General features: G+C 39.0%; 3 protein-coding genes and 1 long non-coding RNA gene across 12 annotated transcripts; 2 read left to right on the forward strand and 2 right to left on the reverse strand.

Annotated features, from left to right (window-relative positions):
• Nucleotides 1-7,047: 7,047 nt before the first annotated feature.
• On the reverse strand, nucleotides 7,048-49,315 carry CYBRD1 (cytochrome b reductase 1). Of its 3 annotated transcripts, none has more exons than XM_022570031.2 (4): nucleotides 49,000-49,314; nucleotides 27,129-27,337; nucleotides 11,502-11,656; nucleotides 7,048-10,796 (listed from the first exon to the last, which is right to left on the reverse strand). In XM_022570031.2, exons 1-4 carry the CDS (start codon nucleotides 49,190-49,192, stop codon nucleotides 10,496-10,498), a joined length of 858 nt encoding a protein of 285 aa, XP_022425739.1. In that variant the 5' UTR covers nucleotides 49,193-49,314; the 3' UTR covers nucleotides 7,048-10,495. The 3 variants fall into 3 exon arrangements, with proteins under 3 accessions (XP_022425739.1, XP_089772810.1, XP_022425740.1); XM_089916684.1 differs by lacking the exon at nucleotides 49,000-49,314 and adding an exon at nucleotides 42,358-48,370; XM_022570032.2 differs by lacking the exon at nucleotides 27,129-27,337 and having other exon boundaries at nucleotides 10,563-10,796; nucleotides 49,000-49,315.
• Nucleotides 49,316-50,832: 1,517 nt separating this feature from the next.
• Nucleotides 50,833-119,076, reverse strand: DCAF17 (DDB1 and CUL4 associated factor 17). 7 transcript variants are annotated; one of them, XM_089916677.1, is made up of 16 exons: nucleotides 118,612-119,075; nucleotides 118,072-118,175; nucleotides 114,786-114,824; nucleotides 112,544-112,634; nucleotides 108,777-108,913; nucleotides 107,937-108,015; nucleotides 106,842-106,931; nucleotides 104,119-104,223; nucleotides 103,550-103,655; nucleotides 97,899-98,041; nucleotides 94,202-94,311; nucleotides 91,250-91,340; nucleotides 90,443-90,526; nucleotides 88,069-88,224; nucleotides 87,191-87,283; nucleotides 50,834-67,515 (listed from the first exon to the last, which is right to left on the reverse strand). In XM_089916677.1, the coding sequence occupies exons 1-16, from the start codon at nucleotides 118,735-118,737 to the stop codon at nucleotides 67,309-67,311; spliced, it is 1,761 nt and encodes a 586-aa protein (XP_089772803.1). In that variant the 5' UTR covers nucleotides 118,738-119,075; the 3' UTR covers nucleotides 50,834-67,308. The 7 variants fall into 7 exon arrangements, with proteins under 7 accessions (XP_089772807.1, XP_089772808.1, XP_089772803.1 ...); XM_089916679.1 differs by lacking the exon at nucleotides 50,834-67,515 and adding an exon at nucleotides 67,526-73,487 and having other exon boundaries at nucleotides 118,612-119,074; XM_089916680.1 differs by lacking the exon at nucleotides 88,069-88,224 and having other exon boundaries at nucleotides 118,612-119,076.
• Nucleotides 52,898-107,707, forward strand: LOC111172860 (uncharacterized). Its single transcript, XR_016394140.1, has 4 exons — nucleotides 52,898-53,495; nucleotides 83,157-83,222; nucleotides 95,858-97,653; nucleotides 97,958-107,707. It is a non-coding gene; the product is annotated as an uncharacterized LOC111172860 (long non-coding RNA).
• On the forward strand, nucleotides 118,876-204,972 carry METTL8 (methyltransferase 8, tRNA N3-cytidine). The gene is made up of 11 exons (XM_022570025.2): nucleotides 118,876-119,473; nucleotides 150,747-150,912; nucleotides 154,864-155,018; nucleotides 172,804-172,895; nucleotides 182,606-182,976; nucleotides 184,348-184,397; nucleotides 189,387-189,450; nucleotides 190,648-190,787; nucleotides 195,245-195,351; nucleotides 195,496-195,561; nucleotides 196,304-204,972. The coding sequence occupies exons 2-11, from the start codon at nucleotides 150,901-150,903 to the stop codon at nucleotides 196,492-196,494; spliced, it is 1,248 nt and encodes a 415-aa protein (XP_022425733.1). The 5' UTR covers nucleotides 118,876-119,473; nucleotides 150,747-150,900; the 3' UTR covers nucleotides 196,495-204,972.
• The last annotated feature ends 83,386 nt before the right edge of the window (nucleotides 204,973-288,358 follow it).

Raw genomic sequence — 288,358 nt, forward strand, 5'->3', positions numbered from 1 at the left:
CTTCCCTGGTGGCGCAGTGGTTGAGAGTCCGCCTGCTGATGCAGGGGACACGGGTTCGTGCCCCGGTCCGGGAAGATCCCACATGCCGCAGAGTGGCTGGGCCCGTGAGCCATGGCCGCTGAGCCTACGCATCTGGAGCCTGTGCTCCGCAACGGGAGAAGCCACAACAGTGAGAGGCCCGCGTACTGCAAAAAAAAAAAAAACTACCTGAAGACACTGGAAAGCAATGAAAACCAGACAGAAATTGGAGTACAGCCTATGTTTGTAAAAAGGGAATGGCACTAGATAAGTTTCCATTTTTAGCTTTTTTGCTGAGGGAAGGCCCTGGTCTCTGTAAAGCAAGGAGGCTGAAACTCAACAGAAAACTCTGTTTTACTTGGTTGAAGAACCAGAGGACAAAATTCAGTGTGACCACAGGAGCTTGAAAGAAGGGGGAGGATCCTGGGAAGAATAGAGCCTATAAGGGAGAGCCTTAAATTCTGCACATAAACTCTACTCACATCTTTGGCTGCCCTTGAACTATATATGCATGGGTAGATTCCAAGCAACTCATCTAAGCTAAAAGAATTGAGCAGAAACTTCAGCTGCTGCTTGCTGCAAGATAAATAGTGTATAGTGTCAGTCTGACCAAGTTAACTGCCTATTAAAACAAAAGGTCAATATTCTTTAGAGGAATATAACAGAACACAGAGTCTCTTCAACCATTCACAATGTCTAGGATCAATAAAAATTGGTAGACATACAAAGAAATATCTAAATGTGTCCAAATTCAAGAGAAAAGGCAATCAATGGGAACTCATTTCAAAATGATCAAGACATTGGTATTAGTAAACAAAGATTATAAAGTGGCTATTGTAGTTATGCTCAGGGATAGAAATGGAAACATGCTTGTAATAAATGGACAAAGAAATTCATGCCAATACACATCACAATCAAACTTCCAAAAACAAAAGACAAAGTAAAAATCTTGAAAGCAACAAGAGAGAAAACAACCTGACCTATAAGGGAAAAACAATTTAAATGACCACAGATTTCTCATCAGAAACCTTAGAGGCCAGAAAGGAATGGGGTAACATTTTCCAAGTGCTGAAAGAAAAAACTGTCAACCCAGAATTCAATATTCACTGGGAATATCCTTCAAGAATGAAGAGGAAATAAAGTCATTCTCAGACAAAGGAAAACTAAGAGAATGTGTTGCCAGCAGACGTACCCTAAAAGAAAGGTTAAAGAGTGTTTTCTAAAAAGAAAGTAATCTTGGAACATCAGGAAGGAAAGACTAACAATGGAGAGAGTAAATATATAGGGTAAATACAATAGATTTCCTCCTAATCTTGGGCCTTCTAAACTTTGTTTGATGGTTGAATCAAAAATTATAATACTGAGGGCTTCCCTGGTGGCACAGTGGTTAAGAATCTGCCTGTGAATGCAGGGGACACGGGTTCGAGCCCTGGTCCAGGAAGATCCCACATGCCGTGGAGCAACTAAGCCCGTGCACCACAACTACTGAGCCTGCGCTCTACAGCCGGCGAGCCACAACTACTGAGCCCACGTGCCATGACTACTGAAGCCCATGCGCCTAGAGCCCATGCTCTGCAACAAGAGAAGCCACCGCAATGAGAAGCCTGTGCGCCACAATGAAGAGTAGACCCCGCTCACCGCAACTAGAGAAAGACTGCGCACAGCGACGAAGACCCAATGCAGCTAAAAATAAAATAAATAAATAAATTTATTTAAAAAAAATTATAATACTGTCTGATGTGATTCTCAATAGGTAGAGGAAATATTTAAAACAACCATAATAAAAATGGGTGGGGAGGGAAGGTAGAGAATATAAATGGTGTGGGGGGGAGACGAAGTGGATGAGAATATAAAAGAGTACCATGAGAGATCTTTGTGGTGTTGTAATAGTTCCGGATCTTGATTGTGGTGGTGATATCATGAATCTACACATGATAAAGTGGCATAGAACTATATACTCACATTGTTCCAATGCCAATTTTATATTATACTATAATTACATAAGATATAATCATTGGGGCAAACTGGGTCAAATACCTCTGTACTACATTTGAAATTTCCTGTGAGTCTATAATTATTTCAAAATTAAAATTTGGGTTCTTTTTTTTAGTAGAAGAAGGGATATAAAATATAGAAATGTAAAATGACTTAAACTCTTATTTACTAAAAATGTACATAATTTTAAAAAATGAACAGAGCCTCAGTGACCTGATAGCAATATCAAAAGCTCAAACACATTGTAATTGGAGTTCTAGAATGAGAAGAGAGAATGGGGCAGAAAAATATTTTAAGACACAATGGCTAAAAATTTCCCAAATTTGATAAAAGACGTAAATTTATAGATTCAAGGGGCTCAGTAAACGCAAAGCATAATTTAAAAAAAAAAAAAGTACACCCAGGTATATCACAATTAAACTACTAAAAAGCAAAGATAAAAAGAAAATCTTGAAGCACCGAACTGATCTCTCTGTGCTATGTGGCTGCTTCCCACTAGCTATCTATTTTACGTTTGGTAGTGTATATATGTCCATGCCACTCTCTCACTTCGTCCCAGCTTACCCTTGCCCCCTCCATGTCCTCAAGTCCATTCTCTACATCTGTGTCTTTATTCCTGTCCTGCTCCTAGTTTCGTCAGAACCACTTTTTTTTTTTTTTTTAGATTCCATATATATGTGTTAGCATACAGTATTTGTTTTTCTCTTTCTGACTTACTTCACTCTGTATGACAGACTCTAAGTGGCCAGGAACAAAAGACACATTACCTACAAGGAAACAATAATACAACTGATTATTGTCTTCATTTGTTTGTTTTTGGCCACGCCTCCTGGCTTGTGGGATCTTAGTTCCCCCACCAGAGATCAAACCCGGGCCCCAGCAGTGAGAGTGCCGAGTCCTGGCCACTGGACCGCCAGGAAATTCCCCTGACTACTGTCTTAACATTATAAATTACTGAGGCCAAAACACAGTAGAATGACATCTTTAGGGTCCCAAAATGAAAAATCTGTCAACCCAGAATTCTACGTCTAGTGAATATATCCTTCAAAAATGAAAATTATATAGACTATTTTTAGAAAAATGAAACCAAAGAGGAATTTATCATCAACAGACCTGCACTAAAGAATTACCAAAGGAAAAAAAAAAAAAAAAAGAATTGCCAAAGGAAGTTCTTCAGGATGAGGATAAATGATGCCAGATGGAAACAGACTTCAGGAAGGAATGAAGAACACTGGAAAAGAAAATATGTGGGTAAGTTTTTTGTTTGTTTGTTTGTTTGTTTTGCGGTACACGGGCCTCTCCCTGTTATGGCCTCTCCCGTTGCGGAGCACAGGCTTCGGACGCGCAGGCTCAGCGGCCATGGCTCACGGGCCCAGCCGCTCCACGGCATGTGGGATCTTCCCGGACCGGAGCACGAACCCGTGTCTCCTGCATCGGCAGGCGGACTCTCAACCACTGCGCCACCAGGGAAGCCCTGTGGGTAAGTTTTAAAAGGTTATTTTTTTTACTTCTGCATTTCTTCTTTCTTTTTTTTGTAAGAAGATTTTTAACTTGAAATATGGTCTGAGCAACATGAGTGTAGTATGTCTTCATTTCTTTAAAATACTTATGATTATATAAAGCAAAACTTTTAACACTATATTGTAGGTTTATAATATATCTAGTTGTAATACAGATGACGAGAGTGCAAAGTTGGTTCAATATTCATAAATTCATCAATGTATTTCACCATGTTAACAGAATTAAGGAGAAAAGTAATATGATTATTTCAGTTGATGCAGAAAAATCATTTGACACAATTTAACAATTTCACTCATGACTTTCAAAAAAATTCAGCAAATTAAATTTCATCAACTGGATGAAGGTCATACATGATATATTTAATGATAAAATATTGAATACTTTCCCTTTATGATAGTGAACAAACTAAGAATGTCCCCCACACCAATTTACTGATGTTTGCAACATTTTGAAATGTATAAAAATTTAAGATCGAGTATTTGATGAATAAAGGGATGGATACATAGAAATATGATAAAGCTAATATAGCAATTGTTAATTATAGACTCTAGGTGGTAGGTATGTGAATGTTGTTCACTCTGTAATTCTTCAACTTCTCTGTATGTTTGAAAATGTTGAACAACAAGGTCCTATTTTATAGCACGTGGAACTATATTCAACATACCGTGATATATATATGAATAACTGAATCACTTTGCTGTACACCAGATACTAACACAACATTGTAAATAAACTATACTTCAATTAAAAACAACAACAGGGCTTCCCTGGTGGCGCAGTGGTTGAGAGTCCCCCTGCCCATGCAGGGGACACAAGTTCGTGCCCCGGTCCGGGAGGATCCCACATGCCGTGGAGCGGCTGGGCTCGTGAGCCATGGCCGCTGAGTCTGTGCGTTCGGAGCCTGTGCTCCGCAACGGGAGAGGCCACAATAGTGAGAGGCCCGCGTACCGCAGAAAACAACAACAAGAAAAACACAATAAATTTTGGCTTGCCTGCCCCAGCAAAAAAATGTTCATAATAAATGTTGAGGGAAAGTCTGCAAAGTCTTACATTAGAGAAATATGTTTGTTTGTTTAACTCTGTTTCCCAAACTTCTTTTTTCAACAAAACAAAATAAACAAAACCCCTAAGGAGAATGTAATAAGCCCTGCAGAACGTACTCTGGAAAACACTTCCTATTTAAATTTAGTTTACACCCATTTAGATTTTTAAAATAAGAATGGTGTTTCACATCCATTGATCTGTAACAAACCACCCCAAAACATAGTGGCTTAAAATGAGGACAATTTGTTATTTCTCATGATTTTGTGGGTTGACTGGAGCTCACCTGGGTAGTTCTGTTGATCTCACCTGGAATCTCTCATGCATCTGAGCTCATCTGAAGCTTGAACATCCAAGGTGACTTCTCACCCTCCAAGGTCTCTCTTTGGGTAGCCTTCAGGTGGTCTAGTCTAACCTTCCTCAATAGCATAATGGCTCAACTCCAAGAAAAGAAAACAGAAGTTGTGAGTTCAGTAAGAGTTTGTGGATCTTCACTCTAGTACCTACCATTAATTTGAGTTGGCCACCTCCCTAAGACTCCTCCACTGTCCACTTGCGTTTCCTGTCATCTACTATCAATTCTTCCTCTCTACCATCGGCATTGTCTCTTTACCACATTGTTCTTGATTTCTCATCATTTCAGCCTGCCACGAAATATCATGGCCCTACCTCATGATCTAGACCAGGGATTGGCAAACTTTGGGCCTATGGGTCCAATATGACCTGCATAAATAAATAAATCTTTTTTGTAAGTAAATACAAAATAAGTAATAAGTAAATAAGTAAATAAAGCTTTATTGGAACACAGTCATATTCATTTACTATTGTCTGTGGTCTCTACTGGCTACAATGACACAGTTGAGTAATTGCAACAGAGACTGTGTGGTCCACAAAATCCATCTGGCTCTTTATAGACTTTTTCCTGATCCCTTATGGCTCCTGTCTCTAGGCATTCATTTAGCTTCCATTCTCACTGACTTATTCTTGAAATATTTCCTAGTTTAAGTTCCTAGAAGAGAGAAAACCAAAATCCTCTGAAATGCTTATTCCTCAATCTGGAATGAAATGAAAGAGGACATTCTCATTTCATGCCAGGCCACTCCATAGTGTGTTGGCCAGCTACGGAGAGGCTGCATGTGGGCAATGTGTTCTGTCCCCGCCTCATCCAATTAGCTGTGACTGAGGAAATGCAGGTAATATGTAGTCAGTAAAATGGAGCTGCCTGGAGGGATCGGGGCATGGTGGGCACTATTACATGTCTAGCACAACTGCAAATTGAACTGAATGAGCTGATATATGTAAAATTACATGACAATGTGCTTGAGCCATACATTTAAAAAGTGTCAAAAGTACTTGCCAATTAAGATCAATCTGAAATGAATGAGTATCCCTGAAATTAATAATATAAATCAGTGACAAAATATGATGTAACTTATACAAATTCAATTCACACAATATCATGGCTCTATTGCATAACAGGACATATACTATTATGGTGTGATTATACCTACACATCATAAATACCATTAACATTTCCCAGGTGGCAGAAAGTAGGTGAAAAAAAGACTAAATGAGGGACATCCCTGGTGGTCCAGTGGTTAAGAATCCGCCTTCTAATGCAGGGGATGCAGGTTCCATCCCTGGTCTGGGAACTAAGATCCCACTTGCAATGGGGCAACTAAGCCCGCGTGCTGCAACTACTGAACTCGCACACTCTAGTGCCTGCAAGCCACAACTAGAGAGACGCCCACACCGCAATGAAAGATCCCGCATGCCACAACTAAGACCCAATGCAGCCAAATAAATTAATTAATTAATTAATTATTTTAAAAAGACTAAATGAACAGTTAAATTAAGATTCGATGAGTATTGGCACTACTTAGATGCTAATTATCCTTTTTTATTTGGAAAAAAAAATCCAACAATTCATCCATTATGAATTATGTATTTTCTCGAGGATACATTACTATGAACACAGAATTCTGTAATAACCAGCACTTTTAATAGGTTTTTTCCCAACTTAAACTGCATCTGCTTTGATTGCTTACATCTTGGCTCCCTTCCACACTACAGAGTATAGTTCCAGCTCAGATCCTATATGGAGGACACCATGACAGTTTTGAAACAGTCCTCTGATCCTTCTAGCAATGTAAAAGGTATGGTACTCAGAGTACAATTTATAGAGAAATCTGACAGCATTTTCAATAAGCAAACTTTTAAAAAAAATTTTCCCCATTGAAAAACAAACAAAAAAACCTGGGAAAGAGACTTTCAGAGCAACGCCTACAGGGACTTCCCTGGCAGTCCAGTGGTTAAGACTCCGTGCTTCCAATGCAGGGGACATGGGTTCAATCCCTGGTCAGGGAACTAAGATCCCACATGCCATGTGGTGTGGACAAAAAAAAAAAAAAAGAAGAACAATGACTACAACTTCTTCAACTTCTTGTCTGGACAAATTGTAACATACACAAATAGCTTCCAAAATAACTTTTATTACTATATAAAAACAAAGTCAAGAAAAAATAGATGCATTTTTTTCTACAAAATTATAAAATATTCAGGCTATTTAATATTTTTCCATAAATGTGTTGAGATAAAAAGGCAAATTTAAACATAGAAATCTTTTCCACATAAAGTTTTCAGGTACCTTGTAGGGGATAAAGAATAGTTTTTCTTCTACTTTCCTATGTGTAGCTCTAAGACATAGCAGTTACAGCTTTCTGTCAGAGTTACCTAAAAAAGGACACACAAAGTTAAAATTCCATCAGGTTGCAATAAAATTAGCAAAAAACTTTACTTTGGGCTTTCAGATTTGGCAGTTGTAGTCAACCAGTATTGCACTGGAATTTCCAACTCAGCAGGGAAAAGAGCCTAATTAAAAACAAGGCATCCTCTTAAGTTTTGTCCTTTAGAAAAGCAGTCCCCAACCTTTTTGGCACCAGGGACCGATTTTGTGGAAGACAATTTTTACATGGAAGTCGGGGGGTGATGATTCAGGCAGTAATGCGAGCGATAGGGAGCGATGGGGAGCGGCAGGTTATGCTTCGCTCGCTCACTCGCCTGCCGCTCACCTCCTGCCGTGCAGCCCGGTTCCTAACAGGCTGTGGACTGGTACTGGTCCTCGGCCCAGGGGTTGGGGACCCCTGCTTTAGAAAACAGAAACCACTTGTCAGTATTCCTTAAAAAGTACAATTACCTTCTTTGTCATTTGATCGTAAGCTCTGAGATGCTGTTTCCAACCCACACAGCTTAAATGAAACCACGAGAGGAAAGGGAAGAAGGTGCTTTGGAGGGTGGATTCAGTTTGACACAAGGCGCACAGGAAGCTGTACACTTTTGATAACATTAATTCAAAAAGTATATTCATCTGAGTTTCTCAATAAACCCTTTAAGACAAAAGGCTTTAGTGTTGATTTAGATGAATGTTAAAGCGTATTTTTCTGAAATTAGATTATGGGGTAAGCCAAGCCAGACTATCTCTGCAGGTGATATAAGCTATAATTATTTGGGAAGATTTCAATCACTGTTTTAGAACTGATACCTAAGGCTTTTTTCTCCCCTGTTCTTTCTGTGGGCTTTTTAAAGAGAAATTTTGGGAGGAGATGCTTTAGGCAGGACATACCAGTTTTTGAAAGATAAAGGTACAATTATCATTAGAATAAAAAGCCCATTAAAAGAAGAGTCTCAAACAGAAAGGTTTTCTAGATATATTTGACTATGCATTGTTTTCATAAAGGTTGAGGAAGAAAGAGAAGAAGTTCCTGTAATATCTGTAAGATTACCCTCACATTAGCCCACAGGAGGGATAAAATAAAGGGCTGAGATGAGGGGTGTTCAGATACTTCTCAATGGAGCAGAATAGTCTAGTGCCAAATCCATAATTAACTTTTAACTAATAACCTCTTTCTTGGCCTATATGAAATGGAATGGCAGCTTCAATCCTTGGGGCTGTCACTATTCCCTTCCCCCTAAAAAGCCCTGGAATTTTGTGCACCTCTATGTAATGAAATATCCATTCACCAAAATATGTTTGTGTGTGACAATGCAATTATTCCTTCCACTTAGCACCCTAACTGTAGCATGCTCTACTTATACTGAATTTATGTGTCTACTACGTGCCAGGCATTGGGCTGGGCACTAGGGATTCTTATGACACTATTGCCAATTTTGGAAATAGAATTAAGAGAACAGTGTTTTGGTGAGGGACTCTTGAATGGATATTGTGAAGCTTCAGGGATGTGACGGAATATAGCTTGTACTCAGTCTATGGAAGTAATTACCAGTTACCCTAAAAGGAAATTCACTAAGCACCAAAAATGTTAAGTTTATTTGGTGTAAACTGTATGGTTTAAAATTGCAGGGAAACCAAAAATCAATCCCAAACAAAAAGCAACATTTCAGCATAGGCGCCACTCTAGGTTTTAATTTAAGTCAGCCCAGAGCCTAGACAGAGGTCTCATGCATGAAAACTGTCATCTCTGAGTCTTAATTCGCTACTGAGAACCAAAGCACAAGATGTCCCCTAAAATTCCACCCAAATCAGGAGGGACCCTAGCTTTTGCCCCTGGGGAAGGGCAGACCATGAAGTCCATCTCTCCTATCTCCAAACCCAAATCTGTTCAGCAGCGATATTCTTGCCTAAACCTTTCTTTGCTACCAAGACAGTTTTAAGATCAAAGGGGCATCAAGGTAAGCCATGGCTTGTTGGCCGTGGCAGGGTGCCCATGATGAATTTCCAGGTAAGGGTAGGCCTTTCTCCTTGGTTATTTGGGAAATCTGCCTTGGAAACAGAGCCAGAAGGTAAATTTTAACTTCTACTGCATTCCACCAAATGAGGTTTATCCACGGGTGGGTCAAAACAGGTATAAATTAGCATGTAACAGAAAAAACAGCATAGTGAGGTGGTTAGGATCATGGACTGACCTGAGGTGCCAAACTGCCAGGTTTTGAATCTCAGTTTCACCACTTATGAGATATGTGACCTTGGGCAAGTTACTAACCTCTCCAAGCCTCAGATCTCTCATCTGTAAAATGGAGCTTTTAATGGTGCCTACCGCAAAAGTTTTGTCTGGGGATTGAATTAGCTAAGATTTATAAAGTGCTTAGAATAGTGTCTGACACTTACTAAGTTCCATGTTTAAAAAAACCAGAAACTTGGGGAAGAGTGCTCTTTAAGGTTTGTGGAATAGTTTATACTGCTTAAGCATTCAGGCATATTCTCATCCTAATTAAGTTTAGAATCTGGATCATAAAGTATACCAAACCCAAGGAAGCCTTGGGATTAAGTCAGTTTTGGAAAAACTTCCAGGTCCAACCAGGCAAGATCTTCAGATACCTACAGCCCTATCACAGCTCCAAAATGCCCTAATATAAACCCTGGTCTCCAGGGCCAATCTAAGGATAAACCAGCTGGGGAGGAAGCAAAGGGTAGGCACAGGGAAAAGGGAACCAGTTACTTTCCTAAATTTTTTTCTGTGCTCTAGTCATGACATCTGTGTAGCATTAACCCTGTCCCACATATGCATGATCTGATTCCAAAACTTTACAACTGGACTCCCAGAATTAACAGAAAATGACTGCATGACAAGAGGCCAGGGAAGCTGCCAGTTTATCAGATTTACCAACCGATAGATACATTTTGATCATCTGTTCTATGCAAGGCACTGTGCTAAATGCTTTGGTCCTCAACAAGAACAAGGTAATATAACCACAGTTTACACCTGCTGTTATTTACATTGATCATCTCCCTTCCAATTCAGGTTAAGTTCATAGGCCTCAATCAATACAAATGCTTTCAAGAAATCCTACTTTATGATTAGAATAAATATTGAGTCTGTGGAGCTCAATCATCTTATGGCTAAATAAGAGAAGCTAAACTGTAGAACTAATGGAAGTTATATGGCTACATCTCTAGCCCATTTTACATGGTGGATCTCTGTCCAGCCTCATCAAGGGTGATGTTTCTTTTCCTTGCTGCTGCTTCACTGTTTAACTCTGAATCTGATTTGTCCATATTGCCAAAGTTCATTGCCATGGAACCTTCCATTCCCTCTGGAGCGCCTCCGTTTGGCTGAAGAAGGACAGAATTTGGTTCTTTAGGACGTTTCCATTGTGGTCTGGTGACTATCCAAAAAATGAGCGCCCCAAACACCAGAATCAGAAGGCCGAGGGTATTTGTGAAAACACCTTCTGGTGGGAATGTACTGTATGCAGGATTTTTCCTGCAAAAAAGGAGAGAGTGTGTCCAATTACAAATAGGGTGATACACCAAGGGGGGAAAGCTGGGGGGGGAGGGGGAGGATGAATTGGGAGATTGGGATTGACATATATACACTAATATGTATAAAATAGGTAACTAATAAGAAACTGCTGTATAAAAAAATATAATTAAATTTTAAAAAATTAGGGTGATACAGCAACATGCCAAACAGTCTTGAATTTATCTGCTCAAAATGCACACTGGTACAGCTTCAATGTAAATTCCCTTAAAGCTTGACATTAAGAAGAAATTTAAGATATGCTATAATTCACTCAATGGATTAGTATGAAATTGTTAAAAATCATAAGTATGAAAATAATATAGCATCTAAAACACCTGTATCACTTAAAATTTAAAAAATGATACAAAAATGTAGGTATATCATAATTACAGTTAAAATAAAAACATACACATCAAAACGACTGAAAGGGCATGCATAACTTCAATAGTTGTTTTGTAAGAGTAGTACAATTTGTTGGACTGTTTGGCTTTTCTTCCAAGCATTATTAATGTTATATCACATGTATAATATAATACATTTTTAAAAATATTTAAATTTTTTATTTTCAACATTTAAAATTTTTTGTTACATTTATATTTGTCCAATGAACAAGTATTTAACATTTTGTAGCTTAAGAATTGCAATTAGGAAAACTATGCAACTTACAGGGCAAAAATCAGTTTCTCTGTCACTCCCATAAGTACTGCTGCAATCACTGTTCCAAAGACGAGAAGTCCAGAATAAACATGTATGGGCATGAGAAGTGCTCGGAGAGAAAGTGGAGCCCAAGGAAGCAGAAAGACAAAAAAACCTAGGAGAAGCTAAACATCAAAAAGTACAAAAGTTATCAATTAATTGCAAGTTTTAACTGATTTTAAAATTATTATAGAAGCAATATGTACAAAACGAGAAAACACTTCATATAGAACCAAGGGCATAAAATGAAGTTTCCCCATTCCAGTTCCACTCACTCTCTCGAGTATCCTTCCAGAAAATTTCTATGACTAAACAAGCGTGTGTGTGTGCACACATGTGTGTTTAAAGAGAGAGTAAGTCAGACATAGAAAACAAACTTATGGTTACCAAAGGGATGAAATAGGAGCTTGGGATTAAAATATACACACTACTGTATAAACAGCACAGATAAACAACAAGGACCTACTGTATAGCACAGGGAACTATACTCAATACCTTGTAATAACCTGTAATGGAAAAGAATCTAAAAAAGAATATATATATGTGTATGTATGTGTATATATATATATAGTGTGTGTGTATATATACATACATATATATATATATAAAACTGAATCACCTTGCTGTACACCTGAAACTAACACATTGTAAATCAACTATATTTCAATAAAATTTTTTAAAAAAGAGAGAGAGGGGGACAGTTTTTTAAAGTACAAGTGGGATTTTACTATACATATTTGTTCTGCATATTGCTTTTTTCCCTGAATAGTGTATCTTGGAGATCTTTTCATATCGATGCATGTATCTAGTTTATTCTTTTTAATGGCTGACATTCTAAGACTGTAACAAATTATTCAGTTCCCCATTAATGGACATTTCTGTTTCTAGTTTTTTGCTATCATTAACAAGGCTACAGTGAACATTCTGATACTTATTTGCTTTTTATCAATTTCCTTAAGGTTGCCAAGTAGGAAGGGAAGTAAAAGATTTTTAAGTCACTAAATCCAAATACAATAGAACACATTTATTCAGTTCAACCTAAAAAACTATGTGGAAAAAACCTGGCAATTTTGTTTTATGAGGAAGAAATGAGTTCTGCAGAAAATTCTCTCCATTTCCTTGATAATTAAATCCCTAGTGGGATACTTCTCTGCAGAGAAGACAAGATTATTATGTAAACTAAAGTCTGTTAATGCTTTCACAGTTTTGTTTTGTTGCCCCAGACCCCTGCCCATTAAGTAATCTCTTCTCCTCCAGAAAATAAAGATGACTCAGTGACCATTGAGTTACTGAGTTTAAAGGGACTTCTTTTTCAGGTATCTCTTTGGTATCTACCACTCTAACAAAACAACTATGAGAATGAGGAGAAACACTAGCGTCACTGTTCATTTTTCCTGATTGATATCAAAGGACTAACGGGGGACAGAGAGGAATGAAGGCAGAAGGGGTGTGATGCCCTAAAACACATTTAGAATCAGATTAAAGGCAACAGTAATGAATGGAAAGTAACTGAAAATGCATGCAATAGGCTGGTTTGCATATTTTATTGTCCATTAATACCACAGATGCCTGAGTATATTAGAAATGGTTCAGAGTCCCCCTTGGTGGTTCAGTGTTCCTAATTCTCCTTCAGTGATCTTTAGTGATTCTTTTAGTATCAAAGGGTAAGCATCCTGATGTACAGGTTGTGCTTTCTATACAAAAATGGGACTCAGGTGAGTGACTGTCAAGAATTTAGCACAAATACATTTCTACGAGTAAGTCACCATATCTTTTCTATGACTTATCCATGTAAATATATATATTTTTCCATATTCCTGTTATCCTGCCTTTCTATTCCTAAGATTCTTATTGTTTTGAATGATTCTTACTGTTTTCTCTTATTTCTTTCAGGATTTATCATGTGTGTCTCTTGTAATCCCATAAAGCTTAATGATCTAAGTAGATGGGACACCAGAAATTTGCGTACAGGACCCCAGGACGATTTAACTCTCCTAAATCTTACTTTCCCCATGAAAACACTTTTTTTTCAACAACAGAAAATTACTTTTAAAAGGACAGGAAAAAATTACAGAACACTTAACTTTGATTAAAAGTGTTCCAAATTATGCAAATGTATAATAGCTTATAAAAAGTTAAAATTTATATTAATCATTCTTTATTTCCTTTTAACCATCTTAGCCTTACTATCTTACAAGTAATAGGGCAACTTAAATCCTAGTGGACTGAATATTACAAAATCCTTAAGTCCCTTTAAGTCAGTGTTTCTTGAAATGTTGTTCATAGAAGACTTGTAACAGAAACTCGTAAGGTGTTTATTTAAAGAGATCCCTGTGCCACATCCAAATCTGCTAAATCAGAATTTCTGGAAGTAGGGTTTAGGAATCTGCATTTTGATGGAATGCCAGGGTGATTCTTGCTACATGTTGCAGTCTGAAGACCACTGCTTTTGATTCGCTCAAGTTATTTCAGAGATATGGGTTAAGTGCATTCTGGAAAATCCCTAAAAGTGAAGGCAGTAGACTGCTACCTTCAGTCTACAAACACTTATTAAGTGCAAACGAAGTGCTCCAGAGTTTAGGAACCATCACCTACAGAAAACTGCTCTTCACCACTATGGAGTTCTTAGGAGAGGTAAAGAAAAGTAAAATCTCATTTAAAAAGTTATTATTTAGATATGAAAGTGAAGATGTAGTATGATTCTAATTATGCTTAACATTTTTTCTTAACTATATATTCACGGGCATAATAAGGGCCTAAAGGAAATAAACCAAAATATAATGATATCTCTAGATTATGGCATTATCAGTGATTTGAGGATTTTTCTTTCCATTTTTCTGATTTTATAAAATTTTAAATAAATGTATATTACTTTTATAATTAGAAATATACAATGAAAGTTTACTTTTAAAGTTCCTGTGTTAGATATCTGGGCTTTTCTCAGTTAATTATTATTGTCCTTTAAAGATACAAATGTATTTTACTATGCCAGTTTTATCTCACTTTATGAAACAGATGAGTTTTTAAAAAAAAGATATGTGTAAACTTTTAGACATAATAAAAGCTTTTATTTGCAAAAGTCATTAATGAGACGAGGAAACATCTGCTTAGCTAGCTTTTGTATTAGGTATGATTTGCTTTTTTTTAAGGATACAGGTGGATTTAATGTGAATCAAGTGATTTACAGATTATTATATGGAGGCTCCTCCCAGCTCCTCTTCATTTTTCTGCTATTGTATATATAGCCAGCAGAGATTCAACTAACTGCTGATGGAAAATTTTTTTTTTTTTTTTTTTGGTACGCGGGCCTCTCACTGCCGCGGCCTCTCCCATCGCGGAGCACAGGCTCCAGACGGCAGGCCCAGCGGCCATGGCTCAATGGCCCAGCCGCTCCGCGGCACGTGGGATCCTCCCACACCGGGGCACGAACCCGTGTCCCCCGCATCGGCAGGCAGACTCTCAACCACTGCGCCACCAGGGAAGCCCTGATGGAAAATATTTTTTTCAATTTCCAGAAAGTTCCAAAAAGCAAAATTTGAATTTGCCAGGCCATTTTTTACATAGCATTTACATTGTATTAGGTATTACAAGTAACCTAGAGATGATTTAAAGTATACAGGAGGATATGCATGGGTTATATGCAAATACTACACCATTTTTTTTTTTTTATAAATTTATTTATTTATTTTTGGCTGCATTGGGTCTTTGTTGCTGCGCACGGGCTTTCTCTAGTTGTGGCGAGCGGGGGCTACTCTTTGTTGCAGTATGCAGGCGTCTCATTGTGGTGGCTTCTCTTGCTACAGAGCACAGGCTCTAGGTGTGTGGGCTTCAGCAGTTGTGGCACACGGTCTCTAGAGTGCAGGCTCAGCAGTTGTGGTGCATGGGCTTAGTTGCTCCACAGCATGTGGGATCTTCCTGGACCAGGGCTTGAACCCGTGTCCCCTGCACTGGCAGGCGGATTCTCAACCACTGTGCCACCAGGGAAGTCCCTACACCATTTTATATAAGGGACTTGAGCATCCACAGATTCTGGTATCCATGGGGGTCCTGGAACCAATCCCTCGCGGATACTGAAGGATAACTATATTCACTCATCCCTTCATTTAAAGCACATATTTCTGGGACATCCCTAGAGTTTCTGACTCAGTAGGTCTGGAGTGGAGCCTAAGAATCTATTTCTAACTCCCCTGGTAATGCTAATGCTGCCGTCCTAGGGAAGCTCTGTCTTTTGAGAAGCTCTGTCCTTTGAGAAGTTCTGTCTTAGGTTATTTGCAAGTTGTGTTTTTCAAACATAACGGCACGTTTTCTAGGGGTAAAAACACCTAATCAGAACCAACTAGAATATGTCCATAGTTTTTTGTAAAAAGAAATGACAGACATTCAAATTAAAGTCTCCTGTCAATATCCTACATTTTCTTGCTGCACTGTCTTTTATCAAGTCCACCTGGCAATACCTCAACCTGGCTCAGACATCTTCAGGACTACCCCTGGTATGCTAGGTCCCACTGGAGTAAATCATGCAGTCAAGGGGACTAGCATCGCTATAAATTCATGGTTATGATGCTCATGGCTATAAGCACTTCAGTGCTGCTCAACAATCCTTCTACTGTATGATTTATCAACTGGTCCTCCATGTTTCTCCCAGACACAAACCTCTGGCTCTCTTGTGTGCCTCCCCACTATTGGCAGATGATCCTACTACCACCTCATGGGAAAACAGAGGCAACTTCAGAGAAGAGCCTTATTTTTCTGCCACCAAACGAAACAAACCAAAAAACCATCCCAAGCGAACAATTCCTTTCCTTCTTCAGTTGCAGTGGAGTTGGTGTCCTCCAATTTTCCAGCAGTCTCCACAACCTACTTCTTGAAGACATAGCTATAAATTATTGCATCTCTCCAGTATTCACTACCTTTCCTTCTCTATGGTGCTATCCAGTGAGCATTTTAACATGCCCAAGCTTCTCCCAACAAAATGAAGTAAAAAAGAAAGCACCCAAGCACCTGACTTGACTCTTGTCTCTGACCAGTTACCAACCTCTCTTTCGCTTCCCCTTCTTACCCAAACCTCTTTATTGAGTTGTCTCTATTTTCTCACTGTAAACAAAGGAGGAAAAAAGAGAATTTTGCTCAATACCCAATTCTATAAGGATTAACCTGCTGCAGTCACTGACCAACAGACAGAGGAAAGGAAGACATAAACAGGATGCTCTGTTCTTTGGACAAATAGGCCCCTTAGATAGTTAGATGTACATCTCAAGAAGAATTCCAATAAGCTCAGACTCTTGCATCTTCCCATACATTAGAAAAACACTAAAGTCATAAACTTGAGATATCTGTCCTTTGGGACTAGCAGTAATCTTTTACCAAGATGTTACTTGACTGCATGTATTCCCAAGCCCCAAATCACATATATACTTACTGGCTTCTCTCCTACCTCTTTGGAGCAGTTTACTCAGAGCTGCGGAGTGATTGTCTCCCACACTATAGTCCTCAGTAAGACCCTGAATAAAACTTAAACTCACAGCTCTTATGTTGTGCATTTTCTTTCGGTCAACATCACCTTCTATTTCCTGTTCAATTTACTGAAATCTGGCTTCTGCCCACCAAGGAAACTGCTCTCCAGGGTCATCAGTGACTTCCAGATCACTAAATCCAATGGATAGTTTTTAGACCTTATTTTCCTTGACTTCTCAGTAGCATCTGGCACTCCTAAAGCCCTCTCCTCCCCCACTAATGTTCCCTTTCTCATCCCACCCCCACTTTTTCAAGCCTGAAAGTGACTCTCTCTCATCCCCTGTATCACTGACTTTCCAAATCTCATTAATTCTACCTCCTAAATATCTTTAGGAACTATACACTTTGCTAACTGCTATTGCTACTCCTCCAGGCCACCATCATTTCTCATCAGAACCTTTGTAAACATCTTCAACCTAGCCTCCCTAAATTTACCCCTGTCCAGCCTCCAATTCATCTTCCATACCCCATTCCAGGCAGCTCAAACTCCTTCTGGTTTCTCAAATAAAGCAAATTTTTACCCATATACTAATCCATTCATAGAATACTCTTTCCGCTTTGACCACAGACCTCATGACTCCAGTTCTTGATCTGACTTCCTTTATTCTCTATACCATATGAGAGCTCTCCTAGAACACTCCACACCCATCCAATCTACCAAATACTCAATGACCTATCTTCCCCTGTAAGCTTCATGAGGGCAGAGAGCAAGTCTCTTTGGGCCCATGCGTGTCTTGTGGAACAGTGTATGCCCCATAACTTAGACAGGTATCTGACGCATAGCAGGTATTTAACTCTGTTGAATAAATGGATGGATTTAGGAATAAAATTTCAATGACATAAAATGCATATTCTCAACCATGAAGGTGTCTATGATCTATAGTTGAAATGAAAAATGCCATCTTCAGGTCATAAAGGAGCCTACCACAAGACTTACACTTCTAAAAACAACAGCTTACTTGTGTCATTCCAGTATGCTAAGCCCTAGGCTGAGCCTTTCCATGCATTATTTGTCTTTGGTTCTTATGATGTTGTGAAGGACGTATGAAAATCTTAATTTCTAGGTGAGCAAACTAAGTCCAAAAAAGTTCAATAACATGTCCAAGGTCACAAATTACAAATGAATGAAACTGATTCAAACTGAGGTCTTCCTGAGTCCAAGTCCTGTGTTCTTAAATACTACCAGCTCTCTGGATCTGAGCAAGGAAGAAGCCAGGGACCACATTTTCTCCTGCTAAACAAAAGTCAGAAAGTTGTGACATGACATTTCTGAGAAGCCTAGTTAGCACACAAATAAAACAACCGGAGATAAGAATCTGAATATTTCAGAGGGCAAAAGAGAATCTTGAAACAATTAAAAATGTTTTCAATTCACCCAAGTTTAATATTAGAAAATCTAATGATGTGATTGATTACATTAACAAATTAAAGAGGAAAAACCATATTCATCTCAACATACACAAAAAATTCTACATCCATTCATGATTTCGAAAGAAAAACAAAATGGTTTCACAAACTGGAATTAGAGGAAATGTGAAACATCTGCACTGAATAGTGAAATATTAGAAGTATTCTCTTTAAAATAAGAACAATTCAAAGATTTTTATCTCTACCTCTATTCTATACCTTGTAAATACTTCTATATACTTCAATACTTCTATACTCTTCAATTCCACTGGCTAAGACGCAGAGGAAAAGACATACGACAAAACTGGCAGTGCAGATAAGTGGCAAAGACAGGGACGAGTCAATAAATGATGCCAGGGAAAGAGTTTATCATTATGGAAAAAAATGAAGCTAGATAACAATATCACTTCATGAACTAAGTTACTTCTAAATGAATTAAGTACTTAAAGACAAAACTTTAATATTCTTAGAAAACATAAGAGAAATTAAAGTTTCCAATAATATTACTGTAATGTAACCTCTTGGCTATTTGTAGGCTTTTCTCTTAGACCAATTGCTCTCAAATATCAGTGCGCCTCTGAATCACCTGTCGGGCCTATGAAAGCACACACTACTGGGCTCGCCCCCGCCCCCAACCAACCCAGACTTTCTGATCCAGGAGGTCTGGAGTAGAACCTGAGAATCTCGTTTGTTTTGACCTCAGGGTAGGGAAGGATTTCATACACAAGGCATCAAAACAAAAAATAATAACCTTAAAGGAAAAGATGATTAATTCATTTCATTAAAATTGAGAATTCCTGGGCTTCCCTGGTGGCGCAGTGGTTGAGAGTCCGCCTGCCGATGCAGGGGACACGGGTTCGTGCCCCGGTCCGGGTGGATCCCGCATGCCGCGGAGCGGCTGGGCCTGTGAGCCATGGCCGCTGAGCCTGTGCGTCCGGAGCCTGTGCTCCGCAACGGGAGAGGCCACAACAGTGAGAGGCCCGCGCAAAAAAAAAAAAAAAAAAAAAAAAAAAAATTGAGAATTCCTATTTGTCAAAAAGTACTAACAAAAGAGAAAATACAAGTTTCAACAGCTTGAAGATATATGCAATACATATAAATGAAAAAGAATTTGACACAGAACACCTATAAATCTTTAAGAAAAAGGAAAACAAACTCATTTTTGAAATGGACAAAAGACATGAACAGGTATTTTTTTAGAGGTGAACCATAAGCAATCAGTGAAATAAACAATAAAACCACAAGAAGACGCCCTTTTATACCCACTAGTTTGGCAATATTTTAAGTTTGAAGAGGATGCATGTTGGCAAGGATGTGCCATATGGGAACTCTTATTTGCTGCTGGCAGGAACATACTTGGGTCATCCACTTTGGCAAACAAGTTGATGTTACTCTTTTAGACTGAGTATATAACTGCAGTCCTAAGTATACCGCCAGAGAAACCTTTGCATATGAGGACCAAGAGGTGTGTATATGAATGTTCAGTGCAGCATTGTTTGTAACAGAAAACAATTGAAAATTGCCCAAATGTCTAATAGCAGGAGAATAGATAAGTAAATGTATGGCGTATTTATACAGTGGAATACAAAAGTAAAAATGAAGGGCTTCCCTGGTGGCACAGTGGTTAAGAATCCGCCTGCCAATGCAGGGGACATGGGTTCAAGCCCCGGTCCAGAAAGATCCCACACGCCACAGAGCAACTAAGCCCGTGTGCCACCACTACTGATCCCAGGTGCCGCAGCTACTGAAGCCTGCGTGCCTAGAGCCCGTGCTCCACAACAAGAGAAGCCACCGCAATGAGAAGCCTGTGCACCGCGACAAAGAGTAACCCCTACTCACCGCGCACAGCAACGAAGAACCAGAGCAGCCAAAAATAAATGAATTTAAAAAAAAATTCTTTGAGGAAAAAAAACAAGTAAAAATGAATAAACTACACCTAGAGGAATCAATATAGTTGAATCAGCAGAAAGAAAAAAAAAGTTGTAATTGAACACATTTGATACTGCTTTTTAAAAAGTAAAAAATAAAAACTAAACATATTGTTTGGGAATTTACAGTATGTGGTAAAATTATAAAGAAAAACAGGAATGAGAAAAAAACTTCTGGAGAATGGTTACCTCCAGGGGCTGGGATAGGTAGAAAGATGTGGGATCAAGTTGGGGGTGAGGAGGTGTTCTATGTTTTCTAAATTAAGTTGGACGGTGGAATCATGAGAGTTAACTTTATTATGATTCATAACTTCTACATACACACAATGGTTTTTTATTTTTTTAGAAATCCCCCAGAGGCTAGATCTCACAAGTAGAAAAAATACCTACAACTTAAAATGCTTTGCAATTCATAGACAAACACGAGGAAGGGTGAAGACTTTTCAGCTTGTATTGGTTGTATTGCTTTGTTGCTAGCCCCCTTTCTTTCCTCCTTTTTAAAAAAATATTTATTTATCTATTTATTTTTGGCTGTGTTGGGTCTTTGTTGCTGCGCACGGTCTTTCTCTAGTTGTGGTGAGCAGGGGCTACTCTTCGTTGTGGTGAGTGAGCTTCTCATTGCGGTGGCTTCTCTTGTTGCGGAGCACAGGCTCTAGGTGTTGCGGGCCTCAGTAATTGTGGCACGTGGGCTCAGTAGTGTAGGCTCTAGAGCGCAGGCTCAGTAGTTGTGGTGCACAGGCTTAGTTGCTCCCCAGCATGTGCGATCTTCCTGGACTAGGGATGGAACCCGTGTCCCCTGCATTGGCAGGCAGATTCTTAACAACTGCGCCACCAGGGAAGTCCCTGATTTCACTCTTGATCAGTAGACATAGTTACGTTCTTTGTAACAGCTGTATAATATTCAACATGGATTTACCACAAATTATTTAGCCATTCCCTTGTTGATGGACATTTAGGTTGCTTCCCGTTTCCTGCAAACATTGCCGCACTAAAAATCCTTCTTAGAGTTCCTTTTGTGACAGTATTTTATTTCCACTCTCCCCAAATGTGGGATCACTATGTTAAAGAGTAAGTATATAAAAAAAAAAAAAAAAAAAAAAGTATATATATATATATATATATATATATATATATATATATACTTTAAATTTTTACTGGAGTATGGTTGATTTACAATGTTGTGTAAGAGTAAGTATATTTTTTTTAAAAATAATAGATATTAACAAACTACTTCCCTAATTCGGTGGCAATTCACTTTCCCACCAGCAGGGCAGAAGTTCATCCTTACCTCACATCTATGATAGCAATGGATATCACTATTGTTGTTCTGTCAGTCTCATGGGAGAAAATGTTACTTTATTGTTGTTTTAACTTACATTTCCCTAACTTCTTAGTGAGGTTGGACATTTTATCATATGCTCATTGGTGATTTAATTCTTCTTTGAACTGCCTGTTCAACTCTTTTGTTCATTGCTCTATTAGGTTGACTTTTTATTATTAATTTTTAGGAGTTGTTTTGTATATTAAACACATTAACCCTTAACACATGACATAATTATTCCCCATATCTCCTTGTGCAGTTCCTGCTGACTTGAATATCTTTTGTCACATATACAGTCAGCCCTCCATAGCCACGGGCTCAGCATACATAAATTCCACCAACCACAGATCAAAAATATTCCAGAAAAACAAATTCCAGAAAGTTCCAAAAAGCAAAATTTGAATTGGCTGCAGACCAGCAACTATTTATATAGGATTTACATTGTATTTACAGAGCATTTACATTGTATTAGGTATTGTAAGTAATCTAGAGATGATTTAAAGTATATGGGAGGATGTGTGCAGGTTACATGCAAATACTACACCATTTTATACAAGAAACTTGAGCATCCTTGGATTTTGGTGTCCGAGGGGGTCCTGGAAACAATCCCCCAAAGATACTGAGAAATGACTATAATTTAAAAAAAATTTTATGTAGTCATAAATGTCTTTCTTTTCCTTTATGGTTTTTAGATTTCTTGTCAACCTTATGGCCTCCCCTACCTCAGTATTATACAGATTATATGCTTCTTAATTTTCTTTTTCTCTTTTCACTGATTTTGGATTTTTTATACTCATACCTTTAATCTACTGTATCTGGAATTTTTTTTTCTTTTGTGTGATGTACAGAGTCTTTTTGTTTGTTTGGTTTTTTCCAAATGGATAGCCAATTATGAAGGTAACATTGATTAAATAAGCATTCTTTCCCTGGTAAATTGAAATACCATAGTGTCATAGAAAAAGTTCTTATACACACTTGGGCTGTTTCTGTCCTCTTTGTTCTTGCCATGGATATATTTTGTTTATTCCTGTGTGAATACCTTGTTTTGAATAAAGCAGGTCTCCCTTCTCCAAAATTTTCTTGGTTATCCTTGGATACTTGTTCTTCTGCATAAAGTTTAAAACTCCCATTGGGTTTAGAATTAGAATTATATTAACTATAAATATTAGTTGAAGAGGGAAGGATATTTCTATATTAATTTTTCTCTTTCAGTAACATGGTATCCTTCTATTCATACCATGTTTTCTGTTTTTCAATAAGTTTTTATAGTATTCTACTATAAGATTTACAGGATTCTACTTCTTATTCTAAATGGTCATTTCTAGTATGGGCAAAAGTTATTGGATTCTGCATGGCTATCTTATATCCAGATACCTTTCCAAATTCTCTCATTATTTTAGCTATCTCTTGTGTTTCTAGACATGTATTATATGATCTGCAAACAGGAAAAAAGTCACAAATTTTCTATTATTTATACAGATTTTTTTCATTATCTTATGCATTAGCTAAAACCTCTAAAACAAAGTTGAATGACAAAGGTACCAAGCATCAATGTCTTATTTATTTAATGGAAATGTCTTCAGTATTTCACAGTTTAAGCTGATGTTCGCTGTTTGATATTGGTAAAGGTGTTTATCATCAGAGCTGCCACCTTAGATATGAAGTATGGAGTGCACAATGGGGCAACATCTGAGAGGAGTTTGTTTTCTCCCAGTGTACTGGATCAGTTTAAAGTATCTGTTCCTTGTAGTTCAAAGGTATAAAACAATCTGGACCTGATGTCTTTTTTAGTGATAGATTTCAAATGATCTTACCAGTTGCTTATAATGTTATTGGTCTGTTTAGGTTTTCTAGTTCCTCTTGGGTCAAATTTGGTAGTTTATATTTGGCAAGAAAACAATCCTTTTTTCTTTCTTTAAGATTTTTAAGAATATTACCATATATTAATAATTTAATAAACTGTCCTAATTTTAAAATATTATTTATATCTATGACTATATTTCTTTCTTATTCTTAATGTTGTATATTGTGGTTTTTTTTCAATCAGATTTGCAGTGGTTTATCTATTTTTTCTACTTGTTTTAAAGAAGCAGCTTTTCATTTTATTTGTAATTTCTTTTATTTTTAATTTATGGCTGTGATAGGCTAAATCATGCCGCCTCCCAAAGATGTCCACAACTTAATCCCTGCAAGCTATGAATACGTTATGTTACATGGCAAAAGATGCCTCGCTGATGTAATTAAGGTTATGGATTTTCTGATTGGGAGAAAACCCTGGATTATCTGGGCAGCCCAATCTAATTACATGAACCCTTTCAAAAACAGAGAACTTTGGCTGGAGGAAGAAGAGATGAAGAGGAGAAAGAAGGAGAAGTCAGAGAGATTCCAAGCCAGTGAGACAGAGGGGGCCATGTGCAAGGAACAGAGAGAGGAGCTAAGGACAACCCTCAGCCCACAGTCAGTGAGGGTATGGGGACCTCAGTCTTACAACCGCAAGGAACTAGATTTTGCCAACAACCTAAATTAGCTTGGGAGGTGATTCTACCCCAGAGTCTTTCCATAAGAGCCCAGGCCAGCTAACACCTTGATTTTGACCTTGTGAGACCCTGAGCAGAGAAACCAGCCAAGCCAATCTGGACTTCTGATGTAGAGAAACTGTGAGGTAATATATTTGGGTTGTTTTAAGCCACTACGTTTGTGGTAAATTGTTATGGCAACAATAGAAAACTAATACAACTGTTCACGGATTTTTTTTTTTTTTGGTGTTTACTTTTCCTTGTATATTTTGCTGTTCTCTTTTAGTTTCTTTTTTTTTCTCCTGGTTTTATCGAGATATAATTGAACTTCAGTTTCTTAAGTGAATACTCCATTTACATATTTTAAGTTTTTATTTCAATAAATAAAGGCATTTAAGCCTATATTCCTCTGAGAACCATTTTATCTAAGACCCATATATTTTCCAATAAATATTCTCTTTTTTGCTAATTCCTAGATATTTCTTAATCTTATATATTAAGATATAGAGCACGGTATAAATTGGTTTTTAGAAATTCCAGATTAAAAGGTATACCTAGTATAGGAAACTTTTTTTTTTAGCTTTAAAAGCTTTTATTGTTATACAGAAATGCATGTGTATTTAGAAGATACAAAAAGTGAAAAGAAAAATAATCAACTGGAATCCAGCCACCTAGAGATCATTTCTGTTAACATTCTGATGCATATCTTTCCAGATGTTCAGAGAATGCCTTGGCATATAACTAACGCACTAAAGGCATTTTATCTAATTCATTTTAACTACTGTACTCAGAACCATAAACCCTCTCACAGGCAAGCTACATAAAGTTTTGGGTAGTCTCCATTCTGTTCCTCAGAAATATGGCCGTCCACTGAGGATGATCAAACACGGGCTGAGTGATGGTGGGGATGTTGTGGAAACAGCAGGACCATGTGGGGAGAGCTCAGGATTGGAAAGACCAGCGCCTGAGTCCCAGCTCTGCCTCCTGCTGTGTAACCTGTGCGTCCTCAGCATCTGTAAAGACTATCTCACTTGAAGGACTACGTGAGGTAAGCAGAATGCCTCACACTGCGCTCTGGCTCTAATATCCTGCATTCTGGTGTGGCACAAAGGAGGTGAGGCAAAGGGAGGGGAACAAGCCGCTGAAAGCAGAACAGAAAGCTAGGAAGGTCCTGAAGAGATGCTAGTAGACCAAGGGGGTCCCCAAAGCAACTGGCAGCATCTCAATGGCCCCTGCTCTTGCCATCCTACTCTCTGAAGGGAGAGGGTCCACCAGCTGGCAGCAGAGGAGGACGCTGTCTCCCAGATGAGAACACTGAGGGAAAATCAACTTTGAGGGCAGGAGATCTGGGCTAGGCTCAGCCACCCAATTTGAGATATTCTCCTTGTTCCTTCTTGATCAGTAAGATCATGTTTGATACAGGGTTCTCCCTATGCTCCCCTTCTGTCTGGCACCTTTCAATCCGCCAATCCCTACCTCCAGGCATGCTAATGCAAACTTAAATTATTAATAGTGTCCATATAGATATCAACTTTTACTTACTTAAAATTCAAAAAGGCTTTAAAAAAAAAAATTCAAAAAGGCTTAAGCCTTTAAAAACCTTACTTTAAGAAGCAGAAAAATGACAAATACATGTCTGCTAAGAGATCCTTTTTTAAAGAGGTCATACATTCATATATTCTAAAATATGCCTTGAGGTTTTATGAACTCACTCCAGCTTCTTCTCCTATATCCACAGAAAAGTAAGTTCACAATGATGTCCCAATCAGGAGTTGGATATATGTACTAAGCAAGGGAAGTGAATTGACATAGTTTGTCAAAAAAATTGACAAAGACTTTTCAACAAAATGGTTAACACCAAAAACATTAAAAATTAACCTTTACTTTTGTGATCTAGAACAGCCAAATTCCTATCTCACTCCATTAACTTACATTTAAATATAATGCTCTTAAGAGTATGTGTTTTTTGGGGACTTCCCTGGTGGTCCAGTGGTTAAGACTCGTGCTCCCAATGCAGCGGGCCTGGGTTTGATCCCTGGTCAGGGAACTAGATCCCCCATGCCACAACTAAGAGACCACATGCGGCAACAAAGACCTGGTACAGCCAAATAAATAAATACTTAAAAAAGAGTATGTGTTTTTAGTAAATGAAGACATTTAATAAATGAAATGAAAATAAAATAATCACTGAACCTTCAAAATCTAACAAAGACGTAAAAATTTACCTCTTTACTCTTAAAATTAAACCTAGAAAATAGAAGTGACAGAGAATGTGAGAAAGAAATCTATAGCTCTTGCCTATGCTAGTTGATCCAGCACATGGAATTTAAAGTCCAAACAATGGCAGCCTAGATATTATGAGATGGCAATTTCTCTACATACATATGTCCATATTTAAACCCTTACATTCAAGCTCATAACTGAATTCTGCAGTTCTGGTGCCCCCTCAGGGGGAAACACTTATAATGGAAACAAATGGAACAGTGACTAGTGGGAATGAGATGATTTCCAAGAAACTATGAATGAATGGAAAACATCGAAAGTATCTGAATTGTTTTACTTTTTATATCTTGTTTAGAAATACACTGAGAGGGCTTCCCTGGTGGCGCAGTGGTTGAGAGTCTGCCTGCCAATGCAGGGGACACGGGTTCGAGCCCTGGTCTGGGAAGATCCCACATGCCGCGGAGCAACTAGGCCAGTGAGCCACAATTACTGAGCCTGCGCGTCTGGAGCCTGCGCTCCACAACAAAAGAGGCCGCGATAGTGAGAGGCCCGCGCACCACGATGAAGAGTGGCCCCCGCTTGCTGCAACTAGAGAAAGCCCTCACACAGAAACAAAGGCCCAACACAGCCAAAAATAAATAAATTAATTAATTTTAAAAAAATTAAAAAGAAACACTGAGATACTGACCTGTAAGATGTAGAGAATGACAGCTGTCAGTCCAACCCAGCTGTGCAGACTATACATATTGGGGATGTTCCTGGCATTGTGGAAATCAAAAACAGCCACCAGAGAAATAATTGCAAGAATGGCAGCAACAGCGTTTAACCCTGCATGGATGGATTTCATCAGGAGCTTGCTGCATTTCCAGGTCCATGGCAGTCTGTATACGATGATGGCTAAAAAGAGACAAAAGTGGACAGAATGTAGCGGTGCTGTTTTTTTAATCAACACAAGATGAACAGTTCGACACAGTGAACATTCCCTTTTGTGAAACCCTTTTCTCATGGCTTCTGCTTCCCCCCTCTTCCCTGCCTCTCAGTGGTTCCTTGGGCTCTTTGCTGGCATCTTCTTTACTCCCAACTTATGAACGAACCTTGCTGCCTCTCAGGCTCAGTCCTAGGATTTTTTTCCTCTCTCTGCTCTCTCTCTGCGTGATCTCATTCACTCTTTCATTAAAATGCTACCTGCATGGTAGGGACTCCAAAATTCTCATCTCCAGCCCAGAACTTTCTTCTGAACTCCACACCCACATAATCCAATGGCTTCTTGACATATCCATATAGATGCCTCTCAAATATTTTAAACTCAACATGTCCAAAATGAAATTCTTAATCTTATGATCTGGTTTCTTCATATAAGTGTCTTAATTTGACAAGAAAAAGACAGACTAAACAATAGAAAAATATGTGCAAAGATTTAAATAGACAAAGTATATCCAAGAGTATATCTAAGTATTTCACAAAAGAGTATATCCAAGTGACTAATAAACATAATAAAGATATCAACTTCATTGGTCAACAGAGAAATGAGAATACCTCTACCACATATCTGAATGGCTAAATATGGAAAATACTGAGTATTGGAGAGGTTGTGAAACAATCAGAACGCTCATGTTCTGCTGATAAGAGTTTAGATGAGAACAAACACTTTGGAAAACTAGCAGCATCTACTTAAGCAAAACATATGCATACCTTATGATCTAAGTAATTCTACTCCTGAGTATATGCCCCAAAGAAGTTTGTACATAAGTTCCCCAAAAGACAAGTACGAGAATATCATTACAGCACTATTCATTGTAACCAAAACCTGGGAACTTCCCAATGTCCATCATTAAGAGATTGAATAAATAAATTGTGATATATTCACACCATGGAATAATATACAGCAAAGAGGATGAATGAACTAAAACTAGAACTTCACCCAATGATATGGACCAACGTATAATGTCAATGCCAAGAAACCAGACATAAACAGGTATATACTGTATGATTCAATTGATATGAAGTATAACAACAGGCAACACTCATCTCTGCAGTAAGAAAAGTCAAGATATTGGTTGCCCTTGTGAGGAAGGGGTATAGCAACTGGAAAGGAATTCACGAGGGATTTCTGGGCTCCTGCTAATAATCTGATTTTCAAACTAGGTGTTGGTTACATAGGTAATCACTGGGGGAAGATTCATTAAGCTATATATTTATATGTATACTTTTCTGCATGTAGATTAAACTTTAACAAAAAGATACTTAAAAAGCTTCTTTTTTTTTTTTTTTTAGTGTCCTGGCTTAAGCAATAGGTTATATACCCACCTCACCCAGCATGCAATTAATTTTTCTTATTTTTATTTTATTTTAACATCTTTATTGGAGAATAATTGCTTTACAATGGTATGTTAGTTTCAGCTTCACAACAAAATGAATCAGTTATATATATACATATGTTCCCATATCTCTTCCTGCTTGCATCTCCCTCCCTCCCACCCTCCCTATCCCACCCCTCCAGGCGGTCACAAAGCACGGAGCTGATCTCCCTGTGCTATGCGGCTGCTTCCCACTAGCTATCTACCTTACGTTTGGTAGTGTATATATGTCCATGCCTCTCTCTCGCTTTGTCACAGTTTACCCTTCCCCCTCCCCATAGCCTCAAGTCCATTCTCTAGTAAGTCTGTGTCTTTATTCCTGTTTCACCCCTAGGTTTTTCATGACATTTCTTTTTCTTAAATTCCATATATATGTGTTAGCATACGGTATTTGTCTCTCTCTTTCTGACTTACTTCACTCTGTATGACAGACTCTAGGTCTATCCACCTCATTACAAATAGCTCAATTTCGTTTCTTTTTATGGCTGAGTAATATTCCATTGTATATATGTGCCACATCTTCTTTATCCATTCATCTGATGATGGACACTTAGGTTGTTTCCATCTCTGGGCTATTGTAAATAGAGCTGCAATGAACATTTTGGTACATGACTCTTTTTGAATTATGGTTTTCTCAGGGTATATGCCCAGTAGTGGGATTGCTGGGTCATATACTAGTTCTATTTGTAGTTTTTTAAGGAACCTCCATACTGTTCTCCACAGTGGCTGTATCAATTTACATTCCCACCAACAGTGTAAGAGGGTTCCCTTTTCTCCACACCCTCTCCAGCATTTATTGTTTCTAGATTTTTTGATGATGGCCATTCTGACTGGTGTGAGATGATATCTCATTGTAGTTTTGATTTGCATTTCTCTAATGATTAGTGATGTTGAACATTCTTTCATGTGTTTATTAGCAGTCTGTATATCTTCTTTGGAGAAATGTCTATTTAGGTCTTCTGCCCATTTTTGGATTGGGTTGTTTTTTTTGATATTGAGCTGCATGAGCTGTTTGTAAATTTTGGAGATTAATCCTTTGTCAGTTGCTTCATTTGCAAATATTTTCTCCCATCTGAGGGTTGTCTTTTGGTCTTGTTTATGGTTTCCTTTGCTGCGCAAAAGCTTTTAAGTTTCATTAGGTCCCATTTGTTTATTTTTGTTTTTATTAACATTTCTCTAGGAGGTGGGTCAAAAAGGACCTTGCTATGATTTATGTTATAGAGTGTTCTGCCTATGTTTTCTTCTAAGAGTTTGATAGTTTCTGGCCTTACATTTAGGTCTTTAATCCATTTTGAGCTTATTTTTGTGTATGGTGTTAGGGAGTGATCTAATCTCATACTTTTACATGTAGCTGTCCAGTTTTCCCAGCACCACTTATTGAAGAGGCTGTCCTTTCTCCACTGTACGTTCCTGCCTCCTTTATCAAAGATAAGGTGACCATATGTGCATGGGTTTATCTCTGGGATTTCTATCCTGCTCCATTGATCTATATTTCTGTTTTTGTGCCAGTACCATACTGTCATGATTACTGTAGCTTTGTAGTATAGTCTGAAGTCAGGAAGCCTGATTCCTCCAGCTCCGCTTTTCATTCTCAAGATTGCTTTGGCTATTTGGGGTCTTTTGTGTTTCCATACAAATTGTGAAATTTTTTGTTCTAGTTCTGTGAAAAATGCCAGTGGTACTTTGATAGGGATTGCATTGAATCTGTAGATTGCTTTGGGTAGTAGAGTCATTTTCACAATGTTGATTCTTCCAATCCAAGAACATGGTATATCTCTCCATCTATTTGTATCATCTTTAATTTCTTTCATCAGTGTCTTATAATTTTCTGCATACAGGTCTTTTGTCTCCTTAGGAAGGTTTATTCCTAGGCATTTTATTCTTTTTGTTGCAGTGGTAAATGGGAGTGTTTTCTTGATTTCACTTTCAGATTTTTCATCCTTAGTGTATAGGAATGCCAGAGATTTCTGTGCATTAATTTTGTATCCTGCTACTTTACCAAATTCATTGATTAGCTCTAGTAGTTTTCTGGTAGCATCTTTAGGATTCTCTATGTATAGTATCATGTCATCTGCAAAGAGTGACAGCTTTACTTCTTCTTTTCCAATTGGGATTCCTTTTATTTCCTTTTCTTCTCTGATTGCTGTGGCTAAAACTTCCAAAACTATGTTGAATAAGAGTGGTGAGAGTGGGCAACCTTGTCTTGTTCCTGATCTTAGTGGAAATGCTTTCAGTTTTTCACCATTGAGGACGATGTTGGCTGTGGGTTTGTCATATATGGCCTTTATTATGTTGAGGAAAGTTCCCTCTATGCCTACTTTCTGCAGGGTTTTTATCATAAATGGTGTTGAATTTTGTCAAAAGCTTTCTCTGCATCTATTGAGATGATCATATGGTTTTTATTCTTCAGTTTGTTAATATGTTGTATCACGTTGATTGATTTGCGTATATTGAAGAATCCTTGCATTCCTGGAATAAACCCCACTTGATCATGGTGTATGATCCATTTAATGTGCTGTTGGATTCTGTTTGCTAGTATTTTGTTGAGGATTTTTGCATCTATGTTCATCAGTGATATTGGCCTGTAGTTTTCTTTCTTTGTGACATCCTTGTCTGGTTTTGGTATCAGGGTGATGGTGGCCTCGTAGAATGAGTTTGGGAGTGTTCCTCCCTCTGCTATATTTTGGAAGAGTTTGAGAAGGACAGGTGTTAGCTCTTCTCTAAATGTTTGATAGAATTCGCCTGTGAAGCCATCTGGTCCTGGGCTTTTGCTTGTTGGAAGATTTTTAATCACAGTTTCAATTTCAGTGCTTTTGATTGGTCTGTTCATATTTTCTATTTCTTCCTGATTCAGTTTTGGCAGGTTGTGCCTTTCTAAGAATTTGTCCATTTCTTCCAGGTTGTCCATTTTATTGGCATAGAGTTGCTTGTAGTAATCTCTCATGATCTTTTGTATTTTTGCAGCGTCAGTTGTTACTTCTCCTTTTTCATTTCTAATTCTATTGATTTGAGTCTTCTCCCTTTTTTTCTTGATGAGTCTGGCTAATGGTTTATCAATTTTGTTTATCCTTTCAAAGAACCAGCTTTTAGTTTTATTGATCTTTGCTATCGTTTCCTTCATTTCTTTTTCATTTATTTCTGGTCTGATTTTTATGATTTCTTTCCTTCTGCTAACTTTGGGGGTTTTTTGTTCTTCTTTCTCTAATTGCTTTAGGTGCAAGGTTAGGTTGTTTATTCGAGATGTTTCCTGTTTCTTAAGGTAGGATTGTATTGCTATAAACTTCCCTCTTAGAACTGCTTTTGCTGCATCCCATAGATTTTGAGTTGTCGTGTCTCCATTGTCATTTGTTTCTAGGTATTTTTTGATTTCCTCTTTGATTTCTTCAGTGATCACTTCGTTATTAAGTAGTGTATTGTTTAGCCTCCATGTGTTTGTATTTTTTACAGATCTTTTCCTGTAATTGATATCTAGTCTCATAGCGTTGTGGTTGGAAAAGATACTTGATACAATTTCAATTTTCTTAAATTTACCAAGGCTTGATTTGTGACCCAAGATATGATCTATCCTGGAGAATGTTCCATGAGCACTTGAGAAAAATGTGTATTCTGTTGTTTTTGGATGGAATGTCCTATAAATATTAATTAAGTCCATCTTGTTTAATGTATCATTTAAAGCTTGTGTTTCCTTATTTATTTTCATTTTGGATGATCTGTCCATTGGTGAAAGTGGGGTGTTAAAGTCCCCTACTATGAATGTGTTACTGTCAATTTCCCCTTTTATGGCTGTTAGTATTTGCCTTATGTATTGAGGTGCTCCTATGTTGGGTGCATAAATATTTACAATTGTTATATCTTCTTCTTGGATCGATCCCTTGATCATTATGTAGTGTCCTTCTTTGTCTCTTCTAATAGTCTTTATTTTAAAGTCTATTTTGTCTGATATGAGAATTGCTACTCCAGCTTTCTTTTGGTTTCCATTTGCATGAAATACCTTTTTCCATCCCCTTACTTTCAGTCTGTATGTGTCTCTAGGTCTGAAGTGGGTCTCTTGTAGACAGCAAATATATGCGTCTTGTTTTTGTATCCATTCAGCCAATCTGTGTCTTTTGGTGGGAGCATTTAGTCCATTTACATTTAAGGTAATTATCGATATGTATGTTCCCATTCCCATTTTCTTAACTGTTTTGGGTTTGTTATTGTAGGTCTTTTCCTTCTTTTGTGTTTCTTGCCTAGAGAAGTTCCTTTAGCAGTTGTTGTAGAGCTGGTTTGGTGGTGCTGAACTCTCTCAGCTTTTGCTTGTCTGTAAAGGTTTTAATTTCTCCATCAAATCTGAATGAGATCCTTGCTGGGTAGAGTAATCTTGGTTGCAGGTTTTTCTCCTTCAACACTTTCAATATGTCCTGCCACTCCCTTCTGGCTTGCAGAGTTTCTGCTGAAAGATCAGCTGTTAACCTTATGGGGATTCCCTTGTGTGTTATTTGTTGTTTTTCCCTTGCTGCTTTTAATATGCTTTCTTTGTATTTAATTTTTGACAGTTTGATTAATATGTGTCTTGGCGTATTTCTCCTTGGATTTATCCTGGATGGGACTCTCTGTGCTACCTGGACTTGATTAACTATTTCTTTTCCCATATTAGGGAAGTTTTCAACTATAATCTCTTCAAATATTTTCTCAGTCCCTTTCTTTTTCTCTTCTTCTTCTGGAACCCCTATAATTCGAATGTTGGTGTGTTTAATGTTGTCCCAGAGGTCTCTGAGACTGTCCTCAGTTCTTTTCATTCTTTTTTCTTTATTCTGCTCTGCATTAGTTATTTCCACTATTTTATCTTCCAGGTCACTTATCCGTTCTTCTGCCTCAGTTATTCTGCTATTGATCCCATCTTTTCATTTCATTTATTGTGTTGTTCATCATTGTTTGTTTCATCTTTAGTTCTTCTAGGTCCTTGTTAACTGTTTCTTGCATTTTGTCTATTCTATTTCCAAGATTTTGTATCTTTACTATCATTATTCTGAATTCTTTTTCAGGTAGACTGCCTATTTCCTCTTCATTTGTTAGGTCTGGTGGGTTTTTATCTTGCTCCTTCATCTGCTGTGTGTTTTTCTGTCTTCTCATTTTGCTTATCTTACTGTGTTTGGGGTCTCCTTTTTGCAGGCTGAAGGTTCGTAGTTCCTGTTGTTTTTAGTGTCTGTCCCCAGTGGCTAAGGTTGGTTCAGTGGGTTGTGTAGGCTTCCTGGTGGAGGGTACTAGTGCCTGTGTTCTGGTGGATGAGGCTGGATCTTGTCTTTCTGGTGGGCAGGTCCACGTCTGGTGGTGTGTTTTGGGGTGTCTGTGGACTTATTATGATTTTGGGCAGCCTCTCTGCTAATTGGTGGGGTTGTGTTCCTGTCTTGCTAGTTGTTTGGCATAGGATGTCCAGCACTGTTGCTTGCTGGTCATTGAGTGAAGCTGGGTGCTGGCATTGAGATGGAGATCTCTGGGAGATTTTCGCTGTTTGATATTATGTGCAGCTGGGAGGCCTCTTGCGGACCAGTGTCCTGAAGTTGGCTCTCCCACCTCAGAGGCACAGCACTAACTCCTGGCTGCACCACCAAGAGCCTTTCATCCACACGGCTCCTTAATTTGGAACGATTCGTTGTCTATTCGCGTATTCCACAGATGCAGGGTACATCAAGCTGATTGTGGAGCTTTAATCCACTGCTTCTGAGGCTGCTGGGAGAGATTTCCCTTTCTCTTCTTTGTTCTCACAGCTCCCAGGGGCTCAGCTTTGGATTTGGCCCCGCCTGTGCGTGTAGGTCGCCGGAGGGCGTCTGTTCTTTGCTCAGACAGGACGGGGTTAAAGGAGCAGCTGATTCGCGGGCTCTGGCTCACTCAGGCCGGGGGGGAGGGAGGGGCACGGAGTGCGGGGCGAGCCTGCGGCGGCAGAGGCCAGCATGACGTTGCCAGCCTGAGGTGCGCCGTGCGTTCTCCAGGCGGAGTTGTCCCTGGATCCCGGGACCCTGGCAGTGGCGGGCTGCACAGGCTCCCCGGAAGGGGGGTGTGGATAGTGACCTGTGTTCGCACACAGGCTTCTTGGTGGCGGCAGCAGCGGCCTTAGCGTCTCATGTCTGTCTCTGGGGTCCGCACTTTTAGCCGCGGCTCACGCCCGTCTCTGTAGCTCCTTTAAGCAGCGTTCTTAATCCCCTCTCCTCTCGCACCAGGAAATAAAGAGGGAAGTAAAAGTCTCTTGCCTCTTCGGCAGGTCCAGACTTTTCCCCGGACTCCCTCCCGGCTAGCCGCGGTGCACTAACGCCCTGCAGGCTGTGTTCACGCCGCCAACCCCAGTCCTCTCCCGGCGCTCCGACTGAAGCCGGAGCCTCAGCTCCCAGCCTCACCCGCCCCGGCGGGTGAGCAGACAAGCCTCTCGGCTGGTGAGTGCCGGTCGGCCCTGATCCTCTGCGCTGGAATCTCTCCGCTTTGCCCTCCGCACCCCTGTTGCTGTGCTCTCCTCCGCGGCGCCGAAGCTCCCCCACTCCGCCATCCCCAGTCTCCGCCCGCGAAGGGGCTTCGTAGTGTGTGGACACTTTTCCTCCTTCACAGCTCCCTCCCGCTGGTGCAGGACCCGTCCCTATCCTTTTGTCTCTGTTTATTTTTTTCTTTTGCCCTAACCAGGTACGTGGGGCGTTTCTTGCCTTTTGGGAGGTCTGAGGTCTTCTGCCAGCGTTCAGTAGGTGCTCTGTAGGAGTTGTTCCACGTGTAGATGTATTTCTGGTGTATCTGTGGGGAGGAAGGTGATCTCCGCGTCTCACAATTAATTTTTGTTCTGAAGACAATATCCTGCCCCAACCCACCCTCATTCCACTCCTTCAGTCCATGTCAGGAAAAATTTAGATATCTGGAAATATATGGCGGATTGAAAATGTTTAAAGAATACTTCCTTGGAAAATGGATTCTATTATATCAGCAGTGAATCATGTATATTTCTTAATTCCAGAAAAGAAGAAGCAGACACTGCTGCTGCCTTTTCCTTTCAAAGACATTTATAATTTGAATATATGAAACTTAATTGGATCATAAAAATGTAAGATTATCTTGTCCATTTTCAGGCAGAAACACAAAAAACCTACAAAGATAGATGTGAATTCAGCCTCTTTAGAGCTTTCAGCACAAGATGTCAATCTTCCTATTATTTGGTTCCATTCCAACACTTGACAGGCCTCACCATTAGGACAGTATTCCTTTTATGTAATACAAATTCTGAAGGACTACCACTTACTAATTTTAGTGCATATATGTCTATCTTATAAATGTTGATTGATTATATTTCCTTAAGGATATGGAAACTTTGTAGACAATCATTTCTATATTCAACAAATTTTTTCAAACCATTTAATACAACACCTTAAAAGGTACACTTTGTTTTTCTGGCCGTGCTGCACATCTTGCGGGATCCTAGTTCCTCGACCAGGGATTGAACCCTGGGCCCTGACAGTGAAAGTGCCTGAGTCCCAACCACTGGACCACCAGGGAAATCCCAAAAGGTACACTTTTAAAAGCTAGTTCAGGGAATTCCCTGGCGGTCCAGTGGTTAGGACTCAGCACTTCCACTGCCATGGCCTGGGTTCAATCACTGGTCCGGGAACTGAGATCCTGTAAGCCCTGCCACATGGCCAAAATAATTAATTAATTAATTAATTAAAAATAAAAGCTAGTTCAAGGCCCCTTCTCATCCCTACTTCATCCTCTTTGAAGGCAAAAATGTGTCTTGCTGTTTCTCCTTGTATCCCCAGAGCCTAGAACAGCCCTGGGCTCAAAATATGTATGCAGCTCCATTAGTATTTTTTTTTAACTTATTTTGAGATACTGTAGATTTACATACAGTTGTAACAAATAATACAGAGAGATCCCATATACTCTTCACAGTTTCCCCCAGTGGTAATGTCTTACATAACTACAGTATAGTATTACATCCAGGAAACTGACATCAATATAATCCACTAACCTTTTTCGAATTTCAGTAGTTTTATTTGTGTGTGTATGACCCTTAAGTTTTTGTTTTTGTTTTTTTTGCGGTACTAGGGCCTCACTGCTGCGGCCTCTCCCGTTGCGGAGCACAGGCTCAGGACGCGCAGGCCCAGCAGCCATGGCTCATGGGCCCAGCCGCTGCGGCACATGGGACCCTCTCGGACCGGGGCACGAACCTGCGTCCCCCGCATCGGCAGGCTCTCAACCACAGCGCCACCAGGGAAGCCCTAGTATTTTTTAAATAAATAAATGTAAAGCACTTTCTGCAGACTGATCAAAGTCCAGAAATCAAATTAATGTCAACTCTAACAGTGTGGTTTCCCCTCCTCATGCTTTTCCTCCTCTGATGACTCAGCGGCACACCCTATATGATCTAATGGGTTTTTTGGTTTTGGTTTGTTTTTTGCATTTTAAATTATTTTTATACTTAAAATTATATCATGAACATTTCACATATCATTAAATTATCCTTGAAAACATGAATTTAAGGCCTGTACAATATTCTCATACATATTGGATTTTCTAGATAATAATCAATTGTATGTTGACATACAACTGACATATAGATTATTTCCAATATTTACTAACTTCAACAAAAAGTTGAAGTAAAATAAATTTCACTGTCATAATTATATGATTCTTTAGTTTTTAAGGAAAGCAAATGCCTCTTTACTCACAGACTTAGTAACCTTTTATCTACACAATCGAGTTTTTTGCAATCAATTTGTGATCAGGCAGTAGTAAAATAAAAATCTACAAAATATTAAAACCTAATAACGTGGGGCCTCCCTGGTGGTGCGGTGGTTAAGAATCTGCCTACCAATGCCGGGGACACGGGTTTGTGACCTGGTCCAGGAAGATCCCACATGCCGCAGAACAACTAAGCCCGTGCGCCACAACTACTGAGCCTGTGCTCTAGAGCCTGCAAGCCACAACTACTGAGCCTGAGTTCCACAACTACTGAAGCCCGCGCACCTAGAGCCCATGCTCCACAACAAGAGAAGCCACTGCCATGAGAAGCCCGCACACCGCCACAAAGAGTAGCCCCCGCTTGCCACAACTAGAGAAAGCCCACGCGCAGCAATGAAGACCCAACGCAGCCAAAAATAAATAAAATAAATAAATTTATTTTAAAAACCCCAAGGGCTTCCCTGGTGGCGCAGTGGTTGGGAGTCCACCTGCCAATGCAGGGGACACGGGTTCGTGCCCCAGTCCGGGAAGATCCCACATGCCACGGAGCGGCTGTGCCCGTGAGCCATGGCCGCTGAGCCTGCGCGCCCGGCCGCTGAGCCTGCGCGTCTGGAGCCTGTTGCTCCGCAACGGGAGAGGCCACAGCAGTGAGAGGCCCGCGTACCGCAACAACAACAAAAAAAAAAAAACCCAAAACCTAGTAACGCATTTCCCTTTCTCCTGGTTTAGCCTCATTTATTACACACACACACACACACACACACACACAAACACCTGAGCCCTTGCAAGGTAGTAGGCACCATGCTAAGTGCTTTACAGGTTTACATTATAATCCTCGACTCAACTGTGTGAGGAAGGTATGGTTATTATTACCATTACACAGAGCAGGAAGCAGAGGCACAGAGATGTGAAGTAGTTTGCTCAATATCATTTAGTCTTTTTAAATTAATATCACTGTTGTTATCATCATCGTGGTCACCATCATTATATCCTCCAGGCACCACCCCAGGGGAAGGAATCTTAGATGAGGGAACTTGAACATCCACATGCGAAAAGGAAATACTCAGGATGTTTGCTCAAATAGCAAATTATAAGCAATAAATCACAACAGCTTTTCCTCCCCAATCTGGGTCATATTATATCAAAAACTTCCAAAATCAAAACTAACCTCAGATGTTAGAAATCAAGAATAGTTATCATGACTGAGGAGAGTTACAGGGGTTACCAAGGGGATTCTGGGGTGCCTGGAATGTTGTTTCATGATGGGTACATGAGTGTGTTCATGTGATGAAAACATGTCATTTATGATTTAGGTACTTTTCTGCATGTATGTGGTTCTTCAATTAAAAGTACCTTAAAAAAGTTGCCCAAAATTCATAGACAACTATGCTCCCAATGAAGAATTTTCACTCTTCTCAATACTACGGGCACCACAGAGAAATGTGTCAAATTTTCCAAAAAACTGAAGTCTACCCTCTTTGAGTGTCAAAACTTGACTTTTAAACTTTTCACATTTACTCAAATGTTCTTCAAATTGGTTGCACACTAGCTTTCCTTCTCTAGCACTAGCATGAGTGGAACACAATTTAATCTTTTATGGACAGTTTGGGGGTTATCAACAAAACACACTGTCCTATTACTATAAGAGAAAGCCCCTAGGAACTTCCGAAGCAGGAAAGGTACTTGCCTCTGATCCAAACGGGCCCAGACAGTTACGTTTCTCTTTTAGTCCCTGGGTCTAGTGTAGAATTTTTCTATCTCCTCTTTTAGTTTCTTGCTCAGGTTAGGGTGCCTGCCTCCAACCTCTCCCCTCCATCAGCCTGCATTATCTATTATTCCTACCTGTTTTAAGTTCTATTTAAGTTTATAAACTTTTATGATGGCAAAAATTTTAACATCTGTTAAATCTGGGCGATGAGTACATGGGGATCTGTTATATTATTTTCTGTGTGGTTGAAAGAGTTCATAATAGTTTTAAAGTTAGAACAATATTTCTGTAAGCTTGCAAACCCAATAGCCAATTAGTCTCAACTGCTAAGTAGGCAGCTTGTGGAAATCTCAGCGGCTCTCATAGAAGTGAGGCATGGAGTTTTCAGCACCTATCCTGGCAACAGAGAAGTTCTGTGGGGTAGCTGACTATGTTTCAAAATGCTCTCTGGATAGATGGAGGATAACTGCAAAATGCTGCATTTGCATAAGGTGTTTACATGCTTTTTAAAATGCATAAGTAACCAAAATACGGTGCACTTCAGGAGAAAGGGCAACCTTAGCAAATCAACCACATTTCTTAAACAAGTAGCTCTTCTCAACAGTAGTATAAACTGCCTTGGAGAGTGGAATTTAAATATTTCTTGCTTCTTTGGCTTGGCACTGACCTAGACACCATTCCTGAGGTTCAGTGAGAAGGAAGAAAAAGGTCTCATAAGCCCATGAGGAGGGAAAATGCTATCAAACAGCTACTTGTGACTGAAACAAGGGTTTTTCTGTTAGAGGCCCTAGTTGGCAAAAGCATTTTCGCCCAGAAAATGAAGGGAAACGTGAACACATATAATGTGAAAAATACATTTTAAATCTTTCTAAAAGAAAAATTATTGGTGGTGGAACATGCTATTGTGATAAACTTAGGAAGGAAGGAAGGAAGGGAGGGAGGGAGGGAGGGAGGGAGGGAGGAAGGAAGGAAGGAAGGAAGGAAAGGGAAAAGAAATCAATACCTGTGTACAATTATTCTTTCAACAATGAAGGGAAAAATGAAGTAACTTGAATTGAATTGAATTATTTAGAAATTTTCTCAGTTCCTAGCAGCATAATCAACTCAGGAATATGTGAAATATATATTCTCCAAGATGTAATCTCTGGTTTGACACCAACTTTCTATCCATATACCATTACAAAACTATCCACATATACAAATTTGTCTCATAGCAGGCAATGCAAATTTAGAATTTGTCAAAGTGAATGTGGGGAGAAGGGCACTTGGAGGGAGGGAAATGTCCCCAAACATAGAAAACAATTTGACTCCAGTTCTTCTGTGTTTAAATCTTGTGATTTACAAAGGTAGGAGTACGTCAGTCTTGTTCACTGTCAGATCCCAGCATTTAGCACAGAGCCTAGCACATAGTAGGAATTCAGTAAGTATGTGTTGAATATACAAATCTTGATAAAGTACAGTAATTTAATATTTCTCAGAAAATGAGCAGATCCTCTTTTAAAACGCACAAATCGGGCTTCCCTGGTGGCGCAGTGGTTGAGAGTTCGCCTGCCAATGCAGGGGACACAGGTTCGTGCCCCAGTCCGGGAAGATCTCTACATGCCGCGGAGCGGCTGGGCCCATGAGCCATGGCCGCTGAGCCTGCGCGTCCGGAGCCTGTGCTCCGCAACGGGAGACACCACAACAGTGAGAGGCCCACGTACCAAAACAAACAAACAAACAAATAAAAACGCACAAATCAAAACCTCAACTGCTGACCCAAGTGTTAGTTCATATAAAACCAAACAGTTGGGCTTCCCTGGTGGCGCAGTGGTTAAGATCCCTCCTGCCAATGCAGGGGACACGGGTTCGAGCCCTGATCCGGGAAGATCCCACATGTCACAGAGCAACTAAGCACGTGTGCCACAGTTACTGAGCCTGCTCTCTAGAGCCTGTGAGCCACAACTACTGAGCCTGCATGCCACAACTACTGAGCCCATGCACCACAACAACTGAAGACCACGCGCCTAGAGCCTGTGTTACTCAACAAGAGAAGCCACCACAATAGAAGCTTGCGCACTGCAACGAAGAGCAGCCCCCGCGTGCAGCAACTAGAGAAAGCCTGCGCGCAGCTACGAAGACCCAACGCAGCCAAAAATAAATAAAAATAAATTTATATTTTAAAAAATGGTCCTTTCAAGTAAGTAAAAAGTATTCTGCACTCGGCCCCACCTAACAGCTTTAGGTAAGCTTTAAGTGAACCCCAAAATAAAATAAGAGTAAGTTATTGAGACTGAAGTACACTGGAATTTTAAGACACTTATAAAGTCTACTTAAATATGGTGTGCCCATTACACTTTTCTTAACACTCTGAATAACGTATTACTTTGACCTCCTTGGTAGTATGTTCTGAGCACAATTATCAAGATTTACAACTTATTTCCCTGTGCACCTAAGAATTCACCTGACACAGTCCAAAGGACCTCAAGTTTAAATGTAAGAGCAGAGAATCCTCTTTAAATACACTTCTTGAAAAGATTCCTGCAGTGGCTACCAAAGAGAATCTGAGCTCTGAAGCATGCCTGTGCTCTCAGACTGTCTCACAGCATGAATACCATGAAACTGAAAACCTTTGGAGAATCCAAATGAAAGAAGTGATCTGGATGATTTGGAAGATTTGTTTTAGCAACTTGGCACTAGAAGCATCTCTTTGAAGTGACTAAAACCCTCACAAAGGCACCTACTTGGTACGAAATAGTGTATGAAAAGAGAAAAATTCAATTAATTGGCTAGACGTTTACAAATACCCAGAAACACCAGCTATATTTTCTTATGCCTCATATCAATATTATGACAATAGAACTAGTATTGGCTCTGATATCATTGGTGGTCTAACCCCGGTTAGGCATTTGATCTCTAAAATTAGGAGTTGAACTTCAAGTCCTAGACAGCTCTAAATATTTAGGGCTTAGGTTTTCTAAAAGAAAACCATAACTTGCCTCTAACAAACTCAAATGAGAACAACTTGTAGATAGGGCTACATCTTACTCATTTATTTTACACTGTCTGGCATACAGTAAGTGCTTAATAAATGCATGCTAATTAAATAAATAGGATAATATATGAAGAAATCGAATGAATAAATGAATGAACAGACTTAGAAAAGTACAGCTGGGACTTACCTGGTGGAGCAGTGGTTAAGAATCCGCCTGCCAATGCAGGGGACACGGGTTCAAGCCCTGGTCCAGGAAGATCCCACATGCTGCAGAGCAACGAAGCCTGTGTGCCACAACTACTGAGCCTGCACCCTAGAGCCTGCGAGCCACAACTACTGAGCCCGCGTGCCACAACTACTGAGCCCACATGCCACAACTACTGAAGTCCACGCGCCTAGAGCCCATGCTCCACAACAAGAGAAGCACCGCAGCAAAGAGTAGCCACTGCTCACCGCAACCAGAGAAAGCCCATGCCCAGCAACGAAGACCCAACACAGCCAAAAATAATTAATTAATTAATTAAAAGAAAAGTACAGCTGAAGTCTGCAGTCATTTCAAAGCCTGTTTTGATCTTTTAAGAAAGTTTCTATAGGAAGAAAAACAGTTATAACAAATATTTCTGGTTTATCTTTCTTAAAAGGGAAGATTGTTCTACTCTTTAAGGGAAAAGTTTAAAACCCCACCAAGTCAAGATAGAAAACTCTAGAAGTCACTGGAAGATATATACTGGATTTGGTCCACAGATGTGTTTTGTTTGATCAGCACGATTTGGGGGTTATATTTTGGTTTTGTGGCTTGTTTACTTTTAGACTGAACCAGTTTTTTAAAATCTAGATTCTCCTGGATAATGAGAAACTCTGGTCACTGTGGGCATCCCCACATAGCCACAATCTGCTGGAGCTAAGAGGTTCCTATTTTGCCAGAAGTAGGCAATCTCCGATTCTCTACCTATACCCTGCTGCACGAGGATCTGACCTTTGGTCATATGCGCTAGTAAACAGAGAGGTTTCTCACCAATGTTACTGGGCAACACTGCTTATAATAAAATTGGCCTCTGATTGGTAAACTGTGTCCGGACTGGGAAGAACAACAAAAAGTCTGTAAAAACCTGATGAAAATACCATACTTTGGGCTTCCCAGAGTGCAGTGGTAACTGTTATATCCTGTATTGGTTTCCTAGGGCTACCATAACAAAGTACCCAAAACTGAGTGACTTAAAACAACAGAAATGTATTCTCTCACAATTCTGGAGACCAGAAGTCTAAAATCAAGGTATTGGCAAGACTGGTTCCTTCAGGAGGCTCTGAGCGAGAATCCATTCCATACCTCTCTCCTCGCTTCTGGTAGCTGCCAGCAATACTTGGTATTCCTTGACTTGTAGACAGATCACTCCAATCTCTGCCTCCATCTTCACATGGCCTCCCCTCTGTGTGTCTGTGCCTCAAATCTCCTTCTCTTTTCTCTTATAAGGACACCAGTTATTGGACTTAGGGCCCATCCTGAATCCAGGCTGATCTCATCTTGAGATCCTTAATTACATCGGCAAAGATGCTAAGGCCCTATTCACAGGTCATTGAGATTAGGACTTGAACATATCTTTTGGGAGCCACTGTTCAACTCACTATATATCTTTTTCAGGAATAAGAAAACCAGGTCCATAGAGTATTTGCAAGAGATACACAACTAAGTTTGTGCGCCACAACTACTGAGCCTGTGCTCTAGAGCCCATGAGCCACAACTACTGAGCCCACATGCCTCAACTACTGAAGCCCACACACCTAGAGCCCGTGCTCTGCAACAAGAGAAGCCACCGCAATGAAAATCCCGTGCACCGCAACGAGGAGTGGCCCCTGCTCACCACAACTAGAGAAAGCCCATGCGCAGCAACGAAGACCCAACGCAGCCAAAAATAAATTAATTAATTAATCTTTTTAAAAAGATGACAGAAATTATAACACATTGAAAATAATCCAATGGGGGAGAAACTTGATGCACAAGGAAAAGGGGAGAAGTGATGGAGTGAGAAGGCACAGGTGGTAGGCAATTCTAATGAGGCAGTAACATTCTAATGAGCTTGAGGCCTTTAGAGTAGAGATGTGCTTCCAATATAACATGATGCCCATTCTCCCCTGAGGCTGACTAAAGCAGTGCTTCCAAACCAGCTGTAAACAGCAGAATCACTGAGGGGAAGGGGGGGCACTTTTTCTTTGGATGCTACTATTATCACCACAAATGAGTGGCTGTAAAATTGCATTTTGTTACTAACAATTGGCGATGGTACTGAAATAATCACTCATTCATTCAACAACTATTTACTGGCCTACTTTGTGCCAGTTCCAGGTGTTATTTTAGATGCTGGGGATACAACAGTGAGCAAAATAATCATGTCTAAAACATTTTTATTAGATGTATTACAAAGAGATCTGCATGTACTCATTTATAACCAAAAAAAATGTGCTTGTGGTTGTCTTGAATTGTGTCTTGAAATGTGCTTGGGGTTGTCTTGAATTGTTGTCTTGAGTTGTGTCTTTATGCTTTTAAAAACCCCCGTTTCTTTATGAATGACAGGTTTAATTATCTATGGTGTCCCAAAGGCTGGTTTTGGAGTAGGTATTTGGGGCACTTTCTCCATTCTATTCTTTGCCAGGTTTTACCCCAAGAGCCTTTCCAAATATATTTAAGTGGTCTTCGAATTTGGTCACTTTTAGATACATTAATAGGATATCCCATTTGCCTTTTAAGAACTACCCTTAATTTCTTTTTGTTATTCTTTTAAATGTGACTTAAATGAAGTTATATTCTCTCACAAAACCAACCTGAGATCATTATACTATTGAATTTCTCTTCCTTCAGTTTATACAGTCAAAAGAGTTCTACATGTGGAAAAGTAAGGCGTATATAATTGCTGAGGTTTCTTTTCACTAAATTTATATACTTGAATTTTCTACCTTTTACTAAAGAACACATTCCACCTTGCTGAACCTTTTAAAAGATCAACAGCCACTTTGAGAGCATTTATTTGTTTCAGTCTTTTCTGTGGCCTTTTCAAGTTTTGTTTCTCTGATTTCCTGGCAGTATACTTATTTCATGGGAAACAGTCCTTTGAGAGAAGCACAAAGCTCTTCTAAAAGTTCTCTTTGAAACTTCCTCATTCATGTTTGCTGGATTTCCTACTAGTTTAAAATTTTATTTCAGTTTTAACTATCCTGTAGTCTCTTACACTTTATTTTAGAACACATATATTTTCCAAAAGACACATAGATATTTATTTTGTAACTTCTATGTTACCCTTCCTTTCTTCAGAGCTTACTTCTTAAAGGTGTTTCAAAGGACACATATTCTCACATAGTTTTAAATATCATTTACTGTTTGCGTTTGTAAAGCATTTTATGCTTAGAGTAAAAACTGTACTTTGGCCTTCCCTCCTCATCGCTGAACATTTGTGTATCACAGAGCTCAATTACATCACGTTCACTATTAGAGATCCGAAATAACATAGCCTAAAAATTTGCTCCCTGAAGCAATTATACACAGTAAAAAAGCTTTTATAACATGGCTAGTCTGTAACATGTGTGTTTCCCCCGGCCTATGAATTCAACTATTTACTCCTAGTCCTTCTACTGGAGGCTTCCTACTGCTGGATGTGAGGACATGCAGGTGGGCCAAGACTTGCAAGAACTCATGAGTGCTATGCATGTGCCTATACGTATGAGAAAGCTTACGTGCATGTCAATTAAATGTGTCACCTACATAGAGAACAGACTTGTGGTTGCCAAGGGGGAGGGGAGGTGGGGGAGGGACGGATTGGGAGTTTGGGGTTAGCAGACGCAAACTATTACATATAGAATGGATAAACAACAAGGTCCTACTGTGAACTATATTTGATATCCTGTGATAAACCATAATGGAAAAGAATATGAAGAAGAATGTACACATGTATTCCTGAATCACTTTGCTGTACAGCAGAAATTAACACAACATTGTAAATCAACTATACTTCAATAAAATAAATTTTAAAAATAAGTGTGTCATCTGATTAAAGTGCTTTTCATATCTGGAATCCAAATAGTAAACAGGATGGGTAATGTTGACAGGACAAACATTCTAAAACTAATACAAATACAGAAGTTAAGCTTAAATAAAAGCAGCAGATGAAAATTTCCAAAATATCCATGTACATATTTTTGCTCCAAAGTGAATATAAACAGATTAAGAAAAGTCCAAGGTTTAGACAAATTATAAATTATTTTAGGAAAACTGTAATGGACTCTAACATGAAGGAAAAGTTTCAAAGTGTATTTTACATGAAGCTTTTTGCTTCTCAAACAGAATATCTTACAGAAAATAAGCGTATTGCCATAAAAGCAGAGAAATGAACCTTGAAAATAAAGCCCCTGAAAACACACTACTTCTGTGTAGTAGTGCTACACAGAAGTAGCACCTGCTCTGTGCCTCAGTTTACTCTTTTTTGTTGTTGTTGTTGCGGTACACGGGTCTCTCACTGCTGTGGCCTCTCCCGTTGCGGAGCACAGGCTCCGGACGCGCAGGCCCAGTGTCCATGGCTCACGGGCCCAGCCGCTCCGCGGCATGTGGGATCTTCCCAGACCGGGGCACGAACCCGTGTCCCCTACATCGGCAGGCGGACTCTCAACCACTGCGCCACCAGGGAAGCCCAGTTTACCCTTATATATCTGTGAAATAGTGCACTTAGTGCACTAAGTAAATGTTAGAGCGTCTCCTCTTTAGAAGTCAAGAAACAAGTATTATCACCTGTGTTTCCCTTACCCTCCATGGTAAGGAGATATTCTGGCCCCTCCGGAAAGTTTCTTAGTATTAGAAGCTGCTCTGAGGAGTTGGTTTGAAGAGATGAAGAGACTGTTCCTACTGCTGTGAGCAAACAAAAGGTGTTGACAGCTCTGGCCAAACTTAAGGGCTCCACCACAAAGGAAAGAGTGCTTCTGCCAACAGCGACTTTGGAACTTGAGTGTTTTTCTCATTTTAGTTTAGTGGCAAAATACGCAACGAATAACTTAGCCAGCCAGTGGTACTCACACCCGGGTGCCATCTCACACCAGGGAAGCCTCAGAACCACAGCTGGGCCTTGGCAACAGCTTCCAGTACCTCCCAGAGTGGGAGGATGCCAGCCACGCCAGCCACACTGGCCAAGGCTGCTGCCCACGTTTTAAATGGAAACAAAAATCTTTTCTTTAGAAAGGAGGTGGGCGCTTTTTTGTTCTCTTCTTTGTTTGTGGAAAGTTAAATACTGGTGGAGAAAAGGCAGCTTGCTCAGAGGCAAGGCTAGAGGTTTCGGCTGGTGGGCACCTCCTTCCCAAGTCCTTTCCACTCCTCTCCATTACTTTCTACGACATAACTCCAGTCCGCTACTTTCTGCCTTGTTCTAAATACTTTCTCTGCCAAGGCCTTGACTTCACTTTTTGGAAAGAGGTTACAAACAAATGGCGCTTGCACCACTCACTAGAGGTTCCTCCAGCTCAACAGCAGCTGAAGGAAAGGAAGCTGTCAGGACATTGTGAGCAGCACTAGATAAAGACAACAAAACCGGACACTGATGGAGAGAGGAGGTAAGGGGGGAAATGGGTGAAGGTGGTCAAAAGGTACAACCTTCCAGTTATAAGTCGTGGGGATGTAATGCACAGAATGATGGCGGCAGTTAATAATACTATACTGTAGATTTGAACATTGCTAAAGAGACTAGATCTTAAAAGTGCTCATCCCAAGGGGGGAAAAAATTGTAACTACGTGAGGTGATGGATGTTAATTAGACATTTCCACATATAATCATGTTACACACCTGAAACTAATATATCAATTATATCTCAAAAACAAGAACAAAAACTGCCATCCGCTGAGCGCTCCCTCCGTGCCAGCCTCATCCCAGAGGCTGCAGGCCGAGGCAGCAAACCCCAAAGATGTTCCAAGCAGAAGCATCTCTCCCAGCCCAGCAGCCGCGGGGCCCCCTCGGGCATCTCTGGCCCCGCATTCCGGGCTAGCGCCCAACAGGAAGCCCCGCAGGGGAACTTTCTCTGGGCAGCAGCCACAAAAACAAGTCGGGCTCCAGACTGTCCAATAACCAGGCAGGGCAGCGAAACACCCTTCAGAGTCTTGGCAGCTTCTCGGCTCGACTGCGTTTAACGCTCTAGGAGTGAAACCAGAGCTGATGCTTCCTTCACTCACCCCCGCTACCCGTTGACGGGCCCCTTCGCTCAGGGCTGAGGATGAGACAAGAAGAAGCAAATTCTCGCCCCTCCATTCCCACCGCCACCCCCCCCCGCCCCCGTTGCCTTTCTCTCCTAACCCGCAGCCTTGAAGCAAGTTCAACGAAAGGCGTCGCCTAAAGAGATCTCCGCGCTTGTGATGGCGCAGGCTCGGTCCACAGGGGGCGATTTTCGGGGGCTCGTGGGCTGCCGGGCCGCACCACGCTCCCGCATCTCTCCTCCGCTCCCGCGTTTGGTGTCGTCTGGTATCGCGTCGCAACCACTCGCAGCAAAGAGTTACTAACCAAGCCGGGCTAGCGCGCCCGGCCAGCCCTCCGCGCCGCGTCAGTGCCCAGCCGACCCCGCCACGCGTCTCACCGCGAACCCCGGCCCCGCGCGCTCCGCCCCAGCGCTCGCCCAAGTCGGCCCGGCCCGCGGCCCCCGGGCCTCGGAGCCCGCCCACCTCCCTCCAGCGCCGCGCCCCGCCGACTCCGCTCCCGGGCCGCCGCGCGCTGCTCCCTCACCCCCTCCCTCGCCCAACCCCACTCGGTTGGAACTCGGTCGGGAACTCCCGGCCCCTGCCTCCCCGCCTCCTCCCAGGAGGTGCCAGTACCGATGCCCTGGATGAAGACGAAGCCGGTGACCACGAGTACAGGGTGCCAGTTAAACTCGAGCGCGGTCCCGTCCCAGCCGAGCCCCTCCCGGTAGTGGAGGACCCAAATGAGGGTGAAGATCACAGACAGGAAGCCGACGAGCAGCGCCGACACCAGCAGCCCCAGGAAGCCCCTGTAGCCCTCCATGGCCATCAGCGCCCCATACTCCGCGCGGTGGTAGCCACAGGAACTCCGCGAAGCGGCGGCGGAGGCCTCTAAGTACTGGCACAGCAGCGGGACGCGTCGTCGACTTCTAGGAGCGCCCGGGGGAGGGGCTTTCTCGCGTGCCTGTCTGGGAGGCGGGGCCTCCAGGGGGCGGGCAGCTGGCCGGTGCTCAGAGACTAGCCCCACCCTCGGGCTCTGGTGACCGCCCAGAGCTCTCGCTGCGGGGTGGCCGCCCCTGGCCCGGCGTCCGTGCTTGCGGAGAGCTAGAATAACCGATCCGGTTACTTGTTGAGAGCGAGAGTGCTGAGGGTTCCGTACCCACCACTTTCTTTTAGCTCTTCCCGTGTCTCTTTCCTTATATGAGGGGACGCAGTGGTGCGCACTCTCGGTTAACAGAAGAGAGGGGTCCGTTAGGTGGCTTTGTGTGTGTGATTTTGACTAACGAAGCCTCATGAGCCGCAGTTCTAGAGGACTGGCTGTCTTTGATGCCAAGGATGCAACTGTGGGACTGTGTGGACCTGGCCTTACCTAGCAAGGAAACTACTGGCAGTGTGCACTTAAGAGGGAGAAGGCAGATACCTCCTGGACCCTGGACTTGTCCGTATGTGATAAAAACGGATCTTAAAAGTGCCACCTGCTCAAACCTATCTGAGCTAAAGCCCCACCTTGGTGGAGTGAAGCTCACTCACTCCCTGCCTTCTTTCCAACATTAAGTTTACCCTTCTCCATTGGACAAGGAAAGTGTCAGTGTTATCAACTGCTGTTAAAGAAAATGGGGCTCTGGCTGTTAGGGCTCCTAGAATGCACTTGGGAACGTTCACTTCTAGCTCTCTCCTGTAGCTCACCTCCAAGGACTAGTTTACCAAATTGTCATCTTGCCATTTTGAAAGGCCTTAGAATATGCAGGAGATGTATGGGAGTGATTTTCAATGGAAAAGACAGGTTTTAGGCAAGGAAGTAGGAGTGTCAAGCACTGGTAGTGGGGCAAGATTGAGGTCTAAGAGTAAGGGGCTGCCGACTTCACTGATGTCACTATTTTTCCCTTGTTGGTAAAAAGAAAGGGAGAAAAAGAAAGAGTAAACAAGTGGAAAAGAAGGACCCCTACCCACAGTATAAGGCTTTCTATGGTCTGGCCCTGATGTCCATGGCTTCTCTCCCAACTCCTCACCACTCCCTACCCATGTCCCTGCCTCTAAAACTGTCCAACCCCATCTCCACCAAGAAACCTTCCCTGAGTCTGCCTATGCCCCTATTTTACACTTCTACTCACCTCCCCATCCAGTGCCTCTCTGCATCACTTATCAAGATGTGATATAACCATCTGTTCCTGTGGCTGTCTCCACTCCCCAGACAGCCTCCTTGAGATTAGTAACTGTCTAATTTATCATTTTATTCTTCCTTGAAATATAGTAGCTACTCAGTAAATATTGGGAGAAGAATGGGACTGAGTGTGTCAGTCAGGGTGCTGGCAGGAAACAGATGGCTCATTCCAGTTGGGCAATTTTATAACGAACAGGGCTACTTACAAAGTTGTGGGCAGGGTGTGGGAAACCACAAGGGTTTTGCAGTGCCCAGGCCTGAATGGGAGAGGGTTACTGAAATCCAGAGAGAGAAAGAGAGACAGAGAGAGAGAGAGAGAGAGAGAGAACAGTGTAAAAAGGGCAGGCTGACTGAGGCTATGGCCTTGAGTTGAGGGATGCAGTCAGCCGGCAGGGACCCCACAGGGAGGAAGAATGGGAGGCAGCATGAATATTCCAGCCTTACTCTCTGCCCCTCCAATCTCCTGCCTGGTCCCAAATGGCTGAAGCTAATCTGAAACCCAGAGGGAAGATGATGTAGCCCATATAGGTCAGCCTCCAGGACACAGCAGAGTGGAGAAGGGTGAGAATAGATCCATAGGAATAAACAGACACTATCACTGAATCTTCCAGTTTTATTTTTTCAGACCTTTTGGGTTCCTGAGTGCTACAAAGATTCCCTGTTTAATTTTATGCTGTTTCTCTTCCTCTTCGACCTTTAACTAGTAATTCTTTAACAACAATATCATTGTGTCCCTATTCTTCTCCCTAAAAGTATCTAGTTCTTGTCCCCAGGTAACTTCTTCACCCCCTTAGCCCAACACCTTCACTCCGCTCTCGAGTTGATTTTACTCTGCAGCAGCAGCAAAGAAGAATCTGTGGGATTCCAGACTCCATTTAACAAAACACCTCAGGAGAATGAAAACATGGCCAAATAGTATGGATGATGTTGAATCATCTTGAAGTTACCAGCTAAACTGAGAAAAATTTCAACTTTTAAGTTGTCCTTTAAGGACCTAACTTTGACAAAACTTGTCACTTGAAAGAGGAAACTTTTTAATAAAGTTTGTTGTGGCTTGGTATTAACAACTTTTAAAAACAGATTTGTTATATGTTTCCCTCAGGGGGTGGTAAATAATTTACCACCAAAGTACTTACTCAGATACTTTGTGAAGTACTTTGTAAAGTTTACAAAGTTACTTTACTCAAGTACTTTTTACATCAATGCTATCAAAGGGCTGCCTGATGTGTGGGGATGGGGTAGGGCATTGAACAAGATAGCCTTCTGAAAAACCTATGATTCTAGAAACATGTATATATTAGCACAGATTTTTATTGTCCCTGACAGACACAAAATGCAGAGTGAGGAGAGTTGCGAAGGGCCAGGGAGAGAAAATCTAAACCCCACTCATCAAGAGATCAGGAACCAGGGGCCCTGTTTGCCATTGATCTGCTGATCTTCCACGAGGCAGTGTTGCATTTCTTTGGCACGTACAGAAGTCCAGTATTCTAATGTAAAGTCTAATAAGTTGTACTTAGTGGTTTGCTGTCTGGAGTAAGTGGACCATTTTTTAAACATTCAAATGTTGACTGTGTGTTGGTTACTCTGTTTGCCCCTCCACTCTCCACCCTTCTTGGTCTTGCCCTGTGCCCTGACAGACTCTAGTCCTCTGGCTTCCAATTGACTTTGGTCAATGGGTGGTGCTGGAAGGTCAGAGCAGGAAGAAAGAGGAGTCATCGATCTATTTATCCCACCATGCCCCCTTGCCAGACCATGGTTTTTGTTTTGTTTTGTTTTTTTGCGGTACGCGGGCCTCTCACTGTTGTGAGAGCACAGGCTCTGGACGCGCAGGCTCAGCAGCCATGGCTCACGGGCCCCACCGCTCCGCGGCATGTGGGATCTTCGCGGACCGGGGCACGAACCCGTGTCCCCTGCATCGGCAGGCGGACTCTCAACCACTGCGCCACCAGGGAAGCCCTGCCAGACCATGGATTTTACAGTGGTTGTGTTCCTCTTTTGGAGGAACACATGGGGACTTTTGAGTGTCCCCTCTTCCCCAGCTACAGCTCCCCCTGGGACCAGTAACACCATGCCCACTCCACTCCCTTCTACAGGCCTGCGTGTGGTATCGGCTGCCGGCTCGTACTTGTCCTTGGTCCTCACCATTCCTTGTGGGGTTCGTAACCCAAACAGACAGAAGAGTCTGTTTGCACCCCTGTAAATAGTCCCCTTATTAAACGCTCTTGAATGAAAGACTTTGTGCAAACCAGCTGTTTCCTGCAGGACCGTGACAGAGACAAGTGGAAAAATACTCTTGCCTAATACTACTGTTTCCCCAGCCTTGTCTGTGCCTTCTTAGGACATACTATGAAAGGAGGAATATATGAAGCAAGAAAAAAATCACAAGCAGGAGAAGTGAGCTCACACATCTTCCTCTCTTCTCTTCTACTAGACCAGAGATTTGGGGATCAGAAAGCGCTCTCAGATGACTAAGATAAAGTGACTCACAGCTCACGCCATGACTCATGCTGTAATCCAAGCCCAGGCAGTGCTCAAAGGCTCCTTAGGGAAAGAAAACAAGGGTTACAGTTTTGAAAAGAACACAAGTCCACGTTAATGGGAGGAATATCCTTTCCTCCTGTGTTGTCTTCAGGGCAAAAACCAAATGTCTGCTTTGCTGAGGTGTTTCTCCTCCGAGGGAACTGCTGAGGAGATTGGCCCCCCGCTCTGGCGGTGGAGCCCGCCTCTACCACTTCCCTCACCTGAGGCTCCCAGAGTTCAGCCGCCCTAAGAGGGCAGCAAGGAAAGATTTCATCTGTATCTGGCACAGCCTGAGGAGCCCCAGTGTGAGAAGAGGCAGGAAGTAACTCTCTTCCAGACTTTACCAGACTAGGGACACCATCCCCTGCCCCATCACTACAGGGCCAGGTGCCAGCCAACTGAGGACACCCCTACAAGCAGAGCCCGCCGACATTATTCAAACTATCCAATGGTAAGTTTGTTCCACCTGCTTATCTTGCTTCGCCCATTCTTTCCCTTGAAAACCACAACAAAAACTGCCCGCAGTTCCCTTCTCTGCCTGCTCATCTCGCTGTGGTGCTTCCCTGTGTGGCCCTGTATGGCGTGCTGTGCCTCTTGCTCCTAGGGCACTGTGAATACAAGAAAATAACTTCTTCCTTCGTGGCAGTCATTTTTGTGTCTGTGTGTCCTACTACACCTGCTCAAAACAAATCCCAGCACATTTTTAGAACACAGACCTTGGAAGAACAGCAACAAATAAGACCAAATCCTCACCCTGAAGGAGTTTATGTTTTAACCTTGGCTTTATAAATTTGCGTGGGGAGGAGGGCTCTAGAATAAAGAGAACCTAGGTGGAATCAAGCCCCTTTCCTTTCTTCTTCACCTGGTTATTTCCTGCTAACCTATGGAATAAAGGTGGGAGATGAAAATTGGGGAATTGAGGAATTTATCCTATTTCTCTTCTGTCTGGATGAATGCCTGAGCTAAATGCCACTCCTAATGTCTGGGCTGAGGAGATAGGGCCATTGTAATTTTATCTTGCCAGATGATTAGAGAGATGCAAGATGATTAGGAAGAGATACGAATCTCTTTCCTAAGTGCTTCCTGTTTCTCCAAACTCAAATGGGATGATGATGGAAGCGATTTCAAAAATTAAGTGGGGGGCTTCCCTGGTGGCGCAGTGGTTGAGAGTCCGCCTGCCGATGCAGGGGACACGGGTTCGTGCCCTGGTCCGGGAAGATCCCACATGCCACGGAGCGGCTGGGCCCATGAGCCATGGCCGCTGAGCCTGCGCGTCCAGAGCCTGTGCTCCGCAACTGGAGAGGCCACAACAGTGAGAGGCCCGCGTACCAAAAAAAACAAAAAACAAAAAACCAAACACACTCCTGGACTGACTGACAGACTGACAAGGTTAGAATAGAGAGCCTAAAATCAAGTCAGAGAATTAGCAAAGGAAAGAATGCTCTGGAACACTTTTCTTGTGACCAAGCTTTCTTCCACATAAATCAAATTTTACAAGCACATTGGACTATTTGGATGGGACTTTATAGTACGTGAAGAACTGGGTTATACTATTATTAACGAGTAGCCAAAAACATTGTTTACTTTTGGAGAACTTTTATGGGATGCTTCCTTGTTTGGCTGTGTAATAACAGGAATAAGTGCTCTAATTACAGTCTTCTCTGTCACTGATGCATTTTTTTTAAAGGGTGTTCACAGACGGAGTGTCTCAGAAATATATTTCCAGAATTTTGGCTCACAGATGTCAGGATTTTATTAAAGTATGAAGGGATTGTGTCCAAAAAAGAACTCTGAAAGCAGACCAGAGAGGCTTTCTTAATTGGCCAAATATTTCACTAAACAAATTTTATCTGCAAACAGCTTAGACAGACCTCAAACATTCTTAGACCTCAAGAATCTTGGGAAACCTTGATTATAATTTCTGGTAGCAGGTAAAGCTCTTTTTTAAAGAGAAAACCCAAATGATTTAAGTCTAAATTTTACTTTTGTACAAAAATAAATTTAGCAGGGCTTCTGTCATTTATATGCTGCTCCAAGCCTAGAGCCTTGAGATTCCAGTCAACACGAAGCAGTTTGGAATAAGTGAACATACATTGTTCCAGGATTTCAATCTGCTGTGTAATCAGACAATTTACACGGGCCCAAAACTGGGAGGCAGTTTGCTGATCTGTGATAGGACGGCTTCAGACTAGTCTGGGGTTCTTAACCTGATGTCTATGGATAAAACCTGAATGGGAGAAAAACTGCACCTCTATTTTCATTAACTTTGTAACTGAAATTTAGCAATTTCTATAATTATGAATACAGACAACAAGCTCCACTACTATTCGCAGTGGCTGTGATTTTGTCACCAATAAAATCACTGATATTCTCATGTCCCATGGAGAGCTGTTGCAGGTATCTCAACTTTCCATTTGTGCTCAGCACCTCTTCAGAGTAACAACAGTTATTAAGCCTGCAGCTAGATCTTGTAATGCAACAAGAATGAAGCACATATACCATTGTATCACAAATTGTTCTTTTTTAAAATTTTGATAACTCTTCAGTACAGCTGGTTTCCTTTGTAATCCCATGTTTTAAAAAAGATTGAGAAGGCCAGTAGTGACAATGGATACTATAAGGAAGAATCTTCAAATTATTTAGTATAAACCTAATACTTTTTAATTTTTCAGTATTTCCCCATTATTTTGAACACATAGAACTAGAACTCCTGATAAAGATAAAATGATGTGCAAATGACTTTTTAAAAATTGAAGTATAGTTGATTTACATTGTTGTATTAATTTCTGCTGTATAGCAGAGTGATTCAGTTATAAATACATATACATTCTGTTTCATATTCTTTTCCATTATGGTTTATCCCAGGATATTGAATATAGTTCTCTGTGCTATACAGTAGGAACTTGTTGTTTATCCATTCTATATATAATAGTTTGCATCTGCTAATCCCAAACTCCCAGTCAATCCCTCCCCCACCTCCCCTCCTGCTTGGCAACCACAGGTCTGTTCTCTATGTCTGTGAGTCTGTTTCTGTTTCATAGATAGATTCATTTGTGTCATATTTTAGATTTCCACATATGTGATATCATATGGTATTGCAAATGACTTTTTTTTCAGCTTTGTTATATTTATCCAAAGGGTGAATCAACTACAGAATAAAGCATTTTTAGCATTAAGAAATCCAATGTTTTAAAATCTTTTTTCCTTGCAATTCTGTTTATTACAATTTTGTAATCCTGAAGAGATTCTCTTATCTGAAGTTTTTCAGGAATTCACGTATTTTGCATATCTGATGTGACTGGTAATAAAGTAGTAGCTATGCAATGGAGCTACTTTGCAATGAAGTAGTAGCTATGATCATAACCCTCTTGCAATCTGAAAACAACAGGGATTTTCTTTTCTGTACAGGCAGCTATGAAGTTTTCAGGTAGTAACTGTCCCTCTGAAAGGAACTGGTCATCTTTTCCTTGATCAATTAGTATATCCAGCTGATCACGTGGATAGGACTTCACAAGATGGGTAGCATCATTAGCCTTCCAGCAAATGACTTTTGAATCTCATTTTTTTAACTTTTCTGTTCTATATTTTATTTATTTATTTATAATTTATTTTTTATTCATTTACTATTGATGTGTAACATTGTATTAGTTTTAAGTATATAATAGAATGATTTGATATATGTATATAATTACAAAATGATTACCACAAGTTTAGTTAATATCCATCACCACACATAGTTGCAAATTTCTGCTGTTTTTAGATGTGTCTTTTGTAAGCAGCATATAACTGGATTTTTTTAAAAAGTCAGTTTGTGGAGAGATAAGTGATGAAGCAATTACAGCAAATATTAATTGCAGAATCTAGGTGGTGGGTCTATGGGTGTATACTGTAAAAGTCTTTCAACTTTTCTGCACGTTTGAAAATTTTCATAATAAAACGTTAGGGAAAAAGTCACTCTGCTAGTCTTTATCTCTTAATAGGTGAGTTAATCTATTTATATTTATTGTGATTATTGATATATTAGACTGATTCCTACCGTTTCCTTTTGTGATTTCTGTTTACCACATAGGGTGGAGAAAAGTACCTTATGTAGATAAGCTATTGAGACACTTGGAAGACTCATTTCCTCCTGAAGAAAAGGATTTTACTTGTAATATTATTTTTATCAAAAAAGTGATTAAACAGAGGCACAGGATGTTTAAATAGTTTACCATTTTCAAAAATTACTTTTTCTCCACTATCATGGGACAAAAGCACCTCCTGCATGTGGAAAGAAGAGAGGTCAGTGTTCTAGGTCCTTGCTACTTAAAATGAGGTCTTTGGACCAGCTTGTTAGAAATGCAGAACTTCAGACTCTACTGCAGTCTTCCTGAATCATAATCTGTGTATTAATAAGCTTCTTAGGTGGTTAGTAAGAAATTTAAGTTTGAGAAGCACTATCCTAGGACAAAAGCACTACCTCAAGATGCTTAACACCTGACAATCACAACCTAATGACCACAGCCTGGCCAGCTGTGACTCTCCCAGATGCTTATCTAATGCCAGGGACAGGGGTCTGTGTTTCTCTAAGGATCTGTATCTCAAATCAGTGAGATTTTAGGAAGGCTAGCAGCTATCCTGATAGGCTTCCTTTAAGAAGTCTGATTATATTTCTTGTATAAATGCTATGGCTTTTTTTAAAAAATTGACTCATGTTGGAAAACAGGGTGAGATTTGGGGTTCTTAAATGGTTTTATCATCACTGGAGAACCTGGTAAAACTTTAAGGTTCTTAGTGAAAATGTATGCACAGGACGATGACCAACACATAGAAGGTAAAATGGCGTTTTACAATAAGCTGATTATGACCCAACACCTCAAAGTAGAAATCTGGTATGCTGAGCTAGAATCATGTGAAAGTCTCCTTTTTCCTAAAGTATGCTTTGAGCTCTTTCCACATTCATTCAATCAAAATAACCTCTCTCTATAGAAATATTTAGAGATTCTCTCTCTGTATATCTGTCTATACCTACCTATCTACATCGATCTGTCTCTATCATCTATTTATTATCTACCTACCTACCTATCTATCTGTCTATCTATCTAAGAGAGAGATGCCAGACACTATGGTAGGTGCTGAGAATATAACTGAGCAAAAATTGACAAAGGTCTCTGTCCTCATGGAACTCACAGTCCTCTCCAAATACTAAACTTGAATTCTGGACCTGAAATCAGCTCAGCTATGAGGAAAAGTAGATCCAGTGCCTGCTTCTAGCAGCAGGGGAATGGAGCCACAGGGTGGGAGAGAATGTGGAAGGGAGATACTCGGGCAAGGGTCATTCCTCAAGAACTGACCTTTTACTGAGCTTTAAACACATGAAACCTCTATCCCTAGAAAACTCAGCCCAGTCATTGTCCAGGTTTCTGACTAACCAATCAGCAACTTCTCCTAGGGGATGAGATAAAGATGGAGATTGAGGGAGAAAGCATAGGAGACGTCCTTGTTTAGAATTTAAAAATAAGAGATTGCTGTATTGTCTATAAAAGTCTAAGACAGGGCTTCCCTGGTGGCGCAGTGGTTGGGAGTCCGCCTGCCGATGCAGGGGACCTGGGTTTGTGCCCCGGTCCGGGAGGATCCCGCATGCCGCGGAGCGGCTGGGCCCGTGGGCCGTGGCCGTTGGGCCTGCGCGTCCAGAGCCTGTGCTCCGCAAAGGGAGAGGCCACAGGAGTGAGAGGCCCGCATAACGCAAACAAAAAAATTAAATAAATAAAAGACTAAGCCATTTGCTATACAGAAAAAAATTAGTTCAATGTTCTAAGAGTCTATTATGTGCCAGGACCTTGGGACCACATCTGTGAACCAAAAAAACAAAAACAAAAACAAAACAAAACCCAAACCAGTCCAGTGCCCTTTTAAAGTTTACATCCTAGCTTACATCCTAGTGACTAGGATTGAGGGAGTGCAGGTTTCCCCTAAAGAGTGAAATATGTTATGTTAATCTCCAGGTTCCTGCTAAATACCTGGAGAGAGGTCAGTCTCTCGGATGAAAGCCAGGGTTAGTGCTGTAAGGCAGTCCCAAGCAGACAATGTCATATTCAAAGATATAGATTCTTGAGTTTTATATTTGAGTCCAGCTCCCATCTGGCAGGTCACAAGACAGCACCCTCCATGTGGGTACAGAGTAGAGACCAGAGAGTGAGGAATCTGGGCCAGGTCGCTAGTAAGTTATACCCATTCTTTTGGGCTCAGGCCTTCTCACAGAATGTGATAGGGACAAGGCTTGTGAACTCAGAAGGTAGGTAGGATCATTATTGTATAAACTCAGGTGATTTTTTTTTTCTTGCTTTCTTTCCACAGTTTTAATTTAATTAATTTATTTATTTGTTGGCTGCATTGGGTCTTCATTGCTGTGCACAGGCTTTCTCTAGTTGCGGCGAGTGGGGGCTACTCTTTGTTGTGGTGTGCAGGCTTCTCATTGCGGTGGCTTCTCTTGTTGCGGAGCATGGGCTCTAGGTGCACAGGCTTCAGTAGTTGTGGCACTCGGGCTCACTAGTTGTGGCACGCAGGCTCAGTAGTTGTGGCACACGGGCTTCGTTGCTCCGTGGCATGTGGGATCTTCCCGGACCGGGGCACGAACCCGCGTCCCCTGCATCGGCAGGCGGACTCTTAACCACTGCGCCACCACGGAAGCCCCCACCATAGTGTTTTAATCAAAACTTTGTAGTTATACAACCGGGTACAATGATAATTGTGTTGTGAACATAGGTTTATGGACATAAATATTCTTTTACATCCTTTGTAATATATTCTAATGTGTAGATATACCATAAAATTTTAACCATTTCTGTACTGTTAGACAGTTAGGTCATAGTCTATTCTTTATCATTATAAATAACACTGCAGTGAAAATCTATGTAGTTAATTTTTGGCACACATTCTATGATGACTTTGTACTGTGTCAAGTAATCTGGACTTATATTTCCCAGAACCCTCTGCCCTGCATGGTTCTGAGTTAATGAGAGCCATAAATTTTTTTTGCATGAGATTTAGATGGTGGAAATGAAGCAGCAGTCATACTTATACCTGGAAGACTGGTGTAGGGTCAGGCACTGTCAGAGCTCATGTACACCATCATGGATCATCTTGTTAGAGGGGCCAGCAGCCAGGCCTGTGGCAACTCCAGCTAGTTCTTCATGGGATAGTACCTGGGCCTCACAGATCCAGCTCCCACCAGATCTCCTCTTTCAACCTCTCCAAATCTTGGCCCAGGCACATGTGGAGCCCTGTGGTGAAGTGCACTCGATCTTCTAGAAGTCTTCCACATCACTGAAGTTGGATGTTTGGAAGCAGTGAGAGGCAGGTGCAAGTTCTGGTTCCATCCTTTTGATTTTAGCTCATCCTGTGGGTTCCAGTTTGTCCCCACTCTCTCCTACTTTACATGCATCTTCCTGTCCTAATTGCTGCCCTGCCGACTTCAGGCTTGGCACCAGGTGAAGAGCCGCAGTCTTGCACAGACTGCACAACCAGCTTCCACAACTGTATAAGGTCTAATCTCTATACAGATCTCACTATGTCACTCATAAGTGGTTCTGCTTCTCTGATCAAACCCTAATTGACACTCATTCATAACTATTTCTTTTGGATAAATTCCTAGAAGTGCAAAAGCTGGGTGGAGATAGTTCTTTTTATGTTCCTTAAATATTTTTTTGGTTCATGTTTTTTATTTAGTGAAATCTTTTTTGGAAAAATTCTAGCTTGTTTCTACTTTATTGGGAAGACTCAAAATAAGGTATTTTTGTCCACACTTGCACCAGAACTTTAATGGCAGAGCACTGGACCAGTGGGCTACAGTGCCCATGGCAGTAGCAAGAATCCAGAGGAGGTGAAATTCAAAAGGAGGTGGCCAGACCCACTTGCTGAATCACCTCCTGATGACACCCCAAGGTGACAAAACCTTTAAGATTCTCTTTTTCGTTAAAGACATGACAATTTCCTTTATGGTTTATCTTCTTAGGCTGGAGTCCTGTGTCTCAATCCTTAACCATTGGTAGACTCTGCCTGTTCCAACTGTCTCCATATACCTATTTGGACAACCATTTATTTATTTTTCCTGCATTACCAATATCTATGTTTGGTCCACCTGCTGGGACATACTATCGATGCAAATGGTATCATCTAGGTTTATGCAGTGCATGATCTGAACAGCTATATTCATGAGTTTTACGTTACCCCAGGTTGCATCTGCCTGTTGCTGACTTGATCTTTCTGTAGTTTGTGGCCATAGCTTTTGGATAACATGTTCTGTCTGCTGGCTGGACATCCACCCATAGCCGTCATCAGGTCAGTTCCCTCAGTGTTTCCCCAGCTAGAAAGGCAGATTAACTCTAGGAATCAGCAACTATAAAAATCAGTGCATCCCAGACCATCGTGGACCAGGCCACTCCAGGTCCAGCTGTGTTCCAAGCTGCAACAAACTTAGCTTCTAGAAGCTCCTCCAAACCCATCTATTAGGTAATAAATTTGCATTTGAGGTACATCAAGACGATTACTTAAGTCCAAAGTGCTAAAACAAGATTCTAGTAATTTCCTGGCTCCCCTCCTGTGACATCATAAAGGCTTTCCTTGCTTATGTACAGAGTCATAAAAGCCACTTTGATTTGGGCAATCTCCACTATAACAGCAATTTCTGGCAAAGACAGTACCTGCCAACGATGAAATGAGTATGGTATTTCTTTTTCATGTTTCTCATGTTTGCTCTGACTCAAATTTTGCCCATATCTGTCTGTGTGGGAACAGTCTTTATTGGGGGGGGCAATTAGGTACTAATAATTTTCTTTTAATTTGCATGATTCACCCAGGCTAAACTCATGGGAAGGTGTTTTATGGAAATATATAAGGATCTGGAAGTCCAGCCTTAGCTCTCTAGTTTGACATAGACATTAAAACTGAGAAGAATAACTCCATTTACTCTGTCCCTCAGTAGCTTTCCAAGATTAAACTTAGAACACTATACATTGATTCTAGAGTGGTATGGTTTGGAGGGCAAGGATATTTGCCATCAAACTTAAATTTTTGGTGGGAACCTTTTAAGTGATACTTCTCTGTAAGCACTAGAATGACTATTATAGTTATTCAGAATGTCCTCTTTATTACTAAAATCTAGCTCCAAAGAATGAGGGGCTAGTTTCTTTGGATGGTCTCCATCACTTGCATCTTTCATACATCAAAAGTGAAACTTAGAACAGAGTGATAATTCTACTAATATCCGGGAAGCAGACTTAATCAGAAAGTTTTGTACATTTGAGCTGCTTTTATCTGTTGGGCAAGCCACAGTCTTTCTGTGCCTCACTTTTTATCTAGGATGAAGTAGGGGAATAAACCAGGTATTCTTTGCAATTCCTCCAATCTTAAAATAACTTCATCTTTAAAAAATGGTATTTACCCATGGCCCAAATGTTTAAAATGTCTGTTAGTGTTTTCCAAGGGCAAGTGCTAAGGAGTACATATATTGCAAAGTCAATAATTTTAGATTACCTGTCAGATTTTTTAACCATAGTGTTAAGGCTATATGCTTAGTTTGGATATACTCTACAGGAGAATTGTTAAATGCTTGTGCAGTTTAATTAAATATAATTTAATCAGTGGCTCAAAAATAGGAAGTATAAGAATATATTCTACTGGTCAAATACACATAAATTATCAAGTCGCCAAAGACACCAAAAGTCTTTGAAGTAATGTGAGAGTGTGAACTTGCTTTACTTTGAAGATACTCTGCATTAGATATGCTAGCGTCCTAAATCAGAAAAACTGGATGACATGAAAATCCTTTTCCCTTGTTTGCTTCCAAAGGAATTTACTACTATTATTCGAAAACAAGAACAGAGTTCAGTTTCAATTAACAGTGTACTAAGTTAATGATTAGTGTTTATCTTTTTAAGTTTCAGCTATATTAAAGTTTATGAATGCTGAAGAAGCTGGGCTAATATTCTATCATAAAAATGTCATTGAAAGTGCAATTAGCTTTAAGTGCAGAGGAAATAAGATAACGGAATCTGTTGCCCATTTTAGCTGTGGACCTTCAATTCCATGACATCTAATCTATTAAAGGACTTCAGATTTGCATACTTACTTAAATTAATTTACAAATTCACAAATTAATTGAGTAGATTAAAATTTCAGCAGTAATAAATCTTTGTAAAGCTTGGTTCTTCATAGAGAAAGAAAAACAAGATAATCTTTCATATGTAAAGAATAACGCTTGGGGCAGTTCAGACTTGCTTTATGGTATAGCACTGAACAGTTTTGCTTAATATTCCCCGTGTACTTACAAAGTTCTACTTTTTCTCCAAACCCCATAAAATCTTCTTTTTAATGAGTTCAGTAAAATATCTAAATTGCAACACTGCATCTATATACTTTGTCAAAGAACATTGTGGTATATTTCCTTAAAGTTGCATAAAGCAAATATTCTATGTACATTTCAGTACAAGACCTTGCAAACTTTTGGATTCTTAAAAACTACCTGGAAAACGCAACAGAAAAAAAAAGGCAAAGACTAGGAACATTATGGTCCAAGAAAAGGAAACACAAATTTCTCTTAGATGTATAAAAAGGCACTCAATCTAACCAATAGTAAAAGATACAAATTGAAATTATGAGATATTATTTTCAACTATCAGATGGATAAGTATAAAAGTTTTATAATGCATTTGATGAGAATGTGGAAATATAGGCATGCTCCTACATTTCTGGAGTTTAAATTGATACAAACTCTATGCTGGGGGTTGAGGGAGGATACAGGATCTAGTAGTTCTATCTCTAGGAATTTATAATACAGATATACTCAGGTGTGAAATGACACTGCAGTATTGTAAAAATAAATAATTGGATAGAATATAAAGGTCCACCATTGGGGACTGGTTAAATAAATTTCATACAATAGATCATTATGCAGCCTTTTAAAAGAATGAAAATGCTCTATATGTATTGACCTGGACCAATATGCAAAATATATTGTGAAGGATTTCCAAATGGTGTGGTGACTGATTAGGTTCACAGAGGCGCCCTTCTGCTAAGGAACAACTAGACCTTGGATAGGACCTGTCTCTTTGAGGCATTGTTGGTCTCTCAAGAGATAGGGGAGGTCTCTGAAGGCCCTCTCACTCCAAAAATCAAAATAAAACCAGAGTTGTTCTGAGGTAAATGAGGATAGTGGTAACACTGCTATCAGGATACTGAGGCTTTGGCCGACACAAGGTTGGGAAGGATGAACTGAGCCAAGACCCTGAAGTGATCCCAGAATGACGGCTTCTTTGGCTACACAAAAATCAGTTACAGATAGATTAAAGCCTAGATAAGAAAGGCAAAACTATAATGCTCTTAGAAAAGAATCGAGGAGAGTATCTTCATAGCCCCAGGACAGTAAAGAATTTATAAAAGAAGATGCAAACAGTAACAACTATAAAATAAAGATTGATAAATTTAACGACATTAAAATTAAGAACTTCTGTTCCTCAAGACTCCATTATTATTAGGTATTAGAGGAAAAAGAAAAAGAAAAAATAGGAGAAGGTATTTGCAATACATATAAGCAGCAAAGCCTAGTAAGCATTACTATTACAAACTGATAGCGCAAATCAAACAGAAAAATGGGTAAGACTTTAACAGGTACTATACAAAAGGTGATATCCAAATGATCAATAAACAGACATCCTCCTTAGTAATTAGGGAAGTACACATTAAAACTACAATGGGATACACACCTATCAGATTGGGAAAAAAGTTAAAAGTCTGACAACATTAAGTGTTGGAGAGAAAAATGGAACAACAGGAACATCCAAACAATGCTGGTGAGATTGTAAACTGGTATACTCTTCCTGAAAATATCATGTGGCATCCAATAAAGCTGAACATATATGTACCCCCGACCCAACAATTTAAATCCAAGATCTATACCTTAGAGAAATACATGCAGATGTGCATCTGGATGTATGTACAAGAATGTTCGCAGTAGTATTGTCATTAATTGGCCTAAACTGGAAATCACCCCAAAGCCCATCAACAGTAGAATGGGTAAGTAAATTTTGACACACCTGAACATTATACAGTAATAAAAATCAACTGAAATGCAACAAAAGGAACAAGCTGGAGATACATAAATGAATCTCATATACCTAATGTTGAGTAAAAAAGCAGAACACAGAAGAGTATATACAATGTGATTACATACTTAAAGTTCAACAAGAGGCAAAAGTAAGCCCTTTTGTTTCGAAATGCACACAGAGGTAGTACATTTATAAAGAAAAGCAAGGAAATTAATCAGGATAATGGTTACATCCTGGGGAGGGATACAATTGTGATCAGAAAGGCACACACATGTGGTTTCTCGAGTGCTAATAATATTCTATATCTTGACCTGGAGGATGGGTTTTGTTATTATTTTTTGAATTATGTTTTTTTCCACGATGCATGTTATACTTCACAGTTTAATCTTTCAAAAAAGGAAGTAAAGGAAATCACTACTAAGATAAACAAGCCACAAGAGAGTGCCAGGAATGAACAGGCAAATTCTAGGGGAAAGTAGAACTTTTCAAGTATACATGGAAAATTAAGCAAAACTGACCAAATGCTGAACCACAAAGCAAGTCTCAACAAGTTTCAAAGAACTGAAATGATACTGAGCATATTCTCTGACCACAGTGGAATTAAGCTAGAAATAAATAAAATTTTAAGTAGAAAATTCACACATTTGTAAATTAAGAAATACATTTCTACATAGTGCATCGTTCAAACATTGAAATCATTAAGGATATTAGAAAATATTTTAAGCGGATTAACACTTGAAAGTACAACCTGTCACAAGTTGGGAGATGCAGTAAAAGCCATGCTGAGAGGGAAATTTACAGCATATAAAATGCACATATTAGGAAAGAAGGAAGACGGAAAAACTTATGATCTAAAAATATGTCTCATGAAATTAGAAAAGCAGCAGAGGCAGGTGCAGAGCACCGGGCGGCAGGCACGCGGTTCCAGGGGGCCAATGGCGGCCAGGCGAGGCCAGGACGCTCCCAGAGTAGCCTTAGCATAGGATTGCACCGCGACAGTCCCACTGATTGGTTCCTTGAGGAGACTTCGTCTTGTTTGAGACCTGATGGCCAAAAGAGAGGAAGAAAACTTCTGTCCTAAAAATGCCAAAAGACTGAGACAAGAGCTGGAGGATTCTGATAAAGTGAGGAAGATGAATGCACAGTTTCTTTCACTAATGATACTTCTACTTTGCAGGAGAAATTGGGATAATTGAGAGTATTCAGCTAAGAAACTTCATGTGTCATTCCATGCTTACACCCTTTAAATTTGGTTCTAATATCAACTTTGTTGCTGGCAACAATGGAACTCAGCAGCTGTCTCAATAACATTAAGGAACAGTGGAGGTGATGCCTATAAAACTAATGTGTATGGTGACTCTACAGCTGTGCGACGTCTCATCAGCATGGATGGAAGTTGATCTTATAAACTAAAAAGTGAAATGGAAACGTGGTTTCTACTAGGAAAGAAGAGCTAATTGCAGTTAATCCTAGCTTACATCCTAGTGACTAGGACTGTTAATCCAGTTTCTGTTTTAACACAAGAGATGAGCAACCAGTTATAGCTGTCTAAAATTGAGGGAGACAAATACAAATTCTTCATGAAAGCAACCCCACTTGAACAGATGAAGGAAGATTATTTATACATTATGGAAACAAAGAACAAAGGAGTAGATAAATCAAGGAAGAGTAATTTACTGAACTAAAGTGCCAGTGTTTAGAGAAAGAAGACGTTTACAAAGTGTTGCTAGTGTAAGTACAATGAAGGCTAATTTAACGTACTTGAAATGTGAAATGCCTTGGGCAGTGGTCAATGAAACTGAAAAACAAGTGAGTGCTATCAGAGATAATATAAAAATTGGAGAAGATCGTGCTGCTAGACTTGACAGGAAAATGGAAAAACAGCAGGCCAGACTTAATGAAGCAGAAAAAATACAAGGATATTCAAGATAAAATAGAAAAGATTAGTCAAGAGACAACTGCCTGAACACCAAAACGTATGGTATTGAAAGGAGATGTTACTCCTAAGAAAAGGGCCTATAATGAAGCTGAAGTTTTTATATAACCATTCCCTAAATGCATATTGAACATTAAAGAAAGATGATGAGTAGCTTTGCAAAAGAATTGAAGAACTAAAAAAAAAAAAAAAAAGTACTAATCAATCTTTGGAACTGGAGCAGCTGAAAAGGCAAAAAAATTATCTTAGCTAAAATAGAGTGTAGGGCTTCCCTCGTGGCGCAGTGGTTGAGAGTCCACCTGCCGATGCAGGGGACGCGGGTTCGTGCCGCGGTCCGGGAAGATCCCACATGCCGCGGAGCGGCTGGGCCCGTGAGCCATGGCCGCTGGGCCTGCGCGTCCGGAGCCTGTGCTTCGCAACAGGAGAGGCCACAACAGTGAGAGGTCCGTGTACTGCAAAAAAAAAAAAAAAAAAAAGAGAGTGTAACCTAGTGTAGCCTAGAGATTGTCATACTGAGTGTAGTAAGTCAGACAAAGACAAATATCATATGCTATCGCTTATATGTGGAATCTAAAAAAATGGTACAAGTGAACTTATTTGCAAAACAGAAATAGTCACAGGTGTAGAAAATAAACTTATGCTTACTGGGGGGAAGAGGGGGAGGGATAAATTGGGAGATTTGGATTGATATATAAAAAGATAACTAATAAGGACCTACTATATAGCACAGAGAACACTTCTCAATACTCTGTAATGATCTATATGGGAAAAGAATCTAAAAAAGAGTGGATATATGTATAACTGATTCACTTTGCTGTACAGCAGAAACACATTTTAAATCAACTATAATCAAATAAAAATTATATATATTAAAAAGGAGAGAGTGTAAAGGCCTTACAGGATCAAGAAAGTTCAATCAAGAGATTGAACAGTTTTAGCCATAGAAAAGAACAAAGAGGAACATACCAAAATTGAGAGAAAAATTAGATGTGAAGTATATGCTGAACTATAATCAGCAACAACTGAAAGAACTGAAAGTAATACTGATCGACTAAAAGGATTTGACCCTCATGGTCCAACTCTTCTCAAAGCCAGAGATGTGGGCATTTTACCTATAAACCCATAGGCTCTTCAGGAGCTTGCATTCATCTTTGGGACCCTGAGCTTGCTCTGGCTACTGAACCTTGCTTAAAAGGACTTCTGCAAAGCTATTGTTGCCATAATCATGCTGATGAAAGAATGCTTCAGGCACTGATGAAAAGGTTTTATTCACCAAGCCACAGATAATATTTTCTGAGTTTTGGAATAAGACGTATGATGTTAGACACAGAGCTGCTTATCATCCAGTTTCCAACAGTTCTGACAGATTTAGAAATAGAAAATGCAGTTGTTGCAAACAGCCTAACTGACATGAGAGGCATAGAGACAGTGCTACTAGTCAAAAATAATTGTGTAGCTTGTGCAGTAATGCAGTCCCAAAGCTAGCCAAGAACTGTAGCTTTTACTGCTGATGGTGATCAGGTTTTTGTGGGACATTATTATTTATCTGAAAATATAAGACCTAAGTTTCTAAGCAGAGATGTGGATTTATTTCAAACTGACTTGGAGAAGGAGGATGAAAATAAGTAAGCCCAGATATTAAATCTTCACCAACATTTGTCTATCCTTGGAAAGGATATTAAACACAATGAAAATTTTCTTAGAAGGTGCCAACTACATTATAAAGAGTTAAGATAAAAATAAGAAAAAGTATTTCTAAAATGTGGGAACTTGAGAATATAGAAGAACTCCAGTCTGCAGATGTTGCAACTTTGGAAGATGAGCCTCAAGAAAATAAAATGAAAATGAAAATAGTTAAGAAAAATATGGAACAACAAAAAGAAAACATGGAGCATCTTAAAAGTCTGAAAATAGAAGCAGAAAACAAGTATGATGATGCAATTAAACTGAAAATTAATCAGCTAGCAGATCCACTTAAGGATGAATCAAACCCTGATGATTCTGAAGTGGATAACCAAAAACAAGAGAAATGGCATTTTGAAGAAAAACAAAAAGAACACTTGGATACTTTAACTAAAAAGAAACAAGAGCTAGATATGAAAGAAAAAGAACTAGAAGAGAAAATGTCACAAAAAAGGAAGATAAATCTGCCCAGAGCAGATAGAAGAAAAAAAATTCTGCATCGATTCTAGATAAAGAAATTAATAGATTAAGACAAAAGATATAGGCAGAACATGCTAGTCATGGAGATCAAGAGGAAATAATGAGGCAGTACTAAGAAGCAAGAGAAAGGTATCTTGATCTGGATAATAAAGTAAGGACTTTTGAAAGGTTTATTAAATTACTGGAGGAAATAAGAACCCATAGATATGAAACATATCAACAATTTAGAAGGTCTTTGACTTTACAATGCAAATTGTACTTTGACAACTTATTATCTCAGCCAGCCTATTTGTGGAAAAATGAATTTTGACCACAAGAATGAAACTGTTACTATATCAGTTCAGCCTGGAGAGGGAAACAAAGCTCCTTTCAATAACATGAGGGCCTTCTCCAGAGGCGAATGTTGTTGTTGGTGGTGGTGTTTTGTTTTTTCCATGGCTTACTTCATTCTTTCCCTGTGGTCCACTACTGAATCTCCTTTCAGATGCCTGGATGAGTTTGATGTCTACATGATATGGTTAACCAAAGAACTGCAATGAACATGAGACTCAAGACAGCAGACTCCCAATGTTTCAGTCAATTTATCTTGCATACCCCTCAAAGCACGAACTCACTTCTGTCAAGTGAACTGATTAGAATTCTTTGAATGTCTGATCCTGAAAGAGGACAAATCACATTGCCTTTTTAACCTGTGACTCAATAGCAAGAAGACCAAAGTTGATTTGTACCTTAAATGCTATGTCCTCATGTTGAAAGATTTGCAAAGGGAAAAAAATTCAGGATTATTTGATGAAATAAAATGAAACCAAAGATATTCTAAAAAAAAAAAAAGCTCCTTTATACATCTGACCACAATAAATTATGTAAATAAGCCTAGAAAACCAACTACAATCAGCAATTTAAAATTATTTTTACTTTACTTTGAGAAAATCAATTTCATAGTACTGGTTTTAAATCTTTTTGGTTTTTTTAACTGTCTACTTTTATAGATTTTTTTTCAGAAGTAAAATTTTGTACATACTTACATATCTGTTTAGTTTGGGTTCATTTCTATAATATTTTGTAAGAATTAAAAGTTTGAGCATCTGGGGAAAAAAAAGAAAGAAAAAGAGCAGAAATAAAACCCAAAGAAAGTGGAAGAAAGGAAAAAATAAAGATAAACGTAGAAATTCATGCAATAAAAACATACATATAATGGAGAAAATCAACACAGCTAAAAGATAGTTCTTTGAAAAAAGCTAAGGAACATAATAAACTTCTTGTGAGACTGATCAGGAAAAAAGAGAAAATACCTTACCACAGCCTGGATCATCTGTGAACTGAACTTTCTGGCGTTTTACATGTGCTTACCATTATTACAAATCGTTTAGATATTAAAAGATCACAAAAGGATATGATAAACTTTATAATTTTGAAAAATTAGATGAAAGAGATTTCTAGCAAGACCCAATTCTCCAAAACTGACACAAGAAGAAAGAGAAAACCAGATAATTCAGTAACTTTTAACTAAATTGAATCTGTAATTTAAAGCCTTCCCAATGAAAGGAAGGGTTTGCTTCTATTATTAGTATTTTGTCTTTGTCATTGGTCACCTTTTCCTTCTTTACACGTCTAATAATCTTTTGTTATATGACAGACTTTGTGTGTAAAAGGAGAAGGCTCCAGCTGATATCTTCCATTAGTGAAGGGTCCCCCTTTCCTCAGTTAGACAGATAGATTGAAGGACAGATCACCTCAATCCAATCAGTGATTGAGTTGGGTCAGGGCTTTTAATTGAGAGTTTATAGTCTCTGATTCTTTAGCCCTGTAGTTCTGTCCTTCAGAGGTTTGAGCTTAGCTCTTTGCATACAACCCCATTGTTATGGGCTAAATTGTGTCCCCCATCCCCTCTCAGCTCCAAATTCACATGTTGAAGTCCTAACCCCCAGTAATCAGCATGTAACTGTATTTGGAGATAGGATCTTTAAAGAGGTAATTCAGTTAAATGAGTTCATTAGGGAGGGCCCTAATCCAATATGATGGATGTCCTTATAAGAAGAATTAGGACACAGACACATATATAGAAGGAAGACCATGTGAAGACACAGGGAGACCACCATAACCCAAAAGCCAAGGAAATAGGCCTCAGAAAAAAACCAACCCTGCTGACACTTTGATCTTGGACATATAACTTCAGGAATTGTGAGAAAATAAACTTTTCTAGGCTACCCAGTCTGTGGTACTCTGTTATGGCAGCCCTAGCAAGCTTATTCACCCATGTATGTATACCTGAGGGACAGACTAGTTGTGAATTTGTGAAAGCCTCCTTTCCCTAGAAGGATTTTTTTCCCCCAAGCACCACAAGACAATGGGAGATCACAATCTGCCTTTCTGGCCAGCACCCAGCCTCACATCACCCTCAGGAAATGTCTCATGGGGAAAACCAGCCTTGCATTTGGGCTCTTCCAGTTTCTAATAGGTCACACCAGCTCTGTGTGATTGTCAAAAATTCTTCTGGCTTCTTTTTCTTCTAGTACAGCCCACCAGGGAAGAAAACAATCATTAGCTCACCTAGGATGGGTTCTTACTGTTCTGGAATTTTAGTTCACCCATTCCTCTTTGTTCCACGACTCTCTGATATCTTTACAAATATAAATTTGCAATTTATCCATGTTATTTTCTAGTTGTTGCAACAAAAACATTGGAATACTGCAAATTAATATATCCTACTGAGAAGTTAAGGTTTTCATTAAACAAACGAATCCAGCAAAATATAAAAGGATACATCACAACCAAGTTGAGTCTATTTCAGGAATATGATTGTTTCAACATATAAAAATTAATCAGTGCAATTCACCACAGTAACAGAAGAAATGAGGAAAAATCATGATTATCTTAATGATGTAAGCATTGATAAAATTCTACATGTAGTCATGAAAAAAAACTCTTAGCAAACTATAGATAGAAGGAAACATCTATAAATTGTCATAGGGTATCCACGGAAAACAAAACTACAGGAAACATAGTACTTAATGGTGAAATGTTAAAACTGTTCACTCTGAAATCAGGAACACACTGGAGATCCTAGCCAATACAATAAGGCAAGAAAAATAGAAAACAGTGTTAAAGATAGAGGAAATAAAATTGAATTCTTGGGACTTCTCTGGTGGCTCAGTGGTTAAGAATCTGCCTGCCAACACAGGGGACACAGGTTCGAGCCCTGGTCCAGGAAGATCTCACATGCCATGGAGCAACTAAGCCCGTGCACCACAACTACTGAGCCTGCACTCTACAGCCCACCTGCTGCAAACTACAGAGCCCATGTGCCTAAAGCCCGTGCTCTGCAACAAGAGAAGCCACCGCGATGAGAAGCCTGCACACCACCACAAAGAGCAGCCCCTGCTTGACGCAACTAGAGAAAGCCCGCCCGCAGCAACGAAGACCCAGTGTAGCCAAAATATAAATAAATAAATTTAAAAGAATAAAAGGGGACAATTATATTTAAAAAATTGAATTCTTTGCATTCTTAGAAAATAAAATCCACAGATTGATATTAGAATTATTAGATGAGTTTAACAAGTTTACAGGATACAGATTAGTATGCAAAAATCAATGGAACTTACCTTGTTGAGCATCAAACCATTAAAAAATGAAATATAAAGATACTGTTTACAATAGCATCAAAATATACCAAACACCTAGTAATAAATCTAAAGAAAGATGTGCAATATCTCTATACAGAAAACCTAAAAACATTTCTAGAGAAATTGAAAATGATGTAAATAAATGGAGGGATATACTATGTCAATGTATTAGAGGACTCAAAATAGTAAAGATGTCATTACTCTCTGGGTTTATCTATAGAGTCAATGTAATCCCAATCAAAATTGCAGTGAGTTAATTTTTGTGGAACTGACAGATGGATTCTTTTATTTATTTATTTATTTTTGGCTGCGTTGGGTCTTTGTTGCTGTGCACGCGCTTTCTCTAGTTGCGGCAAGCAGGGGCTACTCTTCGTTGCGGTTTGCAAGCTTCTCGCTGCAGTGGCTTCTCATTGCAAAGCACGGGCTCTAGGTGCGTGGGCTTCAGTAGTTGTGGCACGTGGGCTCAGTAGTTGTAGCTCGCTGCCTCTAAAGCACAGGCTCAGTAGTTGAGGTGCACGGGTTTAGTTGCTACACGGCATGTGGGATCTTCCCGGACCAGGGATCGAACCTATGCCCCCTGCGTTGGCAGGCAGATTCTTAACCACGGCGCCGCCAGGAAAGTCCCTGACAGGTAGATTCTAAAGTGGAAGAGTAAAGAATATGTCAAGGGTCAAGAATAACCACGACACTCCTGAGAAAGAAAAATATGTGAGGACATACTCTACTAAATATTAAGATATAAATCTACAGTAATTAATACAGTATGATATTGGTGAAAATATTGACAAATAGACCAATGGAATGGAGTAGAGTCCTTATATAGACACCTGGTTTATGATAAAGGTGTCCTTACAAAAGTGGTGCTGGATTAATTAGATTTTTCTATGAAAAGGGAAAGAAAAGAGACACCCCGCCATCTCACACTATAAGCAAAAATCAATTCCATGTGGATTTTAGCTCCAAACGTAAAAGAGAAGTATTAGAGACAGCCCAGACACAGACTCAGAAAGTGCATGAGAGAGAGATTTACTTCTCACTTTTGAACATTTTAAAATTCATACCTGCAATGGAACAGTAAGGTGCCCTGTTACAAAATATCCTAGTGACACTGAGATATAGAGGCTGACAGTAACTGGTTCTTTGAAGAGATCTAGACCCCTTTCTTGAAATACAGACCCAGATTTAGGAGAGACACCATCAGAAACCACTTCAAACTAAGTTCCTTCCCTTGTGATAAGGAGCTTGAGGCCAAGGAGCTTCAGTGAGCTGTGATTCCCAGGTTTCCTGTCCTCAGTCATATACTGACACAGACCAATCCCAAACGGGGCATTTCCAGCTGCTTCCAACACCTTGGATCCTACTTCACTAAGGACATTCCCTACTCCTCATAGTCTTTCATGAGTCTGTACTATTTTGCTGCTAAAAAAAGAACTCAGCAAATTCCCCTCCTTCCTGATTAATCTGTTGATTTCCCTTGGAGCACCAATATATTTTTCAAAACTTCAAAGATGAGTAAATGTTCTAGGTATTAACTCCAGTACTATACCCCAAACGATATTGTTTATTAGAATGACTGTCAGTGACTATGCACTTTTGAACTCACCTAAATATAGCATTTTCCATCATGAGAATTTTAGATTAACATCAGAAGATACAAAGTCTTATTTCATTAATCTGTATGCAATTTTAGTATTCATTGACACGGACGTTTTATTATTACCTGCACTTCCTTGCCTAACATACGTTTCTTCTAGCAGGTATCAATAGCTGTTAAAATGCATCTTGTTTTATTCCTATGTCATTAAAAGCACAATTAACAATGCTGTTCTTTGAAGATAGAGCACCTAATGAGTTCAATGATCAAACTCATGAGATAGCCACAGAAGCTGCTGTGTCTCAGTGTTTTAGTCCTTATTAGCAGTCACGTCCCTGCGATGACTCAAAAGCATTCTTAGACACTTCTGTGTAGTCTACTAAGTTTAAAATGGGTAACAGGGGGACTTCCCTGGTAGCACAGTGGTTAAGAATCTGCCTGCCAATGTAGGAGACACAGGTTCGAGCCCTGGTTGGGGAAGATCCCACATGCCGTGGAGCAACTAAGCCCGTGTGCCACAACTACTGAGCCTGTGCTCTAGAGCCCGCAAGCCACAACTACTGAAGTCCATGCACCTAGAGCCTGTGCTCCGCAACAAGAGAAGCCACTGCAATGAAAAGCCCATGCACCACAGCAAAGAGTAGCCCCTGCTCACTGCAACTAGAGAAAGTCCACACACAGCAACAAAGACCCAACGCAGCCAAAAATAAATTAATTAAAATAAATAAATAAATAAAATGGGTAACAGATATTTATCATAATACATTATCAAAATTCTAAGATAGATTCTGAGAAGAGTCAATATTTATAAAATAACAGGTATTAATCTCACTGATCATAGAATGTGTATTCACTCACTGTAGGAGCATGTGAAAACCACAACCACCTCAACTTTGGGGAAGTAAAAATATTTAAGATAACCCACCAGTGGGCCTGAACTGATATGTTGGCAGTACCTTGTTTCCCCTGCACTTCCTTTTAGGAGTAGATGAAATCTTATTCCTCTAGCTCTAAGTGAAGCCAGTGGCTGGGGCCTGTTTCTCTCACCAACTCTTACTGGGAATGGACTCCCAGCAACATCCCTCCTAGCCCTCTTGCTCACCCCTCCCAGGGCAGTCCCCAGCCTCGAGTTTGTGAATAAACTTAGAATCAAACTACCATTTGTTTTCCAGGTAATAGATGGAGGAATAAAAAGTAAGTAGTGTTAACATTAAATTCCATTCATCCCAATATTATAGATTAAACAGTCAACTTAAATGATGAAAAACTCTTGGAAAAAAAATAGGAGTAGGACTTCCCTGGTGGTCCAGTGGTTAAGAATCTGCCTTCCAATGCAGGAGAGCCGGGTTCGATCCCTGCTCGGGGAACTAAGATCCCACATGTCTCAGGGCAACTAAGCCCGAGCCCACAAGACACAACTAGAGAGCCCACATGCTGCAACGAAGATCCGGCGTGCCTCAACTAGGATCCGACGCAGCCAAATAAATAAATATTAAAAAAACAAAACAAAAAAAAATAGGAGTAAATTTTCATGACCTTAGATTAGGCAATTGTTTCTTATGACATCAAGAGCAAAAGCAACAAAAGAAAAAACAGATAAATTGGACTTCATCAAAATTAAAAACTTTTATGCTTCAAAGGACACCATCAAGAGAGAGAAAAAACCACCTACAGAATGAGAGAAAATATTTGCAAGTCACACATCTGATAAGGGACTTATATCCAGAATATATAAAGAACTCTTACAACTCAACTATAAAAAGACAATCCCATTAAAATGGGTAAAGGATTTGAGTAGATATGTCTCCAAAGAAGATATAAATGGCCAATAAGCACATGAAAAGATGCTCAACATCATTAGTCATTAGGGAAATAAAAATCAAAGCCACAATGAAACACCACTTTACACTCACTAGTATTGCTATAATAAAAAATGGGAAATAACAATTGTTGGTAAGGAGGTGGAGGAACTGGACCTCTTGCATACTGCTGTTGAGAATGTAAAATGGTTCAGCTGCTGTGGCAAATAGTTTGGCAGTTCCTCAAAAAGTTAAACATAGAGCTACCATATGACCCAGTAATTCTACTCCTAGGCATGTATCAGGAGAATTGAAAACATGTAGCTGTACAAAAACGTGTACATAAATGTGTATAGCAGCATTATCGAAAATAGCTAAAAATTGGAATCAACTCATCCATCAAGAGATGAAATGATAAACAAAATATATTATATTTATACAGTGAAATGTTATTTGGCCAAAAACAGGGATGGAGTACTGATACATGATACAACATGGATGAAATTTTGAAAACACTACGGCTGAGTGAAAGAAGTCATATACAAAAGGCCACATTTTGCATGATTTCATTTATATAAAATGTCCAGAAGAGGCAAATCCATAGAGACAGAAAGAGTAGCAGTTGCCAGGGACTGAGGGAAAGGAAGAATGGGAATCACTGCAAATGTGTACAGGGTTTCTTTCTGGGGTGATGAAAAGTTCTAGAACTACATAGTGATGATGGTTGCACAACTTTGTAAATATACTAAAAATCACTGAATTGTACACTTTCAAAGAGTGAATTTTATGGTATGTGAATTATAGCACAATAAAGCTGTTATTAAAGATCAATATCTTACTGTACAGCAAAGGGAACTATATTCAATATTTATAATAACCTATAATGGAAAAGAATCTGAAAAATAATATATATATGTGTAACTGAACCACTTGCTATACACCTGAAACAAACACAACAATGTTAATCAACTATACTTCAATTTAAAAAAGTCAGTATCTCCCAACTATTAAAATGAAACTATCAAAATAAATCAATAAGGCTTAAATCTTTTAGAAAGAATAAACGAGTTCTATTATCTGACATTATTGAGGAAGGCTGGCTGGTCAGTTAACTTAAAAAGTTAATTAAAAAGGAAATCATTGTATAAAGATATACATAACTTGCAAACATTTTATTCCAACTTAAAATATAAAAGGGTACATTCATTTAACTATCTTTGATATAAGGCCAAGAAGTTTTCTGTAGGTTTGATTTTGCTGATTGGTGTTCTCTGCCATCTTTCTGGCATAAACCACACTCACTGGATATCATTTCCAGAACTGGTATTTTTAAAGCAGACCAGAACCCAGAGATACAAGTGAAGAAATCTGAGTCCAGAATCCTTCCATTTTTTTTCAGTTCCCCCTTTTATCAGACACCTTGTACAAAATCAAATTCTGTTGGCCTCACCCCTCTCTTCTTCCAGCCACTGCTACCAACACCATTCTGTGTGGACTCTGCAAACTTCATGTTGGCACAACCTGCCTAACGACCTCACTCATCACTTTTGTCTGAGTTCCCCCTTGGTTTCTGTCCATTGATGTCAAGGTGAACTCAGCCTTGTGCAGTCTGGAAATTCAGGGGAATGACGTTCTGGGGATGAGCTTTGAAGAGTGGCAGATGATAAGAACTGGGGGATAGATTATTCTCCATTTTTCCCCATCTTGTCCCTCACATACTGCCCAGGGGCAGTTCATGTGCCTTCTCAGAGGTTGATTCATGAGATTAAGCATTTAGTTGCACTTAGCCAGCTTGATACTGGATTTCCTTCTGTTTTTTTTTTTTTTTTTTTTTTTTTGCGATACGCGGGCCTCTCACTGTTGTGGCCCCTCCCGTTGCGGAGCACAGGCTCCGGACGCGCAGGCCCAGCGGCCATGGCTCACGGGCCCAGCCACTCCACGGCATGTGGGATCTTCCCGGACCGGGGCACGAACCCGTGTCCCCTGCATCGGCAGACGGACTCTCAACCACTGCGCCACCAGGGAAGCCCTGGATTTCCTTCTGTATCTGCTTCATTCCTCTTGCTCTTCATTCCTGCAGGGATTTCACTCCTTATCAAAGAAGTAGCACATAGGCTTTGCTTCAGGCTCTGTTTTTGAGGGAACCCAAGGCTAAGACATCTCTCAATCTTTCACAGCCACTCTGTCCACTCCTTATTTGACAGCAATTTTTAGTGACCTGATTATAACAAGTCTTTCTAAAGCATTTAACTTTTTAATAGTAAAAGCAAATTTTTCTTTTTAATACTCACATTTCATGGATTAATGTAATAAATTATATAATGACAGTAAAACACATAACTGGCAAAAGAGGTTCTTTAGAAACACAGTTGGCCCTTGGTATGCTGGAAAGCAGTCATGAGTTTGCAGATTAATTTTTTTGGGTCTTTGTCCATAGCAATTTACATTAAAAAAAATAGAAATATAGTTGATTTACAATATTGTGTTAGTTTCAGGTATACAGCAACATGAGTCAGTTATATATATGTACATTTTTCATATTTTTTTCCATTATAGGTTATTACAAGATTTTTTTTTTTAATTTTATTTTTTTGGCTGTGTTGGGTCTTTGTTGCTGCATGCAGGCTTTCTGTAGTTGCGGCGAGCGGGGGCTACTCCTTGTTGTGGTGCGCAGGCTTCTCACTGCAGTGGCTTCTCTTGTTGCGGAGAACAGCTCTAGGCGCGTGGGCTTCAGTAGTTGTGGCACGTGGGCCCTAGAACGCAGGCTCAGTAGCTGTGGCGCACAGGCCCAGTTGCTCCACAGCATGTGGGATCTTCCCAGGCCAGGGACCGAACCCGTGTCCCCTGCACTGGCAGGCGGATTCCTAACCACTGCACCACCAAGGAAGTCCTATTACAAGATTTTGTGTTATACAATAAATCCTTGCTGTTTACTTTATTTACAGTAGTTTGTATCTGTTAATCCCATACTCCTAATACCTCCCCCCATTTCCCCTTTGATAACCATAAGTTTGTTTGTGAGTCTGTCTGTTTTGTACATAGATTCATTTGTATTATTTTTTAGATTCCACATATTAGTGATATCACACAGTACTTGCCTCTGTCGGACTTACTTCACTTAGTATGATATGCTCTACGTCCATCCACGCTGCTACAAAAGGCAGTATTTCATTCTTTTTTTATAGCTGAGTAATATTCTATTGTATATATACTACATTTTCTTAAACCAATTGTCTGTTGATGGGCACTTAGGTTGCTTCCTTGTCTTGGTTATTGTGAATAGTGCTGCTATGAACACTGGGATACATGTATCTTCTTGAATTAAGATTAAATTAATTTTGTCTTTTCTGGATATATGGCCAGGAGTGGGATTGCTGGATCATATGATAGTTCTATTTTTAGTTTTTAAGGAACCTCCATACTGTTTTCCGTAGTGGCTGCACCAATTTATATTCTCACCAACAGTGTAGGAGCTTTCACTTTTCTTCACACCCTCTCCAGCATTTATTACTTGTAGACTTTTTGATGATAGCCATTCTGACTGGTGTGAGGTGATACCTCATTGTGGTTTTGATTTGCATTTCTCTAAAATTAGCAATGTTGAGCATCTTCTCATGTGCCTATTGGCCATCTGGATGTCTTCTTTGGAGAAATGTCTACTTAGGTCTTTTGCCCTTTTTTTTTTTTTAATTGAGTTGTATGAGCTGTTTATGTATTTTGGAAATTAACACCTTGTCAGTTGTATTGTTTGCAAATATTTTCTCCATTCTGTAGGTTGTCTTGTCATTTTGTTGATGGTTTCCTTTGCTGTGTAAAAACTTTTAAGTTTGATTAGGTCCCATTTGTTTATTTTTGCTTTTATTTCTACTGCCTTGGGAGACTGATCTAAGAAAATATTGCTACGATTTATGTCCCAGAATGTTTTGCCTATGTTCTTTTCTAGGAATTTTATGGTGTCATGTCTTGTATTTAGTTCTTAAAACCATTTTATTTTTGTATATGGTGTGAGGGAGTTTTCTAATTTCACTGATTTATGTGTAGCTGTCCAGCTTTCCCAACACCACTTGCTAAAGAGACTGTTTTTTCTCCATTGTATATTCTTGCCTCCTTTGTTGTAGATTAATTGGCCATAGGTGTGTGAGTTTATTTCTGGGCTCTTATTCTGTTCCATTGATCCATGTGTCTGTTTTTGTGCCAATACCATGCTGTTTTGATCACTGTAGCTTTGTAGTATAGTCTGAAGTCTGGGAGAACTATGCCTCCAGCTTTGTTCTTTTTGCTCAGGATTGCTTTGGCAATTCTGGGTCTTCCTTGTTTCCACATAAATTTTACGATTATTGGTTCTATGTGAAACATGTCCTGGGTATTTTGATAGGGATCGCATTAAATCTGTAGAGTGCTTTGGGTAGTATGGCCATTTTAACAATATTAATTCTCCCAATCAAAGAGCATGAGATATCCTTCCATTTCTTTGAATCATCTTAAATTTCTTTTATCAATGTTTTATAGTTTTCAGTGTATAGGTCTTTCACCTCCTTGGTTAAGTTTATTCCTAAGTATTTTTTTGATGTAATTTTAAACAGGATTTTTTTTAAAACTTTCTCTTTCTGATATTTCATTGTTAGTACAAAGAAATGCAACAGATTTCTGTATATTAATCATGTATCCTGCTACCTTCCTGAATTCATTTATTAGTTCTATTAGTTTTTATGTGGAGTTTTTAGGGTTCTCTATATAGAGTATCACATCATGCAGATTAATTTTGTTTGGCCATTTTGGAAAAACAGTTTGGAAGCTTCTTAAAAAGTTAAGCATATACCTAAACCTATGACTCAGTCATTCCCTCCTTGGTATTTACCAAACAGAAATAACGTATATGTCTGTCCATAAAAATTTGTACGCAACTGTTCATAGTAGCTTTGGTTGTAGTAGCCAAAAAAGGAAAATAACCCAAATGTACATTAACAGGTAAATGTATTAACAAATTGTGATTATATACATATAATAGAGTGCTACTCAGCAATAAAAAGAAATGAACTATTGATACATGCAATGCACATGGATCTCGAAGTAACAACACTGAGTGAAAGAAGCCAGAAAAAAAAGTACTTACTATGTGACTTCATGTATATAAAATTCTAGAAAATTCAAACTAATCTAAAGTGACAGTAACAGATTAGTGGTTGCCTTGGGAAGGGGGAGGGGAACAGAGAGGCAGGAGGGAGGGATTACAAAGGAGCAAGAGGAAACTTCTTGGGGTGATGGATGTATTCACTATCTTGATTGTGGCAATGGTTTCATGGATGCATACATGTCAAAACGATCAAATTGTATTATTTAAATATGCATAGTTTACTGTATGTACATTATACCTCAATAAATTTGTTAAGAAAACTAAAAATTTACACATGGCAAACAAACACATAATGTACTTACTATCATTAGTTAATAAGGAAATATAAATTAAAACCACAGAGATCTAATATAGTTACTGGGGAAAGCATAAAGGTTGTTTAATATGCTTTCCTATTAGCATCAAAAATTCACCTGATTTAGAAATAACATGAACTCGTAATTATTATAGGAAAAGGTCATATTCTGTTTTATTACAATGTTTTGATGCCATCCTGTCCAGCTCCAGCAGTCATGTGGAAACAGTCTGACATGTCCCTTTAGCAACCTAGGTTTTTCCTAGGTTGGTCTCCATTAAGGCAAAAGCAACTGGTGAGCAATGTATTCCATGTTTGAGAAAGAATAACTCAACCTGAGTTTTAGGTTACCTTAACTATTATCACAAAGAATGTTTTCAGCCGTTCCTTGTAGGGGGTGGTGTTAAAAAAGATGAAGGGATAGATCTGACAAGAGGGCTACTCTAGGCACAAGTATTATAGAAACAATCTAAGTATCAACTGGAAATGATTACACACCCACCAAAAATACTAAGATAAAAAAGACAAACACAGATGTTGGAGAAAATGTGGAGTAACGGTAAGTCCCCATTGTTGAAGGCATGTAAAATGTACAATCCTTTGGAAGAAAGGTCTGGCAGTTTTTTATGAAACTAAACATACACCTACCCTAGGACTTAATGATTCCATCCTTAGATGTTTACTCAAGAGGAATAAAGACATGTGTTCATAAAAAAATTTGTATAAGAATGTTCATAGCAGCTTTATTCATAACAGCAAAAAAAAAGAAAGAAAAGTGGAAACAGCCCAGGTGTCCATCAACAGGAAAATGGAAAAAAACAAACTGACATATTCATACAAGAGAATATTCAGCAATAAAAAGGAATGAACCACTGATACAGGCAACATGAATTGATCTCAAAAACATGCTGAGTGAAAGAGGCATTATGCTTTGCGTGATTTCATTTATATGAAGTTTTAGAATAGAAAAATTTAATCTGTGAGGCAAAATAAGCAGAACAGTAGTTACATCTGAGAGTTGGGGTAGGGAATGACTGGGAAGGGGCATGAGGAAACTTTCTGGCATGATTGCAATGTTCTAAATTTTGAAAAGGGTTTGGGTTACACAGGTGTATGAATTTGGGAAAAATTAGCAAATTTATACTTAATATTTGTGCATTACACTGCATGTGAATGTACCTTAAAAATGAAAAAAATGAAACCATACTAAACCCTACTTAATGATATGCCTTTTGAAGTATTAGGGGGATATATACTGATGTCTGCAATTTATTTTGAAAAGCATCATAAAAATAACATGGATGGGTAAGTAATAAAACATGTAGAATTAGAATCCATGTGGTTGGTATTTGGGTATTTACTGTAAAATTCTCTCAATTTTGCTGTATGTTTGAAAATTTTTATAATAAAACGATTAGGAAAAGCCAGTTGGTCTTATCTTTCTATTATCTATCCTTGGCCTGAAATAAATTATTCTTTCTATAGGATAGAGACTCTATAGAAACACAGGGACTGGAAATTAGCCCTGCATAATCCCTGGGATTCTAAAAGGTAAGTCATACATGTAAACATTGTAAGAAAGGTAAGAAAACATATTAATTATTGAAAAGAAAGCCAAGTTACATTAAGAGTAATTACTAATATTGGTGTTTATTATCACCACAAACAAGATGAGAGTACCATTTTTTTGTATCTTTTTAAAAACTGACTTTTTTCAGCCATTGCATGAAGAGCCATTTTTTTTTTTTTTTTTGTGGTACACGGGCCTCTCACTGCTGTGGCCTCTCCCGCCGCAGAGCACAGGCTCTGGACGCGCAGGCTCAGCGGCCATGGCCCACGGGCCCAGCCACTCCGCGGCACGTGGGATCCTCCCGGGCCGGGGCACGAACCCGTGTCCCCTGCACTGGCAGGCGGACTCTCAACCACTGCGCCACCAGGGAAGCCCAAGAGCCATCTTTTATGTCAAGTTATATACATGAATAGGCCAATTGTGTCTCATCCAAAATTTGTCCAAAATTCGGATATCTAATCATTTTTTAAAAAGACTTTCAAGCATTTTCGTATATACCCAATGTTATCATTGTTAATATGCTACATATGGGATAAAATAACATCCTTTGCCTTTTGAGAGCTTTAGAGGAAATCTGGCATAAGTGTGTGTCAAACAAATCTGAATGTGTTTCCCATCTCTGCACTTATTAGTTGTAGGCCCTTGGGCAAATTAACTTCTGTAAGCCTCACTTTCCTCACTTTACAAATGAGGAAGAAAAATGGTAGTTCATACCTCATACGGTTATTCTGAATGTTAAGTGAGACAATTCATTTTACATGTATCACAGTGATTGGCAGATAGAAAGCACTCAATAAATATGCTATCATTAAGAAAAAAGTGTGTACAAGAAACAAAACATTCAATTGATGGAAAAATGTGGAACAAAACCTTAGTTTATTTAAATAGAACAGTATCATCTCCTCACAAGGTAGTTCAAATAGCAACTACAATAGGATTTGTTTTTTTTCTCTCTGAGTTGCGAGAAATGTTTTAGAAAGTCAAAGAACAATAATCTTGCTGCACTGATACTGTGAGAATTCAGACTCTTAGATCAAAGAGAGAAATGCAGAAATATACCTCTCATCAGCTTAATATCTGGACCATCTAAAAGAAGCTACCCTGTTTCACCCAATCTTGCATTAAACATTCAGAAATGTCACCCATATTGTTTTATGCCTGTCACTAGCACCTGTTAAGTAGGCTGGCACATAGTTAAAGCCTCTAAAATAGTCAGATAGAGAGGAGGGTTAAGAAGGGGCAGGAGGATATTAACTACCACTTCCCTCTGCCCTCAGGAGAACAGCAGTCTCATGTCTGGCAGGCGGCGGAATGAGCAGCTGCGTGCCACTGTAGGGAGCTGGGAAGCCAATAATTTTGGGGGAATCATGCTCTATTGTTTCCTGCTATGTCTGTTACCTGTGCATTTACCACATTCTTTGCTATCTTCTTTATCTTTTGGCACCCTTTTTATTAACCTTCTTGTTAACAATCATGCAGTCCACATTCCCACATGGTGTTACAACTGGCTGAAACTAAGCAGTAGCAGCTTGTCCCTTTAGTTGGGGCATAGCTCTCCTATTTGTTACACTGTCCACAACTCCGTATTGTCTTTCACACTAGGTGCATTTCCTGCCTGGCCCATATGGCATGTGGATCCAGGTCTAGTTTGATTTGGGCAGCAGTGAGACAATAGGCGTTTCTTAGTGCTCAGTTCCTGTCTTGACTGGAAGTATTCCACCCAACCCTGCCCCCACCAAAAAAGCAGCCAAGAATCTCAGATAGTTCTCAGATGCCTTTCTGAACAGATGAGTTCCTTCATAAAAAGAAGGCAATGACTTAGAGAAAGGTAAACTCAACAAGCCTGCTTTTTAAAAAAAAATCTGACAGAATTGAAGTCTTAAGACATCCTTTTCTGAAACACTTTTGGAAATGGAGAGCAGGCTTTCTGCCTTTACATAGCACTGCATCTGCTTTGAAACCCACCATACTGGTTTCTTTTCTTTTCTCTGATATTTATCTATTTCCTCTTATCGAACCTGTTTCAAGGTATAAATTCACTGGGCAGGACTATTTAGATATAGCTCATGTCTAGTTGGAAGTCTGGGGCAATATCTAGCACATCATAACTATTCAGCTATTCATAACTGTGCTTTGTAATCACAATCATGTCTCCAAAATACTCTGACTTCAAATATTATATTAAATAGTACTATTAAATATGCATAAAACGAGAATGGATTTTTCAACTTGTAGATATAAAAGTATTAGAATTTAATATATGAAGATAGTTTTATCATCTTGCTCATGAGGTAATCATTTTTACTTTCCCAAGTGGTTATTATACATAAGTGCAGATTCAGAAAGATTTATTTTTAGCCAACATATAAATATTTTCCCTTATTCTAAAATGTTAGCAATCTTCTTTTCTATTGCACAAAAGACAGTTTTAGGTTTGTTCCCTTTATTTTTTTTTAATTTATGGACTCTGCTACTAATTTCTAGACTTTTGGAATAGCTAACGCCTTTCTCTCACCAGCCCTGTTGATCATAATTAGCCTGAAATTTATCTGCAAACTTCAAGGGCAGAACAGGGCAGAATTCACATTGTTCTTAACATGGGATCAGGCCAAAACTGAAGGAAAAACTGGAGGATTTTGATGTAAATCATCCAAGCTAATATCCCATATTTTAATTTTAAATTTGAATCAGCAATGATTTTTACTGCTGTCTCGTCCTCTTCTATTTTTACTAGTTATTCTTTTGAGCCTGAATCAGAGAAATGTGCTAAACATATGTATTGCAAGCAACTGGATTTTTCAAATAGGAACCACAAAGAAACATTTTCCTCCCTTTACTTGGGCTGCTTTTATTTAACATTCTGAAGAATGATTATCTGAGTTCAAGGATCATATTTTGATCAGTTCTAATAAAGAAGAAAAAATACTCATCTCACAGCTAAGATAGAGCCAAAACCTTTTTCTAGCTGCCAGTCAGTTTCCAAGCTAGTAAGAACTCCTGGGACTTTATCTACTCTTCTACAGGGAGCAGAGCTGGTACAACCCAGGATACCTTTATCTTATTGCCTAGGTATGAAAATATTGCCTAAGCAGAACTGGAAGACTCACCAAATAAATAGATGAGTGAAATGAATACAACATTCTTAGATGTATTAACAGCTAAACAGCCTACATATGAGAAAAAAAATTTCACTTACAGTTTGCTTGAAATCTTTTACATTAGCCTAACAGAAACACAAAAAACCAATGGGAACATCAAACCAAGAGAATAAAACCATGGAAGAAAAGATTATTGGGGAACTACAGCCAATTCCTGATACTATATACAAACACAAAACATATATACATATACATTTTTTTAAAACTGTGATGACACATTTTTGGCTCAAAGTATTCTTTCATATCATAGATCTCATTTTCCATCCTTAAACAAAGTTTGGGTGAGAGGATACAGGATTTCTTGATTTCTTTCTGTATCTTTTGTATCTTTCTTTTTATCTCTCCCCCTTAGTTTTACTAATCAAAATCCCAGGCCATCCTTTAACAACCACGTTAAACACCTACTCATCAATGACCCTCTCCCAAAAATTAGAATTAACCTCTTTCTCTGCTCTTCAATGTTTTATATTTGCATCACCACCCGCCTAAAAACTGCAAAATGTTAGACTTCTTGGGATGTCATTGTAAAAAATCTCTACATAAAATGAAGTACTCACCACCTTGTATGGCAAGAGTTTAAAAAAGAAGTCACAGTCATCTGAAGTCAACACAAGACCTTTTCTGGAAAATACTGGAGAATATGCTATGCAGATAATAAAAAGGAGAACTGGGCATGGCTGCTGGGGTGTTTGGCTAGAAGTCTCAGAAGTTACATCTCAAAATTTAAAATTATTGCAATCCTTTTTACAACTTTTGTTTGTGGTTTCTTCTTCTTCCCCAGGGTCACATACCATCTGGTAAACATAGCAGCTGAAGACCCTGCTGGGTTTCTGTTCTATGTGTAGTACCAAGTCTCTGTCAAAGTAAACTTCGTGGCTATATGTCTGTAACGAAAACAAAGGCAAATGGAATCTCCTCTTCACATAATCATATTCACTACTGAGTCATTAAAATGTCACAGCGTCTATGCTAGGGATGTTCAAATATACACTTGGAGGCAAAATAGCTGCCAGAAATAGTTTATTTTTCATTATTTGTGGATATGCAGACGACTTATGAGGAAAGCATTACACAAAATGTTGAGAATGAAAAGAACCCTGGACTTAAGAGTCTGAACACCCAGATTCTATTGCCAACATTGCCACTATTTCACTTGTGACCGTGGGCAAGTTGCTAAATCTTTCAGGTTCTCCATTGATAAAACAATGATTGGGTAAAGTAACATCTACTGTTCTTTATAACTTTTATATTCTATAATACTTAGAAGAGCAGACAAACGCTTCTAAGAGTGCTTGAAAATCCTACACGCTTAGATTTGTCTCTATTAAATAACTGTGGGGATTTGATACAGTATATTTTTATTTTTTAAAACATTACCAAACTTATAAAATAGGAGAAAACTAGACTATGGTAAGGAAATAGACAGTATGTCTCATGAAAAAAGCATAAAACTTTATCTTTAAAGCCAATGGTAAGGAGAAATTCTCCTCCCTAGAGGAGAAAGTCTAAAGAAGTACTCATTTTGTCCTGCATGTAGGATGATAACCTCTTCCATGTGGTCACTGGTATAGGTGAACCTGGACTGACGTGAACACAGTAACATCTGTTCCAATAAATGTCACCTATAAAGGAAACTCTTACAACTTTGTATTCCATGGACCCTACTCACCACATCCCATGACTCCACGAGTGGAATGCTTTTAAGTAAAGTTCCATATTCATTACAGTGGAAATCCAGGTGAGCTTTCCCTTCAGCATCTATTTGAGTAACAGCTACCACAGAAAGCAAATCTAACTCATCTTCATAGTCCACAATTTTGAAAGTCTTGGGGAATAGATAAGGCAAAAGAAAAGAGGGGCAAAATCCAGTTAGGATTATTTCTACATTTGTGGCTTAACTACTATTTATAAAAATATGTAGAAAGAAAAATGAATGGGTGGGAGCATAGATAGAAATGTGTTTCCACTTATCTGCCAAGTAAAATATCAGTCTCAAGATTTTTAGGACTCAAGAAGTATCCTACAGATTTTGATGAACACAACCGTCTATGTAGATCTCAGCCAAAGTATAACTGAAATTCTCTATTATGACAGCAAGCCAGAGTATCTCCAAATTTGAAAGAGGTATTCAACTGCTGACACTGACAGGTGTGTTCACTGGTTTCCAGATAGGACTAAATATATAAAACTCAGTTCTGAAACCTGAAGACTTCCCACTGTGCTCGGAAGGTTCTCATACCAGAAAAACACAAGTCATTTCAAGAAGAACTGATAGCCCATCATATACTATTTATGACCCTATTTGCCATCCTTTTTTAAAAAAACCCTTTCTTAGGGAATTCCCTGGTGTTCCAGTGGTTAGGACTACACGCTTTCCATCCCTGGTCGGGGACCTAAGATCCTGCAAGCCACGTGGTGCAGAAAAAAAAAACCTTTTTGGTTCCCTAAAGAAAGCAAAAATGGCTGCTTATACTTAAGGGAGAATATTAGGAACAGAAATCCAACCCACAGAACAGGACTGGGATAAGAGACGTTAGTTAGAAATGATTAATGATGTAAAGACATTAAGAGAGAAAAATCTAACCCCAGAACTCTGTCTCAAGGAAGAAAACCTGGGACTCCAACAGTCTCATGGGGAAGCAGATCTATGCTCACCCATCCAGGGATGGCACATCTTGACAGGCACAGCAAGTTTCTCTTAATCACCAAATACTAAACCTTCACTCACATTTGGTCAAACTGCTTTTTAATCCATTTACATTTTCTGCCTTTACCACCTATGACATAAAAATTTACGTAGATTTATTACCAGTGATTCCTTTTAATTTACTTTTTGCCTTAATCTTACCTTGGGCAAACTTCAAAAGGTGACTTCTTGCCTGAGTGTCAGTAATTTTATAGATTTTAGTCACAACCCCTTTCAACTTTTCCTTTACAGGTGAAAAGTTTTTGTTTTCTAATCTCACAATGCAGAGTATCTTTCTCTTTGCTACTACCTTCTCCCTTCTTAAGTATTCTTGCCACCTTTTGGTAACTTTGGTATGTTTTTTTGAATACAGTTTTACATACAGGGTAGGAAGCTTTCTGCTTTGTTCTCGATGGTTCAAAAGAATAAATATATATTTGGTTCAAAAGAATATACATTTTTTCTTTTTTGAGAGTAGCCACATACTGTGCCACCTCCAACCTATTTTAAAAGGTTTTCAAAAACTATCCTTAGGGCTTCCCTGGTGGCGCAGTGGTTGAGAGTCCGCCTGCCGATGCAGGGGACACGGGTTTGTGCCCCGGTCCAGGAAGATCCCACATGCCGCAGAGCAGCTAGGCCTGTGAGCCATAGCCACTGAGCCTGCACGTCCGGAGCCTGTGCTCCACAATGGGAGAAGCCACAACAGTGAGAGGCCCGCGTATTGCCAAAAAAAAAAAACAAAAAAACTATCCTTAGAGGGCTACTCAATATTTCTACCTAGAAATGGTCATATGAACTATATAGTTATAGAGTCTAAAGGGATTCAGTATTTACACAAAGGCTATATGTTTGAAGTATGAACACTTTGAGTTGATTTCATAAGTAATTCCAGTGCTTTTTTTTTTTTTAAAGAAAAGGATAAAAATGTATTAGCTTAGTGACTGGCAATGTCAAGTTGAGGCCAAAGGCTGAACTGATTTACCACACCCTTACACCCTCCTCCTCTGGCTCATGAACATTAACAAATACATCTATGTCTAGTAAGTGAAAAACAAGGCAAAAGCCATAGTCATCAAGATATAACTCAATAATTTTCTATTAAGAGATTTCCCTAGGAAGTGTGCATATCAATAAAACAATAAGCTAATAATAGTGTTTTCAAATTATTTCGGTCCTATGAAATCTTCTGCAAACAAAATCTTAAGAATAATTCCAATATTAAAAGAGAGGAGACAGAGACACATCGGTTCAAATAGCACACACAATCCTACAGACTAAGGTTGCATGGAGCTCCCCAACCTCTACTCCAGGGCAAGTTCATACAAGCTTAGTTTATTATTTCTGGCTAAAGTAATACCTCTTGTTCTGGGTCATCATCCAGAAGGTTAAAGCTTTTTTTTACCACCCGTCCAGAAGCTGTAACAGTGGGTAAGTTTTCATTCTATCATATGGAGAGAAATAAAAATATATGACAAGTCCTATTATGTAGTCAATGGCAAAACTGTATTAATGAATTTGTTAACTAACCAACCCTTCTCTAACATCCACAATTCTTTCCTCAACTGAGAAAATTCTGAACCAGATTTTGGATCCTCCAATTAATAAAAATACCTTATTATAGTAAAGTTTTTAATGGATAAAATATCAAACTAGAAATACAAAGGTTACAGATTTGTTACTTCACCTGCCCTTCTGATTTTTGCCTTAGTATATAGTACAGCAAATAAAGAGTCGATCTGCTTTTGGAAATTTCCCTGTGCATGATTTTCTTCAGGCTCTTAATTTGTATGCTAAAGACAAAGAACCGTTTGGAGTCAAAGAATGGTGTGCAATTTTTTAAAGTTTATATCTAACCTTTCTTACCCTAAGTGTGCATAATTAATTAAACCCAAAGGTTGATAATTCATCAATAAAAACTTAAAGAGAAACCCAGAAAGGAAACAGAAATAAGCAAAAGATAAAGTCAATATAATCAACTCTCTTCAAATTTCATAGATATTATACATGGGGCTAAGACTAGCTACCCATGTAGACAAAATGAACAGACTTTTATAGAACTGTGCTTTTCTTTTCTGCCACACTAAAAGATAAATACATTTGCATATTATATTCTTATATAGAAAGACAGTAATATACAAAGGATTTTAAAGTACTCCTGACTTACTTTGTTCTTCTCCCTGTTGGCCAAAATGACAAAATCTTCAGAGATCTGATGCTGGGCGCTATTATTTTCTACTTCACTTAGCTTTAAAACTCTGAAAAGGTAAAAAGGATTCTAAGAACCTAAGATCTTAACACACCATCAAAATGTCAAAGTTGAACTACTGAAAAGAAACTTAAATGAAAATTATGGTAACAACACTGAGTTAGTTCTCTTCTCCTCCTGATTAGTCCAAAATACTAATGTCTGATAACTTAAGTGTCCATAAATTTCTTCAAATTTAGAGATTCTGTTAAACAGAAAAACAGGCTATGTGACAACAGGTGCTACTGAAGTAGGTAATGCAGCAGCTTGCTGAGGCTTACACTATCTTCCAAACTGGCTTAATGAAAGTTACTCTAAAGAACCTCCTCTCTACCATCCTGCAGCAGGTCTTCAACATTTCAGCTTTAACAATGGCATTATAGTAGATATTTACATTTTTATTTCTGAAGATAGAATGAGGTATCAATGAACAACACTCAGAGTTAAATATAATATAGACTGGATTAGCAACTAAGTTCTAAACCGAGTTTTCATAGTAGAGTAATATTTTAAAACTGCAAATGACTTAATTCTTTTCTTTTTTCTTAAGGTTATATTTAAAGATTGAGTTTTCTGAGTGCAAATGACCTCACGGATCGAGCTTATTAAGCAAGTGAGAGTAAAAGAATTTTCTCACCACCTACACAAATCTGTTCACAGCATTAACAAGCATCAAAAGCACAATGTCCTCAAAGCTTCAAGTCTCAAATGCAGGCAAAGAGAACAGCAGGGAGAAGCAGCCACTGTGGCCAGAGAGAACTGGAGGCCTTAGAGTTTGCCAGAGACAAAGAAATCAGATTACATTTTAAATTCCTTAATTAGTTATCTTAATTAGTGCCAATATTTAAGAGTGCCTATCTTTTAAAACCTAGCAAAAGGGCACACACTCTTTGTGGACCTTATTTTCTTAAACTCAAACTAATATAAAAGATGTGTGGTAACAAACATTAAGAGTAAGGTTTATTAAAGCTGACCATACTTTTTATGACTTTTTATAAAAGTTCATAATCTTTTTTCATTAAGTCCCTTCATCCTCCTTATAAATGATTCAGAGTAGACTAATTATCATGGAGCATACAAAATAAAGAATGCAGACACTACTCTTATTCAACAAATACTTACTGAGCACCTACTCTGTATTAAGACCTATGCTCAGTGCCAGGGTTACAGGTGTCAACAAGATAGACTCTTTCCCTGTCATGGAGCTCATGATTCTCAACCTAGATATTCAAACAGATAATCATACAAATAATTAATTTAAATTGCTGTAGGTGTTACAGAAGATTACATAGTGGGTAGAGTGAAAATATGATGGGGCAGCTAATCTAATGAAGGGTGCCAGGGAAGCACTCTTTGAAAAAGGGACATTTAAGGGGGCATAAAATATGAATAGAAATTAGGCAAAACAGGCAGGGGAAACAGACTTCAAATAGAGGGAACAGGTCCTTAGCTTTGTGAAAAGACAGCATGACTGAAGTAAACTGAGTGGGAGGAATCTTTTAGACCAGCTAAGTATGTTGGTCTTTATCTTAAGCGCAATAGGAGGTCATAAAAAGGTTAAAAAGCAGAATTCACTTGGTTAGGTTTTTGTGTTTGTTAATGTTTCTAAAAATCACTCTAGCTGCTGAGAAGAAAACAGACTTAAAGAGTAAAAAGTAGATCCCTGGGAGTCCTGTAAGAAGGCAAATATTATAGTCTAGGCTAGTGATGACAATGATCTGACCAAGGTGGTGACAGTGGCCAAGGGCAGAAAGAGGCAGATTTAAGAAATGTTTAGTAGAAAAATAAACTGGATTGATGGGATATATGGTGCGTGTCTGTGTGTGTCTCTGTGTGTGTGTGTGTGTGTGTGTGAGAGAGAGAGAGAGAGAGAGAGAGGGAGAGAAAATGCAAGTGAGTGTTTAAGTACACGTATACTGATGAAAGACAAGAAGGTAAGAAAGTGTCAAGAATGATTCCAGACTTATGACATAAACTTAGATGAGAGGTTTGTGCTAAGAGAAATTTTGGAGTTTTGGTGTATACAAGATCTTTAAAACCAAGGGAATAAACAGGAGAATCAAGCAGAAAGGGAACGAAGAGTGAGAAAAGAGGGTCTAAGTCCTGAGGACTTAAAGTCTGAGTAGAAGATAAAGAACGTGGGCTTCCCTGGTGGCGCAGTGGTTGAGAGTCCGCCTGCCGATGCAGGGGACACGGGTTCGTGCCCCGGTCCGGGAAGATCCCACATGCCATGGAGCGGCTGGGCCCGTGAGCCATGGCCGCTGAGCTTGTGCGTCCGGAGCCTGTGCTCCACAATGGGAGAGGCCACAACAGTGAGAGGCCCGCATACAGCAAAAAAAAAAAAAAAAAAAGATAAAGAACGTGAATGGATACTAAGAAAGACAGATCAGAGAGGGAAGAAAATATTCAGGAGCACTGTGGTGTCAGGGAAGCCAAATGAAGAGTGTTTCAAGGAAGGAGAGGTCAACTGTGTGGAAGATGTGGGTAAACTAAATACAACAATATTTACTTCAAACAACCTGCTGCTTCTCCAGCAGCAAGGCTGTCTTTTAGAACAAAGATAAATCATCTCTCTCATTAATCCTGGAGAATGAATTAAGACCTGATGAGGATGAACCAATATGTAATCTTTTCCTCACACGTCATCTATCATCCAACAAAGAACTTACTCAAATGTAATATTTACAAACAGTAATGATGAAGTTGAAAGAATAAAGTCAGGTTTTCTAGATGCCATTCTCTGAGGAAGCACCCTACAAAAAGTTAATTATTTCCACAATTTGCTCAGTAGTTAGCTGGCAAAAATAAAGATGCCAATAAATACTACCAAAGGCTACTTTTAACTTTAAAGTAACTAAGGAAAATACTCACTTGACCTGATTTGGGCCAACATGTATTATTCTACCAGAAGCATCAGGATGGAAATAGATCCAGTCAGATTCTAGAGAACAACACTCCATTTCTTGGACCCCGTTTTTTGCCTGAAATTGGAACAAAATATTGAAAATAAAAATTAAGGAAAAATAAAATAATTTTTCCAATCCAGCATCAGTGATAGATCAGTAAGTCAAAAGTAAAGGAAGAGAAAACATTAACCAGCTGAACTGGGATGTGTATTAGGGCTGAATTAGGACACTCAAACTTGAGAAATCCAGAACATTTAAATTCAGAAATTTCATAGATGCACCATGCACTATATATTATAGCTCACAAATAATAAGTTACCATATCTCAAGCACCTAATGTATGTCTGGCACTGCATTAGATGTTTTATACTCATTATTTCTTTTGATCTCAGCAATACTTGAAGCATATATTGCTATCCCCATCTTATGGATGAGGAAACTGATGCACAAAGAGGATAAATCATTTGCTTAGTATTCAGCACCTATAAACAGCAGATTAGACTCCAAAGTCCATGGATTTTCCATTATTTAACTCTGCCATAATTATGTACATGCAGTCCCCCACAACATCCTTCTCCCTTCCCTATCCTCAACAAACTGTCAATCAGAAGAGTAGATAGCACAAAAATAAACATGCAACCAAATAGGTCATACAATCTCCTTGCAAAAGTCAGATGTTAAACTCTAATGCTGAGGAAACGGTCTAATACTGCTTAGCACTTAAGGTAAGTAGAGAGATTGATTTCATAGTAGTATATTTAGACATTAAAATAAAGAAAAAGATACCTCCATATGTGATCACATATGTAATAAATGTTTTACCTTACACACAGGAGCACTGGGGACTAATACCAGCATGGATATATTAACTTCACTGGCTTTATCCAAGTCACTTAACTTAATTTTTCCAATGTAAAATGAAATGATGTCATCTTTCCTATTAGATACTCATAAAAGTTTCTGATATATAAAATTATTAATTCCATTAGCATATACTGACAGAACACAATGTTTAAGGTATCACACTAGGCACTAAACATAATCCTTGTCATCAAGAAGCTCATATTCAAGAAGGGAGATAGAAACAGAAATAGAATAAGGCAGTGTAGAAAACAAAGTGGTCAAGCTATGCACAGGATATTATCAAGCATCCAACCCAAGTAAGCAGAATTTCAGGAGCCTGAACTCTGCCTTGAAATGAGAATAAAGTGGCTAGAAAGAAGAGATAGCAAAATCAAAAGCACAGAAGTGTTGATCCATTTAGCATGTATATGCACAAACACGAGTAGCAGATAAAATTAAATTGAGAAGTAGAGTGTCCAGCCATGAGACTGGAGAGGTAGGCTGAGGTTACATCACAAGTGCTTTGTATGCCATACTTTTTTAAAAATTGGAATTTAACACATTTTAGGTATCAAATTAGCACATGCATTTTAATTTTTTAAGAATTTTTATAAGTATCCTAACGATTTCTAATAGAAATGGTGGTATTACTGCATTTTACATATAAGAAAATCAATACAATTAAACATCTTTGTTGCAACCACTAAAACAATGTACATTTTGGCATTAGCTCCAAATGCTCCTTCGTTTAACTTTTTTTTTTTTTTTTTTTTTGCAGTATGTGGGCCTCTCACTGTTGTGGCCTCTCCCATTGCGGAGCTCAGGCTTCGGACGCGCAGGCCCAGCGGCCATGGCTCACGGGCCTAGCCGCTCCGCGGCATGTGGAATCTTCCCAGACTGGGGCACGTGTCCCCTGCATCGGCAGGCGGACTCTCAACTACTGCGCCACCAGGGAAGCCCAATATAAAACTTTTTTATGCTGTGTGTGTATGTATGTGTATATATATATATATATATATATATATATATATACACACAAAAAAAAACCCCATATCTTTCTTTCTTTAGGAGACTATTCTCTTTATTATAATATCTAAATACAACATGCAAAAGAAACATTATCTCTCTTTGTGTTAAATACTAGGCAGCATTATTATCAGCTTCTGTAGTTTTTATTATTTGCTCAAATGCTAGTTTAAAGCTCAGTTTAATAGAAAGCTATGAATCATTTTCTGAATTCTTCAGTTTGCCTACATATATGTTTTTGGGTTATGTATTTTTCTGACTGACAGGTGGGGAGGTAATGCACATATGCATCATTAAGGTAATATCACCTCAACAAAGTTGTCCAGCAAAAGGACGGAAAACTCCCCTGGATTTAGCAATTATTTATGAATATGTTGAAATAAGATCTGACTAAATGTTATAATCAGTAATCATACAAGGAGAATACTTGACAGGCATGCTTGATGTAGATGTTGAAGGCCATTTTGTACACACATATAAAAGAATATGTATCATCAGTTCTTACATAAGAAGAATATGTACTAAATGTCTAGAATGTGAACTGTGCAGGGTTTGACTAGATAGAAAAGTTCAGCAAAAAAGAGATGTGACAGGTCCTGGTGGCTGAAGGATGTCCACTGCTGGGAGGTGAATAATCAAACCACAGACTTGTGGGAAACAGTCCGTATTTGTAAAAGAGGATGTCACTGGGCTGGGCCAAACAGGAGCTCCCACATGTGATAGGTTAATGAGAAAATGGAAGGGAAGAATGCTCCTGCAAAAAGATAAACAAACAAACAAAAAACGAGAACACACTATATACACCACGTTCCCTGGTGGCCATGACACCAAAGGAAATAGATAAATGGACCCAAGACTGTGTACGTCTTCGGTGTGGTGAAAGGTGACCTGTGACTCTCAAAGCCACTGGGTCCAACAGTGACTGATGGAAAAAGATTCTGGAAGAGAAGCATGTGGAATAAGCTGAGTCTGCCTCATAAAAAGTTCATTTGATGTATCAAGAGGCTCCAGAAATAAACTAAACTAAATCAGCAATATAAAACAAAGACAGAACCTCCCTCCTCTGTGCACTCACTCTTGTACTTATCTCAATCACTGTACTTAACGGACTGCAACTTATTTCCCTACACATTTGCTTTCTTTTGAGAGTATAAGCAACTTGCGGGAAGAGAATGTGTCCCCAGCCAAGTCTGGCACACAGTAGCCCTCAATAATGTTTATTAAATGATAAATCAATGCCTAAGTCATTTTTAAAAAGAAAAATTAACTCAAGGGGTAATTTTTTGTCTTGTCTTGCCATATACCCTTTCTTTCTATTCTGCCATATATAACTTTAAAATATCCTTGAAAACTCAAAGTGTTTCAGTGTTTATACCGTGACCAACAGAGTTCTATCTGGTTCTGCTCTAGAGAGCCAAGAGCAACAAACCATGAAGAAGCAGAACCAACTACACATTCCACCAGTAATTTCAGAGGCAGCCTGAATACATTCCATCAACGATTCCCACTATGCAGCTTCAGAGATGTTTAAATGGGATCAAGGAGATGGTAAGGACAAAAAAACCTAATAAATCTTTGGTGTCCTGAGAATTTTCAAATGTTAATGTTTCAAATTCTGGGTAGCACATACAAGTGTTTGCTATATTCTTTGTACTCTCCTGTACTTTACGTTGTTTACAAATTATCAATACAAACAAAAAAGTAATTCTTAGGATTGTGGACCTATTAGAGAAGTAGAGAATAAAGAATTTCTGATATAAATTTACTACTGAAGTCTGACCACCTTGATTTACCAAGGAATTGTCCTTTAGGGCACAAATATGGAAAACTCCTTTTTGTTTCTTCTTATTAGGTGTGATGATGTAGTGCCAAGGATGGCCTCCAATCTGAAAAGCATTCTCCAGGGAGGACACCTCAAAGAGCAGTGGTGGTGTATCTGCAGAGATGGACAAAAGGAATGTATTAGCTCCTTTATTCTGGTAGCCTTGGAACATTCATTAACTGAACTCAACCTTTACATGCATCATCTATGAACTTCCACTAATGAAAAATTACTATGTTCAAGGAAAGAAAATACAATCAGGAAAGAGGCTTATTGCTTATTTCCATAGTCTTAAGAAAAGAAAAATCTGATAGGAAACAACTGTTAGGTTATGAGTCAACTTTCCAGACATCCGTTTTCAGGATATGTGTGACATGCAGCTGGATGGAGATAAAAAATGGGCTGAAGGTGCTTATGATGGCAAAAATGACAAAGTATACCTAACAAAAGCAGCTGCCATTTAATAAGCACCGGCTATCTACAAGGCTTGGTTAGATACTATTTCCATCTCTCGTAACAATCCAACAAGGTATTAGGTCTAATACTTCCTTCAAATGTGAGGAAGAGAACCTTCATATTCTAGACTCACAGGTTATATTTAGCAAGCTTTACAAAAAGAAGTGTTGCTTAAGATTTCCACTTCTGAAATAATGAAAAGTAACCACTTAGGATGGGTCCTGTTACCGTGGAAGCTTTATCAAAGGATAGCCACTACTACTAGTATAATCATTAGACAAGTTAATTTTAAGGTAGTTTAGATACATCCAGTCAGTCACTGTCTGTTGCAGACTGACAACACAAAAGAACTATCTGTTAGTGCTTCCTAGTCTTCTTCTTTGATGACAATTAATTTTATATAGAGCATAACAGACTTACTTTTGGAGACATGTATAAATGGAAGGTAGTGCTGCTTATGAAGACCAGAATTCCTTTGGGGCAGCCCTACTGAAATACCACATGGTCTGTTTGTGAAGGTGACTAATCAGAGTCCTTTGTTTATGCCTCTAACTTGAGAGTTTAATCTTTGGCTTATGAGGCCACCACTGTCAGTAAAGGGACTTGTCTTAGGGAGACCATTCACTCAAAAAATCACATGTTACACACAGAAGTGTGTGCCTTATTAGGTTTCTTCATAAGGGCAATTTACTACTTAAAGCTATACAAAGGAAAACAACAAATAATGAAAAGTGAGTTTACAAACTGACAATCTTGAGGAGAAAGAAAAGATAAGTATAAACATATCAACTATATTTAAAGTACCTTTATTTAAAAACCTTTTAAGAGAAGGGTAATATTCTTAATATATAAAGAAATCTTTTTTAAGTAATAAGAAAATGATGGACACCCCAATAGAAAAATGGGCAAAGGACATCAGTCAGTAAATTGTGAAAGGTACATAAACATCATGTGTGATAATATGGTGGCTACCAAATGATGGTGGATGAGGAAAAGAAGAATTATAAAGAGAAAAAAATACAATTAAGAGTTTGAATTTGGCGTTAAAATTTAAGTAGGTATGTTGTAGAGAATATAAGATAGGAATTCAAAATAGGAAAAAAAATCAATGCAAAAAGATGTATTTAAAAAGAAATACTTTTCCCAGCAGTTGCTAAAAATAGCCCAAAAGCACAGCATGACTCTGCTCACCACAACCCTGGTGGGTCCCCATTAGCCCCAAGAGCCCAAATTTTGATCTCTAATACTATTCTCAATTGAAAGGGCCTAGGAGTTCTCAGAGAATGGCTGATTCCATGTCTTGTGATGAGGAAATTTTAGGATCATTAATAATTACAGGAACATTCTTATACTATTTATAATCACAGAAAATTAAAAACAACCTAAATGTCCATTGTAAACTGGTTAAATAAATTTACAGTTCATGCGTTTAAGGTACATAAGTCGAGATCTTAAAACCTTGAGGAGTTTAGCGTGTGCACATATATACACAGGACCACTCTTTGGCAAAGGTAATATAAGTACTGCATTCAAAAAGCATCAGAAGAAATACAATGAAAACTAAGTTTTCCTTCCATCTGTATCCCTCAAAGATAACTACTATTTATCAGTTTTCTGTGTGCCCTTCCAGATATTTCAAGCAATCCTAAAGGCATATACTCATATATCTATACTTTTAATATATGCATATGAATACTTAACACAAATGAGGTTTTTTATATACATAGTTTTGCACTCCTTTTTTTACTTACTAATATATATTGTAAACTTCTCTATACCAGTGCAAAAAGAATTCCTGTTTCTTTTTAACAATTAAGTTTATGACATAGCCAAACAATCAAAGAATACTAATGTCACCTATCAGTGTATCAATATACATTGTTTCCAATCTTTTGCTGTTAGAAACAATGTTGTAACTGTACATTTGTCATTTTGTACACATGTGAATGTATCTGGGATAAATTCCTAAAAATGGAATTGCTCAAGGAATATATGCATTTAAAATTTTGAAACATACTGACAAATTGTCCTCCCCAAGGGACTCCAATAATAAATGAAAGTGCCTCTTCTATACTCTCACCAACGCTGTTACCTAACTTTTTGATATTTGAGAATCTGAAAAGAAGTATCTTATGATAGTGTTAACTTGCACTTCTCTTATCAGTGACGTTGGGCTTTGTCCTCCCCAAATTAAAAGTCATTTATATTTCCTCTTCTTCTGAACAATATCCTTTGCTCATTTTGTTGTTGTTGTTGTTGTAGTCACTTCTTCTTACTGGTCTGTAGAACTCATATATAAGGAGGAAATTACCCCTTTACAGTGTATGTTGCAAATATTTCCCCTGTTCGTTGTCTGATTTTTGAGTTGGTTTATGTGTGTGCTTTTGTTTTTGTTTTTTACCTTGCAGCACTTTATTTTTATGTAGCCAAATTTATCAATCCCTTCTTTAATGGCTCTGCGTTTGCGTCAGAAAGCTCTTCTCAACTCTGAGATAAAAAGATTCTCTAAGTTTTCTTATAGAACTTTAAATCTTTGATCCATCTATTATTTCTTTTGATGTAAAGAGTAAGATAGAACTCCAACTTTGTTTCATAAGACCATCTATTAAATAATCTAGATGGAAATTAATATTTGTAATATATTAACATTTAAAAGTGGGTTAGGCTACAGATATATGCAATAATATGCAATGAATCTCAAAAATAATATGGTGAGTGAAAGAAGCCAGACAAAAAAGTACATATCATATGCTTCCATTTATATGAAACTCTAGAAAACTAGAGTGAAAGAAAGCAGGTTCATTGGTTGCCTAAGGCTGGGGATGGGGAGGGAATTGACTGGAAAGGGCACAGGGGAACATTTTGGAGCGATGAAAAGATTTTAAATCTTGATTGTAGTAGTGGTTTCATGGATATAAACATTTGGCAAAACTCAAATTGTACAGTTAAAATGAGGGCATTTAAGTGCATGTAAATTATACTTTGAGTTGTTTTTTTAAATTATTTTATTTTAATAATTTTATTATTTCTTTTCTTTTCTCTGTTTTTGGCTGCACCGTGTGGCTTGTGGGATTTTAGTTCCCTGACCAGGGATAGAACCTGGGCTCCCAGTAGTGGAAGAACAGAGTCCTAACCACTCGACCACCAGGGAATTGCCATTATTTTATTTAATTAATTAATTAATTATTTTTTTAAAAAGCAAGTTATGAAGGAGTATTCACAGTATGATTCTTTTTTGGTTTCAGACATATATACATTACAAGATTACCAAAAAAACACACTGAGGTGATAACAGTTAATTCCATGCAGGAGGACTATGAGTATTTTAAACTTTCTCTATTTTGTTTATCATTATTTCCTAATTCTTCTGTAATGAAAATGAATTGCTTTGCATTTTTTAAAAAAAGTTATTTACAGTTAAAAGGAATATTATTTTGTACAGAGCTTAATGATCCTGAAAAACAAATCTGTAGAAATGAATAGGATTTCAGTCAATATAGTCTGAAAAAATACTCAAAGTTTCCAACATAGTATGCTACTTTTCTAAGCTAAATGTCCAACAATCACTGTATTGTTTTACAATGGCATGTGATTTCAGATATTTTCAAATGTTATTATTTTAAAGTTGATAAAAGTGAGGCCCAGAGAGGTTAAGTAATTTGCTCACTATCATAACCACCAGTTAGTAGTGGAATTTCACTCTTACTAGTAGCAGACCAAGATTGTGATCCCAAATCTAGTCTTCTCTCTACAAACAGGGACCAAAATCACAGCACAATCAAAGGCTCTATGAGCTTTTTTTATCACCCTGTTCTTTGCTTTATTTGCTTACTATCTGCATTTCAACGAGAACAATGTACCATTTGGGGAAACTCTCTTCAAAATAATACATTGTAGTTACTACTGGAGCCTGTAGTTTTAAAATTCTTAATAGATTCCTGCTAGCATATTTGTATCAAATATAGGAGGTATTGCTGAGGCTGAGGTATCACAGAACTGCCTAATTCAGCTTGTCCAAGACATCTAAAGCCCCGAGTAATTTTTAGAATATTTATTTTGAGTTTCTTGAATAATGGCTATACTGGACTCTGTTTTTATAGTCTGTCATTTACTAATAAAAAGAACATCTCCTTTCTCACAATTAAATCTTTCATTTGTTTCTTGATCTGTTGATGATGTAATGTTAAATAGTAATAATAGAAAAAAATTACTGTCTTATTTTGACCCATGTTAGAAAAACCTTTGGAGTTTCACCTAAATATGTGATGTTTATTGGTTAGAAGTAAAAGGAAATGTCCTCAATATGACAAAGAATGATTCTTTTTTTAAAAAATATTTATTTATTTAAATTTATTTGGCTGCCCCAGGTCTTAATTGCGGCAGGCGGGCTCCTTAGTTGTGGCATGCAAACTCTTAGTTACAGCATGCATGTGGGATCTAGTTCCCTAACCAGGGATCAAACCTGGGCCCCCTGCATTGGGAGCCTGGAGTCTTAACCACTGTGCCACCAGGGAAGTCCCAAGAATGATTCTTAATGAACCAAGACTAAAGATAAACAAATATTAGGATAACAAAATATATTATCTTTTTAAATTTATTCATATCAGTTTTACATCTGTCTGCATTAAATAATTCTTGTATTGCTGAGATGAACTCTGGTCAGTCATGGTTTATCTAACACACATTGCTCAATTTGAGTAGCAGTTCATTTCCTTTTAATAAACTGCTGAAGTTGATAAGCTAATTAAATATAGAACATTTTTATTATATTTATAAAATTATGTATAATTTTTTTGTGCTTTGTTGATCTTTAAGTTGGGTAAATTTCACAGAACTGTAAAATTTTAAGTTATAAAGGAACTAAGATGGTATCATTTGCTGCAACTTATTCTGCAGATAAGGAAATCACGACCAGAAAGGTAAAAGTAACTTGCCAAAGGCAACAGATCTCTGGCTAAGCAAGGTCCAGCACCCCCAGGCCTTTATCTAAATGAATAACAGATTTTTGTGAATGCCTATTCAAAAGCAAAGAATACTCTGCATAGGAATAAAATGAATTAATTTATAATTAAATCATGCAAAAAACATTTGGATGATTACAATTAATAACTATTAATATGACCACTTAATTTTTAAGGTGAAGAAAGTACTATATAGTAGCCATACCTGTGATTTTAATATTACAAGGAATGCCAAAAGGAGCCTCTCCTACAGTTCCAGTAGTCCCACCCCATCTGCATGCACACCCTAAGTCAAGTTTCTGTTGCATGAACTAAAAACAAAACAAAACAAAAATGGTGGCTTTAGCACCTATTTATTTGCTGTCTGGAGAGAGAAAAAAATCAAATTCACATGTATATGACAGAGGAAATGTCTTTATTTATTCAAGGGCCTTTCTGTTTATCTTCCCACCCCTCTTTTAAAGGCTACTTTGTCTTTCTGCATTTGTACAGTTTTGTAGAGTTGAAATCTACACAGTGCCTTACTTTAAAAACATCTCATTAAAAAATTCATACCTCAGTCCTACCAAGGGGGGAAAGTGGCGAGGGGGGTGGGGGTGGTGGTGTGATGAACTGGGAGATTGGGATTGATGAATACACTAATATGTATTAAATGGATAACTAATAAGAACCTGCTGTATAAAAAAATAAATAAAATAAAATTCAAAAAAAAAATTCATACCTCAGTCCAAATCTCAAGTTAATTTCAATATGGCAAATTTCAGTTTTCTCTACCTGTTCAGTGATGGCTTGGAAGCTATAAAGTCTGACCAGTCCCGAGCTGTACATCACAATCAGTATTCCATGAGACAAGGTGGCATCTGTTACGCTCCCGAAAATCTGAGGGGAAAGGTAGATATCACCTGAGAAAAGACCAGAAGGCCAATCCTCTGAGTTTCACAGTGGTTTGTGAATCTGTTTAGTATTCAGGCCACCACTACAACACTGCTGCCTAACATTATAACTTAATTATAATTTAGAAACTGGAAGCTAAGGTGTTATTAGGGCAGAGTGGTAAGCCACTGGGGTCTCAAACTGAAGCACTAATGGGAGTGTAAGACATACCCCTCAAAATGATGCAGCAGCATACATTTGCTTCACAGTCTTGTCAATATCTTTTAATAACAAATCCTCTTCCTCATGGACATAGGTGTAAACTGAGTCCATTTAATTCTACCATGCAGAATATGCACGGCAGAATAAATACAGGGACCTATTCTTCATAAAATGTTATTTATAAAGGGACATGTTTTAGCTGGAGGTGAAAAGATTGGGTCTAAGAAAGTAATTCTAATAAAAAATAGCCTACTCGAGAATTTCATCATTACCTTGTTCTTTAAATATCTAATACTGTTAAAACTGAACATGTTAAAAACCAAATACATCCAGAAACATTTAGCCTAGCTGATCTTGAGAAGCTTTGGCTCATTGTTCCCTTTCTGTCTCTGTTCTATGCACTGGATCCTGTCATGATGCTTCACAGAGCTCTAAAAAGAACTTGATTCTGTGCCTATTTTAATATTTAACAAAAGCCAACTAACATAAACAAATATTCATAGCAATGAAAGAACAAGTACCCCCGCTCGCCACAACTAGAGAAAGTCTGCATGCAGCAACAAAGACTCAATGCAGCCAAAAATGAATAAATAAAAAAGAAAGAACAAGTAGAAATTCAGTGAAAATCTGTTTCTGTTTCTACTCAAGACAAATCATTTAGTAAAGATTTACTACCCCAACAAACAGCTTAAAGTACATTCTGAGCCTGGCCCGTAGGTAGTCTTATTATGCATAGTAAGTGAAAGATATACGTCAATTTCAAATAACTGTAATCAAAATCAAATCCCTCAAATGATTATCTCGAACATGTAAGAATAAATAGAAACAATTTATGACTTTGTTAAGTGTTCACTCCTATTGTAGACTGTAATAAGTATACACAATTACTTAATCCACAAGCACAAAGAGAACAATTACACTTATGAGCTGTGTTTTTTGTCATCTCTTAAAAGGATAATCATGGTTTGCTTTGCTCTGGACTAGCCTATGACTTTTTATTCCCTGATCCTCATTCCCCAATTTGAAAGGAGGATTTGTTTAATTCAAATGTATTTTCAAATGATGAGTGCTATAATAAAGTAGCCACTCTTATTTTAAAATTTGGTTTAAACTCTGGGGTCAAATCTAAGTTCAAATTCCAGCTTCTCCATTTACTACCTTTAGGATTTTGGTAGCTGCTTAACCTCCTAGTTAAATACTTTATATGTTACACTATTATTATATGTCGTAAAATATTCAAAGTGCCTGATACAAAATGAACAATTAATAAATAATTAATTCTTTAGTCTTTATGCAGTTTAGTATATTATGCTTATATAAAATTTTTAAAATACATTCATCTTGCTTGCTTATAAGTATTAGTGGACCCTCAAGACCTGGCCTCAATAATGCTTCAGGTGCTTAATTAAAGACTAGTAGAATAGACCAATAAATAACTATTCACCCAAACTAAGTAACAATTTTTTTAAAGGAAACTAGCAAACTATTGATTCTTTTACTCAGGAAATATGTCCTTTCTTTCTTCCCAAATAACCACCCCACAAATCAAGAACAATGGCAACAACAATAAAACCCAACACTGGGCTTCCCTGGTGGCGCAGTGGTTGAGAGTCTGCCTGCCGATGCAGGGGACATGGGTTCGTGCCCCGGTCCGCGAAGATCCCACATGCCACGGAGCAGCTAGGCCCGTGAGCCGTGGCCGCTGAGCCTGCGCGTCTGGAGCCTGTGCTCCACAATGGGAGAGGCCACAACAGTGAGAGGCCCGTGTACCGCAAAAAATAAAAACAAAACCCAACACTGAATGAGTTGAAGAACTTACATATTTAATTATAAGACTTGTTTATATACCATAAAACAAGTTTTAGATCTATACTTTGCAATTAAAATGAGGCACTTTGTTGCAGGTTTTTACCTTTCTTTATAATCATTTTTAACAAGCTTTGGAATATTCCCAATGAAAAAAATATTTTACTCATTTCATAATTTTATAGAACAGTGGTATATTAATGACTGGTACTCAACACTATCCGAAGCCCACGTGCCTAGGCCCGTGCTCCACAACAAGAGAAGCCACCGCAATGAGAAGCCCACACACTGCAATGAAGAGTAGCCCCCAACACAACTAGAGAAAGCCCATGCGCAGCGACGAAGACCCAAAGCAGCCAAGGATAACTAACTAACTAAATAAATAAACATGTAGAAAGATGAAGGGACTATTAGACTCTCTTCCCACATCAAATGTTCTCATGTATTTTGATATGAAATAAACTAAATCAGCAAGCTTTGTACAGTCAAGGGAACATTTCCAATCCAAACACCTAATAAACAAATAATTAAACAATGATATTACACCTTACTGTCAAAAAATTAGTATTACAATTAAATCAGAAATGAGTTCCTACCTTTTTGTTGATCTCCAGAATCCCTATAAGTGAAAAAGGTAGCACATGGAACACTGCAAGGTACAGCAAAACAGGTTGTTGAATGCCTGCCTAAAAGGAAAGACTAAAATCATAGGCAGCTCTCAAGAGTATTTTAAAACTGCTGTTTTCCTAGTGGTTACCAGTGGGGAAAGGGAAGTGGGGGAGGGGCAATATGGGGGTAGGGGATTACGAGGTACAAACTATTATGTATAAGACAAACTACAAGGATATATTGTACAACATGGGGAATAAAGCCAATATGTTATAAGAACTATAAATGGAGTATAACCTTTACAAATCATGAACCACTATATTGTACATCTATAACATATATCATACATCAACTATACTTCTATAAAAAGTTTTTTTAATTAAAAAAATAAAAACACTGTTTTCATGAATTAAAAACATTCCTCTATCTATATTGCAAAGTTACTTAAACAGGAAGGCCTGCATGTTCAAAATATGTCCACTAAGCCTTTAGCCCTTCAGATACTACAAACTACATATACACAAAAATCTATAGAAGTAAGCATAACAGTAAACGTTTCTTAACAACAAAATATATTTTACAAAAACATACTTTATATACTGTATGACAAAATATATTTATATACTATATAATAGATTATAATATAAATTAATATATTGTATTGTATTATTATACAACATAATTTATATTGTGAATTGGAATTCTAATAATCAAGGGCCTAATCAAAAGACACAGAGTTATCATGGTCATATCATTTAGCATTACAAAACAGTATTACACTAACATGAGAAAAGAGAAATAGAAAAAAGTATCAACAATTAAAACTCGAGTGATTTCTCTGCTTGAAGAAGATAGCTCCTTTACTCTGAAGAACAAGGTTCAAATTTCTTTCCGTTATGAAATATAAAATAATCTGTGGTACTTCCCCAGAGTGGCTTGAAGGGAATTGCCTAAATTTGTGGTAAACAACTTTTATAGCATGCTTCAGAAATCAAAGATAATTAGTTCTTTCATAACAAGTTTTCAGACAAATTCCTCTGGAAACAAATTCTTTATTTTATTGAATGTTTAAAGATGTCTACCTGCTGGGCCAATGCTGAGCCTTTGCTCTGAGCTGACTTGACTGCAATGACTTCTTGAGGAGTGTCCCAGCTCAAGTATCTTTTAAAAGAATAAAAAGAAATTTATTCATTTGTGTCAATTTCCTTATACTTAAAATAAAAATATAATAGATATTTTAAAAGTGAACAGTTTTTCAGTTACTTAAATTATAAAATCAAAGCAGTTTATTTTAAAAACAAGTAACTAACTAAAAGAATTCCCTTGGATCCTTATACGTATTTATTCCTATTTTTAAATATATATATAATTTTAATCCTTCTAGAGTCTCAGTGAATAAAAATTATATTTGATCTGTCAGTATTCAAAACTTAGAAAACAAAAAACCATTCCTGATTTAAAGTGGAAGTTACAAAAAGCATTGAAAATGTTACATTCACATTTTGAATGCACATATTCATTCCAAAAATTTATATCTAATTTATAAAATTACTAGTTAAAAATTAAGTTCTTAGATTATATTACGTAGGTAATTTAACTGCAACAGACCAGCCTTCAGAAAAATCTACCATAAAATACATCCTACATATAAAATACTATTTGTAAAAAGTAAATTTTTTTAAGAAAGGGTATCTGCCAACTACTAGAGGTTAGTTACTTATGAGGAATACAAAGATAAATGATAAAGGGTCTCCATCCTCAGATCTTCAAAAGTAGTCATGAGGAGAGAAAAATAGAATAGGTTTTTAAACTGAGATCTATGTATACAATGGAAAACTTTAAAAAAAAAACTTGAAATATCCCAGGCCACAAGTCTCAATTTTTCATAATAAAATTTTAAATAACAAAGTCACACTTAATACCTGAATTTGCAATATGAAGCAAGATATATTTTCTCAAGGACTTTTCCTGTAGTTGCTGATATACGAAGTAGCCAATTATGAGCAGTCAGTGCTATGAGTGAGGATTTGTAATCTGATGTATTGGGAAGCATTTCTCCCTTAAAAAAAAATGAGGTATAAAACTGAAACTCCACGGTCATAAACAATCTGCAGTAATCCATATCCAAAGAAAACAGCTAAACACTTAAAGAAGTAGTCAAATAAGTAAATTAAAAAAGAACTATTAATGCACAAATAAAGAATTAAGACAAGGAAAGATTAAAATCATGAATAATTATTTTCATCATTAATTTATTAAGTGAGTTTGTTCACATGGAGCGCTTCAACAGTGCCTGAAATAACTGATTACTTATTAAGTATTAATCATTAAGTATTCAACAAATGTTAGCCAATCATTATCATAATAACAGCAGTAATAGGAGTACTACTGATGCTGCTGTGATAACAATAGTAACAATAACAGTTTTTTGTTTTTTTTTTTTTTTTGCGGTACGCGGGCCTCTCACTGTTGCGGCCTCTCCCGTTGCGGAGCACAGGCTCTCGACGCGCAGGCTCAGCGGCCATGGCTCACGGGCCTAGCCGCTCTGCAGCATGTGGGATCTTCCCAGACCAGGGCACGAACCCATGTCCCCTGCATCGGCAGGCGGACTCTCAACCACTGTGCCACCAGGGAAGCCCCAATAACAGTTCTTAAAACCATGTATATAATACCATAAGCAATTAAGAGTCATCTGCTAGAACAGATGTTTCTTTATTCCAAGACTTGTTTTCCTTTTGATAAAAGTTAAAATGGCAAAAAAGCAAATTATCCCATTAGTCACTGTGGCTCTACTCTAACCTCAAATGAAAAGCTAAAATCCAGAATCAAGGCAGCCAAAGAAAAGAGTCAGACCTAATTTTAAAGAGAACCTCTGTCTCCAATGGATTACCCCCAACAAAGGGAGAGGACAGCTGCTTGGGTGTACCTGCTACTGAGGAGTTGCCATAAGGTGGAAGACTAAGGCAGAAAGAGAAAGAGAAGCCAAGGGTTCTACTTTGATTTATAGAATAAAAAGGATGTTCTAAGGGGAAAGTTAAGAATAAGGAAGTTGAAATTACTCTTATATTGCTTGGGCTGAAGAGTGAATAGAAAAGAATGTAAGTGTAGTTATTTTATTTATACTCCTAAGGTTTGTCTCCCCTTTCAAATGTTAGGGAAAGAAACAAGGTTTTTTTGTTTGTTTCTTGGGGGTGTGTGTGTGTGTTTAAGCTTATTAGCTACTGAAGTCTTACACTAAAATCACAGGCAATGATGTAAATATTTTTATTCTTTGGTGTCTTACATAAGTATCACCTCATGGAGTTTTTAAAGTTTTAAAAAATGTACCATTTATACCTTGCCTACTTAAAAAAACAAGGATTAAGTAGCATACATAATAGGTTCAAGCTATTTTCCTAAACTAAAAGTTGTATTTCACACATTATCTCAGAGAAGAAGGGTGCTAGTTTAAATGTAGTTTCACGTCAGTATGTTAATACAATATGCTTTGTAGTTTTTCTTAGTGGAAAATCTTGCTCCACTTCAAATAAGAATGAAATGTTTAAAGAGGATTGAGATTAGGAATTTGGTTACTAGAAACTTTATTTTTGCAGAATTGCTCTAAATTTTTGGTGTTCTGCACTGGTGTCTTCAAAATTTTTCTCAGTTAGGAAATCTGTTATCCTCTTCCCCTCACCAATGAGACTGGACTAAAAGGCTTTAGATGTGGGGACACAATAGTTATTTTTAACTTTCAATAAGGAGTTGGGGAAGAGAACGTAGATTTAAAGCTTCCTGATTTTTAAAAAGGAGACTTCTATGAAAAGAAAGCAACTGTCCAGGGAAAAAGAAAGCAGCAGCCCTAGAAAACTACAATTTTATGTAAAAACAAGTGTTTAAAAAAAAAAAGGAATTTTAATAATAAATACAAAGCATAGTCTCTTAACCTTTAAACACTATTTTTGGTCACATATTCTATTTTTCCTAAAAAACAAACAGCCAGATTCAGAGACCTGATTAGTTTGTTGTAGTACTTTTTTTCTTTCTTTTTTTTTTTTTTTTTTTCTGGCCACACCACACATCATGTGGTATCTTAGTTCCCTGACCAGGGGTCGAACCCATGCCCCCTGCAGTAGAAGCGAGGTGTCTTAACCACTGGACCACCAGGGGAGCCCCTGTTGCAGTACTTTTTTTTTTTTTTAAACATCTTTATTGCAGTATAATTGCTTTACAGTGGTGTGTTAGTTGCTGCTGTACAACCAAGTGAATCAGCTATATGTATACATATATCCCCATATCTCCTCCCTCTTGTGTCTCCCTCCCCACCCCTCTAGGTGGACACAAAGCACCGAGCTGATCTCCCTGTGCTATGTGGCTGCTTCCCACTAGCTAGCTATTTTACATTTGGTAGTGTATATATATGTCCATGCCACTCTCTCACTTCATCCAGCTTACCCTTCCCCCTCCCCGTGTCCTCAAGTCCATTCTCTATGTCTGTGTCTTTATTCCTGTCCTGCCCCTAGGTTCATGAGAACCTTTTTTTTTTTTTAAGATTCCATATATATGTGTTAGCATACGGTATTTGTTTTTCTCTTTCTGATTTACTTCACCCTGTATGACAGTCTCTAGGTCCATCTACCTCACTACAAATAACTCAGTTTTGTTTCTTTTTATGGCTGAGTAATATTCCATTGTATATATGTGTTGCAGCACTTCTTAAGTGTTTCTTAGAACACTGATCCTATGGAAAATTAATATTTAAAAATATATCTCAAAATAGGAAGTTCTATGATCAAAAAAGCTGGGAAAACGGTTTGACAATCACCATGAACAGTAGTATTATTGTAAGTATTAACAGTATTAAAGGCTCTGAGAAGTAATTCTATAAATAAATTTGTTTAACCCTTTAAACAACCTAATTCTCCCAACTCCTCTAGCAATTATGTTAACATCTTATGAAAACGGCGTTCTGAAAAAATACACACTGGGGCAATGCTGATCTGATGGAATGAGCTTATCTATTATTTTATTATTTTTATTTTTATCTTATTATTTTCCTAAAAAGATTCATAGAGGAAACCCATAAGAATCCACTTTCAAAGGGTCACATGGGCTTCCCTGGTGGCACAGTGGTTGAGAGTCCGCCTGCCGATGCAAGGGACACGGGTTCGTGCCCCGGTCCGGGAAGATCCCACATGCCACAGAGTGGCTGGGCCCGTGAGCCATGGCCGCTGAGCCTGCACGTCCGGAGCCTGTGCTCCGCAAAGGGAGAGGCCACAACAGTGAGAGGCCCGCGTACCGCAAAAAAAAAAAAAAGAGTCACGTAACATAACTGTTGCCCTAAATAAATATTTTATTGTCTCAATATATTAAGTAGAATAATCTCTTAAACGCTAAGAATAACTATAAACTAGCTTATATTGCTTATAAAACTTTTAATCCGTTCATAACTTTTTCTAGTTTTCAAGATTTACAAATGGTATTAAAAGTTAAAAATATATTCATAGTATTAATATATAATTTTTTAGGACAGAAATTACTTCGTGAGGAAAAATGATAATCAAAAGATATGCTCTCTTCTTGATTCCTTTCAAAGTTTAAGAATCACTATGATACCTAAGTTTTATTTCTTTATGCAGTATATTAACAATAATCTGTTCTTCTAGGCTAAAAATGCTTTAGAAATAAGTGCTCTAAAAACAAATCTTACCACTGGGCATTCCCATAATAAAGCATCCTCTATTTTTTCTGATTTGGAACATTTTGGCATTTCATAAAGTTTTCTTGGCTCTGATGCAACGCTGGGGAAAAAAAAAATATTATTCTTCTTCATAAATGAGGTAGTGTTTGCTCAGATTTGAGGGTTTTGTTTTTTTTTTAATTCAGAGATTTGGAATACCAAAAATACAACTTGCTACTTTGCTTTCCTCTTCGTGATTAAATGTTAACATTTTTTTTTCTGATCACAAAATTCATAATACACATTCACAGAAAAAAATCTAAAATATATAATAAATTAAAATAAATTATAATAGTACAAAACTACCTAATATTAACATTTTGGCTCAGTATTAATATCTTGGTTCATGTCCCTCTAGCTTTTCTTTATATACACATACCCACCTGCTGATCACTTTCCAAAACTGGAGCATACTGAATTCTTTCTTTATCCTTTAACATTTAATATGAATATCTCTGTTGAATTCCACATTCATAAACTGTTATTCCAACATCATAAAATGAAAATTAATTAGATAAAGAGTTCCTTTATTTGCGATGCAAATTAGTAGATAATAAAGGAAATACCCTTTAAGGCTTTTTTTTTTTACTCCCAAGTTGTGTTTCAGAAAGGTTGAATAAGCTTATACTTCTGCCAATATTGAACACTATATTTTTGATATGAAAAATAGTCTCTTACCTTTAATATATACTTCCCTGATTACTACTAAGAGGTGTACATAGATGTTTTCATTTTTTTAAACTGATGAACTTTAAAATTAAACTACTAATTAGAAACAATTTTTAGGGTGACAATTTTATTCAACTTTGATGTACTCTCACTGACTCAAAGGTTTAAACCAAACAGAATTTCACAGGAATGAAAGCAACCTCATATATGATTCTAACCTATGGGTAAAACACCCCTGAATGGAATATTAAAGAACTCCAATGGTATTTACCATTGGATCACCAATCAATGTCACTTACTCTGATTTTTAAAAAATTTTCAATTAAAGCAGCTATCTCTAAATTGGAAAAGTTACAATACGGGCATTAAATGATACCAAAGAATTACTGTTAATTTTGCTGGGCATGATAATGACATTATGATGATATAAGAAGATGTCCAGATTTCCACTTCTAGCATGAGAGTATGAGGAGCTCTATGGACATGCTCCCTAGGAAAATGGTGAGAATTATAAAAGGACAACTAATTAAAGTCTCTGGAAGTGGTCCTAGAGGCATATAACAAATGAAAAAACATTTACTCAAAAAAATCTACTAGAACTCAGTAAGAACAGTAAGAGTCTATGGTGTTTGAAATAATATGTGCTCCCTCTCCACCATTCTTAGCTCAGCAAGATGAAAACTCTACTCCAGACTGGTACAGCCAAGAGCACAGGGCTCCCTCAACCCCCGGCTCCTAGAGGGTTACCTTCCCTCGAAGCGTAGAAAGACAGCATTTTCCATCCAGCCTCCACCTCCTCGTTGCTGGGCCTGGGCCCTAGGTTAGTGCAGTCAAGAGGTGGGACTCCCTTCTGCCTAGCCCCTACTCATGGGACGGAGGCTCTACCTTGGGCCTGCCATGCCTAAGAATACTGGAGCTCTGATTACCCTTATCCCACCTCATAAAGCAGTGGTTCCACATTGAGAGTGGCAAGAAAATCCGAGGCTAATGTCTGCCCCAACCCCATGTGCTCAGCTAGAGTAGGGGAGTCATTCAGAGGCAAAAGTTCCACTGACCCTCTCCCCCGACCAGCTTGAGAGCCTTGGCTTGAAGATTTTGCCTGGCGGAGAAGCAGGCCATAAAGCAGAGAGCTCCAAGTCTCTTCCCAGAGAAACTGACTTCATTTGTAACAGAATGAGAAGTTCTAGCCTAAGAGCACTCTCACAACCAGTGGAGGCTGTGACGAAAGGCAAATGAGTAGAGATCTGTAGATTCACTGGCCATACAGGCTAAACTGTAGGCTGGCTAATTTGCTGGAGAGAACCAGAAAAAGATTGCTGGGAGGAGCCCTCCAGGGTCAGAACAAATCTCAAACACTACCTAAAAAACCATTGTCTCTAACTTCTGGTTTCTGGTCCATCAGTCATGTCCTCACAACAAGAAAATAGCTAAGCAAACTGAAAATCAACAACTCTTATAAGTTACATCAGATAATTGAGGTCAGAGGGCAAATTGCTGCCCCCAAAACTGGAGAGAGAGGTGGATGCCAAGAATCACAGCTTACTAGAAGCAAAAACCCAGGAGCAAGCCGCTGGAGTCAGTACTGGGGAGACAAAAACAAGAACACCAGAGAAAATTTTAGGCTCTGACACCTACAGCAACAGCAAACAACAAACATAGCCTAACTCCTAGCCAGATAAATATTAATCTCACTCTAAAGACCTATTTACTACAATTCCTTTTACCCAATACATCATGTACAACTTTCAACAAAAAATTGCAAGGCATGCTAAAATGCAAAATACGAAGTTTAAAGAGACAAAGCAAGTGTGAGGACCAGACAAGTTATGGTGGAGGTTTCGGAATTATCAGATTGGGAACTTAAAATAAATATGACTAATATGCTAAGGACTCTAATGGAAAAAGTGGAGACATGGAGGGACAGATGAGTAATTAATCACAGAGAAAAAAATCCTAAGAAAAATCAAAAGGAAATGCTAGAAATCAAAAACACCATAATACAAATGAAGAATGTCTTTGATGGGCTTATCAGGAGACTGGACACAGTTGAGGAAAGAATCAGTGATCTTGAACATATGTCAACAGAAACTTCCCAAACTAGAAAGAAAAAAGAATGAAAAAAGCAGAACAGAACATTTAAGAACTGTGGGAAATTGGAAAATGTGTAATGTACACATAATGGGAATACCAGAAGAAGAAAGAGAACAAAACAGAAGAAATACTGAAATAATAATGGCTGAAAATTTTCCAAAATTAATGACAGACACCAAACCACATACATAGGAAGCTTACAGAACACCAAGCATGATAAATACCAAAAAATCTATACCTAGGCATACCATATTCCAACTGTAGAAAATCAAAAACAAAGAGAACATCTTGAAAGACGGTAGAGGGAAAAAAATCACCTTACCTACAGATGAACAGGTTAAGAATTACACTGGACTTCTCTTCAGAAACCATGCAAGCAAGTAGAGAGTGGAGTGAAATATTTAAAGTGATGAAACAAAACAAACTTCCACCAACCTAGAATTCTGTATCCTGAGAGGTTATCCTTAAAAAGTTGAGGAGAAATAAGACTTTTTCAGACAAACAAAAATTGAGGGAATGTGTTGTCAGTGAACCTGCCTTATAAGAAAGTTCTGCCTTAAGAACTCAAAGAAGTTCTCCAGAGAGAAGAAAAATGATATAGGTCAGAAACTCAGATCTACATAAAGAAAAGAAGAATGTTAAAGAAGGAATAAATAAAGATAAAATAAAATCCATTGTTTTTCTTATACTTAATTGATTTAACAGATAAAAATGTGTTTATAATAATGTATTCAGCAACAAGGTATTCAATGAATATAGCTTATGGATAAGTAAAATGTATGACAGTAATATTATAAAAGACAGGAGGGAGGAATTAGAAACACTCTGTTATAAGGTAGCTGCACTACTCATGAAGAGAGTAGGAGAAAGTGACTTGAAAGTGACTTAGATTAGTTGTAAATGTATACTGCAAGTTCCAAGGCAACCACTAAAAAGTTTAAAAAAGAAATATAATTGATATGTTAAAGTGGAGAGAAAATGTAATCATATAGGATGCTCAGTTAAAATCAGAGAAGGCAGAAAAAGAATAAAAGACAAAGAAACAAAGAAAGCTGGAGTAGCCATATTAATTTCAGACACAGCAGACTTTGACAAGGAAAATTATCAGGGATAAAGAGTGGCATTAATGTGTATGCATCTAACAACAGAATGTCAAAATATGTGAGACAAAAACTTATAGAACACAAGGAGAAATAGACAAATCCACTAATATAGTTAAGAGACTTCAAAACAACCTCTATCAGTAACTGACAGATCCAACAAGCAGAGTCCATAAGGATATAGTTGAACTGAACAGTACCATCAATCAGCTGGGTCCAACTGACATCTTTAGAGTACTTCATCCAACAAGGGAATACACATTCTTCTCAAGCCCACGTGAAACATTCACCAAGATAGACCACACTCTGGGCCATAAAGTACACTTCAACAAATTAAAAAAACTAGAAATAATATAAAATATGCTCTCAGAACACAGTGGAATTAGATTAGAGATCAATAACAGAAAGATAGCTGGAAAATCTCAAAATATTTGGAGATTAAATGACACATTTATAATTAACACAAGGATCAAAGAAGCTCTCAAATTTTAAAATGAATATACAGTGTATCAACATTTGTGGGATGCAGCAAAAACAGTCCTTAGAGGGAAATGTATGGCATTAAATATATATATTAGAAAAGGAGAGGTGTTTTGGGGTTGGTGAACACATGGAGATTCAGGAAGAGTGGCAGGCTCAGAGAGCATAGAAGCTCTGCACTCCTTCCCATATACACTGCCCTATGCATCTCTTCCATCTGGTTGTTCCTGAGTTATAAACTTTTATAATAAACTGGTAATCTACTAAGAAGCCAGTCACACACAAAAATCCATATTATGTGATTCAATTTTTTGAAATGTCCAAAACAGATGAATCTATAGAGACAGAAAGTAGACTAGCAGGTGCATAGGGCTGAGGGTGATGAAGGTATCCTGGTGATAGCTAAAGGGTACAGTGTTTCTTTTTGAGGTAATGAAAATGTTCTAAAATTAACTGTAGTGATGTCTATATGAACCATCAGTGGTTCATCAAATTCATTTTCATTGAATTTCAAGGAAGTAAAAATCATTGCATCGTACACTTTAAAATGGTGAATTCTTTCTTAAAAAAGAAAAAGAAAATAGCCATATTTTTTTAGAGAAGCAAACTTAAGTACGGCATGATGTTTGGAATATGCTTTAAAATATTTAGCAAAGGAATAAAGGAAAAGGGGGTGGGAAAAGATAAGCAAATGGCAAAATCTTGATCCTTTTTGAATCCAGGTAATGAATATATGGGGTTCACTATGCTATTCTCTACTTGAGCAAGTTTGAAAATTTCCTTCTAAAACAAAGGCAAGCAGTTTCAAAACAAAACACAGAAAGTCTTCTCTAAAACATCATCTAATTAGTAGGTACCTGGATCTCTTGACTCTGGTATCTTTTAAGCAGAATAAAATACTACATTGTACTCAGCAAACTGTCATTTTGCCTGCAATATAAATTTGCTTTAAGTTGGTGTTTACAAGGATAAAACCTCAAACTTTAGATTTAACAAGATTTTAAAATTACATGCATTTTACCCCCTACCCTTATTTTGGACCGATTTCTCCATTCTCCTATTTCACTAAGCACTAATGTAGGCATGTGTTTCTATAAAAATTAGAGTTAAGAGCAACAGTCAAATGAATTACAGCAAAAACTTTCACCAAAAAGATACCTGCTGACACAGCACCGATAGTTGTCAAAATATATTCTTCCTCTCTCATAGGCTATAGGTGACTTGGAATGAGTCGTCCAAACATTCTTAAACTTAGTACTTTCCTGAAAGACACAAGGAATTTCGATTTAGTAAATAACTCCTAAGTTTCTACTGTGCACCAATTTTAAGTTGGATAGTTACATTTACAGTTTTCAAAGTAATTTCATGTACGTTCTTAAAAAAACATTATGTTCAATTCTTCCTCACTCTGCCTTCACGTTTTGGCTTAAGTGGGGTGACCAATTTTTAGAAAAAAAGAACTGTCTGCAATAAGACATAAAATTAAAACTAAAAGCATGTGCCGGTTCTATTAAAGGCTATTTACTAATCCTCCAGGTTCAAGGCCTGGATCACCCTGCCCATCAAGGGTGATCTTAAAACGGGGCTGTATTGCGTGAAAACTGCACCCCTGCCGGAAGCTTGACTCCCACCCCTAGCCCCACCCTCCGCCAATCGCCCCGCTGCCCTTGGTTCGGCTCCCGGCCGGCGGGCGGTCACCTGGCACACCAGCGCCCGCAGGATACCCAGGTTCGTCCTCTGCACCACGCCCGCGTCCCGAGAGAAGAAGCCCAGCGCCCGGCGACTCAGCCTGCGGCACACGTTGGGCTTCTGGCTTGGGCCCATGGAGGTGCGGGCCGGTGGTGGAGTTGGCAGGGCCCAAGAGGGGTGCGCCCCTCACTCCGGCGCCGGGCAGCGGCCGCTACCTCCGAACCTCCAGGCCCCAACTCCCCGAGGGGCCCAGGAAAAGCTGACACCCGGAGCCGGGCCGGGGGCGCACGGCAGTGAGGCGAGGTTAGGCAGAGCCGGCGCCGCCCGAGACCGGGCAATTGGAAAGGAAAAGAAACTCCCTTCCTGGCTGGCCCCTCAAACGCTCTCCGACTCCGGACCCGGCGGCCGGCACTGCGACGACCGTAACGCGCGGTCCGCCGGAGCCGTTCCCTCACTGGGAAATGTAGTTCCCAGTGCCCTCGGAGGGATCTTGACTTCTGTCCAGAACTACAACCCCCACAAGGCAGCGGGGAGCGAGCGCTTGCCCCGGCCCCGCCTCCAACCGGCCGCGGCCCCGCCCGGCCTTGCCTCCTCTGGCCCCGGCGGAGGCTGCGCCGTAGGGCTGGCGCGCCTTTCCGGCTCAGCACGCGGCGCCAGGGGAGAACTCTGGGGGCGCTGTGCTGCAGCCTCTTGGTCCCCGTTACCTGTTCAAGCCCTGCATTCAGGGGTGCGTCCCTTGCCGCCCCGGTACCCTTACGTCTCTCAGCCCCCGACTTTTGCTCTGAGAGGCCCTGACCGGGCGCCGAGAGGGTGGCGGTGTCGTGTGCTACCGCCCCTCTCCCCCGAAGGCAGCGTCCTGTGCTAAAGAAAGGTACGCTTTCCCTTCAGTCACGGCTTTCCCTTCAGTCACGCGTTGGACGTTGTGGATGAGGTGGACGGTTAAACCTTTTGGGTCCGTAAACACTATGCTTTTGTTATTATGAGTTAGTGGTGAAGGTGCTGGCATTCCCACCAAACTAGAGTTGAATTATTTTCCCGGAGGCCCGCCCTTTTGTGGTCCGCAGAGACGCAGGCTGGTTTTGCGATAATTGCTGCATTGTCCTTACTCGCCTTTTTTTCCCCTTCTTATCGGGAATGAAATATGAAATATTTACATTGTTATTGAACTGCCTAGGGTACTCCACGTTGATTCCTCTAAGTAAAAGATAACTTTGTGACTAGCCCTGCCTGTAGGGTCAAGGTTCCTGTCATATCCTCAAGGGCTGGGTCATTGAGGATATGACATTCCTACCACACTAAGGTTTCAGTAATCATGCACCAGACGAGGGCCCTTGCTTTGCTTTTAAGTGCCTTGAGGGTGGTGTCTTTGCATCTCCCACGTGGCCTCTTGTTCAGACTTGGGCTAGGGAGTGATTGCATTTGACTGACAGAGCAAAAAGTACAATACTGGGTGAGTGCATTGGTTTTAAGTGTTTAGGAAAAATTTGTCATATCTCTTTTTAACTCTGCTGAATTTCCTTTAGGGCCTGGGCTTTTGCTGATTTTTTCATGACTTATTTACAGCATACTGTGGAGTGCTTTGTATATTTTTAGAGAGCGCTATAATAGTTAATTTGGTAATTCATGAATGCAGCTGTCACTGAGAAAACGAACCCAGAAAAGATAACTGGGTTTTCTTTGGCGAAAATGAAATTCAAATCATTGCTGAATTGAATTGATCACCTCTTTTTTTCTCCTTCCCCTTCACCCCAACTTGTTTGTCTCCTAGTGGTCTGTATCTCACCACCAAGTCACCCAAGGGACAGTCATCCTAGATGCCCTCTTTTCTGTCACCCTTAACCAAGTGCTTTTGATTCTGTTATCCATCTCCTCTTCATATCCCCCCCCCCAGTAATTTAGGGCCTCACCATTTTACCACATTATTATGTTAAGTAGCCTCCTTTCTGCCTTACTTAAATACTTTCAATTCCAACCCTCCACACTGCTGCCAGAGTGATTTTTCTAAAGCACAAATCTGTCATTTCCCTATTTAATCTTTCAGTGGCTCCCCGTCACCAAGAGCAGAATTTCTCAAACCTAAGTAGATACCTAGGATTCTCTATGGTGAACTTAAAATATGTTCGGTATAAATGGTTGTACATTAAATGAAGCAAAACTATAAAACAAATAAATTCTGATGAATGCTTATTTATTGTTAACAATGAGACTGTTTTTGCTGGACCTATCATGCTCTAAAAAGTAAACCTTCACTGTCCTCCAGGGCATAAATTCCTTACAGAAAGGCCTGTCCGCATTGTCCTTGTGTTGAGAGATTACTCAGTGACTTCACCTCTTTTCTTTATTTAAACCAGTGTAAAAATCTTCCTTTGTTCATTGTGTCATGATTTCATTTGACCTTCACTTGACAAATATCATTTATGTAAAAGTCTCCATGTCTCTCATTAAACCTGTGCCAATGATAAACCACTTGTTTGCCAGTGCAGTCCTAAACACAAACGTGTGAACTGAAATCTTGTGACAGTACTGTAATCAATTAAAAGGTAGTCATCCAGGTGATCCAGAGTATCCTTTTGTTCAAAAATTTTTTTTTATTTAGATTTTTAACAAATTAAAAATAAAACGTTTCTCTAGAGAAATCTCATAACCTCGAGGCTACATAATACAAATTCCTCGAGGTCAGTATAGGTGCCTTATAGGACAAAATCTGAATGCCTTAGTGTAGTATACAGGGCACTTTACTATCTGCATCTTGCCCACATTTTCAGCCTCACCTTTGCCCGTCCTTCACATTTGCTTCTTTTTTTTTTTTTAGAGTCTGTGCTTTTTAAAAAAAATTTATTAACTTATTTATTATTTTTGGCTGCATTGGGTCTTCGTTGCTGCCTGCGGGATTTCTCTAGTTGCGGTGAGCGGGGACTTCTCTTTGTTGTAGTGCGCGGACTTCTCATTGTGATGTCTTCTCTTGTTGTGGAGCACGGGCTCTAGGTGTGTGGGCTTCATTAGTTGCGGCATGCAGGCTCAGTAGTTGTGGCGCACGGGCTTAGTTGCTCTGTGGCATGTGGGATCTTCCCGGACCAGGGCTCCAACCCGTGTCCCCTGCAATGGCAGATGGATTCTTAACCACTGCGCCACCAGGGAAGCCCCACATTTGCTCTTGTACTTCTGACATGTTGCCTACTTGCTCAAGCCAGGGTGCCTTTACATTTAAAATTTACTTTGTCTGGAGCGCACTTCCTTTCCTCTTATCTGTTTATCTCAAGACTCATCCCAGGTATCACAGCTCCACTCACACACTTTTCCTGACCCCTCCATCTTCTAACATGTTAGAAGAGACAAGGCAAGTTATAGCCTTGCCTCTTCTAACACGTTACTCTGCATACACTAGTTGTGGCACTATATTAGAATTGTTGTTTGCCTGTCTTCCCAACGTTTGTGTTTAGAGAGGTCCATTCATTCATTCAACATACATATGCAGTAACCACATTTTAGGCAGTGTGCTAAGGATGCATATGTATGTTGAATGAATGGGCTATTCTAAAAACAATGTTGTACAGATTCTATTGTCAGCAACTAAGTACTTTTAACATAGAATCAGATTTAGTCTTCATTCTTTAAATAAGTAGGAAACCACAATATTCATAAAAAGAAATAACTTTTAAAAAACTTTAATCCCTTGTTATAAAGCAGAAACTAACCATTGTAAAGCAATTATACTCCAATAAAGATGTTAAAAAATAAAATAAAAAATAAACCTATGGGAATCAATCAATCAATCAATATTCTTTTATTCACAAACAAACAACAAAAACTTTAATCCCTAACAGTTCTACCTATAAAGTAGATATTTTCTTGTTGAAGGTAAAATGTCATGAACCGATATCCCTAGGTTAAGATTTGGAAATGACTTCTCTTAATTTGGGGCATAAAACAAACATTAGTTCTTTTTTTTTTTTTCATTCTGTGTCTGTGTGATGTTTAGAGAATACTTAACCGTCCTTGCCATGATACTCTAAAGACAGAAAAGAGGACATGTGAGTTCAGAACTTAATAAAATGCTTTTTGTTCACATACGTCGTTTAAAGAGGCATAACAGAATAAATGTATAAAACACTCTGGTTATTAAACCTGAACATTTGTTCAGAGACAAAGAAATTTGAACCAAGGCCACAAGAGGTCATTCATTCAACATGTAATTATTTTCATCTACAATGTGCTGGCAGCTATTTCAGCATAGGGTATAACAATGGACAGGGAACAAGGTCCTCACGTGTTGGGAGAGATAGACAATACATAGATTTTAAAAATAAGATTTTCAGGTAGTGATAAAGTGCTGGGAAGAAGAGAAAACAGAGTGATGTGCTCGACAGTGAGTGGTTGAGAGCCCTACTGTACCCAGATGGTCAGGAAAGGCCTCTCTGAAGAGTGGAGTTTGAACTGAGCCCTGAATGATGAGGATGAGCCAATCTGCATGAACTAAGGTTAGAGTAGTCTAGGCAGAGGGATGCTCCAATTTGGGGTCCCTAAGGCAATCACAACGTTGGATTATTCTAAAATTATGAGAAGGCTAGTGTGATTCTTTAGTGTGCATGAGGGAAGTGAACTTGCCAAGGTAGGCTGGGACCAAGTCACATCGGGCATAAGGAATTTTGGATTTTATTCTGTTGTGATGGGAAGCCATAGGACACTTTGAAGAAGGAGTGTAACGTGATCTAATTTGTTATAATAAGGTCATTGTGGCTATAGTGTACTGCAGTGGCACAAGAATGGAAACAAGGAGATGGTGGCTGTTGCATTGGTCCAGATAAGAGATGATAGATGGGGGCTTCCCTAGTGACGCAGTGGCTGAGAGTCCGCCTGCCGATGCAGGGGACGCGGATTTGTGCCCCGGTCCGTTAGGATCCCACATGCCGCGGAGCGGCTGGGCCCGTGAGCCATGGCCGCTGAGCCTGTGCGTCTGGAGCCTGTGCTCCGCAACGGGAGAGGCCACAACAGTTAGAGGCCCGCGTACCGCAAAAAAAAAAAAAAAAAAGAGATGATAGATGGACTAGAGTGGTAGCAGGAGAGATGGAAAGAAGGGAACAGATTCAGGATATATTTATTTTGAAAGTAGAACTGACAGGACTTCTGATGTAGTAGATATTAAAGATGAAGGAAAGAGTCAAGTGAAATCATGATAAAGCAGAACCACAAATCAACATCCCCAAATTCCCCAGAACAAATGGAAAGCTGGGAAATACTCACGATGTGCTGTCAATGAAAGATGCCAAGATTTCATTAAATGTACACATTAGCATTATAGACATTAATGCTGGAGAATGTTAGGATTTGTTCTATGGCTGGGGCATGTGGGAAGAGAGGAATAAAATCAGGTCCCAGAAGTAAGCAGGGGTCAGAGCATGTGAGCCCATGGCAATGTGATGGGAAAAATCTCTGGAGTGATATTACATTCCCTTAAAGAGATAGTTAGGTACAGCATCAGGACAAGAGTGAAGTAGAGAGACCAGTTAGCAGGTAATTGTAGTAGTTCAGGTGAGAGTGAGTCACTTTTGGAAATTTATTTTGAAATTATTGAGGCTTTTAACCATAAATTTGGTTCTTTTATTTTTTCTCTATATATTTTGATGATATATATCTGAATATGTAGTAGATTCATTCATATACAAAGTCCAGAAAGATTTAGGTTTAAAGGATTGATAGTAAAGTTTACAAACTATTCCTCTTATTTAAAAAAATATTTTATTTATTCAAAAGAATATGTATAGGTAACATAGCATAATATATAAATAATAATTATAAAATGATACCCAGATAGCTATAATCAACTTTAAAAAAACAGAACATTACCTAAAACTTTGACATCTCCTATGTGTCCATCGTTGTTCCTGGATCCCTCTTTCTTCTTTATATAAATAAAACATTAAGTTTTGAATGTTTTTGAACATCATATAAATTGAATCATACTGCATATATGTACTCTTCTACAAGTTGTCTATTTTTGCTTCAGCATTACACTTGACAGAGTACCTGTAGTTCATTTCATTTATTTTTACCAATATATAGTATTTCATTGTGTGAATTTACTACAATTTATTTATCCATTTTCTACTGGCTGGGCTTTTGTTTCTTTTGGGCTTTTTATTCCTAGAAAAGTGCTTCTATAGACCTTAAACCTGTGTTTTGGTACACACATTAAAAAAGGTGTTCTTTTTCTATTGCTGTGTAACAAATTACCCCAAACTAAGCACCTTAAACTAACACCCATTTATTGTCCCTCTTTTTTTTGTACACCGATGACTACTTGTCCCAGAGCCATTTATTGGAGGGGCCCTCATTTCTCCACATATCTGTAGTGCTAACTCTGTTATATATCGAGTTTACATTCATAGTGTATTTCTAGGCTCTATTTTCTGGTCTATTCTATTTTTCTCTCCCTGGGTTAATGAGTACCTGACCACTTTTATAATAAGCCTTTCCAGCTGGTACAGCAAGTCCTCTACCTTATTCCTTTTCTTCAGGAGGATCTTATTTCTTTTTTGCAATTGCACTTTCATATACATTTTTAAATCTGCTTAAGTTCTACAAAAACCTTACTGGAATTTTGATTGGGATGACATTAAATCTACCTATCAATTTGAAGAGAACTGACATCTTTACCATATCAAATTATCCTATCTCTGAAGACAGTATGTCTCTCCATTTATTTAGATCTTTTTAGTGTCTTTTAATGAAATTTTATAATCTTTTTATTAATGGATTGCATATTTTGCAACTTTCTAAGTGCATTATATTTTTGGTCAGTGTTGTACATGGTATATGTATTTTTTTAATTAATTTTTTTGGGGGGGCTGCATTGGGTCTTCGTTGTGTGAATGGTATATTTTCAAATTAGGTCTTCTCACTATATTTTTGCTAGTATGCAAACATGCAGTTGTCTTTTTGTATATTGATCTTACGTTTAGCAACATTGTTTTTGTATATTGATCTTTTGTTTGCCAACATTTATCTTTAATAGCAATAATTGTCATTTGTAAGGTTTGGGGGATTTTTCTACATAGATAATCATGTCCTCTGGAAACTGTGACAGTTTTGTTACTTCCCTCTCAATTCTTTTACTTTTTTTCCTCTTTCTTTTCTTACTATGTTGGCCAGGATCAGTGCAGTGTTGAGTAGAACCAGTGATAATGGACATCCTTGTCTTATTCATGTTTATAAATGGAATACTTCTAATATTTCACCATTAAGGATGACATTGTAGGTTTTTGGTAGCTACCTTTTATCAGGTTAATGAACTTCTCATCCATTCCATATTTGCTAAAAGTCTTGTTCATTTTATTTTTAGTCATGAATGGGTGTTGAATTTTATCAAAGACTTTGTCTGTAACTGCTGAGGTGATAATATAATTTTTTTCCTGTAATCTGATAATGTGGTAATTGCATAAATATATTTTCTAATGTTAAACCAAACTTGAGTTTAGATAAGTTTTGGTGATGTGTTTTGTTTTTTAAACACTGTGGAATTTGGGCAACTGCTGGCTTCATTGCTCTCTCAGCTCTTTGGATCTTTGCTAGCTTTTGGTCTCTGAGGGTTTCTCTTTCTTTCTTGCTGGCTCACTGATGTATCGATATTTAACAAGATATATTTTTTAATGTATTTGTCCAGGCTTTTGGGAATATTTTATAGCAGAAAGGTTTTGGGGGTATCAGGCTCACCAAATTACCAGAACAAGAATTCCACTTTCTCATATTTTTAGTGTAAAAGCTTCCATTAATGTAAGATACGATCACTTAGCACCATTTCTGTCTTCTCTTCTTCTTGTCTGTGTTCACAACCATGCCTCTCCCTGCTGAAATCAAGGAAGTGGAGTTGTGTGGTAGAAAGAGCATCACATCAGGAGTCACAAGGCACAAGTTGTAGCAGCATCACATAGTGAAATTTTGACTAAGCCATTTACTCTGTTTCCTTCAATTATCTGCTAAGTGGAAACGGGATTGAAGTGAATCACATGAATTTATAAACATGAATACACTGTTGTAGAGAGTTTGGGGAAGAGAGAAGGTTGATTAAGTAGCACAGAGCATTGTTTTTTTTTTTAGGGTAGAGAAATTTCGTATGATACTGTAATGGATACATAACACTGTGCATTTCTATTTTTTTTTTTTTCTTTTCCTGTAGTGCCATGCACGGCATGCAGGATCTTAGATCCCCAACCAGGGATCAAACCCATGCCCCCTGCATTGGAAGCGTGGAGTCTTAATCATTGGAGTGCCAGGAAAGTCCCAGACTATGCATTTATTAAAACCCATATAGCTTTACAGCACAAAGAGTAAAACTTAATGTATGCAAAATTTAAAAATGAAGGGGAAGAGGGGGTTCCAGGATATAATGCAGACGGTGACAAAAGAATCTAACTGTATTACAAATGTATGCGGTGATCTCACTGAAAGGGGCAAGAGAAAAGGTGCTGACCTAAGTAACTTTGAAAATGAGACTGTAAGACTAAAAGCAGTAGGAACTATACATAAGCGCTGTCCTCTAGTTGATAAAAGTTTCCCACAGAGGTATGGGTTAATAATTCTGAAACTACTACACATGAGTACTGGAATTAAACAATTAATAGCTGCATGGTGGATGATGGCAACCAGATTTCTTACTGTTGGAGTGGGAGGTTATAGACAACCAAGTGGGGAAGGCTAGAATGATCCATGTGTTAATGGATTAGAGTTGGAGACATTAGTATAAACTCTGGTTAGCTTACTATAGATACAGATGGATACATATGAAACATTTATAGATAAAGATATGTGTATATACATGGTTTAGTATACACACATATGTTTCCTTGCTTTGTCAGTTGAGAGGGCCTAGAAGCAAGGACAGCGTAGTAGCAAAGAGCACACCCAGCACCCAGACCATTCTCCAATAAAAGGAACAAACACTCTATTTATTTAATAAATTATTTTATTTTATTTATTTTTGGCTGTGTTGGGTCTTCATTGCTGCACACGGGCTTTCTCTAGTTGCGGTGAGCGGGGGCTACTCTTCGTTGTGGTGCACGGCCTTCTCATTGCGGTGGCTTCTCTTTGTTGCAGAGCATGGGCTCTAGGTGTGCAGGCTTCCATAGTTGTAGCACGCAGGCTCAGTGGTTGTGGCTCGCGGGCTCTAGAACGCAGGCTCAGTAGTTGTGGCGCACAGGTTTAGTTGCCCCGCGGCATGTGGGATCTTCCCAGACCAGGGATTGAACCCATGTCCACTGCATTGGCAGGCAGATTCTTAACCACTGCGCCACCAGGGAAGTCCCAACACTCTTTAGAGGAAATGGCTGATTCTAGGACTGGGTCAAGGAATATACAAGAGTCTGCAACATCTTGTAGTGCCAGAAAGTAAAGAAGTGCTCAAAAATACGATGACGGGAATGTGTCAAAAGGATATAGGAGACAACAGAAAGAGCTCTTTTTTTTTTTTTTGCAGTACGTGGGCCTCTCACTGCTGTGGCCTCTCCCCTTGCGGAGCACAGGCTCTGGATGTGCAGGCCCAGCGGCCATGGCTCACGGGCCCAGCCGCTCTGCGGCATGTGGGATCTTCCCAGACCGGGGCACGAACCTGCGTCCCCTGCATCGGCAGGCGGACTCTCAACCACTGCGCCACCAGGGAAGCCCCAGAAAGAGCTCTTAATTGGCAAAGCAGGAATAGTTTGAACAACAAAATAAAGTAGTATTGGGTTATAACCCAAAGTTTAAAATAAATATCTATGAGACTGTACTGATATAAACAAGTGATTGAACAAATAAATGGGGGAGAAGAAACAAATCTCCCTTGCAAAAACATTCCAAATAATTTATGTAGACACTTCACCCTTAAAAAGGTGGAGCATAACTCCCCTCTCCTTAAGTGTTGGCTGTGCATAGTGACTTCCTGCCAAAGCATATGGTATGGAAAAGAGGGGGGTTGGTAACTTTACAGTAGAAACCTGTCAGTCACTACCTCAGCCAGTTTATCAAGGTTAACATCAGCAGTGGTGAGTCATGTTCATATCACGTACCCTTGATATGATGTGATAAGAATGGCACTTTACCTCTGTGGTTTTCCTCCCTAAAGCCCATAACCCCAGTCTAATCATGAGAAAAACATCTGATGAATATTTACTGAGAGGTATTCTAAAGATAACTGATCAGTACTCCTCAAAACTGACAAGGCCTTCAAAAACAAAGAAAGTTTGAGAAACTGTTAGAGCGAAAGAGGAGCCTAGGGAGACTTGATGGCGAAATGTAATGTGGTGTCCTGGAAGGAAGATGAGCTCAGGTACCAGCCTGCCTGGGTTCAGATCTCAGCCTCACTACTTATTAGTGTGTGAACCTGGTTACCCTAACTAGAATTACTTAACCTCTATGTGCCTCAATTTACTTAGCTGTTAAATGGGTTCTTGGGGGGACTAAATGACTTAATATATGTAAAGCACTTAGAGTAATGCCTGGCACATAGCCAGCACTATATAATTGTTTGAGTCTATTATTACTACTTTGCTTTGCTCTTTAGCTTTGGGGATCTCTGTGATTATAGCTGAATTTCAATGACTCTCCTTCAGCATACTGAGTTTTAGCTTGGCACTCTGACAAAACAGTATTCATAATGTTTTGCTTATAAGGGAAAAATTATCAAGACGGTAAACATTCAAGAGAAAGTAGGACCAGAACTTGAGGATTCCCAACCCCAGTTTCCTGCTACATATATATAGTATTGACTGAGTGAATGCAGAAGCCATGAAACCTGACAGGATACTTTTTATGGGCCTAGACATGCCAACATAGAGATTCTGAAGTTAACTTTGGTTTTCAGTAGATTCCTTATTAAAATATCCGCTTCCCTTGTTAAACTGATGTTCTTTTAGGACAAAGCACTGCCTGCAGTGCAAACCCCTCAGATTTAGGGTTCAGCACCTAAAATTTTGGTGATATTTGAAAAAATGGAATGAATGTATTATAGAAACATATGTTTTAGGCCTTTTACTTCTCTGCCTAGAATACATACCAACTCTTCAGAAAACCCCTTATAGATCAGCAGCTCAGGTAGAATAGAGCTCTGAGAAGAACGTAAAATTTGGAGTCAGGAGACCTGCTTGGAGTGTGGGTTCTTGTAGCTGTGTGATCAAGGCCACTCATTAACCCCTTTGAGCCTCAGCTCCCATCTGTAAAATGGTGATAACAGAAATGCTTGCCCTGCCTTCCTCCCTTGCTTATAGAATTGTTGTAAGGATTAGGTGTGAAAATGAATGTGAGAGCTCTTTGTAAGTTGTAAAACCTATACAAGTATTATTTGTTATGATAATCTCAGGTTTTCAACCAGAGTAAAATTCTTATGGAGCTTTATAGTCATATTAAGTGTTGCAGTCATCTGCACACCTTTACTTACTTATTATGTAATAAACTGAAGTCATTCGAATTTAAGATGCTTTAGATGGTATATTTTCTCATAGGACTTTAGTTTTTATGATGTTTTTCTTTGGTGTAACAAAGGAAGGCATTGTTTTAATCTGGAATTGTCTCTTTGAGGCGGCAGTTTCAGGAAATGTTTTCCAAACTCTTCACTGAAATTGGCTGTATAGAGAACACAAAAGTGTATTCCTGTCATTTAGAAGTTGTCTCCTACAGACACAGACCCTCTTGTCCTGGTGTGGAGCTGACCAGCAGAGGGTGCACAAGCTTTCCCAGCAGCTAGGCTGGGCAGACCTGACTGGTGCCATCTGTGTGTGCTGCCTGATGATTAACAAGTACTATAAATGAAAAGGTTCTAGCACATCGGAAACACAGTTACCAAATGGAAAGAGACAGCAGCCATAATGTCACACAGCAGTGTAGGAAGCACCTCCCTAGTTGGTGAATAGGAAGTTTCTGGATAACTGGAATTTGATATTCTAATGTGGTTTTATTTGTCTGTTTTACACCTTCTCCTCTTTGCTTTTTCCAATTTCTTTCTCTTTCCAGCTTTATTACCCCACCTTCTCAGCATCTGCAATTGTCTGCCTCACCTGGTCTAACAAATTGGGGTCTTTTAAAAGTAGCCTTTCTTTGGACTTCTTTGACCTTAAGGTATTTGGGTCCTGAATCCAGCCAACTACAGCATTCTGTCTGGGTCCCACTAACCAAACTCTTACAAACTCCATGGCATCTTTTCCTCCATGGAAATGGGTGACCATCAGAAAATTTTGTAACCTTTTAGTGTTACTGTCACTACTGCCCGTATCATCTTTTTTCCCCCTTCCTTCCCAAGCGTGGATAGTATATAGAATGTATATAGTTACTGGTTTTTAAAATATTTTTATATTTTCTGATTATAAAAGTAATTTGAGTTTTCTCGAAAAGAACATTTTGAGACACATTAAGAAGAAAATATAAGGATCTCCTTGAGCCTTTCAGTCAAAGGGAACTACCATAAACTCTTCCAGACTTTCTCTATGCATACACATATGTGTTGGTATGTGTATTAATTTTTTTAAATGAAATCATACCATAGGTACTCTTTTGTACCTTTTTTACTCTACCTAATGAATCATGGACTTCTTTCCATATCAACAGCTTTAGGTTTTTAGCAACATTCTAAGTAACTACATAATTTTCCTTTATATAGGTGTACAATAATTTAGTCAGTCCTCTAAAGATGAATATTTGGATTGTTTGCAGTTTTTCAGTATAATGCTGTGACAAATCCTTAATATATTCTTCTGATTATATTCTTAGGATATATTTCTAGAAATAGAATTTTCCATCAGATTTCTTCTTTAAAAATGTTCATGTGTATTGCCAAAGTTCCCTCAGGAAAGGTCTCTTGGTACAATCTCCCTGGCAATGTGTGAGTATGCTTGTTCTTGCACACCACTGATCACAACATTTCACCTTTGCCAAAATGATGGTGAGTAACCCATTGCACCAATTTTTTTTTAATTGGTGGACTTTCTGCTCTCCATGTCACCCCAGAAAATTAATCTATGGCAGCAGTTCTCAAGTTTTTTGGTCTCAGGACCACTTGACACTCTGAAAAATTATAGAGGCCCCCCCCCAAGAGCTTTTGTTTATATGGATCATAGTTATCATTATTTGCTGTGTTAGAAATTAAACCTAAGAAAAAATTTAAATATTTATTTAAGTCCTTTTAAAACAATAAATAAATAAATAAACCTATTGCATATTAGTATGAATACCCTTTTCATTAAAAGTATTTTCCAAAAGAAAAAAATTAGAAGAGTAGGATGGTTCTACATTTTTGCATATCTCCTTAATGTATGGCCTAAAAGAAGATGGCTAGATTCTTATATTTGCTTTTGCACTGTCTATTATGATATGTTGTTCCAGTTGATATATATGAAGAAAATCTGATCTCACACAGATATATAAGTAGTTAGAAAGGGGCGGAGTACTTTAAAAGTCTATTCAGATGAGTGTGAAGAATCTCCTTTAATACTACACTAAATCCCAGTAAGTGGTAGCTTCTTTTTTTAATTAATTAATTTATTTATTTATTTTTGGTTGCGTCGGGTCTTCCTTGCTGCGCGCGAGCTTCCTCTAGTTGCAGCGAGCTGGGGCTTCTCACTGTGGTGGCTTCTCCTGTCGTGGCTCGCGGGCTCTAGGCTCACGGGCTTCAGTAGTTGTGGCACACAGGCTTAGTTGCTCCACAGCACGTGGGATCTTCCTGGACCAGGGCTCGAACCTGTGTCCGCCTGCATGGGCAGGCGGATTCTTAACCACTGCACCACCAGGGAAGTCCATGTGTTAGTTTCTTAAAGGTTAATTGCAATATAATATTTGAAATCATACCTGTGAACTTTTTCTACTCTGTTACATTAAAATCCATTGGTCTGTCTTGCACTTTGAGTGGATCTTTTACCCATGCATGATTTTGTGATATTTGGCCATCTGGAAAATATTGGTTCACTGAGTTGTGCAGGTCTTCCAAATGTTGACACATTTCATTATACAATATCAAAAATACTTTATTCTCATCAGAACAGTGTTTAAGTGTCAGCAAGCTGTTAAGCTCACAGTGGTGGACACAGGGTTTCCAAAATTCTAATTTTTGCTTGAAAGCTTGAATTTTATCAATGGCAACAAATGCTGTCAGTTGTTTTCTTGACAGGCTTACTTTGTTTTTGAGAAAATGCCAAAGTAAAAATGGGGTTCCATGAAAACAGTCTTCATTGCTTCATCAAGGATATGCTTAAGTGAAACTGGTTTTTCCTTTTTTTTCTTCAAATGCATGGTTGGTAAAGAAGGCATGACCTCTAGTATAGTTTGGTGCCACTGCCTTGATTCAGACCAAGGTCCCAGCAATTTTATCCACCATTGCCTGTACACCATCAGTGCAAACGTCACCACAGTAAAAAGGCAAATAACATGTTGATGGTATTGTGAAAATAATTCTGACCTTTTGCAGACCCACTTAAAGTGTCTTGGGGGCCCCTAGGGATCTGTAGACCACACTTTGAGAGCCTCAAAAGGTCTAAGGTAATCATAGGAACTCAGTCTCTGGAGAGACTGGTTTAGGAATAGTTTGTGACCCAGTTCTGGCCAGTGAAATCTAAGAGCAAGTCTGTTGAAGAACTTGTGAAAAAGTTTCCTCATCACTAAAAAGAGGCATAAGAAAGAGATGATCCTTTTCCTGCTCTGGATATTGCCATGCCAGTGTGATGCCTGGAACTGCTGCAGCTGTTTTGTAATTAACAAAGTGAACCAGCCTTAGAGTGAAGGTGATGCTATTTAGAGCAAGATGGAGAAATGGCATGAACCTGGGTCCTTGATGACATTATAGAACTGAAACCATACCTGGAACTTGCCCAACCTCTGGACTTAGTTCTGAGAGATAACATGCTCTATTTATTTGAGCCAGTTTGAATAGTGTCTTCTGTTACTTGCAGTCATAAGCATCCCCCAAAGTTATTTATTATTAGTGTGATGAACATTTTTAAGTGTTTAGTGGCCATTTGCATTTCTTTTGTGAATGCTTATTGATGGTATTAGCACATTTTCTACTGAGGTCATTTATAATTATTTTCTAAACATTCCTTATATATTAATCATATTAACACATTGTAATATTTTGCATTTATTTCCATGAGTGTCTTTTATAGTATATCATCCTGTACATTCCTATAGCAATCAATTAGTCTTTTTCTTTTATATTTTATGGCTTTGGTATAATGTTCAAAAGAGTCTTTTCTACCCCACTTTTTAGTAAGTATTCACCTATATTTTTTCTAAGCCTATAAAAAGTATTTTTACATTAAAAACTTTAATTCATCTGGAATTTATTTGGTGTTAGATACAGTAGGGATATAACTTTATTTTTTCTGAATAGGTAGCCCCTTTTCTTAATACGCTTTTTTGAATAGGCCAGTCTTAACGTACTGATTTGAAATACTAGCTTTATTACAAATGGAATTCTTATATATAATTTGACTAGTTTCTGGACTTTCTATTCTGTTCTAGTGCTTTGACTGTATATCCTGGCACTATAGACATGGCCAGGATATATTTGCTTTCTAGAGTATTGTAATGTATGGAAGGGCAAGGACTACCCCAACCCTCCTTAACCCTACGCCACCACAATCAACAGCACACATTTCCCCTGCAGTATTTTCTTGGTACTTTCTACATGTTTATTCTTCCAGATGAACTTTAAAATTATTTGTTAAAGTTCCCCAAAGACATTTTTGGAACTTTGATTGGAATTACTTTAATTTTGGCGAGAATTTACATTTTTTGTTTGTTTGTTTTTTGCGGTAGGAGGGCCTCTCACTGTTGGGGCCCCTCCCGCCACGGAGCACAGGCTCCAGACGCGCAGGCTCAGTGGCCATGGCTCACAGGCCCAGCCGCTCCGCGGCATGTGGGATCCTCCTGGACCGGGGCACGAACCCGTGTCCCCTGCATCGGCAGGCGGACTCTCAACCACTGCGCCACCAGGGAAGCCCTACATTTTTTTTACAATATTGAATCTTCAGCTCCAGAAACCCATGTACTGTCTTCCTATTTATTAAATTATCTTCCATGCTCCTCTGTAGAGTTGTATAGCTTTCTTAATATCAGTCCTGTACATTTCTGGCTAAATTTATTCCTAGGTATTTCATATAATTTTTTTGTTGTAATTGTAAGAGGGCTCTTTCCCCCTGTATATTTTCTATTTTTGTTATCAATATTAAAAAAAAAAACTTTAAAAAACCTAGCTCATATTTCCAGATAGTTTTGGCTTCTCAAAACAGAATAAGCACAAAGGATACTATCATTTGTGGCAGTACAGTGTGTACTATGTGCACTTGATTTATGAGGTATGACTGTTTGAGACTGTTTAAGGAAACAGAACATACCAGAAGCTATATCTTAATGAATATGATCTTTCCAAGCTGGTTATGTTGGGAATATGTACATTTATGGCAACAAGAACAACTTACTCTAAAAACAACAAAAGGTATATTTCCTAAAACAAAAGTATTACCACCACTGAGGATATGAAAAAGAATCAATTAGCTTGCTATGAGGGCATTATCTGAAAATAATGTTTTCAAAGATGTTTTACTGTTATTGGAATAAATAGTAATCTCTTAAGGTGATTTATTTGAAAGGACAACATTTATTTTGATGTAAAGTTGTAATTTTTAGTTAAACGACATACCTTTATAGGCACACCTTCTGTTATCAGGTGGCAGCGAGATGGCCGACAGGTTTTTTGTGTTTGCTATTGTTGTTTTAAAAGAATCATTTAATCAGATTGTTTTTTGTATTAAATAAAATTCCAGTTGCCCCAGGCATTATGGATTGGCAGTGTTTCAGCTGTTTGGGAAAATGGAATTTGCCAGTTTTCTAAGATCATCTAAAATAAAGAAACAAATTTCTTTTCATCCACATTATGGATTTTGAAAGCATGTGTAGTCTAGCCTGGTATCTTAATCACCAATTAAAATGCTCCTGTGGAAAATGTGGTTCTGAGCTCTTAACAGCTGACTTACAAATGGTCTTAGAAATAAGACCTTTTATAGATTGAAGATTACTATGGTTTCTCTACATATCGTGGTCCTTGGAAGTTAAAACTATAATTAACATTCTCAATTATTCTCAAGCAACTTGCTGTGGCATTATTATTCACGGGCTATTTGTTTTAATCATTCTTAAATGTATTGATAGTTTATGTAATTTCTGAATGAGTTTATTATATGTTAAGTAAAGAGTGCTTGAGTTTTTTTTTCTTTGGGTGAGGAGTCTGACTCTAGGTCAGAATCATATGTGTGATCTTTCAGGCCTGGCAGTTAGCGATTAAGACTTTTCCTGCAAGGCCTCATCGGGAGAAGCTGCCATCCGCACACCAGAATTGGTATACAGCCAGTGCACTGCAGTTTTCTGTAGGGATTCCAGTCAAGCCTTCCCCCACCCACTCGCCGCCCTGCCTCTCCCCACTCTGTGTGGCCATGCTTTTATGTATATCTGCATTCTGATAAAGTGAATGCATGTGTGGGGACCCACAAAATGGATGTCACGCCAGTGGCCTAGTCAAGGTCACATTTCTAAACCTTAGTCAGCCTGCCCTTATGGGAAACACCTGTCAAGGAAACCTAACATACTACAATCGCAATCCTCCAACCTAATTTTAGCTAGCTCACCTTACCCTAGAAAACAGGACCTGCTAGCCTTATAAGGAAATCCCTGACCTCCTAGGCAATCATGCTGTTTCCACATTGCCTCTTCTAGTGTACTATAAAGCTTGCTCTTGCCCAAAATCCCCTGGGAAGAGTGTTCCACTGCTAGTTTTTTCATTTGACAATTCCTAGACCAGATGCCTGCATTCAGAGGACTCCTTATTGGGGGCCTCTGCGGAGACCCCTTCTCCACATTGGCTCAGTACCATTCCTCTTAGCTCTTCCCTTCTTCCTAAACCCCCCACTCTGCGCCGGTCCGTGCGCCCACAAAAAGGCATTAGCCTCTTTTTCAGGGGTCTGGGGCAGTGCGACAGTTTCCCCCATCTTTATTGCATCCACTCGATCCTTGCCTGGTGTCATTCCACAGGGGAAAATGGAACACTGGGGAGCCGGTGCCTCTTTTTGCCTCTTGTTTACACTGTTATGGTAAGTAAAAGGCTTGATTGCTACTTTCACAGTTTGCCTTTTTGTCCTAATGGGCCACCTCAATACTTGATTGCTCAATAGAGGGAAGTGGGAATGGGGTTCCTAATTATTTGTGATTTTTTTTTTCCTTTTCAAGCTTTAAGGGGTGTCTTTTAGAAATGTTTCTGGAATTCACTGAATAATAGTTTGACTTTACATTTGTGAAACACTATGTCGTTTATAATGTTCTTTGTAAAAACTTTGTGACTTAGGAATTATCTCCATTTAAGAAATGAGCCTTAGGCAAAGTAAGTCACTTTCCCAAAAATCATGATTAATGGATTGGCTGTACCATGACTTAAACTTGAGGCTTATTCTGTTCTCAGTTCAGCACTTTCTACTATACCACCCCACTTCATTGGTAAATTAGTCTTTCACTTTCTTGGGAAGTTGGGACTACTTTAGGGCTGAATAATAAGCATATCAGATCAAGTAGGAAGCTTGATCCTGTGGTATTAATGAAACCCTAGGGAAATTGTAAGGAGAGCCAGACTAACGGTAACAACAGTAATATCAACTAAAGTTTATTGAGCACTTATCATGCACCTAGCACTATGCTACATTATGCTAGAGAGATCACCTTCTATAACCCTTCCATATTTTGCAATAATCTTATTAGTCACATTTTATTGAGGAAATTGAGGTTAACAAAGTTAAGTATCATGTTAGAGGTTATATGGTAGTAAGTGGCAGAACCTGGATTCAACTTAATCCAAACCCTTTGCCTCTTCACCTGAAATTGTTTTCCAAGGAGAATTGAGGTGATTCTGCCCTACTTGGAGTATTTCTGCTGTTAAGGAAGAGTGGGAGAAGAATTCTCTGGAACAGAATCTTCTAATACTGTATTTCTCAATGTTGAAAAATATATAAACCTTCATTTAAAGGAAAAAAATTCTCAGACCCCTGAGTTGATATTTTACTATATTATTAACACAAATCTGGTTATAAGCTCCTTGTACATAGAACTATTATTCAACTATAAAATCAAAATAAGCACAAATACAACCACAAAGCCAATAAAATTCAAATTAACAACATTATAACGTGACTGCTGATGTTTTACCAAAACTGACTTGCAGCTCTCATTATAAACAAGGTACTGACCACCACCACACAGGTTCTTTGGACTTCATCCCATCCGTACTGTGTGTGCTATGTGTCTTCTCAATTCCCTCACCACTTTTCTCAACTCAGAATACTGCAGAATCGGGCTTCGCTGGTGGCGCAGTGGTTGAGGGTCCGCCTGCCGATGCAGGGGACACGGGTTCGTGCCCCGGTCCGGGAGGATCCCACATGCCACAGAGTGGCTGGGCCCGTGAGCCATGGCCGCTGAGCCTGCGTGTCTGGAGCCTGTGCTCCGCAACGGGAGACGCCACAACAGTGAGAGGCCCGCATATCGCCAAAAAATATATATATATACTGCAGAATCTTTTTACAGTGTGCTGTGTACTCAGATGCATCATTTCTATCTTATATCTGTGCTACTTGTGGCAACAAGATCATAAATGCACGTATAGGCACTGAAATCAAGTAGCAGTTATACATTTGCTCCTACTGGTTTTATTTTTTAGATTATCATAATAAATATACAATTAAAAAAGTTGTCATAGGATCTTAGATGTGTCCAGTGGGGGATTGATCCTGAGGAGCAAAGGATGGAGATTTACTATAATGACCTGCTGAAGATTAAAATGAGGTGGTAGTTGGGGGTCCATATTTCAGCTTTTTGTCCATGCTAAAATGTTTCTTTTTCCTAGGTGTTCATGGCCTTGTGGTTCTCCCACACTGTAAGCATCTCTCATTCAAATAGGATTTCCTTCTCCTTGTTACAGCATTACTGTTTTTGTTACTAGGTGACATAGGTTAAACTCAGAAGGCCTAATTACTAACCAGTACCTTCTGTCTGTCTTTTATTCCCCTTGTTTCTGTTAAACCCAGACTTCAACCACATCAAGTCCATCAACCTTCCCCAATCCCTCCTTTTCCTCTCTCCTCTTTATTTTTAAGTTTCTAGTCATTTGGGGTTTTTATGGTCATTTGTTATATTCTCCCTCAATTCCACATCCTAAATCACCATTACTTTCTGTACTACAAGCCTAGACAGGCCTAATCTAGGTAAAACCACATATTTTCCCCTCAGACTGCCTGGTGGTAGAGGAAATCACATAACTGCTATATTATTTAGGTTACTTTTGGTTGGAGATAACAGAAAACTCAGACTGGCTTAAACAATTAAGGGAATATATTGGCTCAATAACTGAAAAAGCCAGATGGGGGACTGACTTCAAATGAAACTTAATCTAACTAATTAACAGTGGGACCTAACTTCTTTTTATTTTCCCAATTTTCCTTCTTCAGAGTTGGCTTCATCCTAAATGTGTACCGTGCCATCATCCTTAGGCCAGGTAGCTTCAAGATAGCTTTTGTCATGGACTGAATTGTGTCCCCTTCCCCCGAATTCATAGGTTGAAGCCCCAAACCCCCCCCATGTGACTATATTTGGATAAGGCCTTTGTGGAGGAAATAAAAGTTAAGTGAGGTGATAAGGATGGAGCCCTAATGCAATAGAAATGTGTCCTCATAAGAAGAGAAAGAGATACCCAAGATCTCTCTCTCCACAAGCATGCAAGATGGAAGGCCATGTGAGGACACAGCAAGAAAGTAGCAAGAAGGACCTCACCAGAAACCAACCCTGATGCCACCTTAATCTTGGACTTCTAGCTTCCAGAACTGTGAGAAAATAAATTTCTACTCTTTAAGCCACCCAGGCTGTGGTATTTTGTTAAGGCAGCCTGAGCTGACTAATACAGCTTTCAGTAGCTCCAGGGCTTCATGCTTCCTCTTTCATGTGTAACAGGTATGATAAATCATCTTTGTCCCAAAATCTCTAGCACTAGACCTAAGAGATGCACTCTGTTGGCCAGATTTAGTCTGATGCTCACCTCTGAACCAGTCACGATGCCCACAGATTTGGAATGTACTGATTGGCTCAGTGTAGGTTATGCAGTCCATCTCTGGCTTCAGCCAGGTCCACTGTGGCTTCTCTGCAAACTCATAGATCCCAGGTCCATGAGCTATTGGAAGTGGGGAGTGAGTACTCAGGAGGCAGCTAATAAATGATCACTAATTTGAGTTGCAACTTCATGTGGGCCAATTATGTTGTTCACATTATTTTACTCAAATGTTGTTAGTTTCCTTTCTCATTTTTTTTTCCTGTTCCTTCTTTTCTCAGGTTCCCTACCTTGCAGCCTCTTACTTTACAAAGAAGAGAGCATTGGGGAAGGGTTCTCTTAACAATCTTCCCTTCCACTACAAACACACCTGTTCTCACTCATCAGAGGATGAGATTGTTCTTGATGCCTTACATGGATAACATGTTTTCTGTGTACTTATTCCCCCTCCCTACCTCCCACTTCTGGAAACTTGTTTGTCAACAATCCATCTCTTTCCGCTATCTTCAGTCTATTTTGTTTCCTACATCCTACAAAGATACTTAGGATTCTTTGCATCTAAACAAATACTTCTTTGACCTAGGGAATCCCTTAAGATAAGGCCCAAGTTCTGTTTTTTCTTCGCTACTGCCTATCAGAGTCCTCTACATTTACTACCTCCCCTACCCCAGTGACCTACTTATTCCTAAAGTCTGCATTCTGCCAGCACAGCCAGGATTCAAATCACTTTGATAAAGGTCATAATTGATCTGTGCCTTCAAAACCAATTATTTATTTTTAGCTTCTCCTTTTTTAATGTTCTTTAGTATTTGATCACATAAACTGGTTCCTCTTCCTCTACCTGACTCCTAAGTATTGTATTCCCTTGAGTTCTATCTCCTTTTTTTCTTGATCAATTCATCATGACTTCACCCACCAACCTGTAGACCAGTGACTTGTCTCTGAAATCTATATCTCTAATGCTTACTAATTACCTGAACTCATTTCCAACTATCTTTTGGGGATATTCATTTGAATGTATTGTGGGATCCTTAAAATTTGTCATGTGCAAAGTGACCTTATTCTCTTCCCTACCCACATCCCACCATTATCCACCTTTTTTTTTTTTTTTTTTTTTTTTTTTGCGTTACGCGGGCCTCTCAGTGTCGTGGCCTCTCCCGTTGCGGAGCACATGCTCCGAACGCGCAGGCTCAGTGGCCATGGCTCACGGGCCCAGCCGCTCCGCGGCCTGTGGGATCTTCCCAGACCGGGGCACGAACCCGTGTCCCCTGCATCGGCAGGCGGACTCTCAACCACTGCGCCACCAGGGAAGCCCATGCCACTATCTTTGGCTCTCATGATCTGTGACAAATTCTTCTTGAGTGTAGCCCTCATCTAATCAATTCTGTATAGGAGTGGTTTTAAGTCATTGATGTGCACCAGGATCATATGTGAAGATTTAAGAAGCTGTAGATGCCCCAGTCCCCGAGCTTTGATTTTTACTGCTCTCGTTTAGGGCGCAGTAATTGGCAGGATAAGACCATCATAACAATCCTTATAAAATACAATCTGATCATGTTGCTTACCTGTTTAGAACTTATCAGTTGTTGACAGTGTCTATAAGAAAATATTCAAGCTGCTTAATTTGGTATACATAAAGATTCCTCATTATCTGGCCCCTGCCTAATTTTCCAGCCTTATAATCACTTCTCCACTCCAACCTCCATCTGTCCCTCACATCGTAGGCTCTAAGCATATAAAATTACTTTTAAAAAATAAACGTTTAATTTTAGAACAGTTTTAGATTTACAGAGAAATTGTGAGAATAGTATAGATAGTTACCATATACTCCATACCAGATTCACCTATTATTAACATCTTACATTAGTATCTATATTTGTCACAATTAATGAACCAATATTGATACATTATTGTTAACTAAAGTCCATAGTTTATTCAGATTAAAAAATTTTTTTTCACCTAATATCCTTTTTCTGTTACAGGATCGCATCCAAGATACACTACATTTAGTTGTCGTGTCTCTTTAAGCTCGTCTTGGCTCTGACAGTTTCTCGGATTTAACTTGTTTTCGATGACCTTGACAGTTTGGGGGAATACTGGTCAGGTATTTTGAAGAATGTTTCTCAGTTGGGGTTTGTTTGATGTTCTTCTCATGAGTAGACTGGAGTTATGGGTATGGGGGAGGAAGAAGAATACAGAGGCAAAGTGCCATTCTCATCATATCATGTAAAGAATATATACTATCAACCTGACTTATCATTGTTGATGTTAACCTTGATCACCTGACTGAGGTAGCGTTTCTCAAGTTTCTCCACTGCAGAGTCACTCCCCCACATCCCACCCATACTGTACTCTTTAGAAGGAAGTAACTATGCGCAGCCCACATTTAAGGAATGAGGAGTTATGCTCCACCTCCTTGAGGGTGGAGTGTCTACATAAATTATTTGGAAGTCTTCTGCATGAGAGATTTGTCCCTTCTCACCCATTTATTTATTTGTTTATTCAATCAACCATTTCTATCAATATGAACACATGGATATTTATTTTATATTTTGGGTTATAAGCCAAAATTATTTTGTGGTTCAGAGTATCAGTATTTCAGCTTTGGCCATTGGGAGTGCTTTCAGTTGGCTTATGTGTCCCTTTGACATATCCTTATCATTGTGGGTTGTTTTTTTGTTTTTGTTTGAGCAGTTCCTTACTTTCTGGCACCATGCTACAGGCTCATTTTATATATTCCCTGCCCCAATCCTAGCATCAGCTATTTTCCCAAGGAGCTCTGATTCCTTTTATTAGAGAATAGTATTAGAAACCAAGATGGTCCCTGGTGTGCTTGTTGCTACAGGGGTATGTTTGCCTCTCAACTAACAGAATAAGGAAATATATGTGTGTATGCTAACCCATGTATATACACACATCTATAATTAGTTCTGTATGTAACATCTGTATGTATAAGCTAAATATGAGTTCATACTGATGACTCCAATTCTAATTCATTACCATATGAATTATTCTAGCCTTCTCCCCTCACTTATCCATAACCTTCCACTCCTGGTGAGAAACCTGATTCCCACCATCTGCTTCTTAATTGTTCAATTCCAGTGTATTTGTATAGTGACTTCAGAATGGTTAACCCTTTATCAACTAAATCACAGTGCTTATTACAATTCTTACTGCCCTTAGTCTTACAGACTCTACTCATTTCCAAAGTTACTTAGCATCTTTCTTCAAATTACTTTTGCTTCCCTGAATATACCGTATGTTTTCACACTTCTTTGTCTTTATTTGTGCTAGTCCCTCTGTCTGGGGTGCCCTGGTTTTTACCCTTATCTCCTTGGAATATTGTCACTCACTCTTCTAGACCCAGCACAGATGTTGCCTTCACCAGGAAGCTTTCCCTAGCCACAACCAAGAGACTTAATCACTAATGCCTCTGTACTTTAATAGCACTTTATTCCCACCTCTATTACACATTTATCAAGACTCTGTCTGCATCTCATTCTTCTTCACTTGGTGGTAAGTTTCTTTTTTTTTTTTTTTTTAATTTATTTCTTTTTGGCTGCATTGGGTCTTTGTTGCTGCATGTGGGCTTTCTCTAGTTGCGGTGAGCAGGGGCTACTCTTTGTTGCAGTGCGCGGGCTTCTCGTTGCGGTGGCTTCTCTTACTGCAGAGCATGGGCTCTAGGTGCGCGGGCTTCAGTAGCTGTGGCTCGCAGGCTCTAGAGCGCAGGCTCAGTAGTTGTGGCTCACAGGCTTAGTTGCTCCACAGCATGTGGGATCTTCGTGGACCAGCGCTTGAACGGGTGTCCCCTGCATTGGCAGGCGGATTCTTAACCACTGCGTCACCAGCGAAGCCCTGGTGATAAGGTTCTTGAGGGCAGGAACCAAATAGATTTGTCCCTGGATTCCTAGGACTCAATAGTAATGGATGTTATGTTAGAATCCTCTTGGGTGAAAATTACAGAAAACCTAATAGTGGCGAAAATATATAAGGATTTATTTTTCTCATCTAGTAGGAAATTCAGAGGAAAGTGGTAACTTATCATTGGTTTACCTGTTCAATGATACTGTCAAGAACCAGGCCCTTTCCCTCCCCTGTACACAGCATCACTTTCCTTTATTCAGGAAAAAGGCAGAGTGAGGGTGTCAGCAAGCCATCCTCCAGCCCCTTTCCCTTCTGTATGGAGGCAAAGACTTTTGCCCGTTAACAGACTTCTGTCATCTAGAACATGGTCACATGGCTCCTCCAACTGCAAGAGAAGATGGGAAGGTGTATTTTTAGGAAGGCTAATCTTTTCAATAAGGCCAAGATGTTGGGATTAAGCTCCAAGTAATCACAAGGCCACAAGGAGGTCAGGAATCTGTTTCCTGTTGGTTAAAAGGCCTGAGGGTAGACAGAAGACCAGGCCAAGAAGACTCTTTAAGACAAGAGGAGAAAAGGCTTGATCTCAGTGGGAGCAACATCTGTTATTGGTAGAAAGCGCAAATGTACCTAATGAGGAATCTAACATACTCTGACTACCCACTCTATATTCCTAGCATTCTGTATTGCTCCCTGGAAACTTTCAACTTGTCTGTTTTCATGTGGAAATTGTATCATTCTTGTGAATTTTACTTTCCATTCTCTGGTGCCTTTTCTGTGTCATACCTCCTGTGATGTGACAGTCAGATTTTTACCTGATAGACCATGGTGCAGTTTGCCTTGATTTTTTGCAAGTTATAACTAATTGTAGTTCTTTAAAATAGAATTTACACAGCTCTATAATTTCTGCCTACCTAAATCCCACATTCTTTTGAAATTATGGAAATACATTCATTTGGATGCTTTTATTAATGTTCTGTTTCGAGTTTTTTTTTTTTAATTATTTTTATTTTTGGCTGCATTGGGTCTTCATTGCTGCGTGCGGGCTTTCTCTAGTTGCGGCGAGCGGGGGCTACTCTTCATTGCGGTGCATGGACTTCTCATTGTGGTGGCTTCTCTTGTTGTGGAGCACAGGCTCTAGGTGCGCAGGCTTCAGTAGTTGTGGCATGCGGGCTCAGTAGTTGTGGCTTGCAGGCTCTAGAGCACAGGCTCAGTACTTGTGGTGCATGGGCTTAGTTGCTCCACGGCTTGTGGGATCTTCCCAGACCAGGGCTCAAACCTGTGTCCCCTGCATTGGCAGGCGGATTCCTTTTTTTTTTAAATAAATTTGTTTATTTATTTATTTATTTATTTATTTATTTATGGCTGTGTTGGGTCTTCGTTGCTGCTCACGGGCTTTCTCTAGTTGCAGAGAGCGGGGGCTACTCTTCATTGCAGTGTGCGGGCTTCTCATTGCAATGGCTTTTCTTGTTGCAGAGCACGGGCTCTAGGCACGCAGGCTTAAGTATCTATGGCATGTGGGCTCAGTAGCTGTGGCACGCGGGCTCTAGAGCGCAGGCTCAGTAGTTGTGGCTCACGGGCTTAGTTGCTCCGTGGCGTGTGGGATCTTCCTGGACAGGGATCGAACCTGTGTCCCCTGCATAGGCAGGCGTATTCTTAACCACTGTGCCACCAGGGAAGTCCCCAACTTTTTTTTTTCTTTCTAAGATTTTTTAATAATTTATTTATTTTATTTATTTATTTTTGGCTGTGTTGGGTCTTCGTTGCTGCGCGTGGGCTTTCTCTGGTTGTGGCGAGCGGGGGATACTCTTCGTTGAGGTGCACAGGCTTCTCTTTGCAGTAGCTTCTCTTGTTGCAAAGCATGGGCTCTAGGCGTGCGCGGGCTTCAGTAGTTATGGCACACGGGCTCAGTAGTTGTGGCTCGCGGGCTCTAGAGTGCAGGCTCAGTAGTTGTGGCGCACGGGCTTAGTTGCTCCACGGCATGTGGGATCTTCCCAGACCAGGGCCCGAACCTGTGTCCCCTGCATTGGCAGGCAGATTCTTAACCACTGCGCCACCAGGGAAGCCCCCCCGAAGGTTTTTATATATAACATTCATTTATAACTTGAATTCTTTATAATATTCCATTTTGTGCCAGGACAGCCTTATTGATACATTAGTCCAAACATGACTGGGTAAATCCTGCATACAGGTGCAAGCATCTCCTGCCATCTAGAGTACCTAGGGTTAAGGCCATTTGCAATGAATCAGGAAGCAGAAGTCTCATTAAGTGTAGAACTCCATTAACTTCATTCATGAGAGTTTTTTACTAGAATTTGTAAGGACTGGTAACACATAAAGCATGCATGTAACTTAATACCTTTTCTCAGCCCACCAAATCTGATTACTACTTCCAGAAGTTACTGTAGTACGCACAAATGTGAAATGGCAGGTGAATGAGTTAAAACAGATTTCATTCTGGTCCAGCATGTTTTTGGAGACAACTTCCAGAGCAATTAGAATACCCTTCAGGGCTTCCCTGGTGGCGCAGTGGTTGAGGGTCCGCCTGCAGATGCAGGGGACGTGGGTTCGTGCCCCGGTCTGGGAAGATCCCACATGCCGCGAAGCGGCTGGGCCCGTGAGCCATGGCCGCTGAGCCTGCGCGTCCGGAGCCTGTGCTCCGCAAGGGAGAGGCCACAACAGTGAGAGGCCCGCGTACCGCAAAAAAAAAAAAAAAAAAAGAATACCCTTCAGATATTCAGGTTTAAGGCAGCTTTGAGATGGGTTTACATGAAATCCTTCATATAACGTGTGAGTCCCAGTAACTTCTTGTGTGTGTGAGTGCATGGTGACACCTTTAAGGGTGGTCTTAGAGAGCAAACACAGCATGAGATTCCCATTTTGAAGCTGCAGAGTGACTGACATCATAGTGTGATCAAAGTGCTCTGCAAATACTTACTGTAATTATTGTTGTTGTTCTGTTCTTGCTAATAACCTTATTTATTCTCTGAAATTATAATCATCCAAAGAAAGATTAAAACAAGATGTATGAGTTGCCTGAGCTCTTTGCCTCACAGATGGTCACCCTCAGAGTTCTCTGAAATTGACAGAGTTAATTGAAGCTTCAGTTTTCACGCCTGTAGTTGATACTTAAGTGTTTCTTACCTGTGGCTTTCACTATTCAAAACAGTACAACAATAGCACTTTAATTTGCTCTCATTAATGGTAGCCTCTCAGGTAATGTTAGTGCAGCTTTATCTAGATGTTGTTTGTTCCTCTGAATGAAACCTTTGTACCAGCTTCCCAGCCAGAGAAGGAAAGCTAAACAGTTACAAAGGTAAAAACATGAATGTCTCACTAATTTACTCATTTAAAGGATGCTCAGAACCCAGGAAACATCCAAGGGAAGTTAACTTTTAAGCAAAGGGCAGGCATTTAGTGTATGATTAACGGCAGTTTCTTTCACTGAGATTTCAGTGAGCTGAGACAACTGGGAATCATTCTTAGGGAGGCAGCTCAGAGCCAGCGAAGTGCTCCAAGGATAATCATTACAGATTCACACAAACAACAGTACTATTTGCTCTAGTTCTTTGGTGCCCTTCCAATAGTATTGAGATGTGAGGAAGCAATCTTAGGCTCAAGCTTAAATAGTAAGGGAAAGAAGTCCTTCTTTGCCTCTACTCCTCAACTGAGTAAAAGTAAAAGACCAGTGGAAAGAACAGGGTGTTAAAATGTTATGTTATTTAGGTTATGCAAGAGCACTTTGCCTGTACCTTGAGATTTGAGTACTGAAAAAGAGAATGACTGTGCTGCCCTACATCTGGGGACTGGTGTCTCCCAGTGGCATTGCTTGCTGTTTGATTAAGGCCCAAGAGAAAAAAACAGAATTGAGAAAGATGAAGGGAGGGAAGAAATTCTGGGCTTCCTTAAATCAAATACAACAAATTAGCAACCCCAGTAAAGACTGGGGAGTCAATACTGTGATCCTTCCTGTATGTGTGGTGTACAAAGGTAGGGCGCAAATTGTATATATGTGCATAACAAAGATGTTTTTAAAAAAAGGTAGAGCATAGGCTCCCCCGTTCAACTGCTTGGGGTCAAGTTGAAGCCCCATTAGTTATTGGTTGGGTAACTTTAAGCATGTTACTTTACTTCATTCTCTGTGAGGTTTTCCTATGTAATATGGGTATAAAAATAGGACCCCTTGGTAGGGAAATAGAGGTTAAATAAGATAATACATGTAAAGTGCTTAGAACAGGGCCTCAAACATGGTAAATACTTAACTTTTTAAAATATTAATATTTATATGAAAAATAAATTGGGATTGGTGATTTACTTCCTCAAAGATTTTTTCAAATTGTAATGTATGGCATGCAGTATTTCCTTTTACTAAAATTATCCCTTTTATTTAAGAAGTAGTTAAAACAATTACTCTACCAAAATAACATTTGCAGTTACTTAAAACATGAAATATCCTATATACATCTTACCTGTTTCAGAAGAATATGGTATAGTTTTGTTGGTATGGTATGGTGAGGGCTGTGCGTCATTGTGAAAAGGGCCACATTTTAGTGGAAAGCAAAGCATTTAGCCAAAATTTGGAGGTAGGGCAGAGATCTCTTCCCTACAAGTCATCCTTCTACACCAAGGCTACTGCTTTTGCTACAAGCATAATGTGGTGTTAGTGGTAAGCTCAGGAAACTTGTGAGTGTTAAAACCACCTTCTCCTTGGCTTGTCATATGATATATATGTGGAACCCAAGTCATTTTATACATTTGTTTGTTTCCTTGTATTCTAAAATGGGCACACACTTACCTACATCTGAGAGCTGGCAGGAAGTCTGTCAGCTCTTCATGGTATACCAATGTAGTTATAGCATAATAAATGCTATTGATAATGAAATTCTCTCACTCTGATACCCATATGAGCTTCAGTTCCTTTCTGGATCTGTTCCTCAGTGATTGCTTTAGCCAACTGACTATTCATGACTGAGTCTTGGTGTTGAGATATCAGAGGGCCATGGCCCTAAAGCCATGCTCCTTCTTCATTCTGTTTCATTTTGACCTTGATAGAACTTGAGAGGAAGAACCACTGTAGGATGGTGAGCTGAAAGTGAGAACCTATAGGCAAAGTAAGTAAAAGAAATACCACTTGATTATATGGACTAGAATTTGATATGGCAGAATCAGTTTGAGCTAAGTTAAGTGAAGCATCAGGACCACAAACCTTTTAAGGTGCTTCCAACAGTAAATTAAAACTCAAACACCTAACAAGGATTTGTGGAAATTCTTGTTGCCTTCGTATTTCTCTGCTCTGGACTGTTGTAACTCAAACTGCCTTGGCAATTAAAGCACACCAAGACATGCCTAGAAAACTCTTACCAGGCTTCCCTCTTTCGGATATCTGCAAGTTTTATTCCTGACAAACACCTGATAACTAGGAACTATAAGAGAAGCCCTAAGTCTGTGGGAAAACTGCATTGTAATAATGTGGCCAGTATTCAGACCTTTATTTCATACAGCTGTACTACTTTTCCACGTTATGCTGGCCTCATAAAACAAATTGAGAAGTGTTCTCTCCCCTATTTTCTGAAAGATTCTGTGTAAGATTGGTGTTATTTCCTCCTTAAACATTTGATAGTCACTAGTGAAGTCATCAGGGCCTCCAGTTTTCTTTGTAGGAAGGTTTTTTGGGTTTTTTTTTATTGTGGTAAAATATACATAAAATTTACTTCAAGAAAATGACTATTACTAGAAATAAGGAGGGGCATTTATTAATGAGTCAATTCATCAAAAATACTAACATTTAATATTGCTATTGTGGTCAGAAAACATACTCTGTATGATTTGAATACTTTGGAATTTATTAAGACTTGTCTTATAGCTCAGCATATGTGGTCTGCCTTGGCAAATGGTTCATGATCAGTTGAAAAAATGTGTATTCTGCTGTTATTAGGTATATTGCTCTTTCTATAAATGTCATTCAGGTCAAGTTGATAATGTTCAAAACTCCTATGTCCTTATTGATTTTTTGATAGTTCATTTCTGAGTGTTGTTCTGTTTATTACTGAGAGAGGGCTATTAAAATCTCCAAGTATTGCCGTGAATTTGTTAATTTTTCCTTTTAAAAGATTCTATTTTTGCTTCGTGTATTTTGAAGCTCTGGTATTAGGTACATGTACATTTAGGATTTTTATGTCTTGATGAATTGGCTCATCATTATTAAATGTAATAGTCTTTTTAAAAGTCTATTTTGTCTATTATTATACCTCCATTAGTTTTTTTCATGCAGTGTTTGCATGGTATCTTTTTTTTTCTTTTTTTTCAATGTACTACAGAGCCCAAGAAGACCCAGAAGATATAAAGTAGGATCGCCATTTATATAAGGTTCAAAAATAGGCAAAATTAAACAGTGTTGCTTAGGAATGCATCAGTAGATGGCAAAACTGGGGGCACACAAGGAAGGAAATGAGCACCAGGCAGGGTGGGGGCTTTTGTCTGAGGTGGGAGCAGGGGCTGCTGAGCACAAGTACGCTGAAGGGCTGCTTCTTTTATGACTATTTATTAAACATCCGTGTTTTATGTACTTGTCTGTATGTATGTCAGATTTCACAACTGAATATGTGAATTATGAAAGACAAAAAAGTGGAGCTACTAAGTTGCTTCATTAAATAAGTGTAATTTCTGATTCCTAACCCTTTAACTCACTCCTATACCCTCAAATGCCAGCAGGTGTAAAGGGCAGCTTCCCAAGTTTATCGCTCCGTTGTATCTCCAGAGCAATTAAAACACTGGAGGTGAACTGGAAAGATCTGGAAAGACCTAGATCCCACCACCTCAGATAACAAGAAATGTCAGCAGCAACCCCTGCTCACCAGAAGGAATCAAGAAAGGACTGCTCTCCTGCTCAAATATTTGTCCTGCTCTTTTACCATCCCAGTCATCATTGCGCAGAGTTTATGTTTAACACCAAATGCTTGTAGGGCTACCAGGTCCCATCTCTTTTTTAGTTGTAATCTATTTGTGTCTTTAAAGTGCTTCTCTTATAGACAATACAGGTATGCCCTGCTTTTTGAAAGTTTGCTTTACCTCCTTCACTTGGATGAAAGACCTACATTGGTGCCTGTTGTCGCTAAATGAAAGAAATCTGAAGAGGATTTTCACTTCTACGAAAAAAGGTGAAAACCGAAAATAGCTTTCAGTGTTTGTTTTGCAGTGAGCTGTTATAGAAGCGGTGCAAACCCTGAGCATCAAGAGCAACACCTCCAAGCTCCTTCCCTGGGAACTACACTCAGCATCCCAGCATTAAGCCGCCATAGCTTTGAGCATCTGTGCTTTATCTTGATTTATTTTGTGCATCTATTAACAAGATGTGTCCTAAGGTAATTGCTTTTTTGCTTTACACCATTTTGGCTTACAAAAGGTTTCACAGGAATCCTCCACTTTTGGATAGTGGGGGAGACCTGTATATGGTTGAGTATTGCTTTTTCATACAAATTAGCAACCTGTGTCTTTTAACTGGAATCCATTTACACTTAATGTAATTACTGATATGGTTGGATTTAAATATGTCATCTTGGTATTTGTTTTCTAATGGTTCCATCTGATCTTTAGTTTCTCCTCCTTCCTTTCCTGCCTTCTTTTGGGTGAATAGAATATTTTTAGCTATGCTTCTTTGTGTTATTTCAAATAAAAGTACTAATCCGTACAATTTCACTGTGCAAATAATATCTTAATTAAACTTGTATTCTAATTAGGGTATGCCAAAGACCTAAATAGACATTTCTCCAAAGAAGATACACAGATTGCCAACAAACACATGAAAGGATGCTCAACATCACTAATCATTAGAGAAATGCAAATCAAAACTACAGTGAGGTATCACCTCACACCGGTCAGAATGGCCATCATCAAAAAATCTAGAAACAATAAATGCTGGAGAGGGTGTGGAGGAAAGGGAACCCTCTTGCACTGTTGGTGGGAATGTAAACTGATACAGCCACTATGGAGAACAGTATGGAGGTTCCTTAAAAAACTACAAATAGAATTACCATACGACCCAGCAATCCCACTACTGGGCATATACCCTGAGAAAACCATAATTCAAAAAGAGTCATGTGCCACAGTGTTCATTGCAGCTCTGTTTACAATAGCCAGGACATGGAAGCAACCTAAGTGTCCATCGACAGATGAATGGATAAAGAAGATGTGGCACATATATACAATGGAATATTACTCAGCCATAAAAAGAAACGAAATTGAGTTATTTGTAGTGAGGTGGATGACCTAGAGTCTGTCATACAGAGTGAAGTAAGTCAGAAAGAGAAAAACAAATACTGTATGCTAACACATATGTATGGAATCTAAAAAAAAAAAGGTTCTGATGAACCTAGCGGCAGGACAGGAATAAAGATGCAGATGTAGAGAATGGACTTGACACGGGGAGGGCAAAGGGTAAGCTGGGATGAAGTGAGAGAGTGGCATGGACATATATACACTACCAAATGTAAAATAGATAGCTAGTGGGAAGCAGCCACATAGCACAGGGAGATCAGCTCTATGCTTTGTGACCACCTAGAGGGGTGGTATAGAGAGGGTGGGAGGGAGATGCAAGAGGGAGGAGATATGGGGATATATGTATATGTATAGCTGATTCACTTGGTTATAAAGCAGAAACCAACACACCATTGTAAAGCAGTTATACTCCAATAAAGATGTTTTAAATAAATAAACTTTGCACTCCAAAAAAAAACCAAACAAACAAATTAGGGTATGCCAAAAGAGAGTTAATAGAGGGTACCTAAAGAGAGTGGGACTCTCTGGTGGCAGAAACCAATTTTCTCTACCAGAATTCTTTTGGGAGCTGACCCTGCCCTTCTCTTTTTTTCTCATCACAAAATGGAACCATGACCTAGTAAACATTAAGCTAACATGATAGTCATAACATAAAGCACATATTTATTAATCGTTGCAGTGACTATAACTGGATAGCTGCCTGTATAGTGTCAACTCTTCGGTCACTTCCTTCTTCCACACTGCAGGGATCTAAGAAGCCACCTTGGGAAATATGAAGTAACTTCCTTCCAATTAAATTTATGTCAGACAAGTACCATTTTTGTGTAGTCAGTCAAACAATTAATTCACAAGCAGCTTGGTGCTGCCCTTAGAAGTTTGCAATTTATTTGAGAAAGCATTTATGTTAAGTAGTTGTATTATGTATCTATATTACGTTTATTATACAGTTTACTATATATTTATATAATATAAAAGATAAAGAGCATTGCAAGGCTGTTGTAGATAATACATAAATGAAATAAAGATGTTTGTGTGGTTAATTAGAAAAAGCTGCCTAAGCTGGACAAATTGCCACATGTTTAGGCCCTGGCTATACCGTGTTTTTCTATGGGCTAGCGGTCTGCAAGGCACACACTTCTCTGACATTTTCCTGAATTGCCTAATATCCAATCCGGTTATGCCTTTTTGTCTCCAGCTGTCTGTAGATGTTCTTGGGCATTTATAGTGAGAGAAACATCTTTTTATCCCTTCTCTTCCTCTTCTATATATAGATAGATATAGATAAGTATCACGTGATTATTTGAAGGATTGAAATTTCATTTTGATTTGGCTTTCCTGGGTGGAAAACATTTACATCATTTCATACTTTTGAGCATGAATTGCCTCTTTTTCTAGGTGTAATCCATTTCTACTCTTCAGCATACGGAAGATTTTATGAATAATGTTCAGTGCAGAAAGAGAGCTCTAAAAATAATTGTGCTAGTAGGGTTTTGTTAGTCTTATGTGGAACAGTGACAGGAGAAAAGAACAAAGGCACATCAGAGGAAAGGTAGTGGTAGGCAGAGCATTTGATTTCATTTGCCTCCACCAAAGAGCTTGCATTTAGTGGAGAAGGAAAAACAAATAAGAAACAGGAGATCTGCACTAGCTATTGAATGTTTCATTTCTCATCACTGTTAGTCACATTTGAATGGAATCATTGCAGTCTTTTTGGTGTGTATAACTAAGCCTTTTTTTCCCAAAAGGAAAATCTTGAATTTTATGTTTAAAAGCACAATGAGATGTTTTTGACATTCTGCAGTTTGTTTTGGAATTCTTAGTCTTAAAACCCATTGACTTTCAGTAAGGTGGTAAAGGGTGTACAATACATGTCATTTTTATGCCTGATAGCACCTGGGATAGTCTCTAATGCATATTATATATACACACCTTTTTTTTTTTTTTTTTTTTAAAACATCTTTATTGGGGTATAATTGCTTTACAATGGTGTGTTAGTTTCTGCTTTATAACAAAGTGAATCAGTTATACATATACATATGTTCCCATATGTCTTCCCTCTTGCGTCTCCCTCCCTCCCACTCTCCCTATCCCACCCCTCCAGGTTTATCATCCGTTTCTACCTGACAGCTTACAGCGTTAGGCTGAATGTTGCGATTAACAACTGAATGGGGGTGAAATGCCAAGCGGTATTACAATGGATTCTTATTGGAAAACATAAGCTCTTTAGAGCTTATTTTTTATACTTTTCCATGAAGATTTTAAGCCGACATATACGCCAGTACATAATTAAAATGTTATTTTAATTATGTACTGGCGTATATGTCGGCTTAAATGTTTAAGTTATTCTCCAGAAATGGAGATAGATTTGGCTAATCAAATGATGATTCTCCTCTTGAGCTGGGATTTAAGCATGCGTTTTGTACAGGGAAATCTGTTTTGCAAATGCATTACTGATTATTCTTTAAAATGTATGTATACAGGGTTGTTAGAATTAAGAACTGTTGGGATCATATCTTAATATAGTATTTACTTACTTATTTTACCAATATTCATATTATTCAGCCCAGCCCAGGGAATGAGATTTTTAAAATTTGTTTTCTTATTCTGCTCCTATACTTGGGTTTTTGGTCTAGTGGTCATCAAATATTCCCTAGAAATACATTTGCGTAGAATTCCCAAAACAAAATAATAAAATCACTTGAAAAAACTTTTTAGTATACAAAATCCAGATTCTGGGCTTACATGCTTTAGCCATGTGCTAAAAATTATATAAGCAAATACCAAAGAAAGCCAAGTTGGTCAAGGCTGTGACTTATAAAGAATGCCAGGCAATGTTGTACACTCCAGATATTCTTTTTCCTTCTCTTGGCCTGAAAAATATTTCAGGAAAGAAGCTACCATGCCCATCTTTCATTTCAAATTTTTTAGTTTTCATGTCCTTTCTCAGCTTGTAAACCTTTTAGGCCAGTTTTTGGCTCTTAGATAAATAATATGTTGTTTAATCCATATTGACTAATTAACTGTTTGTAACTTTCCAGGTACTGATTAGGATGAATGTGATTTGGAGAAATTATTTTTCTCGTCTAAGGATAAGAAAGGTGCCTCACAGGTACCGAAGTAGTTATCACCCAGTGGCCCCTCTGGGATCAAGGATTTTAACTGATCCAGCCAAAGTTTTTGAACACAACATGTGGTAAGTTATCTTTTTTTTTTTTGTGGTACACGGGCCTCTTACTGTTGTGGCCTCTCCCGTTGCGGAGCACAGGCTCCGGACACGCAGGCCCAGCGGCTATGGCTCACGGGCCCAGCCGCTCCGTGGCATGTGGGATCTTCCCGGACCAGGGCACGAACCCGTGTCCCCTGCATCGGCAGGCGGACTCTCAACCACTGCGCCACCAGGGAAGCCCGGTAAGTTATCTTTTTAGGTGTGATATAATGTATGTACATTAAGCATCACCAGTGTTATTTTCATTTAGTGCCAGAAAAGGATTTTTTAAATTGAGCACTTATGTTGTTGAAGTTAAAAGCAAGGGTAACTGATCCCAACTTAAATGTTGCCAATTCTGAATATCTTTGCAAAGAGAATTAGAAAAGTGAAGTTTCCCAAGTGCTTTCCTCAGCTTTGGGTTCTTGCAGGCCCTCCCTGCTCACCTCTGATCCTGATTTGGCAGCATATCACTGAGGGGGCTCCTTTTCTAGGTAGAGCCCTCCATTTGCCTCTTTTACAAGTACTTATCAATCAGCAAATGTGAACTCAGTACCTGCTGCTTACTGAGCACCAGGGAGAACACATTGGTTTGACCTTAATTCATGCTTTTAGGAAATCCACCCTTTATTTGTGAAGATAGATGGGTATTTATAGGAAAAACTGATGATTAGGAATACAAGGCAGCAAATTGTAAGGGCCCAGAGTGTTCTTATAAGGCATAGGTCTGTATAAGAACAACTCAAGGGCTTCCCTGGTGGCGCAGTGGTTGAGAGTCCGCCTGCCGATGCAGGGGACACGGGTTCGTGCCCCGGTCCGGGAGGATCCCACATGCCGCGGAGCGGCTGGGCCTGAGAGCCATGGCCGCTGGGCCTGCGCGTCCGGAGCCTGTGCTTCGCAAGGGGAGAGGCCCGCGTACAGCAAAAAAAAAAGAACAACTCAACAATGCGGAATCACTTCTATTTTGGCATAGTCAGGAAGATTTTGTTTTTTCAGCTTTATTGAGTTATAATTGGCATATAAAGGAAGGTTTAAGTGGGGAAACTGAGATATTTATTCTTTCTCCAGTACCCAGTATGGTGCCTGACACATAAATATTTGTGGAATAATAGATAGGTAAAGCTGGAGTAAGGGCATTCTAGGTGGGTAGACAGTCATATCCACCTAGATGAGGAAGTATAAGGCATATTCAGGAGAACAGGATAGTTTGCCGAAAATAAAGGCTCTTCTAGGAGATTGGTAAATGATAAGGTTGGAATGGTAATAGACCAGGTGTGGGGTAGGAGCAAGATTGTGTGTGGTCTTAAATTCACACCTGAAGTGAAAGGTATTACAGAGCCACTAAAGAGAAATGGCATTTATTATACATGGTATATTAAGTATAAGTATTTGTATAACAGTATAAGGATAAATCAGCAGGTAGAACTAGAAGCAGAAAAGGGAAAATGAGAGAGAGATTGTAAGGGAAGAAAAAATAGAACTTGGTGCTTTTGCAGAATAAAGGAAAAGGAAACATTTGACTCTGAAGGTTTGATCCTAGATGACTAATAGAAATAGGAAAATCAAGAGGTAAATTGATTTTTTTAAAAATATAATAGAAGAAAAACAGGTGGTTTATCTTCTTTTTTTGTTTGTTTGGTTTTTGTTTTTTGTTTGCATTACGCAGGCCTCTCACTGTTGTGGCCTCTCCCGTTGCGGAGCACAGGCTCCGGACGTGCAGGCCCAGCAGCCATGGCTCACGGGCCCAGCTGCTCCGCGGCATGTGGGATCTTCCCAGACTGGGGCATGAACCCGTGTCCCCTGCATTGGCAGGCGGACTCTCAACCACTGCGCCACCAGGGAAGCCCTTTTTTTTTGTTTGTTTTGTTTTTATCTTCTTTTTTTAAATTGAAGTGCAGTTGATGTACAATATTATATAAGTTACAGGTATAAAGTATAGTGATTCACAATTTTTAAAGGTTATACTCCATTTATAGTTACAAAATATTGGCTATATTCTCATCCTTGTAGCTTATTTTATACATAATAGTTTGTACCTCTTAATTCCCTACCCCTATATTGCCCGCCCCTCTTCTCTCTCCCCCTGGTAACCACTGGTTTGTTCTCTGTGTCAAACAGGTGGTTTCTTATAAAGTTAAATATACACTTACCATATGACACAGCAATTCCACCCACTCCTAGGTATTTACCAGAATAAATGAAAATATATGTCCACATAAAGACTTGTATATGAGTGCTCATAACAGATATAGGTATTTGACAAAATAAGAGGTAAATTGATTTTTTATTTTGGAATAAAGATGGTGCATTTAATTTTAGATATTTTGAATAGGTTTTCAGAGAGGGACATCCTGAGAAAAATGTCCAGAACGTAGACTCCACTGCTAGGAAGAGAGAGCAGTCAGGGCTGAAGATGTGAGGTTGGGTATAATATCTGCAGACAAGATTGTTATCTGACTAGCCTTGGGAGCAGGACCTCTAGGGCTGGGAAAGTAATTCATGGACTTTCTATGTTTATATTGCAACAGAATATCAATTTTAAAAGGAAATAGATTGACTTTATTAATTAGTCCTGCACTATACAATATGGTGGCCCCTACCCACATATGGTTTTTGAGCACTTGAAACCTGGTTAGTCTGAATTCAGATGTGCTATAACATTTTGAAGATTTAATACAAGTAAAAGGTAAAGTATATCGTTAATAATTTTTGTACTTAATTATTCAGTAAATGTTAAAATGATATTATTTTGGATATGTTGAATTACAGTATATTATTAAAATTAATTTCCTTTTCACTTTTTTATCATGGCTACGAGAAAATTTTAAATTACATGTGTGGCCGACATTATACTTTCTTGGACAGTTACTAAGTTAAACCATTTTGACTATCATCACCAATTTGGACAGTTATAATAGGCTGTGAGATAATTGTCAAACAGTTAAACCTCCAGAGGAACTTCTGGTCCTAGGCAAGCTCCTCATTTGCCAGGTTTTTTGTTTTGTTTTTTGTCAGTAGACTCTAGTGATTCAGTTGTCTACATTTCTTTTTCCATTTGCTATCACTAGCTTTTTTGCCCAAGATTCCTGCCTGCCCATTTAAGTTCTGTTTTGTCATAGGCTCTCAGGGAAGCAAGGGTCATCTGGTTCAGTGCCTCTCAAACACTGTGGGCTAGCTTAGGGCTGCTGCACAAGAATCCCTTGAGGTATGGCCCAGGAATTTGTAATTTGAAAAAGTTCTTTTAGTAATTCTGTTGAGCTACCAGGTTTAGGAATCCTTGATGCAGTCCAATGGTTTCAAACTTTAGTAGAATTTTTTTTCCAAGTGAAGGCTTAACATAGAATCCCAATATTTAAAAGGTAAAAACAAACCTACTCTGAGTGAAGTGAAGTGGTCATAGAGGCTTGGGGCATTGACAGCTCCACTTCCCTTTTCCTCTCCCACCCCTCCCTCCCTCTAGCAGCCTAGAGGACCTTTAGGGTTCAGCTGACCAGAGTTTGAAAAACCTTGATCTGATCTCTACAGCCATCCTTCTCCATAGCATACCCCCAAAGAAGTTACCCTGACTGTGCAGGATACCTCTAGTGAACCCTCTCCAAAGCAGATACATACTGTAATAATAAAAAAAATAATAATTTTCTCCAAGGGAAGAGGAAAGTAGTTGCTTCACATCACCTTCCCATGTCCCCCACCCCAGTTCCCCCCACTTTTTTGCTTGAAGAGAAGATAAGTAAGTTAAACTGAAAACCAGAAGACTGGTTTACTTTCTCCTTACTTCAAGTCCAAAGTTCTGTCTAAAAGTTCTCACTTCCTTCCTTATTTCCTCCTTTATATTTAAGAATAATGTCTCCTCATGCTGAATTTTGATTTTTAAGAAGTCTCTTAACAAGTACATGTCAGTTTTCTCTCAGAGATGTTGATCAGAATTGTGTACAGTTCATTTTTCCCTTTAGCCTCTAGTTTAGTTAATAAGAACTATTTACTCTATACATGAACCTCTTGTTAAAAATTTTTTGAGAAAAAATAAAAATACCGTTTTTCTTCAGTTTCTATATCCTGAGTAATATTTGCCCTCCAGATTCTGGATATTACTAGTATTTACATCTGCCTATAGGCTCTTAATTCTTAATAGTTTAGTTAAGTGAATTTCACATAACATAAAATTAACCATTTTAGGTGAACAGTTCAGTGGCATTAATTACATTCACGATTTTGTGCGACCAGCATCGTTCCAAAACATTTCCATAACTCTAAAGTAAAATCCCTTATCCATTAGGCCTCTTACACTCATGCTACAGTTCCCAGCCCCTGGCAACCACCAAGCTGTGTTCGTCTCTAGAGAATTACCTCTTCTGCATATTTCGTATAAATGAGATTATACAATATGTGATCTTCTGTGTCTGGCTTCTTTCCCTTAGCATAAAGTCTTGGAGATCCATCCATATTGTAGCATGTATCGGTACTTGATTCATTTTTATGACAGAATAGTATTCCATTGTATGTATATACCACAGTTGGTTTATCCACTCATTCACTGATGGACATTTAAGCTATTTCCACCTTTTGGCTCTTGTGAACAGAGCTGCTGTGACATGTGTGTACATGTACTTGTTTGAGTCACCTAGGAATGGAACTGTGGGGTCATGTGGTAATTCTACATTTAACTTTTTGCGGAACCGCCAAACTTTTCCACAGTGACTAAATCATTTTGTATTCCACGTATAGTCTTTTAGTTATACTTAGTACATTTATCAATTTGGGGGGCACTGACATGAAACTATATTCAGAGTGCTTGTGAGACATGGCCCAGACATCTGTCTGTATTGAGCAAATTACACAGTTACTTGGAAGAATCATTCCTTATTCCACGCTGCTCCTGGTTTAAGTGTATAGGAACTTTTCAGGGGACCCCCGAAATTTATAAGGAAGCAGTAAGCACTTGTATTATCATATAACTAAATCAGCTAGGCCAGCAGCTTTCAAGCTTTTTGGCATGACTCACAGTAAGGAGAACAGTTTACATCATGGAACAGTACCTGTACGTATAACACATGCACATATATGAAACAGGAACAGAAGTTTCCTATGCAGTTTTACCATGTAAGACATGCACTCATAGTTTCCATTTGTTCTTTTCTGCTCCATTTTTGTTTTTTTTCTCTTTTTAAATGTAGATGGACTAACTAAATTGATTTCATGACTCACTAAAAGTGTCATGACCTTTAGTTTAAAAACACTGAGCTAAGTGATTCTTTGTAGATCCAAGGCAAGACCTATATCCTGTAACATGACTTTCTATTACATAACCCATTTAAATAACTGACTGTTTCCAGCATCCCAATAGAGTTCAGGTATCAAGAATTCTTTCTTACTATATAGTCTGAATTTTCTTTATACAATAATTTGTCGTGAGAGGCAATCTAGATGTTAAAAGGGGCAGTCTACATGTCTAACTTTAGGAAGTTACTTAATCTCTCTGTGCCTCAGTTTCCTCATCTCTAAAATGGGATAATAATAGTAATATTAACCTCATAGAGTTCTTGTAAGGATTGCATTAGTATATATATATTATAATATAAATTGTATATACATGATAAATAAGCAACACATAAGAATTAGCTGTATTATTATTATTACCATTTCCTAACATGTACTTTAGTTACTTATGTGTCTGTTTTATCTTCATTATTAGATTGTATGACTCTTCAGAGAAGAACTTAGCTTATATCTGTTTCATTGCTATATTCTCTATATTATAGGCACCCAATAAGTTTGTTTGAATAAGTGAATCAATGTAGAGAAATAGGAGATCCAGTTCATGTCTACTTGAAATTTACAGCTAGACTGAGAGTTAATATCATAGCTATAAAAAATAAAATTAAATAAATAAAAAATAAATTTAAAAAATATCATAGCTAAACATGGGCTTCAGAACCCAAAAATTCTGAATTTAAGCCCTGACTCTACCCCTTTCCAGGGTTAGAATTTGAGGAATTTGAGCAAGTTTTTTTCATGAGGTGTTGTGAGTATTAAAGGAAATAAATATGTAAAACACTTAGTAGTAGTAAGCTCCCTAAAAGGCATCATTCTTGTTATTATTATAAGATGGAGAGTTGAGATATATACCAATGAATAAATAAACAGTATAGAGGACTATGCAGGGTCATACAGTGAAGACAGCGAAGACCATAGGAATAGTCTTCAGAATAGGAAGAGATTTTTGAGATGGGGATGTAAGAAAGTCAATAAGATTTCATAGGGCAGGTAGGATTTAACCTGGGCTCTGAAGGATGAGGAGGATTTAAATAGTGAAAACCCTTTTGTTCTAGACATGAGCAAAGATCTGCATTGTACACGAGGTATACTTCGTGTACAAAAGCAAGCAAATAGACCAGCCCACTTGGAAGAGAGGTTTCACATTTTGAAACTGGGTAAGTGGTGTGACAAAAGAAGTATTTTAGGAGAATTAATCAGGCTCTGTTGTCAGGACATGTAGAGTTAACCATTATAGAACATGAAATGATATCTTTTTTCCTTAGCATTTTTGTTATATTGACATGTACCCATCACTGGGCTAGGCTCAGAGCAGTACTCAAGAGAGGAACAGCAGATGATCACTGCTCTGAAGGAGCTCTAGTCTGTTTCACTAATAAGCTTGAGTCCTCCAGGTAAAGAAGATGGAATGAATCTGAAAAACAAAGTATTCCTCCTCCAACAAAGTGAATAAGAAGTAGTAAAAGCAAGCAAAAACTATGCCAACAGCAACTACAAGAGTTCATACTGTTCATACATAGACAATTAGTGACCAAGGAAAGAAACTATAGATTCATGTGTGGCTCAGAGTGGCTCCTAACCCTATCTTTATCCCTCAGAAGCAGTACTAGGGAAAGGTCAGCTGACAAATCATTACTAATACTCATTAGGCAGCCCTGGCAAATGTTGAGAAAGAGCCCTTGAAAATAAATGTTCTTACCTATCACAGAAGAGTTTGAGGTCTTAGTAGAGCAGGGAAAATCATGGGGCTCACCATTTTCCAGAGTTCCATGCTGAATTGAAACTATCCAAAGCCCAAGGGAAACCCCCTTAGGAATAGGACACATCCTAACTAGATAAGTGAAACCTAGCATAGATAGGACTTAATAAGTCCCCAAAAAAAAAAAAAAAAGGAGACCCAGACCCTCATAAAATAAAGGCTGCCAACTACCCAGTGGAGTTCCCCCTTCTCCCCCACCTCTGACACCCTCAGATTACAGAAAAGTGCAGAGGATACATAATACCCAGCCTTCAAACTAAGCTTGCAGAGAAAGATAAACCTGAGTAAGGTTTGGTGTCAAGAGAATTTGTCTGCCAACAAACCAGAGAGGAAAGAAGGAAGGAGGGGAGAAAGAACATAGCATGCACTATGGATTAGTTTGCATTTTCCAATATTTTATGTAAAGGGAATCACAATATATACTCTTTTTTTTCTGGCCTCTTTTACTAAGGATCATTATTTTTAGGTTTATGCATGTTGTTGCATATATCAATATTTTGCTTATTTTTATGACTGATAAAAGAATAAAATCAGAATATATAAAAAGCTCTCAAAATTCGATAAACAACCCAATAAAAATGGGCAAAATATTGAACAGACACTTCACCTAAGAAGATACACAGATAACAAGCATATGAAAAGATGCTCAAACATCAGTAGTCATTAGGGAAGTGCAAATTAAAGTCACAATGAAATACTACCAGACATTTATTAGAACAGCTAAAATTCAAAATACTGTACCAATACTGTTGGTGAAGATGTAGAGGAACTGGAATTTTCATACACTGCTGGTGGGAATATAAAATGGTGCAACCACTTTGGAAGACAGCTTGGCAGTTTCTTAAAAAATTAAACATACAACCTCTATATGATTCAGCCATTCCATTCCTAGATATTTATCCAAGAGAAAAGAAAGCATACAAAGACTTTTGCATGATTGTTCATAGCTTTATGTGTAATAGTCAAATTTGGCAACAACCCAAATGTCCATCAACAAGTAAATGGATAAACAAATTGTGGTATATCTATATAATGAACACTACTAATAAAAAAGGAATGAAACTATTGATACACACAACAACATGAATGAATTTCAAAATAATTATGCTGAGTGAAAGAAGCTAGAAATAAAGAGTATGTACTTTACTTTTACTGTACTAGAAAATGCAAACTAATCTATAGAGGCCGACAACAGATCAGTGGTTGTTAGTGAAGCAGGAGGGGGGTGTGGCGAGAAGGGGAGGGGTGGAAGGGAGGGATTACAAAGGTGCACCAGAAAACTTGAGAGTAATGGATATATTCATTAACTTGGTTGTGGTGACGTTTTCACGCATATTACATTTGTCAAAATGTATCAAATCATATACTTTAAATATGTGCGGTATGTCAGTTATACCTCAATAAAGCCATTAAAAAATATGGTTACATCCATACATTGGAAAACAACGTAGCAGTTAATAAAAATAAGAGAGATCCATGTGTATTGATATCAAGAGATGGCTATGGTATGTCGTTAAACGGAAAGAGCAAGTTGCAGAAAAGTATCTCTAGTATGGCCTCATTTTTATTAAGGAATTTCTATACATGTGCTACAGTATATACATATCTTTGTTTTTATATACACAGAGAAATGTCTGGAAAGGTCCACATTATACTGATAACACTGTTTATCTCAGGGATGGACATGGGGATAAGAAGTAGGGTAGAGATGAAACTTCGTATTTTATAAGCATTAGTATTATTTGAATTTTGATTTTTTAAAAGAATGCCCCCCATGTACATATTCTCATCTTACTGTCTATCTGATAAAAGTCTTTGTTCTTTAATAATCAATTACAACTCCTCATCTTCCTAACAGTTTTGAGTTCTATCAAATCTTCTTCATTTTCGTGTCCCCAGTTCACAGCACAGTGCCTAATAGCTATAGGTTGTCAATAAATGTCTAATGAGAGAAGTAAATATTGTTTTTTTTCCAGCAGCTGTGACCTCTATCTCTTGTATGCAGAAGTGGGAAGGCATTGGTTCTTTCTGTGTGTCTTTTGTATGTCATTCATTCCTAAGTAAGAAACTGATTTACTAATAAAAATAATCAACTGAAATATTTATTATGGCCAAAAAAGATAAGTGGAAAGCCAGGACTCAGAAATATAAATTAGTGTCAATAGTAGAAAAGATTTAATTGAAGTTAGTTCAATTATTCTCTGATTTACCTATAACAACTATATTTTATCCATCTGAGACATTTTTTTTACCGATTAACATCTCTGTGAAGTCATGGCATTTCTTAAAATTGATGGCATCTTACAATTGTAATTGGAAGTGTTTTTTTCTTTCTTACTGGTACAGAAAATAATGGTATCTTAGATTTGATGAAATAGGATAATTATAATTTCAAAGTACATAGTCTTAATTGTACACTGTTTTGAGAACTATTACATTTATTTTACTAATACAAAAACTAAGAGACATAGAAAATATAAATTACTTTCCACTGCCATACATCAAGATTAACATTTGAATATTTGTTATATTGTTAGAAAAGCATGAAAACCTTTTGTTATATGGATAAATCGGCAACAGACATAAAAGATTGACCCAGAAGGAAGTACATGTGAACATATGGGAAAATATACAACAGTAAAAGAAATACAAATCAAAACAATTTGGTACCTTTTTAGAGCTACTAAAATAACACCAAAAAAGAAAGAAAAAGAGAGAGGGAGAAATTTAAGCTAACACCGTATCCTGGTAGCAGTGTAAGTTAATACAATCTGGTTATATTTCTGTTTATTTTTTGTCTCATCTGTTCTTTTATTTTTCTCTACTGGCTTTTTGGCTATACATCTTTTGATTATTTTTTGTATGTTATTTTAGAGCAATAGTTTCAAACATTTTGGTCTTAGGACCCCTGTACACTGTTAAATCATTGAGGACCCCAAAGACCTTTTATTTATGTGGATTATATCTATTGATATGTTCAATATTAGAGATTGAAACTGAACAGTAAAATATTAATTAATTGTAAAACAATAATAAACATTACATGTTAACATAAATTACATATTTTCATGAAAATATCTATTTGCTCCCCAAAAATATAGTGCAAGGAGTGCATTGTTTTAAATGTTTGTAAGTCTCTCTAATGTCTGGCTTAATGGAAAAAGCTGGATTCTCATATGTGCTTCTTCATTTAATCTTTTGTGTAATGTTGTTTAGGTTGAATTATATGAAGGAAACTTGGCCTCACACAGATATGTACTTGTAAAAGAGAGGAGTGTTATAATAGCATCTTAAGATAATTTTAGATATTTTTCTTTTTTTTTTTAGCTGTGCCCCACATCTTGTGGGATCTTAGTTCCCTGACCCGGGGTTGAACCCTGGCCCTCGGCAGTGAAAGCGCAGGAGTCCTAACCACTGGACCACCTGGGAATTCCCCATATTTTTCTTTCCTTTTTAAAAAATATTTATTTATTTATTTTTGGCTGTGTTGGGTCTTTGTTGCTGCACACGGGCTTTCTCTAATTGCGGCAAACAGGAGCTACTCTTCATTGTGGTGCATGGGGGTCTAATTGTGGTGGCTTCTCTTGTTGCAGAGCACGGGCTCTAGGTGCGAGGGCTTGCTTCACTAGTTGTGGCTCACAGGCTCTAGAGTGCAGGCTAAGTAGTTGTGGCGCGTGGACTTAGCTGCTCCGCAGCATGTGGGATCTTCCCGGACCAGGGCCCGAACCTGTGTCCCCTGCATTGGCAGGTGGATTCTTAACCACTGCGCCGCCAGGGAAGCCCCCCCATATTTTTCTTGATACTACATTAAATCTCAGCAGCAGCAGTTTCTTAGTTGCAATATGGAATATGAAACCATATCAATGAACTTTTGGTATTGTGCTATATTATAATCCATTGTTACACCTTATACTTTTTTAAAAAATAAATTTATTTATTTTTGGCTGCGTTGGGTCTTCGTTGCTGTGCCCCGGCTTTCTCTAGTTGCGGTGAGTAGGGGCTACTCTTCGTTGCGTTGTGCGGGCTTCTCATTGCGGTGGCTTCTCTTGTTGCGGAGCACAGGCTCTAGGCGCACAGGCTGCAGCAGTTGTGGCTCATGGGCTCTAGAGCGCAGGCTCAGTAGTTGTGGTGCACAGACTTAGTTGCTCCGTGGCATGTGGGATCTTCCCAGACCAGGGCTCAAACCCGTGCCGCCTGAATTGGCAGGCAGATTCTTAACCACTGCGCCACCAGGGAAGCCCACACCTTATATTTTGAATTTTTTTTTTACCTATGCATCATTTTATGACATCATGTATGGAAAATTTGGAAAGTTTAGTTCCCTGTTTTATGTAGATTCAGATGACACATTTCATTATACAATATTCAGAAATCACATTTGTTAATACACCATTATTCCCATCAGGAAAAATCTCTTAAGTATTGGGAGCTATCAAACTCATGGTGGTGGAAACAACCTTTCCAAAATCCTAATTTTTGCTTGAAAGCACAAAATTTATCTTTGACAGCAAATACTTTTTCTTTTCTTAAAGTGATAGGCTGATTTTGTTTACTTTTAAGATGCCAAATACTCAAGTCTGAATAGCTATAGTTTGTCTACAGTTGCTCTTTCAAGTAAAAATAGCATTCCATGAGAAAAGCATATAATTTAGTTCACAATGCAAACAGTCATACAAGTACTTTTCTACAAGTCATTCATCAGACTTCAGTGTGCAGCTTTTTGCATGCCTCCCATTTTGTCACATAAAATATTAAAAATATATTTACCGAAGGGTAATATATTATCCTCCTCCTTCACATGCTAAAAGTTTTGATTATCTGGTGGACATTATGGATGATATCTTATGTGGAATCTGGATTATGTTGTCTTCCTTTAAAGGTGTTGAGGTTTTTTTCCTGGCAAGTGGTTAAATTATTGCCAAATCTTCTTGGTCAAGTCAGATTTAATTTTAGGTTCTGTTCAGGTGAAATTATTTTGATACTTTTCTGAATCTAGCTTGATTCTTATTCCTATAGCGTGGCATTTCTGGGGTCTTAACTGAATGCCTGAAGTGTTCAGAGAGGTCTCTCCACTCTGGCTTAGCCAGAACTCCAGTATCTCCAAGCACTGCACTGCACTGCCTATGCAGACTTCAGGGACCCTCCCCTTTGTCCAACCCTCTCTTGTTCAGTATTCTGCTGCACAAAGTCTCACCATCTCAGCAGCTCTGAACCTTGATTTCTGCCTTCTCAACTCACAAAACTACCACTCAGTGAGTCAGCCAGGCTCTGCTTGGGCTCTACCTCTGCACCACAGTCTAGAACATGTCCCAGACAGAAAGCCCAGGGTAAATGTGGGAGCTGAGCTTTTGTGTTTCTCTTCTTTTAGGGATCACAGTCCTGTGCTGTCTGAAGTGTAGTCCAGTGCCTAAAAGCAATTGCTTTATATACTATTTTATCCAGTTTTATTATTGTTTATAGCAGAAGGATAAGCCTATTTCTAGGTACTCTGTCATGGCGCAAATCACAAATCCTGTACAGCAGTTTTAAGCCATAATTATGAATATTTTGTAGCTATGTAGAAGAGTGTTTGTGTGTGTGTGTGTGTGTGTATCCACAAATACAGGAAGGGAACTTGAAAAAATAAGAACTGTTAATTGATTAGGATATTTAAACGAAAGGTAAGACTTTTTCCTCTTTAAATTTTTCTATTAATATAATTTAACTATGTAATAAAATGACTTTGTTATGGAATTAAAGATTACTGAAATAGTTTTAAGGTGAAACTAATAAACTTTATTTCTTCCTTTTACCTAACAATATTTTATTTTTAATTCACTAGACACCTAATACATTTGTTAAATTTGTCTTTAAATTTTCTTCTATAATGACACTTTTTCATACACAGTAAACGACCAAGGCAGAAAAACATTTTATCTGCGTAGCTTACACTGGGTACTTTGGTTTATATCTGATAGTTAAAAATTATAATAGGAAGTGACACCACATTCAGCAGTTTTCTATAAGTAGGAACCTCAGAAACATTAGTACCCAAGCTAAATGATTGGGGAGAGAGTGTGTGTGTTTTAACTTTTCAAAACCAAACCAAATGCATGATTATTTAGACTGTTATTGCCATCAACTTAAAGCTAAAGCAAGGAATCATCATTCAATTGCACTATACATATAGAAGGAATATGAAATCACACACACACGCACACATATGAACTGAAGTCATAGGACTCATGGCCACTCCAAAATTACGAATTAATTCTACTAGCCTTGGTGTGAAAATTTCTTTTTTTTTTTTTAACATCTTTATTGGAGTATAATTGCTTTACAATGGTATGTTAGTTTCTGCTTTATAACAAAGTGAATCAGTTATACATATACATATGTTCCCATATCTCTTCCCTCTTGTGTCTCCCTCCCTCCCACCCTCCCTACCCCACCCCTCTAGGTGGTCACAGAGCACTGAGTTGATCTCCCTGTGCTATGCAGCTGCTTCCCCCTAGCTATCTATTTTATGTTTGGTAGTGTATATATGTCCATGCCACTCTCTCACTTTGTCACAGCTTACCCTTCCCCCTCCCCATATCCTCAAGTCCATTCTCTAGTAGGTCTGTGTCTGTATTCCCGTCTTGCCCCTAGGTTCTTCATGACCTTTTTTTTTTTTCTTAGATTCCATATATATGTGTTAGCATACGGTATTTGTTTTTCTCTTTCTGACTTACTTCACTCTGTATGACAGACTCTAGGTCCATCCACCTCACTACAAATAACTCAATTTCGTTTCTTTTTATGGCTGAGTAATATTCCATTGTATATATGTGCCACATCTTCTTTATCCATTCATCTGTCGATGGACACTTAGGTTGCTTCCATGTCCTAGCTATTGTAAATAGAGCTGCAATGAACATTTTGGTACATGACTCTTTTTGAATTATGGTTTTCTCAGGGTATATGCCCAGTAGTGGGATTGCTGTGTCGTATGGTAATTCTATTTGTAGTTTTTTAAGGAACCTCCATACTGTTCTCCATAGTGGCTGTATCAGTCTACATTCCCACCAACAATGCAAGAGGGTTCCCTTTCCTCCACACCCTCTCCAGCATTTATTGTTTCTAGATTTTTTGATGATGGCCATTCTGACTGGTGTGAGATGATATCTCATTGTAGTTTTGATCTGCATTTCTCTAATGATTAATGATGTTGCGCATTCTTTCATGTGTTTGTTGGCTATCTGTGTATCTTCTTCGGAGAAATGTCTATTTAGGTCTTCTGCCCATTTTTGGATTGGGTTGTTTGTTTTTTTGATATTGAGCTGCATGAGCTGCTTGTAAATTTTGGAGATTAGTCCTTTGTCAGTTGCTTCATTTGCAAATATTTTCTCCCATTCTGAGGGTTGTCTTTTGGTCTCGTTTATGGTTTCCTTTGCTGTGCAAAAGCTTTGAAGTTTCATTAGGTCCCATTTGTTTATTTTTGTTTTTATTTCCATTTCTCTAGGAGGTGGGTCAAAAAGGATCTTGCTGTGATTTATGTCATAGAGTGTTCTTCCTATGTTTTCCTTTAAGAGTTTGATAGTGTCTGGCCTTACATTTAGGTCTTTAATGCATTTTGAGTTTATTTTTGTGTATGGTGTTAGAGAGTGTTCTAATTTCATACTTTTACATGTACCTGTCCAGTTTTACCAGCACCACTTATTGAAGAGGCTGTCTTTTCTCCACTGTATATTCTTGCCTCCTTTATCAAAGATAAGGTGACCATATGTGTGTGGGTTTATCTCTGTACTTTCTATCCTGTTCCATTGATCTATATTTCTGTTTTTGTGCTTGTACCATACTGTCTTGATTACTGTAGCTTTGTAGTATACTAAAAATCCTATCTTTTATTTTTAAGATTTCTTTTTCTCAAATTGAAGTTTTCAGGAAAAATATTCAGCATATTTTATATTTTCTTCTCAATTCTCTCTTTTTTTTTTTTTTTTGCGGTACACGGGCTTCTCACTGTTGTGGCCTCTCCTGTTGCAGAGCACAGGCTCCAGACGCGCAGGCTCAGTGGCCATGGCTCACGGGCCCAGCTGCTCCACAGCATGTGGGATCTTCCCGGACTGGGGCACGAACCTGCGTCCCCTGCATCGGCAGGTGGACTCTCAAACACTGCGCCACCAGGGAAGCCCTCAATTGTCTTTTTTTAAGAAAACATATATTCTTTTTATTATAAAGATTGCTGGGTTTTCCCCCAAGAAGGATAGCATAAAGTTTTAATGACCTTAAACATGCAGTGTAGTTTTTTTATAAATATGGTTTTTAAAAGGATTATCTCTAGTTGAAGCAGCTTTACAATATTAAGGAAATTTTAAGGCAGTTACTCTTTATTCCACTATTCTACTATAATTGTTTTTATTTCACCCAGTGTGTATATTATTTTATATAGTTGTGATTATAATACATATACAGTTTGGGGATCTGTTGTTTTAACCTCATGCTTTTTCATATATACTTTTCCATGTTGTTGCATAAACTTCATATCTATCATTTTAAATGTCTGTATAATATTCCTTTGAGTTACCATACTTTTTCTATTATCCTATCAGTGAGGTTGTTTCCAGTTTTATGCTATTATATTTGGTATTCCAGTAAATACTGTTGTACAGATACTTCTCTGTACAGAACTTCTCTGGGTTTTTTTTAGTGGCTTCGTTACAATAAATTCCCAGAGTATAATTTGCAAGTCAAACAGTATGAACCATTTTCTTCCTTCAGTAGTGGTGGTGGTGGTGGTGGTGATGGTGGTGGTTAAATACCTGATTATTTTCAGTTTGTTTGTTAGTTGTCTCTATGCTTAAATTCTATTGTAATTGTATTTGTTACTTATAAACCTTAATGATTCTTATTGCTGTCTGTTGGGTTTGGATATACATGAATCAGACTCTTCTAATATAAGAACCTCCATAAAGCAGCTGGTCTGGAGGAAGTCCCCATAAATACAGTAGAAACATTTTATAGGTTTCTATGGGGATTCTGTAACTATATAGTGGAAAATCTGTTCTCTTGGGGCTAAGGGTATAATATCCCCCTCACCTAGCAGTTAAGAAAATGAAGCAACATAAAAAACAGTATAAGGAAGTTAGAGCAATTTAAGAAATAACTAAATCTATTAAATACTCAGGAAGGAGCAAGTTAAACTAACAGTTTAAAACAAATGCGTACGGGTGAAAACCATATACGCTCTCGTTGTCTCAGAGCTTGATTTTTTTACAGGGAAATGGACTGTTCTATTTTCCTTATTATATTTTTTAGAAATTCATAGATGAGAAACTTGTCCCCAGCCTTAGTAATACTATTTTTTCAATAAGTGATTTATTGCCTTTAACGTCATAACTGTCATATAATAATATTCTCTATATATTTATAGGTACAGAATATAAAATGTAGTTACCAGCTCCAAGTTATATATGCGATTGCTCACATATATTAAAATAAGTCAAAGCAAAAATTTGTTCTGATCTCATTCATTAAAGCAAGTGATAAAGCTGTTTAGTGATTATTTGGGTTGTAAATGATTGGGTTTTATTTGAAATAACAGTGGTTAAATTTTCATCTGTGAAACTCTGATTTTTACATTATCATATACTTTTCCTGGGAACTTCAGTATACCAGTTTTGATCCTTCTTAAATGTAATTTCTCACCTTTCAGTGGTGTATTTATAGCCAGGTCACTGGAATATACGCTCTCATATCTGATTGCATAAACATGACTTAAAATAGTACTGAGCTTATCATCATTCCACCCAAAGCAACTCCTTATTCTGTCACTGTTGCCCCCACTTTCATCAGTACTCAGTTTTAATACCTTGGAATCATTCCTGACTCTCATTCTTCTTCCTTCAATATCTAGTTAGTCTCCAGATCATAACTATAGTTTTCTTTCATAGTGTCTCCCCCTCTACTCTGCCTTTCTGTTTCCCATTGCCACCACCTTAGTGCTGGGCCTCATTACTCCTAGACTACTGCAGCAGACTTGAATTTTGGGTATGTGATTTCTTTATTGTTAAGAAAAATGGTTTATTCCAGGAAACTACATCACCTACTTACAGTTTTACCTATTGCAAAAAAAGAAACATAGACTTTGTAAGAACAAAACAAAACAAAAATCACCTTTTTTCTATAAAGATGTTGCTTCTATTCCAAGAAAGATATTTTGGTGGCAGGAAATAATATTCTCTCATATGGAGTAAATTCTGAAACTGAAAATACTTATAGAAAGTGCCAGGTCTTAGAAAGATGACCTTCTTATATGCTATATCAAGTAGTCTATCATTTAAACATAAATGAATCCATATACAGAAATTAAGGCAGCTAATAAGAATAGTGCAAAAGGAGTATGAAAAAACTATTAAAGAATTCCCTGTTCATAAATTAACAGAAAAGCAAATAAATTTAGCCTTAGAATGAAACACAGCAAACCATACCAGCACCCAGATAAACATGCACCATGGTGCTCCTGGGACACCACTTCAGCAGTTATCTCCAGAAGGTGGCTGGGGCTTGCAAGACACCCAGAGTTAGAAGAACCGTAGGCGCTCCAGGGTTGCACTGGCGCTGTCACAAGGAGCATCTGACACAGCATATTCATTTGCCTTGGAATTTGTTTGTGTCATTTGCCTTTGACTAACCTAGAATGAAAGAGGTATCTCTTGTCACTCTTTTTCTGCCTTCTTCAATTATAAAGCATGTTTTATAATCTTCATTTTTTGAAAGGGATCACATGCAGTGGTCAAAAGAAGAAGAAGAAGCAGCCAGAAAAAAAGTAGAGGAAAACTCAGCTGTGCGAGTCCTTCTGGAAGAGCAAGGTAAAGCAACTACATGTTGTGTCTCCTGAAGCCTGGCTTCCCTGTGTGCCCTTCCACTGATTCAGTTCACACCTCAGTCTCTTTTCCTCCTAATTGTGCCACTACTTTAGAGAGTTCTTAGCTTCTACCTTTGCTAATCTACTTGTTCCTTTGGGAGAATTCCCAGTTATTCCAGTGTAGCGGAACCAAAGTTAAAGAAATAAATTATGTATTCACCCTATAAGTATAATCTCTTTCTATAGTCATATTATTGCTTTCTCTGGGAGATACATAAGGGTGACATTTAAAACAAGATATGAGAACATAATTTAAATTTTTTCCTTTAGTTATGCATCTTTTAGTATGCTGTTGTGCACTTGACCTGCTAGGAATATTCAACAGATTCGAAAACTTTGAGCGAAGAAGGTAGAGTCATATCAAAATGTTTCTGGTCTTTTATTGAACATAAAGTTTCAATAAGGATTTGAGGTACTTTTCTTGGAGGCCTTTGATATTTAGAGTTTAATTTAGGTAAGGCCTTGCCAACCTTAAAAATGGCTTCTAAAGTATTGGCCTATGCTACAATCACAAAACCAGAAAATAACAAGTGTGGGTGAAGATGCATAGAAATGAAGCCCTTATATGCCCTGTTAGAGTAATTATAAAATGGTACAACCTCTACTGAAAACAGTATGGAAGTTCCTCCAAAAATTAAAAATGGAACTACCATATCATCTAGTAGTCCCACCTCTGGATATATAGCCAGAAGAATTGAAAGGGTCTTGAAGAAATATTTTCACACCCATTTTCATAGCAACACAATTCACCATAGCAAAAGGTAGAAGCAACCCAAATGTCCAACAGATAAATTGATAAACAAAATGTGGTCTCTTCATATGGAATATTATTCAGCCATAAAAAGAAGTGGAATCCCTGTCACATGCTATCATCTGGATGAACCTTGAGGACATTATGTTAAATGAAATAAGCCAGTCACAAAAAGACAAATACTATATGATTCCACTTATATGAGGTACCTAAAGTAGTCAGATTCATAGAAACAGAAATTAGAATGGTGGTTAGCAAGGGCTTAGGGGAGGGGGTGAAACACAGAGTTGTTGTTTAATGGGTATAGGGTTCCAGATTTGCAGGATGAAAAAGTTCTGGACACCTGTTTCACAACAATGTAAATATACTTAACACTACTGGGCTCTTCACTTAAAAATGGTTAAGATGGTAAATGTTATGTGTTTTTTACCACAAAGTTTTGTTTAAAAAGCACACTAAAAAAAATTTGGCCTCTGTCCTTCTCAATGCATAGCTGGGAACCGACAGGCAGTTGGCCCAACACTTACACTCTCTAGAGAGAATTTTCCTACCTTTTTTTTCTTAAATGATTTCTCCTTTAAAACAGGTTGATTTTTTTTTTCTTTAAAAAAAACGAAAACAGCTTATTGAAGTACCAGATACCCATAGAAATTAACACAATTCATAAATTTTCATAAAGTTTTCATAAAACTCAGTGAATTTTCCCAACACCCACTTTAAGAAACAGAATATTACCAGTAACCCAGAAAATTCCTCATGCCCTGTCCCAATTACTTTCCCAAACCCCTAAGACTCTACAAACAGCAACCACTATTCTGGCTTCTAATACCATAGGTTAGTTTTGCCAGAACAACTTGGTTCTGGTCATCATCATTTCTCAGTCACTCATGTAGCACTGTCAGTGTACCTGTTAGATAGAATGAGAGGCAGTAAACTATGGCCAGGGGCCAAATCCAGCCCACTGCCTATTTTTATAAAGAAAGATTTATTGGAACTCATTTGTTAACATTGTCCATGGCTGCTTTTGAGCTATATCTACAGAGTTGAGTAGTTGCAACAGGGACCTTATGTAGTCCACACAGACTATGTACCGTCTGGCCCTTTACAGAAGAAGTTTGCCAACCCCTGAGATAGAATTTTGTTTCCAGATTGATCAGCTGTCCTGAAACTCCCCAGAGAAAGATGTTTGCATTCCTCTGTGCAAGCCAAGCATAGTGAAAAGCACTAATCCCACTGGTAGTTAGCTATTGTTGTGACTTTAGTCTACACTTGAGGCTAAAGTTTGAAGCAAAGGTAGCTGTTGAAACTTAAGCTAATGAGACAGCCCTCATGAGCTGCCCTTTGCCAGTGAAGGGGGCAGTGTGGCCCTGTCTTATCTTCTGGCATCATTTGTTATCCCTCAGAGCTAGTTTTCCTTCCTTACTGTAAGCATGAATATGTCCTGGAGGATGGACAAGAAAGAAGAGCACCTGATCCACAGTAGAACCATTCTATTTTTATGAACTCCAGCCATGCAGTCCCAGAGTGGGATGTGGCCAGGGAGTGTTGGGGCTGGATTTGAGAGTGCATACCGGTGGCAGTTCTGCTCACAGATCAGCCCGCACTGCATTCCTTTGCAGGAACTCTGTCACACTGTTTCTGAGGAAGTATAATTTTGCTTCTTTGCCAGCAGCTGCACAGGCATATTTTCCACATTACTCAAGCTTCTGCTAGTGGCCACCTGGATGTGACAGAGAGAGTCAAGCCTAAACAGAATTAAAAGATATCAGTCATCTTAATTCTTTTCCAGGAAGTTAAAAATTATCCACAGTATATTTCCTGAGAATATGAAAAACCAAGGAATTTTTTTTTCCATGCTCTTTTGAGTATTTCTGTTTAGAACATAAATAGATGAGCAGTGCTGATAATGTTCCCTTAAAGGGCTCTGTATGTGGCTGCCTATTTTGGCCTATTTATGTTAACAATGAACTTGAGTGAAGCTAATGAGAAGGTTATTTTCAGGCCTTGGAAACCACAGTAAAGGAAAATGACAGTTCCCACAGAACCATAATGTGACTGAAATAGAAAGGTGGTGACTGGCCTTTCTCTATAGAAGCAGGAAAAGCAGACTGGAGAGGGCTGATGATACTGCTTTGAAGCATTTGGTTTGCTTATTAGCATGTGCAGTCTGTTTCTGAGCAAGTTTTCTGGCCGCCGTGGAGACACAAAACAAAAGAGTTCATTTTAAAGTGACTCAAAGTGATCAAGGCTTCTGCTGGGTCCCCTCTGCGTCCTCCCTTCCTACCTCCCCCCACCCCCCCATAACACCACTCAGTGCAATGGACTTCACGCATGTCAGAGAACTGCTACAAGGAGAGGAACACACACATTGAGGGTGACCCTTACATCACACTTAAGCAAGGTTGCACAGAGCAGCAGTTGAGGGTGGCAAAGAAAGAAAACTTCTGTCCTGAGGAACTATGTTGAGTGATGGGACATTACAGTGAGAATAAATACCTACCCAGCCACCCAGTCCAGTCTCCACCAGGGATCATCGACCTGCTAGTCTGCAGCAGCCTAGGTGAGGCTTCTAATTGGATATCTAATGTCTCTGATGAATATGGGTCAAGGTGAATAGATCCGTTTAAAAGCTCTATTCCCAAACGTTGTGAAAACCCAAAGGAAGCTGTGACCCGGTTCTTCTCCCGCTGCCCCTGTTAATCACCATCTCTTTTTATCCAGGAGGGTCCTAAGTCTTTGAAAGAGCCAGTTTTCTCCCATCATAAAGTATTCCATTTGCAGAATAGTATACGGCATGAGCACTGTCTACTGATTTTATCTTACTTATTTTAATGCCACTGGGAGGAAATACTGGTTGTTCTCCCATGCTGGCCAACTCTCTGGCAAGTTTCTTTTGTTCTCTGTGTGTCAGTCTCTCCTGTCACTCCCATCTCCCATTTGTCACCTATTGTCTCAGCCTTTGGTGAGAACTGAAGTCCGGAAACACCCCCACAATTCTGAAAATAAGAACTTATACATCACAAATAAGACAGTCTTTTGCTGTACAATGGTTGACATATTCATTCCTGTGATTAAAATGTAAAGCATCCGGGCTCTCATTAGCAATATTTCTTTCAATTAGATGCCCAGATTAATGATTTTTTTTTTTTTTTTGCGGTACGCGGGCCTCTCACTGTTGGGGCGTCTCCCGTTGAGGAGCGCAGGCTCCGGACGCGCAGGCTCAGCGGCCATGGCTCACGGGCCCAGCCGCTCCGCGGCATGTGGGATCTTCCCGGACCGGGGCACGAACCCGTGTTCCCTGCATTGGCAGGCAGACTCTCAACCACTGCGCCACCAGGGAAGCCCAGATTAATGATTTTTAATTCCACATTTCCTTTTGGTAATTTATTTTAAATTTTATAATAGCTCAGATTTCGTTTTAAAGCAGGTTAATTCAGAGAAATGAGAAAGATACATTTGGCAGTTTTTGAGTTAACATGATTATAATTTCCTGAAAACATCTCCAGTGTGTTATATCTCAGCTGGTAATTTAGCAAATGTAATGGGTTTTTAAAAGTTAATAACAAATGCAGCTGCTATTTTTACTTTAAAATACCCTTGTAAATAACTATCTACCTAGGATGAGTTATCTATGTCGAGGAAAATAGTAAGAGAATTCCACTATACCTTCCTTTGTGAATACCTTACCACTTGAGAGTGTCCTATGTGAGAAAAAAAAATAGAGTAGCTAAAAGTTTTGTGTGCTGATAAATTTAGGATACTTGTTTGTAGGTCAGCTTTGGTTGTAATTTCATACAGTGCTCTTAGAAGTATACTTTAAATTTCATAACTTTAAGAGTTTTCCTTTATTAGACAATTAACTTTATCAGTGACGTGGAAATTTCCAACTTTGAGAGCTCAGGTGTTCGTGTAATTGCTGTGCAAAAATAGCTTTAAATTGCCTTTTGTATAGGGAGGGTGGGAGAGAGGGAGACGCAAGAGGGAAGAAATATGGGAACATATGTGTATGTATAACTGATTCACTTTGTTATAAAGCAGAAACTAACACACCATTGTAAAGCAATTATACTCCAATAAAGATGTTAAACTAAATAAAATTAAAAAAAAATAAATTGCCTTTTGTTACATTGCAACTTAGAATAAATTTTCATAATACATATTAATCATATCGTATATGTCAGATACATATAAATGGTTTAATTCAATTTCTTAGTTGTTATATTCAGTGTGATTCAGGGTGAATTCTGAATATTTAAGTATGGTTAGTGTGTCATAGTCCTTCTTCCCCTCAGCAGTATTGAATTTAATAAATGAATAATTGAGAAGTTGCTTCATCTGGCTCTGGTTAAACAGATCACTACATCCCTTTTACAGCCGTTGGCAGAGAGCAATTAACTCTGAATTGGCAACCTTGGAGAGTAAAGGGAAAATTTTCTCCTCCAAGAAAAATTGATCATTAATATACCTGTTTAGAAAATCAGTTGGGCAAGATGAAGACAGGGCAGATTTCTCTACACTATTTTCTTTTATCATTTTTGGCCTGAACTTGAGTTGAGTGAACAGCAGGATTAAGCTAAATTTTTCACTCATGGTCAGAAAAGTTGCTCTTCCAATTCCCCTGTTATCACAGATACTCTTGCAGTTCAGGAAATTAAATTATATGCTGGAGGTGTTTCCTTGTCTCATGGCCATAATTATGAGTTTGATGAGCTTCCGTGGGGTCTCAGAAGCTGTTATACATTACTGGGAACTGTGGAGTTGCCAGCATTGATTGAAGGTACTGCTAAAAGCACAACTTTAAAAAGCAAAAAAAAAAGTTCCAGCTCATTAGCCTTTATCCCAGACTATCCTGTTTTGTTTCTGTTTTGTTGCTGTCCCACAAACGCATCTATTCTCATAGAGCATTTTATGTTCCTGTTGCTCATCATAATTTCATCATACAACCTTGCATAGTTTATTTTTTATATAATTCAAATGGGGTTTAATTAAGTCTGTTTTTCTGATCTGTGTTTATGTAGGTTCACTCCAGTCAGCATTATTTTTACTATTTGGTTATACTGATTATAAGTCATACTGAGGTTTTAATTTCAGCTTGATGCTTCATAATGAGAGGAAAGTACAAAATCAGAAAAACAGATTATTTTCAGAGATATTTTGGAGGGGGTTAATCTTGATTTTGTGTTAGGAAGGCAGTATAGTATAATGGTTAAGAGCATAAAGTCTGATAGAATTGGTTCAGGTCCTGGCTCTGCTGGGTGACTTTGGGCAAATTTTTTTATCCCCTCTGACCTTGAACTTCTTTGTCTGTAAATTGGAATAACACGTCTATCTGAGAGGTATTATTAGGATTAAATGGGAAAAAATTCCAAGTAACATTTGACTTAGTGCCTGGCACAAAATAAACACTTAGTATGTACTATTGTGCTGCTGTTATTGGTACAATGATTTATGTGGTTTGTTTTTTTCCTCCTAATTCCTGAGTGGGAAATACTTGAAAAAGGCTTGAAAGCGTATATATTAGCAGACCTTGACCATCATCTTTTAATAGTAATCAGATCCTTTTTAAAGATTGGATAAGCTAGGGTTGAATTTAGGTGCTTGATGTATTGGTACCTGCACCAGATTCTAGTCACCTCACTGCAAATTCATTTTCTTTATAAACTGTAGAAATTAAACAGTAGTACAGGCTCATATTTATGACAGCAATCTGATCCAAGATTTTGCAGTTTGTAGAACTGGATGTTTAATGTTCTCCATAAATTCATGGGATTTAATAGGGAAGTACATAGACTTTTTAGAGCTTAAACATAGAGATGCTCTAATTCAGGGGTCCAGCCCGTGGCCTGTTAGGAACCAGGCCGCACAGCAGGAGGTGAGCAGCAGGTGAGTGAGTGAAGCTTCATCTGCCGCTCCCCATCGCTCCCCATCACTCGCATTACCTCCTGAACCATCACCCCCCCACCCCCCACCTCCGTGGAAAAATTGTCTTCCACGAAACTGGTCCCTGGTGCCAAAAAGGTTGGGGGCCGCTGCTCTAATTCAACCCCTCATCAAATGAGGAAACTCTTTGGGCAAGTAGAATGAAGAATTCAACCAAGATTCTTTATCTTCATGTAAGATGTAGATAAAACTTTGCAAAAGAAAGAATTACCTAATAATCGTTAAATTGTTACCAGCACTCCAAATTTCCATCTGATGGTTATAAATGAATATAAAATAAATTTTAGAGTTGCAGTCAGTGTATAGACCATTCTGTGTGAATATTTTCTCTTAATATTATTATCCTTTAAATTTTAATTGCTACATAAGTTTACTCTGTTTTGACATGCATGGTTTGCTTGGTCATTCCTATGTTGCTGGCTGTTTGAGTTATTTCCACTTTTTGTTATTATAAATAGCACTGCTGTGAACATCTTTTCTTTCAAGTTACTCCACTGCTGTCTATCTCTTCCCCTGCCAATTAATTCCGAGGGGGATATTCCCACAAATTAATCACTTATATTACATTCTAGTTACTTATAGTTAGGTTCAAACTCACTTCACAAGTAACTTGGTATTGGAAACTCAAATGCTAGAGATTTGACTAAATATAGGTCTTCTTAGGTGGGTCACCTTTTATTAAGCAGAAAAATCTTTTACCAGCATAGAGTGAGTTACAAAGAGAGTTCTTAAGGTAAAAGGAAGAAGAGAAGGTGCGAGAAGACCCTGGGGAAATTTGACGGTTTCCTAATTCCTCCTGAGTCTGATTTTCGGAATGTTGTTTTGTTTTCTTACACAGTATATCAGGTACATTCCAATTTCTAAAAGTAGAGATAGAACTATTTTAAAGATATACAGCATTTTTAGATTAGTGATAAATAGGCTTCCTCCCATTAGTGCAGATGAGAGCATGTTTTGGACTTCAACATCACATAATTCTTTTGTTACAGAGATCTACTTTCATTTCTCAGACCTTAAATACAGATGGGAGTTTCTGTCTTTCTAGCAGTCCTGCTGCCAGATACAATTCAGTCCTGATGGGAAGGAAGTCTTGTGGCCAGATGGGTGGAGATCCATGGTACAAGGCCATAAAGATAAAAGTGGAAAGAAAAGAAAAAATATAAGGACTTCAGGACAGGATTCTGTAACAGAGACAATCCTGACTATAGGCAACTGCTTGTTCTGAGGGTAAGGGCTTCTTTAAAATTCTCAAAGAAATGAGTCTGTTGTTTTTAGTTTTAGTTTATTTTTGGAATAGATTATAATTTCACATGGATCAAAATTCAAATGAGAATTCTTCCTCAAACCCTGGTCCCCAGCCACTCAGTTCCACTCTTTAGAGGCAACCAGTACTACTAATTATGTGATTATCCTTCCAGAAGTATTCTGCCCATATAGCAGTAAATATGTGTATATACATACATGACTGTTTTTCTGTGTATGTACACACATGTATTTTTTTCTTCTTTTGTTTCTAATAAATAGTTGCATCATATACTTATTGTTCTACATTTTGCTTTCTCACCTAACATTAAGTCTTGAAAATTATTCTATATTAATGGAAGGTTTTTTAAATTTTTTGAAGGCACTTTAGAAATGTCACGTGTCTACACTCGGCAAAAGTAGTTCCTAACCCAGGGATTAGGTCTGGTATGTAATAGTATCCAAGAAATGTTTCTTGAGTGAGTGATTGAGAAAGTGAGTGAATTAATGATTATACTAATTTAAGCTGCAGATAGAAAGAGGCAGAAAGCTAAGAATTGCCTGAAGGTCTGAGACTGTTGACCTAACCCTGATGCTGAGACCCAGGGTAATCGAAGGGATGACATCACAAAATGCATATCTCTTTTTACATTGTATCAGAAATTCTCTTTAAGGCTTCATATTAGGAGATGTCAGTAAGAAGAGGTGCCTCTGGAGGTGGGTGAAGAATGGAGTTACGGGATGGCCCCTAGACCCCAGGAGTCAGATCACACGGTCCTGCTTCTGCTGTGACCAGGCTCCAGAACCTGTACAAGTGGGTTCATTTCTCTGTGTGTCCTTTCTTCAAACGTGAAACAAGGGGGTTGGAGTAGATTATTGCAATGGACCGTTCTAGCTCTAAGATTATGTCATTTATTATTCCACAATTTCCTGTTTGATTACCAGTTTGCACAGACATTTGTCGTGTTGAAGCTGCATTTACAGAGACATAAAAAATGAGGTATCATTTCTCTAAGATAATAAAGAGCCTTACAGGTTATTGGTGAAAATGTGATCATTAAGATTTCAAGATTAGACTGTAGAAAGCAGTATGCAATGATTATATTCCTCACAAAAATTTATTGGCTAAACTATTGAGACAGAAGCAGATTTACCAGGGTAAGCCCAAATAACCCACCCATTGACACATTTTGTGAGGATTAATACTCTGTAGTTTTTACCTTTAAAAGGTTAAAAGAGGGCTTCCCTTATAGCAGATACTAACACACCATTGTAAAGCAATTATACTCCAATAAAGATGTTAAAAAAAAAAAAAAAAAAAAGGGCTTCCCTGGTGGCTTAGTGGTTGAGAGACCGCCTGCCGATGCAGGGGACACGGGTTTGTGCCCCGGTCCGGAAGGATCCCACGTGCCACAGAGCGGCTGGGCCTGTGAGCCATGGCCGCTGAGCCTGCGCATCTGGAGCCTGTGCTCCGCAACGGGAGAGGCCACAGCAGTGAGAGGCCCGCGAACCGCAAAAAAAAAAAAAAAGTTAAAAAAAATCAGATAAATAAAAATTATTATAATATTAAAGTTATTCAATAGTAAATATAATTGTTATAAATGAATAGTATATGTAATATATTTAACAGTATTTAATTATTAAATATAGTTATTAAAATAGTAACTAATGATAAATATAATTCATAGTAAAATAAATCCTTTTTCTTCTCTTTACTTTAGTGAAGTATGAGAGTGAAGCTAGTAAATATTGGGACACATTTTATAAGATACATAAGAATAAGTTTTTCAAAGATCGTAATTGGCTGTTGAGGGAATTTCCTGAAATTCTTCCAGTTGGTCAAAAAACTGAAGAGAAGGTAAAAGAATTATCATGGAATCATGTAAAAGTTCATGCTGCAAACTGTTTCTCAAGAATGCACTGCCCTACTATGCCTGAAGAAAAAAATCATGATGGAGAAAGTTCTGGCTCATCAGATGGTCAAAACAAAGCAGGATCTGATTTTTCCAACCTAGACTCCAAAGTACACAGAAAAGGACCTCTGAAGACTGAATTGTTTCCTGGTAGCAACGCCACTTTCAGAATCCTAGAGGTATGGTACTGCAGGGGCAAAAATTTTTCAATGTACATTCCATATTACTTTAATAACGATCCAGATTTTTAGGGGGGAAATGATCAAATCTAACTATTAAATAAGTGTTCATATACTTTTGTGCATAAAAATTATTTAAGGGACTCATATCTTTAGTCATGTTTTAAGTTTGTGATTTAACTTTTTTTTAATTTGTCTACTTTAATTTCTAACTTGAAGGAAGTTTTAAATACCAATAAAGTTTTGGCCTTAATTTCTATCTCTTTCTGTTATTACCCACTTTTAGGTGAAATAGAAATAAGTGAAGTATGTAATTTGCTATAATCTGGTGTAGACCTTGATTTTCTGTTTTAAAAAATAAACCTTTTCCTTCTGATTGTAAAGATAATATATACTGCTTACAGAGAATTTGCTAAAGAGAAAGAATAAAATAATCTACAGTCCCATAAACAAGGGATTTAATTTAACCACTATTAACATTTAACTGACTTTTTTCTCCTTTTGTTTATACTGTTTTGTATAGTTGAGCTATACTCTACCTGCATTTTGGGGTTTTGCTTTGTTTGTATTGAACATTATAACATAAACAGTTTTCCCTATCTTTAAAAATTCTCTATAAACATTTTCATGGCTGCAAAATACTTTACTATGTGGAATACTATGATTCTACTTACCTGTTTTCACTTGACTGGGCATTTAAATTGTTTTCAGGTTTTCAACAGCAAACATCTTTGGGTATAGACTTTTCTGCATTTTCTTTTATTATTTGGGTTCAATTTACTAGTTCATAATTTATTTTAAAATTTTAGTACTGTTAAAATATATTGCCAAATTGCTTTCTAAGAAGTTGTACTAATACCAATTCACAGCAGTGTAGGTCTGTTTCATCACACCCTTACTGATTGGAATATTCTTATTTTAGTGCTTTCTGCTTTGTTAGACAAAAATTATACCTTATTTTAATTTGCATTCCTTTGATTGTTAAATAGGTCATATAGTTCTTCAAACGTTTAGAAGTCATTTGTACTTCTTTTGTGTTCTGTTTATTTCCTTTATTTATCAGATGCTTTTAAAAAACTGAGCTCTGCCCTTTATCATATTTAATGCAAATGTTTTTTTCACAGTATGTTTGTCACCTTTTAATTTGGTTTATTTTGGGTTTTGGTATGTAAAAATTTTAGATGTTTCCATAGTCAAATTTCTCAGTGCATATTATTCTTGTGATTTACTTCATTGCTTGAGTTTAGAAAACTCTCCTATACCCAGAGATCCAGTCAATTTCTTTTAGTTTTTTTTTTAATAAAAAAATCTGACATTGGTGAGGGAAATTTAACTTTATTTTCATAATATTTGTTTATTCTTTGATTTTAGGTTGGCTGTGGTGCTGGGAATAGTGTTTTTCCAATTCTGAACACTTTGCAGTGAGTTTTAGAGTTTTCTCCTACAAAATTCTACATACATATGGGAGGTTAAGAAATTCTGGGAAAAAGTTGTCATGTATATGCCAGTAGTGTTCTTGTTCCTATATAAACAATGACTAAAGGAAGTTTCAAAAGAAGTGTCTTGGTCTGAGTGTCTAATTTCATGTGAACTGAGAATTACTCTGAAAATAATGTTTCACAGGCATGGGTTGTCCACCATGAGTTGAAGTAATTTTTTAAGCTTGTGTTTATGTGGATGAGGGAATAAGAAGAGAGTAAGAGGTTGGATCCTTCTGCTAAGCTGGGAATTGCTGAACTTTAGAGATTTATTTACCCCTCCAGGTTATTTAGGTGTCATTTTACACATAGAGAATTGAGTTTAAAGCTTACACAAAATAAAGTGTAAGCTTTAAACTCATTTTTTTGTCATCACTTCTGGAGCCACACCCAGTATAAAACCTTCCTATGTCAAATGACTGTATCTAGACTTGAAATTGTTTGGAGTTATAGCACCTAACCCTAAGATTCAAAAAGGCAGAAGTAGGGGATAGGAGCAAAGATGTTCTCCTGAGCTGCCCTTCCCGTTCACCACCTCACCTATGTGTTTTAGTAGGTGATGAAGAAGATACACCTTACAAAACTTTAACACCTTTTACCTATGGCTGGTCTGTCAAGTCCCTATTTTTTTTTAAGTTTACATGATAGCTTTCCCATTATTTTTCCATTATAAAATCAACATAAGCACATTGTAGAACGTTCCCATTAGAGGAAAATGGGTTGGGGGGAATCACCCATTATTCCCACCACCATTAGCATAGCTGCTGACAGAATTTTTGTTATAATTCCTTTCAGTCTTTTCACTATGCCTATTTTTAAATTTAAGAAAGTCTTTTTTTTTTAACTTTCCATTGTGAAAATGTAAAAGCATTCAGAAAAACTGAGTAATACAGCGTATTCTCATACACCCACCACCTTGTTTCAACAGTTACTAACATAAGGCCAACATCATGACACTTTAAGTACTTATGATGGATCTCCAAAAAGCAGGACATACTTCATTACTATTATAAACCTAACATAATAAAAATTAAGTAATTCCCTAATATCATCAAATTACCAGTTAAAGTGTCCAGCCAGAAGTGGTGCTGGCCAATTTGCAGTTCTGAATGGTCTTCCTCTTTCCGGACTTATTTTCTTTGTTTTCCCTTTTCCAATTTCTGGGCCAAAATTTCCTGTACTTTTATACCACATAGCCAGATTCCTTCACCCCCGTGATCTCTGAACTTGTGATACACATAAATCTACTACACTGGCAGTTGATTGTGTGTTACTTTATGACTTACCTCAAGTTATTATTTAGCATATCGTTTCTCTATGTCTTATTTCTTAAACTACTATTCATATATTCCTTGAGGTAAAGGGCATATTTTACTCTAATCGGATTTTTCAGGTAGCCTAACAATACAATATAGATAGAGCTTGGTACACACTGACTGATTAATATCTCTGGCTCCCCTCTTGTTAGTTGTATTTTTCCCTCTTCTACTTCTCCCTCCAACTAATAATTGCAAGCCCTTGCCTCACCCCCGACTCTTTCTTTGTGGATATGTCTTTTTGGTTTTTTTTGCCTCGTATTCATATTTTAGAAATCACTGTAGCTCAATAACCTGAGATAATTAATTCATCTTTAAAAGGCAACCAGTGATTAGCCTTCCAAAGGGAGGATTAGACTTTTTTTCCCACCACAGAAATTGTGTTTTATTACTTTTGGAGAGTATAAGATTAATGTTTTACATTTTTAGAATATTTTACCATAATTAGACCTCTGGAATTGAGAGGTCATATCATTCTCCAAGGATCATTTAATTCTTAAACCCCTTGCCAAGAGAGTGCTTGGTGGTGTGGTGGTAGTGGTGATATTTACACCTGTTTGCTGGGAGAAGGGCCAAGGCAGTCAGCCGATTTTACTGAAAAGCTCTGGAAAGTCATTGGGTGATCACAAGACCAACTTGGGTTGCTGATGCAGTGGGAATTCAGTTTCAGAGGTCAAGCTGCCGTCTGGTAGGACACATGGCAAATGGCACATGCCTTCCTTTAGCTTACTAGACTGTTCTGTATCTTGTGAGTGTTTAGTAACTACTGCCCAAAGATAGACTGCATACCTTTCATAATAGCTGGATGTGCCAGTGTCCAGAGAAGCATTTTGAGCTATATCGAAGTATTTATAGAACCATGTTAATTTCTTAAGTTTTTAAGTTCCTGGAAGGCAGAGGCAGATCTTCCTTTAATGATGATAACAATGATGATAATGATGATGGTGATGATGATAGCAACAATAATAAGAATGACTAACAGTTATTAGGTGCTTACTCTGAGTCAGGCACCTTTCTAGAAACTCTACATATATGAGTCCATTCAATCCTTACAACCAACTTAGATGCCATATTTATCTCTGTTAGGAGTTCGGGATTGACATATACACACTACTACTATATTTAAAATAGATAACTAACAAGGACCTACTGTATAGCACAAGGAACTCTGCTCAATATTCTGTAATAACCGAAATGGGAAAAGAATTTGAAAAAGAATTGATACATGTATATCTGTAACTGAATCACCTTGCTGTACACCTGAAACTAACACAACATTGTTAATCAACTATACTCCAATATAAAAGAATTAATTAAAAAAAATAAAGATGAAGAAACCAATTACAGAGAGATTAGATGACTCTTCCATGGTCACCCAACTAAGTGGTAGAGCCAGGATTCAACCCTTGGCAGTCTTGTTTCAGAGCCCTTGCCCTTAGCCATCATACCACATAGTACTATATGTATCTGAGTGTTTTTTGAGACATTTCAAACATGTGTGACCAACCAACAATTACAAGTCACAAATATATGGATTTCATAGGAAACAATAAGGGTATATATGCTGCAATAAAGCACAATTTTTATATGGTATGGATGAGAAAATATAAGCGGCACAAGTTTTAACTTTGATTCAGTACTGGCTAACTTTTCATAACCATATCCTATTCATGATACATTAATTTATTTGGACAGATCTTAATTTGAGTACAAACCCCTAGTGCCACAGAATGGCACTATATATGAATACTATACTATATATGAATATTATACATGAATGTAGTATTCATCAGTGAGTAGCATTTGAGAGTAATGCAAGCCTGGGTGAGATTTTGCTAAATGCATATTTGTGCTTATGTTCCGTATTTATTTAGAAGTCCTCCTTGCTTGAAATGCCTCCTGAATCAAATTGGAAGTTCTAGTTATGTGCTTCAAAGCCCATATATCCTGTCACACACTGGGCTCTCAGGATCAACTCTGCTTCTCATCCCTAGCATGTGACTCCCACTTCTAAACCCTTTCCCCTTCTTCCCACTTAGTAATGCCATCCCCCTCCTTCAAAATTCTTAAGACTTTCACCTGAGGGTGCCTGCCTTATGCACACTTCTATAGAAATTTTTGTATATGTCCCCAACTAGGCTATAAGATCCACAAGAGCCAGGACCATACCTATAATTACTGTTTAGGACATACTGATCTCTTTCTGTGATTCAGACACACTACTAAGCAAGATGATGCAAGGATCCTTTGCTAATAGCATACAAGGTATGATTAGGAAGGGTACTGACCCACAAAATTCAAAGTACAGTTGACCCTTGAACAATGTGGGGGGTTAGTCCACGAATAATTTACAGTCGACCCTTCGTATTTGTGGTTCCTTCTGTATCCGCAGATTCCATCAACCACGGACCATATAGCACTTAGTATTTACTATTGAAAAATATCCATGTGTAAGTGGACCTGCGAAGTTCAAACCTGTATTGTTCAAGGGACAGCTGTATGTGCCTGCCCATTAGTAACCATGGATCAGCCATTGTTACTGAATTTCAGGTAAAGACCAAATAGAACTTGTCTAAGTTCGGTGGAGGCCAATTAAAATTAGTCAGGATTTTCATATGGGTAAACATCCCCCCCCAAAAAAAACCCCCCTGAATTTGCTTACTTTATTTACGTATTGTAGGTAAAGCAACTGAGTCTCGGAGAAGTTAAGTCAAATTCAGTGTTAATAACTGGCAAATCCAGGATTTAAACACAGGTGTAATTGGCTCCCAAATCCCATACTCTTACTAGACAGTTTTATTAGACAGTTTCATTTACTACTTTGTATTCTAATGCTTGGTCCATGTATAAGGCTCAATAAAAGTTTGAAAATCGGGCTTCCCTGGTGGCGCAGTGGTTGAGAGTCTGCCTGCCGATGCAGGGTACAGGGGTTCGTGCCCCGGTCCGGGAAGATCCCACATGCCGCGGAGCGACTGGGGCCGTGAGCCATGGCCGCTGAGCCTGCGCGTCCGGAGCCTGTGCTCCACAACGGGAGAGGAAAGAAAAGTTTGACAGCCACTTGAAACGATAAGAATATATTAGTGTTTTATTATTTTTAGAAGTTGTATTTACATGCTGTTAATATAAACATATTAATATTATATTTAACAGCACGTAAATGCAACTGGGGGTTGAGGGTCCTTGGAGAGGATAGAACTTGGCTAAGCTAAGAGGAGTTACAGGCCACGCTGGCTGGAGGCAGACAAGAAAGAGTGCCTGTGAGGGGTAGGAGGAAGATTGAGCAACGCTGATGGATGGCTTTGGAGGTTTCCCATGGGAGAGTATGATGGGATATAGAGCAAGTAGGCGCACATAATGGAGGGCCTTAAAATCAGGGCAGGAATTTGAAAGTCACCCTGTAATTGATAAGTGTTTGAGATAATGTTGGTTCAGAAACAACATGAAGGCATCCACACACCACTGCAGAGAACAGTGTCTAAAAAGAAGAAACAACAAGCCAAGTGTCATCCAAAATTCTGTTAAAGAAATACTAACAAATTCAAACCTACACTTTCCTTTCTTCTGTAGCTTCAGCATATCTGGGCTCTAGATTTAAATATTTCTTTCATTTTCATAGGAATGCTCCAGAGTTCTTTCTTTATTGTTGTGATTTTGCTTCTGGAGCTGTGGAGCTGGTAAAGGTATGCCTTATATTTTCTTTAAAGAGAGCTATATTAAACATCTAATTTTTTGCTGTTGAAGTGATTTTTTTTTAATGTAACTGCATCAGATGTAATCTGTGACCGTTTTTAACTGAGCTTTTACAATTTTGCAAATCATATCATCAACTGATGCCTAAGATGTTACCCTAAAACAATAGAAGTTGTTTGGGATTTAATATAGAGTTCAAGAGAGTGGTTCCTACAAGGTGGTATTTATATTTATATCCCTAGAGCTTTACACACAGTTTGGCACATAGTAGGCACTCATTAAATTAAAAATTTTGAAAAAAAAAAAGGTCTGAAAAGGCATATATTACAAATCTAAAATGTCTCAACTGTAAGGAAAACAGTGGTGGGAACCGGGCCTTATTTGACCAATTCCCAAATGCTAGTAAGCATTATCATAGCAAAAAGAGGTAATTTTAGGAAATGGAAAAGGAATGGAAATTCTAACAAAAATGTATAGTAAACACATGGAACATAATTTCTGGTAATAAGAGTTAATAGTTTTTCATTGTAGACATTTTCTAAAATACTGAAAAGCCTAAAGGGGAAGATAAAATTTACCTATAATATGCTTTTTTAGAGTCCTAGAGTGAATCACTGTTAGTATTTTGGTATATATCCTTCTAGTGTTGTTTTTATAGGCAGATTGTGTGTGGATGTGGTTTTTTAAAATAGCATCTTTATTGAGGTATAGTTCACATACCATAAATTTCACCATTTTAAAGTATACAATCCTGTGATTTTTAGTATATTTAGAGTTGTACAGCCATCACCATTACCTAACGTTGATTATGTACTATAGGTTATTTATATATTAATGCCGAAGGAGGCATGGAATAAGCAGTGAGAGAGAGAACCGAGGACCATCTCAGTGCCTCTGAAGTAACACAGGGTGGGCTTCCAGCAACACTGCCTACTGACTCAGCAAGACTGCCCTACTCCACTTTTCAAGCTAAGGAGGGATTGCAAAAGAATATTTGTTATCAAGTCCAAGAGCTAGACTTAATTTTTAATGACAGCTTGAAATAACCTAACAGAATACCTAATCCAAAAATCAAATTTATAGAAGAAAGGCACTTGAGAGAAGTTAAATTGACCTTTTTAATTTGAGAAAAATACTAGAAGTCTGCTAACAATTGTTTTTGTCTTTTCATTCCTTTATCATGACAGTCGCACGCGTCATACAGAGCAGCCCAGTGCTGTGCCTTTGTTCATGACGTTTGTGACGATGGCCTACCCTACCCTTTTCCAGATGGGATCCTGGACGTCATTCTCCTCGTCTTTGTGCTCTCTTCCATTCATCCTGACAGGTAAATGAAGACGAAAGGGCAGAGCAAATGTGTACAGCCCTTTATCAGGAGTGGCTTTCAAAACTATCAAAGCAAAAATGACAATTCTTGAATTTATTATTTAATGAACTACATTATGTATAATATGCAGCCTTTTAAATGTAGTTTTTCCTTTCTTCAGACTTTCAGAAAGAAACTGGTGACACTACTTCTTTAGTGAGCTTTCTGTCACTGTCAGAATGAAGTAAGCATCTTCTGGCAAGACACATACCTATTAAAAGTGACAGAGCTTCAAGGAAATTACAAATTCAGAACAGCCTAATAGACTCCCGAGAGGGAAGTTGTACATTGGTGATCAGAAACAAACATCTTTGATTTAGCATCTTGCTGAATGTTCATGAAGAGGTGGGCTGTAAATCTGTTTGGCTTCACACTGGTCTATCGATGGGCTTTAAAATATTTGTTTTAAAGAAGCCCACTAGGGAATTAGGGGTTATCAAAATTTGCCAGATTAACCTCAGACCTTTATAATCTAAGATTGGCCTAGTGCCATCATTTAAATATTCATGACTTAAATATTTTTGTTCACATAAGGTTTTGAAATAATAAATACAGCTTTTCTCTAAAGAGGAAGCACAAAGAGATATTACCAGCAATTAAAATGATCACTTTTCTTAAAATTTTGCCACCTTGTATGTATTAAGACACATGTGGTAAGTGTCAGGGGTTGTGCCTTCATAATGTTTCTTAAAATTGGGTTTTCGTGATCTTCTGGTAATAGATACAGACTTGGCATCAACCGCTTTTTGTTTGGTGAGTGTGACTCTTTCCCAAAGAAATCGAGTATTGTGTCCTTCTTTCTTTGCTATTGTAAGGTCATTAGGACCCTTTACAGTCCTTTCACTTCTCATTCAGAGATGTGCACTTTGATTACTTGTGGAAAAGCAAATTAGATTTCCAAATAACGAATGAAATATATAATTGCACCTGGTGAGATATATCAAGTTCCATGAAGTTACTTACTCCCAGTTTCTATAACCTATTTCTTTCTGCTAATCTGTTTATACTGTTGGCATTATTCAGGTACTGGTAGAAGGATGTCACCTATGTATTTTGTTTCACAGTTAAAAGGATAAATAGTAAAAAGGATAGAGTAGGTGGATAGTGAACAAGATTTTCTGTCTGACACCTATAACAGGAAATGTTTAAATTCAAAATGAGACCTCAAAAAGACTATTTCAATTAGTTTAGATAATGTATTTTTGTCATGAGTTGAATTGAATGTTAAAGAGAAGGGGAAGCAGATATCTTGGAAAGATTGTTTTTATAGTACATATATTCATTCTATTTATTTATTATAAAATAAGTTCAGATGTATCATGTCAGTAGCTGCTTTCTTACCTACGTGGAGATGATCTAAAAATGAGGTGAATGAGTAGAAGTTGGGTAATAGTAAGTGAAAAGTAAGGCAGTATCTTTAGGGTCATCTAGCACTGTGGTAGTAGATTCAGCCCCAGGAAAATTCTAGAAAAATGGCTTATTGCCAGCTTGGAAGTTCAGCTAGACCTTGAGTCTTGGGGTCCCAGATTAAATGGGAGTAAACCATAGAAGGCTACAAAAAAATAGGTAGCTGTCCTTCTTGTTATTGAAATAAAAGTATAATATGTTTTCTAAAGATCTAAGCATAGAATAGTCAATAAACACTCTTTTTTTTTTAATCTCTTTTTTTCCTTCTCCTCTCCCTCCATCCAGCGATAGGTGAGGATAGCAGAGTTGGCCCGAGTCAGATGAAAAAAGAAAAGGGGCTTTCCCCCATTCTTGTCCATCTCACCTGCAGGCCACTCCCACCTGCATTTCTCAGGAACTGGCTCTGGAATTGCATTATGACCCAAGATGGGCTGATAAAAGAAGCAGCTCCCCACCTCTTGCCTTCACCTGCAACGCAGACTTTAAAGGATAGTTGGGAGGAGAGGATTTGCAGAAGGAGGCTACATTTTGAAGTATTTGGCTGTTTGTTTTTTTGTGTTTTCGTTTCATGCTTGTTTTGCTAATAATTGCAGAAAGAGATTTTTTTTCTCTGTACGTAAAACATTTATCCGGAAAGTGAATGTTTTAAGGTTTAGATATGGTTTTCTTTAACTGTCAAATTCTAAGGATATAAGCACAGTGTGAAAATAACCTGTAATAAAATAAACAAGGAAAAATACTTTTCTTTTTCTCTTTCATGTACTTAGGTTCCAGGTTTTTTAAAGAGCTTTTTTTCTAATCATGGCACCTTTTTCTGTCATTTCTCTCTTGTTTTCATAGTTACTTTCATTTTCTTACTACTTATTTCTTTCATAACCTGACGTACTGTTTCACCCCGTTATTCCACTTAACAGTGTTTTAAATTTTTATTTTTTTTAATTTTTAAAAATTTTTGGCTGCATTGGGTCTTCATTGCTGCGTGCCGGCTTTCTCTAGTTGCGGGGAACAGGGTCTACTCTTCGTCGCGGTGCGTGGGCTTCTCGTTGTGGTGGCTTCTCTTGTTTCGGAGCACAGGTTCTAACGCACGGGCTTCAGTAGTTGTGGCACACAGGCTCAGTAGTTTTGGCGCATGGGCTTAGTTGCTCCGCGGCATGTGGGATCTTCCCGGACCAGGGCTCGAACCTGTGTCCCCTGCATTGGCAGGCGGATTCTTAACCACTGTGCCACCAGGGAAGTCCCTGAACAGTGTTTTAATTGGAAGGAATTTACAGATTATCTGATCAAAACCCCTCATTTTTAAAATAGGTTATGCTCAGAAGCTTTAAGAAGCTTGGATAAAGCAGAGACAGCAAGGACTTAGTACACAGGCTGCCATTTACCATTCTCTGCCCAGGGCAGACATTGATAATTGATTTTGTAGATTGTCATTCCCTGTGAGTCTTAAGAGTCCTTTGCAGTAGAGCTCCATCGGTAGCCAATGTCAGTCACTTGGCTTGATATGAGATCTGAAATCTTTGTCATCTCTGTACCATAATCACATATAAGGCCTTGAACACTTAACCAAAAACATTAAATCAAAAGCAGTCACAGGCTTCCCTGGTGGCACATTGGTTGAGAATCCGCCTGCCAATGCTGGGGACACGGGTTCGATCCCTGGTCTAGGAAGATCCCACATGCCTCGCAGCAACTAAGCCCGTGAGCCACAACTACTGAGCCTGCATGCCACAACTACTGAAGCCCACGCGCCTAGAGCCTGTGCTCCACAATGAGAAACCACCGCAGTGAGAAGCCCCCACACTGCAACAAAGAGTGGCCCCTGCTTGCCACAACTAGAGAAAGCCTACACGCAGCAGCGAAGACCCAACACAGCCAAAAATAAATTTAAAAAAAAAAAAAAAGAAAACCAGTCACAAGGGGTCATGTTTGGGAACCAGATGGGTAGAATAAGCAGTAAAAGAAAGAAAGTAATAAAAGCTTCCCAGTATTGAGCTGGGGCTTAGAGTGTGAATAGAATTTAAATGGGCAACGAGTAAGGAGGAGAGAATTCTTTGAGGGGAAACCACATGAGCAAAGGCATGGACTGCTCAGAGCCAAGCATGTAACAGTTTGGCTAAAGATGCTTCAGATTAGGAAGTAGTGGGAAAGATGTTGGAAAGATTGAGGTCAGTTGTAGGTGATCTTAAGGGCTCAAATAAGAAACTAAGATTTTATCCTGTGGATTAAAATCATGAAAATTGGAGCAAAGGGATGATTTGACAAAACCATCATTTTAAGCATACTAATTCATCAATAATATGCAGGAAGGATTGGCAGGGATAATAATAACACCTGTTAAGAAGCAATTCTGTGTCCAGCCTGAGGATGTTGGAGTTTGTATACTAAGGGAGTACCAATGGGATACGAGAGAGAGAAACGATCAAATATGTAGTTTTTTTAAAAAGACAATTTGATGACCAAATGGTTGTGCTGAGGATAGTGGAAGAAGAGAAAAATAAAAGGAGTCAAAGATTTCTCTGAGGTGTTACACTTCGGTGAATTTAGTACCTTTGAACTAAATAAAGAAGTCAGGAGGAAAAGCAGCTAGTTTTGGAGGAAAGGTGATCCCCGTTTAGGTATGTCTGATTGGGACAGTTCTGGCATATTTTTTATCTTGCAAGGAAAATGAAACGACTTCATTTTTTTCTGCCTTGGAACTACCTTAATTTGCTGTTAATATCAGGAATGTCTATGTGGTTTTGCAGTTCAGCATTGACATTACACATCAAGCTCTGTGAAGTTACCACTCTGGTCATTTGGGTGATTTCTTGAGATTCTAGGCTTTTTGAATCTGATTATTTAGCAAGTTGGTGTCCTTTTTTCTTTCTATACAAAATATTTTTGGTTTTGTTCCCCTTATATTTGTGGCTTACATTTCTTTGGCCTCATCGAGCTGTGCTTATTTTATCATTAAGGAGGTTAAATGTGACGTATAAAACAAGACTTCCACAGAGTCTCTTGCTTTGTTTTCAAAGGATGCAAGGTGTTGTAAACCGACTGTCCAAGTTACTGAAACCTGGGGGAATGCTGTTATTTCGGGACTATGGAAGATACGATAAGACTCAGCTTCGTTTTAAAAGGGGTAATGGTATATTCAGTTTGGGGTTATTTTCTTGTGTTTTAAAGAATGCTGTGTTTACATTTCATGTCAATTTTGTTGGTGGTGGTGGTGGTGGTTTTCTTAAGGAATACTAAGTTTCTCTTGTCACACTTTTTTTTTTTTTAGGGCATTGTTTATCTGAAAACTTTTATGTTCGAGGAGATGGTACCAGAGCATATTTCTTTACAAAAGGTATGTTTATCTATAAGAGGAAATAATTAGCTGTAAAAACTTTCCTTGGGTATTATTTGCAGGGAGAAACTTAAAAGCTCTAAAAATGAGGCTTCAAGAGTTGAATAAACATTAGATGTCTTTACACCTTAGTGATTATAACTGTTCTATGTAAAAGCTTGGAAGTGGCCTTTTTGCCTTTTAATCTTTTTCCAATTTAAAGAATCACTTGTTTCATCCTCATACCCTAACGAAGTTTCCATTTCAGAGGTACTGTTAGCCCAGATATGAAAAAATTGATGACGTGCCACAGCCAAAAGAGGGAATGTGATTTTAAGAGTCCATAGAAAATTACTTATCTCTTGTCAATTTCTCATTTTAAAAAAGCATTTAAAATGAATCCTTCATTCAAGGACTTTCCCCAAACTTATGTGAGTACTTTTACAATGTGCCATTTGGGGTCTCTGCAAACCAACAAAAACTCAGATCTGGGCACCTTTCAAAATATTGAAAGCTGCAACCGATAGTGTTGTATATCTGTTAACACCTGCTGTGTTCAACTGTTTATACTTAGTATGTTTGTGTGAAATAGAAGAAAACCACTTGGTGTCATGGGTTTCCTTCACTAATTTGTACTAGAGAATGTTTCTTGGTATAAATGAAAATTCAGATGGTCATTCATTCCATTAATGTTCCATTGTTCCTGACTGCCCCTCCCCCCAAGTCACATATCATACATTTGACTGCCATTCTTGTCTCACAGGGGAAGTCCACGATATGTTCTGCAAGGCTGGGTTAAATGAGAAGCAAAATCTGGTCGATCGTCGCTTACAAGTTAATAGGAAAAAAAAAGTGAAAATGCACCGAGTTTGGGTTCAAGGAAAATTCCAGAAACCATTACCCTTCACTCAAAAAAGTTCCAAATTGTTATTTTCACTCTTTTCTCATGGCTGAACTATGTATCATGTTAAGGTACAAACCAGAGGATTACACTATTCAAAGTCTTCTGTAAATCTTTCATTTTTGAAAAGACAGAAGAAAAGAATTTGTATATCCTGCTGTTTACCATGGGTGGGCTCTTTTGTGCATTTTAAGCACATGTAAGTGATTTGGAAGAGACCACAGTATTCTGTGTTTTCAAAACTTAATATGCTAAAGCTTGTTTGGATTTACTACATCTTAATCATTTTGTTTGTTCTTTGAGTTTTATAAGCATTCAGTTAAATTACTGATATAAGTCAGATGATTCTGAGAAGCGGAAACCTGCCATTTTTTAGAAGTGAAAAAAACCCATCTACTTTATTTATACATTAGTTGAACACAGTTGAACTCTCCTCCACTGTTAACTGATACAGAGGCAGCTCACCTTGTTTCCAAGGAAAGTCACAAGACCAAGACAAAAGTATATATTTTTCTGTTTTGTCGTTGTTCGTCCCAAAACTTTTTTTTTCTTTAATTCACAGACTAATGTCTGAAACAGAATTTTGGTTTCTCTTTCCTTTCCTAAAATTGGGGAAGTATGACCAATGCTAATATTATTTTCAGGCTATTCTTAGGTGTACAAGTTGGAAGCCTTCTTTAAGACAACTGTCATACCCAAGAAAATTCTTAAATTGTAGCAATTAAAAATTTATTTACCACCTTGCCTCAAAAAAGACATAAATTGGCTTGCAAATTGTACTTGGTAAAAATGGAGTTTCTAAAACTGGTCTGTCATTCATTATACAACATATACTGAGTACTTACATTGTGCTGAATTATATGGAATAATACAATAAAGACCCAGCTCTGTCTTCTGAGAGCATAAATAGGCTCTAGCTGGCAAAGCAAACTGTGCATCCCAAGCCAAGATAATATGTGAGCAAGTACTCAAATACGGAGCTTATCAGCTAGCTGATATGCTTGATTGATTATGAGCCACAGAAATCTGGAAGACAAATCTCTTGAAAGGACCACCATCAGAATGATCAGTTCCAACTATTTTTCCTTTTTGAACTCACTTAAAATTCAACTTCCTGGAAGCATATGATTGGTCCAATTTGGATCATGGATTCATCTTTTTTTTTTTTTTTTTTTTGTGGTACGTGGGCCTCTCACTGTTGTGGCCTCTCCCGTTGCAGAGCACAGGCTCCAGATGCACAGACTCAGCGGCCATGGCTCACGGGCCCAGCCGCTCCACGGCATGTGGGATCTTCCCAGACCGGGGCACGAACCCGTGTCCCCTGCATAGGCAGGCAGACTCTCAACCAGTGCGCCACCAGGGAAGCCCCATGGATTCATCTTTTGACAGACTGGGGCAGGACAGGTTATTTGATGGCACCACCAGACTATATGGAATGGAGGCAAGTTCCTCAAAGGAAAATCAAGACACTGTTATCAAAAAAGAGGGGAGGGTTGCTGCCCAGTCACAGACATCGTGTGGTGGTAGCAGTAGTAATAATGGTTCTGAAGAGAGAGAAAGATCAGCTGTGGGATGGAAGGGAAAGAATCAGGGTTCTGGGAGGAGGTAGGTCTCAGGCTAGTCCTAGAACATATGCTCTCAGAAGATAGGTATGTTTGGTGGGGATATGGATATTCATGATTTGGGATAGTGGAGAAAAGATGGGGAGGGCATCTATAGACAGCCTTGAATAGAGGGTGCATTGGGTTCTGGTCTCTGGACTAGAGCCATCCGAGGTTGGTTTATTTCTGTTTTATCCTAGCCATGGTGTGTTATAAATATATTTAGAGAGATTGATTGAGGAGTCGTCAACAGAATGGAATGCAGTGAGGTCAGAGATCAGGGCAAGGAGAACCACGGAAGGTTTTCGCATACATTTGCCTTGATAACAAGTCCTCAGAAGTACAATATCAAGGTTTCTGTTTAAACATGCAGTAAATGTAAAAGTCAAAATTTGCCTGAGACTCAACTCAGTTGTTTTCCTAATTAAAGTGTATATTTAAAAGCCAAACTAGTAACGAAGGTATTACGTACAGCAAGGGCAGTTAGATAAGTTAATGTTGCTATGGGAACCCCAGCAGATCTTCTTGTGTCTCAATTTAAAACTCATGGCCCAAGGTGGTTTTAAAAACAACAGAAGGTAAAATTATTCCCACATTCTCATACATGTAAATCGTACTGTCTCTCTCTGTCCTAAATAGCAGATTAAAGCCAGCTTCTTGACTGGCACAGTAAAATGCTGCTCCGTGTCTTTCTATAATGTATTACAGCATGTAGTTAACCTTTAGAAACTTCAAAAATACATCCACCAAATTTGGACTGTGAGACACAAACTGGGCTCTTTTGGGCTGTGTCTAGCATAGACCTCCTATTCCACATGGCTGCTCAATGGGCCATTTCTATCAGTGTCTTCTGCTTGTCTGGTCAGTCTTTCTCTCCCTTAGCCTACCTGAATCAACCCCCTACTTAGAGTTTGCTGCCAGACAAAATGTAGATTTTTTTTGGCAGAGGAAAAATAAGAGAAAGACCTGATTTGGAATATTGCCTATAGATATTAAGAAATTATGAAATGTTGCAAATGTATCTGCTTGGGTATTAGTTTAAAATATTTGATAACTGCATGAAATTCTCATCTTTTCCCTCACATCTATGGAGCTAGGACTAGTCAGTTAGGCAGAGTTTGATATTTAAAACTTCATCTGCTGAGGGAGCTGAAATTTCAAAAGGACTATTTTCTTTCTAACAGAAAAAGATGTGTTCCTTCATTTTATAATACAGAAACAATGAAAGATGCTATATTAAAAATGCACCCTCTGTTTTCCTCCATTTATAAAAATTCACTTTTGAGCATTTTCCAAATGTAAAAATTCTCACACACATGAAGTACTGTTTCATAAGGTTGTGAGAAAGCCAAGGTAGCGGTTTCTATTATTAAAAGTTTTGCATTTCGGTATGACACATTTGTCGTATTGAAACACCCAGCTAATGTTGACTTCTGAGAACTTATTTGCTTTGCTTGTCTCAGTTCCATATGCGTTGTCTCTAAATTTTGAATACATCGAGGTTTCTACCATCATGCAGTCTAAATCGTTGCTATACTCACTTGTACGTGAAAATTATTCACCCGTATGCGAAGAGCTGCCCTCCGGGGCATCAGGACCATGTAAACCGTTCAACATCAGGTGACTTAAATTCTTGCCCCCAGACTCCTATGCTGTATTCCTCTGGTTTTCCAACTCATCAAAGCCAATTTCTGAAGCCAGAATATATCACGCATTATTACTTCTAATTGGTTTTAATGTTTGTTATGCTCCTCACAAGTGCAGATAACTTCACATTTGCATCATTAATAGGCCTTTTTCTGAGCCTCTGCTTCTTCTGCTTTCTGCCTCTGTTAGTCATCAGGAGACGTGTTGGTGTGGGTATTCACCTCCCTTCCTTGTGAAAAGTGCATTGTAAAATCTAAAGCACTGAATATATGTGAGGTATTGTTATTAATAACAGTATTTACAGTCTACAAGGCAGCATGCAGAGCACTCCAGCAACAGAAACTTTTTCAGTGGTTTTATGAGACCTTGTGAGAAAGACAGTAAAATGCATGGAAAAATATTGCCTGCAAGTCAGACAGGAAGCATGGGTCCTAGTTCCTGTTGAACCGCTTAGCTGCTCTTAATTTACCTCTGAGTGCTAAGTCTTTTATACACTACACTTTTATATACCACATTATTCCTTCATTTAATCCTCAAACTCCTATGAATTAGTTTTTACTGTAACCATTTAACAGATAAGACTGGAGCTCTGAGGTATTGGGTAATTTGCCTAGGATATCACCGCGAGTCAGTGGCAGAAACACAATTTGGGCCCAGAAGTGTCTGATTCCAAAACATCTAGTCTCATCAGTACACTTTTAATTGATAGACTCAAATGCTGTTCGGGAAAGCTGCTGGAGAAGAAAAAGAGCTCCTGAATCAAGCGGAGAATTATAGCAGTGGGTGGGAGTTTGGATCAGACGATCTTCAAGGAGACAGCTCATTCTAGATCCAGTGATTCTATGAAATAGGTAGGTAGTACTTGTCCACAGTTACAAACTGGGAAGGAAGAGAAGGGAAGGAGCGAAGAGGAATGACAAAGCAAAAGCTTGCAGTCAGCTCTTTTCAGCATTCTGCATATGTTTACTTCTGCTCTCGCCCCACCCCCCTTCGGGCTTCAGCCTTCCACTTGGCTCCCCTGTGAGCACACAGAGCACCCATCACTTGCATACTCCTCACTTAAAGAAAATAAATCAGTCTGTACTGCAAGGGGGTAGGGGGAACCCTCAAAGGGATCAACTCCAGCATAATCTAAAATACGTGATCAGGGAGTGTCAATAATAAAATGAGTGAGAACATCTTTGTTTAAAACATTGTATGTACAATAATGCCAATTCAAGCCTGACATGTTGAGCATTCCGTGGAATATGGCTTGGGATTTGAGAGAGCCCAAAGTTACCTGCAGGTTGGCGTTGGTGTAGTTATAAATATAAATAGAAGTAAAATAACAGTTGCATCTTCATTTATAATGAATATATACTGTGGCCTCAAAGCTGCAGAGGAGAGTGGATGCCAAAATCTATCTTTCATTAACATATGCCTTAAATGACAGGGAAGAGGTGTTAAGACAAAATTACTTTTTCCTCTGCGTATGAGTCAGCAACATGCAAGTAATAATAGTTCTGCGTGTGAGTCCCTACAGAGGGTAAGAAAAACAGCATCAAATTGAAAATGCAAGTTCACCTGCCAGAGGGGCCCAGGTGGCGGTAGAGCACAGCTCCCTTGAGCACCATCTTGAAGTGTCTCAGGGCACAGTGACCCCAACTCTGGCAAACCAGGTTGGCATGATGTGCATGGAGGACATTAAAACCTCCAGATAGTCAAAGACAGCTCACCCTCAGCTGCTCCCGGACCTCATCAAAAGCAAGCTACAAGGCACCACCACTGTCCAAGAGTTTAAAACAGCTGCTTTGGATTCTACGGTGCATGTGGTTTCACAACCACTTAACCTTTAGTCAGGAACAGCTAGAGGCAGGTGAATGGATAAATACATGTTAACATTACATAAGGAGAAAAAAATAATATTTAGGAGCACATGGACTTCAAGTAGTCACAAATAGCATTTAGTTAGCTGTGTCCTTGGCATCCCAGTGATTTATGTCTTTATCTTTGATTTTCTCCAGCAGATAGGCACTAAGTAGAGCCTGGACTCCAGAAAAGATATGCTTTTCTATCAGGTGTTAACTGCTAAATTAGGTGAGCTGTTCATTGCCTCCTAAAAATCCCCAAACATGTCTCCTACTTGGGCTGGTGGGGTTTAGTCCAGGAAAACTATGAGTTTTGTTATCCTTACACAAATTTTTTGGCAGTGTTTTCAACCCATTGCTCCTTTATGTGACACTTCCTAGTTCATTGCAGAAAAAGATATTAGTTTTTTTCTTACTTAATCTTTATATATCAGTTGTTGGTTGTTTCAAAAAACTTTGGGGAAGGGCAATCACCCATCAAGTCTAAGCCTTTCTCATTGAGAAAAAGCTCTAAAACTGTGTAACTTCCTAAAATTAATGATGAGATGCTGTTGAGTCTCTTGCATTAGTTTGTTGATGGTTTTGTTTTTTTTTTTAATGCTGTGTACTTAATACAAGGAACACTATGCAATTGCAGCCTCATTTCTCTCACCTCCTGCCTTTTGAGAGTAACGTCTTTCTCCTGAGGCTGTCCTGCTGAACAGACGTGATAGCTCTCCATACATTTTTAGTTACGCCGCACTCCCTCAGGTGAGCTGGAACAGCGTCCCCTTAAGCAGCATTTGGAACTTGCACTGAAAGAGAATGGCTGAAATTGCCAGTGTCACATGCTGCATTGAAGCAAGGAAATTTCTGCCTCTAAGGATAATAGCTTTTCTCCCTGCTCATACATCTTCCTTCACAGCCCTCATTTATTTTAATGTATATATTCCACTTTGACTCTCTGGAAGATATTTTTAAAGGTTTTTTTTAAAAATCCAAATGAAAGATGAAATTCAGGATCCAGAAAAGCATTTACTCTGTTTATCCTCTCCATGAATGTATTCTTAATCAGCCAGTCTTTCTGAGCATCTCTTCATTTGCTGCTTTGTTTCGTAATAGAATACTTGGGCTCTGGAGATTAGTGAGACAAAGACAAAGCTTCATTATAACCATCCTTGTTTTACTCCCTTGTCTTATAGGCTTTCTCTTCCTAACTCACTCTCCAGGTGCTTCTTTCTCTTGCCAAATAGCACAAGGAAATACTTTTGCAGATCTTTTGTTTACTTTAGAAAAAACACTGATCCAGCCTTTCCCATTCGGGAGTGCTGCTCATTTCCTGACTGGCCTTTAAAGTTTGGCTCGGTAGCAACTTGGGGATTTGTTTTCTACCCAGAGTGAAAGGAACTGGGTGCCTAGCAGCCCCATGCTGGAATGAGAATTAAATTCTGCTCATTCCCTGGATAAACAAGCTGATGCTTTCCTTGTAGGTTTTTCCCCCCCATTCCTCAAAGCTTTAATGTTTAGTCATTTAGCTTTAGCTTTTTAAAAGACATTTTAATAGGGTTGTCTCTCCTCCAAGTGCATGCAGAAGCTGATCATGGGCACAGGGAAACTCTTAAGAATAAAGAATTTCCTGTTTGCTGGTTTTTACCTACAATGAAAACGATGTACAACACATGCAGTGCTTACCCCTACTGCAGTTCCATTGCCAGTTGCCTGGCCTGGGACAGGAGGAACTGTAACACCCAAGGAATTTGGCTTGAGCTACCTCACTTTCTAAGTCCCCAAGACTGCCAAGTTAATGAAGCTTTGGTTATTACTCAGTTGAACATTTTCTGACTGCATGTAAGCTTTATAAATCTCGTGCTTTCTTCTCTTTGGCACATTTACATTAAATTTTATTCTAGTTATGCAACTTTGTCTATACTATAGTTATGTTTATATATGAATGTAAGTTACTCTTGATTCATCCTGCCTTGGGGTATTTATTAATAGTTTGTTATGAAGTGTCAGTAACTTTCCAAAGAGAGTGGCTTTCTAAACCTGGAGCCTATATTTTTATATATTAATGCATTCTTTACATTAAAAGATTTTTTTTTTTTTTTTTTGCGATACGCGGGCCTCTCACTGTTGTGGCCTCTCCCGTTGCAGAGCACAGGCTCCAGACGCGCAGGCTTAGCGGCCATGGCTCACGGGCCCAGCCGCTCCGCGGCATATGGTATCTTCCCGGAACAGGGCACAAACCCGTGTCCCCCTGCATCGGCAGGCGGACTCTCAACCACTGCACCATCAGGGAAGCCCTAAAAGATGTTTAATGTAAAAGGTTAGTTGAATGATAAAAATAGAAAACCTTGACTGACAAAGGTCTTAACTACATCGAGGTGGGCGTTGTCTTTAAGGACTTAATCTATAATGTAAAATAATATGGCAAATAAAATACCATATGGGGGGGAGTTACAGACAAAGTTATTGGCATAGACAAGGTCCGTTTGAAGAAGCGTACCATGTCAATAATGATGACAGCGGAATCTAGGGTCAGTCATTCCTCTAAAGCTCAGCGAGACACATAGAAACAGTCACCGTTAGGAAAGGCTACCAGCAGAAGCGTCTGGCACACTGGCCTAGAGAAAGTGGGCAGTGTCCACAGGCAGAATAGCCAAATACTGTTCCAGTGACCCAAAGAAAAATGCAAGGTCAGAGAAGTTTGTAGCAAGAGTGACTTGAAACTGAACCTCAGAGAACTAGACTGTAAGCTTAAATGCCTCCTAGCCTGGCTCAGGAAGAACCAAAGAAAGAGGCTTCACTGAGCCTTGGGAATAGGAAGGCTGCAGAGGCCATGAGCTCTTTTTCTGTTTACCTGAATTATATCACAGAAATAGCCATTAAGACATTTTGTTCTTGATACTTTTTTTTGGTACTTTTTATTTTTATTTTATTTTATTTTTTTATCTTTGGCTGTGTTGGGTCTTCGTTGCTGCACGCAGGCTTTGTCTGGTTGCGGTGAGCAGGAGCTACTCTTTGTTGCAGACACGGGCTTCTCATTGTGGTGGCTTCTCTTGTTGTGGAGCACAGGCTCTAGGTGTGCGGACTTCAGTAGTTGTGGCACACAAGCTCAGTAGTTATGGTGCATGGGCTCTAGAGCACAGGCTCAGTAGTTATGGCACACGGGCTTAGTTGCTCTGCAGCATGTGGGATCTTCCCGGACCAAGGCTCGAACCCGTGTCCCCTGCATTGGCAGGCGGATTCTTAACCACTGCGCCACCAGGGAAGCCCCTTTGATACTTTTTAGAAGAGCAAAGACTTGCCTTTATCTGATTCTTACTTTTGATTCCAGAGCCCTTGTGCTTGTTTTCCATCATGACATGTCACAAAGTATGAGTTTATTGATGTTCATAAACCTGGAAAGATGGGGTGCAGCTTTAGGATAAACACGCCCAGAGAGGTGCAGGCAGAAGGGGACACTGGCCAAGCCAGAAGATCGTCCTCATTCCCCAGTGTGACAGAGAAAGGTCTAGCTCCTACTTTGCACAAGGGAACAGATTAGGTATCAATGTAATAGAGTCACCAAGTGATTAAGATCTCCTGACCCTCTGCAAGGAAATAAATGGAGGGCAAGTAAAGAATACAGGCCAGAATAGCCTATGAGACAATACCATGATATGCAGTCACCACCATCTGGTGAGGTTTGAGAAGCCCCCCAAAACACTATTCCTGTGTTCCCTGCCCACATTTTAAACCAACTGAGAGACTGAGGTGCCAACAGATGAAGATTAAAACATGAGCTTAATTACTGATGTAGCTGGTACAGTAGAGAATGGCTCAGGGTGCATGGAAACAGTTGCCCCCCAGTACTGAACCCCAGAATCAAGACCCACAGCTGGACAGCCACGAGACTCTACCCATGGGGGGTCTGCCCCTGTAGAGCCTTTTACAGAGCAGCTGGCTTCCAAGAGAGAGTGAAAAAGGACTAGGTTAAACATGCCTAATTCATTTCCCAAATTCACTTTTTAGCCAAGTCACTTCACCCCTCCCAGGAATGAGGAAGACAGGACTGAAGAGACCAGTTGCTGTCCCTCCGCATGGTGAGAAACAACAGGAGTGGGAATTACCTAAACGTTTTGTAAGTGCTGGGTAAAGCATACCCCACATCTACCGAGACTAGAGCAATGTGGAGTGGACTCTATTTTGTCCTTTTGTCACTTGCTGAGTCATCTGCTCAGCATTTACCTGTAAGCCTGTGGCAGCTTACCTGGTGTGTAAGCATCTGCCTTAGTGATGGGTGGAATCCGCAGGGTAGGCACTGACACTTGTATGTGGTTAGAATACCGGGGACTGCAAACAGAATGAACTTCCAAAGTTACAACCAGTGACTTATTCTAGGAACCTTACTACACTTAAACCTTTACTAGATTGCTAAATAAATGGCCAGGAGGTCTAGCAACTTGGCCAAGCACCGCTTCTACATTGACTCACTGTACACCAGCACTTCTCAAACTACCCGAGGCGAAGGACCAGTAGTTGCTTTTTGTTTTGCTTTGTCCGTTTCCAAGCTGTCACAGACCAGTACTTTTGTAAAACACAATAAAGATGAATTAGTAGGGAAAAAAAAAAAGATATACTCCAGTTTCTGGCATTATTTCCTGGTCTCTGCCCTCTGCCCACAATCTCTCCATATTACTGCCCTGTCAGCCAGTGCTTACCAGCTACATGTCAGGCATTGCTCTAGGTTTTGGGAATGAAGGGTTGAACAGGAAGAAGGAAAGAGACAAGCCCAAGATTTTTACTAGATTCATCAGTTATAACCTTACTCGGTCTCTCTGCTCACCCTGTCACAGACTGGGAATGAAACAGTTCCCAGACCAGCACCCAGTCACAACCCATCCCTTGAGCTGCACTGCTCTAAACCACAGGGAGACTAAAAATCCATGTCACAGTATTTGTTCAGCTTTGCCTCCTGAGCCCTGTTGTCTCTCTTCACCTCAGAGAGTACAATGCCAGGGCCTGGGCTCTTGCACCTAGAAATGCTTGGTCCAGGTGCTCAGTGCTTTTCGCTGCTATCCTTTTCACATAGTTGTCTGTGTTAATTACACAAAACCACACCTCACCACCCAGCTGTCACCAGGATTCCTGGTGGTTATTGTTCCTTTTATTTGTTCACTTTTCAAAATTTTGACTTTTTGTGAATATGTGAATCAGTGCAAAATAGTTTCTATGCCAATGTAAAATGGAAAGGGAGATGATTCAGTTCTTTTGTTGAAGTCAAAACTTGTAATTTTTTCCCCCACGTGTTTAAATGCTAGATTGATGCCAAACTCAAAGAACATGGAGAACTTGGGGAAAGGCCAGAGACGGATAAACGATTAGTGATAGTTTGTTACAAGGGCCATGATTAGAGGCTGAAGAAAATGTGTTTATTAACCCTAGAAGAAGAGCATGCTACAGGATGAGAATGATAGCTCCCAGGTAGAAACAGGTAAAAAGAGTTCTCAGAGAAGAGAAGAAACATGGGGCCCATTTGGATATAAATCCTAGCTTTGCTCCTGCTGGCTGTGTAACCTTAAACAAGACATGTAACATCTCTGAGCCTCAGTAATTGGAGATGATATTGCTTACCTGAAGATTGTTGTAAGGACTAAATATAATGCACATCAAGTGCAAGACATGATGCCTGGAGATAATTGGTGCTTAATAAGTGGTAATTAATAGTTTTTTTTAAACAAAGGATGGTGATCAAGTCTATCTTTTTTTAAGGGAGGAGAAATGCACTCTTCCTATAATATACATATTTTAAATTAGCCATAAGAAATTTTCCTAACTATGAAGAGTTAAGTTTCCTTACTTCAAATTATTGCTGTTTTCTTGACTTACATTCAATTCAGTTCAAACATATATTAAGCATCCATCCACTGTGTGCCAGAAATTGCCAGACACAATGCTGGAATGAATGACTCGGCCCTTGCTCTTTGGATGCCCACAACTTAGGATGGATGACCATTTGTCTGAGATGTGGTATCTCCTACTTAAATCTCTTGGCTTCAGCTGGCCACTGCCATTCGACCACCGTAGTCTACCCAACTCCAGCATATTAATTTGCACCCTAGTTTTTGAGACCCTTTTCAAAGCCCTCCGTGAATAAATCTAGTCACGTACTACCCAGCAAAAGCCAAACAAATCGTGTGAAACAAGGTGTAGCCCCTGTGTCACAGACCCTCTTGTGTGTAAGTTCCCTTTTAATAATTCTGCCCATACTTCTACATAGATCACCTCCTGCCACAGCATTTAGGGCTTCCACTTATAATACCACTCAGCACCATTCTACATTACCACAACCCATCCAACCTGTCACAATTGGGATGAGGTCTGAGCTGCCTTCAAGAGAGCTGCAAACTCCCGCTATCAGTGCTACAAAGCCCCACCCCACACACTGTTCACCTGATCTGGTCATACAAGCAAGAAACTTGGCTCATCTCTGGCAACAGTCATCACCTGATCACATAAATTCAAAAACTAGCCCCTTTGGAGCCCAGAAATAAGCCTCTGCATACATCCTCAAATGATTTTTGCAAAGGGTGGCAAGACCATTCAATGAGGCAAGGACAGTCTTTCCAACAAATTACGTTGGGAAAACTGAATTTCCACATGCAAAAGAATTAAGTTGAGGACTTCCCTGGTGGCACAGTGGTTGAGAATCCGCCTGCCAATGCAGGGGACACGGGTTCGAGCCCTGGTCCGGGAAGATCCCACGTGCCGCAGAGCAGCTAAGCCCATGAGCCACAACTACTGAGCCTGTGCTCTAGAGCCCATGCTCCGCAGCAAGAGAAGCCACCACAATGAGAAGCTGGCATAGCACAACGAATAGTAGCCCCTGCTCACCACAACCAGAGGAAGCTGGCACGCAGCAACGAAGACCCAACGCAGCCAAAAATATATATATTAATTAATTAATTAATTTAAAAGAATTAAGTTGGACCCTAACTTTATACCACATAGGAAAATTAATTCAAAATGGATAAAAACCCAAATGTAAGACCTAAAACTAAAATTCTTAGAGGAAAACATAAGGGAAAAGCTTCATGACATTGGATTTAGCAATGATTTCTTGGAATAAGAAAGCACAGGCAGCAACACAGGAAGCACAGGCAACAACAACAAAAAGGTAAATTGGAATACATTAAAATGTAAAACTTCTGTACATCAAAAGATAATCAGCAGGGGCTTCCCTGGTGGCGCAGTGGTTGAGAATCTGCCTGCTAATGCAGGGGACACAGGTTCAAGCCCTGGTCTGGGAGGATCCCACATGCCACGGAGCAACTAGGCCCTTGAGCCACAACTACTGAGCCTGCGCGTCTGGAGCCTGTGCTCTGCAACAGGAGAGGCGGCGATAGTGAGAGGCCCGTGCACTGCGATGAAGAGTGGCCCCCGCTTGCCACAACTAGAGAGAGCCCTCGCACACAAACGAAGAACCAACACAGCAAAAATAAATAAATAAATAAATGAACTCCTACCCCCCTCCCAAAAAAAATCAAAAGAATCAGCAGAGTGAAAAGGCAACCCACAGAACAGGAGAAAATATATGCAAATCATATATTTGATAAGGGGTTAACGGCCAGAATATATGAAGAACTCCTACAGCTCAACAACAAAAAAATCGATTAAAAAATGAGCCAAGGGTATTCCCTGGTGGTGCAGTGGTTGAGAGTCCGCCTACCGATGCAGGGGACACGGGTTCGTGCCCCGGTCCGGGAAGATCCCACATGCCGTGGAGCGGCTGGGCCTGTGAGCCATGGCCGCTGGGCCTGCGCGTCCAGAGCCTGTGCTCCGCAACGGGAGAGGCCACAGCAGTGAGAGGCACGCGTACCACAAAAAAAATAAAAAATAAAAAAAAGAGCCAAGGACTTAAACAGATGTTTCTCTAAAGAAGATATTACAAATGGCCAGTAAGCACATGAAAAGATGTTCAACATCACTAATCAAAACCACAGTTGCAAAGCACCTCACACCTATTAGGATGGCACTATCAAAAACCAGAAAATAACTGTTGGCAAGAATGTGGAGAAATTGGAACCCTTGTGCCCTGTTGGTAGGAATGTAAAATGGTGCAGTGCCTATGGGAAACAGTATGGTGGTTCCTCAAAAAATTAAAAGTAGAATTACCATGTAACCCAACAATCCCACTTCTATATATATATCCAAAAGAGTTAAAAAGCGGGGACCCAAAGAGGTATTTGTACATATACGTTTATAGCAGCATTCATAATAACCAAAAGGTAGAAGCAACCCAAGTGTTCATCAGCACATGAATGGGTAAGCAAAACATGGTGTATACATACAAAGTGATATTATTCAGTCTTTAAAAGGAAGGAAATTCTGACACATGCTATAACAACATAGATGAACCTTGAGGACATTATGGTAGTCGAAATAAGCTAGTCAGAAAAGGACAAGGTATGATTCCACTTACAGGTACATGTAATTCATAGAGACAGAAAAGCTTCATGACATTGAATTTAGCAATGATTTCTTGGAATATGACACCGTATTCAGATTCATAGAGACAGAAAGTAGACTGGGGTTGCCAGGGTTTTAGTTTTACAAGATGAAAAGAGTTGTGTGGATGGATGGTGGTGATGGTAACACAGTGTGAATGTATTTAGTGCCACTGAGCTGTACACTAAAAAAGGTTAAGATGGTAAGTTTTGTGTTATGTGTATTTTTACCACAGTTAAAAAACAAAAACTAGCCCTGGTGTTCAGCCTGGCCTTCCCAAATCATGAACTTGCTGCCTTCTGTCTCTAGCTCTCTGCCCTTCCCGTCCACTTTCCATACACACCACCCTGCCTTCCACCAGTCTTCACTATGCCCAGCCCACTTGGCCTCAGCCTGGCATTTTGCATACACTCTCATTGCCCACTCCCAGGAGAGAGGGCTTAAGTACAAGAGGTCTGGGCTCCCACCACCATAGTACCTTCTCGTAACACCCACCACTAAGAATGTACCATCAAACCCTTCACCAAGCAGACCTGGAAAAGTTTCAGACCTTCCACCAACCCTTGTGCTTGGGAGTGATGGGTAAATGGAGAGGACCTAAAGCAAATGTGTTACATTTGACTCTCCCCACACAGTGTGCTGGCGCAACAGAAAAAAACCACCCCAGCATTTGTTGAGGGTCTTAGTTGGAATTCTAGGCACTGCATTTACTCCAGCTCTCTGCCTCCTGCCTTTGGACAAAAAAGTTCATTTCCCTTTTCTGATTCTTACATCTCCCTTCAGAGTTCACGCTCATCTTCTTACCTATTACCTTGGCTTCCCTGCTATTTCAATCCAAATATCCCTTCCAACTGTGGTCCCTAAGGCTTGGTCTTAAGGGGTGTCACAAATATGACACACATGGCAAACCTGGGAGGTGGGAGGCAATATAGAAAGGTCTGTGCTACCAATTTCAATATTTCCTTGACTTTAGAGAATATCTAGATTCTTTAGAATCTGTGACCAAGTTAAAAGTTTCGGTCATGTAAAATGAGGCTATATACACTTTCTGTTTTGCTCTTTTTTATTTAAAAAGTTTATTATTTTGTTAGTTGCTTATCTCTGCCCACTCTATTCTGGACCTAATTATCCTAGATCCTTTCTGTACTCAAAGGTGGTTTGCAGCATCAGCATCACCAGGGAGGTTGTTAGAAATTCAGCTCAGTCCCCATCCCAGACGTTTTAAATCAGGATCTGCATTTTAACAAGATCCCCCGGTAATTCATATGCATATTGAAACTAGAATTGTTCTAGAAAGCTTCTAACTCCTGTTGGAGCAATGGATCTCGCAACCTTGGCTGTTCATTAGAAGCACCTGGAAGCTCTTAACACGTTTTGATGCTTCAGGTCCCACCACCTGATTCTGATTTTATCCGTCCACGGGGGCCCTGAGAATTGGTGTTTGTTTGTGATTCTCTCAGAGACTTTGATACTTAGCCAGGATGGAGGACCATTGAGGGTATGACTTAAAGGAAACTATCACATAGAATTCCATGGATTTTGAACTGATTTGGAGTTGTAAAAAAGTAGAGTCAGATAGTTAAATCTGAATAGGTTTTGAACTACATATATGAATATTAACTTGAAACTACAGATTATATACTCAGGAAAGGTCTTCTTAGTATATCAAATCTCTTAACTTCCTGGGACAAAACAAGAAATATAGTGAGGGGAGAGAGAGGCACAGAGGAGGAGAGAGAACGAGAGATTAATAAAATACGTATCAGAAAACAAAAAAAAACCTATTGATTGTATGTATAAGCAATTTCTACTTAAAAGTCTTCCTCTCTTATTCCTTATCTGTGTCTTATTTTCTTTTTCCTCAGTCCTTAGAGTGTCTCAACAGCTCTCTTCTATCAAATGGCGTCCAGGGCTTTCCACCCAGCCCATGCTCCTGTCCCAGCGCCCAAAGCTGGTGCTGCTTCCTGCTGCTGCCGAGGGCTCAGGTACAGGGTACTGGTGGGAGCAGCCATTACTATCACTTTGGCTGGGCTTCCCTGGTGGCGCAGTGGTTGAGAGCCCGCCTGCTGATGCAGGGGACATGGGTTCGTGCCCCGGGCCAGGAGGATCCCACATGCCGCGGAGCGGCTGGGCCCGTGAGCCATGGCTGCTGAGCCTGCTCGTCCGGAGCCTGTGCTCCGCAATGGGAGAGGCCACAACAAGGAGAGGCCCGTGTACCGCAAAACAAAAACAAAAACAAAAACTATCACTTTGGCTGCTGGTGCTATTTGGTTGATGCCCCAGGAAACTCACTGTATTACTGCACTCTGCCCAGGCATGCTAGAATCCCAGCAGTGAGGACCTCAAGTTGTCCTTATACACACTTCTTGCAAATCAGCCATGGGGGCATGAGGTAATGGCCCCAACACACATGCACCAGAACAACTTTAGTATCACCACACCAATCTGCAACTTCCGAAATTTCTTTAGCCTCTTCCCATGTTTTTTCTTTTTCATTTGTCCTTTCAGAGGATCCCGGCCAGAATTGATCATAATCTAAATGGGTTTATGAGTAGAGAACTTCACCTGCCAAGTGGGTCTTACTTTTCCTGAAGACTTGTTTTTCTTCTGTGATCATGCGTGAGTAGATGGGAGCCTCTTTACAAGGCCTGTGTAAACATTTATATATTCACCTATATTCTTCATTTTTATCCCAGAAATTAGTGGGTTTTTTTTTTTTTTTTTTCTGGCTACATTGGGTGTTCATTGCTGCGTGTGGGCTTTCTCTAGTTGCGGCAAGCAGGGGCTACTCTTCGTTGCGGTGCACGGGTTTCCCATTGTGGTGGCTTCTCTTCGTTGTGGAGCACAGGCTCTAGGCACGCAGGTTTCAGTAGTTGTGGCATGCGGGCTCAGTAGTTGCGGCTCGTGGGCTCTAGAGCGCAGCCTCGGTACTTGGGGCGCGTGGGCTTAGTTGCTCTGCGGCATGTGGGATCTTCCAAGACCAGGGCTTGAACCCGTGTCCCCTGCATTGGCAGGTGGATTCTTAACCACTGTGCCACCAGGGAAGCCCCTATCCCAAAAATTAGTTTTTAAGAGGTTTAAATAGATTTTTAGTCAGTGTTAGGAAACATTTTTTAAAATGCTTTAAAGTGAAATTCAATTTGTTTTATCAAATCTTAATTGAATTCCTGCTGTTACCATCAGAGGAAAATGACTAGCAGCTTCCGTATTGTTATTGAAATATTCATCTTCTTGATAAATATTTTGACATTCTTTGAAATGCCAAAAATATGCATGATGTGTACCATACAGTCAAGAATTAGAGCTCTTGCTTTGGCATAAAGCTTATTTCAGGTGGGAAAGGAGGCAGTTGATAATGCAGATAAGAAAGTAGAATTAGTAAAATAGTCATTTTTATGGATATAATATATTTCAAGATAGGGTCCTAATAACTTAATTTCTCTGCAACAAATGTACCCTAAATGATTGTGAGTCATTTTGGGTTTGTAATTTCTAGCTCCTAATTAAATATGAGCAATTGAGCAAGTCAATCTTTTTCTGCCTCAGTGTATTTATTTGTAAAATCAGGGAGTTGAACAAAGAGTCCGATAAGGTCCCTTTCAGCTCTAAAAGTCAATGATTCTATAAATTCTCAGCTAAATTATATATTATCAAAAGGCAAAGACAGCATCTTCTATTCTGTCCCAACTCCTGGTTTTGCCATCATATGGGAAATTACAGAAATAAAGGCAATTAAAAATAGGAAAAAAAATTTTTGCCATCCTAACATTTGCAAGTGTTTTCATCTTATGTTCCATTCTGGTTCTTGAGCATATGTATACATAATTTTATATAATTACAAATAGGTCAAATTTTATATTTGACTTACCTTACTTAACATTATCTAATGCTTTTATATTATCATTATCACTCATAATTATAGTTTAAATGGCTACATAATATTCCATTTCATTGATGTACCATAGCTTACTTAAGTACTTCTGTATTTATAAATTTAGATTGCTTTTAATATTTGATAATATAAAAATGCTGCAGCAAACTTTATTCATATGAGTCTTCTTTTGAATAACTTTCAAAGAATAAATTCTAGGGATGTGATTACTGAGTTCAAGAGAGTCTCTTTACAGTTGTTTATAAGTACTGACAAACGGATTTCCTAAAAACTTACAATGATTTACATTGTTTTCACTATATCTGAGAGTGACAGTTTAACCACAGCCTCATCAAAGGTGTAGTATGAAAGGATACTTACTGTCAATGTACATTTCTTTGATTACTGGCAATCTTGAACATTTTTCCATTTGTGATTGCATTTTATCTTCTGTGAATTTTTTCATTGTCCCTTTTTCCATTTATCTGGCTGTGCAACCGTGGATGAGTCACCTAACCTCTCTGTGACTCTCTGTTTTCTCATTTGTAAACAGACTAATAATAGTGCCTATCTATAGAGTTATTGTTGGATTAAATGGATTTCTAAATGTAAAGCATATAGAAGAGTACCTGACACATGGAGGGCCTTCAAAAAAAAGTTAGAATTAGAGCTAGTAGTAGCACTGGTATTAGTTATCTAATAATATATTAGTGATTTTCTTTATAATTTATATGATTTTTCTAGTTCTTATATAAATGCATACCTATCTTTGATTAACTTATAGAAGACCTTTTTATATAATATAGATGTAAGTCCTTCAGTCTACTGGGTTTGGTAAGGTAGCTTCCTGTTTCTTGTTTTAATTTCTATATTTTGCATGTGTATGTGTACACACACACAAGCATATGAGTACATACTTTCTCACAAATCCAGAAACACAGTGTCTATGCAAAAGGGGTAGCTCATAAAAATGTTTATTGCAGACAGTGCCTAGAATGGCACGCCCAGCTCACTTGAAGAACTGTTCAACCAAGTCATTTAGAAAAATAACAAATAAACAAAACCAGAAGCAAAACCAAACCACATACATACACTCACTTATAAAACCAAAACCAAAAACAAACCATGTAAATACATGCACACTGCAAATAAACAAAACTGTGGAGGTTTTAAGCCAGAGAGATGAAAGATAGCCAGATGTAAGCCATGGAAATTTCTCTTTAAGAGTAATTGACTCTTTGTGTGCAATCATTGCCTGATTTCTGGCACACTGAGATCTGACTTAGACCACTCAGGAAAAACAAAAAGGTGGCATCAATAAATAAATTGCCTTTGGGAGTAAGAGAACTCAGAGTCCACATCAGCATGGATGGAAGAAATCCTTAGGGGGGAAATTCAGAAGGGATATAGGGAGCTCAGAAGAGCAAAGTTAGCCATGTTCAAGACCCAAGTTAATCGTCTATACAGTGAATGAATTGAAAGAAAAGGATAAAGAGAAATTTAAAAATAGTAATATGAGTAGTGGGAGGAACTGAAAAAGGCCGCTGCCCAGATGAGGATTGGAAACTATTTAAACTGGATAATACAGTATGTGTTTTGGCTCTGAGAAAACAGAAGTTGAACTTTTGAGTAGTAATCAGGACTTGGTCTCAAAGTATTTGCAAATAGTGCTGATATGAAGAACAGATGCTGACATTATTGCCAGTGGAAATCGCAACGTGATAGTTGGAGTGTGAGACCGTAAGAAACCACAGGGAATTTTTGTGGAAAGCTCGGCATCGAAAATGATTTATGGTTGACTTAAGAAGGAGACAAGGAAAATAAGGCTGCAGTGTATATACCATCTGACTGCTGCAGACAAAGGATGTAAACAGCCATAGCTCTCCAACCTCTTGGAAATCAGAGCTCCGCTCATACAGAAAGGCTCCAGAATGTTTGTCTGAGTTAAGCACATACTTCTTTTTTAGTATCTAAGAATAGTTATCCTCCTTTCCTCTCTCATTACTGTTTGGGTATCCTTAAAAATCCTCACCAGCCATTAAGCACTGTGAAATTACCCAAAGAGATCTGCAGCGTACTTTATTACCTCCTAAACAGGATCAGAGGAACCTCGCACAAGGCCCTAGGCTTGAAAGGTGAGCAGCTCTATTTTGTTATTGTTATATGTGTGAAGTACTTTTTTTTTTTTTAAAGAAGATGTTGGGGGTAGGAGTTTATTAATTTATTTATTTTTGCTGTGTTGGGTCTTCGTTTCTATGCGAGGGCTTTCTCTAGTTGTGGCAAGTGGGGGCCACTCGTCATCGCTGTGCGTGGGCCTCTCACTATCGCGGCCTCTCTTGTTGCAGAGCACAGGCTCCAGACGCGCAGGCTCAGTAGTTGTGGCTCAAGGGCCTAGCTGCCCCGCGGCATGTGGGATCCTCCCAGACCAGGGCTCGAACCTGTGTCCCCTGCATTAGCAGGCAGATTCTCAACCACTGCGCCACCAGGGAAGCCCTGTGTGAAGTACTTTTATGCTAGAAAACAAGTTGGGGGATTCAGGAGAGTCAGGTGAGTCTTCCAGAAATATCTGATGAAGTATGCTGCGAAGGTGAATTGAGGCAGAAAAGATGTGACCATTCCTTATTGTCACTTAAGTTATATCCTCTCTTCAAAGGGCAGAGAACCAGCAGTGCCTCTCAGATAGGAAGTAGGAACTTTTTGAGCTGCCCTAAAGGGAGTCTGCATTTGAAATGGGAAAAGACAGGTATATTTGGCTAAAGGCAGTAGGGTTTTCATATGAGACACAGACTTCGGGGATGTTGATGTTGAGCCTTAAGTCCTCAGAACCGCTGAAGAAATGAGGCTCATATAAGGAGAATAAATGAACAACAAACAACAACAAAGAAGCATATCCAAAAGATAGGAACAGTGAGTTTTAATATCTGTCCAGTGACAACACTTATAGAACAGCAAGGGCAACAGATGAGATAAGGAAAATAAAACTGGGCTCTGTGCCCAGGAACCTGAACCAACTAAGCCAATCAGTGGCCAGATTCTCGTTACCTTGGAAAATGGATCCAGGTTCTCTCAATGTGTCTGTTTATAGGCATTCTCCTCACACACATATCTCACCAGCACCCTCCCCATTATCGCCTAGTTGAGTTTCCTTTGAAAACTTTTCATCCCAAAGCCTAAGACTACAGAGATCTATCCAAATCTGTACCAGAATAACTAGGGAGATTCAACTGTACTCTAAGTGGTCAGGATGTCCATTTCAGATGTAGTCCAAAAGGCCTGACGTAGCTAGGGCAGATGGAAAGGTGAGGACTCTCTATCGGCTTGCATTGCTCTCTCCACTCTCCTTTCCTTGGCGGAATCCTAATCAGTGTTCAGGACCCACTCAGGTGTTCCCTATTATCTTCTTTCCCTAAACCCCACAGGTAGAGAGAGCTCTGCTTCCATAGCATCTTATGCATAGCACTGATTATGCATTTACTACATTATTTTGTAATGGTCTGCTTGTCCATATTTTTTACTGGAGCATCCACTCCATGATGGGAGGGATAAGATCTTTCCTTTCTGTATCTCCAGCCCCAACACAGTATCTAGAATTGCACTATCCTGTAAGGTAGCCACCAGCCACATGTGGCTATTGAGCATTTGAAATGTGGCTAGTTCAAATTGAGACATGTAAAATACACATCGAGTTTCGACATATGAATAAGAGAATGTAAAATATCTCCTAAGTTTTTATATTGATTACACATTAAAATGATAATGTTTTGAATATGAGTTAAAATATATTATTAAAATTAATTGTATGTGTTTCTTTTTACTAGTAAAAAGCTTAAAATTATATTTCAATTGGACAGGACTGGTCTAGAACATAGCAGAGGCTTGTTCAAGTCAGAGTCTTAGCAGGAAAAAGAAGATATACTCAGTTTAGATTTTGAAGAGATGTTAATGAAGGGACAATTCACAGAAGTGTGGTTAAAGAAATCCACAAAGGAGGCCGAAGCACCAAGACACTAGCAACAGAGGGGAGCAGTTAACAGTCTAAAAAAGAAGGGGAGGAAATGATGTTACTAGAGTTGATGAGCCCTGGAGGTGCCATAGAGGATCACCTAGCAGCAGTTCTAGTTACAGAGGGACCCAGTCACTGCCAGAACCAGGAACCAAGCAGGGAGAGAACTCACCTTTGATCTCTGCTCTGCTCCCACCAGCTGTAGGGAACCAAAAGCCTAAGGGCAAGGGACCCTGAGTGATGTGCCTCCCAGGGCCCTAAGCAGTGCAGAGTAAAGTGGAGAATAAATAGATTAGAGCAGGAGGGGGCAGAAGTTGAAGAATAACTAGCACAGAGCTCAATAAACATGTTAAATGAATGAATGAAATAAAAGTAGCCAATGGGGAGAGAATGGAGGACAGTGATAAATTAATTTTTTCCCACCTGGGATATTTTTGCAACAGTACTTTTCAAACTGTCTGTGACACTGAGTTTAGTGAAATTAGGGGTTCCATAGACATTTCTTCCTTTGTTTTAAATATATATATTTCCTAACTATTTAAAAGACTCTGCTAAAACACAACATGCACACACACACACACACACACACACACACACACACGTGTTCCATATCAAAATTGTGACCACACTGGAAACAAGTCATCATCAACTTGTGCTGCCAGGTGAATTTGTTTTTGTGCAAAAGCCTAAAAATAAGAGTCCTCCTGCCTCTTCTGTACTTTTATTTGAATGTCTTAAATGATCATGAATTAGGAAGGCTTAGGTCTGCATTAATCTCTTATAAAAATTCAGATCTACACATGTTCTCATATAAAATGGTGCACTTTAGTAGACCACCGTAACACAAGTGCATAGCTCAAGGAAGTACCCAGCAAGGATCAGGCATGTGAATTTGGCACATGTCCTCATGTCTCATCATGTTACATCATTTTACATCATGCTTCTGATATAAACAAGATACATAGACATGATATGTTAAAGAATGTGACGATTGCAGATATTGTTAGGAATTCAATTTGAAATACACTTCTGGCCTTTGCTTCTTCTGTTCCCTATGCCTAAGAGGCTTTTCCTTCAGTTCTTGGCAAGGTTGAGATTGGAATGTTCCTCAGTCCTTTCCTCCTTTAACTGTCAGCTCAAATGTTTACTCCTCAGGAAGGGCTTCCCTGACCATTTGATAGCTTAATTAGGTGTCCCTCCCCATTCCCTATTTCAGCCTTATTTTACTGCCTTCATAGCACTTACCACAATTTGTAACTTTTAATTGTCTCTTTATTGGTTTTTGTCTGTTGCCTTAATAAAAATTTAAGTCTCATCATTGCAGGGACTGGCTACTTAGCATGGGAAGGGCACTATTGTAAGAGCTTTGCCTATATTAATTCATCTACTCAGAATAACCTTGTGCAGGTCTTTTGGACCCCGCTTTTAGAAATGAGGACACTGAGGCACAGAAAGGTTAAGTAATCTGATAAAGGTCAAATAGCTATTATGTGGGAGAGCAGGGATTCAAACTCAGGAAGGATGGCTCCAGTTCCTTTATTCAGGGGGGCACACATACAGCAGCATATTTGATATTGAAAGCTTCAGACTCCAGGCCCCAAAGTGCTAACAATAATACCTGCTAACATTTATTGAAAGCTTCCTATGGTGCTGTGTTTTATGTGATTATTATTATTACTACAATAACCTTATGGGATAGGTACTATTATTATCCCCATTTTACAAAGGAGGAAATTGAAACCTAGAGAAATTAGCACCTTTCCCAAGATCATACAGCCAAAAACATGGCAGAATAGGAATTTGAACCTAAGCTCCTAACCATGATGCTCTATGGCCTGCCTGGAATCCTGATTGTGCTATGTGCCACGCCTTTCTGTGTTTGGGATCATGTGTGATTGGACATATATTTCATCTATATTTTGGAAGAATATTCACTTGCTGAACACATCTGTGTTCTCTGGGTGGAGAGCTGAAGGGCAGGTTTATATCGATAAGTTTATCCTGAGCAGAGGTTACCAGGAAATCTTGTGCTTTTTCTAATCTGTACACTCATGTCCTCTCCCAATGGTGTTCTTCTTGGGCCTCCCAGACTAGGGCAGTTTACAGTATCATTTTCCTATGGAAAAATCTGGGAAACTCACACGTATGTGGAAATTAAACAGTATGCACCTACATAATCAGTGGGTCAAAGAAGAAATCAGAAACTACTTTGAGATGGATGAAAATGAAGATACAACTTACTAAAACTTATAGGATGCAGCTAAAGCCTCCTGTGCACAGAATACATATGCATGTTGAACTTATTTCTGTCCTCTCCTTCACTTGATTCATTTTCTTATCTACTTAACCAGCACTTACTGAAGGCCAACTCTGGGCTAGGCACCCTGCTGAGGTTTAGAGATACGGGATGACCAGAACGTAGTCACAGCCCCCTACGGATTAGCTAGGCAGATGGAGCACATAAACTGATTGCTTGGTTAAGTGCTTACACCAGGATTCTAGTCAGCAAGGCTGGAAGAAGAGTGCTGTTCTTTTGGTCTGTTACTATCTGACTTTGTCTTTTATTTTACTCTCCTCCAGCTTGCCTTTTCTCTTGAGGACTTCCTTTCCTGGCTACCTCATGTCCCCTTTCTTTCCCTACCATCCCCAATTCCAGATGATCTCTTTTGTGGGTTTTGTACAATTAAAGTTTGAAAACCGACTACTGGAATCTGGATTTAATCTTTGACACCAACCTCCCATCCCCACCCTGTCCCCAGCTGATGAATGCTCAGGGAACAGAGATTAGTGATAACATGAGCCTAAGGAAAATTGAATTAGACAGTCATTAGTTTGTCACCACTCCCTATTTCCCTGCTTTCCACAAAAGTTAGGATCTCTTCCAAAGCCATATAGGAATGATTTTTTTTTTTTTTTAATTTTCTGAATTCTCTTCTCCACCTCCACTGGCACAATATTACAAATAGATGTCTTCTGACTTCTCATCTGCTGTCCCTAGAATTGTGGAATGTTGTTTTGAAATTCTTCTTTTGATTTTTGTATCCAAATTTATATCCCCAATTCCTAGCATACTGCCTGCCACATAATAGATGTCCAATAAATACATGTGAAAATAAGTCCAAAGTAAAAAGAGGAGAAAAAATCAGTAGATCATTTTTGCATGAACGAATTTGCTATATTTAAATTTAGGAGGTTATGTGGCAGTTTCATCCCTGAATTATGTGGTCCCCAAGGCCAGGAGCTAGTCTACATTCTTCTTTGTATTCTCCCCTACCCTGTACTTAACACAATACCCGGTGCAGAACAGAATCTTAATCCGTATTTGTTGAATAAAGAATGAATAAATATCATTAAATAAATATCAGTAAATATTTGTGTTTGATGTGGATTTATATCAATAACGTTACCTTAAATATTTTCTGGAATAAGGTATAAATAACTTAGGTACATAAACTATAAATAGTATTAGAAGAATGTCTATGGAGAAGAAGGGACTACACTGGTGTCCTGCTCTGGGAACCCACCCCTTAAAATGGGTGTGTCTACTTCTGTCTTATTCTCTTCCAGAAAAACTGGAGCCAAACTTTGGAGATGGCTTTGCACATGAAATGGGAGTACAAGCGTGTGAACATGTGGCTGTGGGATTTTTGTTAATGTAGTCATTTCTTTCCAAACACTTGAAAAATATTTTTCTTTTATATTTTCCATTCTATTGCAGTTGCCTCTCTGCTTTCTCCTCATTTCTCATTTAAATTCTATAAATCGTCCAGTTAATGTGGACATGCATAATAAGTGGGCCCAGATCTTATTCTAAATGGAAGCCAGAGCCAGTGTCCAGCCACTAGGATTGCATAATTACCCCGAGAACAGAGTTGTGTTTTCTGCAAGGGCTTTTATCAGTATCTGTGAAGCCCCAGATGTATGTTTCGGCATTAGACAAGGAAAAAGATTTATGAAACACATATATCCTCTTTCCTGGGGGAAAAAGAAAATCTTTTCTTTTGCAAGAAGACTTAGTGTGTGAGTACATCCCAGCCCTTAAGGGAAAGAAAGAAAATTATATCAGAAATCTATGCATACTAAAATAATATTCGCTCAAAATGGGGAATGATTGATTCTTTCCATATGTTCTTATCCTATTTCAATTTAAATTAATTTTGCAGGAGTCATTAGCCATCTCCACAAAATTTGCTGGGTTTGCTCCTAACGCTGGTTTTGGCACACCTGCAGCCAATGCATGTCTTTATGGTTAATCTGTAGGAACCAAATTTAATTTCAGTAAAACAGCCAAATGGTCCTCAGGAGCCCTTACTCATATGTCTGGTTAGCATTCACCAGGGGCAGAAAACAGCCTGACAAGGGTGATAGAAACATTTCAAAGGATCTTTTCTAAGTTCTCTCACTTATCTTTTTTTTTTTAATTTGCAGGTACAAAAATTCCATTTGTAATTCTTTAATTCCAAGGGCAATGGGTGTCTTGGGGTCTCAGAATTCAGGACAGGTGGGCAGCGAGGACATGATATTACGCTTGCGAGTCATGGCAGGTGCAGAAGGAGGGCAAGCAGTTAAAAGTTTGGCCAGCTCTCCTTTTCTCGCTTTCTGTGCTTCCTTTTGCTCTTCTAGATGAGTATACAGTTACATGAGCTGAATTCGTTATCTCCCAAAGCTGTGCGGTTGTACATCCAGGAAAAAGACTTGATTACTCAACCCATGTTTCCAGGAGCCTTATTTGGGTTCTTTTGTGCAGCAGAAGCAAAAGTGCTGAGTGTACCCTCTATTTGTTTTGCAATTTGCCGGCACATTACTTGCTATCACTCTGGTTTCAATAGACGATCTTTCCACTGAGGTTTTAGCAAGGCTATATTTAGAAAACAATAAAAGATGTATACGATAGAAAAATTAAGGGGGAGCAAAAGTGCACTGAGGAAGAGAGAGAAGGGCAAGAGACAGTCACGAATCCCTTCCAGTGACAGCAGCTGTCCCTGGCTTCCAGGCTTGATTTCTTTCTTACCTTGCCAAGGATTTCACTGTACAATGTGGAGTTATTAAATGTGGAGATGAGGGCAGGAACTATTGTTCCTTTCCTATAGGAAAACATGGCTCCAGTTCTCCACGGTGTCCTCAGAGTGAGCTTTGCCAGGGCATACAGCAGACACAGTGTAAGAATCCAGGGACTGATGTGTCAGCTGCAAAAGGCATATCCATGTGGCTGTTATGACCACATATAATCTCCTTTGTTGGGGCTTTGTCAGCACATGAGCTGCTAGTAGGTCGATGACTTCTTTCCCCACCAGAAGTAGTTTGTAATGGCTCTTCTGCAAGCTGTTGCCAGATACTTAGGTTTGGGGATTTCTGAGGTGGATGTAACCAGAATAGGCTCTGGTTTGTCTCCACTGATTTTGATGCTTTGAAAAGAAAAACAGAGAAAATACTCGGAAGTTTTTTTGTTGTTGTTTTTTAATAAAAAAGAAGGAGGAAGGATAGCCTGAAAGTAAAAAAGGAATGGCAGTTGAGATGGGCTAGTCCCTTGACCTATATAGCTATAAATATTTCATTGTCCATTATATCAGATAATAATAGGTTTATTTGATTGTCTGTGGGTTTGGTATAAGTTTATCTACTTTTACATGGCCTCTTTAATGCTGTATGGAATATTGTAAACTTTTAACTTATGTACATATATATTTACTTACTTGTCTTACACTATACCTAGCATAGGGACACTGTGTTAAGTTGGGTACTTAACAAATCGATATAGGAGTTGCCATAGCTACTAACTTATAATAACTGTAGGATATACATAGACATTTTCTTTGGTATGAAAAAAGAGAAGAAAAAAGTCTTTGGCCAAAAAAATGTATATATATATGATGTCTGTATAACCTTAAGATGTTTAATTGAATACATATCCCTTCCTTGAAAAATTAAAGGCCCATGACCATTTGAAGTAATATGATTAGGAGAAAAAAACAATTGTGTGATGAAGTAGCTTCTGTCAGGTTGCTGCTGCCTGGTTAGACATCACCACATGACTAGCCCTATCTCAAAACATCAAATTCTGGTGTAATAAGAAGGTAACCCTAAATGTCCACTCATCTATTGGGGGACATAATTTTCTTCCAGCATCAGGTTGCCTTTTGCTTTCTAGGCAGAAAGTCTTGGATGTAACTTTTTTTTTTAATTGAAGTATAGTGTTATACAAGATTGTGTTAGTTTCAGGTGTACAGCAAAGTGATTCAGTTTTATGTATTTTTTCCAATTCTTTTCCATTATAGATTGTTACAAGACATTGAATATAGTTCCCTGTGCTACACAGTAAATCCTTGTTGTTTATCTATTTTATATATGTTAGTGTGTATCTGTTAATCCCATACTCCTAATTTATCCCTCCCTCATCCGAACTCTTTGTTAACTGTTTCTCTTCAGGCCAGACTCCGTGGATTTTCTCGGAGAAAGAAAGTGGGCTATAGCTTGTGTCTGCCTTGTGGCCTCCGTGCAGACTAGCCAACAAAAAATACTGCTAGGAGTCTGGAACCTTGAGTTCCAGTCCTGGCCCAGCTATCCTTGTTAGCTCTAGGCAAATTAACTTCATCTCCTAGAACCTCAGTTTCTCATGGGTTACACCCATGAGAGGGTACTACTTCTGGATGCTTCAAAAGACCATTTGACAGAGTAGCAGGTGACATTACAGAAAGAGCTAAGGCTTTGGAGTCAGCCAACAAGGTTAATTCTTCAGCAAATATTTATTTAGCATCTGCTATATGCCAGGTACTGTTCTAGGTGCTAGAGATGCTGCCCTCATGAACCTCACATTTTAATGGTGGAGAAGGTAATCAATATTGGTCTGTGACCTTGGGCAAATCATCTAGCCTGTCTAAGCTTGTTTTTTCCAACTATAAAATGAGCACTGTCATAACGTTTCAAGATTTGTTGTCAGGATTAGACACAATGGTATTTAAATCACCTATTATACAGTAAGGGTTCAATTAATGCTATGTAACTAATACTATATAACATGTGGGGGAAATGCTTTTACAATTGTGTAATGCTATCCAGATATGTGAATTATTATTTTTTCATCTCTCCTCTGTACTGTTTGCCTTTAAAGCCACAGACTGTCACAAAATTACACTGTAGAGTTCATCACTTTCCTTCTCTTTATCTCCTTAAAAGGGATTTTATTTAGTAAAGAAACACTTTTTTGAGTACCTATGAGGCTGGCATGGGGATGTGGAAATAAATGAGATTTTAGGATCAAAACAGTTAACACTTGGATTTCATCAGGGTTCTCACTTTGGAGGGCTTATCCTTCTTTAGTTTATATTCATTCTTAACTGTTTAGAAAGAAAGAAAGGAAAACAGCCCTCTCCTTGGCAAGTGAGTTAAATTGAGTTTTACTAGCAAGATTGAAAGCTTTGTCTATAAGACCCCAGGCAATCTCACTTACTCAAGATGAAACAGATGATAGAAAATATATTTCCTGTAGCTGTCCTAGAGGTAAATGTTCAATCTATCAATACCCTTTGCAAGAAGAGAAAGTCCGTCATGTACTGTGCCCAGTCATGTGATCACTATTGTTACAGATGTTTCAGAGGATATACATAAAAGGAAGAAGATATTCCAGGAGATATAGATCAGTATAAGATGTGACACCTGCCCTGGGGGCAGGAGGTGGAATGCACTTGTTAATTTACTCATTCATTTATTCAAGAAAAATGTGTTTAGTAACCGTGGCCTTGAAGGAATTGCTCTGAGTACTGGGTCTACAAGTGAGAGAACCAACAAAGTGGGAGAACATTTACTGAATACCTATTGTGTACCAGGCACTGTCTATCACTTTACTTACATCATCTCAACTTATTCTCCCATCAACCTTAAAAAAAAAGTTGTAGTCTTTGACCTCAGAGAGTTAATTGGGGTTGTGACAGGACAGAGAACAATACACAGTGGGAGAAGCACTGCCGTGAAGGAACAGGCCCAGAGCTGATGAGCTCAGTAGGGAGGAAATAATTAGCTGCCCCCAGAGAGTAGGGGCAGGCTTCACAGAGGTGGTGGTATTCTAGTTTTTAAGCAGGAACGAGACATGTGAAAGAGATCACTACTAGTTAGGCAGAGATACAGACAACAGACAGGGATTGATGGCACAGACTGTAAGTGCTGCAGGAGCCAGGGAAACTCCAGGCTCTCAGAGCACCAAGCTGCCCCTCCCTTCCTAAGCAGTCACCTAGAGTTGTTGCCTCAACTGAGATTGATTTCCCTGAGATAATGACACTGGGACACAGATTTCTAGCCCAATTCATGGTGCACATGGGGCCTCTTTTATAACTCTTTCTCTGTTTTATGAAGAAAGTAGGTCCCTTCTGCCCTATGCTCTATGTTAGAGTCAGGAGCTGATCTTTGTATGAATGCCATGCTAGATCTTGATTTGTTTTATGTTGATGACATTTAGGAATGAGAAGTGGGAAACAAATTGATCCTCTCTATGTCCCACTGTTGGGTCTTGGATGAAGTGGCCTTCTTGAAGCTTTTCATCTTGCAGTTGGAAGGTATTATATAAATTAAACACTAACCCGTGGAGCCAGATAGACATGAGTTCAAGTTCCACATCTGCCCCTTATTAGCTGGGTAATCTTGGGCAGGGAATCTCTTCACCCAAATTTGGTTCATGGGATTGAACCAAACTCTGAGAGGTGGAGATACAGCTCTAAATTTAGAGCCCACCAAAGAAAAATTCGGAGAGGGCTCCTTTATCCTTCTACTCTTTGAATAAACAGGTATAACGCAGTGACCCCACCTGGAGCATTAAAGCCATAGAGAAAGGGGAAAAGCAGCCACAGCTGCTCTCTAGCTAGTTTGCTCTCCATTGCCTAATTCAACAGCTAAATATACCCAATCCTCAAGGAAATCATTACAGTTTTTTGCAATAAATATTGAATGCAGTCCCCTTGGTTTTGGAGGTCTGTGATTATATTCAGAAAATAGCCTTTATTTGAAATAGCTAAACTTGTAATAGGTAAGACGCTGGAATCTTTCAATCTACAATAATAATAGTAGTAATAATAGATTAATTGGGGGCTGTTTACTGCCGGGCATTATGTTAAGTAATTTATCATGAATTAACTCACTTAATCTTACAGTCACCCTATTATGTAGGTGCTATCATTATGTCTGTTTTAAGATAAGGAAATTATAGACACAGAAAGGGACAGTGGCTTGCTGGACTGGCCGAACTGGAATTTAAACCCAGGCTGTCTGCTTCAGTGCCACAAACCACTCTCCAGTTCTACAAGCCAACTTCTTTAAAAATAATGGTAATAATAATATTGTGTGTCTTCTAATTATAAAAGTAAGTCATGGTAGGAATTTTTGAAAATAGCAAAAGGGGTGAAGCCCAAATTATTCATATTTTTATTACCCAAGGATAATGTTTATTAATATTTGGGTCTATTTCCTTTTGGAAATTAAACTACACATATAATTCTCTTTTGAAATAGCGTAACACTGCATGTAACTTTTTAGACTTAATGTTAAAATTTGAGCATTTTCCCGTGTTATTAAATATTCTTATAAACCACAGATTTTAATGGCTGCAAATATTCCAGTTACCAGGAGGTACCATAATTTACTTTTATTTATTTATTTATTTTTACATTTTTATTTATTTACTTTTGGCTGCGTTGGGTCTTCGTTGCTGCACACGGGCTTTCTCTAGTTGCGGTGAGTGGGGGCTACTCTTCGTTGCGCTGCACAGGCTTCTCATTGCGGTGCTTCTCTTGTTGTGGAACGCGGGCTCTAGGTGTGCAGGCTTCAGTAGTTGTGGCTCGTGGGCTCTAGAGCGCAGGCTCAGTAGTTGCAGCGCACAGGCTTAGTTGCTCTGTGGCATGTGGGATCTTCCTGGACCAGGGCTCGAACCCATGTCCCCTGCATTGGCAGGTGGATTCTTAACCACTGTGCCACCAGGGAAGCCCCATAATTTACATTTTTTAAAAAAATTATTTATTTATTTCTTTATTTTTGGCTGCATTGGGTTTTTGTTGTTGCACACGGGCTTTCTCTAGTTGTGGTGAGCGGGGGCTACTCTTTGTTGCAGTGAGCAGGCTTCTCACTGTGGTGGCTTCTCTTGTTGCAGAGCACGGGCTCTAGGTGCATGGGCTTCAGTAGTTGTGGCATGCGGGCTCAGTAATTGTGGCTTGTAGGCTCTAGAGCACAGGCTCAGTAGTTGTGGCGCATAGGCTTAGTTGCTCCGCGGCATGTGGGATCTTCCTGGACCAGGGCTCGAACCTGTGTCCCCTGCGTTGGCAGGTGGATTCTTAACCACTGTGCCACCAAGGAAGTCCCATAATTTACTTTTTAAATCCCATAATGTTGGACCATTAGGTTGTTTCCAATATCCCTGAGGCTTCTGTGTCAGTTTCTTGAGCCCTGTTCTTTTAAGACCTGCCTGGGCTGTTGGAAGAGCGGTTTATCTTCCATTGAAGGAAATGCGCCCACATCCCTCTCTCCAGGTAAGAACACCTCTGAGCCACTGAAGACAAGTGAGAATTTTGAAAAGTCTCCTGAGTGTCCAAATTCTTAATGAGAATCCAGAATTTCATTCAATTTAAAACATACTTGTATAATTTTTTCCTACTTAAAAAGAAATATGCCCCTTGTAAAGAAAGTAGAACATACAGATGAGCAAACAAGAAAAAAAGATCACACCACTCAGCTTGATAAATATCTATCTTGCCACACACTGTACACTATCTTATTACCTACTTGTTTTACTCAATGTCCTTTCACAATGCACACATATTTCAAATCATCACAATGTACATTTTAAATATCTTACCATTTTATTTGTCAATTATACCTGAACAAAGCTGAAAAAAGTCCAAACAGGTACCAAACGGTAACTGACTTCTCCTCAACCCCTCTCCAACTTGCAGGCATGATCCCTACAATTTTTTTTTTTTGATCACGCCTCACAGCTTGCAGGATCTTAGTTCCCCAACCAGGGATCGATTGAACCCGGGTCCCAGAAGTGAAAGCGGCAAGTCCTAACCAATGGACCACCAGAGAATTCCCTACAATCACTTTTTTTTTTTTTTCCTACAATCACTTTTTAACTCACTTGTGTTTACATAAATATAAAGCATTTTTCCTCCTTATTAATTTTGCCACAACTACCATGGACTAGTTGCTGTACTTTCAGAGAGGCCAAAGTGCAGTTCCTACCATCAAGCATTCTGCTCTCTACGTGGGGAAGCAAGACCCATATTCTTGGGAAAAATGACAAATAACATAAGGCTATAAAACAGTGACCCAACATGGTGCTTCTAATAAGGGCATATGTGAGAATAAGGAAATATCCAGACCATTTTACTAACCCAAATCCTCTTTTCCATCTTTAGCCCAGCCTGTTGTGTCCATTGTTTTCCTCTGTTTGGTTGAGAAAGGGCACAGATTTAGCTATGCCATGTATGATCTCCTTCATCAAATGTCTGCCTCTAACTTTTAAGCAGATACTTCTACCAAAAGGAGCATCCCATCAAGTTGTAGCAGAAGCTAAGCCTAAGTTTATTTTAAAGGATTATGTTTGAAATCAGTAAAGACAGGACTCTGAGCCCCTTATTCCTCCAGCCAGACTTTATTAAAAAATGGAGTCTTACTCCCAGAGGAATGGTGAACCTAGGTATCACTGTACTAAGGTTACAACAGGTGATAAGAAGATTGGATGAAACATAATCATCTTTGTTTTTTAAATTTTCATTTATTTATTATTTGGCTGCATTGGTGCATGCGGGTTTTCCCTAGTTGCGGCGAGTGGGGGCTACTCTGTTGTGGTGCATGAGCTTCTCGTTGTGGTGGCTTCTCTTGTGGAGCACGGGCTCTAGACACGTGGGCTTCAGTAGTTGTGGCGAGTGGGCTCAGTAGTCGTGGCTCACGGGCTCTAGAGCGCAGGCTCAGTAGTTGTGGCGCAAGGGCTTAGTTGCTCCGTGGCATGTGGGATCTTCCCAGACCAGGTATTGAACCCATGTCCCCTGCATTGGCAGGTGGATTCTTAACCACTGCACCACCAGGGAAGTCCCATAATCATCTTGCTTTATGATCAAACTAATGCTAAAGGAGTGAAACAAAAATGGTTTATTTTGTAAGCTCTCTGAGGAATTACGCAGTTTTAGTTAAAACTCTTGCAGCTCTCCCTATTTTATAGCTGCAGGTTATTCCCATAACATCACTCTAAACTTACTTTTATTATAATTACTGTAATCCCATAATATATTATTATTTTTACTTAAAAAAATCAATTATATTTTATCGAAGTATAGTTGATTTACAGTATATATTAGTTTCAGGTATAGAACATAAAGATCCAGTAATTTTATAGATTATACTCCATTTAAAGTTATTACAAAACAATGGCTGTATTTCCCTGTGCTGTACAATGTATCCTTGTTGCTTATCTATTTTATGCATAGCAGTTTGTATCTCTTAGTCCCAGCAATCAATTATATTTTAAAGAGATGTTTAAAAATAACAATGGAAAAAAAGTCTTTTATCTACCCTCAGTTACCATTTCTGGTGCTCTTCTTTCCTTTGTGTAATCCAGATTTCCATCTGGTATAATTTTCCTGTGCCTGAAGGATTTTTTAAAACATTTCTTGTAGTGCAGATCTGTTGGCGAAAAGCTTTGCAATGTTTCTGTGTCTGAAGAAGTCTTTATTTAGCCTTTCACTTTGAAAGATGCTTTTGCTGGGTATAAAATTCTGGGATGACAGGGTTTTTTGTTTTTGTGTCATCACATTAAAGATGTTCCTTCACTGGCATCTGGCTTGCATTTTTTCTGACAAGAGTTTGCTGGTTTACTGTCATTCTTATTTTTGTTTACTCTGTACATATCTTTTTTGTGTGTGACTGCTTCTAAGACTTTTCTCTTTTCACTGGTTTTGAACAATTTGATTATGATGTGTTTTGGTGTAGTTCTCTTCTTGTTTCCTGTGCTTGGGTTTGTTAAGCGTGTTGGAGCTTCCTGTGTAGGTTTAGAGTTTTCATCAAGTTTGGAAATTTTTCAGCCATTATTTCTACAAAAACATTTTTTTGGTCCTCCCATCTCTCTCTTCTCTGTTGTGGGCTGAATTGTGTCTCCCTCCTCCCCCCAGATTTATATGTTGAAGCTCTAACCCCCTAAGTGACTGTATTTGGAGGTAGGATCTTTAGGATGGTAATTAAGGTTAAATGAGGTCATATGGGTGGGACTCTAATCCAACCGCATGGTGTCCTTATAAGACGAGCAAGAGACACCAGAGATCAATCTCTTTCCACACATGTGCACAGAGGAAAGGCTAAGTGAGGACACAAAGAGAAGGCAGCTGTCTACAAGCCAGGAAGAGAGATCTCACCAGAAACCAGCCCCCCTGAAGGCAGCTTGATCTTGGACTTCTCACCTCCAGAACTGTGAGAAAATTAATTTCCATGGTTTAAGCCACCAGACCTGTGGTATTTTGTTAGGGCAGCTGTAGAAGAGTAATACAGTAGTACAGAGAGTTTCCTTATTACCCACCCCACGCACCCACTACCCCACATCCAGTTTCCCCTACTATAAACATCTTACATTAATATGGTATAGTTATTACAATTAATGAACCAATATTGGTATGTTATTATTAGCTAAAATTTTTCATTTATTCAGATTTCTTTAGTTTTTCCCTAGTATCACTTTTCTGTTTCAGGATTACATCCAGTAGACGTCACCCTCCTCTTGGCTCTGACAGTCTCTCAGATTTTCCTTATTTTTGATGATCTTGAAAGTTTTCAGGAGTATTGATTAGGTATATTGTAGGATGCCACTCTATTGGATTTTATCTGATATTTTTTCATGATTAGACGAGGGTTATGGGTTTGGCCATACCAAAACAATATGTTTCTGAGCACTCTTCCTTTAGATTTTTTTTTTTTTGATGTGGACCAGTTTTAAAGCCTTTATTAAATTTGTTACAATATTTCTTCTGTTTTATGTTTTGGCTTTTTTTGGCTGCAAGGCACGTGGGATCCTAGCTGTCTGACCAGGGATCGAACCCACACCCCCTGCATTGGAAGGCAAAGTCTTAACCACTGGACCTCCAGGGAGTTCCCATGGGCATTCTTCCTGATGATCAGTGTAGCACAGAATTTTTCCACTGTGGCTGCTGAGAACATGAATTATTCCTGGCCCTGTGTAAAGTCTGAAGATTGTATGTCTGCTTCTTTCCAATGGGTCTTTTCCTCTACTTGGATGGGTTCCTCACTCACATATCTGGTTAGTTCCTAACTGAAGACTCAGAAAGAGCCCTCACTTTGTCTCCGTGCAGCTCTCTCCTCTCTGACACTCTGCCCTGTGAATTCTCTCCACCTTATATCCTCCAGATTTTCAACTCTGGCTACGTAACTCAGGAAGACTGCTAGGCTCTGATTGGGTTTTTCCTCCCTGTGCTGTAGCCTGGAACTCTCTAGGCAATAAACTAGGGCAGTCATAAGGCTCACCTCATTTATTTCTTTTCTCTGAGGAATTACTGTCCTAGGTGTTGTGTTTCCAATGTTTGAAAACCATTACTTCGTATTTTGTCTTGTTTTTCAATTTAAAATGGGCAGGGGAGGGGGGATAATAACACTTTCTCAGTATCATAGCTGCATACTGAAGCCAAAATTACTTTTTTGTTTTATTGTGATAAATAAAGATAACATAAAACTTACTTTTAATCATTTTAAGTGTACAGTTCAGTGACATTAAGCACATTCATATTGTTGTACAGCCATCACCACCATCTATCTCCACAACTTTTTCATCATCTCAAACTGAAACCCTTAACCCATTAAATAATAACGTTTCTCCTTCCTCCCAGCCTCTGAAAACCACTATTCTACTTTCTGTCTCCATGAATTTGACTACTCTAGATACCTTAAATGAGGGGAATTGTATAAATCTGCCCTTCTGTATCTGGCTCATTTCATTTCATTTAGCATAATATCCTCAAAGCTCAATTATGTTGTAGCATGGTTCACAATTTCCTTTCTTTTTAAGGCTAATATTCCATTGTAGGTATATACCACATTTGATTTTCCATTCATCTGTTGACGGACATTAAGGTTGTTTCCATCTTTTGGCTATTGTGACTAATGCAGCTATGAATATTGCTGTATGTTATGGACTGAATTGTGTCCCCCTCAAATTCATATGTTAAAGTCCTAGCCCCCAGGACTTCCCTGGCAGTCCAGTGGTTAAGACTCCCGTGCTTCCGCTGCAGGGGGCATGGGTTCAATCCTGCATGCTGCGCAGTGCAGCCAAAAAAAAAAAATCCTAGCCCCCAATGTGACTATATTTGGAGATAGGGCCTTTAGGGAGATAATTAAGATTAAATGAAGTCACAGGGTGGGACCCTAATCCAATAAGACTGGTGTCATTAGAAGAAGAGGAAGAGACACGAGAGATTTCTCTGCACACACAGAAAAGAGTCCATTTGAGGACATAGCAAGAAGGGTATATTGTAGGATGCCCCTCTGTTAGATTTTATCTGATGTTTTTTCATGATTAGACTATGGTTATGGGTTTGGCCATACCAGAACAATACCTGTCTGAATACTCTTCCTGATGATCAATGTACAGGCCAGGAAGAGAGATCTCACTAACCCAAATGGTGCCTTGATCTTGGACTTCTGACCTCTAGAACTGTGAAAAAAAAATTTCTGTTTAAGCCATCCAGTCTGTGGCATTTTGTTATGGTAGCCGAAGCTGACAAATACAGTGTACAAGTATCTGTTCAAGTTCCTGCTTCCAATCCAAGAAGTGGAATTGCTGGTGGTTCTATGTTAAATTTTTTGAGGAACCACAATACTATTATCCACCATGCATAATTACTTTTTAATCATCTGTTTATCTGCCAAAAAGTAAGCTCTGGGGGAGAAATTACGTCTCTTGTACACCTTGTGCATAGTGCCTCATAAATGCACAATAAATATATGTTAACTCCATGGAAAAGTACATTAACTTTTACAACTGAGAATTATTAGTAGTAATAAAATTTGAGGCAGCAGTATATTGTAGGAAAAAAGCATGAAACTAGAATTTTAGTCATACCTTTGCTACCAACTCACTGTGTGACCTTGGACAAAATATTATATCTCTTGGGGCCTCAGTGTCCTCATCTGAAGATGAAAGAGTTGTACTGAATGATCTCAAGGTCGTTTCAGGACTAATATGTCTTGGTTCTCTGACTGTAGGTGTTGGGATACCTGGTATCACTAGCTATGCAGACTTGTAAATACCACTGCTTGTCAAGTTGCCTACTGATAAAACTGAGGCAAAGCAGAGTACCAAGTTCAGATCCCTTACCTTGTTTCCCAGAATAACCAAAGGTAGAGGACACATCAAAGATCAGGATAATAAGAGCAATATCAGTTGTCAAAACAAAGAGTCAGGTGCAAGCAGTTTAGATATGAGCCAAGGATACCAGGAGGAGGTAAGGAAATGGACTGTAAAGCTGAATGGTGATTGGCTTCTTTATGGTGGCTACAGGCAGTACCGGGTCCCCAGAGTCGTGCGATAGGATTCTCTGTGTGTCAAGTCTTCCAGGCTGTAAAATGGGAGTGTTGATTGCTACTTTTTCTGCCACTTAGGCTGGAGATAAGTGGGAATAAAAACTTCAAAAAGAACCAGACCTTAGTTGTTTTTTCTGAAACAAAAAAATTAAATGTAAAATTTATTTAAGTTGGGGCAAAATGAAAAATTGGTGAGCTTGGGTAAGGGCATATGGGAGTTCTTTGTGTTATTCTTGCAACTTTTCTTTGTAAGTTTGAAATTATATCGGGATAAAAAGTTACCAAGGAGAGGAAAAACTTATTTTAAGGAGAATAAGACAGAAACCAGTAGAGGACACACAGGACCTTGCCCACCTAAATGTCCCTTATCTACTCCTCTTCCTAGAAAACACCCTACTCCTCTAAGCCTTAGAATTGCCATAATTTAAGTTCATCCCCATTGTGGGGGAGAGGGATATTTACTTCACTTTGGAAACAGTTTATGTGAGAAATTTACCCACAGCTCCTTTAGAATAGATTTTGTATGCATAGATGAACTGCTCCTAGGGCAAAACATCCAAATCATCTTATTATAGAGGTCTTTTGACATTGTCCTTGAGGCTGCATCACAGCATCAATGTATTAATAGCAATAACTCTAATTTGACATTAGAAATTCAAGCAACCACACTTTTGGATTTGTCAGCTCATCAGAAGTCCTCTGATTTTTAGCTAAATTAAGTCATTGTTTTGAAAGAAAATATTTTTTATATATATATCTGATAAAGGGCTTATATTCAGAATAAAGAACTCTTAAGTCTCAGTAATAAGGAGAACTTTTTTCAGTCTAACGTGCTCCCAACAGAGCTATTTCTATAGCCTATAACCTGATTTTTAAAAATAGGCAAGAGGGCTTCCCTGGGGGCGCAGTGGTTGAGAATCTGCCTGCCAATGCAGGGGACATGGGTTCGAGCCCTGGTCTGGGAAGATCCCACATGCCACGGAGCAACTAGGCCCGTGAGCCACAACTACTGAGCCTGCACGTCTGGAGCCTGTGCTCTGCAACAAGAGAGGCCGCGATAGTGAGAGGCCTGCGCACCGTGATGAAGGGTGGCCCCACTTGCCGCAACTAGAGAAAGCCCTCGCACAGAAACGAAGACCCAACACAGCCAAAAATAAATAAATAAATAAAAAGCTGAGCTGACGTCCTTCTTCACTTAAAAAAAAAAAAAAAAATAGGCAAGAGATTTGAATAGACATCTCACCAAAGAAGAGTATAGTAAATAAGTGCAGGAAAAAATGTTCAATACCATTAGTCATTAGGGAAATGCAAATTAAAATGACAATGAAATACCACTACACCAGCACTACAATGGCTAAAATAAAAACGACAGACAATACCAAGTGCTGATATGGATGTGGAACAACCACAATGTTTGTACACTGCTGGTGGGAATGCAAAATGGTACATCTACTTTGGAAAACTCGCCATCCTTTATGAAATTAAACATACACTTACCATCAGACCCAGCAATCCCACTCCTAGATATTCACCCAAGAGAAATGAAAACATATTTCACCCAAAGACTTGTACATGAATATTCCTAACAACTTTATTCATAATCAAAAACTGGAAACACCCAAACGTTCATCAACTCGTGAATGGGTTGACAATGTGTGCTGTATCTAAATGATGGAATACTACTCAGCAATAAAAAGCAACGTACTACTGATAAACACAACAACATGGATGAGTCCCAAAAGCATTATGCTAAGCAAAAGAAGGCAGGCATGAAAGACCATACATTGTGTGATTCCGTTTATGTAATATTCTAGAAAAGTCAAAACTAGAGTCACTGAAAGCAGATCACTCGTTGCCAAAGATAGGAAAAGAATTACAAAGAGACAAGAGGTAACCCTTTGGGTTGATGGAAATGTTCTATGCCATAATTGTGAGGGCAGTTAAACAAATATATGCACTTAAGAGAATTTATTGATTGTACACTTAAATTTTGTGGATTTTATTGATGTCAATTACACCTCAGTAATATCATTTTTTTAACTTTAAAATTAAGTCATTCTTTTTTATTGCCTCAATATGTTTCTCCCAGTGGAGAAAAATCTGGTGTGAGAACCACAGTAACTGCTATTGGAAATTAATAATAAATAGCATCAATTGATAAATGTTTAACATGGGGCACTTAGAATGACCTAACCTGCCAACTTCACTTTTTTCAGCATAAATTAAAAATAAGAGGGGTTCCCTGGTGGCGCAGTGGTTGAGATTCCGCCTGCCGATGCAGGGAACATGGGTTCGTGCCCCGGTCCGGGAAGATACCGCGTGCCGCGGAGCGGCTGGGCCCGTGAGACATGGCCGCTGAGCCTGCGCGTCTGGAGCCTGTGCTCCGCAACGGGAGAGGCCACAACAGCGAGAGGCCCGTGTACCGCAAAAATAAAAAAATAAGAGAGGGGGTGGTTGACATAATGGATTTTGCTTCGAGAGAAGGCTGCTTTGGTGTTTCATTTGATCTGAAATGGAAAGGTAACAAATATGGGGATCATTTTAGTTCAGATGTATCAAATCTTATTATTCTAGAGCAAATATTAGTGGGTTGAAAGAATCTGAAGCTGTAGACATTTCTCAGGTCTATTTTTAAACTCAAACTGGCTCTTTCCCAGAAAGAAGAGGAACAAAAATTTACTGGCAGTAAAGCCTTTACCTTTTTTTCATTGAATTTTCTGAGGAGATTAAAAAAAAAAAAAAAGCCTCTGAAAAATCAGAACAGATGGGACATTATGAAAGGCATTGCAGAACAGAATACTTTTCCGAGTACTTAGAAGAAAATAAAGTGCTCAAAGAGACCTTGTCTTTTTAAAACATCAGTTGACTAGAGACAAAGTATCCGATGCAGTAAATATTTGCTTTTCTTTGAAGGAACTGAAAACAATAAAAGACCAGTCACATTAAATTGTTCTCAAGGTTGGTCTATAAGGCACCAGTCCAAAGGATTTCCATCTGAAAAGAGTTTGTAGAATCCTCCTTAGCAATAAGATAGTCGAGGGGTTTGGGTAAAGCTTGAGAGAATTAATTAAAATGTTGCTCATTAGCATTCACTCTTTCTTTTTCCTAACCAGAAAACTATCCTTTAGATATCAGTATAGTTAAATTTTAAACAGTGCCAACTCTCCACTGGGAAATGGGTAGCTGAGAAAATCCCAGATTTGTACTCACTAAAGTTTCACAGTCTCTCAGTGAGGTCTCTACAATCTCATCTTGTGGACGGATGAATCGGTATTAGAGTAAATTACCTGGCTCTTTGCAACAGGGAAAGGATGTGAGGTGGCCTCTACAGGGTTGAGGGAGAGTGTGGAGGGCTCCACGTGTTAACTCTGGTTTCCAGTTCGCCATGACTCATTCATCACACAGACTTGCTACCAAACCATTGGGGATGAGACAGTGTAAGGGAACACATTACAGCAGCTAGTGAAATAGACCAAAAAACTGTCAGTCCCAGGAAAAGTACTGGAGAAAAGCGTCACAAGTGCAGCAGTGAATCTTTGCCAAACCAGTACAGTTGGTTTGTTGGTTTTTTTTTTAAAAAAAAACATCACACTTGACAAATCCTTCCTGAGTTTCAAAGGGAAGAGACAAATAAGCTTCCATTTTGTTATCAATAAAGGTAGCAGGTATCAAGGGCTTAAATATCATCTTAAGAATAAAACATAGAGAGAATATGGCAAGTTATCATAAGAAAAAAAATAAAGAAAAATAAGTGCAGTAAAAACAATAAAAGCAAAATCTTCCTGAAAGGGAAGCTGGGAGTACATTTTCTTGGCTGAAGCTCTAGTGTGAGTAAAAGGGAAAAAAATAACATCTTGAAAAGGCCAAATGAAATGGTAAACCAACCTTCAGTACTAATGACATTGTCAAGAGGCCTTTAGATGGGTGATTTGGAGTGCTGGTCTTTTGACACCTGAGGCTGTTTACCAAGCTTAAAGAAATTGGCAAAAGTTTCAAAAATGCTTTCAAAATCTCTTCATTGTAATTCTTTTTAGTTTAAGAAAATCAAATAGATGCCTATAGCTCTTAGGTGAGTGGGGACTAAAAAGCATAAATGTAGTGTTGTAACAAATCCAGAGTGTTTGGAAACCATTGTGTCTGTGTCTTTCAATGTTTGGAATTGTACAATATTTACAGAGATGATCTAAAAGTGGATGGTCAGGCCTAGCTGCACATGGTTGCCTGGATAAAAATGGGGATCCTAGGAAACCCAACACAGACCTCTCTCAGCTCCAGAAACAAGTGTGGTTTAATGAGGTCACCTCCTATAAGAGATATAGGTGATATATTGCTTTGATCATTTGACAAGCATGACTTCAGGGACAGCGCGTGATCCAAGAAGCCAGGTCCATTCCAGGACCTGGATCTAATGTCTGGAATCTCAAGAAGTCTGGACCTGGGCTCTCATGTGGGAGGACTTCTTAAGGGAATTATTTTTTCTTCCTGGCTAAAGAGGCACTGACGAAGAAATATCTCTTCTTTTGCTGCCATTGGATGAATACATCTAGCTAGCTAGCTAGCTATCATGTATCAAATTCCTGACCTATTAAGATTTGAAGTGAGCCATAGAAAAGAACGAAATAATGCCATTTGCAGCAACATGATGGACCTAGAGATTATCATACTAAGTAAAGTAAGTCAGACAAAGACAAATATGATATCACTTATATGTGGAATCTAAAAAAAAAATGATACAAATGAACTTATTTACAAAACAGAAATAGACTCACAGACATTGAAAACAAACTTATGGTTACCAAACAGGAAGTTTTATGTATATATAAAACTGAATCACTCTGCTGTACACCTGAAACTAACAACATTGTAAATCAACTATACTTCAATTAAAAAAAAGATTTGAAGTGGTTTGTCACATAGCTATAGTAACTGGAACACTGGGAGACTGGAGAAATTAAGAGATGCCAATGAAAATTGAGGACATTCCAGTGAAACAATCAAGTAGAGATATCAAGTAGTTAGTTGGATATATGAACGTAAGCAGACAACTGGGCTGGAGATATGCCATTGGCGAACAGCATGTGGATCCTATTTAATTTCACGGGACCAGGTGAACTCACCTGGGGCAAGAGGTTGGGTAGAGAAGAGGAGCTAGTTCAAGACCTCACTCTGAGGAAATCTAGTGTTTAGAGGTAGGAACGAGGAGGAAGAGCCAGAAAGGGGAAATGAGGCAGAGTGCCCAGTGAGGCCATGAAGAAACTGAGAATGGTTTGTCACAAAAGCTGAGAGAGAAAATTATTCCCAGAACAACAGTAGTGATCAACTTTGTAGAAAACTATCCAGAGTCAAAAAAAGATAAGAGAAAAATGGTCGTTGGATTCAGCAGCAGAGAGATCACATGTGACCTTGAAAAAGAGCAATTTCAGTGGGAGTGGTTGGGACAGAAACATAATGGGGGTTTTGATCTCTGAGAGATGGAAAAACAGTATGTTATTTCAGAAAAAGGTGGATCAGCCATGCCGTATGCAGCTAGCTTAAGTGCTACTGAAACAGCACAGTTTACCTGCTTCGAGGAACAGCATAAATTTTTGGCATCAGAACTGGGTGGAAAGAGCTATGTGCAAACTAAACGCACTGAACTTCAGTTTCTTCATCTGTAAAATAAGGATGACACTACTTCATAGGGTTGTTATAAGCACAAATGAGATAATATTTTAGTATGGTGCTAGGCATATAGAAGTCTGCTCAATGCTTGTTCATTGAAAACACACTTATTGAGTACCTACTGTGTGCCAGGCCCTGTGCTGGGTGCCTAGGATCCAAGGATGGGAAGTTTCAGTCTGATCTCCAGAAAGTTACAGGCTAGTGAGGAGATAAGCCTACAAACAGTTGCATTAGTGTGAGATCATTGCATCAGTGGGACTGTGACAAAGGAGAAGAAAACCTGAAGTGTGTCTAAGGGAGTGAAAGAAAGCTTTGTAGGAGGACCAGCATTTCATCTGTGACTTGAAGGCACGGGGTGGGTTTGCCAGGTGCACAAGCTGCGGAGGGTATTCCAAGCAGAGAGAACATCATGTGGAAAGCCTCGGGAATGGGACTGAGCACAGGATGTTCTGGAACTGTAGGTAGCTGAGTGTTCCTGGAGTATAAACTGTACAGAACAGGTAGAGGTAATTGAAGGAAGGTGCTACTATGAGGCCAGGCCGGTGAGAAGGAATAGGAGGATGAAGAGCCTCATTTGTCATGCAGGGAAGTTGAGACTTTGTCCCGAAGGGATAAGGAGCCACGGAAGTGCTTGGCATAGGCAGTGACAAAACCATTATTAGGCATAGAAGATGGACTGAGAGTTTCCTTAGCTTTGTAAAATGCCCTGACCTTTACTCTTAAAAAATGGTACCTCTGACCAGCGCTCAGCAGGACAAGTGCTAGCATTTGTTTTTCTAACTGTGACACTGGACTATTCTCATTCTTTTGTAGGGAGGAACTCATGGGCCAACAGAACAGAATAGGGAACCCAGAAAGAGACTATGCCAGGGGAAAGTCTGAATTAGCTTTCTATTCTTTCTGTGGAGGATGATGTCAATGTCATGTGAGGATCAAAGAGCACATAGCAAAAAAAAGTAGGGAAAAGTATTAAAGAGATATAATAAATTTAATAGTGATATGATGAGATATTTGTGATTTTGTGATATTTGTGGTATTTGTAGTTTTATCAATTTGTGATTTGATGTTTTCTTTCTCATTCTAAATTCATTTCTGTACATACTTTTATATCAATGATTTTGCATTCTTTTTCTTAAAGAAGGTTTTAAAAATTGAATATGCTTTAGAACTCCACAGAATCTGGATAAACCGTTGAGTACTGCATTATCTTTATTGTTCCTATAAACCTGCCTACAACTTTGAAAATATTTTATTCAACTCTCCTCAGTTTCCCAGTTTGAGCCTGCCATCTGTTTCTAGGACCATGACTGATACAGTAATGTTCATGTTAGTCATAATCTTTGTCCCTCACTTATACATTATAATCTTTTGTATATATGGAGAAATTCACAATCTAAAAAAGAATACATGAGATATCTGTATCTACTTATCAATCCATCTATTCTCTGTATGTGTCTGAATATGTATAATGTATACATATATGTCAATGCCATGTATAGATAAGTAATTATTAACAGTGCTCCTTGGAGGAGAACAAGGGGCAGAGGTTAGATGAGGAATTACTTTCATTGTATTCCCCTTTTTTATTGTTGAATGTTTTTCATGTTTATGTATTTATTTTTCAAATTAAATTTTGGTTTCATTTCTGTTCAAACTAATTCACTAGGCACTTTTTGAGGGAGGACAAAGCACAGAGTTGGGTTTCACTCAAGTTTAGTCAATATGGTTTATCTTAATGTTCTCTGTCCACACAAAATTTTCCTATACTCAGAAGGTTTCTGGGATTGGTGACGGGTCCCTAAAGAATAGAGTAGCCTAACATTGTCCAACAAGTAATGGGGATAAAAGTAACGCTTTTCATTTTATTCAGATCTTACCTTTGTTAGAAAATATTCTCTGAGGTCTTATGAGGAGAGATTACATTACTAGAGGACAATTTTTATTTTTATGCACTTTTGAGGCTCTCCCTAGAGTTTCATAGTAGTTTTCAGGCATAATGTGAAATGCCCACACTATTTTTCACACATCTCCCCAGCCATACAGCTGACCCGCAGTTTCACACTCTCTTGAAGCAGGAACACATATCCTGGGAACCCGGATATGCAAAATACATTCCGACCCCATCCAGCTGATTGAGGCCAAAGCCGCATTCCTTGGCAGGGAAACTTGCCCGGAGTAGGCAAGTGTTGACCTTAAAACTAAAATAGCCAGTTATTTTACCAGCAGAATGGGTTCATTCAGGAATAGCAGAAAACTGCACTTCAGGTAAGCATGCTGTAGCGAAACCTATGGGCAAGTCTGGAGAAACAATGGAGAGGAACATTCTTTTATAGGAGAAAGGGGAAGTTGGGCTGTTATAAAGAAAGAGTCTATTGGAGGAAACTGGGAGTTCAAAGTGTAGTGGCTTTTCATTGGCTGAGTTGTGATGATGGTATCTCATTGGCTGAGCCGTTGCCAGGCGAGGAAAAAAATCTTCCTGCCTCCTGCTGGGGTAGTAAAGTAGTAACCTTTTTCCTTTTGGAGATGCAAGGTAGTCTAGTCCTATTTGGGGTCTGCAGATATCACAGAGGAGTTGTAGAGAGTGGGAGCTCTCACTTCTGGCCTTCCTGACTCCAATTTTTTTTTAAATAAATTATGGGAGTTTTAAAATATTTATTTATTTTTGGCTGCGTTGGGTCTGCATTGCTGTGTGCGGGCTTTCTCTAGTTGTGGCGAGCGGGGTCTACTCTTCGTTGCAGTGTGCAGGCTTCTCATTGCGGTGGCTTCTCTTGTGGAACACGGGCTCTAGGCATGCGGGCTTCAGTAGTTGTGGCACGCAAGCTCAGTAGTTGTGGCTTGTGGGCTCTAGAGCACAGGCTCAGTAGTTGCGGTGCACAGGCTTAGTTGCTCTGCAGCACGTGGGATCTTCCTGGATCAGGGATCAAACCCGTGTGCCCTGCATTGGCAGGCGGATTCTTAACCACTGCGCCACCAGGGAAGTCCCCTGACTCCAATTTGAATGAAGTTTCCTTTTTTTCATTTTCACATGAGTAACTCCCCTGTGAGGATTCCCCTCACACACTCCGAGTATGCAGAAGACTGGAAAGATGGCTAGAATCATTGTAAAAGAAGGGAAGTTTGTTGGGTGGAAGCCCTTTGGATGCCCATGCATCACATTGCAGAGCAGCCTGCCTCTTGGCCTGCTGGGATAGAAGCCCTGGAGCCAGGGAGGCAGCTGAGGTCTCGGAAGTTCTGCTAGGGAAGGGAGGAAAAGGGGCACCTCTTGCTATGCAAACATATCCCCACAAACCCAGAAAAGAAAGAATGGAGAAATATGGACTTCAAAGTTGAGTTTGTTTGCTTTTTATTTTGGTCCTTACTTGTCTTTTGCCAGCAAGTTAACCGCTCCAATCACTGAATGCCTTGGGAAAGCTACCAATTTCTGGAATATATCTGACAGTACTTTACTTTGGATGTTTCTTCCCTACATAAATGATTTCATCAAGGCCAGAGAAGTATGCAGCCATGTGACTTCACCCCCACCAACCAAATACTTTCCATCCTCCTCATGCCTCAAATTCTTTTAATAAAACAAAGCCTTATATTCCACAATTAGAGATAAGACATACTACCCTAGGAGATGGAGCATGTTGGCTTAAATACACGGGAAGGTTGTTAAGGGATCCCCTCAGGAAAATCCCCTCCATGGGGCCTGAAGACCCTCTGACACCTCATTGTAAAAAATCTTTCTTGCTATGGGAAGCAGATGGGATTAACAGGCTGCGACTTTAGTCTGTTCTTCTTAAGCAAGGCACATATGAATCTCTTTGTCCTTTCTCAGAAGATAGGTTTTATTTATTTATTCATTTTTAATTTGGCCAGCCGGGTCTTAGTTTCAGCACACGGGATCTTCGTTGCGGCATGCGGGATCTAGTTCCCTGACCAGGGATCAAACCGGGCCCCCTGCATTGGGAGCACAGAGTCACAGAGTCTTAACCACTGGACCACCAGCCTCAGAAGATAGGCTTTATATCTGCGTCAAAGGACAAGAACATCTGCAAATACCCTACTTTGTTTAGGAATCATGCTCACTCTTTATGTTTCTGTAAAATAGAACAAAGAAACCTACCCATCAGTGACTCAAATGAGATAAAAGAATTGTGATTGGAAGACCCCAAAGACCTTTGATTTCTACCTTGAAGAAAGAAATACAGAAGCTCAACACTGTGGCTCCCTCCCCTTCCTATCAACTTGGATGGCTTGCAAAGACTTGGCTGTAAGAGAACACCCCAAACCCCACGAAAGAACTACCAGTTTCTGGGCCTGAACCATTTCGATGGCTGAAGAAACACAGTATGCATAATGCCCAATCTTGATTTTTTTTTTTAATAACTGACTTTTTTTGAGGTATATAACATATAACAAGTAACATATGGTTGAAATGTACAGTTTGATAAGTTTTGATGTATGTATCCACCCATGAAATCATCACCACCATCAAGATAGTGAAAATATCCATCACTCCTGAAAGTTTCCTTGTGCCCTTTATGATCCCTTCCTCTGTACCTCTCCACCTCCTCATCCACCAGGAAACTACTAACCTGTTTTCTGTCACTATACATTAGTTTGAATTTTCTAGAATGTTATATTAATAAACTCATACAACACATACTCTTTTTTGTCTGGCTTCTTTTGCTCAGTGTAATGATTTGGAGATTCATCCATGTTGTTGAATGTGTCAATAGTTTATTCCTTTTTATTGCTGGGTAGTATTCCATTGGGTGCATATACCACTATTTGCTACCCATTCACCCATAGATGGCCGTCTGGGTTGTTTCCATTTTGGGGCTATTATAAATGAAGCTGCTATGAACATTCAAGGACAAGACTGTGTAGATGTATGCTTTCTTTTCTCTTGGGTAAATACCTAAGAATGAATGTCTGGATCATATGGTAGGTGTATGTTTAACTTTCTAAGAAGCTGACAAACTGTTTTCAAAAGTGGTTGTGCCATTTTATATTCCCACAGCAGTATATATGGGTTCAAATTCCTCTGCCTTCTTGCCAACACATGATATGGTCAGTTATTTTAATTTTAGCCCTCAGTAGGTATATAGTAGTTTTACATTGTAGTTTTAATTTGCATTTCCTAATGACTAGTGATGCTGAGCATCTTTTCATATGCTTCATACGTGTACTTGCCGTCCATGTCTGTTTAATTCTCTTGCCTATTTTTTTTTAATTGTGTGGCTTGTTTCCTTATTATTGAGTTTTGAGTTTTTTTATATATTCTGGATGCAAGTCCTTTATCAGATATAAGCTTTGCAAATCCCATTTGCAGGTAAGGATAATCAACTATCTTTTGGTCTCATCAATTTCTTCTATTGATTTTGTTTTCTATTTTGTTGATTTGCGCTCTGAGTTTTATTTCTTTGTCTTCTGCCTACTTTGAGTTTCATTGCTCTTCTTTTCCTAGTTTCTTAAGGTGGAAAATATAGTCATTAATTTGGGTCCTTTCTTTTCTTTTATATAGGCATTTAGAGCCATAAATGATCTTCTAAGTACTTCTTTAGGAGCATTGTACAAATTTTGATGTGTTGTATTTTCTTTTAATGAATTTATTTATTCATTATTTTTATTTTTGGCTGCGTTGGGTCTTTGTTGCTGCACGTGGACTTTCTCTAGTTGCGGCAAGTGGGGGCTACTCTTCATTGTGGTGCACAGGCTTCTCATTGCAGTGCTTCTCTCGTTGCAGAGCATGGGCTCTAGGTGCATGGGCTTCAGTAGTTGTGGCACGGGGGCTCAGTAGTTGTGGCTCGTGGGTTCTAGAGCGCAAGCTCAGCAGTTGTGGCACACAGGCTTAGTTGCTCCGTGGCATGTGGGATCTTCCCGGACCAGGGCTTGAACCCATGTCCCCTTCATTGGCAGGCGGATTCTTAACCACTGCGCCACCAGGGAAGTCCCTCAACTTATATATTCTTGATTATCCTATTCTTTTCTGGTCTTCTTTTGGATTGAGTATTTTTTATGATTCCATTTTATCTCCTTGGTTGATTTATTAGCTATAACTTTTCATTTTATTATTTTAGTGGCTGTTTTAAGGTTGTTATTATATGTTTAATTTATTACATTATTATAATGTTCACATGATATTATACCACTTTACATATACTATATGAATTTTATAATGGTATACTTCTATGTCTCCCTCCCAACACTTATGCTATTGTTTTCCTGTGTTTTACTTATGCATATGTTATAATCCCCACAATGTATTGTTATTATTCTTGTTTAAACCATCAATTATCTTTTAAAAGATATTCAAATTATAAGAAAAATAACTTTAACATATTTGGTTATGTAGTTACCATCTTTGTTGCTCTCTATTCTGTGTGTACCCATAAAGGTATATCACCCTTTATTGCGCTTCACTTTATTGTGCTTCGCAGATATTTCAAGTTTTTTTTACAAATTGAAGGTTTGTGGCTACCCTGCATCTAGCAAGTCTAGCAGCACTATTTTTCCAAAAACATTTGCTCACTTCATGTGTTTGTGTCACATTTTGGTAAATCTCACAGTATTTCACACCTTTTCTTTTTTTTTTTTTTTTTGGCCGTACGCGGGCCTCTCACTCTTGTGGCCTCTCCCGTTGCAGAGCACAGGCTCAGGACGCGCAGGCTCAGCGGCCATGGCTCACGGGCCCAGCTGCTCCGCGGCATGTGGGATCTTCCCGGACTGCAGGAGCCCATGTCTCCTGCATCAGCAGGCGGACTCTCAACCACTGTGCCACCAGGGGAGCCCCACACCTTTTCTTTATTATTGTATTTATTACAGTGATCTGTGATTAGTGATCTTTGATGTTACTACTACAACTCACTGAAGTCTCAGATGACGGTTATTATTTTTTAGCTTTATTGACTTTATTGTATTCGTTAATTAAGGCATGTACATTGTTTTTAGACATAATGCTATCACACACTTAATAGACTACATTATAGTGTAAACATAACTTTTATATGCACTGGGAAGTCAAAAAATTTGTGTGATTCACTTTATTGTGATATTCACTTTATTGCAGCGTTCTGGAACCGGACCCACAATATCTCTGAGATATGCCTGGTGTTAGGCATTTTTATCTGGTGTTATTTTCCTTCTGCCTGAAAGATTTCCTTTAACATTTCTTATAGTGCAGGTCTGTTAGTTATGAATTCTTTCAGCTTTTGTATGTCTGGCATAGCCTTTGTTCTAACCTCTTTGAAAGATATTTCGCTGGGTATAAATTTCTAGGTGATGCTTTGTTTTCTTTCATTTATTTAAAGATGTTGCTCCACTGTATTATCCTTGCATTGTTTCCTATGAAGAATTTTCTGTCATTCCTATCTTTGATTTTCTGTACATGATGTGTCTTTTTTCTGTGGCTACTTTTAAGAATTTCTCTTCATCATTGATTTTGAGCAATTTGGTTCTGATGTGCTTTAGTGTAGTTTTCTTCATGTTTCTTATGCTTGGAATTCATTGAGCTTCTTGGATCTGTGAGTTTATAGTTTTCATCAAAACTGGAATATTTTCAGCTATCATTTCTTCAAATAGTTTTTCTGTTCCTACCCCAGCTTGGATATACAGTTACATGTAATTTAGGCTGCTTGAAGTTGTCCTACAGCTCACTGATGGTCTTTCCCTTTTTTTAAAATCTTTTTTTCTCTCTGTTTTATTTTTGGATAATTTCTATTGCTATGCATTCAAGTTTATTAATCTTTTCTTCTGCCATTGACTTCATCAGTGAAATTTTCATCTCAGATGTTAGTTTTTATCTTTAGAAATTTGATTTTTCCCTGTTTCTGATAATTTTTTTGAATATCTATAATACAATAATAACAACTGTTTTAATGTCCTTGCCACTAATTCCTGTATCTGTGTCAGTTTCCTATCAGTTTCAGTTGGTTAATTTTTCTCCTCATTTCCTGCTTCTTTTCATACCTGATAAGTTTTTGCTGTATGCAAATATTGTGAATTTTACTCTGTTGGGAGATGGATATTTTTGTTTGCTTATAAACATTCTTGGGTTTTGTTCTGGGATGTAATTAAATTATTTGGAAGCAGATTGAACATTTTGCATCTTGTTTTTGAGATTTGTCAGGTGAGACCAATTCCCCACTAAGGTCTTACTTAGTACTTTCCTAAATGCCTTGCGAATTTTGAGGTTTATCAGATTAGCTGGTGGGAACAGTCAGTATTTCTTGTCCTGTGTTACTAATGAACACTGTTCTTTCAAGCCCTAAGATTGCTTTTTCTCCAGCCTGGGAGTTTCCTTGTTCACATGGGTTGGTGTGTACTCTATTGAATGCTCAAGTGGGAATCTCTGCAGATTTCCAAAGTTCTCTCTCTGTGGAACAATTTCCTCCCTCGAACTCCAGCCTTCTTGATCACCCAGGACTCTCAGCTTGTTCTTCTCAACTCAAAGAGTCTGCCATACTCCTTCTGGGTTCCTCCTCCCTGCACTATTATCTAGAATCTCTCTCAAGGTCAATCATAGGGCTCATCTTGTATCTTTCAATGCCTGATGTCCAGTGCTTAGAAAACCATTGTTTTATATATTTTGGGTTGTTTTTTTTTTTCAGGTTTGGGGTCGGGGTGTTGGTGGAAAGGGGAAAATCTGGTTGTTCTGGAATGGAAGCCAAATCTGGTCCCTGTTACCCCATCTTGGCTAAAAGTGGAGGTTCTCCTCACATGGTATTTTAAAAAGAATAAGGGGAATATGAAACCCTTTGAGTTTTTTCTTTCTAGTTCTCCCAGAGTTCCCATGTTGCTGTAATAAGAAAGAATTAAAGTAAATTCTGACCCAGATAGAGGAGGCAGATCCTAATTCCAAAGTGGGAAACACTGATAGCAACTCATCTCTGGTACAGAGAATTTAATAAGGGAAGGAGGGAGAGACACAGTGTATTATGCCATTGCAGAGAGGTTCCTCATCACTGAGCCCCACTTTTTCCCAAAATGGGAATTTTGTTAGAAACAATCTCTGGATCCAGGAAGTCAAATATTGGGATGCCACATGGGGATATTTCCCATGGAGAAGAGGGGTTTATTCCAGAGGTAACAATTCTCAGGGGAAGTGGTGGAGGACAAACAATGTAGGAAGAAGTCATTTTAACATTGTGACTTGCTGTTAGATAGTACCTTTAGAGAATTTGCCACATCATGGGTTTCCCACCCACTTCCCTGCAGAAGCTCATTGTCTCAGCATCCCTTGCAGCTGTAGGTAACACAGACATATGATCTGGGATCCACCAATCAGCTTCACCCACACCAGACTTTGAATCAAAAGCTTGTGTGCAAGTAGCAGACACTGGCTGAATGCATTCTGGTAGGGTGCAAAGAGCAACACCCCAGTTTACAGAGGCAGCAATGCCAAGGCCTCTAGCAGTCCTGTCCAGTGCCTGGTGCTGGGAGTATTAGCAGCACCTTGGGGTGGTAGAGTCTCCCTAAACCAATTTGCAGTGTGTTTTGTGAATTTCCCAGCTGTGTTGCCTCCAACACAGTTTGTAGCATGGTTTTCTGGCACTCTTGGGAGAGTCTGTGTGTGTCCTAATATCCTTTAGTACAGAGATTAGCAAACCTTTTCTGTAAAGGAATTATACAGTTTTCTGTAAAGGAATTATACAGTTCTGTAAAGGAATTATACAGTTAAATAGTTATACAGATTGAATTGTGCCCTCCCAAAATTCATATGTTGAAGTCCTAACCCACGATATGATGCTATTTGAATATAGGGCTTTGGGAAATAATTAGGCTTAGATGAGGTCATGAGAATAGGGCCCTTATGATGGGTGTAGTGTCCTATAAAAAGAGACACCAGAGAGCTTGCTATCTGTCTCTCTCTCTTTCTTTTTCTCTCTCCTCCATGGGAGGACACAGCAGGAAGGCAGCCGTCTGCAGCCCAAGGAGAGAGCTCTCCCCAGAAATCAACCAATGCTGGCAGCTTGATCTTGGATTTCTAGTCTCCAGGACTGTGAGAAAATAAATTTCTGTTGTTTAAGGTACTCAGTCTATGGTATTTTATTGTGGCAGCCTGAGCTAAGACATTAGTAAATATTTCAGGCTTTGTGGGTCACACAGTCTTTGTCACTATTCAATTCTGCTGCTGTAGCATGAAAGCAGCTATAAGACAATATGTAAACAAATGAGTGTGACTGGGCTCCAATGACATTTTATTTATGGATACTGAAGTTTGAATTTCATATAATTTTTATGGGTCAGGAAATATCATTCTTTTTAAAAAAATTTTATCCAATATTTTAAAATGTAACAATTTTCCTTGACTTTCGGGCCATACAAAAGTAAGTGGCAGGTCAATTTGCTGAGCTCTGCAAAAACATTCCTTTTGTGCTTAAAGGACCTACTGTTGGTGCCTGATTTGCAACTAGGAGCCCGGACTGATACATTTAGCCTATGCGTGTTTCAGAGAAGTTTATTCTTAAGCCACTGAGATAGACAAACATCCACTCTGCTTTTCTTCAACTGCCAGAGAAGAATTTTCTACATAAACCTCCATGGGTCACCTGCTGCAATTTTTAGCAACCCGTAGACTCCTTGCACTGTCTAATATATTCCCAGCATCTCTTCACGAGGAAGGATTTTAAATAGATTTTTGTTTCTCCTCTCCTACAGATCACCCTGCTCTGGAGAGCCCTTGCTCATCTGAATGAGCTATTTGTTTTGTTGTCATCTGAACCACATGACTGTGGAGAGACACAGCTCAGCAGCCATAGCCGTAGCTCAGCCTCTCTATAGCTGACAGGAAAGATATGTGAAATAAGACACACAGAGATGGCAATAAAATCAAGGAGGCTGCAAGATGAGTCACTCCCCGGACTCATTTGTAAGGTAGGTTTAGGAAACTGTACCACACTCATCTGGAAGCTCAAACATACCAAAGTCATTGACATTTAGAGTCTGCCCCTTTTTTCCCAGGCTCTTCACTACAAGACTCAGACTCCGTTTGCGTTTTCAAATAGAGTACCTCGCCTAATAAAAATATGATGCTTAGCAACAGAAATGGATTACAACTATATTTAGCCAAACGAAAGCTGTATAAAAATATACTGGACTGTATGATTGACACAACTGGCAATGCCTCTTGTCCTTTACTGACAGTATCACCTGGTTTATATGCTGACGTGGAAGAGCCTCCTCAGTCTGAGGAGATTTGATTTGTCAGGGGAACAATAGGAAGGCAGAGGCTTAGACGAGAAGACTTCTCTTTCTGCCACCTCCTATGTTACAGGTTTGGAATTTATAGAATTCCTGCCTACCTTAGGTACTCTCTCTACCTTTGAATACTGGATCTTCAATTTTACTTTTGAAATTATAATAATTCAGTAATTGGAAAAGAAAGCAAGTGAGTGTTATTGGGGGACCTGCAAGAAGGTACCTAAGAATGAGAGAAAAAGTGGACTCTCCAAACTTCAACAGTGACAGGTTGTGTTGATTGTAGAATGCAGTGAGAATGGGACTTGACCTCTGTGGTTTTCCTCCCCAAAACCCATAACCCCAGTGTAAACATGAGAAAAACATTGGGCAAATCTCATTTGAGGAACGTTCTGCAAAATGCCTGACCAGTCCTCCTCAGAAGGTCTTTAAAACTAGGAAAGACTGAGAAACTGTCAGAGCCAAGAAGAGCCTAAGGAGACATAACAACTAAATATAATGTGGTGTCCTGGATGGGATCCTGGGACAGAAAAAGGACATTAGAGGAAAACTGAGGAAAGCAGAATAAACTATGGACTTTGGTTTACAACAATATATCAATTTTGATTTACTGATTGTAACAAATGTACTATACTAATGTAGGATGCTAACAATAGGGGAAATTGGGTGTGGGGTATATGGGAACTCTGTACTATCATCACAATAATTCTGTAAATCTAATACTGTTTTAAAATAAAAGCTTTATTAAAAAGAAAAAATTAGACTTTCCCTTTTGCTAGACTTATTCCCCAGCCTTCCACAGACGACCAGAGACAGCAGTTGCTCTCTACATTGCGCTCAATTTGCAGTTTATCATCTGCGGCTGGGTGATAGAGGAAATAAAGGATCAGCTACACATTTTTAAACTAATTTAGACAAAAACCGGAATTAAAGCAGTGCGCAAAAAAATAACTTCCCAAAGCATTTTGTTTTTTGTCAGTGTGAACAGAACATAATCTGTGAGAAACTCCAAGATGGAATCCGACCGTTTGTTTTTAACACAACAGCTGAACTCTCAGTGGTTTCCTGCAATAACTACAATCGTTGCCTATAGACAGCACCTCTTCCAAATTAAGGAACATTCCTTGAAGTTCTCATTAAACGCATACGACTGTTTGGGAGTTGATATCCTGGGAGCTCTGATTGTTCAAGTTACTCTTTACAGAGTTGAGTTTTATATAAAGCAGAAGCATTAGGAGGAAACTGAAATGTACTCTGCAAAGTAGTTTGTTTTAAGTATGTTATTCAGTACAAATATCTCCTTTGGTCGTTTTATTAGAGAAAGCCTTTCTGATTACTACTCCATGACTGTGTTTATAGCAGTAATTGCTCCCCTTAAGATAACCTCACAGAGGTCATTCTTAAAACACAGAAAATTGATGATTGATTATCTTGTCACTGCCCTTCCCAATCGGCCACAGTCTAAGCTGGCCATAGGAAAAGGAGAACTCTCTTGAGGTATCTTTTTAGCAGCAGAAGACAGTGAGGGACCTGAAAGCCCTTTCTGCTGCCTTCACGTCCTATTTTGAGTTGAGGGGCTGCCTTGACAGAAGCAGCTGCCTCAAGTCATTCTGATGCTGGTCTTTAGCTTTCTGCTCTTTATATGAATTGAGTTCTGGTGCTGGACCTTTCTCTCTGCTTTTCTTTTGCTTTCACAATAAAGATTTAGTAAAGAAAAAAGAGAAAGATCTGGGACTGGGTTTCAACATTCTCAGCTTTGCCATTAAGTGGATTTGTTACTTGGGCAGAGCACTCTGGTTCTCTGTGCCTCAGTTTCCTAAGCTGTAAAATTGGATTCATAATATGTGCACCAATTATTTAAGTGTTACAGTGAGGGTCAATGATCATAATAGATGTCAACATTCTTTTTAAGGTTTAAAATTTAGGATAGAGTCATATTTAAATACTTAAGAGAACTAATGAAAATTTCAAAGTGCCCTTCAAACCCCCTAAAATAGCTGTTTACCTGTGTCCAAGGTGTCTGAGCTACAATTTGGTCACAAGTTTCACACAACAAAAACTAATTCTGGCTGATTTAAGAGAAAAAAAATTTTTTTAAGGGAGTGTGTGAGAAAGAAAATTTTTGAAACAATATTGAGCAACTCCCACAAATGAAAAATGGGTAAGAATAAGGAGGGCAGGAAGCAGCCAGGACCATGGCTAAAACCATGTCACCCAAGGCTGCCCCCACAACTGATGCTGCTGCTGATGCCACCATCCCCTGCAAAAAAAAAGTGGGGGGACTCTCACTTTTGGGTCACTGAGGCAGGTATTTCTCATTGGCATTACCCATGCTGTGGCACAACCTTCCAATATGGAAGCTGGGAAATAAGCATTTGGCATTTTCTGCCTCTACAGTGAGAAGTAGGCACTGTTTCCCATTGAGACTCATAACATAACATTCATTCCCCAAACAGAGGAGAGAGTTTCAGATGCTGAGTATAAACATTGATGACAATAAATATCTCTTATGTGGGATTTTTAAGGGGAGATGTTTGACTACCTGATGTTGGAGAAACTACAAATACACATCCAGCAGAACTGGCCTATAGCCTGGGTATGTTCCCAGTGTTCCTGTCTGTGGCCTCTTATCCTTTAAATAGCCTATTCTATTATTTTTTTTTATTGAAGTATAGTTAATTTACAATGTTGTGTTAGTTTCTGGTGTACAGCAAGCTAACAGATTCTGTTATACATATTCTTTTTCATATTCTTTTCCATTATAGTTTATTACAAGATATTGAATCTAGTTTCCTGTGCTATACAATAGGACCTTGTTGTTTATTTATTTTATACATGATAGCTTGCATCTGCCAATCCCAAACTCCTAATTTATCCCTCCCCCTGCCCCCAAATTTCCCCTGTGGTAACTGTAAGTTTGTTTTCTATGTCTGTGAGTCTGTTTCTATTTTGTAAATAAGTTCATTTGTATCATATTTTAGATTCCACATATGAGTGATATCATATCACTTAGTATGATAGTCTCTAGATCCATCCATGTTGCTGCAAATGGCATTATTTCATCCTTTTTTATGGCCGAGTAATATTCCTGTGTCTGTGTGTGTGTGTGTGTGTGTGTGTGTGTGTGTGTGTGTGTGTGTGGAGAGAGAGAGAGAGAGAATGTATAAAGATGGATATATATATATATATATCTGTATATCACATCTTTATCCATTCATCTGTTGGTGGACATTTAGGTTGCTTCCATGTCTTGGCTATTGTAAATAGTGCTGCAATGAACATTGGGGTGCATGTATCTTTTTGAATTAGGATTTTCTCCTGATATATGCCCAGGAGTGGGATTGCTGGATCATATAGCAACTCTATTTTTAGTTTTTGAGGAACCTCCATACTGCTTTCCATAGTGGCTGCACCAATTTACATTCTCCCCAACAGCGTAGGAGGGTTCCCTTTTCTCCACACCCTCTTCAGCATTTATTATTTGTAGACTTTTTAATGATGGCCATTCTGACCAGCCTGAGGTGATAACTCTCTGTAGTTTTGATTTGCATTTCTCTAATAATTAGCGAAGTTGAGCATATTTTCATGTGCTTATTGGCCATCTAGTCTATTTTTATTAGCTTTAGTTTCTCAAACTTTGGACTTGTTCTTGCTAAAACCCAAAACCCACTTCTGACTTCCAACGAGGTCATAGCCACTTGCCCCCCTAAGTCATAACTTGGGGCACAACCCAGAACTGAGGCTGTAAGAGGAAAAAATAAACCACACAACAATATATACCTCTACCATACTCCATAACATTAGCAAAGAGCTGATTTTTCAGCTAGGATGTAAGTGGCCCAAATTATTAGGATGGGGTCGGCTTTTATATGAACTCTTTTTTAAAAACAAATTTATTTATTTATTTATGGCTGCATTGTGTCTTCATTGCTGCGTGCAGGCTTTCCTCTAGTTGCAGCAGGCGGGGGCTACTCTCTGTTTCGGTGCACAGGCTTCTCACTGTGGTGGCTTCTCTTGTTGCAGAGCATGGGCTCTAGGCACACAGGCTTCAGCAGTTGTGGCACATGGGCTTAGTTGCTCCACGGCATGTGGGATCTTCCCGGGCCAGGGCTCAAACCCATGTCCCCTGCGTTAGCAGGCAGATTCTTAACCACTGGGCCACCAGGGAAGTCCTATATGAACTCTTAAAGTTATCCTTTCAAGCTTTGGAAATGTTGGTTATTTTCATGATCAGAAATGTTCCCTAAACAGTTTGTGAAGGCATTCTCCTGATAGTGCCTATGAGTGCCAATTAAAATTTTAAAAGCTTCTTTTCACATTTTAATTTGATGAATATAAAACTTAAACCCTGATCTGAAAATGAGAAAGACCTTATCATATCAAAGTTTTTAAAGAATGCCCCAAATTGTCGAGATACTCACTGAGGTGATAAGGCTAAGTGACTAGTGGGATATTCAGAATCAAGACAGCAGGGAATTGGAAGGCCTCCTGATCTTCCAGTGGATTTGCCAGCCCTCTCTTTGCTTTTACGCAGCAAGAAGAGACTATGAGGTATGTGCTGCAAAAGTTATTTTCAGAGCTGTTAGGATTTAATCACTTCACTGTTTTTAACCGGAAGAACCTTTTATTTCTTTTACTACATTGGAACAAATGTTTAAAAGGAAAGATCAGACAATCCCTGACTTCTTAGAATAATTAACTCAAAGCACTTACTCTTACTCCTTCCCTTCCTATGTTATCATTACTGCCCTTACTCCTTCCCTTCCTATGTTATCATTACCGCCCTTCAACAGGCTGCACAGAGATGAACTCTCTCATTCACTGTGCACTCTTTGGGTACTTGTTAGGTACCTATTTTGTGCCTGGCACCATGCCAGGGAGTGGAAAATTTGATATGAAGCCAAAAAAGCTTGATCTTCAGGGACACGATTTCATGGACCTCTTCTAGGGGTACACCTAGCAATATATATTCACTGGTTATGTATTTTTGCAAAATTTGGAAAAGTAAAATATTTTAACCACAATTGGTTAAGACTATTATCTCTTTCCAATCTGACATCCCTTCTATCATAAGTTTTCCTTGTGTCTGATGACCTTGGAGAGTCTGTGGTCATTTCAGGGATTCAACTAAGGGAAGTTAAGTTAGGAACACATTTTGAGTTTAGTGGTAAAAATTCATGTAGTTGGCAGTCATTTCTGTGAATACTTAAAGTTATTGCTGGCCGTGCCAGCATGGGAATGGCTGGTAGGTATATTCCTACCCTTCATTGTGCCAAGTCACCTTCTGCTGTGACCTGAAGGTGCAGAGCCATTGATGATACACTGGTTAATATGAGTATGGTCAATTCAAAGAATAGCATGTTGATCAACCACACTAGGGAAAAGCATGAACTGTCTTTCTAATCACTATAGAAAATGAACTTATAAATTGTTGTCGCAAGAAAGAGGTAATCAAAGAGTACAAGTCAAAAAAGTAGGAAAAATTGTATCATAGAGATGTGTCAAGCAGTTAATAAATAAAAATATTTTATTTTTATAAATTTGATGGTATTTATCAGCTTTTTATATTTGTAATTTGTTGTGATTTCTTCTCACCTAATTTTGTGTTCCTTTGAAGAATCTTCTCTTCCCCAAATTGTATAAGTTTTATGCCCATAGAATTTAGATTTGCCTAAGATATGTAGCTTTGGGAATGCAGATGCATTAAAGCCCAATTCAGTCTTCCAATTGCTCACAGTCTAGTGGGTCAGACGGACAGGTAAACAAGCAGTTCATCATAATGATACAAATGCTGCAAGGTGGCATCATCTGATCAGTTGGGAGAAAATGGATCCTGTCTTAGTTCTATAACAAAGTACCATAAACTTTATAAACAACAGACATTTATTTCTCACAGTTCTGGTATCTGGAAGTCTAAGATCAGGGTGCCAGCATGGTCAGGTCCTGGTAAGGACCCTTTCCTGGGTTGCACACTGGCGACTTCTCATTGTAATCTCACATGGTGGAAAGAGAAAGCTCTGGTCCTTTCATCTTCTTATAAGGTCACTAATCCTATTCATAAGGGCAGCACTCTCATGACCTAATTACTTCCGGAAGACCTCATCTCCAAATGCCATTACATTGGGGGGTTACAATTTCAACATTTGAATTTTGAGGGGACACAAACCTTGCATACATTCATGCATGTTTTTTTCTGACAACAAATGTGTGCTTTCTTTCCAACAACAAATATGTCATTCCAACACCAATTCTCCAATTCTGCCACACCAACTGAGTATCCTGCAATTTCACTCAGTTCTGACACTATCCAGAGATAGTGCAGACCCAAGTTAAGGGCTTAGTACCTCAAACCATCCCCACTTCAAATGCCAGTCCCAAGTCCCTGGTCCCCAGACTACCTGCACTTACGTCTGACTTGGCTACAAACTCAGGGGTTCCTGTTACCCTCTCTTGGGTATGATAATTTGCTAGAGCAATTCATAGAACTTAGGAAAAAGCTTTACTTTTGTTTATTGCTTTATTGTAAAGGATGCAACTCAGGAACAGCCACATGTAAGTGATCCATAGGGGAAGGTATTGGAAGTAGGGTTGGGGTTGGTGCAGAGTTTTCATGCCTTCCTTCTCAGCACATCTGAGTCACCAACCTGGAATTTCTGAATCTCAATGTTCAAGAGTTTTTACTGAAGTTTCATTAAGTAGGCAAGATTAATTAAATCATTGGCCATTGGTGATTGAACTCAAGCTCCAGCCCCCATCCCCTCCCTGGAGGGGAGGGTTTGCTGAAAGTTGCAACCCACTAATACTTGTTTGGGCTTTCTGAAACTATCTAGGGGCCCCACCTTAAGTCATCTCATTAGTACAGACTCTGATATGTGTGAAAGCGGTGCCTTAGGAACAACAAAAGCCTCCTATCACTCAGGAAATTTCCCAGTGTTTTAGGAGCTCTGTGCCAGAAACTGGGGACAAAGTCCGAACATATATTTTTATTATACCACAATCCAACACAATTAATTTGATTTATAAAGCTAGGAAGTTAGACAATGAAACAAACTTTCCTGAGCCAGGTACCCAAAACTCTCCTGAAATATCCCGTAAAGTTGCTTTCCCAAAAAGCTTTCTCAAAATCTCCTTTAGAAATTATTCATTTGCCTCAAGGTGTAATGATCCTTCCATTTTTGCTTTGCTACAGCAAAAATAGGGAACAAATTATGAAGAATATTAAAAAAGACTATTTGTAGTGTGTTTATATGTTATTATCATGAAAATTGAAGTTGGATGTGATGAATTCCTATTTGGATTACATATATTTTTGAAAACTATACACTCTTCAGCATTAAATATATAAGCTATTGACTGTGAAGTGTGAGCTTGCTATCCCATATTTGTAAGATAGAAGAAATGGAGTCTCTGGTTGATTTTTAAGTTTTCTACTAGTTTCTCAGTTGTTACATTTTAATGAATTCCTAATGAAACAGGAGGAAAGGGAGCAGGGCACAACCTTTAAAAGAATGACACTGCCCTTGAGGATACGACATAACTAGTTAGAATTGATTAGGCCCAAGATGGCAGAATATTCGACTTCCAGTGGACCTTAAGCTTCGTTATAAGCTCATTGTAATGCCTTAGCATATGCTAAATGACACACCCACAGGCACCATGACAGTTCCGAGGCTGAATATAAAGGGCCAAAAATTGGGTGGTGGCTCAATTCCTGGAAATCCCTGCCCCTCCCCTGAAGTAGTTGGAATATTTCTCCCACTCATTAACCTATGAAATTACCCAGCCCATAAAAAAGTAACCAACCCATATTTTGAGGCCTCTTGCCTTCTGAGATGGCCCACACTCTGTCTGTGAAGTGTGTTTCTCCCAGGGCCATTCTCACCTTTGAGACAGACCGTATTCTGTCTATTGAATGTATATCTCTCTACGTAAATCCAATTCTTACCTATCACTTTATCTCTCACTGAATTCTTTCTGCAACCAGACATAAAGAACCTGAGCTTCATTAAGTCCTGAAACCAGGTGTGTGATATCAATTAAAAGATAGTGGGTTCAAGTCCCAATCTGAGTTGTACAGTTTCACTACCATTCATTAAATCATGGGCTTCAGGCCCTTAGTCAGATGCTTCATCGCCTTCCTATGGGGAAAGGAGAAAATCAGATTCAACTTACATCAGTTTTATTAATAGCACCATTTTTGAGAAGATAAATCAAGTGAGGTGTATGGACTAGCTATGCCTATGCCTTCATCATAGATAACTTAATTTTTAAATGGTTCTATTCTGTTAAGAAGTATTTAAAATTTTGATTAAACTAAAAACTCTCTTTGACGATGCAGGTTGGCCAGAGCAGATTGTAAAACTGCAGGGTTTAGCAAAGAAGTCACTTAAACCAACTGAGAAGTAATGAAGGAGGAAGTTAATTGAGTGAATTAGTAATTTGGTTACTAGGGAAAATGTTTCCTGTTAAAAGGAAACAAAGTGGTTAGACACAGACTTTGGACAGCCCAGGAGAGTAAGGGGTTCAAAACATGCCACCCCAAAATATGCCACTTTGGCATGGGGATTTTTAGCTGAAGGCCCAGCAGCCTCAGGAAAGCTTTTTAAATGCCCACCCCCCTTCCTTAACTACCTAAAAGTAAGTGTAAATTTCTCCATTTGTAGGAGGAAAATCTACATTTATAAAGGAAATTTTCATTAGAAAGGGTAACCGGACCAGGAAGAGAATTACTACCAGAAATAACTTTTTCCCCTGAGTGGCTTATTTGCATAACAAGGCATTCATTATTTACCATGTATTTCCTCCTCTCACCTTCCCAGAAATTGCCTCACCCCCTCCACCACCTAGAAGCCCCAGACACCTGTCTCTTTCCTCAGCTCAGGAAGGTATGTGTCTTAATTGTCTGGCTGCTTTTTTTAATTGAAGCATTGTTGATTTACAATGTTGTGTTAGTTTCAGGTGTACAGCAAAGTGACTCAGTTATATATGCATGTATATGTATATATATATATATATACACACACACACATATGTATATATTCTTCTTCAGATGCTTTTGAAAGAAACTGCCTTTTCAGCCTCACTCATACTTTTGTGAAGCTCCTTTGCCCATAATTTAAAAAATGTCTTCCTCCTGTTAATCTGTCTTATGTCGATTTAATTCTTAGGCCAGCCACAGAACCTAGAAGGATAGAAAGGAAATTTTTTCCTCCCCTATAAGAACATGATTTTTTTCCTGAGCAGAAAGAAGAAAGAACAAGGAAAGGAGATATTAGAGAAAGATTGATGCAATTTAAAGACATGGAAGTCATACTATTCAAAATTCTGAATTAGCTTATGCAAAAGGAGAAACACCGTGATGTCTATTATGATTTTTAAAGAGTGATTTTTTTCATAGCATGCCATGGGCCTGAAAGCTTTAAAACTGAGGGGTGGTGGTGGTGGGGAGTGGGGAAGGTTTTTCTGAAAAGTAAATGAGAAAAATCAAGATTTTGTTAAGGAATGGCTGTTAATGACATAGTAGCAAAATTTTGTATCTGAATTTATTTGACTACTTTTAAAGTTTGCTTAATTTTGTATAGTATCTAAAATATGTTTACATATTTGTAACCAGTGTTTCTGTTTAGTAAAGTGTTTAAGAATGCTGTCTTCAAAGACAGCTGAGACTGGATTTTAATTAAGGCGGGCAACCTAAATTCTCTGAGCCTCAGTTTCTTTTTTTGTAAAAGTGGAATAATAATTGATAGTGGCTTGCTGAGAGGATTAAGTAATGAAAGGCTTGACAATGTCTGGTCAGTCAGAAGACCCAAATAAGAATTGGTTTATGCCCAAGCCTTTGAACAAGTAACCATTATCCAGTAGCTCTCTATAAGACTGATTGTCAGAGCACAGCTATCCCTTTGTCCCATCAAGTGTCATGGAATCATAGAAAGTCTAGAGGTCACCTCATCCATTCTCCCCACCAAGGCAGGAATCTGCTCTGCAATATCCGTCACTTGCACCTGAACATGTCTCCTTTGGAGAAGTCACTACTTAGTAGAGTGGCCCATCTTGTTTTAGAGTGACTCTATCAGGAAATGTTACCTAACAGTCAGCCAAAATCTTCCCCTCACTTCTACTCTTGGGCCTTTGTTCTGCCACCTGGAATTCGCACAGTCAGCCACTTCCTTATTTCAAGTCAGCAAATTACCCTGCCCCCACTGCCATAGGCCTTCCCTTTCCCAGGCTCTTTTCCCCCCAGTCCCACTGCTGCATTTTGGGGTCCATGAATAGAAGGAAAAGCTTCATGGGGAGGGTACTTCTGAGCATAGCAATTTGAAGAGAGGATCTTTTGCAATTTTTTGTTTAGGGTCAAGATAGAAAGCATAATTTAAACTGACACAATGGCTATTCACTTTATCAATCGTCTGTTACACAATAAAATCAGAACAGAGCTGCTCTTTTCTCTGAGAAAATGTCAGCTGAGGAGGATAGAGACTCCTCTTGCCACTGACCTAGACTTCACTATAGAAATCAAAGAATGTTGGGTTCTTCAGTCAAGTAAATCCTAATCAGGAGCATGGGAAAATAGAGCAGAAACTGGTCACTTTGTTACTGAGGGACCAAGAAAACAGTGGATGAATGGGGCCCATAGTGTGTGTGTGTGTGTGTGTGTGTGTGTGTGTGTGTGTGTGTCCTCTCTCCTCTCCTCTCTCTTTGTCTTACCCATTTAGAAGAGGTCTTTTGGTAGAGAAAAGCATCAAGATTTAAAGCACATGAGAGTTTGGGTTTGCAAATTATTTAACCTTGTCTTCTTTTATAGCCCTCTCTGGTGGTTGTATTTTCCAGGGTCTGATTTTAATAATAATAGCTACCATTTACCAACCACTTACTATGAGGTAAGGAATTGTTCTAAGCAACTGAGCATATTAACTCATTCAATCCTCAAAGCAACCACTGGGGGAGAGACTATTATTATAATCAGTTTATAAATGAAAGAAATAGAAGAAGAAATGGTTGAGTATCCTGCACAAGATTGAATAGCTAGTAAAGGGCCAAATGAAGCTTCAACTCTAGAACCTGCATGCTGTCCATGATGTAGTATCCTCTTCCCTGTAAAGGAGAAAGTTTTTCTCTAAGCCCTAGACTAACAAAATTACCAAATGATTTTGACAAGCTGTACTGCCTTTCATGGCAGGGGATAAGCTATCCAACAAAATCTATGCTATGTCAGAATCTTCTGTTGGTGTTCAGTTTGCTTATGAAACAACCATAAAGTGAGCTGAATGGCCCTGAGTCTCATTTTTTCATTGCTGAAAGAAATTGCTTAAGGAACAGTTACCCTGAAACACTCTTAAAATTGCGTGTCTCTTCAAGGTCAAGTAAGGCAATCTTTATTCTTGGACCCCAGACTCAGCACATTATGGGGTTCTCAAGACATTCCAGTAAGATACCTTTGCCACTTCTCAATTTATTGCCTCTCAGCTCCAAATTCACTGTTCATTGCCCGCTCTACAAAAATGAAGCTGAGCCCTTTAAATATGTTTCCTTTGCCAATTGACATAATGTTAAGCTTTGTCATTAGGGGCTGCTGGAGAGACATTTCAGGAAGAAGATATTTTTCTTGCTGGCTCCTGTGTGCCTTGCAGCAGGCTCCTACAGTGTAGGTGGTTTCTCTGGCAACCAGCGATAGGTGAGTTTTCTCCAGAACTGGGCTACTGCAGTGGGCGGTGGTCAGCAGTACCCAGTAGCCAGCAGTCTACCTTGGCACTCCACTCGGAATGTTTTGTAGTGGACTGCCTCCAGCAAGATACCTCTCCTTTAAAAACTTTTCCGAGGAAGGTGTATTTCCAGCAAGTTGCCCTAACATGGCACCACAGGGACTTCTCTGCCATTCAGTGAGTCATACACCCCGCCCACTTGAACAAGGTCTGGCTCTCAGCCTAGAGGGGCTGGCAGACTCTTCCATGATTACTCTAACTCAGCCCTAGGGGTAGTGGCTGCTCCATTACATCTGCTATTCCTATATTATTTAAAATTCTCCTTACCTCTTGCTACCCATTCCCTCATTACTGTGATCCTCTATTATGGTTAATAATTCTTTATATTAAGCTTCCTCTGCTCAAATTACTGTATGGGTTCTGCCTCCTGATTGGACCTTGACTGATACAGTGCCTCTATTGTACAATTTGAATGTTGATCCTCCTCAACTATATAGTTTAGATAACTAAAAGACTGTTTAGTCAGGATTCTTCCTGTTGCAATTAAGAGTAATATAATTCAAATTAGCTTAAATAAAAAAGAGTTTAGGGCTTCCCTGGTGGCGCAGTGGTTGAGAGTCCGCCTGCCAATGCAGGGGACATGGGTTCGTGCCCCGGTCCGGGAAGAGATCCCACATGCCGCGGAGCGGCTGGGCCCGTGAGCCATGGCTGCTGAGCCTGCGCGTCCGGAGCCTCTGTTCCACAACGGGAGAGGCCACAACAGTGAGAGGCCCGCGTACCGCAAAAAAAAAAAAAAAAAAAAAAAAAGAGTTTATGGGTCCAAAACACCAAACCTCAAAAAACGGCAGAAATGAGGGGTTCAGTGAATCAAACACTACCATGTCTCTGTCTCTGTCCTTCTTTCTTTCTTCCTTTTCTGCTTCTTTCTTTCTTCCTTCCTTCCTTCCTTCCTTCCTTTATTTTTAATTGAAGTATGGTTGATTTACAATGTTGTGTTAGTTTCAACTGCACAGCAAAGTGATTCAGTTATATATATATATATATATATATATATTCTTTTTCAGATTCTTTTCCATTACAGGTTATTACAAGATATTGAGTATAGTTCCCTGTGCTATACAGTAGGTCCTTGTTGTTTATCTATTTTATATAGTAGTGTGTATATGTTAATCCCAAACTCCTAATTTATCTCCCCAAACCCCCAGCTCTCCCCTTTGGTAACCATAAGTTTGTCTTCTATGTCTGTAAGTCCATTTCTGTTTTGTAAATAAGTTCATTTGTATCATTTTTTTTAGATTCCACACATATGACATCATATGATATTTGTCTTTGTCTGACTTACTTCACTTATTATGATAATATCTAGGTCCATCAATGTTGCTGCAAATGGCATTATTTCATTCTTTTTTTATGGCTGAGTAATATTCCATTGTGTATATATACCACATCTTCTTATCTATTCATCTGTCGGTGGACATTTAGGTTGCTTCCATGTCTTGGCTATTGTAAATAGCACCTCTGTGAACACTGGGGTGCATGTACCATTTCGAATTAGAGTTTTCTCCAGATACATGCCGCCCAGGAGTGGGATTGCAGGATCATATGGTAACTCTATTTTTAACTTTTTAAGGCACCCCCATACTGTTCTCCATAGTGGCTGCACCAATTTACATTCTCACCAACAGTGCAGGAGGGTTCCTTTTTCTGTCCTTCTTTCTTTCTCTTTCCCTCTTTCCACCCCAAACCTTGCTTCTATTTTTATCTGCATGTGACCTCATCATTTCAGGACAGCTATAACTATTTCTGTAAGACGATACGGAAAAACCCGAACGAAAATTTTGGCCAACCTAATATCATCTAGAATCATGGCTGCATTTGTGTCTAGGCTTTATAATTCTGTATGTGACTCCCACCCTAACCCTCAAAAAAATGATTATTTTCTTACATCTCCAGTTAGAAGAATCTTGAGGAAGACACTTGACCTAGCCTGAGCCGTGTGCCCATCATAGACCAATCACTATGGCCATCCTGAGTCACATGCTCAGCTCTGTGGCCAGAGAAGTAGGTACAGTGATTAACAATGGACAAAAGATTCACTTGTTTGGAGTGGTGAAAATTTTTATTTTATTTTATTTTATTTTTAAGAAAAGGGGGGACTTCCCTGGTGGTCCAGTGGTAAAGAATCTGCCTTCCAATGCAGGGGACGTGGGTTCGATCCCTGGTTGGGGAACTAGGATCCCACATGCCACAGGGCACCTAAGCCCACACGCGCCACAACTACAGCTCGTGCGGCTCAACGAGAGAGCCCTGCCACAAACTACAGAGCCCACGTGCTCTGGAGCCCCTGCACCACAACTAGAGAGAGAAAACCTGTACACCACAACTGGGGAGAAGCCCCCATGCTGCAAGTAGGAGCCCACATGCCACAACGAAAAAGATCCCACATGCCTCAGTGAAGATCCTGCGTGCCACAACTAAGACCCAATGCATTCAAAAAAAAAAAAAAAAGAAGAAAAGAAGAAGAAGAAAAAGAAAATAGTAAAAAAAGGATGATGTTTTGAGCAGAAAGAACTGTAGTATTTTTTTGTTTTGTTTGTTTTTTTTGCGGTATGCGGGCCTCTCACTGTTCTGGCCTCTCCCGTTGCGGAGCACAGGCTCCGGATGCGCAGGCTCAGCGGCCATGGCTCACCGGCCTAGCCGCTCCGCAGCATGTGGGATCTTCCCGGACCGGGCACGAACCCATGTCCCCTGCATCGGCAGGCGGACTCTCAACCACTGCACCACCAGGGAAGCCCCAGAACTGTAGTTTTTTGAGATATAGGTGCAAGCTTCATGAACTGAAAAAGAGAAAGTATTTCTGGTTAAAAACAAAATGTCATTCATAGTTCTTTGGTGATTAAGCAATAATAGTCACTTTTTAAACCAATTGACCAAGGTAACAATTGTTAGCACATTTCGCCAGTCCAACAAGACTTAAGTGTGGCAAGTATTATTGGTTACCTATGGACAGCCAGTCCCTCCCATATTGCTTACCAGTAGAACCCTGATTTGGTTCAGCCTTACCATGACCATGTACTCGGTGAAGGAGGCCCTCTCCAGCCCCAAAGAATGAGCCTCTGTTAGCAAGATCCATTGTGGAAACTCCGTTTTCCTTGCCATTGATTGTTTAGGAATGGGTGTGTGAGTCACTTCTGGCAAATGAGGTGTGAAAGAAACTTTTCTGGGGTGAGTGGTAGCTTCTGGGAGAGAGGAAAAACTGCCCTTTTTTGATGTCTCTCCTTTGCTGTATGAGGGGAAGATTTCTGAAGGTGAGGCAACCATCTCAGAACTATGATGAGACAAGCAAGGGGACAAAACCCAACACACTGGGGATAGAGCAAGAACACAGGGAAAGAGCCAGTCTTTAATGACACTCCTGAGCTCTTAAATTAACCAACCTGTAAATCACCCTATCTCCAGAATTCCTATGTGGAAAAATTAATTCCTTATTGTCTAGCCACTTTTAGTTGGGTTTTCTGTTATATACAACAAAAAAGCATTAGAATGAAAACCTGAGACATCTCTTACCATCAGCTTTATATCAGGAAATACCATATTTGATTGGGAAGTCAGATCCCTTTATCTTATGAAGAAGTAAGAATTGAAATATTAAGAGTAAAAAAATCAGCTAGAGTACCTCTGACCTCAGAATCACCCAATATCATTGGGTCAACTCCCACACACAGTCTGATGTCCACACAGATTTAGATCCAATCCATATAAGGCAAATGTGCCTCTCTTTACAAGTGGATACAGCCTTTAAAAGACAAAGAAAAAAAAATTGCCCTTTCCAAAGCAATGTCATTTACCAGAGAGACAGACACAGACATTTGAAATCCCTTATAGCCTTCACAGCCCATGTGGGCATCTCTCATTTGGAATGCCATCTGCTGAGCTCCTCCAAAACTGTTCTCAACAGGTAATTCTATCTGTGAGGAATACATTCAACTGACATGCATTTGGTTTCTCTCAACAGGAATGAAGGATATATATATATATATATATATACACTCCACATTGATATCTTCCTTTTATAGTTTTTTCTGTACTACACAGTTTAACCCGTAAATGTATTCTGATTCTTTCATTCTTACCTTTTTAAAATGTCTCTTCTTGTTATAAAGATTACAATTTCCTAGGAGGCAACATAGTAGGGGAAATGTGTGCTTTGGTCTCAGAATCATAGCTTAAAATCTTGGTTCTCCCACTTACTGTCTTTGGGAAGTTATTTAGCTTCTGAGCCTCAGTTTCTCCCCTATAAAATGTGAATAATAATATGTCCTTTCATAATGGCATCACTCACTTCTACAAAACATTTTATTCTGTAAGTCATCACATTTTTTAAGTATACTGATTTTAAGTCAGACAGGGATTTTGGATGGAAGAGAATATTATTCCTTGATTCTCAATGTTGGGCGCTTAGTGGAAAGCAGTTGACTCTGTATTTTCTTCTCATGATCTCACAGAAGAATAAAGAGGAATTCAGAACTTCCCTGCTGGCACAGTGGTTAAGAATCCACCTGCCAGTGCAGGGGACACGGGTTCGATCCCCGGTCCGGGAAGATCCCACATGCCGCGGAGCAACTAAGCCCATGTGCCACAACTGCTGAGCCTGCGCTCTAGAGCCCGCATGTTGCAACTACTGAAGCCCACGTGCTGCAACTACTGAAGCCTGCGTACCTAGAGCCCATGCTGCGCAACAAGAGAAGCCACCTCAATGAGAAGCCTGCGCACTGCAACAGAGAGTAGCCCCTGCTCGCTGCAACTAGAGAAAGCCCGTGCACAGCAATGAAGACCCAATGCAGCCAAAAAAAAGCTTAAAAAAAAAAGGGATTTCAGACCCTTCTGATTCATCAGTATGGACAGCAGAGCTGACAAAGCACTTCTTCCTACTATAATCACATAAAAATGCTGGATACAATATTACTTAATCATTTTTTAATGTGAAAAAATTAAAGAAAAAAGCAAGAGAAATAAAACAATGAAAAAGAAAAGAAGAAAACAATGAATTATGGAAATAAAGCAAAAACTCAAAACCAGAGTAATAAGAGCCAGAAGTTGCCAATAGCTCAGGGTAAGACCAAACCAGGATATTGGCCACAGGGAATGGGTGCTGAGTGGCAGCACCAGTAGTGTGAGGACTCTGTAAGATTTCCAAGTAGGGTAATCTACCTAGAAACATCATAATGGAATAGCAGGACATTAAAGACAAAGGAAAAAATCTCAAAAAACTAACAGCAGGGAAAGACAAATTGCCTACACTGGATCAACAGCTGGATAGACAACAAAATAGAAGTCACAGGCAAATGGAATTAATGTCTTAAAAGTGCTAAGAGAAAATAACTGTCATCTTTGTATATGCCTAATAGACAAACCTCAAAATATAAAAAGGAAAAATGAACAGGATCAGTTTACAAATCTAGAATCATAGTAGATTTTAATACATCCATCCAAAACTGATAGATCAAAGACTCAAAAAAACCCAGTAAGCTTCTAGAAGAGTAGAACTACGTAATTATCAGCTTCACATAAAAACAGTACTTCACCATAAAAATTATAAAATACCCATTCTTATTTATACTTTTTGCTGCGCTGGGTCTTTGTTGCTACGCTTGGGCTTTCTCTAGTTGTGGCAAGCGGGGGCTACTCTTTGTTGCGGTGCACAGGCTTATTACGGTGGCTTCTCTTGTTGTGGAGCACGGGCTCTAGGCACACAGGCTTCAGTAGTTGTGGTGTACGGGCTCAGTAGTTGTGGCTCGCAGGCTCTAGAGCACAGGCTCAGTAGTTGTGGCACATGGGCTTAGTGGCTCTGTGGCATGTGGGATCTTCCTGGACCAGGGATCGAACCCGTGACCCTTGCATTGGCAGGCGGATTCTTAACCACTGCGCCACCAGGGAAGTCCCCAAATACCCATTCTTTTCAAGCACACATAAACTCTTTAAAAAATAAATCATACATTAGGGCATAAAAAAGAGAGAAATACCAAAAAATTGATATATTTTCTCTAAATGAAATTTTAAATGAATTATTAAAAAGATGGTAAATAAATGAACAAAACCCTCATGTATTTTAGACACTAAAAATATACTTTTAAATAATTTACTTTTCAAAGAAAAAATTAAGAGAGAAATAAAAAATATGTAGAACCAAATGACAATGAAAATGCCTCGGTAAAATTTGGATACATCTGGGAGAGTATAGCCTTAAATGCATGTATATCAGATAATAGAAGTGTTAAAAAGCCATGAGCTCAATCTTGAAGAATCTAGAAAAAGAGCAACGGAGTAAATTCAAAGGTCACAAGATGGCAACAAGAGAAGAAATAAAAACAAGACTAGAAATTCATGAAATAAAAAATGAAGAAACGGGCTTCCTTGGTGGCATAGTGGTTGAGAGTCCGCCTGCCGATGCAGGGGACACGGGTTCGTGCCCCGGTCCGGGAAGAGATCCCACATGCCGCGGAGCGGCTGGGCCTGTAAGCCATGGCCGCTGAGCCTGCGCGTCCGGGGCCTGTGCTCCGCAACGGGAGAGGCCACAACAGTGAGAGGCCCGCGTACTGCAAAAAAGAAGAAACAGCAGAGATAATCTTATATTTTGAAAGACTAGTAAAATAGATGTTTGGTGATAAACCAAAAATATGCAGGAGGTACAAATAATGATATCAGTAATGAAAGGGGTTCATAATTACAAAGGAAGGAAGAACATTTAAAGCCACAAGAAATTATTATGTCGTCACATGAAATTGCCAATATTCAATCTTTTGACCTTATATAATAAAACCACAATTCCACGTCATTATGAACAACCATAAACACAAACATTTGAAAACATAAAGTGGCAAATTTTCCAGACAAATATAAAAAACCAGAATTAACTAAAAAGGGAATTTTAAAGCTTTAATATACTTACAGCATTAAAGAAATTAAATTAGAGTGAAAAAAAAAAATCCATCCCCCAAACAGAATAAGGCCCAGACAGTTTATAGCCTGGTGTTAGCAAACCTTCAAGAAACAACAGTTAACATCTACATATTCTCTTCAAGAGAATAGAAAAATAGAGGGGAAAAAAAGAAAACAGAATACTGTTGGACTTGCCTGGTGGCACAGTGGTTAAGAATCCACCTGCCATTGCAGGGGATGCGGGTTCAAGCCCTAGTCCGGGAAGATCCCACATGCCACAGAGCAACTAAGCCCGTGCGCCACAACTACTGAGCCTGTGCTCTAGAGCCCGAGAGCCACAACTACTGAGGCTGCGTGCCTAGAGCCCGTGCTCCGCAACAAAGAGAAGCCACCACAATGAGAAGCCCGCACACCACAACGAAGAGTAGCTCCCACTCGCTGCAACTAGAGAAAGCCCACCTTCTGCTACGAAGACCCAACACAGCCAAAAATAAAATAAATAAATAAATAAAATTAAAAAACAACAACTATTAGTTCCACTTCAAGGTATCCATCCTAGAGAAATTCTCACATGTGTGTATATATAAGGATAGGGAGATACATCCTGGGTTGATCCTGACCACAAAGTTTATAATACCCCAAATCATAAAAGAGTAAATCTCTTTCAACAGAGGAATGGATAAATAATTTGTGAATATTCATGCCATAGTCAAAATAAGTAAATCAGAGCTATATGTATCTGCATAGGGAAATCTTAAAATATTAATATTCAGTGAAAAAACAAGTTGCAAAAGTAAATGTACAGGGTGATATCATTTACAGAAATCTTTTAGTCTTACAAAGATAGTGTCTATACATAAACAACTGCAAATTCTTTGCAGATACGAAGGTAGTAAAAGTATTAAAACCTACAGAGCAGCAACACTTAGGATTGTTGTTACAACTGCAGATGAAGTGAAATAGAAGAAGGTTGAGGAAGTTATTTTAATGATATCTGTGCCATTTTATTTGTAAGAGTTGAAGTAAATAGTTGTAGTGGATTGAATAGTGGCCCCCCAAAAAATATGTTCCACAAAAAGCCTGTGAATATGACCCTATTTGGAAAAAAGGTCTTTGCAGATGAAATTAATTTAAGGATCTTGAGATGAGAACATCCTGAATTAGGATGGGCCTTAAATCTAATGACAAGTGTAGTCATCCTTTGGTGTCCACAGATGACTGGTTCTAGGACCTGCTGCGGATACCCAAATTCAGGGATGCTCAAGTCCCTTATATAAAATGGTGTGGTATTTGCATGTAACCTACACATATCCTCCTGTATACTTTAAATCATCTCTAGATTACTTATAATATCTAATACAATGTAAATTATATGTAAATAGTTGTAAATACAATGTAAATGTTATGTATATAGTTGCAGGAGTATGGCAAATTAAGTTTTCCTTTTTGAAACTTTCTAGACATTTTTTTCTGAATATTTTCCATCTGCAGTTGGTTAAATCTGTGGATGCGGAACCCGTGGATATGAAGGGCTGACTGTACCCTTAGAAGAGGAGAGAAGGGGAGAAGACACACAGAGGAACGCCAAGGATTGCTGGCAGCCACTAGTGATGGGATGGAAAAGATTCTCCCCCTGAACCTCCAGAAGGAACCAACCCTGCTGACATCTTGATTTTGGACTTCTGGAATCCAGAACTGTGAGAGAATAAATTTTTGTTGTTTTAAGCCATGAAGTTTGTGGTAACCTGTTATGGCAGCCCTAGGAAACTGATACAATGGTGCAAAAAGAAAAAATATGTCAAATCTGGGAGGTTTATGGATACTATTCTCTGCATTTTCTATATATTTCAAACAACTCATAATTTTAAAGCATATATATATATTATATATATTTCATGAAACCTATGAAAAAATGCATCTCCGTGTCTCCCAACTGCTTTTGGCTCCCGAGATACCTGCAGGCTCGACAGTGGAGGATAGTGACAGAACTCTGCCCCATTTCTCCTTTACATAACTCTGGCCGTTTCACCAAAAAAATTTTATAGTTCTTGCTTTTGGTGTTCTCCATAGAACATTCAGAAATGCTTTTTTTTTAAAATTAATTATTGCCTGTATTGGGTCTTCGTTGCTGCACGCGGGCTTTCTCTAGTTGCAGCAAGACGGGGCTACTCTTCGTTGCAGGGCACGGGCTTCTCATTGTGGTGGCTTCTCTTGTTGTGGAGCATGGGCTCGCGTGGGCTTCAGGAGTTGTGGCATGTGGGCTCAGTAGTTGTGGCTCTTGGGCTCTAGAGCAGAGCTCAGTAGTTGTGGCACATGGGCTTTGTTGCTCCGCGGCATGTGGGATCTACCTGGACCAAGGATCGAACCTGTGTCCCCTGTCTTGGGAAAATTGGCAGGCGGATTCTTAACCACTGTGCCACCTGGGAAGTCCCCAGAAATTCTAGCATCAAGCCCAACATTAGCATTTTCAAGAATGGTTACACAGAGTTTTTAAAATTTCTTTATTATTTATGCAAGACCATGTAGTATTATTTAAAGTGTTTGTGACAGTTAATGGATGAAGAATTGGAGGGTGGGATTCTGGAAATGTATATTAATTTTTCATACTAATCATTATGGAAATAATTACCTTTTATTAGTCTTTTGTACTGTTAAGTTACCTTCTCCTGGAATATAACCTTGACCTGCAATGTGAACTCCTAAACAGAGGTGGCCACTTACTAACATGGGTGGAACTTAAGAAGGGCGAGAAGAACAGCAAGGTCTTATGCACTGGAACTGGAGCTTTATGCAAACTCAGAAAGTCTCTCTCTCTCTCTCATCAGTCAGCTTCCTCTACTAATTAACTCGTCATGCCTCTGACTCAAGATGGCACAGGATGTATGGTGAGGTACAATATAGAAATTGTTTTAGCAGGTGTCTGTGTTCTTAGGTGGAAACAATAACTAAATCAGGAACCAAGTTTCATTGTTAATGAAGGAATCCTTTGAATGCCCCCTCCTTAATCATGTAAATATAAGGGCCATTAGCACCTTTCTTTTGAGGAAAGGACTTCTTGGGACAGAAGAACAGAGACCCTCTACCGATTTTTTCTTAGAAATGAAGTCCAGTAGCCTATCAGGGTCAACCAAGGTGGGCCTGTCCTCTGGTGGAAGAGGACAATACAGTTTCCAAAAAGATGGCACCTTCCAAAGGGGAGGGTGAGTTTAAACTGGTGACCTGAACTAAACACAAAATTCTGATAGCTGGATTCTCTGAGACCCAGCTCTCCTGGCACTGTGTTGAATAAGTGAATGCAAGTCAACAAAGGTCTGATCTTAGAGGCCAAGTATGAGACTCTGGGCTAACGAAGACAGGCAGTCATCCACCAGCAGGCACAAGACCAGCACTGAAGCATAATGCTGTGTGGCAGGGACAAGACTAATACTGCTAGTAAACTAATCACCTTTCTAGTTCTTTCTTTTTGAGGTTTGACAGGGTGGATCCTTTTGCACTAAGAAAGCCCCTGGGAGCCTTGCACAATTCAGGGGGAAGTCCTCACAGAGGAGACCCTGGAAAAGTACATGTGAGAACTTGAGTAAATTATTGGAAAAATGAAAGACGTAGGACCATATTGTTCCTTAAGCTGAAAAAGTACATCTTACAGGTGACACATAAGCCTTTTCAGCTCGAGAATCTACCACTGAGCGAACATCCTTCTGGGTCTCACATTTAAATTCCCAAGTGAATGGATCTAATTACCTTGCCCAGGTAAGGTGTCCATTTCTGGTCCATGCAGCTAGGACCTCAGGAGGAGGAAGGCCAGTTGTCAGCACTGAGTAGGCAAGTATTGACAGAAAGGTCAATATTGACATAATATTGACATAAGAAAAGAGATGAGCCATGTTGCTTAGAAAAGCACAGTCTTTGGGACTTTCCTTATGGTCCAGTGGTTAAGAATCCGCCTTCCAGTGCAGGGGACGCAGGTTGGATCCCTGGTCTGGGAACTAAGATCCCACATGCCGTGGGACAACTAAGCCTGTGTGCTCTAGAGCCCACGCACCACAACTAGAGAGAAGCCCCCCACACTGCAACTAAGACCCGACTCAGCCAAATAAATAAATAACTAATAAATAAATAAATAGAAGAGCACAGACTTTGAGCCAGAAGGACATGAATTTAAATGCTGGAGAGTTCATTTATAAGCTGAATCACCTCAGGAAAATTAATCTCTCTGGGCCTCAACTTCCTTATCTGTAAAGTAGGCATAGTAATACCAACCTAATAAAATAGTTGTGAATATTAAATACAGTAAAGCTATAAAATGCCTTGTACAGTTCTTGGCACATAGCCTATTCTCAGGAAAAGAGCAATGTTATTTTCAACTCTACAAACAAGAGTTAGGTGTCCTTTCAAGGTGACTCTTATATTTCAGGGTATGGTTTTCTGAGATTATAAATGCTTTGAGATTCTTTGGGAAAATGTACTATATTGGGAAGAAATTTTATTTGTGTTGTGTTTCTGGTTCAATGACTTGTCATAGAGATAATACCAGAGAGGACTATAATATTTTTCTGGCTGTATGTCCTATAATTGTCAGTGCATTAGAATTCTTATGGTTGCAAATGAACGAAATCCAACTGGTTTAAATGGAAAAAGAGTATTTACTGACTCATGTAAATGAAAAGAGCGCAGGGTTGGTGGCTTTGAGATTATTTGGATCCAGGTACACAAAAGATAAAGCCAGGAATCTCTTAGTTCTGCTTTCCTCTGTATGGCTGCATTGTCTGACAGGCTCTCCTGAAGTGGTAGCAAAGATTCCAGAAGCAACTCCAGGCTTACATTCTATCCACTGGAAAGAGAGTATCTCTTTCTTAATAGTTTCAGCACAAGACTGGAGGGAGACTCTCATTGGCCCAAACTGGGTCACATGCCCATCTCTGAACCAGTCATGAGGGCAAGACATACTGATATCCTTATTGACCAGGTCTGGATCCTGTATTCATCACTAGAGCCTGAGGATGGGGGAGGGGGTCAGCTCTACCTGGCGAGGGGTGGTAGGGAGCCTCAAAGTATTACTGGGACATTTTTACTAAAAGAAAGAGGATGGGGATGGTACACTGGAGAGGAAAACAAACAATGCCTACAGAAGGAACTGCGGCTGTGGGAGGGAGATTAAAACAAAGCAACTACACCCTGTTCTTTTGTTGCTACAAAATAAAATATATATCTACCTCATGGTGGCTACTGAAATATATTTTCTAATCCTATTTGAAAAAAATTATGTAAATCAGACCAATAATGTATTCTTGGATGAGAAAAATGAGGCCAATGACATGAAGACTGACTTACCAGAAGCTGCAAATAAATTTCATAAGAGTGGTTTTCACTCTTATCTGGATGATTTTTTGTGTGCATGACCACTACCCTAACCAGCTAATCCTGTAACAAAGGAAATTGCCTTCTGTCACTTTGCTTGTATGAAATATTTCTGGAGGTGGCTTGCCAACTTCAGCCAGAATTATAGAACTAATGAGTTTTTAGCTACCATATGCACAGAGTGTAATAATAGCAGGTTCTAGGCAAATGTTGTCTACTTGCTTCTGGGAGTGCTTTCCCTTCATGATATGAGCAGATGCCCGAGGCTCTATTAAGAATTCTGTTTTCTTCATAAATCTGTACAGTGACATGGAGTCCTCATATTCTAGTGAAGTCATTTTTATATGGAAAACATGGCCCTTGTTACCCTGTTTCTCCGGGGGTTTTAACCTCTGTTATATAGAGACTGGCCTTAATTATGTCAGAATTGAGTACCAGATGCTTTTTAGGAAATTTGGCAAGTTAGAAATTTCTGATAGGTCTTCTGCTCTGCTGATGTCTTACATATTTATGTGAAAGCAAGCAAGATTTTAACTTCCTAATACTTCTTGCTACTTACATTAAAATGATATTTGTATCTAGTCCAGTGCTTTGTGCTAATTACTGTAACAGTCAGATTAGGCTAGATTAGGCTGATTGTAACAAATGACCCCAAATTTCAAGGATTTACAGTAACAAAAGCTTATTTCTCATTCTCACTACATGTTCCAGCATTTTCCATGGATTACCATAGTTTGTTTCCTTGGGGCTCTGGTATGTGGGACTCCATCAAGGGAAATCCATAAATACTCACGGAAGACTCTAAGGGGCGGGTGGATATCCTATAAATTTATAAATTAGGATGCTTTATTTTTAAGACTAATACCAGAAGGGCTTCCCTGGTGGCGCAGTGGTTGAGAGTCCGCCTGCCGATGCAGGGGACACGGGTTCGTGCCCCGGTCCAGGAAGATCCCACATGCCGTGGAGCGGCTGGGCCCGTGAGCCATGGCCGGTGAGCCTGCGCGTCCGGAGCCTGTGCTCCGCGACAGGAGAGGCCCCAACAGTGAGAGGCCCACGTACCGTACACACAAAAAAACCTAATACCAGAAAACCCAGCTCTGTCCATTGATAGTGCCTAGAAGCAACTAACCCAATAGCAACGAGTATACTTAGTGCCCAGATCTTTGGTTCTAAATTCCATTCACTAATGATGAAAGAAACCAGGACTCCTTGGAGAAATGACTGACTCTAGGTTTGGGTCAGGTAAAGATTATTCCAGAAATTAAGGAGGCATTAAGAACACATATGTAGGGACTTCCCTGGTGGTGCAGGGGTTAAGAATCTGCCTGCCAATGCAAGGGTCATGGGTTCGATCCCTGGTCTGGGAAGATCCCATACGCCGCGGAGCAATTAAGCCCGTGCACCACAACTACTGAACTTATGCTCTAGAGCCCACGAGCCACAGCTACTGAAGCCCATGCGCCTAGAGCCTGTGCTCCACAACAAGGGACACCACCGCAGTGAGAAGCCCATGACCATGGGCTTAGTCCATAGTCATTTCAAGACCCATGACCTCAACAGAGTAGGCCCTGGCTCGCTGCAACTAGAGAAAGCCCGTGCACAGCAACGAAGACCCAGTGCAGCCAAAAAACAAACAAATAAACAAACAAACAAACAAATAAATAAATTTATTCAAAAAAAAAGAACACGTAGGTATCCACTCAACAATTGATGGACATTTGGATTGTTTCCACTTTGGGGCTATTATAAATAATAATGTATGAACATCCATGTACGAGTTTTTTTGTTGATATATGTTTTCACTTTTCTTGGGTATAAACCAAGGAATGGAAAGTCTGGGTCATAGTAGCTCTATGTTTAACTATTTAAGAAAATACCAAACCATTTTCCAAAGCAGCTATACCATTTTATATTCCCGCTAGCAAGGTATAAAGATTATAATTTCTCCACATCCTCTCCAAAATTTTTTTCCTTTTTTTCTTGTAGCCAACATAGTGGGTGTGAAGTAGTAACTCATTGTGGTTTTCATTTGCATTTCCCTGATGACTAATGATGTTAAGCATCTTTAATGTGCTAACTGACCATTTTTATTTTTTCTTTGGTGAAATGTCTGTTCAGATCCTTTGCCCACTTGTTTTTTGTAAAGATGTTGCTCTACTGTTTTCTTTCTGTTTTTAAATTTTATTTATTTATTTTTAATATGGGGTTTTATTTTATTTTATTTTTTGGCTGCGTTGGGTCTTTGTTGCTGCACGCGGGCTTTCTCTAGTTGCAGTAAGTGTGGGCTTCTCTTGTTGCAGAGCACGGGCTCTAGGTGCGCGGGCTTTCAGTACTTGCAGCACACGGGCTCAGTAATTTCAGCACATGGGCCCTAGAGCGCGTGGGTTTCAGTAGTTGTGGAACGTGGGCTCAGTGGTTGTGGCTCATGGGCTCTAGGGCACAGGCTCAGTAGTTGTGGCACATGGGCTTAGTTGCTCCACAGCATGTGGGGTCGAACCCATGTCCCCTGCATGGGCAGGCAGATTCTTAACCACTGAGCCACCAGGGAAGTCCTGCCCACTTTTAAATCAATTTTTTTCTTTTCATTGTTGAGTTGTAAGAGTTCTTTATATATTCTGCATACAAGACCCTTATTACATATATGATTTGTAAATAATTTCTCCCAATCTGTGAGTTGCTTCTCACCTTCTTAATGATGTTCTTTGAAGCGCAAAAATTTTTAATTTTGATGATGTCAAATATATCTATTTTTTTCTTTTTTTGTTTATGCTTCTGCTGTCATATTTACCCCTTACATTTAGGCCTTTGATTCATTTTGAGTGACTTTTGTATGTTGTGTGTTTTAGGGGTCCAAATTCATTCTTTTGCATGTGAATATTTAGTTGTCCCAGAATCATCTGTTGAAAAGACTATTCTTTCCTTACTTAGTTGTTTGGAAACCTTGTTGAAAAATCAGTTGATTGTAAATGTTTATTTCTGGATTCTCAATCCTATTCCATTTATATATACGTCTGTCCTTATGCCAGTACCACACTGACTTGATTAATGTAGCTTTGTAGTAAGTTTTAAAATTGAGAAATGTGATTCCTCCAATTTTGTTCTTTTTTCAAGATTGTTTTGGCTATTTTGGGTCCCTTGCATTTCCATATGAATTTTAGGATTAGCTTGTCAAATTCAGTTAAAAAAAAGTGAGATTTTAATATGGATTGTGTTGAATATGTAGATCAATTTGGGGAGTATTGCCATTTTAACAATAATAAGACTTCAGATCCATGAACATGGACCATCTTTCCATTTATTTAGTAGTTCGAAGGATAGGGTTTAAGAATTAGTCAGGATATGCAAGGTTTTGCTTAATTACGAATTTACCCTGAAATCACAAAGGCTTAACACCACAAAGATTTACTTGTAATTCATGACACATGCCCATTGCAAGCTGACAGGGGGTTTTGCCCCAGCATAGTCATTTCAAGACCCAGGCTAATGGAGGCCATGTCATCTTATACCTGCACCATCTGGAATATATGGCTTCTAGGTCATTAAGAGGAAAGTAGAACTGAAGGTCATGCACCAAGCTTTTAAAATCTTCAATCAGAAATGTCTTTTGCTGCAGCCAACTGGCCACCACTAGTCACATGACCCTGACTGACTGTAAGGAGCCTGGGAAATGTTAGGGAGCACATGGATATTTGGTGAGCAGTCAATATCTGTTATGGACTGAATTGTGTTCTCCCCCCAGTATTCATATGTTGAAGCCCTAACCCCCAATGTGACTGTATTTGGAGACAGCGCTTTCAAGGAGGTAATTAAGGTTAAATGAGGTCATAAAGGTGGGGCCCTAACACAATAGGACTGGTATCCTTATAAGAAGAGGAAGAGATGCCAGATCTCTCTCTCTCTCTCTACATGTGCTCAGAGAAGAGGCCATGTGAGGATATGGTGAGAAGGTAGTTGTCTACAAGCCAGAAAGAGAGGTCTCACCAGACACCAACACTGCTGGCACCCAGATCTTGGACTTTCATCTTCTAGACTGAAAAAATAAATGTCTACTGTTTCAGCCACCCCGTCTATGGCATCTTGCTACAGCAGCTCTGAGCTCTGAGTCTATGTTTTAGCCACATAGAGAGAGGGAAGACTAGAAAAATAGGTTGGATCATATTGTAGAATGCTTTAAACTGATCTATACTTAATTGTGAAGCAGTGGAAAGCTTTGAATTTTTTAACAGCTTGTACAGCAATACATCATCTTTTTTTATCCAAGGAGTTTATGAGGTTTAGAAGAGGAGTGCATTGGCATCACACACACATAACTAGGTACACCTTTAAATATATGACCTACACAGATTATTGAAGTTATAAGCAGAGCATCCAGAGGCTTCCTTTGTTTATTTATTTTTCAATCAATTCTGCCTTCAAATAGGCTCTTTTTTCGTTCTCTTGCTCCTTTATGTTCTTCCAGAGTAGTTCCCTAGAGGAAAAGTGGAGCCCTATTGCTAGAAAGAAGGAGAATGGATACAGGGTAAGCAATAACAGCAGATACTAATTATACTCCTCAGTATAGAAGATGCAGAGTAACTACAACAAAACTTCCTGCTCTTTCCCCTCTGCTCCTGAGAGTGTAAAATGCTGTATGTCGCTCAAATCCATTTCTTATTCTCAGAGGTGAATATCGTATGAGCCCAAAGTATTCTCTGTGGAATTTTTTTAGTATATAATTTTACTTAAATGCAGGGGTAGAAAGAGGGATTTCTTTCAGTATAGTTTTGTTTACTTGGTTTTTTGGCTTGGTTTCTCCTTTTCCCATAGGGACTATCTATTGCTACAAATTACCCCACAATTAAAACAGCAATAAGCATTATTATCTCTCATACCTTTTTGTGGGTCAGGAAAACTTGGCTGGGTATCTGGGCAGTTCTGAGAATGCCGTCATTATTTAAGACTTGTCTGGGGCTCAAGGATCTACTTCCAAGGTGGCACACTCGTATAGTTGGCAACATGGTGCTCGTTGTTGATGGGAGGCCTCAGTTCCTCTGCATATGGGCCTCTCCACAGCACTGCTTGGGTGTCCTCACATGATGGCTAGTCTCCCTCAGAGCAGTCTATCCAAGAGAGCAAAGCAGAAACTACAATGCCCTTTGTGACTTAGCCTGGAAATCGTACACTGTCACTTCTCCACCTCATGTTGGACCCATAGACTGCCCTCATTCAGTGTGTGAAGAGACTACAAAAAGGCACAAATATCAAAAGGGAAGGATCACTGGGGCTCATCTTGAAGGCTGGCTACCATTCTGCTCCTCCCCTTGTATCTGTGGTGGGCTGAAGAATGGTTCTCAAAAGATAGCAGATTCTAATTCCTGGAACCTGTGTCATCTTATATGGAAAAGGGATCTTTGCGGATGTGATTAAATTAAGAATATTGAAATAGAAGATTATCCTGGATTATCCAGGAGTGCCCTAAATACAATCACAAGGATCTTATAAGAGAGAAGCAGAGGGAGATTTGACACACAGGAGAGGAGAAGACAATATGACCACAGAGGCAGAAATTGGAGTGATGCAGCCATAAGTCAGGAAACACCAGCAACAAGCAGGACCTGGAAGAGGTAAGGAATAGATTCTCCCCTAGAGATTCCAGAGGGAGTGCAGCCCACCCAGTACCTTAATTTTGGCCCAGAGAAGCTGATGGCAGACTTCTGACCTTCAGAACCATAAGAGAATGACTTTGTGTTTTTTTGTTTTTTTGTTTTATTTTGGGGGGGTGTCGTTTTTCTTTTTATTAAAAAAAATTTTTTTTTATTAATTTGTATTGGAGTGTGGTTGTTTAACAATGTTGTGTTAGCCTCCACTGCACAACAAAATGAATCAGCCATACACATACGGATATCCCCCCCCTTTGGACTTCCCTCCCATTTAGGTTATCTTTGATACATCATAGTGTTTAGGAGGAAGGTCTTTAGAGTCATATTGTCCTGGATTTGAATCCCAGCTCTGCCATTTACTATGATTGTGATCTTGGGCAAGTTCCAGTGCCTCATTTCCTCCAAAATAGGGTTAAAAATAATACTTATCTGAAGAGTGTAAAGCTTTTTTAAAAACTGTGGTAAGATATACAGAATGTAAAATTTATCATCTTAACTATTTTTAAATGTACGTTTAATGTTAAGTGTGTTTACACTGTTGTGCAACTAATTCCCAGAACTATTTTCATCCTGCAAAACTGAAGGTCTTTACCCATTCAGTAACAACTCCCCCTCCCCCTTTCTCGCCAATAACTGAAAACCACCATTCTACTGTCCATCTGTGTGAATTTAACTACTCTCTGTTGTTTCAGGGCACCAAGTTTGTGGCAGTTTGTTACAGCAACCATAGGAAACTAATACAGTATACTTTCACCTCTTTCTCCATGTTCATACAATCTCAAATATACATAACTGTACATAAACAGTTTTGCACACACATATGTACACAGGAATTTTTATCATTGTTTTACAAAAATGAGACTATGTGACATATACTTTTCTTTGCTCTTTTCACTCAACATGTTCAATAAATTTACTCTCAGAATAATCGTTTCATTCGTTGTCTTTGGGCAAACCTTTTTTAAAGTACCTTGATAAGCCTTCATTAGATACTAATGTCTGAAACATGTTCAGAGTGCTTTTTCTACAGTTTGATAGTGGTGTGTAGGCTCTCATGATCAGCTTTGGGAGTTGTGCTTCTCCCTCCTGCCGTCTGCTTTTCATACCTTTCTACATTCTTTAGCACCTCCACCAGAGGGGGGCAAGGAACTGGAAAAGAGGTGAAGCATTACTGGCAAATAGATTAATGGAACAGGAGGGCCCAGAAAGTAACTCTTAACACAGTCATGTTTGTGTTAGGGATTCTGGAAGACACCTTGGTGGCTAATATTTATCAAGTCATCTGTAAATTTGAGGGGGGGAATGTTATTCACTGTCTACTCTTGATTTTTAAGACTTGTTGCCCCATTTTTAGACAGTCTTGGCAAAGAGTAGTCCCTTAGTAAATGCTGGAAGAATTCATTCAGTCCACAACATTTATTAACATAAGAAAATGCCACAAAGTGGGAGCTTAAAATAACAAACGTTTATCATCTCCATAGTCCTGGAGTTTAGATGTCTGAAATCAAGGTGTTGGTTGGCAGAGCCACATTTTCTCTGAAACCTTCCTTGGAGGGCTAGAGGGGCACTCCTTCCTAGCCTCTTCCTAGCTTCTGATGGTTTGCTGGCAATCTATGGTGCTGCTTGGCTCGCAGCTGCCTAACTCCAACACCTACCTTTATAGCCACGTGGTGTTAGCTCTGTGGGCCTCTGTCTTCAAATGGCCATCTTTTTTTTTAATTTTTCTTGTTTTTAATTGAAGTAGAGTTGATTTACAATGTTGTGGCACTCTCTGCTGTACAGCAAAGTGACTCCGTTATACAAACATAGACATTCTTTTTTAATATTCTTTTCCATTATGGTTTATCACAGGATATTGAATATAGTTCCCTGTGCTATACAGTAGGACCTTGTTGTTTATCCATTCTATATGTAATACTTTGCATCTGCTAACCCTAAACTCCCACTCCATCCCTCCCCCATTCCTCCTCCCCCTTGGCAACCACAAGTCTGTTCTTTGTCTATGAGTCTGTTTCTGTTTTGTAGATAGGTTCATTTGTACCATATTTTAGACTCCACATATAAGTGATATTATATGTTATTTGTCTTTCTCTTTCTGACTCATTTCACTTAGTATGATAATCTCTAGTTGCATCCATGTTGCTGCAAATGACATTATTTTATTCTTTTTTATGGCTGAGTAGTATTCCATTGTATATATGTACCACATCTTCTTTATCTGTTCATCCATTGATGGACATTTAGGTTGTTTCCATGTTCTGGCTATTGTGAACAGTGCTGCTATGACCATTGGGGTGCGTGTATCTTTTTGAATTATAGTTTTGTCTGGGTATATGCCCAGTAGTGGGATGGCTGGGTCATATGGTCATTCTATTTTTCATTTTTTAAGGAACCTCCATACTGTTCTACATAGTGGCTGTATCAATTTACATTCCCACCAACAGTGCAAGAGGGTTCCCTTTTCTCCACACCCTCTCCAGCATTTGTTGTTTGTAGATTTTCTGATGATGCCCATTCTAACTGGTGTGAGGTGATACCTCATTGTAGTTTTGATTTGCATTTATCTAATAATTAGTGATGTTGAGCATCTTTTCATGTGCCTACTGGACATCTGTATGTTTTCTTTAGAGAGATGTCTATTAAGGTCTTCTACAAATGGCCATCTTCTTATAAGCACACCAGTCATATTGGATTAGGGGCCCACCCTACTGCAGTGTGACCTCATTGTAACAAATTACATCTGCAACTACCCTATTTCTAAAGGTCACATTCTGGAGTATGGTAGGTTAGGACTTGGAGATCTTCACAGCGGGGAGGAGGGAGGTTGGACACGATTTAACCCAGTACAATTTCTGATGGTTGAGTGGTTCAATAAAACATTGAATCATGGATTTGATTAATCTGCAAGGTTGTTGTCCTCTATTTTTTTTTTTTTTTTTTTCAGTATGCGGGCCTCTCACTGTTGTGGCCTCTCCTATCGTGGAGCACAGGCTCCGGACGTGCAGGCTCAGCGGCCATGGCTCACAGGCCTAGCCGCTCCGCAACATGTGGGATCTTCCTGGACTGGGGCACGAACCCATGTCCCTTGCATCGGCAGGCGGACTCTCAACCACTGCACCACCAGGGAAGCCCTGTTGTCCTCTATTAAAAAAAAAAAAAAAAAAGCAGCATAAAATGCGACTCCGGGGCCAGAGTTGGTTTGAATCCTACCTTTACCTCTTAATAAGTGGTGTGACCTTGGGCAACTTAATTCTTTGTGCCTCGGTTTCCTTGTCTATAACATGGTGATAATAATAGTACTTATGGGATTGTTGTAAAGACTAAAGGAATTAATACCAAGAAAGTCCTTGTAATAATGCCTGCCACATAGAGAACCGTGATACATGTTAGCTTTTTTAATTAAAAATGAGCTACCATGAGTTGACTACTCTTATAATTAATTCTCATTAGAAAGGCATGGTGGTGGTTTGTTGTAAAAAAGCCTGAGGGGATAAAGCGTTCCATTGTGTGAATGCACCTACCAGAGCCTCCTTCTAAAAGACCCTGGACCTGGAGTGAAGGGTCAGCTGCCCAGTGTACTTCTTACTCCCTGTAGTGCTAAGCTGAATCTTCCCTGGCTTCTGGCAGACTTCCAGTAGACTTCCAAAATTCCCAGAGAAATATTTCTTCTTTCTTTTAGACCACCAGCCTCTGAGGAACAATTCATTAAAATATTTCATGGACAACATGTCACTATTAGGAAAACATACATATATATACACACACACGTGTGTGTGTGTGTGTGTGTGTGTGTGTGTGTGTGTATTTTCTTTGGTTCCTTTTAGATTTCAACTTAAAATGACCTATAGGCTATATCAGAGAAAAAGCAATATATCACCGTGGTGCCTGTCTTGGACATTCTTAAAAGCAAATTGCAGCATTTACTGGGCCTGGAATGACCTCCCTCCACCCTCAGGAGAGCCAGAATGTAGATTTGATCCCCTTAGTTAGATCCCGGAGGAAAATAGAAGATTCTCCTTACAGCTGACAAGATCTGGAGAAGAGCACTCCATTTTTATGCAGGAAACCAAGACACGGTGTGCCCTCCTTGGTCCCTACAACACTGAGTGTTAGAGTCTTTAGGTAGGTGGGGTGGGTGGGGTACTGGAAAGAGTTGAAAGAGGATATGATTGCAGAGGGAGTCAGGCTTCAACTGAATCAAGACCCATTGTCTTGCCTCAAACAGCAAAGAATTGTTTAGATGGACGGTCCTTGGAGGTCGCTAATTCAGCAGATAAACCAAAGTATAGAAAGTAATTTATTAACAAATAATAAGAGTACAGTTCGTGAATGATTGACTGATTGATTGGTTGATCACTAAATTCTATTGGATTCAAAGTTCTTACCCTACAATGGTTTTCAGAGTGTGGTTCCAGGACCACCAGCAAGAGTAGCAGCATCACTTGGGAATTCAACAGAAATGCAAATTTTCAAGTCCTACCCCAGACCTACTGAATCAGCAACTCTAGGGTGGGGCAACCTGTGATAAACCAGTGCTAGAGGTTATTCTGATGCACACTCCAGTTTGAGAACCACTGTTAAAATGGAATTAATTTAACTCACTTGGCATCCAGGTGTGCTTTATCAAGGGAGAGTGAGAGGGGTGAAGTTGTATACAATTCGTGCCCAGGGAATGGGGCCCAGAGAGCTATGCAAATACACATGTCATTCTCAGGTGTCCTATGTTAAAGAAAAAGTTATTTGTGATACTTGTTAAAAGGAAGACTTTATTCAAGGGGACTACCACAATGGGGTGTGTTGGAGGGGAGATCTGGCTCAACTCCTAACACAGCAAGGACAAGTGGAGATTTATAGCCAAAGAGCAGGATGGGGATCAGTGTATGGAAAATTACTAAGATAAAATATCAAAGCCAGTGGGATTGTTGCTAGACTGACTCAACAGGATTCTTGCTGAAGGCAAGCCAGGGTGATAAGATATTAAGAGTGGGGGATGAGGAATTTGATCAGATATCAAGGGTGCAGGATTTTCCACTAAACTGACCCAGCAGGATTCTTGCTAAAACTGGACTAATGTCTCAAGGACAGAGCCTGAGGTCAGGGCCTTGAGAGTTTAGAGGAACCAGACTAGAGTTAGGTCAAGAAGAGAGTCTTTGTCACCCATTAGGATAAAAGGTGACCTCTCTCAACCCCATTTTACAGATGAGGAGCTTAAGGTGCAGAGGGACTAAAGGGCTTACCCACACCACACAGGCAGTAGGGGCACTAGGTCCCCGCTTGCCCAGAGACTACCAACTCAGAATGTTCTAGAACTATACACCACAGAGTCTCCAAGTGGAAGATGGCTTCTAGAGGTGGGATGAAAACCCTTTCTCAAGGGATATATGGCCCAGCCAGATCTCAGATTTGAAATTCCCCCATTAGTAAAAACTTTTGGAGATAAAATATTTTAAAAAGCAAAATTTTTTATTTTGGTGAGAACAGTTTTAGAAGGTAACATTTACCATGACCATAATTTCATAAAAGAAATGACGTGTTTCATAAAAGAGATGACTTTTTATACCAAAAATATGTTAGATTTAATCTTTAGATAAAAGACAGATTTTTTAAAATATTAAATATATTTACCTTAAAAAAATTTTTTTTCTACTGTGTGTTTTCCTCTTATTTCTCCAAAGAGCAGTAAAATTTTGTGATCAAATGCTCATATGAGGCTCAAAGTCTCTGCTTTAGACCCCTGAATAACAGGGGCACTGACTGCCTGCCTGCCTCACCCTGCAAGGTGCCATCACCAAGTAGGCATTTGATAAATGTTCTTTGATGATAAAAATGATGAGGACAGAATGGATTTATAATATTTATTACAGTTGGGAAACCACATGCTAGAAGCACGGAGGACTTAAATTGCTTTTCCAAGGTCACATAACCAGTTATAAAAAGAGCTGGTGCTGGAATTGAAATCTTCTGTCCCCTGGTTCAGAGTCCTTCTCCCTTAGACCACACTGACATTGATAAAGGAAGTGTAATAGGATGTCTCTTATATGCTTGAGGGAACCATATTAACTTACCCAGGCAAGAAAGATACGATGGAATCAAACATCAGGACTTATTATAAGATATAAAGATAATATCAACCCAAGACATCTCAGGAAATTAGGAGATGTTAGGTTCAAGTGGCAAAAAGTCAGTCTAAGGAGGAGTGGATGGGGGGGAGGGAATCTGGAATGTTTTTCTATGATAAAACACAACTGTTGGACTGGCCAGGCTGCACTTATGCAGATGCTAATCAATTTCTGGAGTTCCAAACTGGCAAGGCTTGTTAGTCAGGCTTTAAACTGAGAGGAAAGGGAGAAGGAGTGTCCATTTAACTCAGATATCACCAAACATATTTATGGTGTAGAATATTAGACTGAGAGTTGTCAGTAGAAAATAGCATTGAAAAATTAAGCTTTGGTGTGCACATCAATGAAGTATTATAGTTATATTTCTGGTGTATTTGAATGTGGGGTAACCACACTGTGGCACCTTAGGTAAGTTTATGCAAGAAAAGGAAGAGGAAGTGAATTTACCATAGCAAACGGTTTGAAATAACTCGTGGTGAAAACCAAAAGACTTCCTACCACCAAAATCTGTTATAGAAAGTGAGCCAGGTAAGTAACAAAATGATATTTTTAAATTTTATTGCATGAAGTTTCTACAGCAATATGTACCATGTTATGGACAGTGACAGTCGTGTAAGATTCGAGTTCTCTGAGTTGTTGAGCATCTGTCTTCAGAGCACTTTTCAGTTTCTAAGAATGTAACATGGGGCAGGAAGTAGAGAAATCAACCAGAAGGAAGGTTTTCATGTGCCCAAAGGAGGTCGCCGCAGACATCTTATGAGATAAGTAGACGTATCTTTAGAACTACCTTCTGGGCTGCCGGCTCATAACTGCTCTCCCTGGTCCACCCAGCTGTACACACCTGCTGGGTGAAGTTACTCTCAGCCTCTGGGATGTATTCAGGTTCAAATGCAGCTTCCATTTTCCTGCTGGTAACAGTCAGAAAAGCCTATTTCCTTCACATTTCATGGCATTCTCTATGAATTAACCTTGCCCTAATTTAATTAGCTAGCAAGTTTTCCCTTGTAAAGCATCCTAGTTTAATCACTAGGTGGTTCAGGTATAAGGATGTTGCAATACAAGGCAAATAACTTCAGGGTCCAAAGTATCCCTGAGCTTTAAGACTGGGTTTTGGGGGGGTTTTGTTTGTTTTGTTTTACTTAGGTTTTGCACAGGGAAATTGTCTTTGTTTACTGTGGTGCTCAGCCCATTAGATGTGCTCACTATGGAGATTTTTCTGATTATTTCTGGGATTGAAATACTTGCCTGTCCCACATACTTGCCTGGGTGTGGTTTCTGGGAGAACTGGTGTTAAAACTGGAAAAACAGTAGTCATGGTGAGGC

Source organism: Delphinapterus leucas, chromosome 8 (genome assembly GCF_059928025.1).
Source record: "Delphinapterus leucas isolate spDelLeu-1000000601 "Yukka" chromosome 8, BTC_Dleu_Yukka2, whole genome shotgun sequence".
Taxonomy (NCBI): Eukaryota; Metazoa; Chordata; class Mammalia; order Artiodactyla; family Monodontidae; genus Delphinapterus; species Delphinapterus leucas.

What these genes read in the sequence shown, in the direction of transcription:
- CYBRD1 (XM_022570031.2), bottom strand. Translation starts at nt 49,192, where the DNA reads ATGGCCATGGAGGGCTACAGGGGCTTCCTGGGGCTGCTGGTGTCGGCG. An exon ending in TCATTCTCTACATCTTACAG is followed by an intron (nt 11,657 to 27,128) that starts GTCAGTATCTCA and finishes TTTGATGTTTAG; the next exon opens with CTTCTCCTAGGTTTTTTTGT. An exon ending in GAGAAACTGATTTTTGCCCT is followed by an intron (nt 10,797 to 11,501) that starts GTAAGTTGCATA and finishes CCTTTTTTGCAG; the next exon opens with GAAAAATCCTGCATACAGTA.
- DCAF17 (XM_089916677.1), bottom strand. Translation starts at nt 118,737, where the DNA reads ATGGGCCCAAGCCAGAAGCCCAACGTGTGCCGCAGGCTGAGTCGCCGG. An exon ending in GCTTCATATTGCAAATTCAG is followed by an intron (nt 108,016 to 108,776) that starts GTATTAAGTGTG and finishes TTCTTTTAAAAG; the next exon opens with ATACTTGAGCTGGGACACTC. An exon ending in GCTGCTATGTTTACCAGATG is followed by an intron (nt 67,516 to 87,190) that starts GTATGTGACCCT and finishes TTTTTTTTGCAG; the next exon opens with TACACGGACCTCTCACTGTT.
- METTL8 (XM_022570025.2), top strand. An exon ending in CCACTTTCAGAATCCTAGAG is followed by an intron (nt 182,977 to 184,347) that starts GTATGGTACTGC and finishes CTTTGATTTTAG; the next exon opens with GTTGGCTGTGGTGCTGGGAA. An exon ending in CCAATTCTGAACACTTTGCA is followed by an intron (nt 184,398 to 189,386) that starts GTGAGTTTTAGA and finishes TCATTTTCATAG; the next exon opens with GAATGCTCCAGAGTTCTTTC.